At 47.0% G+C, this 286,362-nt stretch overlaps 2 protein-coding genes and 1 long non-coding RNA gene across 6 annotated transcripts in view; 2 read left to right on the top strand and 1 right to left on the bottom strand.

Annotated features, from left to right (window-relative positions):
• The first annotated feature begins 59,736 nt into the window (after positions 1-59,736).
• Positions 59,737-280,494, top strand: KCND3 (potassium voltage-gated channel subfamily D member 3). 4 transcript variants are annotated; one of them, XM_050745928.1, is made up of 8 exons: positions 59,737-59,901; positions 66,607-67,784; positions 263,548-263,710; positions 270,345-270,446; positions 270,817-270,906; positions 272,649-272,705; positions 273,872-274,119; positions 274,870-280,494. In XM_050745928.1, the coding sequence occupies exons 2-8, from the start codon at positions 66,679-66,681 to the stop codon at positions 275,069-275,071; spliced, it is 1,968 nt and encodes a 655-aa protein (XP_050601885.1). In that variant the 5' UTR covers positions 59,737-59,901; positions 66,607-66,678; the 3' UTR covers positions 275,072-280,494. The 4 variants fall into 4 exon arrangements, with proteins under 4 accessions (XP_050601885.1, XP_050601901.1, XP_050601874.1 ...); XM_050745917.1 differs by lacking the exon at positions 59,737-59,901 and adding an exon at positions 60,046-60,658; XM_050745944.1 differs by lacking the exon at positions 272,649-272,705.
• On the top strand, positions 117,774-123,996 carry LOC126930293 (uncharacterized). The gene is made up of 2 exons (XR_007717555.1): positions 117,774-123,006; positions 123,055-123,996. It is a non-coding gene; the product is annotated as an uncharacterized LOC126930293 (long non-coding RNA).
• A 3,432-nt stretch (positions 280,495-283,926) lies between the features above and the next one.
• Positions 283,927-286,362, bottom strand: part of DDX20 (DEAD-box helicase 20) — an 11,622-nt gene continuing 9,186 nt past the window's right edge. Inside the window, exon 12 of the mRNA XM_050745734.1 lies at positions 283,927-285,454. Within this exon, the coding sequence (XP_050601691.1) occupies positions 284,289-285,454 (1,166 nt within the window). The 3' untranslated portion in view covers positions 283,927-284,288. The remainder of the gene's footprint in view (positions 285,455-286,362) is intronic.

Raw genomic sequence — 286,362 nt, 5'->3', positions numbered from 1 at the left:
TACATGCACACAGACATAAACACATTTATTCTGATTATCTTTTTGATGTTTGTGGATATGTAAGTGGGTAATTTATGTTTAAGTTTAGAATATTCAAACAGTACAGAAAGCTCTAAAATTAAAAATAAAAATTTTTCTTCTTCTTTCTACTCTTCTTTCACCTCTACCCACAGGTAGTGGTGGTTAACCCTTTCTTATGACTCTGTGAAGGAATGCTGATGTTGCTACGTTTAAGTGTTGTCCTCTCTAAATCTCATGTTGAAATGTAATCCCCAATGTCTGAGGTGAGGCCTCGCGGGAGGTGTTCGGGCCATGAGGGTAGATCCCGCATGTCTTGGTGCTGTCGTTGCTACAGTGAGGTCTCGTGAAATCTGGTTGTTTAAAATGTGTGGCATCACCCTGCCTCGCTCTCTCACTCCGGCTGTCACCATGTGAAGCACCTGCTCCGACTTTGCTTTCTGCAATGAGTAAAAGCTCCCTGAGGCCTCCCTTTGAAGCTGAGCAGATGCCTGGTGCCATCCTTCCTGTACAGCTGGCAGAACTGTGAGCCAATTAAACTATTGTCTTTATAAATTACCCAGCCTCTAGTATTGCTTTATAGCAATGCAAGAACAGCCTCACACACTAGGACTTGATGATAGAGAAGCGGGTAGGGTGAGGAGGAGTGAGAGATGCCTCTGGAATTTCCATCTTGGGTGACTTGGAGAAGGTGATGCCAATATGTGAGAGTCAGTGAAACAACGGACTCTGCATTGCTCATCCTTCTTTCCCTCCACCTACGTAAAGTCACACTGACCAGGAAAAGGCCAACAACCTAATCTTGCCCCACCTCCATGCTCTGTGTATCCTGAATTGAGGTGGCTTTGAATCTACAGATGGGACAAAGACCTTGAACTGCACACACTGCCTTGGAGGCCAAGTCCAACTCTCCTGCTTTCTGGATTCCCTGTCAGGTGGCAGTAAGACAGCTGCTGGTGAAGAAAAGGAGAGCAAGAAGGTGAACAACTATGCCTTATTTTACCAGGAACTTCTGCCTAAAGAACATCTATGATCATCTCTGTCTGCCTGCAAACATCCCCCAGCCCATCAGCCGTAGCCTCACAAATTATATTTATACACACACACACATGCACACATGTATACACACACATTTTGTGTATAAATAGTGTTAGTCAGGGTTTTCCAGAGAAAAAGAACCAATATGGTGTGTGGGGAGTGTGTATGTGTATATAAAGGTTTACTATATAAACCTTTGGCTCACGTGATTATGGAGACTGAGACGTCTGCAGTTGGCAAGCTGGAGACCCGGGAGAGCTGATGTATGGCTCCAGGCTAAGTCCAAAGGTCTGAGAACCAGGAAAGCTGATGTTGTAAGATTCAGTATGAAAGCCAGCAGGCTTCAGACCAAGAAGAGCCAGTATTTCAGCTTGCGTCTGAATGCAGGAAAAGACCAATTTTCCCAACTCAAGCTGTCAGGCAGGAGAAATTCTCTTACTCAGGAAAGGGTCAGCCTTTTTGTCCTATTCAGACCTTTGAGGGATTAGATGAGGCCCACTCACATTAGGGAGGGCAACCTGCTTTACTCAGTCTGCCAGTCCGAATGTTCATCTCATCCCAAAACTCCCTCATGGACACACCCACAATAATGTTTGACCAAATATCTGGGCACCTCAAGGCCCTGTCAGGTTGACACATAAAATTAAATACACACATACACAGATTGTGTGTGTGTGTATATATATATGTAAGTTGACATATAAAATTACATATAGTCATTGAATATATATATTCAAGTTGACACATAAAATTATATGTATACACATATATTCTCTAATATATATTCATATACATGTGTCTTTTTTTTCACTTGGAGTCTGGCCCATAGAGAGGAAGAGGAAGAAATCAAACATTTGATTTCTTATCGATTCAGCCTGAAACTTTAGCTCTATCTTAGGAAAATAGTCCCTTGTAAATGCTGGTAGAATAGCTTATGTTCAGCTTGATTTCAAACCTATATCTTTAAGTTTTGTTTTACTGAGGAATTTATCCTCATCAGGGATCTGAGCACTTTGAATGATATTTGCTCAGTTAAGTGTTGTCTTTCAATCCCTGATAGCTGTAAGAGCTGCTCAGGAGAACTGGAGTCCTTGGGAAGGAGATGAAGGTGGTCCCTTTGTACAGCATTAGCAATTGTTCCACTTTGCTGTCATGATCCCTTCTGTCCAGAGACACAGCTCAGGGGTGTGGGCAGCATCATTCATTTGACATATATTTATGGAGCACATACTATGTGCCAAACATTGTTCTAGGCACTAATGGCATAGAAATGAACAAAACAAGGTCTCTGCCTTCATGAAGCTTGTATTCTAACCAGGATAGAAGTGGAGAGATAAACAATAGCCACATAAACTAATAAACATGTACGTTTCAAGTAGCAATAGACATTTTATAGAGAAGTGAAGGATTGTGTAGGGAATAGAAAACAATCGCAGGGTGAGGGGAAGCTGATTTTGATAGGGTAATCAGACAGATTGCTCTGTGTCTCATAAAAAGACAACTGAAGGAAATGGCCAAGAAAGCCACGAACTCACCCAGGGTAAGAGATTGCCTGGCAGAAGAAACAGCAAGTGCAAAGGCCCTGAGGCAGGGAATGCAGGGCATGTCCAAGGATCATCAAGGAGGCCCATGTGACTACAGTGAAGAAGCGAGATCAGAGAAGTGATGGAGGGTCAGATGTGTAGAACCTTGTTAGCCATGGTTACAAACTAGGATTCTACTCTGAGTAAGATGGGAAGGCACTGGAGAGTTTTAAGCATAGCCTAGTCATAATATGATTTGTGTTTTAAAAGGATTGCTATGTTGAGGGTAGACTGCATGGTGACAAGAGTAAAAGCAGGAAGACCAGGTAGACAGGAGGCTATTGCAATGATCCCGGTAGATAGGATGGAGGTTTGGAGTGGGAGTAGCAGTGGAAGGGGTGGGAAATCAGTGGAGTTCTGGTGAACCAGTTCTCTGGAAAAGATATTACAAATAAAAATAAAAGCCCTGATTTGTAGCACCTGCCAATTTCTATGGGGTAAATAGTCCCACCACAGCAGACTTTGAGTACTTATAGTTTAACAGCTAGATTGCAAGTTTCATGAATATTTAACAATCAGTGCTCAGCACATCACTGTAGGAAGTGGTTGGGTGAGGACATATTTGGATAGTAGAGTGCACAGAATTGTTAATGGATTCCATATGGATTGTGAAAGAAAGGAAGGAGTCCAGGTTGGCTCCAGGATTTTTGGTTTAAGCAGATGGAAGGATCAAGCTCTCTTGATGGAGATGGAGAAGAATACAAGACAATCAGGTTTGAGTAGGAGCACCAGGAGTTCTGTTTTGGATGTGCTATGTTTGAGATGCCAGTTACATATCCAAGTGGAGATATCTGGCAGACACAGTTGAGGGGAGAAGTCTGGGTATCATATGAAGGGAAGTATATTACCTCTTCCCAAAAGGGCTCCCGTTGCCTGGTTTCAGCAGACTGGATTTATTTCCGCATTGTCTACTGCCACAGGAAAACTTTTGGGAGTTTTGGCTTCCAGCTAGGACTGGGGTTTCTGGAGTGAACCACCCAGGAGAAGACAACAAATGCAGTAAACGCCTCAGTGCAGGGAGTGCCCAGCCAGGGCTATATGCTATATAAATAAGACTCAGGCTCTGCTGTCAAGAAGTTAGTGTGCATGTGAGGAGATAAAAGAGAAGAATACAGATATTCTGTAAAAAGGTCTAGGTTTTGCTGCAACTGCTCAAATCCACCCTCTGGGCCTGGGTCTTATTTACACAGCATCTAGCCCTGGCTGGGCACTCACCGAACTGAGGCATTTACTGAATTTACTGTCTTTCCCAGGTGGTTCACTATAGAAACAACATCTTTAGCTGCCAAAACTCCCAATACTTCCGCTGTGCAGGTAGACACTATGGAAAGAAATCCACTCTCAATTCTTTGTACTATTAGAGGGCAAGGAGAGAGGGAAGATGATGCAGTCAACTGGATTCAAACTAAGCCGCAAAGGAGGCATCTGCTCAGGGGAAATGAAGAGGCAGAGGACATCTCAGCCTGTCGGGTCTGCAGAAGCAAAAAACACCAGGGCTACTGGGGAATATGCATGCTCAGGGATTATGATTATGCTAACGATCATAAAAACAACATTTATTGAGCATTTAAAATGTCCCAGGCATGTGAATGTCTAAATGCTTTACACGTTTTAAGTCATTTAATCTTCATAATAACCCTGAAAGATAGATATTGTTTTTCTGTTTTACAGATGAGAAAACCAAGGTACTATGGTACCACAGTGAGTAAGTAATGGGGAGAGAATTCTAACCCAGGCAGCTGGACTCCATGGTCCTCACTCTTGGCTGGTAGGTGAAATGGAAACTAGAGGTGGGCCTGGCTGGGACACCAAGTTTGGCTGCACTCCACTGGGCAAGGGTTGGGGATGCGGGGAGCGGAAGAGGCTGCCCAGGGCCCCCAGAAAGTTCCCTCAAGGAGTTCCATCTTCCTGATTCTTCTAAGACAAATGAGGACACACACTGGCCATATGCTCCCTGACAGTGAGAAGGCTGCCCACACCAATGATACAGGGTCCATTTTATGACTTTGAGCCTCTGAATAGTCATTTTTAATAACCACCCATTTTTTTAAAAGAAGAAATGAATTGCTCAGCTTTATTCTCCGTTTTTGGATAACATACAGAAGCCACTTAGAGTGTAATATTAACACTGTACATCAATGTCGTCCCGCTCTAAGTGGCGCATGTCACATCTCAGCCATCTGCAAGCTCTAATGTTAGATGAGCAGGGTTTTTCCTGACAGCAGAAGCTGAAAAATTCAAGGAGAAATCCTTTTACTTTCAACTCAGCACTGCTGCAGGACGATGAGTCTCAAGGCCATCTATTTGTAGAAATATCAGAGATCTGTTCCGATCCCTGTCACCGTATGTGGCAACAAACACTAGTCCGGCCACTTGCCAAAGACCTGTTAGGTGTCTCTGCTAATCTCCTGGACATGCCAATGCCCTCAAAATTCCCATCTTTAAAAAACAAAGGAGTGGTTCCAGGGACCTTAAGGCAAACTGATGCCTCAAGCCAAGCAGCCATATTGCCCTGACCATGCCAAGCACTGGTTGTTGTTACTCTTTCTTCTCCCTTGCTCCTCTCCTTACCTCCCCCTGTTCCTCTGTCTTCTCCATGCCTGCATCTCAGGCCCACCTCCCCTGTATGTCTAGCTCTTTCCTTGTGGCAACTCACTTCCCACTCTCCCCTCACTTTTCTTTGTCTCAGGCATTGCTCTTCCTGGCCTGGAACCGTTTCTAATCTCTTCTGTTATTAATCTTTCCTTGAGTTGTAATTTACATGCAGTAAACTACACAAATCTCAGTGGACAGCTCCATGCATTTTGATATGTACACACCCATGTAACCACCCCCAGATCAAATACAGCACACCTCCAGCACCCCAGAAGGCTCTCTTGGGCCCCTTTCCTCTCTGAATGGGTCATCATTGTCCTGATTTTTTACCTTTCCTTGAATTTTATCTAGATGGTATTACACATGAGATCATTATTAGTTCCCTGGCCATGGCATTTCTGAAAGAAGGAAACTTTCAGGAGAGAGGCCAGATAGGCGTCTGACTTACCCTGCCTGGTCCCCTTTCCTGGAGGCCCTCAGTGCAGAGATATTTTGTGCCTGGGGTTGCCCTGGCTCACACTGTCGTGGCTCCTGCAGTGTCTCTGGAAGGATGAACAGCATTCCTGAGCCTCCAGACACCCATCCTTGGTCCTCCATAGGCTGGGGCCTGCTCCAAGGAAGCTTCTGTTACATCCTTGGCAGAGCTCTCACTGATCCCTGCTCACTGGACACCTCAGCTTCCCTTCTATGTGACCATACATGTTAGGTATGAAAAATAATCCAAAAGATCTTCCTGTTTATTATTTAAAATCAGGAATTTAAGACCTACAGAATGGCTCAGCTGGGACTAGCATTCAGGTCTATTGACTCTATCCTGAGCTCTTTCTACCACAACATTCCACCTCTGTGGCCTTGTCACCTTGTTTTTTAGGCAGTTCTGCTTACGCCCCATCCCCTCCTTGGACCTTTCTGCTGATCTCCAGAGTACATTTCCCACTGGGGCCAGCATAGCTGTTGTAGGCCTACCCTGCAGTAGACAAATATTCCTAGCCAAACATTTACTTCCCCTTCCCATCACTGAAACCTGGAATTCCTTTCACCGAGATCATGCTCTTTACCCCATAGTGACAGAGCAGGCTCAGATGCAGGCATCCCTGGAAAAGGAAACACAGGAACTTTAAACTATTTGCAAATGATGGCCTTTGATTCATTTTTTCCCCAGTAAAAAATTGTAAGGCTTACTAGTTGTTGACACCAAATCTCTACTTGGTGTAGGTTTGAACAGGGGAAGTAGAGGTAAACATCGGGAAAGGGAGAAGACCCATAGCAGCATCCACTGAGAGCCCCTCCAAACTCCACGATTCTGCCCCATGGGCCCTCTTCCTCCATCTCCTGCAGATCCAGATGGGCAGTGCTATTGTCCTAGAGACCTGTAGACACACTGCGGCAGTCAGGTATCGGCGGACTGGGGGAGAGAGCACAGAGCTGCCTTGCACTTGGTACTCTCTCCTCCCCTCTGTCCTCTGGAATCTCCTACCCCGAGGGAAGAAGATGATCTCAGCCACCCAGGAGCTTCTGTCTAAGAGGGAGTGAGGTCCCTCACACAAGACTGAGTAACTTCAGGCCATGTAGACCTGAGAGTTTTACACACAGGTGCACACAGCCGAGATCAGCAGCTCGAAGCGCTCAGGTTAATTAGCCCACATGTGCCCAAGGATGTACAGGAGCCACAGGATAGGAAAGGCCTGAAGGGGAGATTTCATCTTGCCCTCATTGAAACTCAAGTCAGGGGCCAGGCTGGCAACTTGGAGGCTAATCCAGCGCCTCCTCTCACAGACAGAGCAACCAGGGCGACAACTCCATCTTCGGTCCTGGTGTGGCAGGGTGGGAAGAGATCAGGTGTGACTCCACTCCCCTGGTCTCTGCAGTGGCCTGTCTATCCCTATCCCACCCTCCCTTCTCCTTCCAGCTCTTCCTGCCGGAAACCCTGGCAGGGACTCTGCTTACTCCATCGTGCACTCAAACACTTCATGCAGACACCTGCAGGGTCACCACTTGTCCCCACTAACTCTTGAGACAAACTCAGTGGGAACACAGGGTGAAATGCTCAAAGTGCCTGTTGTTACCCCAGACCTTATGGCAAAAAAAGTGGTGGAACTGAGACTCAACTCTCCATTTCTGATTCTAGTCCAAGGATGCGGCAGTGGGGGTCTTAGAGAACCATCAGGAGTGGGTGAGGGGCACTTTGAATCTAGAGTTTTGGAGGCCCTTCAAATGCCCTCCTTTGAGGAAGAATGAGTTTAGTTCCTCCAGGCCAAGAACCCAGCTAAGTACATTGTTTTCTCATTGGCTCCCTTTGGCCTCTCTGAGTTGAATATCCTAGCAGGTTTTGAGAGGCTTGTGTGGAAATCTATGTAGTGGGAGAGGGCTGTGAGGAGAGGGGTTTGAGGGACAGTGACAGCAACCTAGAGAGGTGAAGTTGCTGCTGTAGGGAGAATAAATTTGGGGAATGAGTACAGAGATGGTAAAAGGGATGTCTGTGAAGTTTTGGCATTTGATGTGCAAGTTAATCTCCGTCTCTCCATTCAACCTTCAAGGGAAAAAGACAGTGCTCATTGATGTTTGGGATTTGTGAATGTGGGGTGTGTGTGGCTGTGTCTGGTTGTAATGCAACCCTTACTGAGTCCGGCTGCATGTGGGGGTTACCCAGGAGCTTCCATCTGATATGGATATTGGGCTACGGGTAAGCAGCGTGGCCCGGGCAGGTCCAGGGACATGAAAGTTGCCATGTGAGCCTGACAGCATAGCCTGACTTCTGCCACAGTCCTGCCCCAGGCTCAGCCTCCTCTCTCATCCTATCCAGGCTGCTGAGAAGTCACCTGCCTGTGATCTCACCCCTTGGGACATCATCTGACACACTCCTCTGGAGGTTCCAAGGTGAGGTGGGGCCTGGAGAGTAACCAGAGAGATGTTCAGAGGCACTTGCCAGTACAGATTTAAAGAGAGAGGCCAGGCGTGCCACAGAGATGAGAAAGGAGGAAGGTGGCCGGGAGCTTCTGCACCAAGCTTGTCTGATTTCTCATCAGCTTTGAAGGGGGTAGGAAGAAAAGAGGATTTTCTCCTCCCTCCTTTGCTCAATAAGCACTGGAACTACTCAGAGCTTGGGTATAATCCTTATTGCCTCCATATGCCAGGGGGAGAGAGAGAGAAAGGAGAATTTCCTGGAGCTGAGGCCCTAACTCTCCCCTCGGAGCTGAGGGCCTGGGGCTTATCCCTCCCTGCTGATCTTCCTCTAAGCCACGGATAACACACTGCAGGGCTCTGAGTTAGAGAAAGAAGCAGGAGTCAGACCCAACACCAGGCCTGAGGGGCAGCAAGTTGGAGGGAAGCCAGGTCCTGTTTGTCTTCTGTACCTTGTCCAGAGGCCAGAGATGAGGCTAGTGGAGATGGGGACTTGAAGGAAAGCCCTGGAGCCAAGAGATTCTGACGATTACCGAAAAAGGAAACCAGGGTTTTAATTATCCCCCCAAATTGGGGGTTTCTTCGTACTTTTACATCTATTCCTGGCTCCAGAATTTAAAAAAAAAAAAAGTTTGACAAAATGCAGAAGTAAGCAAAAGTTCTGTAGAAACTGGGAGGACCTCTAACACTGGGTGAGGAGAGCTCCTTGCTCAAGGTCACGGCCTTCTGAGAGTGGCCCCATCAAATGACTGAAGGAGACAGGGTGTAAAAGCCCAGTCATTTCAAGCCAACATAGGACGTTTTATCTCGAGTTTCCTGTGGGGTCCGCCAAGCCTGCCATCAGTGCAGGCACGGCAAGACTGACCTTCCCGTGCCTATTCCTGCGTCCTCCCCCTCCCTTCCCCGGATGTTAATTCTAGGGTCCTCTTCAACAGACAACCTACCAGCTAAACTCCAGCTCAGAACTGGCTTCCCAGAGAGCCTAACTGGCCACATCACATACTCAGAATTTCTAATAAGTGCAAGGAAGGAAATTAAACAAGGCTCTGTGATAGAGAGGAACTGCAGAGGGAAAAGAATAGGGATGGGGATCTTCTCTAGGTAGAATAGCTATGACATTTGGGTTGATCCCAGAGAAGGAACTGGTCCTGTGAAGAACTAGAGCAAAAATTTTCCAGGCAGAGAAAACAGTGAAGAGACTCCAATATATAAAAGGAACACAGAGAGTATTCCTCTCTATGTGAATGGAGAGGCAGCTGCATCAGAGAAGGCTCTACAGTGGAGAGGAACTTTGAGTAGAGGCTTGGAGATGCATTGGTTGTTTCCAGGCATAAGAGTGGGAGTTGGGGAGAGGATAATCCAAGCCCAAGAGGACAGCAGAGACAAAGACTTGGAGGTGAGAAAGGAATCCACTGTGGCTGGAAGGTGAGGTTCATCTGTGGGAATGCAAGGAAATGGAGGTGGAAAAATAAGCTGGAGCCAGAATTCATAGCTACTCTCTGTTGGTGTATGTGCATGTGTGTGCACACATGTTAAATGCTCTGAGAAGAAAATAAAGAGCAGCGTTGAGAGAAGATTGCATGCCACACCATTTGGAGGATCCAGCAGGAGCCAACAAATACTAGATGAGGACAATGGCATGGGGCATAAAAAGGAAACCAGCCAGGCACGGTGGCTCAAGCCTGTAATCCCAGCACTTTGGGAGGCTGAGACGGGCAGATCACGAGGTCAGGAGATTGAGACCATCCTGGCTAACACGGTGAAACCCCGTCTCTACTAAAAAATACAAAAAACTAGCTGGGCGAGGTGGCGGGCACCTGTAGTCCCAGCTACTCGGGAGGCTGAGGCAGGAGAATGGCATAAATCCGGGAGGCGGAGCTTGCAGTGAGCCGAGATCCGGCCACTGCACTCCAGCCTGGGCGACAGAGCGAGACTCCGTCTCAAAAAAAAAAAAAAAAAAGGAAACCAACTTGAAACATATTTTACAGGACTCAAACACAAGGTGGCTGATTGGGGCAGGGGGAGATGTAGAAAATGAGCATGGGTTTTTCTGGCTTGGGTAACAGAGGTTTGGGTTTTTCTGGTTTGGTTGCCTGATGATGCCAAGGTAGGAGACATACCTAGGGAGCAGATTTGTATGGTAGAAGGAAGGAAGAGATGAGTTTTTGTCATGGGAACACATTCATGTGGTGTCGGTTAGAGGGGGATTCTGCACAGAAGGGAGGGCCAGAGATAAAGACCTGATGCTTGTTCATTCATTAGGGATCCTCGAGGCCATGAAGGGAGGTGCAGCACGAGCTGAAAAGGGAGAAGATTACACAGACCTAGGGCAAGAACAAGAGGCACTAGCAAAGAAGCATTGATGAAGGGCTGTCGGGAGTTAGGCGAGGGAAAAGCACAAGAGGGAGGCATGAAGAGTCACACCCAGCAGCTACAGAGAGGGAGGCAGAGGAGAAACAGGAAAGAAGCCACCCTGGGGGCAGCAAATAAGAAGTATTGGTGACCTTGACTTGAGTAGCTACAAGACAGTATGCTCAGGAAAGGAGAGGCAGAGCCAGATGGTAAATGATTGAGGGTTAAACAAAAGGTAAAAAGTAAAAGTGATGAGATAAATTACTCTCTGACTAACATTCATTGAGTAGTTCTTATGTGTTAGGCTCCTTTTACCCAGATAAATTAATCCACTTAACCCTCCCAGTGAGTCTGCAAATGGGTGGTATTTTCATCATCACCATTTTTCCAGCTGAGGAAACAAGTTCAGAGAGGTTAGGAAACTTGTCACTAATTACATTGTAGAGCTGAGCCCCAAATCCTGTTTGCTGACTGTCAATCTTGTGCTCTTTCCACCCTCCCATGCTTCCCTCCCTTTTAAAACAAAAGGAGAGGAAGAAGATGAATTGGTGGTTCAGGAGGGAAACAGGGTCAAAGGGTGGTGCTTTGATGTTTAGGATTGAAATGTTTAACATGTTCATAGACTTTTGGAAGGAAGCCAGAGGACTGGTGATAAGAGAGAAGGGAACTATTCCCAATGGATCCAAAGGCATGAGGGAATGGAATCAAGTGTGGAAGAGGGCCAGTGCCCATCCTTCTCTGATAGGTGGACAGGGAGAATAAGTGAGTTAGTGAGTGGACAAATATTCTTTGAGACCAAAGGATTGAAGCTGGGGTACGTTTGAGTTTGATGGTCTCAGCCTCATTGGTGAAGTGGAGGTGAGGTCATTTGCTGAGACTAAGGAAGCAGATGTGACTTTTTGGAACAGAAAACTTAAGCTATCTAGAGTAGCTAAGTACAAGTGGGGATTTATTGGGAGGCAAACAATTTCCATCTCTATTTCTCTTAGAGCACCTGCCTCTCTATAGCTTTCTCTGGTTCTCTGCAGTTGTTTAGCTCCAGGATCCAACATGAACTAATTGCACCCTCTGTGGTGCTAAATTTTCTAAATTTCAGGAGATGGAATCTCATTGGTTCTCGGCTTGAGACAGGCAACACCTTTGGTCTGCTCAGATACGGTCAGGTTTGGGGGTGTCCTAAATCCAAGAAGAATGCTGGGCTCAAGGCAGTGGAGGGTGTAAGTGGCAATAAAGGCCACGAGCAAGAGTAGAAGGAGTGTTGAAAAGAATGTCAACTTCTAAAGCTGCCACAACGCTAAGTGTCAGAGTACTGCCAAGCAGCCCAGAGTCAGCTGCAGTTGGAAAACTTTAATTCATAAGGGAGCTTGTCAGCATGGATGTGAGATTTTTTCCTAGAAACTTCAAAAAACTGTGAGCAGAAGTGAAAAAATCTGGACCCTTCCACTGTCCCATGATTAGAGGAGATTAGGGAGGTGATGCACAGAAAGATGAGGGCAAGGAAATTGATGTTGGTGACAGTGTAGCTAGAAGAGCCAATCTATCTGGGCTGAATAAGAAATGCTGAGAGATGGGTGGCTGGAGAAATAGGGAGTGGTCAGTGTCTGACATCAAGGGAAGGGTGAAGAACAAATCTGGGGGAGACAGGGAGAAGAAAAGAAGCCAACTGGGGTTTGCTTTCCATAAGGATCACTAAGGAATTTTCAGCCAGTCTTCACTCTCCATAGTGACCCTTCACGCTAGACATGAGGCCAATTTGCTGGGCTTTCCCTCCCTCCTTTGAGAAGCATAATTGACATACAACTTGGACCTAGGCTTCCTCCAGGCCCTGATAGCTGTGTAACACCAGGAGAGAGAAACAAGATCATTATCATTTTGTAACATCCTCAGAAGTGCGGAGATAATCCATCACCCAGAGATATACCATCTCTTCTGCCTTCATTGCATCAAGAATAGTTTTGCACATTTTCTCGTCTAATGTCCCTACTGCCTTGGAGAAGACAATCTTCAAGACAAGGGTCCTGGCTTTCTCCACCTGGCTGACATTGACTTCCCAATTCTGTCCCTCAGAGCATGTGAGGCTAGTGAATAGAAAATACCCCCTCTTGAGGGAAAGCCTCTTAAAGCACAGTGAAGGGAGAGGCCTGAATTGGGCTCCTCTGTCATTCCTCGCTCTTCTTTGAGAAGCCGGCCTTACCTTCAGCAGAAGTAGGACTTGGGAATTGACAGGACAGACAGGCATGACTAGTGCTGGAACCCCATTATCCAGAGATTTTGGAGACAGAAAAGGGTCTGTATTCTCCCCTAGTAGATTCTAAGTTCCCTGAGGGCAGGGTCTATGTCTGACACATACACCTCTATATCCTTAGCATCCGGCTGGCACCTTTCCAGAGCAGTGGTTAATATGATTATTGAAGAAATGAATGCAGCATGGCACCTTGAGTTATGAGGCAGTTCAGACAGATCTGTCTGGAAGCAGGTGAAGAGACTGAAGGGCCTGTAATCTCCCCACTTGATCTCTAATTGAATCCATGAAAATGGTGAGAGCTCCTTTGTCGAGACCCGGATCCCTCCTCCTACCCTAGCAGAAAGGAAGCCTGGCACCACTTAAATCAGGTAATGGCACTGAGGAGGAAGCCCTATCAAGGCAGGATGGGGCCTCTTCCTCCTGACTTTCAGCCTGGGGAATTATTCCATAATTAAGGGGAAAAATGATGAACGCAGAGACAGGGAAGTCCTCATACTTTATCCTTATTGCCATTGAATTAACAGCGTAACACATTACGTTTTATTATAACTTCATAATAATTACAGTTATTACTGAACTCATGTATATGGAAAAGGCAGAAATCTCATCACTGTATTAATTCTGGAAGCCCTTCAAAGGGATTTATTGACCAATAAGTGAATTCCAACCACTTGGCATGAAACAGAAGCCTTTCCCCAACACAGGACTCTATTAGCTATTATGAAACACAAATAGCTCACTTCACATGAAACCATACTGCTTCTTCTTGTCTCCTCCTCCAGGAAGTCTGCCCTGATTTAAAGGGTTTTTTCTCCTAGCGTGTATCAAATGTCACAAATGTCAGTCCAAATGTTGAGATAAATCTTTTCCATTTGCACAGAGCTTTATAATTTTCCAAGCATAATTGCAAACATGACCTTTCTGTTTTAAAGGTCAAACAGAAAACTATTTTGAAAACAGATATATATGGGCATCAGGGGCATCAAGAGACTTTGCCCTTGGTGTACGTGTGTGTGAGTGTGTGTGTGTGTGTGTGTGTGTTTTGGGGGAGGGTGACAAATGTAATGTAAATGGCCAGACCCTTTTAAAGAAATGACAAGTGCTTGGCAATGATCACATGCAGTCAAGGGAAGCCTGCCTGTGGGTACCTGCTGGTCAGGGCTCTATAAATGAAAGGCAAAGGAGGGGCAGAGGTCAAGGCAGGGGGAACTTCTAATGTTTAGCTCAAAGGAAAGAGGACTTTGGAGAATTGAGATAACGATCAACTCTGGACTTGTAATAATTGAGATAGCCATCAACTCTGTGCCAAGGGAGACGGGTGGAGGGTGGCAGACAGAGCTGGGATCTAGGGGGAATAAATCAGTGGCAGGTTTAGTTTATCCCAAGGCACAACTTTCAGGTGGGAAGACCAGTCCAGCTGCCAATAGGTCAGCCTCAATGGTGTTGGGCTTCTTCAAGTTTGGGAGACTGGTTAATTGGTTTATTCAACTGGTACTCACCTCGTTGTCATTCTATGAAGGTAGTATGGACAACACTGCCCTTGGAGAACTCACAGGCAAGTTGGGACTCTGGACAATAAAAAATTAAATGTACCATTACAAGTTGTGAAATGGTCTATAGAAGAAGAAAAAAGGGAGAGCATGAGAATAAAGGGAGGAAGGATGGAAGGAAAGAGGAAAGAGAAAAAGAAAGTCTGGTGTAGATTAAGGAGGTAGGGGTAAATGACTGGCATTTCTGTTTTATCAGTCTCCCCACTTGACCTCTAACTCCATCCATGAAAATGGTAGGAGCTTCTTTGCTGAGGCCTGCCCCCCTCCTCCTACCGTAGCAGAATGGAAACCTGGTACCACTTAAACCAGGTAATGGCACTGAGGAGGAAGCCCTATCAAGCCCCATCACTTTACGGTGAGTGCCTGTTATACTGGGTCTGTTCAGATAGTTCATGCTGTCCTCAGGAACTGAACAGAGGTGTTATTTCCCCCTGTTCTTATGGATGAAGAAACCAAGATTCAGTGAGGTTAGGTGGGTTATGCAAAGTCATTAAGTCAATACACATTTTTGAATTCCCACTTCATAAGTGACCACGCTGGGAACGGAGCCCATTCTGGTAAGTGGAAGCAGGTGGAGACGGTGCAGGAGGACTATGGAGGACAGTTCTCTGCTGGGTAGAGTTCAGGCCACACGGCCATTGAAGTTCCATCTGCCCTGAGATCATGCATATCCTCCTATGTGTATACCTGAGTCAGCACCACAGGTCCCAGATGCGGGATCCCAATGGGGAGAGAATTTTAAGGTAAAGAACACCCATCACTTTTCCAAAGCATGGATTCCCTCTGCAACACCTTTTCTGGGGCAGTCGTGTGGCCTGTGTATGAGCATCTTCAGTGATGGGGTTCACTATCTCATGGGAGCTTACCTTAACTGGCCAGCTCTCACAGCGGGGAATGTCCTTCCTTATATCAGACCCGACTCTGTCTCCTCTTGGAACACACCCACCTGCTGGGGCACTCTTCCTTATGGGCTCCCTTTCCATAGGGCTTTAAATCCAAAGCCTTCTGGATTTAAAAGAATGCCTGGACTTTCTTGGTATAATTTCAAGCCTACTAAGTCCCTTTCTGGTTTACTATTCTGCTACTTAAAGGTAGAGTAAGAGAGAAACCCATTACCTCACCCCATGTAGGCTTCTACTATTCTGCAGAAAGGGAGCATGGAGCTGTGTCCTCTCTTCAGAGCACAGTGGACCAGATAGTCCTAGCACCAAGCATCTCCCCCAGGAATGTCTGGTTCCCCACAAAAACTGTTTCCATTGGTACCATATCCACTGTGGCTGCTGGGATTCATGGTTCTGCTTGGAAGAACCTTCCTATCTCAGTCTTTTCATCACTGGGCTCTAAGAAATTAGCAGGCAACTGCTGCAAGGATTCTAGAGCTATCCCAGGACTATGCATAGATAAGGCTGAAAGTTCATGTCTGTGTTGCAAGGCCAGAGTGCCATTCGTGCATTGGGAGGTGCTCAGATGTGATGACCTCCAGGCTTCTTACAGTTCTAGAAGTCTGCGAATCATTCCCCTAAAGCACTGGGAAACAACCAGAGTGCCTGGCCCCAGGACAGAGACCTAGATCTCATTCTGCCCATCTGCAAAACCTTAATCAAATGGCACCAACTTTTATGAAAGAGCCGGTCATTGTAATGGCAGTAGATGTTCCTAAAAGCTCTTGCCACCTGGGTACTAATGATGTTTTTGATAGGGGCTTTGTTGTTGTGATAGTTAATTTTATGTGTGGACTTGACTGGGCTATGGGGTGCCCAGGTATTTGGTTAAACATTGTTCTGGGTATGTCTGTGAGGGTATTCCTGGATGAGATTAACCTTTGAATAGGTAGATTGCTCTCTTCAATGTGGGTGGGCCTCATTTGATCCACTGAAGGTCTGCATAAAACAAAAAGGAGGAGTAAAGAAAAATTCCTTTTTGACTGTTTTAGAGCTGGGGCATTGTTCTTCTTTGGCGCTTAGACTGGAACTTATGCCATCCACTCTCCTGGTACTCCAGCCTTTGGACTTGGACCAGAACTATACCACCAACTCTCCTGGGTGTCCAGCCTGCAGATGGCAGATTGTGGGATTTCTCAGCCTCCATAATCATGTGAGCCAATTCCTGATAGTAAATCTCTTTATATTTATTAAACAGAACTCTGTTGGTTCTGTTTCTCTGGGCACCCTGACTAATGCAGTTGTGCTGGTGGTAGAATAAAGGTGTTTGGAAATGAGGAAGAGGTGACAGTAGTAATAATTACTAACTGTCTATAACATGTGTGCCAAGCACCTGACTAAACATTTCGCAGAAATTGCTTTATTTACAGAGAGCCCAAGCAAGGTCTTCAGCATACTGATATTGTTTGTTTCTTATTCTGGATGCTGGTCGGAGAAGTGTGTTCATTTTACGAAAATTCATTCAACTGAATACTTGAGATGAGACATTTCTCTATATATTATGTCAACAACAACACAAAATTTTGAAAAAATGATGTAACCCTCACAACCATTTACAATGCAGGTGCTGCAATCCTTATTTTGCACATGATGTCACTGAGGCACAGAAAGGTTAAGGAACTTGTCCAAAGCCACACAGCTAGGAATGGAAGTACTAGGCCTGCAATTGAGATCTATCTGGCTTCAGAGCTGGTGCTGTCTCCATATCCCACACTGCTCCCCCAGACTGAGATAAAGGAAGGGTGATTCCTCAGGCACCCTCTCACCCTCAACTCCCCCATGCCACACTTTAACACTGCATGCACACACAGTCAATCCTAAACCAGAGGGCCAGGCTAGAGAGAGTGGCAGAGGGAGGGCTGGGTGGGTGGCTACCAAGACCAGTAAGTACAACCCTATTCTCAAAGAAGCTTCCAGTCTGATGGGGAGGCAGGCATAGCACAATAACATACGACTATGCTTGCAGGGCATGGGGACAGTGCCAAGCACCAGCTAGGCATGAAATCCATCAGCCTCCGAGTTTGGGGTACCTGAAGAAGAACTGCTTTCAAAGCTCTCTGGTGGAGGGAGGCCAGATCTGGGGTCAGTCTCTTAACTCCTTTCTGCTCAGCGCTGCTGCTGAGGTGGCCAATGGGCTCTGGATCCCTGATGGCATCGCAGGGTGGTATGACTGGATTAATTAGGTTTTATTAATAGCCAAGCACTTCATGAATTATAATTAAGCAGATGTGCATCTGGTGGCACTGGTGGCTGAGGGTGGGAAGCAGTGGTTCCGGGAGGCTCTGAAGCACCTTTAAGTATGAATACTGTGGCATGGGATATAGCAAGAACCCAGCACAGGTGCCTTGTTAAACAGCCTGCCCAAGTGCTGTGGTGTCTGAGACCTTGATTTATTCAATAAACATGACTTGACCCTGCTAGGCATTGGGTGAGCACCAATACTTTCTGAGTGAGACACATTGTGGGTGTGGGGCCAAAGGGTAGAACTGGGAAGTGTTCAGCTCTCAAAAAGCAAGGAGGTGATAAGGGTGCAGTAGGGGTAGGAATACAAGCCTGGGGGAGCACTTACATATGACGACTGCTTCTTGAAGTAATGAATCTCACCCTGCCCCAACTATCTCTCTCTCTCTCTCTCTCTCTCTCTCTCTCTCTCTTTCTCATTATTTGGACTTTGGATGTCTTGGGGTCAGGGCAGCCTGATTTCTGGGGACTAAAACAGCTGAGCAAGAGGTCTTTTGTACCAAGGGGCTATAAGGGCTATACTGGCAGGCAGCCAAGGAGGCAAGAGCAGACACAACTGGAGCAGGGCCAGAGCCCCGCACGCAGCGCAGCCCAGGAGATGGAGAAGGCAGGTCGCTCGACAGAGAGAGGGGCCTGGAACCGAGTGTTTAGACAGGAGAAGGCATATTTAGCTTGTGGAAAAACAGAGTGCAGAATGATAAAGTGGACGATGGAAAAAGAGGTCTGAACAATGAAATCTTCTGCTGTTGCTTGCAGCCCTGACAGCATGACAAATGCAGAGGATAAATTTTCATCTGGTCTTTTCTAAACCCATCCTGATTTTCCATTTGGCCACAGAGAAATATCCCAGAATCACTTTTTGCCTTTTGGAATTTTAGGATGTGTTAAATTTACCTCCATTCTGCCTCACAAATCCATTCTTCTGTGTACTTTGCAACACAGCCTGCAAAATGAGGCTGATTATGGAATGCTCTAGGCTCTGCCATCCTGGGCCTTGTTAATGCTACCCCTTCATCTTGAAATGCCCTTTCACCTTTCCACTGATTCAACCTGCTTCACCTACTAAAATACACTTCAGGTACCTTGGAAAAGCTGTCTTCAAAACCACCAGTCAGACGGAGCTACAGAGTTTCCTCTACTTTCCTGGGCTATAAAGGGAAAAGCCCAGAGTCAGAGGCCTGGATTCAAGTCCCACCTCGAGTCTCCTTGGGCAGCAAGTCACATAATGGCTCTCAACCGTGGTTTTCTTATCTATAAAATGGGCAAGATGATAGCACCTTCCTCACAGGGTTGTGAAGATTAAATGAGATGAGGCTTGTGAAATGCTTTATAAATGGTAAAGTACATGTGCACGTAAGAGCCTACATAGCACTTTGTGCTTTGTGTTAGCCGATTACTTGACTGTCTCTTCGATTGGTGCTCATTACTTGTTAGTTAAATGGATAACTTTAACGAAGCAGAAGATTAAGACGAAAGCTTTTTTTTTTTTTGAGAGACAGTCTTGCTGTGTTGCCCAGGCTGGAGTGCAGTGGCATGATCATGACTCACAGAGGCCTCGATCTCCCAGGATCAAGCGTATCTCCCACCTCAGCCTCCCGGTACTACAGGTGCATGCCACCACACCCAGCTAACTCATTTATTTATTGTTTTATAGAGACAGGGTCTCACTAGGTTTCCTAGGCTGGTCTTAGACTCCTGGGCTCAAGCAACTCTCCCTGCTTGGCCTCCCAAAGTGCTGGGATTACAGGTCTAAGGCTCTGTGCCTGGCCATGAATGCTTCAAGTTAGCTGGCTGTGCCTGTGGTTTGTTTCCACAGGATCTTGGGGGCCTATGTATCGGCCAAGTAGTCAACCCAGGCAGAGAGAGAGTCCCATGAAATATTTGGGGTGGCAGGAAGTGTGTGCCAAACTCAAAGGTCTGTGTGTGTTAATTAGTATAATTAATGATGGCACCAACTGGCTCATTATCTGAGGGAATTCATGGGGATCATTTGTCTCCCTAGAGCAGCCATTCTGTGTGCTGGGGGCTGTCAGGGAGATGGGGAGATACCACATGTTCTCTTCCCCAGGGATGGATTCCTGAGCTTCTGTCTAGATCCGCCTGCTCTCCAGAAGTTTTCCCCTGGTTTCTCCCTTCGGCATTCCCCTCCCCAGGGCTTTTGCCACCATTCTGAAGCCCAGCTTCACTTTATATCAGACTAAACTATTGATATGTAAGCCTAAATGTATACAGGGATTTAAAAAAATAACAGCTGTGGGATTCCTCTCTTTCCCCTAATCTTTTCTCCCTCCCCAGCCATGACCAGGTCACACTGGCCTCATCTTCAGTGTGGGCCCGTCACATCCATACAGCATTCTGGGAGCTCTTAGAGACCCATCTTAAGAGGAGCTGGTCTCTTGCCACTAAGGCCGATTTGGGGATAAGTTAGAGGCAAAGCAATCAAGCTCAGTGACGTCAGATCCCACTTTGAGACACATGGGCTGTTTCTTCTTCTCCAGCATCCAGTGCCTCTGTTCCAAGCACTTCTCCCTTTCAGCTGTAAAGAATTACCTGCTGCAACTGCGTCTGAATTATACCTTCCTTATGTGGGAGCAGAAACAGAGCGCCTGGACCCGTCTCCCTTCTGAGAAGAACAGAACACATATTCAAGGCAAAAGAAAATACTGCCGAGAATCCCTTGGCCCCTGGAGCTCACAGCTGTGTGCAGTCGATTGTAGAAAGATACTGAAACTCTTGACCTCTTCAAGGGAATGAGATGGGCAGATAGGAGCCCACGTTGGGAGTCAGGCAGCGTGCCGTAAATCACCCTACAAAAGTACTCAACTGACCCCACATATTTATAGCAATAAATGGTCGGCCACCCAGAAGGGAATGCCTACCACAGCGTTCTACCCAAAAGCGATAATGATAAAATGATGGAACAAACTTTCAGGCATATTTCAGGTTCAGGTTCACATTTATAGCCCAAGAAGGTTGTACATACGGATGAGTCCCTGTAGCTACCTTTTTGAGTGTGTATGTTGGGTTTACATATAAATGTGTGTTTGTGTGACATAAATGTGTGCTTTTCCTGCTTTGATGACTGTTTTGGTTTATGACTCTGTTGTGTACATCATTGTATCTCTGTACAGAGGCTGACTGCCTCTAGGAACGTGTATGTACCTATGGATATTGCATATCTTTCTGTGTTGGTGGCTGCTTTTGTCTTGTTGTGGGTACACGTGTGTGGCTTTCTATCTGCTCTCTGAGTGTGAGTGACCAATGAAAACAGTGAAGACAAAACATCTAATGAGTCAAGAGTAAATCCTGTTTTACTTTAAGCAGACCTTAGAGTTCAAAAGACTGAACACTGACTGGATTCATCCACTCTACTCCATAGGGCCATAACCCTGGAATGGTATATGCAAATAGTATTGTAATGGCGAAGGTAACCAAGGAGTACATTTGTGTGTGCCTGTGATGGGTGTGGGAAGGGTCCACTGCGGTGCTTATTAGAGCAGAAGTTGTCCCTGTGGACAATTTCTTGCATGAGCAGCACCAACAACAGACAGCCTGGGGCCTGTGTGGTCCAGAGCAGCTCTGGGAGACAGCAGAGTCATAGGGTGCTTGCGTGTGTGTGTGTGTGCACGCGCATGTGCACGCGTGTGTGTGTGTGTGTGATCAAGGCCACGACATTGCCCAGCTCTGGGTCCACCATTTGCTGTGTCTTCTGTGGAGTTCCAGGAGGTATCATGCACACTGAATACAATGTGAATGTGCCCCGTGATTCTGTGCAACACAGAGGCCCTGGGCAGCATGGTAGACACAGGGTTCCCTCTCACCGTACCCCTGTTCCCAGTCCTTCTATCCCAGCCAGACCAGCTCCCGCCCTGAGACAGCGTTGCTACCCCCAGGCCCCTTCTCATGACAGCTCCCTGATCTGAGGCTGCAGAGAAGAAAGCCCAGGGACTCATTTCCAGGGGCCCAGTTCCCCAGGGTGTGGAAATGCAGCCGGAAACCAAGTCTTCTTTCTCTGGAAGGTTGCAGTGACTTGTAAGAAAAAAGGTTCTTACTGAAAGAAATCCGATGAAAAGGATGTGGAAGAAGGCAAAAATAATTTTTTTAACTGAGTTTTGCTTAGAAAAGGTCAACCCCAGGAATCCGCTTCCTCACCAGCGTGAGTGCTCCGCGGCCTTCTCCAGATCGATAGGACACTGATCACCTCATAAAATCAGAGGCCAGGGTGGGAGCTGCTGGAGGGAGGCTGCCTAGCACCAGCATGGAGCCCCCTGAGGGCAGGGCTCTTGGCAGAGCCCCATGCTGCCAACCTGCCCCTGCCCAAGCCCTCCTGCCACCTATTAGGAGCCCAAAGCAACCCGGTTCTCATTTGCAGGCTCTGTGGCTCCATGGATAGCTGTCCTTGTTTATGACTATGAGTTGGGAGCACCCTTTCTGGAGCAGCCTGGGCCCCTTGATCAGGCCACCCACCACAGTCTTCCAAGGCTCAGGCTACTGCTGAGTAGAGTATAAGTGACACAGGTAGTCCCCAGGAAGGACTGGAATTCCAGATGGAGAAATGTGGCATTTACCATTGGTCAGGGGAGCCACTTGCAAATTATTTTTCAGTAAGAGATATATGAGGGAAAGAGAAGCTGAGGGATGGGAGTAGCAGTGACCTTCATCCCAGAATCCTCTGTGTACATGCTTGGCCTGCACATGAGCATCTGCTCGATCCCTTGCACCCTCAGAGGATGCACAACTTTGACATCTTTAGCCAGTCCTAGCCATAAAGCGCAGCGCAAACAGTCCACAGGCTTGCGGGGTGTGGGAGCAGGAAAGGGGGACAGTGACAATTTCAAAGACTGGAAGATGCTGTTAACATGTCAGTCCAATTATGGTAATGTGCTGGGGTAATTGGCCCTCCAAGGGCGCAGGGGATGCGCATGAGTACAGTAATTGCAGGTTCACTTTGCTCTGCATTCTTTACCCTGCTTTGGTGACTAATTATTAGTATTTAGCAAGTGGATATTGTCATCTTCAAAGCAGGTGCAGCTGTGGCTCAGGCATTGGAGCTGGGGCCAGCTAAAGGTCAGCTTCTGCTTGGGGATAATTAATTTGTCTTTTATGGATCTGAAATGTGCTCCAAGTTTGTCTCTTCTTTTTTGCTTCCAAACAAACAAACCAAAGGGAAACAGAATATACCTTACAGTTTATTTCAGTGCCCTTTCCATTAAAAGGCCAGAATCGACAAATAGGGGTAAATGACCGGAGGGGGTCATTTGTGAACCTCTGTTTCCTTTAGGAAAAGAGCCATAAATTGATTCCCTGCCAGGATCCCCATGAATAGAAAAACCAAATAGTCTGAAGTGATAGTCAACAGGTGAGTACAGGCTATAAACTCTTTGACATTCTACTTATTTGTTTGTTACCACTTATAGATTGGACACTAGGACACTCTGTTCCCAAAAGGGTTTTGGAATTCAAAAATGAAGGAGAATAACAATAGTACGTAGCTATTGAATAACTACTGGGTCAGATACTACGCTCATGCACATAAAATGCTTACTTCGTCAAATCCTCACCACAGCCCTAGGAAATAAGTGTTGTTATTATCCCCATTTTATAACTGAGAATCTGAGGCTCCCAGAAGGTAAAAATGTTGCTCAAAGCTGAAGTAACAGAGCTACGTTTAATCCCTGGTCTGTCTGATGCCTAACAAAATCCCTTTATTTAGTGAGGTGCTATGCTTAGCTCTCTGGAATGCAAAGGCAACACTCACTAACTTTCCTTTATGGAGGACCAAAAGCCCAGGCATTTTTTTTTTATCAGAGCCTTCTAGGGTACCTCAGGAGGCCGAAGTTTGAATTAAGTATTATTCCATGGGTATGATGCATGGTGGAATTTTATCAGAGACAAAACAGAAATCAGCATAGATGAAGAAATAGGAAAGGAAATGGTCCCATCCTGAGTCCTGCCTCTTTATTGAGTCTCCTCAACAACCCTGGCACATGAAGCCCTTTCCCTGTCCTAGCTGCTTTCTACCCTGTAGGGTCCTGGCTCTGTTAGATTCCCACTCATTTTCATGAATTGTCTTGGAAACTCTAATCATTTCATATTCATTTATTTCTCTAACAAGGATCCAAATGCATTTAGGTCACAGAACTGACCACATGTGCTTTTGCTGCTCCTGGGGTATTTGGCTCTGCCCTGGGGACACAGAAGGTGCCCAATAAATCCTGATTGAATCATACTGGGGGAGGAGGGTAGATAAAGCTCCTCCTCTGATAGTTGGGTTGACAAAGGAAGACCTTTTGTTTCATGTTGGCTTGGCAAATACAGGATAATTTAAGAGATAGGTGTGACCCTCTCACACGTATACATTTTGAATTCAGAAGAGTGTATAGAAGTTTCTTATGATCCATCTGCATTACAAAATGGAATTCGATCATATGGTATCATTCTAAGTGGCTGGCAAGGTGAAAGAAGTGAATGTATAGGAGGGAGTGGATGCTTTAGGAGTTCAGATCTGTGTCCAATTTTGTTCAGTGGCTTTGCTGCAGCCTACATATTGATGCAGCCAAACGAATTCTCCTCTTTGCAACCTGACCTCCTTCTTACTGTGAAATGATCTCATTTCAAGGCTAACCACGAGAGGTTTGGCTGGGCACCCGGCATGCCGTGTGCCTGGCATTTGCAAATCTTCATGCAAAGTGCAAAGTTTTTTTTAAAAGACAGTAAATAATCCTGTCCAGAGAAATCTTGGAAAGGTCTGCTCCCAGCCACGAAGTGGAAAAAAAAAAAAAGCAATCGCTCTCCCCACCCTCACAACCATTATCTGCCTCTCTTCTTGAATGCTAAGGCTTAAGTCGCTTTTAATTTTAGATCAGGAACAATCTGATTTGGGGCCAAGGTCTTTTTTCACTGTCCTTCAAAATGTATTAAGCTGTGGTGTTTTTCCACCTCCAGCCTGCTCTGTTTCAGTTTCTTCAGTGCCAAAAGCTGAGGCTCCACCAAGAATTCGAACTATGGCCAGGATGCAGTGAGACTGCACTCTGCAAAGAGCATCACCCTCCTGCCTACAGTGGGAAGCCCAGCAATTATATGAGGAAGAGAGAGAGAAAGAGAGAAGGTTCATTGTCTGCCCAGTGTTGGGGGGTACTCCTCATTTGCTTGGCAGAGTGTGGTGATGTCAGGCAAATGACCAGAGACTAAGAGAGTAGGCAGAGTTCCCAGAAGCTCAGGCCACTACTGTCCACTTCCTAACAGCATACTCCCTCTGTGCCCCTAACACAGAAAAGAGAAGGTCCCCTTGCAAACCAGTTGTCCCTTGGTCAGAGTCATCTTGCTCTCAGTCTCCTGTGCCACCAAAGGACCCTGAGCACGCAGGTCATTCTTCCCAAGCAGAGGGACTGGGCGTGGGATAGATACTGATGCCTGGACCTCACTTTCAGTTCTGTGGACAAAAACTCAGCTGCCCACACCAGCCTTGGTTTGTGAAGCCTTAGCTGTGTCTCTTGGGGGTGTTCGGCTCCCAGCGTGAACCTCCACCCAGGATGAGATGTGCAGACATGGTGGAGGCTGAGACACAAAAGACCCCATTTCCCTAAGCCAAATCTATCTTACCATGGACATCAACATTGAATCTACTTGGCAGGACATCAAGCCTCTCATTTTGTTCCTTTGAAGTCTTCCACACCTCAGTAGACAGATCTGATTCCAGACCTCGGCCCATTCTAGAGTCCCTTAACTGCAGTTCCTAGAGCAAGTCCCAAGATATCACCAGGTAGGGGCTCCTGTTCAACATGGCCTGGACACCATCGTGGCCTCTCAAACTGGATGGAGTCTTGTGGATAACAGAATTGACCCCCAAGCAAGATGTCAAATTTCTTTAACCCTGGTACTCTCCATTGGCATATTCTTTCCACAGGCCTCTGGCAAGAGGAATATGTGGTGGAGGGTGCGAGAAATGTGGGGAAAGGAGGACGAGTTAACAGTGATGGATTGAAAATGGGAAGAGTTTAACTCTAAGGCACTGCTGGGCCCCTTGGGATCCCAGGCTCTGAAGAGCCTGGGAAAGTGGCAAATACTTATATACATGTATTTTTCCTTCCCTCAGCCATGGTCTTTCTTGGAAACATTTGACAAGGTCATTGGTGAACAAGCATATCCAGTGTGCAGTCATACAGGCTGGGAAGGTGCTAAGGAGAACAGCAACAGCAGCAGCTAATGGGATGGCCTCCTCTTTCAGAGGAAGCAGTACCTCTCTGGAATCTCTGCCTGGTGCATGCTGCCTGAAGGAAGAAGAATCAGCTTCTGGAAAAGAGATGAGTGTCTCTGAGTTGCACTAATGAAATGCCCTGAATACACGTTGGGTAGGGATGCAGGAGTGAGTCAGAACAGGATTGGTCCATGCAGGAGACTTGGTTTCCTGAAAATCTGAGCATATTTGGGCTTCAGTCAATGGAACTGGGTCTTTGGAAGGACCTCAGTAACTTGCCCTGTTTCAAAGGGATGACTTAAGATTCAAACCACAGGGGACTACTCTTGCTCCAGTCCTCACTGCATGCCCCACAGCCCTGACCCCATGGAGATATTGTTGGGAGCGACACAAGGTGATATTCCTCAGTCCTGATCTTCATTTGCACTGACATGCCATCCCACATATGCCCCTTCCTCTTTTTCTTCATCAGATTTCATTAGAATCAACACAGAGTTGTGGAAAGGGCATGGGGACAAAAAAAAAAAAAAAAAAAAAAAAAAAAAAAAGATGTGGAAAATTATCTCCCCTCTATCCCCAAATAGCTGACTGCAAGTAATTTACTCTTTTCTGCTGGATTGGATCTGTTTATGTTTTGTGGTTCTGCACTTTCAAGATTCTATGCCTAAATCTTAATACATGGCTCAATGTTCTACTTTCCAAATATGTCTCCTCTGTCTAGAGCTTTGGTTGGGACACCTTAAATTCTAGTGTGGTTTTGGGGACCAAATCTGAAGTTCCCTGAGATTCGTCCTAAAGAGGCTTTGGGCTCTTCTCTCAACAAATATTTACAGAGTGCCTTTTATGCAATAGGCCCATGTAGCAGCCAGTTGTTGCTGCAACAATGCTACATATGAAAGAACCCCCAAATGTTAGTGACTATCAACAACAGATATTTGTTTTTCTTGCTCACAGAGCTACAGGTTGGCTGGGATAGCTCTTCTTCAGGACTCAGGATTGGGTTCAGGTCTGCTTCTCAGGTCTTCATTTCAGGTCACAGGAAGAAGAAACAGCTATGTAGGGAAGCTCTTCTTATGGCAAGGAGAAATATCTTCAAGATATCAAGCCAAACCACATGAGCATATTTAAAGTCTTTGGTCAGATGTAGTTTACTTTACTTCTACTAGCATACCATTAGACAAAGCAAGCCACAGGGCCAAGCTGAAAGTCAATGAGACAGGGAAGAATTCTCCACTCACAGTTAAGTCATGCAAGTGTAGGAAAGGAAGGAAGAAGTATGAACAAATAATACAATATAAAATATAAAAACATAAATATAAAACAGTTTCCACTTTCATAAAGGTCACAGTCTAATATGAGTGACAGATATTAAACATGCAACAAGAAAATTAATATATAATAAACTGGGACAGATTTTGTTTTGTTCTGTTTTGTTTTTTTTTGAGACAGAGTCTTGCTCTGTCACCCAGGCTGGAGGGTTACTTGGCTCACTGCAACCTCTGCCTCCCAGGTTGAAGAAATTCTCCTGCCTTAGCCTCCCAAGTAGCTGGGATTACAGGTGCCTGCCACTGTGTCCGGCTAATTTTTGTATTTTTAGTAGAAACAGTGTTTCACCATGTTGGCCAGGCTGGTCTTGAACTCCTGACCTTGTGATCCACCCGCCTTGGCCTCCCAAAGTGCTGGGATTACAGGTGTGAGCCACTGTGCCTGGCCTGATAAATGTTAAACGAAAAATGAATAATATGAGGGACCTACATGTAGATTGGGTGGACTGAGAAGTCCTCTATGAGGTAGCACCATTGAAGCTGAGACCTGAAGGACAAAAAGGACTCAAGTAAGCCCATAGAGGACAAAGAGTTTTCCAGCCAGTGGGAATGGCTTATGCAAAGGTCCTAGGGAAGTGATGATCTTGACAGTTGAAGAACTGGAACAAGATCCAGTGTAACTAGAATGTAGTAAGGGAGGACAAAGTAGAGTGAATGAGATTGAAGATGCCTGCAGGTGCCAGATCATGCAGGGTCCTGGACTGTTACTGCTCTCTCTCGGACCTACCAACTATTGCTCTTCCATTTATTCAGTAAAACACACACACACACTCTCTCTCTCTCTCTCTCTCTCTCTCTCCTCCTTAAAGCTTCCTTAGGTTGATCAATGTGTCAAAGTCACTTTGTATTTCAATGAACAAAAGCAAAAACAAAACAAAACAAAAAAACCTGCTGGGCCAGGATTCAGAAAGTCTGGAGAACTATAAAGTTTCACCTGGTTGAGAATCGCTTGCAAAACCAGAAAGAAGCATTTCACAGCTTAGAAGGGATTAACAGTCACAGCTTAGCACGGACTCTCTGTTAAGTGAATTCCTGCATCTATGGGGCTGGCAGAGGCTCCTGTCCTGAACAGAGGAGGATTGGAGGAGTCTCCATGCTGAAGGTCATCATTCAGGGCAAGAGAAGCAGGCCTGGTAAAGTTATGAGAAGGTAAATTTCTGAATACAGCTTTAAATTGGCCCTCAAATCTTCTCTGGCACAAGGAGACTTTGTGGAATAATGAAAACCTTCTGTATCTTTATTAATTAAGGTGGTGTTATACAGGTTTGTCCTTTATCAAGACTCATCAAACTACACACTTAAAATGAATACCTTCTATTGCATGCAAATTATACCTTAATAAAGTTGATTTTTAGGGTAAGAAATCAAATCAAATCAAATGATAAATACACAAGAAAACAAAGTAAAAACCTGATGCTGGCCCACCTCCACGTTTTCTGCAAAGATTACAGTAAATTTTAAAAAGAAAAAGCTTTCGATGTACTCTTAAATATTAGAGCACAAATAGCTTTCTCTACTCTGGGACTCGTTTAACTGGAAAATGAAAGGGGGAGGGAGGTGCTCTCTCCCACCTTGCCAGAGAGCACTGGGCCACTCTGAGACCCCGAGAACTCAAGGATGTTAGTGGTATAGTACCTGGGAGGGGGTCAGGAACACCATGTAGGATTGGTGGCTGTGCCTGGTAGATGATATAGGACCTACCAGGGGAACAGAGACCCCACTCGGCAGAAGTGAGAGACACCCAGCAATTTGGAGAAGATGTGGCAGCAAGGGTGGGCACTGATCCAGTGGAGCCCAGGAGAAATGGCAGCATGTATGGCAGGGCTATATGCAGAAACACAGAAATATGGAAATACAATGCCTGCCACAAGTGCAAACCACAAATGTAACTTTAAATTTTCTAGTAACCACATTTGAAAAGGCAAAACAAACAAAAAATTAAACTCAGTATCCAAAATATTATCAAGTCAATATGTAATCCGTATGAAAAAGATAGTACTGAGACACTTTACTTTTTTTGTACTGACTTTGAAATGCAGTGAGCATTTTACACTATGGCGTGTCTCAATGTAGATCAGCTGCATGTCAATGGCCCAGGAGCCCCATGTGACCTTCCTTCTGGACAGCACAGCTCTGTGGGCATAGCAGCACTCATGTGACCAATTTTATAGTATGCGAGGGCTCTCCCCACCCGACTTCACTCAAGAAAAAGCCCAAAACTCAGGGTTTCCAGCCATACCAGGAAGTAGGGAGTCCACAGGGGCCAGGGCCTTAGGTGGGCAGGCAGAGATGAGTCCAAGAAATAAGAGCTATTGCCATGAATGAGAGCCATGGGCTAGAGAGACTTGGAAAGCTCAGATTCCATGTGTATTTTAAAAGTCTAGCTCCAATGTAATCTTCAAATTTCTGTTAACAATGAGCATCACAGAAAAACATTAATTGCGTCTTATCAACCTTCTTACCCTTTGTGCTTCTATTTACCTATAGTGTGCATGCTACATTGCAGGACCCCATTTTCATTCAAGCCACCTACAATTCTTTCTTAGTTTATCTTGTTTATTCCACCCCATCCTAAACCAACTGGCACAGTAGAATATTTTAAAGCTTAATTTCTGCAATTAATATTATAAAAACAATTGGCTTACTGGATCAGTGTTTCAAACTACACTTACCCTCCTTCCGCCTTTTAACTCCCTCTTCTCCTTTTAGTCCCTCTCTTTCTCCTTTTAGCCCCCTCCCCCTTTACCTTGTCCTGATTGACAAGTTTCACCCAGTTGAAAATCACTTGCAAAACCAGAAAGTAGCATTTCACAGCTTAGACGGGATTAAAACAGCCACAGCTTCGCACTTACTATCTGTTGAGTAAGTTCATACATGTACAAAGCTTAAAACCGTGCCTGGCACAAAGTAAGTGCTCAAAAAGTGTCAGCTACTACTGGGACCAAGTAATTGAACAATCTCATTCAACAGGTATTTCTTGGGTACCTGCTCTGTGCCAGGCACTGTCCTAGTGTTGGGGAACAAAAGGGAACAAAATGGATCCCTACCCTCAGAGAGTTAACATCACAGCTGGGAAGATAGACAAGCAACAGTAAACATCACAAATAGTAGATTTTATTGAATGCTAGAAGGTGGTGGGTCCAGTGGAAAAAAGGAAGAGCAGCTTAAGGGGACTGAGAGTACAGGGTGGAGAGGCAGTGTGACTGGAGCAAAGGCTTGAAGGAGGTAAGGGGGGTTATCAGGTGGAACAGCCAATAGAAAGTCTCTAAAGCTGGGGTGTCTGGTGTGCTGAAGAATCATGTCTTTGTTCATTTGAACTGTGAGAACAAAATACCATAGGCTGGGTGACTTATAAAACAACAAAAATTTATTTCTCATGGTTCCAGAGGCTGGGAAGTCCAAGATCACGGTCCTGGCAGATCCTGTATCTGGTGAGGGCCCACATCCTGGTTCATAGATGGCCATCTGTTTGCTGTGTCCTCACATGGTGAAGGTGCCAAGGAGCTCTCTGGGCCCTCTTTTCTACAGGCCCTCTAATCTCATCACGACCCAGGGCCCTCATGATGAATCAACTCCCCAAAGCCCCACCCCCAAATAACACCACGCTGGGGATTATGTTTCAACATATGAATTTGGGAGTAAACATTCTGCTTGTAGCAAATAGCAAAGAGGCTGATATGGAGAGAGCACAGAGGGTGAAGACTAGGAAAGTAATGAGTAATAGAAAAGGAAATCAGAGAATTAACAAAGAGAACAGAGTGGGGGTAAATGATAGTTTACAGGGGCCCTCAGGCTGGCATAAAGACTTCAGCTTTCACTCTGAGGAATGGGGACGCATTACAGGGCTTGGGGCTGAGGAGGGACAGGGCCAGATTTCCATTTGAAGTAGATCGGATTAGCTGCTTTATTGAGAATAGACTATGGAAGATGGAGACAACGGTGGAACAGGAGACCAGTGAGGAGGCTATTGTGGTGATTCAGGCAGGAGATGAGGTGAGCTTGGCCCAGGAAGCCAGCACTGGAGTGGTGAGAAGTGGTATTACTGACTTGTAATCAACTGGCCATGTCTGTGTGTCCCTACTAGCTGGAACTGCCCATCAGCCAAGTGATGATGTTTCTTACCTCTTTATGCCATCCTCAGTAATAAATATTGGTCATATAGATTTGTATCTAAACCAAGTTTGAGATGCAGCTATAAGGGAGTGTCATGGAGAAAATTTATGGGTTATATTCAAATTATCAGCAAATTCAAGCAAAACCAAATATATCTGTAATGGAAGTGTTAATGAAGCAGGTGGAAACTTTGGAGAAAAGGAAATCTCATATTCAGGAGCATTAGAAGGGAATGCAGGGAGGGAGGAAGAGAGAGAGAAAGAGAGGGAGAGGGGGAGAGAGAGAGGGAGGGAGGGAGAGAGAGAGACAGGGACCGAGTCCAGAGGACATGGCTCAGCTGTGAGAAATAATCTGTCCACACCTGAGAGAGGCTTAAGTCAGGAAGTTATGTGGAAATGGCAATCTTGGGCCTGGTCTGAAATTGCAAAGCTGAGAAATAAGGAGTCGGGGTGAGCTAAAAGAAATCTTTTACTCAAGCCTAAGGGAAAGAAATCAGGATAGATTGAAATCTATATTTAAGGGTTAATTATGGTAATAAATTGTACTTAGATGACATTTTTAAAGCTTACTTTTAAAGATACTCTCTTTTATTTTTTAATGTTATTGTCGAGCTTTTTGTTTAAAGAAGTCTTATTGCAGGGGAAGAAGAAAAAGAAGCATGATCATTGCATAGTGGAAAAAACACGTGTTGGCTTCAGGGCTCCCGGATATTTAGCTTTATTCTATTAATTATTTGTGTGACCTTGGGCAAGTCATTTCAACTCTCTGAGCCTCAGTTTTCTTTTCTGTGAAATGAGAGCACAAGGTTAAATGGTCTCTTCTGGCTCTAAAATCATGTGGGTTTTTAACGGAGAGAAAAATGCACTCACTTCCCTCTTAGTTAATACCCCTTGTGGACTGCCTGCCAGTGTGAAACTCAAGGTTAAGGGTATGAGTAAAGTCCTCCTTACCTATCAGTGCATCCTGACTGAAGGCAAACAGGGGGTATCTTGAGAGCTGGATTTGCAAGGTGAACCCATCATGTGACAACAGCTGCCCACTCAGAGCAGGTGGAGGTCCAACACAGACCCTGGCTCCTCTCACAACTCTGGGGGAACCTGGCCTTGGCTCATCCCTGGAATGGTGTCTGCCTCTCCATAACTGTTTGTGAGGGTCTGCCCTCTGACACCTTGTCTTTAGGCTTTAATTGAACATTTAAAGTCCCATGTTCTCTCAACTGTCAACTGTTCCTAACTGAGCACACACATGTGCCAAGCCATGTGCTGTGTGCCGGGGACCCAGCTATGAACAAAGACCCTCACAGTCTAATAGGGAAAACAGACATTAAACAACAGCTATGAATGATTTATTATAAAACCCTAAGCATGCAAAGTGCTACGCAAAGAAACACCCAGAACTGCAGAAGCATTTAATATTGCTAATTTAGTACCCCAGGCTAAAAAAGCGATTTAAATTGACTCCTCGAGGATGAGCTGGAGTTAGATGAAGAGAGGGAAGAATATGCTGGACTGAAGAAATAGCTCTGAAGAGGTGACAGAGGACCCCTCTCTCGGACTTTCCTCCTATCATGCCACCGTGTTGACCAAGGTTCCAGATGACAGCTAGGATTTAGAGGGATAACGATACTCATACATTTGTTCATTCATTCATAGCCATTGTTACGTACTTACTATATGCTGGGATATAGCAGTGAAGAAACAGAACAAACCCTCTTAAATAATTCTGCCCTAATGAAACTTATATTCTAGTGGAGAAGGCAGACAAATATATAATAAAATATGATGGTATTAATATAGAAAAAAGCAGAAAATGGATAAAGAAATTGTCAGTTCTGGGGATGGGGAACAACATTATATGAGGTGATCAGGGAAGGCCTTATAGTGAAAAGCCTAAAAGAGTTGGAGTGGGTAGGGAGCCTTGTCATACCCAGGGGAAGAGTATTCCCTGCAGAGGGAACAGCAATTGCAAAGGCTGTAAGGCAGGAGTCTACCCAGCCAACTTGAGGAAAGGCAAGGAGGCCAGCACAGTCAGGAAAAAAGTGAGCAGAGGGTTGGGGGGTGAGGCCAAGGGGGCTACGGGGCCAAGTTTTCTGTGACTTTAGAGGCATTTAAGGATTTGGACTTTTCCTTGAATGAGGAGTTTGAGCAGGAGTGACATGATTTGACACATAATTTCAGAGGATCACTCAGAGTGGTTGTTGAGAAGACTGTAGGGATTGATGCAAGGGTGGACCAAGGAAGCCCATGTCAGACACTGGTGATGTGGACTAGGATAGCAGGGACCGAAGTAATGAGAAGTGTTGGATTCTGGGTATATTTTAAAGGAAGAGCCAATAAGATTGGTTGATGGATTGGATATCGGGTATGAAAGAAAGGAATCAAAGGGAACACCAAGATTTCTGGCTTGAGTATCTGGAAAAATGAAGTTGCTAATTATGATGTGGGAAAGGCTATAGGAGGAGCTGGTTTAGAGGGAGAAATCAGAGGGGTTTTCATTGGGACATGTTAAGTCTGAGATCTCCATTAGCCATCCAATGGAGACAAGCAATAAGAGTTCAGGGAAGAGGTATGGAAGGAGATAAAAACAACATAGAAGTTGTCAGATATTTAGAGCCACAAGACTAGATGAGATTATCTATAGAGTGAGGGTAGATGGGAGAAGAGAGAGGTCCTGGAGCCCTACAGCACGGAGGAAGAACTTGCAAAGGAAAGCTTCAAAAGAAGCCATGACCAAAGCTACCTTGAGTGGGCCAAACTTCGTTCTTTACCAGCTCTCTCCACCCACCCCATGCTAGCCTCCTCAGCATCCAATGCCTGACACACCCACAAACATATAAACCTAAGTCAATTTCCTGTTTCTGAAACTGTCCCTATAAATTTATGAAATTATTCAGGGAAAAAGTGGGTGGGGTGGGGTGGGGTGGGGTGGGGGGAACAAAAATAAACCAAGCTGGCAGCACATTCAGCATTGATCATTATTAGGTCAGCTTGCTCACTGACCTGCTTGCTCAGAGTTGTTTGCCTACTGTCCTAGAATCATGTAGACCCTGTTACAAGATTACAGGTTCCCTTAACTGCTCTGCTGACACCAGCTGGTCTGAAGGACCCCACTGGTGCCAGATGATGTGGAGGACCCCACTGACACCAGCTGGTCTGAAGAACCCCACTGATGCCAGCTGAAGCTGAGTCATCAAAGAAAAAGCAGTTTCCATGTTCTGATGATTTCATCCCCCTTGCTCTGATCATTCAATACCCCAATTTTCTAGCCCCCCACTCTTCATGATCCTCTTAAAGACCCCAGCCCAGAACTCAGGGAGATGGATTTGAGGGTCTCCTCCCATCTCCTTGTTCCATGCCCTGCAATGATTAAGTCCTTTCTCTGCTTCAAACTCTGCTGTTTCAGTGTGATTGGTCTGTTTCTGTGCAGTAAGCATATGAACCTGCTGGTCCTATAACATTTCCTTTGTGTTCTATGCCCCTGCAAAGAATTGCAAGAATGTGAAGCACCATCCCCAACCATGCTGCATGAAGGGCAGGCTTGGACAGGGGCAGGAAAGCTATCTTCCTGGAGATTGGCACCCTGAAATGTTATTTTCATATTCCTTTCCTATTGTTAATTCTACTGATCACTGATCACACTGCTATGCCCATAGAAGAATTATGGAGAAGAGATCTCCTATGTACATTCAAAATAATGTGAACTTTAAAAATAGTGTTTGATTTTGAATACCAGGGATATTATGGAGCTCTCACACCAAAGAATGAGTCATCTCATCTAACCCCCCTCCTCTGGGGACATCTGAGCCAGTCCCAGGTGACCAGGTTGCTGTCTATTCTGTTCCTGGGATCTCGAAGAGGAGTTGGGCAGGGAGCCTTAGTGGCCTGACCATGTACCATGTGCCAGTCATTGGTCATAGCCATAACCATCTTTACTCTCATGAAGTTCTTCCTGATCTTTCAACTAAAGTTCTCTTGCTGTGGGTTAAGGTCAATCTCCCTTGCGTTATCCTCTTTGAACCTGTTGAATGGTAATTGGCCATGCAGTCATTCTGTCTCCTGACAATCTGGTGGGGCACCATACTAGATATCACCTGCTCTTCTGTGTCCTGTTGTCCTCAGGTCCCAGCAGCACATGAAGTGAACAGATTAAAGGACTACTGGCAATTTTGTCCTCAGGGGTCTGACTTACTGACATGGTGAGGAGCACCCAGTGTAAAAGCCAATGGAAACGTTGCTTGAGAGAGCTGGGGAGAACTGGGAAGGGGAATGGGCCCAGCCCCTCTCTGTAGAAACCAAAAATACATGTGCCTCAAATGAACCGCACGGGGCGAAGAGGCCAAATTAATACAATCTACTGTTAGATGAAAGTCAGACAGAACAAAAATGAGCAGCCAGGGAACCCAGATGCCAGTAGCATCTCTTCATTCTGATGTTCCATTAGAACCCCTGTTTTGTATAACCACCGTATGCCTATAAAGCAGGGGATTTGGGAAGCAAAGAACAGCTGACGGAGGTGTCAATAAGCCAATTTGTGGCTTGTTAGAGTGTTACACTTGTTTATCGGCATTTAACAAGACAAGACACTGATGTTAACACAGTGGGAGGGAAGCTGTCTGGACCAATAGTATCCCTTGCTGAAAATTAATTTAAACTCTCTTTTCTTTGTGCCAGAAATGGTAGAGCTAATTCATTATCAAAGTGTTGAAATGCCATTGAAAATGAGTTAGGGTAATAGGGAAGAGTCATCAGCAGCTGAACAAAATCCCAATTTAGCTTTCTTTTGGTAACCTCTAGTAAATGAGACATCGTGAAATAATATGCTTTATGGCAGGGAATAAAACAACAAGCGCTTATTTAATTGGGGGATGGGGAAGGCTGCAGGGCTGGGAAAGGAGTTTCATGCATGGAGTTCTGGAAAACTGTGAGTTGCTGTCGCCACAGCCCCATTCGCAGCCATTCTGCACGGATGGAAACTCAACAGTGTGTTTTGGACCTCTGTTGGCTTGAAGAGTCCAGGGTTGTAGCAAGGCCAAGTTCTTTTACTGAGCTTCTGTGAAATCTCTGTTCAGATCATTTACAAGATCTCGGCTCCACATGATGGTCTGCCGTTGAAGCTGGGCACAGCATTACTCAACCCGCTGGTTCACGCTTCCCGTTCAGCAGTAACATGGGTCACGTGACCCGAATTGGAGCAGTGTTTGTTTTTCGCTCCTTGTCGTATATACCTTTGGCCACTTTATTTTCCTGGGGAAATTTCAGACATGAAAACTACAACTCATCAGGACCTAACCACTATGAGACTGAAGTAATCATTTGGCTTACTGCAAACTCTTTGTCTTTCTATCCTGTCTGTGCCCACATTTGAACCAGCACAGGAAAGATGGAGAGGGAGTCATCAGGCCAAGTTACTCTGGGTTGGCCGGGTCCTTCTTCAGAAGATCCACCATCATCTCATCCATTCCAAGCAGAAGGGGTATGAACGGGGAGTCCTCTGCAAGAGCTTCAAGGGAGAAAGCACAATTCTGACGTCTTTCTGGGTTCTGCAGACTTGTCATTAGGCCAATTTCTTCACCCCCTCTATTCATGACCCTTGCCCTGTGACTCTGCAGTTCTTCCCATAAATGAGTGGTCGCTTTCCCTCTTCTTAGCTTTGTCACTGGCCATGTGACAGTGTGACAGTTCTGAGCCTAGGTTTTAAGAGGCTTTGTATGCTCCTGCTCATCTTCAGGTGCTTTTGACATCCCCATTGGTCCCAGAGGGAGGATGAGAGATACATGGTACAGAGCTGGATTCCAACTGTCCAGCCAAGTCTGGCTGAGACCAGCTGACTGCAGGTGGCCCACACCTGTGAGCTAAATAATTACTCTTGTAAGTGCCAAGTTCTGGGGTGCTCTGTTACACAGCAATAGCAAATCATAAAGCCCCATTCAAAAGCAGAAAAGAGAGTCTTACGTACAAGACAACCAATCTTTTGGAGGGAAAGACTGACCTCTACTTAGGCAATTATCTAAAATTAAGAGAGTCGGGGCATATTCCCAGCCTGAATGCCCTTCTTAGAGTGAACTGTGCCACTGCACTGTCACCAGGGCCCCCCTCTCTGCCTCTGCCACCTGGGCAAATAGGGAAACACTACAGTTTCACCTGAAGAAGCTCCCTTTCTAGAGTTTGAGTACCTGTTTCTCTCATCCTCTCACCATCTCAAAAGGAGGGGAAAAAAATCCCTGTATCTGTTAAGGACTCATTCCAAACAATCGTTTTGGAATCTTCCTTAGACTCTTTGTCCCATTCATGGTAGGAAGATAGGATGGATAGTTCCAGCAACCTAGGGCCAAACACATAGGAGAGTCTTTGTTCCGGGACTGCCAGGTGCCCAGAGAGACCTGTCCTTCCATGCCTTCCAGCCCACTGACAGCCGAGAGCTCAGGCCAGCATAAAAGGGTGTAATATGGTTTTGTCAAAGCCTTCATAATATGAGCGCAAGTCTGGTGGCTTGAATGTGAGCTGTTTGGGGATAAAAACCTAGATTATTCATTTTTCTGCTCATGAAAGGCTAGCGATTGCTACGTTTCCACTAAGCCTGGTTGGCATATAACACAGAGCCTCCTTTTTTCCTGCTGTTTATATAAATGGACTCACCTTGCCCAGGCTCTCTGCTGCAAATGTGTGATTAAAGGATTATAATGGTGATGGAAATAGTAATCACGTCTGTTTTCAGACAGAGCCGTCCCTCCAGGGGCCCAAAGTGGCTGTGTTCTTATTCATACCTGTAAGGAAAGGGAACCTAGCAGCACTTCCATAGATGGGTCCATAGGGCCCCACAAAGAGTGGGATCTTGCTTCAGGATACCAGCCTACTGGCTTCCAGCTTTGATGGGGTGGAGGTGGAGGGTGGCTACCGAAACAGAGTTTAGAGCCTCCAGACAGCCAGACTGCCAGATCACCCAGACTGGAATTGGAGCATTATCCGTTGTGGTGGGTGAGTAGCATAGGGGCAAACCTAGCAGCAATGGGAGGCAGTCAGCCCACTAAGCAAAGATAATTATTTGGAAAACACATCATGGGAGCTAGACAGACACCCTAACTGGTGGTCAGCATCAGGGAGGTCCAGTACTTGGTGTCTAGTTATTGAACAGAGCACAGAAAAGGGGATCTAGAAACAAGCAGTGTATAGTGGTTCAGGGTGGAGGTTCTGAAATCAGCATCAGGATAGGTTCAAGGGCAGGGCTGAACTCCTAGAGAGGGAGGACTCAGAACAGCAAGGCAGGACCCAGGCTCAGAGGAGCAAGGGGGTGAAGCAGATTATCAGGGATGTCCAGCCTGGTCACTAGAGCCAGGTAGAAATCCTACTCAGCTGATTCAAAGGCCAGAGCAGGCCCAGCAGCCAGATCAATTGGTGCTGAGTCACCAAAACCCTTCACTTGACTCATTCTTTGGAAAGAAAAGTCTGGCTCCAGCACCCAGGAAAAGGCTTCTTATGCTGCTGGGAGGACAGTGAAGGAGGTGGGAGCAGCACCACAAAGGCCATTTAAGTGCAGCCTTCTGGAGGTCTTCGGGATTTTGGATTGCTCCCAACCAGAATTTTGCCTTATGGAAAAACAGAACTTCAACTAACTTCAACTAGTCATGTATCAGGATAAAAGTCCAGGGTTCTAGCCCAGGCTGTACCACTGCCTCACCATGGGACTTAGGCTGATTAGCCTCCCTTGGCCCTGCCTCAGTTTCCCCACCTCCCTAACTCCCTCCTTCACATTATTGTTATGAAGAACACATGAAATAACATATGAAAGCACTTAAAAAATATAACGGTAAGGTGTTTTCAGTATTAACACTTACATGGCATATGCATCATCTTCTCTCAAAATTGAATTTCTCAAGTCTGATTTGCCAGTTTGAGGACTATCTCTAGTCCTTTTACTCCTTTTCCCTGATGCCCCCTCTCCTAGCCATTTCCTTGTCTATTATCTCCCAGCAGAGGCTTCAGTGATTTTAGAAGAGATAGAGCCATAGCATGTGAGAGAACTGCTGGGACTGGGAAGCTAGGGATCATCTGGTCAACTTTTCATTTCAGTAATGGGGCCTTAGTCACACATGAGAGATGTTACCTGACCAACATCACACTGCTAGTTAAGACGGAGCCAGAAAGCAGTGTCTGGCATACAGTGGGAACTCAGAATACAGTAGCCTCTCTTACTATTATTGCAACTACACCATGCTTTCACAAAGCAACTTATTTTGCCACTTATTAATAACTTTGATAGAAGGTTGGTATAGGAAATAGTGAGAGTTGAACAAGAGGCAAGTCATAATTAATGTTACAAAGGGCATTTTTAGATTATTCAATGTCACCTACAATGCCTCCTCCTCCAGGAAGCCAAAGCTGATCAGGATCCCTTCCCATGTTCTCATTATATCTCCTTGTATCTCAGCCTTATCCCACCATGCGAAACTGAAATTACTTCTTTTTTTTTTTTTTTTTTTTTTTTTTTTGTCTCTCTCCCCTTCTAGACTTGAGATTGCTTGCGGGTAGGGACCGTGGTTTTCTCAAAGTTGAATCCACAGTGCTCAATGTTTAATATATGAAGGTGTAGATTGTATTAGAGCTCAGCAATCTGTAGGATATATCTTACATGTTCCCATTTCTTTGAGTTCATGGGCCCAGAGAGCCCTAATGCTCAACAAACCTTAGTTATCATCCCAGTTGCTTTATGTATAATCCATACAACTTTAGTCAACTCACTTACCCTCTTTAAGCTCCTGTTTTGTTATAACTAAAAAAAGGTGGCTATTTATGAAAGGCAATTTGTCAATAACTATCACATTTACAAATGAATAAAGCCTTTGCCCAAACAATTTCTGTTTTAGAAATTTATCTTCACATACACTCCCATATATCCTACAGGTATACTTACCCACAGGTTATTCATTACAGTTTTATTTGTAATGGTTAACAATTAGAAACAACATCAATTGGTTGAACAAACTAATTTCTATAATATAATACTATGCAGCCACCAAAAAGAATGATGTAAGCCTACATATACTGATATAGAATAAGCTCCAGAGTATAATATTAAATGAAAAAATGCAAGGTGCATGACGGTGTGTAAAGCAAGCTTTCAATTCATGGAGAGGGGAGAGATAATATATGTGTGTATTTGCTTGTATGTGCATAAAATATCTCTGGAATGTTACTCAGGGAATTGGTGACATTTAGTTGAACCATGTTAAAATAGGAATATATTTTCAAAGAAAAGAAAAGGAGAGGAAAGAACGAAAGAAAGAAAGAAGGAAGGAAGGAAGGAAGGAAGGAAGGAAAGAAAGAAAGAAAGAAAGAAAGAAAGAAAGAAAGAAAGAAAGAAAGAAAGAAAGAAAAAGAAAAGAAAAGAAAGAGGAATAAAGGTCCCAACCTACTCATTCATCTGTTGAGAAGCATGTGGGATGACCCCTATGAAAGCACACTGTCCATGGCAGGGTGTAATACCAGTGTGGGGACCGGCACGACTCTCAGACCTTGGTTTACCTATCGCCTCTGAATTGCATAACTTTTTTCCAATCAAGATTCTGTCCTGATCACCCATAGAAGATTCATGGGTGACCAGAAAATCAGGCCTAGTTATGTTTCTAGTAACTATGTGACTCAATATGAAGGAGATTGTGAAAAGAACTCAAAATCCCTTTCCCACACATGCCTGAAATCACACCATTAGCCACTTATGTGTAAAGCCTTGTCATCATAGGTCCTCTCTTTAGATTTTCCTGGGACGGGTAATGTCTTTGAAAGAATTAGCTTAAATGAACATTCATTCATTCATTCATTCAATGATTATTGCATGTTTATTTATGCCACTCTACCAAGTACCTGGACATACGGGCAAATAAGATAATCATTGACTTTAATAATAAATGTCATAACAATAATAATAATGATGATGATGACGATGATGATACCTAACCCCTTCTGAATGTTTATTATGTGACTGGCACTCTTCTAATCACTTTAAATGTGTTTGCACTGAATTCTTATAATAAACATGAGGAAGATAATGTTATCTCCATTGGTTAGATGAGGAAACTGAGGCACAGAGAAGTTAAGTAGCTTGTCTAGGGTTCCATACCAGTTAAGTAACTAAGCTGGTATGTGAACTTTTAATTTAACAGATATTTTTCCAGGAAGGGGCCATAACTAGGAGTTTAAGGCCTGGGTTCTTTCTCCCTGAGTCATGGAGGGAAGGGAGGTGATACAGAGATGCCAGATGGTCCTCAAGCCCAGGTCCTGTCTTGGTGATGTTGGGAAGACCTCAAGCTGCATACAGATTTGAGAAGACCACAGAGAGATTAATCAAGTGACAAGGAAATTGCATGGAAACCAGCCAGGATGAATGGTATGCCCAGTAAACAGAAGAAACAAACCTAGGGAAAGAGCCTGGACTGAGTTGGGATACTGAGGGCTGCAAAAACAAGCAAATTTTACCCAAAAGCAGCATGAGGCTTGGGATCCAGGCAGCCCAGCAACCAAGCAAAACTAGAGAAATAAATCTGCCTGGCAGCAGTGTGAAAAGTTGAGCTTTAGTAAGGAAGGATATAGTGACCCAAAGGATCTGGCTACATGAGGAGTCTGCCAAATTGGGGTGAGACAGTAATGGCCTGCAATTCCTAAACCATATTTCAGCATCAAGCTCAGCCAAGTTGAAAGGAATTGAGAATCTGCTTTGGGCCTGGCTGAATGTCCCCCAAGCTCATCTTAAGTGGCTTGCAGTTGGATTGACTGAGCCACTTAGGAACAGGCCAGAGACTAAACCCAACACATTAAATTCAGGTTTGTCAGGGGGCACTTAGCTGGTCTCCCTCCCTTCTCATGCAAGTTCTGGATATGCCACTGAGAGGGGGAGATTGTTCCTTCCTAAAGTGCTCCCTGGGACATGGAATTGAGCCCTGAATAATAACTTCATTCTCTCTCTAAGTTCCCTGCCAGTTCTCCCTGGCTGAAGCGGAAACTGTGTGCTTGCAAGGGAAAGCCAGTCTCCCTCTTTTTGGGCTGGATCTTCTAGGAACTAGGAGATTGGGACAATGGAGGCAGGAAGAAGCCGGTGGGTGTGGGGGGGCTAAAATGGACTCACCTGTCACGGAGTCACATTCAGAACCCGGTCTGCGGCACTCATTTGGGGGCTGGAAATGGAGGGGGAAGAGATGAGCTTAGCCGAAAACGAAGTCTGTTTTTTTTCCTCCCTGATTAGCATTTTTATTGCGTCCCTCCTATTTGCTGTGCCTGCTCATAATTAAATACTGCCCATGGTGTCTCGTCTATCTTGGTAATGTTCTCTTGGACATCGATGAATTGGATTTTCTTTATGGACTCGCTCCGCTGAGAGAAAATAAGATTCAAGTTCTGCACCTCCCCCCTGGCAGGGTGGCTCAGTCTCAAGAGGGTGTTTGGCATTGAGGTCAGGAGCCTCCTCACAGCATTCTCAAAGTGCCTGATCTGGAGTCTTGGAAAGAAAATGAAAAAAGTACCAGGTCTTCTTGTCCACAGAGCAACCCCAGTGAGAGATGACCCAGGATATGAGGCAGCTGCCTCTGTTCTGCTTGGGAAAGCCTGGGGCCCAGAGTCTGGCAATAATCCTAGAAGGTTAGAAGAGAGGGGCTAAGGAGAGGGCTGAGGGATGAGGCGCTCTAGAAGGGAGACTCTAGGCTTTCATCCAGGACTCTAAACAGAACCGTGGGGCTGGTTGTAATCCCCGTATTCCCATCTGTCAGACTCACCATTGATCTCTTTACACAACTCAAAATCACAGACCCACAGTCATGGCCGCGGCTGTGTCCCTCAGGCCATCCCTCTTCTGTGTCATCATGTTCCCTCAGTATCCACTCTATTTCCAAGGAACTGCCTTGCACTCTCCATCTTTTTCTCCATCTCTGCTCTTTAACCAAAGCCCAGCATCTCCTCTCATCCTGTCCCATTTGGGCCACAATAAAGGGTGGGTGAAATGAAATTTGAACCTTCTCAAGTGCAGGTTTATCACTTTACTGGTTCACAAGGTGTGTCCCTAGACCAGCAGCATCAACTTGCATTTGGGAACCTGTTAGAAATGTAAATTCTAGCCCAGCTGCTGGCTCATGCCTGGCTTGTAATCCCAGCACATTAGGAGGCAGAGGTGGGAGGATTCCTTGAGTCCAGGAAGTCAAGGTTGCAGTGAGCCAGGATCCACGATTGCTCCAGTCTGGGGGACAGAGGGAGACTCTGTTAAAAAAAAAAAAAAAAAAAAAGAAAAGAAAAGAAAAGAAAGAAGAGAGAGAGAAAGAAAGAAAGAAAGAAAAAGAGAGAAAGAAAAGAAAGAAGAAAAAGAAGACAAGAAAGAGAAAGAAAAGAAAGAAAGAAAGAAAAAGAAAGAAAGAAAGAAAGAAAGAAAGAAAGAAAGAAAGAAAGAAAGAAAGAAAGAAAGAAAGAAAGAAAAAGGGAAGGAAGGAAGGAAGGTGAATTCCCGGGTTCCACTCCAACCTAATGAATTAGAGACTCTGGGGGTGGGATCCAGCCCGCTGTGTTGTAATAAGGTCTCTAGTCATCATGATGCATTTTCATATTTGACAGCCACTGCACTAGCCCGACTTTCCACAACTCCCTCAGCATCTTCTTCCCTGAAGCCCACACAATACGTGTACTACTATTTCCTACCAATCACTGACTCCAGGCGGCTCCCCTGCTTCCTAAAAGAAACTAACTGCCCTGCCTCTGACCACTCTCCAAGGAGCTGTGCTTGCCTCCTCTCACATCCCTCCTCTGCATCTTCTTCCTGGGCAATGTCGTCTTTTCTCGCAACTTCAGCTGTCACCTCTAGGCTGATGATTCTCACATGCGCATTTCTAACGAGCAACTCTCTCCCAAGTGCTAGAAATACACTTCTTTCTGCCTATCGGGCACCTGACCTTGAATACACCAGGCACCTCACTCACCTGTCCCAAACAGAACTCCCCAACACTGATGTTCCAGGTTCCTTATTTTAGTTCACTCCCTGCCTTGACTCTGCACAGAGATTTCTCTGACTGAGACTTGCAAACACACAGTCACCTATAATCTACTATAACCTTCTTATCCCCACTCCCTTATCATCCAAGCAAAGTGGCAGTGGTCAGGGGAAGGGAATGTCATTCCTACACACCCCTCAGGCAGCTCTTTGGTATGGGTTTCCATCCTTGTCGTTTGTCTTATGTGTCAAAACTCTTTTTGCATTAGAATGGTGGAGAAAATGAGTATTATTTGCACCTCAGGTCCCATCTAGGGATGGTGCTATTCCTCTGCAGCTTAGTTTCTAGGATCTCTGATTCCTCTCCACTTGCTCAGCAGCCCTAAGCTGTGTGATGAATCTCCCTCTAGCAGAGAAAGGAGGAAAGGGAGATGTCCCACGGTCCCTAATCTTCCTGTCAGGGTCTGGCCTAGCTGGCCATTCTCCTGAAATCTCAGAGTGGTAGCCACACAGACATGTGCTGTCAGGGGACATTCCCTGTGGCTCTGGATCCTGAGCTGGCCCCAGAGAGACCCCTGTCTAGGCAAGCAGCCTAGAATACAGTTAACCTTCAATAAGTGTTTGTTGAATGAATAACAAAACACTGAAGAATGGAAGAGGCTCTCAGAGTACCTTGTGCCAGTCCCTGCCTTTCCAGCCCATCTAACTCCAATGGGTCTATGCAGAAAGGAGCTAAGGCAGCAAAGAGGAAGATGGAGAGAGACTTGCAAAAAACATTTCTTTGCGATTTTCTCTTCTGTTTGCCACTGAAGAAGATCTCTGGATCAGGAAAAGCATGTAGGCTTCCCAGGGCAGCAATCCCTTATCCTTCTTGCCCTCCATCCTGGGCCTGTGCCCTTCCAGGTTATGGGCAGAAAGAAGTAGACAGACTAGATTGGAGACAACTTTAAGTGAATTCAATTACCATAGCAACCAAAACCACCAGAATGGAGATTAGGCTACAGACAGCAGCAATCCTGGCACCCAGGAGAGGCAGCAATCTGAAGGCCATTGCTGCAAGGCCGAGGGAAAAGGGGCACCCAGCTCATCCGCCCAGCATTCTCCAGCTCACTTGTACTTTCTGGACTCTGCAGAGCTCTAACCTAGCAAAGAGCAGACATTCATCCCTGCCTGGAGTTGGACAGCCTGGAGGTGTATGGGGGTCAGAGTAAGAGCAAATGCTGGCTTCTTATTTCCTAGTGTGCCCTTCCATGGAAGGTCAAGGTACTGGTTTGCCTTCTGCACTTCCCTGCAGCATAATATTTAAGAATAGCAGCTCTGGAATCACACTGTTTGGTTTCAAATCCCAGCTCTGCTATCTGATCTTAAGCCAATTGCTGAACTTCTCTGCACCTCTGTTTCTTCATCTGATAAATGGGGATGACAGTACCTGCTTCAGAGAAGCATTGTAAGGACTATAAAATACGAATCCAGAGAAAGGCTTAGAACACTGTGTGGCACATAGTAAATGTCAGGGAAGAGTTTCTGTTGCTGTCATTGCTGTTATTGATTTCATAATGATGATGATTCCAGTCTCCAGCTACTCCTGGCCCTTGTCTATTGCCCTGCTTGTGAGCACCAACTTTGTCAAGTTGAGGTGCCCAGCCTGAGGCAGGCAGAGATAATTCTTGGGAGGCTAATAAATTGGTTCATAGTGGTCAGTCCTCCTCCTGCTCCTGAAGCCAATAAGAATCCCAGAGGACTGCACAGGCCACCTGACAAACAACTGAAGGTTTTGCTCTCTGGGGGGCTTCATCTGGGCCCACCAACTGTGGTCAGCGTGGGGAATCTCTGTAAGAACCAAACCCCAGACAGCTGGTGTTCTCATTTACCTACTCATTTCCCTTGAAAGATGTTAAACAAGTCTTTGATCATTTTAGTCCAAAACAGCTGTTGCCTTCCCTGAGGGTTGAACCCTTATCTGTAAAGTGGGGATAAATATAAGGGCCAATTTCAGAAAAATAATTGACCTATTCATGTAGAACTGAGAGTGAAGGTAGGCACCACCTTTACAGCCTTCGTCTCATGTGTTTTCAGGCTTTATTTCCCAGTGGCATGTGAGTGTCCAGAGAGTAAATACGTCACCCTTCATTTAAGTGAAGAACTTGAGATCATGTCCTGGGAAGGTATATTCTAGTCCATCTTCAGGGAATGTGCTCATTCCTCAAACAGTTTTTGAGCACCAGTGATGGACCAGAACTTGTGCCACTGCCGGGGATACCAAGATTGACAAGACTTCAAGAGTTCAGCTTGGCAGTGAAGAAAGAACTCAGGGAAACACAATACAAAGTGCTCTTTGACAGGGGTGGGGCGGGGGGAAGTGTGGAGAGGACACTGAGGGCAGGACAATTAACCCCACGTGGGGTAGTGGGGCTGGGCATCAGAGAGGCCAGGCATCTGGATTGGTGTGGAAGGAAGAAAACAATTTTGCCCAGTGGAGAACTTGGAGGAGAGACTCTGCAGGCAGGGAGAACAGCAGGTGCAAAGAGGAAGTGGGGCAGGCCTGGTGTGTCTGGGGGAAGGTGAGAAGTTTAAGGATGATAAAGCGTATGCACATGCGCGTATGCATGCTTGAGCGTATGTGTGTGCACACGTGTGCTGATTGGGGGACAGGAAGGGGGTGGGAAGAAGAATGATGGGGGATGAGACCCAAGAGTTAATCTCTCCTCCTATATCTCAACTGTGATCAGCAGTTCTATCATCCTTTTGCTTCTGTGGCCTGCTATGCTGGGATTTGCTCACCTTTATTTTGAAAATGTATCCCCCTATAACCAAAGGAGTTGTTGAGTTTGTTTCAGGTGAACCCAGCCTGTTTCTGAAGATCTGCATTGCTCTCAGGCCTTGAATGTCCCCAGCTGACAGGTCTCGCCAGTCCAGCATAAACAGCTCTGGCTGGAAAAGACCCTGAGAGAGAACTATGACCACCTTCCTTCCTGGAAGGACTGCATCTACACCCCCAGCAACTCCGCTTTGCATTCCTGTGTCCCAGATTAGCACAGTCATTTGTCCAGGCAGTACAGCCTGACCTGGGACCTTCTTGTGCTGCTCCACATCCAGCCAGTCAGAGTTCTGACCATTTTTACCACAAACATATTTCTCTCGTGTTCCCTCTTGTCCATTCCCAGTACCATTGCCCTAGTTGAAGCCCTCCTCATCTCTCTCCTGGAATACTGCAATAGCCTGCTAATTGGTCCCCCCGCTTCCCATCTGGTCCTCCTCAAATCCATCCTCCACATGGCCGGGCCAGAGTGGTTTTTTCAAGCAAGATCTGACTGCATTATGCATCTGCCTGCAGCCCTTCGGTGGCACATCATGGCCTGCAGAATAGGGTCCAACTCCTAAGCTCGCCACACAAGACCTCCATAGGCTGCTTCCCCCGCCTCGGTCCTGATGTACCCTCCCTCTGGCTTCACATTCCAGGCACATGCTGTGATGTTTCATGCCCTGGTGTCTTTGCCCTGCCTGGTGGTCACATCATTCCCTCACTCATTTGGTAGATTCCTGCCTGCTTTCCAGGCTCTGCTCAGATGTCGTCTCCTCCAGATCATCTTCCCTGACAGCTTGGCTGGACCAAATGTCTCCTCCCTGTGCTTCCCGAGAGTCCACACACACCCCTATCACACATACTAGCTCTGCCACTACTGCAGCTGTGTGACGCATGCCTCCAGTTCTTCATCTGAAAATGGAATCATAGCTCTATCTCATTGGATCATTTTGGGAATTTGTAAATCTAGCTTCTAGTCACCCCTCAGGCTTCACTGACCCCAGATGAGGTTTTAGTAAGTCTAACCATCAGTGTAGAATGCAGATTCACTGTCTGTCTTTCTCTTTAAACATGAGCTGTACTCCAAGAACACAAAGTCAGTATCTATCTTGCTCACTACCATACGCCCGGCACAGCAATTGCATATTCAACATTTGTGTGTAAATGAATGAATGAATTGTTTAAGAAGTTTTTATTGAACTAACATTAGCGGATAAAGACCTATCAGTTCAAATAAAATGTTTATTGAATGCCAGGTTGCCAGATTCCTGTTAATATGTAGGCAGGGCAGGGGAATACAGATAAGACAAAGCACGCTGACAGCAAAGCATGGCCAAAACAGCATCTTGAGTTGGGAGTTGCATTCAACTCAGTAGCACTTGAATAGAGTGAAATGAGGAGAAAAGGAATCTTCTAGAGAAAAACAGTAAGTCACTCCCTCTCCTGACCCTCATCACCATCCCACTGATGCAAGCAGTGCTGTAATTCACTAAGAAGGCTGTTGTGTTTCCTTTTCTGTCCACGTCAGGAATCTGGAACAAAGAAGGAGCCTGCTAACATTGAATGTGTATTTGCAAAATTGACTCAGGCATTAGTTAAGAAGTCATTAGCTTACCACTTTGGAGATTCTAGTCTGTCTCAGTGGGAAAAGAGCCCCACGGAGCTATCAGGAAGGGTATTCACTCTCTCATCAACAAAGAATTTAGCATTTTCTAACTTCTTTAAGCTTGTGGCTGTTTTTTTTTTGTTGTTGTTGTTGTTTTTTCACACCGAGGCTGGCTGTCTCCATTCTTTATGACTCTGGGCATGATTTAACACATACACTTAAAAAATGGAAGAACAGCTTCTTAAATTTGCAGTAAATGTATTGTTCAATAGATTTGATTTACTAGTTATGAGCCATGGAAGAGCCACCATGGCGATTTATTGTCATGTTGTCTCAGGCATTGGAGTCACTGCCTCTATCTGCTCCGATCCCATAAAAGTAATCCAATGAAGTGAAGACCCACAGCACTTCTCGGCACCAGTTTGGATTGTGACTGCCACACCCTATTTTGTATATCAGGCCCCCCTTTCAGATGATGGGATGATGGCAAGTAGGAGGGGGAGTGGGGCATGGCCCGTGGATTTAGTAGCACTTGTTTTACAGTGGCTGGCTGGGGTCAAGAAGCATAGGTTTCTGGGCATTACAGCTTGTGAGAGATTTACAGGGCTCCACTTGCCTCCGGTGACTCTGCAGAGGAATTAAGTCGATGGGAAATGTGTGCGTGTGTGCGTGTGTGTGTGCGCGCGCGCGCGCGTGCGCCTGTGTATGTGTTGAAAGGAGGGAGGGACTGAGACTCACGATTTAGATGGACTGGGAAGGGTCAGCCTTTTGAGAAAAACCTCCACGAAATAGTCTCTGCTTTTGATACCTGAACTGAAAACATCTGCTGTTCCCTAAACATGGCTGGGAAGTGTGGTACGTTCTATAGTGGGAAAGGGGGTGGGAGTGGGGAAGAAGTATTTCCAAGCTAAGCCCTACATGTAGGAGTTAGCTAAACAGACATGGGGAAGGACAGAGTCCCTGCAGAAGGAACAGCCTGAGCAAACACTAAGGGGTAAAAGCAAACCTGTGAGTTTAGAGAACTGCAGCACTTTCAACGTGGCAGGAACACCAGGTTCAAGGGGCCCAGGAGTAGAAAGTGGAAAAGCAGAAGTAATCAATGATTCAGTAACAACAGGAGACATGTTGAGATATGTTTACTCAATTCTGAGGGCAGTGAGAATTATAGAAGGATTTCAACTAATGGGCAACATTGTTGGATATGTGTTTTTGAAAAATCGCTCTGGCTGCTGTGTGAAATATCCCTAATCCAGGCCCGGAAGTGCAGCCCTGTCAGATGCCAGTATCTTGGCATCTAATGCTCAGCATCTACACAGTTGCTGGGGAGGGAATGATGTGCGGACCCCGCTCTCAGGACTGTCTGGAGAACAGGGTCAGACAGAGCTCCTTCTGTTTGAGGAAGTCATATCCAAATTATGTTACCAGTGAGTACAGGAGGGCCATAGGATGATTGCCTGAGAGTTAACTAGGAAAGGTAAGAAAAAAGATCCAAGGTTCAGGTCAGGGGAGAGGCCTTTATATCTATGACAATCTGATTGCTGGCTATGCTACCCTGCATCCTCTCGTAAGCAGCATCCCTACCTTCTTCCAGCTTTTCTGCGGGGGTCTGAGGCAGGGTGCATTGTGAATGAAGGTCTATCTAAGACAGCATTATCCAACAGAACTTTCTGTGATGACAAAAATGTTCTCTGTCTGCACATTTCCAACGTGGTAGCCATTAGCTACATGAGACTACTGCATACTTGAAACGTGAGCCTGCAATTAAGAAACTGAATTTTTAACTTTATTTTAATTAATTTAAACTTTAATTTAAACAGCCCCATGTGGCTAGTGGCTATCATATTAGCACAAATCTAAGATGCGAGATCTCCTTGAAGACAGTCCTATCACATGCTGAGCATGTAGGTGGTTCTTATAAGCAATGTTTATTTGTTATGCCTGGAGGCAGTGTGGTTTAGGGGAAGACTTTGGACATTGGCATAGTCAGATTGAATTTAAATCCCATCTGTGCCACTGTATTGGTCAGGCTAGGCTTTACTACTTTAACATGCGTCACCCACATTTCAGCAGTTTCACATAATAAAAATTTATTTATTTATTTATTTTGCTTATTTCACAGTTCAAAGAAGGTTGGGAGGGATCTCTACTTCACATAGTCACCCAGGGACCCAAGTTCCTTCGTTCTTGTGGCTCTGTCCTCTTCTAAGCCCTTGAAATTTTTTCCATTCAGCTAGTGGATGGAGAAAGAAAGAACATGCTAAATTGCCCTAGATGTTTTTTATGGGACTGGCCTATATTACTTTGGCTAGAACTTAGTCAGACGGCCAAACCTAACTGCAAGAGAACCTGGGAAAGTAATCAAACTGTATCTACAGAAAAGAGGAACTGAATTTGATTAGCATCTAGTCAGTCTCTGCCACAAGTAACTACTACCTTAGGTCTTAGTTTTCTTATCTGTAAAATGGAACCAACATGAGAACCGGTGAAAGCTAAATGAAGTAAAGTATGTGGAAAATGATGAATCCAGCTGGGATTCATGACCATGACTCTTTTCTCTCAGCTTGGATCTCATCACAGCTATTGAGCATCATCTCTGCTGACAGAAAAAAAAAAAAAAAAAAAGCTTCACATAGTGGCACCTCTACCAGACATTTTATGGGTTCCTTTTTCTACCCAAGGAAAAGGACAAACTTTGGACAGCATTCAGCAAACCCTTAAGCTTGCCTAACCCAGAGACCACTCCTGGGCATGTATGCGGGTACTGGCCAAATGTTCTTAGCATCGTGAGGGCGGAAAGAATGACTTCTCTTTTAGAGAGATGGATTTTTTTGGATGTAACAAAGGTGCAATCACAGAAATATTTACAGATGAAATTATATTTGGAATTTGTTTCAAAATTATGGTAGGGGAGTGTATGATTGGCCATGAGTTGGTAACTTTCAAAGCTAAATGACATGTTCATGGGTGTATATTATACAATTCGTTCATCTTTTGTATATGTTTGAAATTTTCCTTGATAACAAATTTAGTTATTTCCCTTTTTTCTTTCTTTATCTTGCAGTCTCAGCTCAAAGAACATAATAAAGAATTCTGTAAGCGCCATGAGGACTCATCTTTAATGAGGATTTTGCAGAGAAGTCCAGAAGTCTCTGATGATTTTGCAGTGTGGGGACAATAGCTGGACTGTCTTTCTTTACTTGTTGATTCACCAAAGCAATTAATGACTTTGTAGCTGAGTCTCCTGCAAACCTAGTGAGGCAAAAACACCCAACTCTAGCCTTGAGCTCTGAAGAAAAAAAATCCACTTGAGTATAAGTATCATAGATGTGCAATGCCGGAAAGGCCTTGGTGCTCATGAGCTGTGTCTGTTTACTAAGAAGAGGTTGGTATATAAAATGAGTGCCCAAATTTCCCTATTACAACACTTTTGCAAAAGCTGGAGACTTGATTTTCCAGCTGCAGAATTCAAACATGGACCACCTGGTTGCTTACAATGCATCAATAGTACCAGTTTTATGAAAGGGCAGGACTCTGTGGAATTGGCAAAAGTCTCCTGGGACCCCAAACTTTCCCCATTACTTTGATGAATGCTTGAAGTACCATCCACTCTATTTCACTGCCTTGGTTTAAGGCTCTGACCTACTACTGCCTTGGTTTAAGGCTCTGACTACTAAAATGTGAATACTGTATCTCTGGATGAGATGGTCACTTACACATCAGTTCAAATAATTTTATCAGTTCTTGTTAATGAGGAGGAAATGGAGAGAAATGGGCTGAAGCTCAAGGCTACAGAAATGGGGTTGCACAGAATGGAGAGAGGAGCCACTGGGGTGAGGGGAGTATCTAGGGACAGACTTCTCTGATTTCACACATTTACCAAGGTTCAGTAGAAACAGTAATTACATAGAAAGAACTCAGGTGATCTGTCTAAACTACACAATACTGCTTGTAAAGCTGTACCCAGGATTTAAAAGACCTAGTTTCAGACACATGTAGACTCAGTGACAATATTAAAACAGCCAACATTTTTATTTATTATTGTATATGAAACATGTGTATGCATTATCTAACTCAGTCCTCATGAACCTTATGAGTTGATGCCATCATTATCACCCTTTTTGCTAGGTGAGGGAACTGAGCATCAGAGAAAAAAAGTGGTTTGCCCAAATTCACACAGCTGGTGAATGACAGAGCCAAGACTTGAAACCAGGTCTATCCAGAGCCCATATTCTCACCACTAAGCCTCCACTGTCTCAGATCAGTGATGTGCTTTTCATGCAAGTTTATACGTAAAGTTCAGCAGCCTTTGGTCTTGGCATCTTCCTGAGCCAAGCCATAGTTTGGCTAATACATTTTTGACAGGTCCCCATTTTGGCTTTTATGGTGAGCCATCAGCTTCAGGCAGTCAGGAACATTTTCAATGGACCATGCCCTGGCTGTGCCCAAGGAGGTGATATTCTGAGTATGTGATTGACATTCTGCCAGAAAGGAAAGAAAAGAGTTCTCTGAAAACCAATCTGGTTCAAGAAAAGAACACTGGCAAGGTCTCTGCAGGCAGCATCGACTGAGGGCTCACTTTGTAGATAGGAAAAGCCTTTCCTTTCCTCCCCACTGGAGGAGGGGGGCTTTGGGGCTCTTTTCATCTAGGATCAGCTGAAAATCAAACACCCTCATTCTTTCTTTCTGTCCTCATGCTAGTGCTTAAGATCAATCAGATAGGACATGGAGACCAACCAGTTGACAAATTAATTGCATATTCCCAGTTACACACAATCAAGGGAGCCACGTAAAGTTAAAATAAATTATTAATGTAAATGTACTGAACATCTGCAATGTGCTGAGCACTGAGCTAGGATTCAGAAATGGCTAAGATGACGGTCCTTGCCTTAAACAGCTTGAAGTCCAGAGAGGGATACCACCATGCAGAAAACAAGGCCATACAGGTCATAGGAACCATATTTGAGGTACGCAGGAAGGACTGAAAATCCAAAGTGGGGAATGATTAGTTCATCCCAGGATGCGGGGGAGGACTTTACCAATACTTACGTGACTTTTGTCTTGGTATTTAATGTTTGAGGCTAAGTGGAAGTTTGCTAGGAAGACAAAGGAAATAGGAAGTGGTGGAAGGCATTTCTGGAAGAGGGTGCAGCATATACAAAGGCATGAAGATATGAAATTTTGCAGGTAATGAAGAAAAGATCTACATGCTAGAAAGATGTGAGTAAGTAGAAGAAGGTAAGGCTGGAAAGAAAGTGGGGGATATACCAAGATAGGAGCAGGGTTTTTTAGAGGAAACAATCGATTGCAGAAGGATTAAGGCTGCTGGTGAGATGAAGCATAGAGATGCCTATGTACAAAGGTGGAGATGCATGGTGGATCATTACTGGAGCCAGAAGAATGCAGGAAGAAATCATAAGCATCTGAGTAAACTTGAAACCATGGGCTTGCATCAACTCTCCAGGGCAAACGGCAGAGAGAGAAGCAAAGAAGGCCCAGGACAGAAACCTGGGAAACATCAGTACACAAGCAAAAGAAATCACCAGCAAAAAACAAGTCACTGCACCTAAGAGTTATATCCCCAGCCTCCACTCACCCTTCTCCAGATTTTCTAGCAAGAAACTAAACAAATGATTAGGATTTTCCCCCCAACTCCCAGTACCTGTCTCCCCTTGTCATATTTGCTTTCCTCCTTCTCTTTCCTTCTATTCCTTCCCTCGCATCTCCCTCCAAGGGAGGTCTTGATGAGCAGAAAACCTCCACCTGGACTTTGCCTCCCCCAGGAGCTGCCTTGGTTGGAGCAGGGGTCAGGCTGGCAGAAGGTCCACTGGAAGGGCTGACTTTCAGAAGCTCCACTGGAGCCCAGTAACTTGGATGGCTTCTCATTTGCTGTAACTGGTTTAAGTGTATTGATCAATGAGATGACCATCCAGGCCACTACTGGTCTCCAAATGGACTTAGGGCTGCAGGAAGCAAGAGTTCTCCACCCTCAGAAAGGGACGAGAAGCATCTGAACTAGAAGTTGTGAGCATTCAGCCATTGGGGCCACCAATGTTGAACAGCGCCTCCTGGCCTGCAAGCTGGACAACCTGGGCTGATACCTGGCAGACAAAGCCCTGGCCTTCTGAGACTGGGGCAAAGCTCCTCAGTATTTATGCCACCACCTCCTACCCCACCTTGGGAAACTAGAGAAAGCCAAGCCACCCCCAAGCTTTGGAATTCCTCAGGCAGACATCACCCTGAAGAAAAATAGGGTGCATCCCCACCCTGGACATACTGAGCCTCCACCCCTGTATTAGTCCAGATTTATTTGGCTCATGGTTTCTGCAGGCTGTACAAACGCAGCACTAGCATCTGCTTCTGGTGAGGTCCCAGGAAGCTTTTATTCATGGTGGGTGGGAAGGGGAAGCAGATGTGTCACATAGCAAGAGAGGGAGCAAGAGAGAGAGGAGGGAGGTGCCAGACACATTACAACAACCAGCTCTCACGTGAACTAATAGAGCAGGGACTCACTCATTACCATGGGGAGGATACCAAGACATGCATGAGGGATATGCTCCCATGACCTGAACGCCTCCCACTAGGCCCACCTCCAACACTGGGGATTGCATTTTAACATGAGATTTGGAGGGGACAAATAATCAAACTATGTCAACCCCACACCTAACTTATGGAGGCCAAACACAGGAGAGGACAAGAGTGTTCTCTTAGGGAAGCCCCTCTATCTGACTGAGGAGGATACTCTACTTTCAGAAGCAGGGAAACCAAGGATCCTGGGATAGTGGCAAAAGGGAGAGGTCAGAGCTCCAATCTAGCTATGCAGCCTCACATGCTTCTGGAGTGTCCCTCTCCACCAGCTGGTTCTCTATCAATAAAATGATGGTAGTATCTATAGTGCAGGATTATGGAAAATCTATCAAGGAGCCCAACATATGGTGGCTCCTCAACTTACGGCTGATATGCTAAGCCGAGCATTTGCAATGTTGCTTTCATCCCTTGGACAGCCTCCTGTCCTTCAGAGCTCCTCTTCCTGCTAGCAGCTTCCTGTGGGCCCATCTTCTTTCTTTACATGCTCATGAACTGAGGTGAAATAAACTCTAATAGCAACTGAATAAAAGCTCACATGCCCAGCTATGGGAATAAGGGATGGAAGGCAATGGCAGTATGAAAGTGAGAGTATCCCAAACCCAAGGGGATCCTCAGGGAGAACGAGGTGCCACCCTCCTGAGTTTCTCACTGGAGCTCACTTTCATAAAGCCTTGCTTTCAGTGGTTAAATAAGGGAGGCTGGGACCACATGGATAGTGAAGGTCCTGGGACTTACTCGTCAGCATAAAATCGGCTCCCTAGAAATGTCCCATGGGTTTCTGACATGGTCAAGCCCATTCCTCATCTTTACCCCTAGACTCTTCCTCTATTCCTTCAACGGAAATCTCCCTTTTCCGGGACTTACAGAATCAGCTATCTCAGCAAGGTGAACTTGACTCCCTGTGGACTGTGGCCTGGCATTTTTATTGTTACATGCATGGGTGGGTGAGTGACTATATGTGTCTCTGTGTACAATCCGGCAGTTCTATCTTCCTCCTCAGACAGATTTCTTCGCACCTCCTGCCTGCACCACTCCTACCTTGAACAACAACGACCAACAATTATATTGTACTTCCCATGTTCCAGGCACGATTCTAAGCACTTGGTCTGTGTTACTTCATTTAATCTTCACAACCCTATAAAGTAGACAGTATTATTTATTGCCATTTGAGAGAGGAAGAAATCATGGCACAGAGGGATTAAGTACCTTCCACATGATCACACAGCTAATTAACAGCAGAGGCAGGTTCAAACCCAGGCAGTCTCACCTCAAAGTCTGTGCTTTTTACTTCCAAGGTACATAGCACCCTAAATGTAGAAAGGCTGTAACCCTCAGAGGTACAGCCCACCCCCAAAATTCTTGCCCCAGCATGGGGCAGATTGCTAAAATAGGACAGCTATAAGCAGTGAGGGTGGGAGTGACCCTTAAGGACACCCTGAGGCATATGAGGCATAGCTTCAAAAAGACACCCTGAACAGAGCAGCCCTGGGAAACAGCCACGCAGACACACCAGCCTGGCACGTCAGCAAAGAAGCAGCCGACTTTGAGCTGGGCTGCCTATTACCCTCACAGTCCACATGGTGACAAGCTTTGCAAATACCGGCCAGAGCCATGGGACTAAAGAAGAATCCTCATGTGTGCACAGCTTGGAAAGGACACACACACAGAGAAAGAATAGTCATCCATAGGAGCACCATCTTTAAATAGAAAAGATAGCCTGAAATACACCCTGAGCTCGCGGGTGCTCACACACACAGACACACACGGCCAGGGCCAGAGGAGTGACTGAACAAATGCCTCAGCTGTGCTGGTGGCAACGGGAGGAAATCTAGTGCCCTGGCAGCTCCTGACTTTCAGTTCCTATTTAAAATGTCTGAATTGGGAGCATCGACAAGCTCCCAAATTAGCTTTTTAAATAGAAGCTGAGAGTTAAAGGAAAAGCGGCCGTGTCATGGGGGAAAAGCAAGTGAAAATCCCGGCCAGGCTGGGACCAGAGGCAGAGGGGGAAGGTGAGGACAGGCAGTGCTGGAAAGATGCAATAGATGACTGGGGACTGGTAGGAGGGACAGCATCTCCTGGGCAGTAGGGCTACTCCAGCTGCCTGAGCCAAGGGGCCTCCTTTCTCCCCATTGCTTGCTCTCATTTTGCAGATCACCTGGTTGTAGGAAGGGCTGGTAAACAAAACTCACACTGGCCTAGACTAGAAATCCCAGTCTTTCGTATTTTCCCTAGATGGTTAAGACAGAAAGGAGAGAATAGTCTACAGCTACCACACTTAAGCAATGAGTTACGAGCTTATGAGGAAAGAGGAGGCAGGTGTCTGGACCAGCGTCTGGTCTTCAAACGGAGCTTACGAGTCTCAGGAGGCCACAACTGTCCCGTTAGTTGACTTTCTGAGGAGAAAAGATGTCCCCAACTGTCTCCTGAGGCCTCCAAACAGTGAGGAAGACTCAACCCCTGAGCTGCCCCCAAGATGCTAAACAACAGAGAGAATGTACAGGAGTTCAAACCTGGGCAGAAAAAAAATATGGGTTTCACTTTCCCGACCTGAACATGGGACGGAGGACTGAAGGAAAGTGCCCCCGCCTCCTGAGTAGTGACCACCCAGGACCCGAGGCACTGTCTCCCCGGGGTCAGAGGAACTGAGGTGTGCAGTTGCCAGAAAATTAGCCCTTCCCCAGAGGGAAGGGAGGAGGGAGGTGGGAGCAGCGCCAGGGCCTTCCCTGAATTCTTCCCCTGTCTGCCAGGGAGTGGCAGTGTTGTTAATCATTATTACTGTATGCAAATCCCACACAGCTCCGGGACTCCTGGCAAACGCTAATGGAGCCCACGCCCACCTCCTGAAGGGCCAATTGTGTACCTTTTAAACTGACAGACTGAAGGGGGCTCCGGAAAAAGTGAGTGAGTGAATGAGGGACTCCAAGGTGCCAGGGGCCCACAAAGGCCCAGACCACAATTACCGACTCCCACTCCTTCATCTGGAAGAGGGCTAGGGGTTCTCACAAGCCAGAAGCCCCGTTCCAGATTCAGGGAGGTCGTTTTCCAGCCCTGGGTCTACAGTTGTCCTAGGGTCTAGAACACCCTCGCAGTCTAGAACACCCCCGCGGTCACAACGCACTTTGCGTTCCTCTGCCTCGGCACCCACCTCTCCACACCCAGAAATGTGATCTCTCAAGCCAAGCGTTCCCCGTCCCTGCTGGGGCACCGAGCTGCCTCGCTTCCGGAGCGCCAGGCCGAGATCGGGGGTTCCGGGCACCGAGGCTGGAGACACCGGGAAAGCCGGAGCCGCGGGTCCGCCCAGCGTCTGGGACTGCGCCCTTTGCGCGCCGCCGCCCTGAGGGTGGGAATCTGGGCCGGACACCTGGCCCTGTGGGCCCATGCTGACCTTCCCACTCCCCATCCTGGGTCGACGAGGCACGGGGCAGTGGGGACCCATGGGCTTCATGGAGGGACTGAGGAGCTGGGCGGGCTCCCGTTGGAAGGGGACCGGCTCGGGTGAGAGTTCACGCTCTCAAGTCCAGACTCTCGGTCTGGGTAGTGGGTAGACGTGGCGGAATAGGAGGGCGAATCTCGACCTTCCGATGGTGTCTTCGCCCTCCGAGAGGAGAGCGGCTCATACGTGGGGTTAGAGGCAGTGTGTCCCCTGTGTACCTCTTCAGCCTCTGCACTCGGAGCTGAGAGCCCGAGGCCAGCCGCGAAGCTTGCGCGGTAGGGGGCCCCACCTTGCCAGGTGGCCGGGCTTGGTCTCAGGCAGATGCTGCTGCCCTGTGGACAGTCAGCGAGAAATAGACACACAGCTAGGTGCACACACACCCCACGCGCGCACACGCCGGCGCTCCCTGCCACCTCTCCGTGGGTCCCCAGCCACACACGCCCCCGAACTTACGCTCACGCCGTACTCGCCGCTCCTCCCCACCCCCAAACCCAGCTCACCTTGCCACACTCACCCCCGTGCCCACCCTCGCTGGCACACGCGCTCACACCCGCGTCGGTACACTCCGCCACCTCCAGGCACACCCTAGGATTCCTCCACTCGCCCGGGGAGACGCACCAGGCTCTGCCTCGTTTCCCCACCCCCCGCTCACGCGCGCGCCCCTCTCCACACACACAGACACACACACACGCACTCACACTCTTACACACCCTCGCGCGCGGAGTCACTCCCCCTCGCACGCCCTCGCCCTGGGCACCCTCCCGCGGCGAGACTCCGGGTCCTCCTCCTCTCTCCCTCCGCTGCCTGGCGGCTCGGCTCTCTCCGGCCCGGCGCTCTCCGGCCCGGCCTGGGGCCGCAGGGCCCGCGGGGATCGGAAGAGAGCCGAGGGCGCAGCCTTGCCGCCTCCCCCGGACTCTCCTCTCCTCCCCGCCCCGCCTGCGCCGCGCCCCCACCACCTCCCCCCTCGGGAAAGGGACCTCGAGAGAGGCAGCCCGTGGCCGGCCGGGCTCCGCTCGGCGCGGCGCCGGCAGCGGCGGGGGCAGGGAGCGAGCGAGGGAGCCCGCGAGCCCGCGAGCGGAGCGGCGAGGCGGGGAGGGGACGCACTGCCGAGCCGGGGCTGGAGCGGCGGAGGCTGAGGCTGCGGCAGCGGCAGTGGCGGCGGCAGTGGCGGCGGCAGTGGCGGCGGCAGTGGCGGCAGGGGAGGGAGGGCCCCACGGACGGACGGACGCACGAACCGACCGAGCGAGGGAGGCAGCGAGCGAGACTTCGCTGGCGAGGAGGAGCCGCGCAAGCGGCGGCTGCTGGGCGCTTCCCCGCGCTGCTGGGCGCTCGGCGCCTCCGCGGCCCCCGGCTCCCGGCTGCAGCTTCCTCGCGCGCGCGGGGCGCCGGGCGCGGGGCCCGGGCTGGCTTCGCGGAAGGTAAGAGGGACGCGACCGAGCCTTCTGGAGCCAGGAAGTGCGAGGAGCGCTGCTCCCACGCCTGTTGCTCCGGCTGCCCACGCGGCACCCTCCCACTCCCGCGCCCGGGTGGGTGGGCGCTGGGGCGCCGGAAGGATTGGGGGTGGGGCCCGTGCCGTGGGGGAGCAGGCAGCCGGCCCGGGGGCGTCGGTTCCCTCGGGCTATGGAGCCACCTCCGGGCAGCCAGGCGCTGGGGTTCGGGGGTGGGGTGTGAACCTCTGCCCTCTTTCCATTGGCCTGTCTTCCCTCGGCGGGTGCCAGAGACAGGTGGCGAAGGCTTGCTCCGTCCCCGCTCTTGGTGAGGGGAGAAGGAGAGAAATGGCTGAAAGTGGAAACCGGGAGCGGTTTGGGGCGCTTCGCAAAGTTCTCCAGCCCGGCGAGCCGGCGGTGTGTCTACCAGAGGCTGGGGGCCAGTCCGTCTGGTCCTGCCCGACGCCGCTTCCACCCCGCGAGCTCTGGGAAAGGTCTCTACGTGACGCCAAGGGCCGTCGAGGCCCGGGAAAGGGGGATCGAAAGACTCACTTTGCGAGGTGTTTACATTGGAGGTGGGGGACGGGAAGGGACTGGGCAAAGTTACCTGGACTCAACTAAATTCCTGCGCTTGCTTAGTGTCGACATTTGAATACGATCCAAGATGTTCTGCTTTTATCCCGGGCAGCCCTGATATGTCAGCAACAGGCTGAGGTTCCAGACCTGAAATCGCACAGCAAGAAAAAGGGTCCGTGTATTTCTTAAGAGAGAGCGTCTGAACTTTCTCGGGGTCCTAGGCACAATGCGATGTTTGTAAGACCAGGCATGCGTTGCTGTATTTTGCATGAATGTACGTGATGGTTAAATGTATGCCTTGTTTACCTTACTTCGAGGGAGCCTGTATGTTTACTGTCTGTAGAAAGGGCTCCTGGGTGTGCACAAATTCAATACAAAGCATGTGTACATTTCCCCATGTGGACCTGTTGGCCCACAGGAAGGGAATTGATGTGTTTATTTTTTCCTTGTCTCTACTTGAATGCAACAAAATGCAAGTATACAAGGGACCCCTCTCCCCCACCCCCAGAGAAAGAGGTTGGTAGCTTGTTCCCTTTTGCTCTTAAGGAGGCTGGAGAAAAAGAGTTCAGGAAAGTGCCCTGGCTAGCCTAGGAGTGGCACTGTTGGAGAAGAGGATCTGTGCGTGTGTCCCAAGCCTGTCCCCCAAGGATCCCCAGCTTGTTTCACCTTGTCAGTTTCATGCTTTGCCTACCAAAATCCTGTGAACACAGGAGAAGCCCTCTGGGTCATGGGCACCTTCCGCTGCCCCCAGACCAGCCCTATTCTGAGCTAAGGGATGTGATGTGAGATTGTGGAAAGTAACTTTCCAGATGCTCTCCACTGAGGTCATTGAAGGACAGACCTTGGTGACATGACTTTTTTTGCTGCCTTATGCCTGTACTCAGCTAGGTGTCAAACCCCAGGACAGGCTGTCTGGTCACTCCGCCCACTTTTGGCCTTTTACCTCCAAAACAGAAGCTGTTTAATGGAGTAACTGACTTTTTACAGCAGGGGAAAATGTTTTCCTTTGCCAGGATTTGTCACCTTTTTCATTTCAGAGCTTACCTGTTTTGAATGTCTCTTTTCCAGCCTGCCCCCACCCCCTATCTTTCCCACTGTCAAACTCTTCTGCCAAAAACAAAAATAGCTTCAGATTTTTCATTTGTAAGGCGTCCACGTCCTAGTAAAACCTTGGCATTTGAGGCATGTGCAGTGCCATTGGCTGGAAATGGGGCCGCACTGTTGTGCCTGTTGCAGGAATTCATACCCAGGCCAGCTCCGGAAGGTGTTGGTTCCTGTCAGGGTGCGAACCCTGCTGTATAAGCCATGGAGAAGGCCTACTTGAGTGGGTCATTCCTGCAGGGTTGTGGGGTGGATATGGCCAGTGTAGCCTTGGGTATGTTGTCTGGTGGGACACTTGTCCTCCCCTTTCACCCTCCAACCCCCACACACAGAGAAAGTAACAATGGGGTAATTGCTCCTTTTTTGGTATGTTTTACCAGGGGGACAGCGGCTGAGCCTCTGGAGGCAGGCAGGTGCTTGCTTGGCCTTCTTTAGGAAGATTGCCCTGGATTCATGCATCGGGTAAACATTTGGCCTTGGGACTGGAAGCTTTTATGGTCTCAAGATAGGGAGGGGTTAATTTTTCCTTCTCCTGAGCTCTCAATTATTCATCTGAAAGCAGTTTGTAAAACACTACCGGTTTTTGGAGATTGGCTTAGGGTAGAGAGGAGAAGGTGATGAGACTCAGCTTGGCAGGGGCAGGTATTAAAACTTGGGAATCCGGGTAGAGCAGGACTAGGAGAATGAAAGGGGAAGGGCATCACCCTCTCAGGGGGCAGAACTCTGTGTCTGGCCACACAGGGTTCCACAGGGTGCCTGTAATTCAGTGGTCTCTTACTTTTTGCCTCTTGAACACCCTCAAGATTCTGCCTCTCTGAGCTTTATTCTGGGATGAAACAGGATGTTAAAGATCAAAGGTCCAGGGCTGAGAGTCTGGGAACTTGGTCTCCTTTACTCTCTAGGAAGGTGGCCAAGGGTCTGTGGATAGACCAGGCCTTGAATTGCCCCTGGGTACCAAGTGACACAGGTTATGTGCCCTGTGCAGAGCACCAACCTCAGCAGGAATTCCCAGAACTCCCTTTGCTACCTTGAGGCTCAGGCTAACTCCATCCTCACAGCAACAAGCCCAGATGCTCTACTTCCTTCTTTGCATGGGTGACTGTCATTAAGAGGTCTCAATGAGAACTAAGTTACAGACTTGATGTCCTGAATCCAGTGGAATCAGGGATCATTTGAGCCAAATGGTCTTTTGTCACGTTTCTGTCCAATTCTCAATTTACAGAGGAGGACTCTGAGGCCCAGAGGGTGATCATGACTTGCTTTCACAAATTGAGGGTGGGATTGAAACTGGAATTGCAAGGCCTCATGAGCCCTTGCTCATTGCTGCCTGGGGAAGATAGGGAAAGGAGTCTCTGCAGCTTGCTGTCTTCTGTTGGGAATATCAGTATTGGGCAACACCTAGATCAGGAAAGCCAGTTGGCAGTGAGGTGATCAATGGTCTATTTGAAAATTGTCAGCTCCTATATATACATAGAACTTAGCCACTTTGAAGGAGACTTCTGAACTTCCCTCTCCTTACCTGTAAGCTTTGGGCAGAAAAGCCTCTATCATAGGATTTTAGTGGGAATAAATTAAATATTGTGTGTAAAAGTGTCTCAGACAGTGTCCAGAGCATTGTCGGTGCTCAATAAATGTAACCAACTCTGAATTGGAATCACCTGTGAACAGAGTTGAACTTGTGGACTTGCTTCTCAAACATCCCTTGCCCATTATAAATAAATCCTAGCTAAGTGCATGCTAAGGAACTACTAAGTCTCCTAATCCTAAACAAAGTATAGTTAGAAGGGTAAATTTCTTCTAGAAAGAAATACAATGCAGGATGTGTTCCCGACTCGTCTATCAGTAGCATGTGAATTACCCACTGCCATGCATGAACGACCTCCATTCTTTCCTCAGTTCCTCGGTTCCAGTAATCAGGAGCTCATCAGGCCTGTGCTGTTTTTCTGTTCTGAGCAGTGACACTTACGGGAAATGTCATTGTCATTCCTGTTATCTTCTGTAGCATCTGACTCAACCTCCCTTTATTAGAGAGAGAAGGGCCCTGTGACAATTCCCTTTAGCATGCAGATGGGGAAACTGAGGCAGAGATTGGCTTCTTTAGAAAACTTGACTGAGTCAGAGGCAGATACTTGAATTGGATTCTTTTGATTCAGATCTGTCTTCAGATTTTACTGTCTGTTTGGAGACAGAACGCTCACCCTTGGCAACCCCTGAAATATATTAGCAAGGCATAGAGTAAAGTTAATGGGGAAAAAATGGCACCTATAAAACTGGGGTCCCAGCTCAAGCACCTACTGATGCAGTGCACTATGCTGCCTTCTGGGTTGTGATATGAAAGTGGAGGCATCTCGGCCTTTGCCCAGAAGAGCTTAGTGTGGGATAGGGAAGGTTGGGGAGTGGTCTGGCTGTACTCTTGAACTCCACATTGAGTCTGCCTGGCTTTAATGGCTGCGCCTACTTATTACATCCTTTAGACAATTATTACAACTCCTTATGCTTCATCTTTCTTTTGTAGAAAAAATATGGCCTACAGTGGTGTCTACTCCTCAGGGTTGTTGGTGAGATCTCTTGAGATGCTCAATGTAAGTGTGTGGTACTGTGCCCGGCACACCGTCAGCCCTCAGCAGACTGCCTGAGGTGGAATCCCTATTCTGCCGCTTTGGGGTTGTTAGACTGCTATGTCTCAGTAAGCTTTAGCTTTCCTTATCTATGAAATGGGGGACACAACAGACTCTTCTTCCTAGGGTTGCTGTGAGGGTTAAATGAGATAATCTACGGGAGATAGTTAGTGTAATGCCTTGCATAGTGTAAGTGCTCAATTGTTAGTCATTGTTAATAATATGTGTATAAAGTATGTGTAATCCTAGCTGTGGGGTGATAGGTGCTAGGGAAGAGGGCAAACAATAAGTCAAGACCCCAGAGGAAGAAGAGAATCTCATAGTGGGGAGAGGAGAAGGCATCACAGAGAGGGTGATGAATAGGTAGGATTCTAATAGGAGGGGTCCAGGGGAAGGATATTCTCATGAGAAGGAAGAGTGGTCCAGAGGCAGACCTCCCCAGGGTCTGTCCATGAACAGGTCTTGGTCTTATTGCTGGAGACTAGGACGGGTACCTGGGCCATTGGGCTGGAGTATGAAGCTAGGATCTATTTGTGGGAATACTGGAATGCCAGGCCAGGAGTTTGGACTTTATTTTGTAGGTCATGGGGTAACATACAATCAGAACCTTGCTTTAGGGAGATAACACTGAGCAGAATGGATTTCAGGGGAACAGGAGAAACCGGGTGGGGTGTGAGAGTGAGCGACAAGAAGGTCCATGGGAAGGAGGCCCGAGGGACTTTGGGCCTTCATGAGGGCAGTAAGAGCTATTGCCTATTATTTGGCAACTCTTTAGAGAAAAATGGTCAAGGTGACAGCCCTGCGGTTAGGGATGTCATGAAGAAAAGGCAAACAGCAGCTTTTTACAAGGAGGCAGGTTCTGTTTAAACCTGTCCACTTCAGAGGCATCTGAGCAGAAAAGTCCAGTGGCAGCTCAGGAGTTTGAGGGAGGTAGAGATCTGAAAAACCTCGAAGAGTTGGGAGTCAGGAGAAGGTGAAGCAGGTTTATAGGGAGAGATGAAGATCGACTCCCTATACAAGTCTTTGTGTAACAGAAAAAATTTTCCAAGACTCACCTCTTCCTCATTTATTTAAACATAGAATCACAGCAGCTGAATTCTAGAGGGCCCAAATAATTCCGAGTTAGGATTTGTTCTGTGTGATCAGTTTAGGATTAGTGGAGATGAGTGTGTCAACCCCAAACAATTTCCAATTTCTGTTACGTGTGTTTCTGTGTCACCACATGCCTTCCCACAGATGGTATACATTTGGGGACTGCAGAGCGATTTCACTATCATCTTTTAAAAGCCAGATTTGGAAAGGTAAATCTGCTTCCCAAAGCCAAATATAATTCTCCGTGCTATTGCTCCCTCTGTCCACACAGGTAATGGGGAAGTGCTTATGCAGTGTGGTTTAGAGAGGTAAAGGGACAGGGTGGCCCGGCTCTGGAAAAATCTCTGAGGGTGGAGTGGGGGCCAGGTGAGAGAGGCTGCCATGGGAAGGAGTGTTGTTATATAACCTGAGGGAGCTATGGATGGTGGGCAGATGGAGACGGGAGGAGAGGAATCTAGGGACGGCAGTGAGCGTGGATCGGCTTCCTCTGGGGAGGGAAAGAGACGATGCATCGAAGTCAGTGAACCAAGAAGCCAAGATGCCCTTCACAGAGCAGGGAAAGAGACCCCGCCTGGCCTCACCACCTTTCCCACATCTTTCCATCATGGCTCTGAGGGTCTGAGGGGAAAAATTTGATACTAGGTTGCTAGGGCAAGGAGTAGGGGCTGAGTGTCCCACAGAGTAGCACTTTGTCAGGGAGAGCCTTCTCCATGGGAGTTGGGGAGAGAACCTCACAATCCTGGTGGTCACCTGCCATCTCAGAGAATATTCTGGGCTTGGGCAGCCCCAGCATCCTCCTCACCAGGGAGGTGTAGAAAGAATTGTTTACCTGATCTCCCTCATCTACACCCCATTCCTGATTATCCCAGTGGGTGAAAGAGTGAAATAAAAATTAGCATGTTTATCCCACTTTTAAATTCATTTAATAAGAACTCATTTACCCTCTTCCAATTTAAATTGGTAATAACGCCATAACCTTTCAGAGCTGATTATTACCCACATCTTGCCAGATCTTCCTGCTAAAGAGGCCTTCCCTCCAAATGCTTCTGAGCCCTCTTGGAACTTGACGATTTGTTAGGCAGTCAGCAACATCTGGCGATCCTACCCAGCTGAGCTCTGGGAGCTAGGTGTTCTCCCAGTGTCTGGATGGCAAAGAATCAAGTCACCTCTCTGTGGGGGGATTTCAGTTTTATTAATCTGCCCTGGAGACTTTGGCCGTTTCACTCACCAATGATCCTTTCCTGTGTCCCATTTCTTACCTGCCCGTCGATATGGACTCACCCCTTCTCTCTCCCTTCCTGTCTCCCAGGGTTTGCTGAACTAACTCCAAGCTGGTGTGCACAGTGTCCGCGCGGCTGCCGGCCCAAGAGCTGGAGTCACCATGGCAGCCGGAGTTGCGGCCTGGCTGCCTTTTGCCCGGGCTGCGGCCATCGGGTGGATGCCGGTGGCCAACTGCCCCATGCCCCTGGCCCCAGCCGACAAGAACAAGCGGCAGGATGAACTGATCGTCCTCAACGTGAGTGGGCGGAGGTTCCAGACCTGGAGGACCACGCTGGAGCGCTACCCGGACACCCTGCTGGGCAGCACGGAGAAGGAGTTCTTCTTCAACGAGGACACCAAGGAGTACTTCTTCGACCGGGACCCCGAGGTGTTCCGCTGCGTGCTCAACTTCTACCGCACGGGGAAGCTGCACTACCCGCGCTACGAATGCATCTCTGCCTACGACGATGAGCTGGCCTTCTACGGCATCCTCCCTGAGATCATCGGGGACTGCTGCTACGAGGAGTACAAGGACCGTAAGAGGGAGAACGCCGAGCGGCTCATGGACGACAATGACTCGGAGAACAACCAGGAGTCCATGCCCTCGCTCAGCTTCCGCCAGACCATGTGGCGGGCCTTCGAGAACCCCCACACCAGCACGCTGGCCCTGGTCTTCTACTACGTGACTGGCTTCTTCATCGCCGTCTCGGTCATCACCAATGTGGTGGAGACGGTGCCGTGCGGCACGGTCCCGGGCAGCAAGGAGCTGCCGTGCGGGGAGCGCTACTCGGTGGCCTTCTTCTGCCTGGACACGGCGTGCGTCATGATCTTCACCGTGGAGTACCTCCTGCGGCTCTTCGCGGCACCCAGCCGCTACCGCTTCATCCGCAGCGTCATGAGCATCATCGACGTGGTGGCCATCATGCCCTACTATATCGGCCTGGTCATGACCAACAATGAGGACGTGTCCGGCGCCTTCGTCACGCTCCGGGTCTTCCGCGTCTTCAGGATCTTCAAGTTTTCCCGCCACTCCCAGGGCCTGCGGATCCTGGGCTACACACTGAAGAGCTGTGCCTCCGAACTGGGCTTTCTCCTCTTCTCCCTCACCATGGCCATCATCATCTTTGCCACTGTGATGTTTTATGCCGAGAAGGGCTCCTCGGCCAGCAAGTTCACAAGCATCCCTGCCTCATTTTGGTACACCATTGTCACCATGACCACACTGGGGTAAGTCAGCACTGGTGGATGAAACCAGGATGGAGGTTGGAGGACAGCTGGATGGCCTCTGAAGCCTTGATGGTGTCACCATGGGGAGAGGAGGAGGGAGTCCCTTACCCAGGTGGTGGGGGCAGGGGGAGTTGCTGTATGGGAAAGGGAAAGCCCATGAGTAATCTGTTTGGGGGTGGTGGCTTGATGGGAATTGAGTTTTCTTTTTGAGGTGGGGGCATGTGTTTTATAGAACTAAGAAAATTAAGTCACCAATTCTTTTTTCAGCCGTGCCTTGTGTGCGTGTGAAGTCTCGGGGTGAGGTGATGTCTGCATTCGTATATGCATCTGTGCATATAGGGGCTGCTTGGGGAGAAGGTCAGGGCAGTGGTTGGGGAGGGAGGAGACTGTTGAGAAGTTCGGCGGGTTCAGATGTCCATTAGCAGAAGACACCAAGAGCACTCTTCTGGGATCCTTTCTGCATTTTTTCTTTGTAGTATATTTGCAGGCCATTTTCCCATTTGTTGTGCTTTTCTCCTGTGCTGCCACAGACACTCAAGGGTTCAGTAGCTCTGAGCAGACTTTCTCTAAGTGACTCGGAACCTGGATTTTCCGCAAAGTGAGGCACCTGGTTTATTCTTTCTTTCTAAAGCAGTATCGGTCTTGCTTTCTTAGTCTGAGTCAGTGATTGAATGACCTGGGTGACTGTGAGATGGTCTGAATGGATCATGTGGTCAGACACAGAAGCAGGGACATCAGAAGGAGGGACAGGTGCTCGGGGAGGTCATGGTAATTCTGTCTCTCTGAGGTCCCCTCTCCAGCTGAGGTCACAGAAATGTATCCATGATGCTGGGATGTGAAGCTTTCCATCAGAGGAAGGGAGCTCGGGAAAGAGATTTTAATCTTCACCCTAACAGGATTAGAGCCAGTAGAGATGGCTTTATGGAAACATAGATTTCTTAGGGGTTTCTGCCTCAGCTATTAGAAACCATGGAGCTGAATGCAAAATCCCTCCACAATTCATATACTGGGTCTATATTTGCTTAGGCCAGGAAGCGTTATATTGCTGATGGAGAATTCATGAAGCTTTTTATTTTGTCTTTGACAGTTTGGTTGGTGGTGTCCTGGTGATTTTATTTTATTTTTTTTCCTGGCCAAAACCCGGAGGCAGTAGTGTCGGGTTTTCCATAGTGCTGCATATGCTTATTGGGAATGACTGAGCAGGTGATGAGAACTTTTAAAATGATTACATTTGTCATTCTGCCACACAGGAGAGTGAGGGAGTAGCAAGGGGAAGAGCAAGGGTGTCACCATCCATTTGTGAAGGCCACATTTGATTAAGGCATTCCCTTTACTTCTCATCTGTCTGACAGAACCACCCTGCCCCTTCCTCCCACTCCAATACACACACACACACACACACACACACACACACACACACTTCAAATGGCTGCTCGCCCAGAGTGGGTAAGAATGTTTGGTCATTTGACCTTGTTTCTCTTGGTTCAGGTGGCAGATGTGGGCTTTTTGGCGCAGTGGGGTATTTTGGGGATAAAATGGGCTGGAGAAGTTGTGCTGTCAGGAGGTCATCTTTATCCCTTTTAGGCTGACCCTAGCCATCCCTTCACCTTCCTGAAGGGGACCTCACCCGTGGTCCGACACCTCACTTCCACTTCTAGTCAAGCTCCTGATGTGGTTCTGACTGCCCAGTGCCCTCAGATGCCCCTTGATGGGACTCATGACACCAGAGAGATCCTTCAGGATAGCCATGTGGAGGAAAACAGGCATGCTGATAACCACCTGCTCGTTGCTTTTTATTAGTAGTATAACAGCATATGATTGTCTACTATATGTCGACAGTGTACTAAGAACTTTGCATATATTATCTCTTTAAGTTTTTACAACAGCCCTGCAAGGTTGGAAAAAATTCTATACCCTATGAAGATGCAGAAGTTGAGGCTCAGAGAGATTATATAAACTTCCATAGTCACGTAGCTGATAAGGAGCAGAACTAATTTTCAGATACCAATCTGGCTGCTTCAATGCCCTTTCTCCTTTCACCCTACTACTCATTCCCGTGCCATCAGGTCCCCTAGGTAGAAATCAGACCTTCAGGGTTATTACTTTTTTATTATGGCCTCAGGGTGTGATACTCTCTTCTAGTCATATTGCCAGTCAAGAAAGCATCAGCCCAATGAGTATTATGTGTCAGGCACTGTACCAGACACACGGCGATTTTAAAAATAAAGCATTTCCTTCTGAGCAGTTTAAATACTGCCTAGAAATTAATGGCGATTAATCCATGTTTTAATGCTCTGGGGAAACCGCTGACTTCTTTTATCATTCACCCTGTAGATTAAGGGGCAAGTCCAGCATCAAGGTGGACTATCTTGATCTCATTTTTACTTTCTTGGGAGGGCACTGGTAGATTCTGCTGGAGGGTGAAAGGAAGGGTGCCTGCATTAGGGAGAAGCGTGTTTTCCCTGAATGTGGACCTGGTGGGCTCCCTCACCCCACATCTGACAATGAACAAGTTTGTTTTACCTTCCCAATGCATTTAAATGTCTAGCTTCTGGGAGGAGAAACAAACGGGCAAGAAAGGAAACCTTTAGTAGTGTCTTCCTTGAACTCAGATAAGTAATGAGAAAGCAACCTTTTTCTTTCCCTCTGTCCTGGCTAGTGCAGCTCATTGCTGGGTCAGGCTACTTTGACTTTGACCTGAGTTGGCAGTTGACACCATTACCAGGCTCGTTGCTTGGTTATACATAGCAAGTGCTTGGCAAAATGCTTTTAATGGATGAACCAGTGTGAATGGAGTGACTCTTCCATTTGTTTGACCTGATACTATTCTCAGTCCCTTCTAGACCTACTTGTTCTCTCTAGAAGGTGGATCTGAGATTTGAGCCTGCACAGCCTGAAGCCCCCTCAGATATATGTAATCTGCCCCAGCCCTGGTCCCAGCCTTTACTTGGTGTCTGATCTATTCCCTGCGCTGCCCTGCAGTACTGTGGAGATCTTCTTGTCTTTACTGGACGTTTTGCTGACTTGACCCTGGAAACTTTTCCCTCTTCCGTGGCTAGTTTCTGTCCTGACCACATTCATGGTTAATTGTAGCCTTGTTCAACCATTCCAGAAAGTCCATCTTTTTCTTACTCTACATGGCATTTGAGTCCCAAGTGGCCATGGAATACCAAGGACCAATATCTTGCCATCATTCAGTTGCTTCCAACAGCTCCCAGTAGACATCTACCTCTTCCTTTCTCCAGACACTCCCTTCCCTGGTCCTTCCCTGAGTTCCTGTTTCCAGTCCGGAGCGGGACTGTCTCCAGCTCTTCTGCAGGGCAGAGCCGACTGATGCACGGAGAGCTGATACACGGAGTAAAGACATTCACTCTTCCTGCTCTGGTTGCCCTCTCTGCCTGCTTTCCCAGCACCTCGTTGATGAGTTACTCAGGTGTCCTCCAGGGAGAGATCTCCTGGAACCAATTATTACCGTTTAGTTAATATCTCAGAATACCTTAAGCACACAAGAACAATAACAGCCCAGCTGCTGTCAGGGCTTGAGGATGGCTTTCCTTTGCAGCCTCTTGTGCTATTGGGAAAGACCCTTGATGCTCTGCCCAGGTTTCCCTTGAGCCCCCTGACAGCTGAGTTCCCAAATGCCCCATTTGAGGATTAATTTCCATCCTCATAATTGACACTATAAATAAAATCAATCCTCAGTTATCTCAGTTAACAGAGGGAAGGGATAACATAGAACTCCCAATTTTAAATAAGACCAACCTAACTACTTTGAGAATGCATTATATGACGTAAACTCTCTCAAAGCAGATTTCCCTTCTTAATTTCATTTGGCATCATGATTGTCCCGGACAGTCCATGGGAGAAGCTCCGGAGGGTCTGGGAAAGAGGAGAGCATGTGGGAGGAAAGCCTTGCGAGCAAGCATCCACAAGGACCAGGGGAGGCCAGCTCCAGGCCTGGTTTGGATGAGGCTGCTCTTGGGTATCTTCGGGAGGGGTTCAGAGCAGTGTCTGATCCTGATGAGATGGCCCACTGCTACTGGTTGTCTCGGTTATGTAATTGAGACCAGCAGCCTGTCTGTCACCCCGTGCTCTGAGATGAGAGAGCATTTGACAGTGTCCAAAAATCACTTTAATGAAAACAGAATTGATTTTTACTTCTTCCAAGCAGGAAGCCGCCTCCAGGTGATTTGCATTTCACTTTAAAACATAATCCTGGAAGGGGCCTGCCTGAGGTTCCAAGAGACAGGGAGACTAAGCCTGGGAGATCGATACAGGCACACTACAGAATGGGGTACTTGATAAGCCTCCCCATAGTGCCAGAAGTAGAGCCAGTCTGAGATCTGTTTTTGTTAACCCTTCAGTACCTGAAATTTTATCTGCATCTTTATCTACTGCCTCCAGAGCCCATCAACGCTCCTCCCAGTGCCCAAGCACCTTGGCCCCAGGACGCTGGCTAATAGTGTCCACCTACCTGGGGGTGGGTCCCTGCCTAGGGGACTTTTATCTGAGGACACCTATTGGGAACAGAAGACCTCAAAGCCTTTTCTTTGTTGACATTTCTCTGTTGACATTTCTTTGTTGACAGTTCTCTGGTGCTGAAATTCTTAAGCGAGGGTGCAGAACTGCATCTCAACAAGGAATCTTTCATTCGTTCAACATTTATTGAGTGCCTCCTACACTCCAGGCAGCATGGCAGGCTCTGAGAATACACAGGCACTATGATTGCACATCAGCCAATGTAAGGCTCAGGCAACATGAATTGAATGAGACCCAGTTCTCTACCTTTGAACTTGAATACTCTTTCTGGTGCTCCAGAGACTACCCTTCACTCTGCTTCTGTGTCTGGCTGATACACATTATCCTTCAGACTCAGCCCCGTGTCACCTCCAGGAGCTGGGTACACTTCTTTTGCCTCCTCTTGTAGCCCTTGCATTACTCTGTCTTGTCATTGCCACATTTTGTGAACTTCAGCTGTTTATGTGTCTTTCCCCCAGGATGTGAGCTCTCTGTTCCAGAGATCATGCATGATTCGTGCCTTACACAGAGCTTGATATATAGTGTGTCTCAATTAAGTATTTGTTCACTCAGGTTCGTTTGTTTAGTTTTCTCATTTGATAACCATCTTCTGCCAATATGAGAACCAATGAACATGCTATCTACATGTTAGCTATATAGTCATGTCAGACATGGTATTTGTAGACAGAGTAGAGACAGGGAGGTCAGGCAGGGCATTCTGTGGTTCTGATTTTGGGCTTAGCAGGGTTGGGGCTTTCTTACAAGGGAAGTTTGCATCCAACTCTTGGCTACCTGGCTACGCTTTTTCCTGCAGACTCTGGGGCCAGGGAGGAGGAGAAGGGGGGCCATAGGTAAGCCCCTCTACCCATGATGTTTTTCTCCATTCAGTTATTTACTCAACAAATGTTTATTGAGCACCTACTAGACACTGGGAATACAGCAGAGAAGAAAATAGTCTCTGATCTTGTGGAGCTTACATTCTAGTGGACAGCACCCAACAGCAAATAAACAAATACATCTTATCAGGCTGCAGAGAAAATTAAAGCCTGATATGACAATTGTGGAGTGCTGATTGTGCGGGGTTGGGCATAGCAAGGGATAGTTGCTATTTCATGTTAGGAGGTCAATAAGGGCCTCTCAGATATTCGAGCAGAGACCTGAAGGAATGAGGATAGCTTGGGGAACAGCATTCCAGGCAGAGGGAATAGCAAATGCAAAGTCCAACAGGCAAAGTCTAACAGGCAGGAGGGGCCTTGGTATGCTGTTCTTGAAAAGGTAAGAAGGTGCAAATGGTCAAGCTGCAAGAGCAGGGGACAGGAGAGTACCAGGAGATGAGTCCAGAGAGGTAACAGGGGAATCAGCTCATGTAGGGTCCTCATGACCACCACAAGAACTTTGTCTTTACTCTGCTTGGCATGGAGGGTTTTGAGCCACTGACTTCCATTTTTAAAGGATTGCTCTGGCTGCCAGATAGTAAATACCTTGTAAGGGAGAAGCTAACGCAATAATCCAGGCAAGAAATCAAGGTGGCTGGGACTGAGGGTGGCGGCAGTGGAAATGGGAGAAGCGAGCAATTCTGCATATATTTGAATGTAGAGGCACCAGGAAGCTTTCTCAGGAAGTGCTTGTTGGTCCTGCTCCCACCAAGCCAGCTGAAAACTTCACCAGCTCCCACAACAGGGGACTGGCTCAGAAGACACAGTCCTAAAGATCTTCTCTACCCCTGGGAGAAGCATTTCACAAGAAGAAATCTCAAGGCCTCGCAGGATGGCTCCAAGGCCAGGGGCAGCCGAGACCTCAGCATGTAACAAACAAGCCAGAGCACCTGAGTTGTAGCATCAGCATCTCAGAGTAGGCCTGATGCTGGCAGTAAGCAGGCAGCGTCTGTACCTGGAGAGAACTTTCCTTTCAACCCGGGCAACATTTACTGAGCACTTGGCAAGTGGCTGGGCACAGTGCTTCCTGCCATGAGGAGGACAGTGTTGACACAGACACAAAAACAGAGAGGCCACTCTAAAACTCAGCAGCTATGATAGCTGCAGCAGAGGAAGCCACAGGGCTTCAGGCTGCAGAGATGTGAGAGATTAATTCACACTGTAGGATTTGAGCCTTTTGGGTGCTTCACACCGGGAGCATCACATTGAATTTGTCTTCTGATTCAGCAATTCAAATTGCTGCAGTTTTTGGAAAGGGATTTCTAGGCTGGTGCCCATTTCACAGATCTTTTCTGGAATCCCTCAAAATCAATCCCAATCTCTCTCTCTATCTCTCTGTTTGGTTTCATTTATGTTTCTCTCTTTAAACACACCCATTAAACACAACCGGGATTCCTCCTGAGGAGCAGCAATTATTCTGCCTCAAGATAGTGTAAATAAAAGGCAGCATTTCCCTCCTCAGGAGCAGGGAAATGCCCCTCAGTAATTACTTGAGTATTTTTGTTTCCCCCCACCCAGGAGGGAGCTCCTGCCCCAGGCCATTGCAGGGCTCTGGTCCATGCTCCACTGTAGCTGGGAACTCTTTCCCATCAGGGAGAGCAGCAGAGACTTTTAGCTCTGAGTCTCCTCACCTCCCACCCGCTATCCTCAGGCAGGTGGCTCTGCACACAACCAACCACTTCCAGGAAGCTGATACTCTACCAAATACTCATATCTTAAGTGTTCATCTTCTAGTGATGTCCAACTTTTTTATTTTTTTAAATCTGGGAAACAGGGACCAGGCCCCCAGAAATTTCTTCAGAAGAAGTATGCAGTATTGACCTCAAACCAACTTCTAGTGACAAGCAGGAAGGACTTCCCACAATGCTTTTGGGTATTCAAAGTTTTCTGCCAGAAGGCTCAGCTGCCGCAGCCTCCAAAACAAGTTCAGACTCCAGCCTCTGTCCAGTCTGCTTTTCTCTGGCCAGAACACAGGCATTTTCTCCCCACTCCTACCTCCCTCCAACTAGCTCAATGCAAATGACGGGTGTATGGGAAGACGAGGACTGGAGAGGGAAGATAGCTGAGCCTTTGCTGACCATGACTGGATAGAGGAAGATTGCATTTAGCTCGTGTAATCTTATTCTGGGTGTCAGGACTCGAATGAGTGTCATTAAACTGAATCAGAAAAATCGTTTTAATATAAGTGCCACCTCATGCACAAGCTAGTTGATGGAGAGATGGATGAGGCTGGGGACGCCTCCTTTGTAATGCAATGCTGTAAAATCCCATCACCCTCATTATTTCCCACGGAGCCAACACATCATAATGCCCATGAGTGGCAGAACAGCTTGAATTTAATATACAGAAAACCCAATCAAACAATAAATAGATGAACTATATAAAGAAACCATTTTCTGGGAGGCTGGCTCCATTCTCTGGGATTCAGCTCCCTGACACATGAAATGTGCATCAATTTTCCCCAACTAATGCAGCTGCCGAATCTACCACATGTGATATTTGTTTGCTTCAGAAGTGGAAAAGGGGAACTTCCCCCCTACATTATCTAGCTATCATTGCAAAATTGCAAATCACATTTTCTTTGATTTGCACCCAGTGGTTTCCAGTGGCACAGCCAGCTCCTTCCGATCCCAGCAGGACTGGAAACATAGCCCTCCCTCCATCCCAGAACCTTATCAGTCCCAGTGGAACTTTGTTATCTTCTTTATATGAAAGCAAATTCTGGACACCAGAGTGGGCTGTTTAGGAGACTGGGAAATCTCTACCCTTTGCAGTCATCCAAAAGAAATGGCCAAACCATGGGGCCCTGCTGACACACTCCAAGTGCCTATGATGTTCTGACTGGCCAGAGCCTTGCCTTCGAGGTTGTACAAAGTAAATGTTTTGCTCTGAACTGGATTTCTCCCAGTAGCATAGTCCTCCATCTTTCCTTCTATCCCTATTGCCCAGCCAGTTACTGAAAGACTGTAAATGCAGATATCAACTGATCAGCCAAACAATTAAAAAGGAAAATCAGCTGCTTAAAAACTAAACAATGCATGTCAAAGACTGATGGAAAGAATGTTTTTATGATTCTGATGTGGGAGTTTTTCCAATGCTATTTTTCCAGTGGCATGGATAACCGAGAGTTAACCATAATTACAGGCTTATAGCTGCTGAGGAGTATCATTAGTTTATTTTTACTTCTTTCTGGACACGCATACTTCGGCAGAAAAGAAAACTAAGAGAATTAAACTAAACAATATCAAAACCATGGGCAGCACAAATCTTGATTCAGTTCAACAAACATTATTCAACATCCAGTTGAATTTGCAAGGCATATTAGTAGGCATTTTGGGGGATATAGAAATAAAGAAAACATGAGGCTTGTCCCTAAGAAGTTGTCAGTATAGCGGGGAATTGGAGTATGTCCATGAGAGTGTACAAGGGAGAATGGGGCATGTGCTGAAAAGATCAGGAGTACAGAATAAATGCTTAACAAACACTTGCTAATGAATGAACGATTGGCTTCATGGAAAGGAGATTTTGGCTAGACCAACAGTGGTGAATAGGATTTTGATATGTGGAAATGGGAAATCCTAATAAATTGCAAAAGGGCTTGATGTTTGGGAAGCTTAATATGCTGGTTTGCTAGTGTTTAAGATATACAAATAGGAAAATAGCTAGAGAAAAGCAGTAACAAAAGATTTGATAGAGATGCAGAGAGCCTAAAATATTAGGCTAAGGAATTCATTTGATAGGCATTAGGGAACCACTAAAGGTAGTCCAGTGTGTATTCATTAGGAAGATTTATTTGGCAGCTGTCTTCTGGATGAATGTGGAAGGGTGCCCTTGGACACAGGACAGTCAGCCAGAAGATTAAGCCAGGTAAGAGGTAAAGAAGGCTTGACTAAGACAGTTGCAATGAAATAGAAGAGAAAGGACTGGAATGGAATGACACTCAGGAAGAAAAGAACTCTGGAATTATAAGACTGGATAAGTAGAGGTATGGAGTTGGCATGAGTAGAGGTATGGAGGTTGGAGTTCCTTAGAGAAGGAACAGGTTGTCAGGAGGTCAAGAGGGAAGACAGAGACAGCGAGCTTGGCTTTGGACCTGTGGTGTTTGCAGTTAACCCTGGGTGTCCTTGAGGTGGCTGGCAGACAGGTGGAAAGATGGGTCTGGAGCTTAGCAGGGAGAAAGAGGATAAACAGGCCGTTTCCAAAATCATCAGCTGAAGCAGAAAAAATAGATGAGATTGGCCAGGGAAAGATGAAGGGAGGGAAGAGAAGAGGGCATGGGGAGCATTTCCTGCCTCATGCCCTACTTCTCTGGCACCTGCCCCCAGTAGAAACTTTGGTGCTGTCTGTGAACAGCTTTGCTGAAGCTTGGATTCAGTCTCTTGTCTTCACCTGTGGAAGTTCCCTTTTATACTGTGTTTCTGCTGAAGCCAAAAGGTCAGATTGGGTTTCTGAGTAAAACAAGGGTTTTTTTGTTTGTTTGTTTGTTTTGTGGGGTTTTTTTTTTTGCCTCCGGCAATGATTATTAAACAACAGTACCCACCCAAGAAAGCAGAATTTATGAGCTTTGCTAAAATAATAATAATAATAATAATAATAATAATAAAGAGACCCTTACATTGGCATGTGGGTGGCACATGGGGTCTAAATGGCCACAGACCAAGGACCATTTTTGCTTGTCCAAGAGTGATGCTGCTTCAGAGTGGTACAGCCTTTGTGGGTGACACTGTCCTGGTTCTTGCAGTGCCAAGCTCTTGGCAGAACTTCCAGACACTTAAGACACCACTTCTCTCATTTACTCCTTCCTTTCCCTTGGAGAAAAATGTCAGATGCACCCGCTGTTATCACTGAGAGCATCCTGTGACCTGCCCCCTCTAGGAGACATCTGTCTTGGGCCCTTGGTAAGAAACTGGGGGAAGTGATGGTTCACTAATTCAGCAAACATGCATGGAGCTGACACTATGAAGATGACCCAGTCCTAGTTGATATGAGGAGCTGCAAAGAGAGAAAGGGGTGGGGACTAAATCCCTTGAGGTGGATGTTAGGTTCCCATTCTACATATGAGAAGATTGTGAGAAGATTAAAATATTGTGCCCAAGCACTCCAGCCCGGGCGACAGAGCGAGACTCCGTCTCAAAAAAAAAAAAAAAAAAAAAAAAAAAAAATTTTGTGCCCAAGCTCCCACGTGGTAGTAGCATTACTGGGTTCAGACTGAGGTCCTTTGACTTCATTAGAGTCCACTGGCTTCATTAGGAGCTTTAGTCCAGTAAGAGAAATACCTGTGTTCACAGAGCTGTACATTTCTGGGCTCAACAATGTCAGAGGTATGAATCAAGGACAGAAAAGTGTGAGGAGAAGATGGAGGAGGCAAGGATCAGGGAAGGCTTCTTGGAGGAGGTGGCATTTCAGTTGGCCCTTAAAAGATCATGTTGGTGGAAAAATTAAATACATTAATTCATTTGATTGTTTATTCAACAAATATTGTGGGTCTACCATGCAACAGGCATCATGCTGGAGGCCAAAGACGTATCTGTGAACAGAACAGGCAAATTATCTGGAGCAGACCTTTTAGTAAGAGCAGCACATGATCAACAAATGAATGTTTAAAATGAGAAGGACTGGGAGGCTGAGGTGAGTGGATCACCTGAGGTCAGAAATTCGAGACCAGCCTGGCTGACATGGTAAAACCCTGTCTCTACTGAAAATACAACAAATAGCTGGGAGTGGTGATGGGCACCTGTAATCCCAGCTACTTGGCAGGCTGAGGCAGGAGAATCTCTTGAACCTGGGAGGTGGAGGTTGCAGTGAGCCGAGATCTCGCCACGTGCAAGCTTGCACATGGAGTGAGCCAAGGGGTCACAGCAGGAGAGTGCGCAGGGTCAGCCATCCAGCATCCCCCCAGGAAAGTGCCATCCACAGTTGGTTTCGAGATGGAAAGAGGCTGCCCCACAACAGAAATGACGATTTAATAGCTGTGTTTGAGTCTCTTTAGGGTTGTTAGCCAGAAGGTGGAGAAACAGCTGTTTGCCACTCCACTGAAGATTGAATGAGTAGAAATAGGTTCACCCTGACATGTGAGATGACTGTCATTATCCCTAACAACAACATTGACAGCAATCATAACAGCTAATACTATTGAGCCTTTATAATGTTCTTAATTATTTTTACGTATTTAGCTCTCCCAGTGACCATATGAGAGCAGTATTGCTATTATCTGTGTTTTGTAGCTGAGGAAGCCTGCTCGGAGCCTACCACTGACCAGTGGAGAATCTGGGATTCAGACTGGCACTGGGCTGACCGGTGTCTGCTCTTGCCTATCGTTTTCCACCAAATTGCCACTGGAGGCATTGGGGAGCCTGAAATGCCTTCCTGGGAGGTGGAGAAATCTCCTTCCACAGCCTCTGGCTTGAGCATAGGAGAGGAAAATGCATGCGCCCCCAGTGTCCTACCACACCAGGACCAAAGACTCTTGGGCTCTGTTGGCAAAGGTTCTGAGGGTGAAGGGTGGACACAGAATGGATGAAGAATGGACAAAGGGAAGGTCAGAGTCAAGGGAGACGAGGTCAGTAGGCACACGAGGGTGGGCATGGAGGCTCGTGTGGCCAACAGGGACAAGGACACCTGTGGCAGGCAGGCAGTGGTTCACCAGCAGGGGAAGCACATACTGGTGAAACGGAAGGAAAACACACAAGAAGGAAATGGGAAACTTTCATGTATTGTAAGCTTCATGGTTTTGCCCCTCCGAAAAAAAAAAAAAAAAAGAGGGAAAATTGTAAATATGCATACTATGTAAATATCTTTTATAATAACTTTTAAAATCTCATGCCGTCTCCTGCTCTTGAGAGATTCTGGTTCCAGGGAGCCTTGTTGCTAGTGTCCTGGTCTGGGAGTTGGTGACATCCATACCCACTGCATAGCAGCTCTGGGCATCACTCAGCCTTTCAGCCGGTCCCCTCCTAGTCCACTAGAGAGATCACAGCCCAGCCAGCAGAGAACTGGAAGCCAGTTCCCACGTTTCTGGAGACCAGGTCGGGGAGCCTGTCAGAAGCCCGTGACAGAGCACAGGTTCCCCTGTCTGCCATATGCCCCTCCGCAGTAGGTCCTGGCATTGACCTGCAGCCACTTCTGGTTCTAGGAGATAATGTAGATGGGGCTGGGGGTGGGGGTGGAAGATTCCCCTGGAGATGTCACCCCTGGGTGTAACAGGACAGGCATTTGCCCCACAGCCTTCCTGAGGAACCCCCCAGTCACCAGGTATGGATCTTTCTTCGTAAGTTGTGATCCTCACTTTCTCCTCTGCTGGCTCTTCTGACATTGTAGCTGTTGGCCTCATTCTTTTTCATGCCATTTTTGCACAGGAAAGATGAAGATCAATACAGCTTATGTGACCCTAGATATTTTTTTTCTTTTTTCCCTTCTTCCGTGGCCCATTTCCCTTCTGCCTGTAAAAATTGCTTAGAGTTCCTGAGATTTTTGTACCTGAGGACTCGTGCCCCTGCCTTCCGAGCCAGATCCCCCTTCTCTCCTTTCTTTCCTCACTCCAGCAGAAGCTTGTCTCAAGCAAGCGAAAAGTGTGTTGTGTGGATTAATAAAAAAATTCTGCAGCCCAGCTGGCATGCTTAGAGTTTGGGCAGGGCTTACAGAGAGATTATGAAGCATTATGCCCACCTCCCTCCTCACTCCCACGCATTGTGTGTGTCTTTCTGAATATTTCCATGTAAGGTCAGCTTCTCATCCGAGGAGCAGAGGCTGCTGTGTCTCTGCTCTGAGTTAGGTGCTTTATGCCTGAGCTGGCTCACATAGGTTGCCCGAATCCTTCGGCTAGAGTGGGGCTCTGTAGGACGCTGGCAAGACTGCTGGATTGGGAGTCAGGGTGTGGGGCCAGCTTTGGCAAGCTGTGTAACCTAGGGCAGGTCACTTCCTCGCTCTAGTCCTCAGTGTCCTCTTCTGAATGGTGAGGGCGTTGGACTGAATGAATTCTCACCTACCAGTTGCACAAGGCTTAAATCTCTCACTTTTCCAAAGTAAACTGGTCATTAGCCCAGTAGCCTGGATAATCCTTACCCTGGTGAACCAGCCCCTAAGAGGGTAGTGCACTGGGGACCTTCTATTCCCATTTCTTCTCCTCCAAAGAAGCAGAAGTTAAAGAGTCCTTGACCAAAGCAGCCATCAGAAATCCAAGTCTGCGGAGAGGCCTGGGAGGCCCTGCCTGCAGACTCCCCCAGGGTGGATGAACAGGGTACTTGACGGTGAGCTGGCAGGACGCAGATCAAGGTCAACAGCCTCGCCCACACAGGGCTGAGGTGCTGTGCTTGGAGAGAGCATGGAACCGTGAATTCAGCTCGCTGAATGCCTCTCGTTGGGCCAGGAGGGGGAAAAGCATAAGACATTAACCCTGAGACCAAGAGGCTTTTTAAAGGATGAGCTTAGACAGACCCTTAAGCCCCACAAATCCTAGATTTAGGGTCTAGTTTGCTATTCCCTTTGGAACTGGACTGTCTTCAGCACCCTCCCCAGCACAGGGCAAGAGGTCTGCCTGAATATTTCCAGGAATGGGGAGTTTACCCTTTTTTTTTTGAGACGGAGTCTTGCTCTTATCGCCCAAGCTGAAGTGCAATGGCACAATCTCAGCTCACTGCAACCTCTGCCTCCCAGACTCAAGCGATTCTCCTGCCTCAGCCTCCCAAGTAGCTGGGACTACAGGCATGCGCCACCACAGCTACATTTTTTTTGTATTTTTAGTAGAGACAGGGTTTCTTCATGTTGGCCAGGCTGGTCTCAAACTCCTGATCTCAGGTGATCCACCCGCCTTGGCCTCACAAAGTGCTGGGATTACAGGCGTGAGCCTCCATACCCCACAAGTTTACCCTTTTTGATGCAGTTCATTCCATTGGTAGAGACAGTGAGTGATCACTAACATCCTCTTTGTGTTGAACTCAAATCTACTTTCTCTATACCTCAGAAAGACAGGAGCTTTGAGAAACTGGAAGGTTCTGTTACGAAATAGTTCTAGAAGGCAGGTATAACTCAGATCAGGGAAGTCATTAGGGGACTCTGTGTCAAGAGGACCTGTGATACATCTATCCTGGCACAGACTTAGGGTGACCCAGGCCCAGCCCTGGAAGAGTGAAGTCTGTCAGTGAGTGGAGGCTTCCCTGGTGAGCCACCACTCAGGGACCTCACCAGGCCCTCTGGGATAAACAGCCAAGGACCTTTGCAGCATGAATGGGCGGGTTCTGGGGGTAAGCAGAGCTCTTACCCCTTCCGCTGACTCCTACCACCCCAGCCCTACTGATACCTCCACTAGTGACTGGTTTCCTACATCCCACCCCCATCACCAACTTGTTTTTCTTCCCCTGTAATCCTGTTGGTCTGTAAATGGCCCTTTTCTTCTCCACCCCCATTATTTTATTACATGAGTTCCCTGCAAGGATGCAGGGGAATCTATATATTGCTGTTAGCATCCGTGTGGGCAGCATGGCTTACATTACCTTGAGTTATTTGAATGAAACCAACCATTAAATGATCACAGAGGGCTGGGGAGGGGGTAAGTGTGTAGGCTCTCTCCAGGATGCGAGCATCTTCTTGGCTTTCCTTCCAGTGTGCAGAGGGGATAAGGACTGGGGAGCCAGCAGCACGGTGGTGCCAAGGAAGGCCAGCTTGGTGGGGTGGGCCAGGTGAGTGAGTCTTGTAGGGAAGTCCCAGTCACCACCATCTGAAAGCCTCCTAAACAAGCCCTGCTTGCATCGGCAGCCCTTGTTCCCCAAAGTCGGGGCAATTGTCCTGGAACCCAGCTCCCAGCAGAGTGCCTGGCACACAGAGGGGCTCAGTGGATGTATACTGGTCCATTGCCGCCTTGTCATGGTCCTGCTGGCTCACTTCGGACAGGGAGAGGCACCTGCACATGTGCGAATCAAACATACTGAGGGATAAAACTTCTAAACAAGCAGGAGTTCAGTGTAAGGTTTGTGCATTTCACGGAATGACATGAGGGAGGGTGTGCCCAAATTTGGAATGGCATATGTAATTTGGGGACATTTCCTATCCAGATAGGGGCTGCAAGGGGATCATCAATCTGTTCCACTTAGAGAAATCACAGAAGAGCTAGAATTTATAGGAGGGTGTAAATCACATGAGAAAGCTGGTTTGGAGAGCTGGAAAGGGCAAGTACTCTGGGCAAAAAGTGGAAGTTGAAGGAGAGACTCAGAACCTGGCACCATGCTCCTGGCGTGTGTGTGTGTGTGTGTGTGTGTGTGTGTGTGTGTGTGTGTATGTGTGTGTGTGCGCTTTTGCTGGCCATAAGGGGTCTGGGAGGGAGGAGGGAGTTCTCAGGGTAACCTGGGCCATTGTTGACTTAGGGAACTTTAGGTTCCTGCCCTCTTCCTGCCATCCAGATTCCCTCCATTCTTGGAAGATTACCTCTTCAAAGGTGACCCTTCTCTCACACCAGAAGCAGCATTCTGATCCAGAGCTGGATCTTCTGGTCCTTAGATGAGCCTCTGACCCAATCTCCACACCCCTTTTACTCAGAAAGCAACTCTGTTCCTGAAGAATCCAGAGGGAATTGCTGGGGGATCTTTCCTGAGCCAGAGAGATTCAGCAGTCCTTGGACTTGCAGTCCTGTTTACAGAATTAGTGTTTGGGGGCGGGTTGGGCGGGGGTGCAGCAAAGCTTTCGACTGCAGATGTTGTTTCGATTCTGCTGTTGCCCATTTCCTTTATCTGTTCAACAAACATTCCTGGCGTGCTGACCGTGTGTTCAGGCCCTTTAGGGTGATGAACAGCTTGCCAGGTGTGGTCACCATGCACAGAAAATGAACCAGATAAACTGGATGACAGGCTCATTGGCAGAGTTAAAGATTGCACACGTCGGAAAATGGGGAGAAAGGTGAGGGAAGCAGCCCTCCGGTGCCCCAGCTCACAGGATCCTCTCTCATCATTGCTTAGTCCCTCCCTGGTGGGGAGGACAATACCCCCTCCTTTTCCCGACTTTGCAAGGGAGTAAGTTCTGTTCTCCATTCTATTCTTGTGTCTACCTCCCAGTAACACCTAGAATTTCGAAAATACAAACTTTGATTCTGCTCCGAGAGGAGCCCCTCTGAGTTAGTGCTGCCTTTCCTGCACCAAGTGTGCTAGTGTTTTCCCTTAGAGCTGTGCTTCCCATTGTGGTCACCTGGCTGTGTCTTTGACCTTGCTCCTCTGGGGCTGGCCAGGCTGCTTGAGGCAGGAGGTTATTGACCAGGGCTCTGCTGCCCCCGCCCCACCAGCTGCCTCAGGAGCTGCGGAGGCCAGGAGAGGGAGGGAATCTGTATCTGTCTGCGTGCCTGTAACCCCTTCTCACCCACCCGTGTACTGCAGCCCACAGGTTGGAAGGCTGTACTTTAGCATTCCGGGCTTCAGCCTGCCCAGGAGTCACCCCTCCCCACTTACTGCTCTCAGGGTCCCAGCTGGGCCATCCTCAGTGAAAAATCTGCTTTGACCAGAGCAGTGTGTCAAGCCAGGGAAGACAGTCAAGTCCCAGAGCCCAGTACTGTGGCCCAGGAAGACTGTTGGTCCCTTTCCCCTCCCTGCTTGGCCCTGGCTGGGAGCCTGGGCAGCCATAATGGCATGTAAGCGCCTGTTTGCCTCCTTCTGCCGAATCAAGATAGAGTTACAATCACAAAGCAATTCAGAGACCCTGACTGGTGGGTGGGATTCAGGATTGGGATAAAGGATGACTTCTCCTCTTCTTTCTTGTGGAGGACTAATTCCCTCTGAATCCTGAGATGGTGCCTCAAGGAAGGCCATAAGATGATTCTGAGAGAAGCTGAGGTTTTGCTTAGGCAGGAAACCTTTCAGAGGAGAAGTCCCTGTGTGCACGTTTGTGTGGCAATGGAGAGGCAGTGCAGCCTGCCTAGGCGTCTCTGTCCACAGAAGGCCATGTAGCCATAAGGTCCACTATTACCTTCTTTGTGTCTAGCAATGCTCGCTGTCAGGAAGTCTCCTCTGAGGTCTGACCTCTGTCCCTTGTGGCGGTAGGCTCAGTTCACTTCCTCACGCCAGCCCTCACTGGAACTAGAGACCTGCTAGTCAGCCCCCTTCCTCCATGTAAGAACTCTTTGACAATTGGGACCTTGGCAGGACTGTCTGTGAGGGTAATAATGACAGGAAAATCCAAACACAGTGGACCAGGTCATGTTCTCAGTGCTCTGTGTTTAACTCCATTTCATAGCAGCCCTATCAAGCAGGCATTACTATCGTCCCCGCTTTACAGGTGAGAAAACTGAGGAACAGGGAGATTAAGTAACTTGTCAAAGGTCACATAAGTACTGAATGACAGAGAAGGGTTTCATCCTGAGGCATTCTGGCTCTAGGACCCCATTAGCCACTGCCTTCAGCTGCCTCTCTCAGCTGAGAGAGGCAATGTTCTCCTTAGGATCTATTTTGTAGCTCCTTCTTCAATTCCTTTGTGGGGCTCTGAATCAGTTAACTTTTACTATGTAACAATCCACCCCCAAAAATCTAGTGGCTTAAATCATAAACATTTATTATATCTCATGATTCTGTGTGGTGGAGGGTTGAGTTGTCTGGGCAGTTCTCTTGGTCTGGTCTGGCTCAGCTGATCTCCCTGGTCATTGGAGACCCAGCTGGGGACAGGTGGTCTAGGAAGGCCTCACTCACATATCTGGTGGCCCACTCAAGATCACCTGGGGCAACAAGGAGAGGTGACATGGCTATTGTCTCACATCATCCAGCAGGCTATCCCAGATACTTCCAATGGTGGTGGTCACAGGGTTCCCAAGAGCTGCACGACAGGCCAAGCCCTCATACACAATCTCTGTTCAAGCCTCTGCTTGTGTCGCGGTTGTTAATGTCCCAATGGCCAAAGGAAGTTGCATGGCCAAACCCAGATTAAAAGAGTAGATAAATAGATTCTACCTTTCGATAGGAGGAGCAGCAGCAACATCACATTGCATAGTGGTATAAATACAAAGGGATGAGAAGAGTTGGTGGCCATTTTCGCAACCAACCTCAGGGTCCTAACCATGAACCATGTGGACTGCATTTCATAGTGGGAAATACAAAGAACATCTGGATAGGCAGGGCGTCCACGTGGGCTTTAGCCTGATCAAAAGTCCAAGTTGTTTCCACTAAGGTAGTGAAGCCCATGCAAAGACAGGGGTTCTAAGTCCCTAAGAGTGGGATGTAATGGCGTGATGTCACTGTTTTGGTCGGGGCTGGGGAAGGCAGTGAATGGACAGAGAATGGATTTTCTTCTCTGGTGCACTAACTTCCTCCTATCCCTAGGCCTTCTGCAGCTCCCCCAGGTCAAAGGGGAAGAAGCCACAGACATGTTCGTTCCTAAGATCATGATTGCAGTCTCAGCGGCACCGTGTGCTGCCGGGGCAGGTCAGACCCTCTCAAAGAAGACTCCTGCTGGAGAGTGCGGGTTAATAAGAGCATGTGTTCCAAAGGCAGGCAGACCTGGGTTCCATCTGCAGCTCTGCCACTTTTTTACAACGTGATCAAACAGAAATCCACCTGTGAATCTCACTTTCTTTTTCTGGCAAATGAGGATTGCTGTGATGATTAAAAATAATGACGTTTATGAAGTACCTAGACCAGGGCCTGGCACATATGCGTGCCCAGTCTTAGCCATCACTGGGACTTGGATGAGCTCTCCTGCCCTCACGCTTGGGTGGCAATGGCCAGATGAACAGAGCTGTCACTGGTAAATAACTCTTGGCTCACCCAGGAATACCAGATGGTGTGCCAGCAACTCGGGCCAGAGAAACTCAGGGCAGAAGCTGCAGGGAGAACAGAAGTGGGACTGTAGCCGCCTGAAGGCTCGATTCTGTGGGCATCACTCACTTAGGGGTAGAGGGATGTAGTTGAGCCCCCTTGTCTTAGATATGAGAAAGCTGAGGCAACAGCCCCAGTATTAGCCAGGCAGCTACCGTGGTCACACCACTGGAACCCAGATCACTTTATTTCCTGGTGGATGCTCTTCCCTTCATGCCATGAAACCTTCAAATGCCCCCCTCTGGCCTCCCTTAAAATACCCAGTTCCCTAGGTCAGTGTCCTACTGGATCCCCATCTTGGTCCCATCCCACGATGCACACCTTCAGCATAGAGAAGAGGAAGAGGAGGTATTCAGACAGTAGGTGGGAAGGGAGGCAAGGAGGGAAGGAGCTTGGTAAAAGTTGGCAGCTGCCAAGTAGGAGATGGGGCTTGGCAGAGGAACCTGTGCTCCCCTGCACTAAGCAGAGGTCAACCCTGGCTTTCAGACGCCAAGGAGACAAAAGAAAGGACTGTCCCTATCACACCAGCCTCCACCCTTCCCTAGCTTGGAACTGCCTGGAGGGAACGAGGAAACAATTATTTATCAGGGATGAGTTGGTCAGGAAATTGGACATATTCAACAAAGACCGGGAAACATTGTGCCAACCAGGTCTGATGGGGTGACAGAGCTGCTCAGAGCACAATGGCCTCGCTGGCGTCGATATTTGCTTTCTGAGGAACAGCTGAGGACACACACTGCATATGTGATGAGTGCAGGTGGACAGGGCCCTCTGTGGCCAACCAGAATCCTGGCCGCCAGCCCCTGGCTGCTAAGCCAGGGAGGAGCAAACTAGGCTGGGCTGTGGCCCAGGTCCCTGGACAGAGAGAGCTTCACCCCTGTGCTGTACCTCTCTTCTCCGGGACAAGAGCATAGAGTCGAGTCTACTGCTATCTAGGCCCCCTCCTCATGGCTCTGGCAGAGACATGGCAAGGCACCACCCAGAGAGGTCTTCCCTAGAGTGGAAAGCTGGCATTTGGATGGGGTTCCCCAGTCACTCGCCTCCCCAACTGCCACGGCCTCAGGCCCCCCTCGGTCTCCTTGTGAAGAATTAAAACCATGAGGGCAGGTGGGAAGCACTCTGGAAACAGCTTGTTCTGTTCTTTCCTCTCATCCCTGAGGACTTAAGCTCGTTCGTATCCTAATAGAGGAGGGGTCAGAGAGAAAGTGTTCCCCCCCACCCAGCTGAGAGTTTACACTGTTTACACTTCAGTCAAGCCTCCCTCCCTGTCTCAGCCTGTGTGGTTAACATGGGATTTCTCCCCCTACCCCACCTCTGGCCCAAGTTTTCCCCAGAGTCTTCCAGTTGTTTTGTATACCGGGCCACTTTCTGGGCAAGGGGAGGGAGCTGGAGAGGTCCTCTTGCACTCTTGGGAACTGTCCGTGCCTGACCACTGCTGTGGGGAAGGGAGGAAGCAGTACCAGCCCTGGCTGGTCTTTAGCTCATATAGTTCCCCACCTCTTGGTGTATGTCCCCTGTTTTTCTGTTTGGAGGGATGTGCTAAATGGGGCTTTATCAAGCATGCTGAGGATCAGCATCCTTCAAAAGAAAGGATCTTTGGCTTTTTGATATTTCCTGGGGGCCCAGATTCCAAGCCCTAGATAGCTGGTCAGGCCCTGAAGCATTTACATGGGGTCTGCTGTGAAGTCAGCTTGGGTAGAGGAGACAGATCCCAACATCGGTTATGGAGGGTTTTAGTCCAAGGTGGGAAAGGGAGAAGTTGCTAGGGCTGTGTATTGGTCCACTCTTATGCTGCTGATAAAGACATACCCAAGACAGGGAAAGAGGTTTAATTGATTCACAGTTCCAAATGGCTGGGGAGGCCTCAGGAAACTTACAACCATGGCGGAAGGGGAAGCAAACACTTTTTTTTTTTCACATGGCAGCAGGAGAGAGAAGAATTAGTGCTGAGCAAAGGGGGAAGCCCCTTGTAAAACCATTGTATCTAGTGAGAACTTACTATCACGAGAATAGCCTGGGGGAAACCACCCCTATGATTCAATTACCTTCCACCAGGTCCCTCTCACAACACATGGGGATTATGGGAACTACAATTCAAGATGAGATTTGGGTGAGGACATGGCCAAACCATATCAGGCTGTGAGACCATTTAACTGTGAACTATTTTTTGCACCTCCAGCCTCTGAGGAAGAGGCTTGCTACTGGAGTTCTACCATTTACCTACAGTGTGTCAGAGAGCACCTAGCAGGGACACAGAAGTTGTTTCTGGTCATTGCTCATAGCTACTGGTGTCTTCGGTTTACTGCCATCCCCAGCAGGGGGCAGGAAGAGAATATAGACCTTACTGCCCTCGCTGGCCCTAGGAAGGCTTCAAGAGCCAAGTTAAAACGTCTACAGTTTAGTTCACAGGAGACCCTGGAAGCTTCCAACCCTGGTGACCTGTAGGAAGGAGAGAGACCCTCCCTGATGAGGGTAGGAAGTGGTGGATGGGGCAAGCCTCCTGGGGCAAGGGAAGTAACAGAAGACCCAGAGGGGTGGGAAGGGAGGACTGTTTGCCTCAGAGTACTTGAGGTGGAATGTTTGAATACTGGGGAATAGCCTCTGTTTACTTCTCTGTTTATAGTTGTCTTTCCATCCTGAAAATAAACCATCCTTGAGTAATTACAGCAAAGAAGGCTGAGGGTTTGTGGGGGGTTAGAGGGAGCACGTGAACATGGGAAAGCACTTCTGGAAGCATGGGCCAGGCTGTCCACCACCGACCGCATCCTTTTGATACACAGAAGCAGTAACTGTGCATGCAACACATACTCTATTTAAGCAAGTGGACAGAGTCCAGCTCTTGGAATTTCAGAACAATTACTCTGCCTAACTGTTATGCAGTCTGGCTGACTCTGTGAGTATGTGTACGAGAGTGTGTTTCCCTTCTCCTACATGGATCTGTCATTGGGTGATAAAATAGAACATGATGAGTGTCATTCTAAAGCAATTACAAGCAAGATGCATAATGGCAGAGCTGGAGAACACGGCATATGGCCTCCGGCAGCCTCTGTGTAAAAACTAATCGAGAGATTTTGTTCCCCCACCCTCACCCTCAAAAACCAGATCAGGCTTCATGTTGAGGAAGAGAAGACAATGAAAACCCTCTACAACCCTGCAGGTGGATGCTGGACACTGTGGAGTGGAGATCAAAGGGCTATAGTGCAGTGCCGTCTGCCAGGACAGATGCCAGATGGAGGGGGCCTGCCAGCTCCAGAGGGGTAGAATAAAGGGGAGCAACAAAAGCATCCCCAGAAATCCAAGGCTGACCAGCACAATCCTGGAGAGCTTTGGGAAGCTACGGGGAGCACAAAGAGTGGAGGTTAAATGGCGATGTGTTTTATTTCACCAATTTCGATTCTACTTAATTTTCCTGTTTCTAGCCGCTTCCTGGTCCCTAGTTCCCTGGCAGCGCCTCTGCTCTGGTCATACATCAGAGAACTAAGTGAAGCTCATAGGGCCTCCATTCTGCTTTGTTTGTCAGTGACCAACTTTTCCTACTCTTCCCAGGGAATGACTCTGCTTCTGAGCACTGCGAATGGACCTGAGGCTCTCTCCGACCTTGGCTTCAGCTCAGGGCCCTGCAGGGGTTTGGGGAGCTTTTCTGGAGCAGATTAGCCGCGGAACCCCAGTGGGGACGAGAACAGCCTGGTCAGGTTGGACGCTCTTTACACAAGTTGGATTAGGATCGTTACTCTCACAAACTCAGGATGAAAAGAAAATGCCTCTCTGTCCTACTCCACCCCATGATGTGTGTGTGCGCCAGGTGGTTTGGGGACAGCCTGTCTCCAGGCTGCTCAGTCACTGGGCAGGGTCCCTAGGACTCAGGGTCCTTATCCATGTCTCCTGGAAAAGTACGAGTGATCCCTACTACACCCTGAGTTGCAGGACAGTGGAGAATAGGAAGTCAGCTCTGCCCAGGATCTCCCCAAGTTTCGCCTCAACTGGAGAGTCCTTTCTCCCCTCTTTTTACGCCACCGACATGCCCTGGCAGAGCTTAACAAACTTATTTTGTAAAGGGACAGAGAGTAAATATTTTGGGTTTTGTGGGTCATATATTCTCATCTATTCAGCACTGCTGTGGTAGCACAAAAGCAGCCATAGGCAATGGGTAAATGAGGGGGCATGGCTGTGTTCCAATTTTATTGATAAAAACAGGAAATGGGACAGATCTGGCTCACAGCCATGGTTTGCCATAAAAAGTGGAGGGCAGGAGCCTGACACCAGGTCCAGCCCTCTGCAGATGCCCTCCTTTTGGAGCCCGAGTGATTTCTTTCTTTAAGATGAAAACAGAGCCTGGGCTCTTCCATGCTCTCTTCCTGGCATATGTGTGCACATATCTTTTTTTTTTTTTTTTTTTAACTTAAAATCATATCGTTGTGGAACTTGGAACAGAAAAGAACCTTAAAGGTCATTTTGTTTCACCTACTCATTTGACAGATGAGGAAAACTAAGGCATAGAGGTTAAGCTGCGTTCTCAGGACCATCCCTCGTTGGTAGCAGAAGTGGGATCATATGAAGCCTGGCAACTTAAGGGCAGACCCTTCCTCTCTGCCACACTGCCTTGTTCCCAGCCCATCACGTTCCTTGGGTGGTGCCAGATGAAACAGAACCAGGTACCAAGAAATCACAGACTGGACCCAGTAGCAGCACTGTGTGTGTGCTTAGTGGCTGTTGGGGCCTCCTTAGTGGGAGTTGGGGAGCACTCCTGGAGAAAGAATCTTGTAGCTTTCTGGGAAGTGACTCTGAAAGGCATCTAGAGGGGAGACACAGTGTTCTACCTGGTGCTTTTCCGCCAGTATAAAAATCTGTTGGGCACAGGGATCATAATTAATGTGTTTTGTTTGAGATGTTTTCCTCCCCTTATTGTGACCCTGGGCCTTGTAGGCCCCAGGCCCTTCTTCTCATTCTGTCTTAAACATAGCACTGAGTACAGCAAAACAAGATTGGTTCCACTTTTGTTAAGGAAGAGAAAGAGGCAGGGACAACCCTAGTTGTGAGTTAGTTTCTTCTCCAGAGACCTTTAGACAAGATCTTCACTTGTTCGGGCCTCAGTTTCCCTACTGGTATCATAAGGGGGTGTCCAGGTGCTGTAGGGAGGGGTAGGGTTATTGTCCTCATTTGCAGAGAAAGGGAAAGACTCAGGTCCTGAAGCGGCCCAGGAGAGATGGTGTTCCAGCTTCTTGAGGTCTGCGCCTGGTTTTCCTTGGGGAAGCCAAGTACCTTCTTGAGCCAAGCCTGGAAGGAGCTGTGGAAGTGGGGGAGGGCTGGGAAAATGAGCTGAACTCAAGCCTGGCGTTTAGCTGCACCTGCCCTTGAAATTAGGAATGCCACACATCAGAAAAAGAAAAGTGGGACTCGAGAGCCCAGGCCCGGCTTGGAAAGGCTCCCGGAGGGTGCTGAGCTCACAGCCCAGACCCTCCAATCAATAGGGCATGGCTATTTATAGCATCAGCCTGAGAGAAACTTAATTATGATCAAAAGGAGCTATTTAATACCATGCTTGCCGAAGACGCAACCTCTTGTCAGTGGAAATTAATCAGCTGCTGCCATGGGCTCTTGTCCCCTCGGGCTCCGGAACTGGGGAGGCGCCTGGCGGGAGCACTGATGACGTTGGTGCCCTCGCAAAGTCATCCAATATGCAGTGGTCTCCCCAGGGCTCCAGATGCACAGGGGTCAGGGAGGCAAAGTGAGGGGGAGGGGGATTCACAGTTCAACTCAAGTGCAGCCTCCCCTCAAAGCGGTCCCCGAGGACTCCAGCTCACAAGCAACTCCCTCCTCTCCTAACTCCTCTAGTGTCTGTGATCTGTCCTATGCTGGTTGGGACAGGGCATGCCCCTTCCTCACTTTAAGCTTTAGTTTCCTCATCTGTAAATTAAAGACAATAAAAACACATTCCTCATAGGGTGATTACGAGGATTAAAATGAGTCAGTTACCACATGGTAACTCACTTGGAACTGTGCCTGGCATGTGGCAAGCACTCCATAAGTGCTAGTTGCTGTTACTGCCGCTACAACTACTACTTATTAGTTTGCTCTGCCTCCTCAGCCAGATTGTTTGTTTCTCGAAGGCAGAAATGGTGTCCTCATGCTTGAGGTGGCCCCGCTTCGTGCCTAGCACAGTGCTGGTCATGTAGGGTGTTGAATGCATGTTGGCTGTTTCATCCATATGATTCAAAAACTAAAGGAATTCATTCTTTCTTTGAATCATTCATAATTTATTCTAAAAAATCTTTATTGGGCCCTCATGTGTCAGGCCTCATACCAGACATGGAAGATATGAAAATCATTAAGCACCAATGAACCTTGTGTCAAGCTGTTCACTGCCTAGTGAGGGCCCAGTAATGGAGACATGCATGTAAACAGATCATTACAATGCAGTATGGCACAAAAACGGAAATGTGGCCCCCATCCAGCAGAAGCACAGAGGAGGGGATGATTTACCCTCCCAGGGACACCATGAGAGGCTTCTTGAAGCAGATGGATTTTTGTTGTTGCTGTCATTGTTGTTGTTTGAGACGGGTCTTGCTCTGTCATCCAGGCTAGAGTGCAGTCCTGGCTCACTGCAGCCCCAGCCTCCTGGGCGCTAGCAGTCCTCTCACCTCAGCCTCCTAAGTAGCAGGGAATACAGGCATGTGCCACCACACCTGGCTAATTGTTTAATTTTTTATTCTCTGGAGACAGGGTCTTGCTATGTTTCCCAGGCTGCTCTCCAACTCCTGGGCTTAAGTGATTCTCATGCCTTAGCCTCCCAAAGTGGTAAGAGTACAGGCCACAGTGCCGGGCAGGTATATAGGGTTGGACTTGAAAGATAACTACAGGAGATGAAGGAAGTAGAGAAATAGAGGCAGAGGGAAGAGTGTGTGCAAAGAAAGGCCTGCAGTTGGGAAACTCAAAGGTATTCAAATCATTTGTGAAAATCTTGGCCAGATCCTAAGGATAACAACAAGGCCACCACCAGACAGCTCCATCTAGGTTGACATAAAAGGCAAAACTGATGTCATTAGCAGTGAGTGAGGAGGAGGAAGACCTATGTCACAAATCATATCCTATATAAATGCATTGGTTCAAAAACATAGACCAGTTTCCTCCCTAGAGAAACCAAAGGAAATGCCCCGAATCATGGATTTAGGTTAGAATCCCAGAGGAGAAAGACAGAATTCTGAATGAAGGCTGCTGGAGGAGAAGTCTAGGTCTCCATCTTGTAATGGACATTGGAAGTTAAAGAGGTTCTCACTCCTAGGTTGACTAGTCCTGTAAGAAATTGTATAGCAGAGCATGGGCCGTAGAGGCAGACGCCACCCAGAATCCCACCTCTGGCAGTTGGGAGAATGGAACAAGCACAACTCTTCGGTGTAATCAGAAAGCAACTTTACTTTCAGCTCCCACTGTTGCTGCAAGTTTATTGGGTTGAGGCAATTCTGTACCCCAGATGAAATCTGGGTCAAGTCCCATGACTTTTTAGGTCACTTTTAGATGACACAGTCTCAGTTCTCTATGTTTAGTTTAATAATAATAACTTTAAACTTCACTTAAGAGTTGGATGTCTCCTATCCCCTAGCTCTGCCTGCCACAGTTGGAAATGGGGTGGGGTGAGGTAGGGGGGAACAATTAGCTTCTCTTCTCTTTTCTCTGTGTCATCAAAGGTCCCAACAGGAAGCAGATGGCTCACAAAACTGGACAGTTGAGGGGAGGTTCATAAAAGGACTGTTTACGGAGGTGTGGGCATGGTTTGGGAGAGCAGAGAATTCCACAGTCTGCAGGTGCAAGGGGAAGGAGAAGTTACTAGAACCAGGAGAAGGAAGCTGTATGGGTGGGCCATCTGAGGGTCCTTCCATCTTTGGGAGAGGGATACAGCAACCCAGTGACCTGGCAGGGAGGGGCGGAGAGTACACTCCCCCCGAATCCCCCACCCTGGCTTGTTAGCCCATGGTGCCTTTGGAGGTCAGGGAGCCTGCTGATGAGGTCCATAGAGGTCATCCTCCTAGGGTTTGGGGTTAGGAAAGGGAGAGAGTGGATCTGGAGTGGGAGGGAAAAGCGAGCCTCCGCCCTCTCCCAGACTGCTAACCAAAGCGTCGCTGGGTTGGAACTGAGGCGGGCAGGGAAAGAGCAGGGCATGGAAGTTCTCACTCGAGTGACAGTGTCATGAACTGCTCCCAAGCTCTCTGGGCCTGGAATATATGTAAAGCTGGCTCCTTCTCCCTTGAGGGACACTTTCAGAGTTCTTTGAAGAACTTCCCCCACATAATCATGAGGAAGCCTACACAGCTCCTTGGATGGGTGTGATGCCCTCTCCCTGAGTGAGCACTCAACTCCCTTCTCAGTTGGGTAGGCTCTCCACTTTGGTCTTCTAGGCAGGCTGTCTCCCAGGTGTAGTCCAAACCAGGTTCGCAAGAAACACTTTGTCTGGAAATCTGCAGGTAACCTGTGAAGCCATCCAAGCTGCCTGTGAACACATTGCCTTCCCTTTAGATTATGCGAGCGTGAATCAAACACTGGTTTTCTGTGTCTCCCAAATGCAGACGGCCCATATAAAACACTCTGAGAGGTTTCCTTAATGCCCCTCACTCTTGGCTTGACCTGAAAGAAGCACTTACGGCACACCAGTAACTCTCTTCAGTGGTCCTCTTCCAATCTCCAACAAGCTTCTTATTGTTCTCTCCAACCTTATTGATGGACTGCGTGGGTGGACAGCTGGGATCCTGTGTGGCGGCCTTGCACCTCACTGGAGAATGTGGTAGCTGTTCACGTACAGCCTCATCTGAAACTGAGATTAATGAAGTCCAGCATCTAGTTATGCCAGCTTTGTAACACTTAGTAGGTTGGTTTTCTTCTCTCTGCCCTGGTTCCCTCATCTGTACACTGGGGATAATGGTACCTCATCTGATTTTGTGAGGATTTAGTGAAATTGTTCATATAAAGCATTTAGAATGAGCAGAATATAGTAAGTGCTCAATAAAATGTTTATATTAATATTATTTTCCTTTTTATCTGATTGAAAATTGGCTTGGGGGTAGGTCTTCTGCAAGAGGAAGAGCTGAGAGGAAGGAACCAGAGACACCCCCCTCCCTCCCTTTGTCTCTTTCCCTGCCCTTGCTGGCTTTTCAAGCCTAATGGGAGTGGTTGGGAAGTGCTGGGCCTGTGTATGTCAAGAAGGAGGCAAGCACGGGAGTTTTGGGTTCTCTCATATTTAGCAGCAAACATGACCTGGGGAAATCCATCCTTCAGCATCTCCCTCTGGGAAGGAGTGAGCTTCCTCCTTGCCCTAGATGTGTGAATGGGAGAAGCCAAGAGGGATGTCCCCCCTTTTTCCAGCTACCTCGGTTGTGAGGGGAGAAGGAAGGCAGGGAAATGGCAGCCGAGCCCCAGAAACTTCTTACCTGTATTGGGCTGCCAGAAGCTGCCAGCGCTGTTGCAAGATGGTGACACAGGAGCTGGGACAAAATGAATCACTCTGTCAAAGCTGCCCCAGGCCCCAAAATTCCCCTGCACCAGCTTCAGGGTTTCCTTTTCATCTTCTAGACCCACACAGGAGACTGCGAGGCAGAAGGAGGGTGTGCCTGTGTGGAAGAGGTTTCCAGGTCAGCCCTGCCCTGCAAGGGTGGGGTAGCCTAAGAGGCTGCAGGAGTGGCTTTCCCTAGTCCAGGCTGAAAGCAACTCTTGCCTAATGTGACTCCGGACTCCCTGAGGCTGACTCCCAGAGACTTTTGATAGTAGCTGTGTCCTGTTAATGGACCAAACCACATTCCCAGAAGATTCCACCATCCCAGGCTTGGAGGCAGGTGTGCCCTGGCTGACTGCAGCCCTAGCTTGGCGGCATTTTATCAATGACTTCAGTGAGGACGTTTATGCCTCCTGGCTTTCATGCTGTTCCTGGACCCTGAAACATTCTCTTCTCCTACCAAATCCCTGCTGTCTTTCTGTAGGGACTGGTCTTAAATGATTTTTCTTGGACCCTCTGCTGTTGCTTCTCCGTCTTCCCACACTATCACCTTGGATGTTCCTTTGGAGCTTTTCCCTAGGTCTCAGTTCAAATTTCACCTCCTCAAGCAATCTCTTCCCAGACTACTCTATCTAAAATAGCCAAACTCCAATCCACCATCTTCTTAGCGCTTATTCCTTTCTGGCGTGATTTTGTATCTTTTTGGTTGTCTGTCCCTCCCTACTCTAGAATGTGAACTCCACAAGGGCAGGGAACTGTTTTGTTCTCTATTGTATCTTAACATGCTGGCCAGTACTTGGCACACAGAAGGTGCTCAGTGTTTGCTGAATGAATGAATGAATGAGTGCCCTGCTCTTTGTCCCTTAAGTTGTTCCCACACTTAAGGTAGTCAATGCAGATGCCATCTTCATTCCACCCATCCAACCCCTCTCATACATATATCTGCTCTCCTGATTATAAGCAGTTCCCAATTCTAAAGAAACTGGGGGCTTATGGACTGTGTCATCCATAAAAACAGGAAGGGGCAGCCAGAACAGAGGTATGGGCAGGGTGGTGCAGGGAAAAGTGTGTGGACCATGGACTCACACTGATCTGATTTGAATCCTGTCTGGGCCACTCACCAGCTGTGATTGGATGTATGTGAATGTTCTGGCATAGTACCTGTACATGGTAGGTGCTCAATAAATGCAAGCTGTTATTACTATAGGTCTTTTTTTTTTTTTTTTTTTTTTTTTTTTTTTTTTTTGCTTTTGTTTACCAGGCTGGAGTGTAATGGTGTGATCTTGGCTCACCACAACCTCCACCTCCCAGATTCAAGCGGTTCTCTTCCCTCAGCCTCCCCAGTAGCTGGGATTACAGGCATAAGCCACCATGCCCGGCCCACTATTTCTTTACTAACCTGCAATGATTGGACAAAACATCTATCACAGGGCATCCTGCCTCTAGGCTGGAAACTTGGGGTCCTCTTTGTCACTTACTCTCTGGCAAACCCACACCTCTCTGCCATAAAACCTTGTCACCTCTCCCTTCAAAGGCTTTAGGGAAGGACTCTTCCTCAGCCAGTGCCCTGGCCAGGCCCTCCTCCTTTGCTGCCTGGGATTTCTGCCCTCCTGCCCTCACACACTCTCTCAAGATTTCCTTCATCTGCCTGCCTTTCAAGGTCCTCCCTCTCCATTCAGTCGCACTCTTATTTTGCATTCCTCTGCTCCAGCAGGACATGCCTCCATTCAATAATTAATCTATTCAACATTTTTGAAGCACTTGCTGGGCACCGCTGGATCCAGGAGCGAGCACGGTCAGATGCCTGTCCTCAGGGAGTGTGAGGGAGATAAAGTCTTGCACTTGATCCGATTGGGGCAGGGCAAAAGTGCGACCATAAGGACAGGCGGAAGGTGGTGTTGTCAAACAGTGGGTTACCAGCCCATTAGTGGGTCACGAAATTAACTTAGTGGGTCACAACCAGTATTTTCAAAAACATTAAATAGAGCAGAGTAGAAATATCACAGAATGCATCACACTCATAAGGGGAAATGTTTCTTAAAAAACTTTTGGCCAGGCGCAGTGGCTCATGTCTGTAATCCCAGCACTTTGGGAGGCTGAGGCGGGTGGATCACCCGAGGTGAGGAGTTTGAGACCAGCCTGGCCAACATGCTGAAGCCCTGTCTCTACTAAAAATACAAAAATTAGCCAGACATGGTGGCAGGCGCCTGTAATCCCAGCTACTTGGGAGACTGAGGCAGAAGAACTGCTTGAACCCGGGAGGCGGAGGTTGCAGTGAGCCGAGATCGGGCCACTGCACTCCAGCCTGAGCAACAGAGTGAGGCTCTGTCTCAAAAACAAAACAAAATAAAACAAAAACTTTTGTTTTCATCCTATATATTGAGTGTGTGTGTGTTGTAAAATGTATTTCTTATTTTGAGTCACAGTAAAAATATTTAGAAAACACCCATCCTTGGGAATCAAGAAAAGCTTCTTGGAAGGAATCACATATGAAACCGGAAATATTAGTAAAAGTTCATCAACCAGAAGGGTGCAGAGATAGGAGCCTGTTCTAGGCAGAAGGAATCAGCTAAAAATATGAGGGTGGGAGGGGGAAGAGGGGAGAGAGAGAACAAGCAATGAAACAAAAACGGAAAATTCATTTTTTAATTGTCTCACAAATAAAACAAGTCTACTCCTGCTTCCTGCCCTTCTGTGGTGTATGTCCTCTCCCTCTCTACCCTCTCACCTTTTCCTTACCCTTCTAAATCTGACCGTTTACCTTTCCCAGCCCAACTGAGAGGCTCTTACCTGCAGGGTTCTTCCCTGGCTCTCCTGTTCTCTCTGGATGTCTTCTGAGTGGCCCCAGTGCCAGCACCCAGCCCTGGGTTGCTCTTTTTCCTGCACTTACACGGAGTTTTAGAATTTGAAGTGCATTTTCACCTGCAGTCTCCTTTGAGTGTCCTGATAGCCATGTTAGGTGAGCAGGACATGCCATATTATCTCCACTTTACAAAAGGGAAACCAAGGCACAGGGAGGTCCACCAAGGGCCCAGGCTCACCTTGCTGTGAGTGACACAGTCAGAACCATCACCCTACTTTCTATTCCCAGACAAAAGCATTTTATTTCCATTTAGCTGGACTTGCACATGGGATACTCACACCAGCCCTTCAGCCCGATTGCAAGCCCCTGTGGGACGAAGGCCACGTGTCATACTTCTACACCTCCCACAAGCCTAGACACTCAGAGTGAGGCTCAGAAAGTCTTGTTGTGGTTTTCTGCCCATACTGGAATGTGGCATTGGCCCCCAAAGAAAGGATCTTCATGATAGCCAGCCCTTTTCTATTGTTTGTATTCTTCTCCGTTTGGACTTGCCCTCTCTTCTCTTTCTGCTGCTTGCTCCTCCTCCTTCTCTCACCTTCTGGAAGCCCTTCCCTTCTCACCTGTCCCTCCCTCATCTTCCCCACTTCCCTGTCCCTCCCTCTCCTGCTGTGCATGGTTGTCTGCTCACAGCTGTGATAAGAGGACCTTGCCCAGCCCTGCTGGCAGTGAGGAGGGCTAGACTGGGCCAGCTCCCCAGAGAGGAGCAGCAGGTCTGCTTGCAGCAGAGGGAAAAGACCCTGGCCACAGGCTTCCAGCTAATTGGTCCGAGGGTTTTTAAGCCTCTCTGGGGAAGTGACCTGCGCAGATGGTATAGGAACTCTCTCCAACCCAGTGGGAAAAAAGTGGGAGAACAGAAGAAAGAAGAAAGAGAAAGTAGAAGGCAGAACATCCCTATACTGTGGGGAAGGAAGGGAAGAAATAAATTCTATCCTTAAGTGTGGGCCAGAGTCCTGAGCACCTCCCTGGCACCTCCCAGGGCTGCCGCCTCCCTACACCACCTCAGGAGGCTGGCTCTCTGCCCTGTGAATCACAGGCTCTGTGGGGAGTGATCTATTTGCTGCTAAGCACTTGTCTGTGGCAGCTTTTCCAGGAGCTGGAGTCATTTACAGATGGGAACAGCACTCATCTCTGGCAGGGGAGCCCATGGCCAGCACCAGCCCCATGGCTTGAAATAGAACTTTCTGTAGAGGCAGAGCAGAGAGGGAGGCCACACACAGGATAGGGGCATGGTGGGGCCTATTGTGGGCACGATGGGGCAGCCTCCCCAAAGCACACAGATAGGACTTCCCTTGGCCATCCTCGTCCCCCAGGGTACACTAGGAACTCACTAGGTGTTCACGGAAGGAATGAGTGGTGGCTGAACAGGGCTCCTTGGAGGTCAGGGCTTTACCACCTGTCCCTCCTCACTTCCCCTTGACTGTTTACCTGACCCTTCTCACATACAGACACACATAGTGCCCACTGGAGAAGTGTCATCGTACCCAAGACTAGGGTTACAAAGCCAAACAAAATAATACAAGCAAATAAACGAAAAACTAATTGAACGACAATTATTATCCCAGCCCAAGATTTCACAGGTCCCTCTGACAATTCTTAAACAGCTGGTCTACCAATATAGGTCATTGGTTAGCCATTATGAGAATACCTGGAGCTCTTCCAAACCTCAGCATCCCTCTTGGAAGCCCCAGACAGATGAAGAAAAACCCCCACAATGAATACGCCTTCTTGTTTTAGCTGTTTTGATTGACCATTAGCCTGAGAGAGGATTGCCTCAAGAACACATGATCTCTCATGTGTTGAAAACTGGGGTTTGAGTCCTAGTCTCACCAGTTACTAGCTGTGTGATTTAGGGCAAGGAATTTAACCTCTCCAAGTCTGAATTTCTTCATCTATGAGATGGAAATAACACAAATACAATTTTCACATCACTAAAGTGAAAATTAATGAGCTTATGTTTGAGAGAGTACATTATAAACTTTAAAGTACTGTAGAAATGTTCTATTTATGTATTGCTCCATTTAGGCAAGCTCAATGAGGGCAGGAACCTTGTTTTTCTCACTGTTATATCCCTAGCACCTGGAATGGTGCCTGGCACATGGGAATCATTCACATGTTGAGTAAATTAATAAATGAATGAGTGGTTATCCAGAACACAGAAACTGGGCAAAATTACCTAACCTAAAATACAGCCTAATTACCTTCTGTGGAGAAAGGGACTAGTCCTGCCATCAGAAACAATTAATAAAATGGTACCAGTCTATCAATAATTACTTTGAATGTAAATAGATTAAATTCTCTAATCAAATGGCATAGAGTAGCTGAATGGCTTAAAAAAAACAAGACCCACTTCTATGCAGCCTACAAGAGACTTCATCTTAAAGGATACTCAGACTGGAAGTGAAAGGATGGAAAAAGATATTCTATGCAAATAGGAACCAAAAGAGAGCAGAGAAAGGGACTAGTCCTGAATCTGCCATTGTATCTGCAGAACCTAATAGAGTTCCTGATCCATGCGGTCCTTTCTTATGTATTTGTTATTGATTGGCTGATTAACTGGTTGAAGAGCTATCTCCTTGGCCTTGCCTACCCAGTGGGGCCCCCATATGAGGTGTGGGAACAAAGACCAGCTCTGGCAAGATATGGATAAACCCCCTGCAAACCTGAAGAGCGACACAACCTTCAGACTTCTCACTTTTCAGTATTTAATAATAATCTGCAAGTCTCTAGGGGGAGTATTAAAAGGAGAATGTGGTGTTCTCAGTCCAATGAGGTTAGAAAATAAGGAAACAGGCATGCGCTAAGCCAGAGGGGGCTGGAGACTTGGGAGTGATCCTGGCAGGCACTAGGGCTGGAGGCTTTGAATGGTCATCAAGTAAAGGCCGGCTGCCCTTTCCAGTGCCAAGGAAGGCATGAAGGACTCAGACAACATTGCTCCCATCTTGTCTACTCAACAACTGCCACGTGGAGCACTGACTATGCTCTCAGCCCTTTGCTCAGCACATGGTCTACGAGAAACAGCGGCTCAGTGTTTTGTTCTATTTCTGAATGGAATGCCTTTTCCCTTGCCCACTACTTGAACACCAACTCAGACCAGGAATTGTGGAGCCTTTCCTGGCCTTCCCCAAACTCTTTCCCCCGACCTTCCCTATGCACACAGGACATTATGAGTCACTTCCTGCTGTGAGTGTCCACTGCACTCTGAGCATGGGCCCACCATGGCTTTGATAACACTTTGTGGCACTTACATAGAACAGCTGAGCTGACAATTTATTACCAATAACAGCTACTATTTATCAAGTACCTACTATGTGCCAAGCACTGGGTCAAGTGCTGTACATTATTATGTACACGCTTAATCCTCACAACACCTAGTGACGTGGTGTTGTTCCCCCCTTTTCTCAGATGAGGAACTAAAGCTTGTCTGAGGTCACAGGGCTAGTAAGTGAGATGGTGGAGCCAGGACCAGAGCCCAGTCCATCTGACGCCAAAGCCCATACTCCTTGCACCACTCATACAGCATGAAGAGAGCCTGCGGGGCCAGTGCACCAAGACCTCAGAGGGCCCTAACTGGTGTGGGCCTCAGACACCAAAGGAAGGCAAGTTCTTAGTAAACATCAACCTGCAGCACTGGTGGCAGCCCAGGACCCTACTCAAGATTCTTGCTTGGCAGAAAACCCAGCTGCTGGGGACTTTTGAGCACAGAAGCTGAGGCGAGAGCCCTGGAACTTCAGGGTTCTGAGAAAGTGATGAAGGGACAAGGCTGAGACCTGACCAAAGCCTGAATCGATCATTTCCACACAAATGGCTGCCCTGGACCTGTCAGAGCAGCTGCCAAGCTCCTCCCTGAGCCTCAGTGCATTCATCTGTGGAATGGGCAATGACAGTGCCTGCTTCGTGGGATTGTTGTGAGGGTTAATGGGGGTAGGCCATAGATGTAAATCTCTCAGTACAGTGCCTGAAACTGGCAGTGCTCCGTTAGTGGGCCCATCCCATAGAAGGGCCCATGGGATTTGCCCTTGACGTTGAAGGCTGCATCATGCATTCTAAACTTCTATACTAATCCAGTGTGAATTTGTCTTCCATGAATCCCCTCTCGTGCCTGCTGAGCCACACGAAGCTGCCACCTGGGTTTGTGCCGGTGTACCTCGAACAAGGGCACCAGAGGCAAGTGGTGGCATTCCACCCAACAAATCATCTGCCCTGCAGGAGGAGGGGTGCCCTGGGGCTGCCTTCACTCCTCCTCGCTGACTTCTGCTCTCCACAGGGTGTCCAGTGTGTCAGTGGGTGGGGCTGTGCGGTTCAGGCCTTAGCCCCACCACCTCCCCTCTACCACTTGACTTCCTTCCTTCCTCAAATATCTGTTGAGGACCTACTATGTGTTGGGCACAGCTGTGGCACTGGAGCCCCTGCCCCATTGTCATGGGGCTCATGGTTGAGTGACAGAGACAGGCAGACAGTTGGCAGCACAGCACCATGTGTGCCAAGGCCGAGCGGCGGCGAAGACGGGAGTTCATGCTCACTGCATCGCCTGGTTCACCCTGGGTCTCCAGTAATGGTAATGGCTGAAATGCCCATATTTGTTTTCATTTACCTCCCCTTGGAGTGTAATCACCCCCAGGGAATATATTCACATGTTCCAAAAAGAACATTTACTGAGTTCCTTGTATGTGCCAGGCACCGCGGGGGACACACAAAGACCAGTGAGTGATTATCAGGGCAACAGAGGGTGGCGGGGAGATGACATGTGAGCAGATCCACTACAGGGCAGCATGCACATGCCCCCACACAGGCTGCTGGGAGGCCCCAGGGTCCAGGCAGTATGCCCAGGAGGGGCAGCTGGGGCTCACCCTGTGCCCAGGGCATGGCTGGCCGGGCTTCACCTTGAAAGGGTCTACTGGGGGAAATGACAGAGGGAGTCTTGGGCCAGACGGAGCCTCCAGAGGGAGTCTCCTTGGGAAGGGCCTCCTTGGGGGTCCTACTAAGCTGCTGTCCCACTGTTGCAATCAAGGGCACCATTTGGCTCTGTAATTGTATCTTAACCTTTCGTTAATCAGAGTGGAATGACAATGGCAGGTGTGTAAGCCAGCAGCACTTCGCCGGCTCTGAGCGGGCTTCCTGTGGCCTGTGCCCCACTCCTTCCTCTCCCCTCAGCCGGGCCTCCCTGTGGGTCTCCAAGTGACAGAGGGACAGAGGGACAGAGGGACAGAGGGGCCCGGGCTTCCCTCTACCTCCCCTGCAATCCACGCCTTCTCACCCCCCTTCAGAGGCAGCCACTTGATTGGATTTTTAATGTAGTTTTCCCCTCTTCTTTTATATTTACATAATAATAAGTCTAATAAATAGTTGTCAAGAAGATGGATGAGGGCCCTGTCTTTATGTTTTCCTGACAGATTTAGTCCTTTATGAAACTCGCCAAAGCAGAGGCTTTTCTGCAGCTAATAAAAGGTAATCACTGTGAGGCCCCGGTTGGGTTTAGCTTGGAGTAATTGGAAAGAAAACGAAACTTGAAGCAGTTTCTGGATTTGGGTCCTGGCCATGCCACTCCTGGGCTGAGTGAACTTCCTCAGCCTCAGTTTCTTCCTCTGTAAAATGGGGTGAATAATGCCTATCCTGCCTGCTCCATGGGGCGGAAGGACTGTGAGAAAGCACTTTGTAAAGGCAGGTGCATCATCTGAGTGCAGTGAACACACCTGGATGGCCTCCTGTTCTCACCAGCCTCTTCCCCTCCAGGCTCGGAACTGACCAGGTGATGCACACGAGGCATGACCCAGCAACACGCTGTGCAAATAGAACCCTTCTTCTGGGAGAAAGGGCAAGGGCTAGCCCAGCCCCTGAGTAAACATCAGGAGACCTAGGTTCTAGCCTCAGGTCTGTTTCTGCCTTACTGTGTGACTTTGGACAAGTCACTCACCCTCTCTGGACCACACCCTCCTCCCCTGTAAGATGAGAGTATTCCATAAGCCAGTATCTAAGTTTCCTCCAGCTTGAACTGCCTCTAGTCTGATGGGCAGGGGAGAGTGAAACAGTTCTCTGAGGAGATGCTGGGGCTGCAGGCTGGGTGAGGCTGGGCATGGTGCGCTCCATGGAGAAGGACTGAGTGGAAACAGGTGGGGGCCAGGGCCCCTCTGCCCTATTTGCAGCTGCGCTTCTTGGCCAGGATTCAGCCAGGGTCTGGCTGCATCTGAACTCATACTGGGGTGTATCTTTTATTACTTCCTTCTCGATTAGAATGCCACCCCGCGCCCCCCACCCCCCCGACCCCATCCATCCAGCCTGAGATGCAGCCTCCCCACACTGAACACTCACTTCACTCCTGGGTGTCACCTTCTCCTGGACAGCTTGCCCTTTCCTGCTCACAGCTCACCTCTTCTAGAAGTCGTCCCCATGAGTGCCTCCTCCTTTCTTCTCCGCATGCCCTCCAGCACAGCATTCATGGGTTTTAGCTTTGGTTCCTCAGCCAGGAGAGAGGCCAGGTATATGGTGCTTAAGGACATATCTACTTTTGTTTCAGAAAGAAGGCTGGGAAGACCAAGTTCTGCACTTCCTAACTGACCTTGAGAAAGCCATTTAAATGGAGCCAGAGCCTCGTTTCCTCCTCTAGAAAATGGAAATGCTATAGTTCTTTCCTGACTTAAAATGGAATCTCCACCCCCTTTCCTGCTTTATTTTCTCCCTAACACATTGCATCCTGTGTCTTGGTTTGGGTTCCCCTGAAAACAGAGCCAGGACCAAGACTTGGGGTGGCAATCCCAGGTGGCAGGCATGAGACAGGAAGGTGGAATAGGGGGCAATGGGTGTAGTGAGTTGGTTATCCGGAGGGCATGAGGGACTTGGCCCATGGGCCTCAGGGACCTGTAGGAACTGTGGGGACAGTGCCTGGAACATTTGACTTTTGTCTCCCACTGGCTGTTCCCTTGGCTCAGGAAAACAGAACAACCCTGAGGTGCCTGCCTGGCATGGACTCGGGCATCCACCACCCCTGCTGTCAGTGACACGGGCAGGAGGTATGGCATAGCGCCCCAGTTAGCCACCCCATTTGATTCTCTACTAGATGTTTTTCCTATTTGTTTTACCATCTGTCTTCCTCCCCCACCACACAAAAATGTAAGCTCCACAGGGACGGGGATTTGTGGCTGTTCACTACTGTGCCTAGAACTGTGCCTGGTATATTGCAGATACTCCATAAGTATGTGTTTGGATGAATAGATGAGCAGATTAAAAGGAATAATGCACATACAATTTTTAGTACAGGACCTGGCTCATAGTACATGCCCAATGAACACTTACTATTTCCATTATTGAATTATGTGGATGTGGCTTGTGCCTACCAGGGTTCGGGTGGGCAAAAGGGCAGAGGCATTTTTCTCTTATACTGCAAGTCCCTGGAGCAGGATAAGCTGATAGATTGCAGGAGCCTGTGAAAAGCAGCAGCCCCATGCAAAGCAAGGTGATCTGATGATTATTGGCAGCAGGTCAAGGCTCTGGGTTCCCTGACCCCCCGTCCACATGGCCTCTGATGGGCTGACTGATGGGGCCTCTTGCGTCCCGCCCTAGGGAACACTTGTCCTTGCTAATTGTATGTCAAAGAAAAGCTGTTTCCTATGTCAAAGGCAGTTTCTGTTCTTCTGTCAGAAATTCGAAGACCATATTTCAGTTGCAAACGGGGAGACAGTGTGCCTAGAGGTTCCCCTTCCCGGGGCCAGGGCTGCAGGGTCCCCCTCGTTGGCTCCCTGAGGCTTGGGGCTGTAGGAGCAGCCCTGCCTCTGGCTGCCTGTCATCTGCTGGGGCTTACGATGCCATTTGTTCTAATTCTTGTTGACATTTCATTTCACACACTATTAAATGAACCTCTCCAGAAGGGATGGGAGAGAAGTTTGCTTTAGTGAGAGAGGAAAAGTAATGTGTACTCGAGGGTAAAACAAGGCCCTGATTTATTTCTGTGATAAAAACCCCAGTAGATATGGAGCTAGGCCCCCCAGCCCTGGGGAACTGGATGGAGGGTTTGGGCTTTCCTAGATTATATATCCCCAAAGACCTATTCAGCCCTGCTGCTTGCAGAGAGACTGGGGCAAGACTGGGGCAGCTGGGGAGGTGGGAGAGGGCCTCCAAAGGGTCCCACCAGCAGGAGGCACCAGATTACCTCCCCACGAAGAGATACAGAGCTGACACCGTTCCATAATGTTGGCTTTTCTGGGTGCCCAGCAGTGAGAAATAGAAAATGTGTCTGGTTTTTTGTTGTTGTTGTTGTTTCTGTGAAGTTGGTCACCAGCTCTGCAGAGGCCCTGCTCTGATTTTTCACCCTGACATAGCAGCAGCTGCCACTCATCTGAGATAAGTTTGTCAGAGCAGGACATTCTTCCTTCTTCCCCTCCTGCCTCGCTGCTTTCCTTTGAGAAGTATTTATTGAACATCTACTTTGTGCCAGGCTCTGTTTTGGAAGCAAAGAACAGCAGTAAACAAGGCAAACACAGCCCCTCCTCTCATGATATTTACACAAAGAAGAGAACCATGAAGGATTCAGTTACCACGAGTGGTCAAAACCTTGGCTGTACATTGGAAACACCAGGGTGTGTATGTAGGGTGGAAAGTGGAGGAGGAGAGATTTAAAAATGTGAATGCCTGAGTCTCCACACCAGAGGCTCTGATATCATCGATGAAGGGTACAGTGGACCCTTGGCACTTTCTACCTCTCCCCAGATGATTATCATGTGCAACAAGTTGGAGAACAATTGCATGACAATGTGGTAAATGGTATGAAGGAGGATTCAAAACTGCATTGAGACAATAAATCACCTTGCGGGAGGCCACAGTAACCAAAACAGCATGGTACTGGTACCAAAACAGATACATAGACCAATGGAACAGAGCAAAGACCTCAGAGATAACACCACACATCTACAACTATCTGATCTTTGACAAACCTGACAGAAACAAGCAATGGGGAAAAGATTCCCTCTTTAATAAATGGTGTTGGGAAAACAGGCTAGCCATATGCAGAAAACTGAAACTGGACCCCTTCCTTACACCTTATACAAAAATTAACTCAAGATGGGTTGAAAACTTGAACGTAAGACATAAAACCATAAGAACCCTAGAAAAAAACCTAGGCAGTACCATTCAGGACATAGGCATGGGTAAAGACTTCATGACCAAAAACACCAAAAGCAATGGCAACAAAAGCCAGAATTGACAAATGAGATCTAATTAAACGAAAGAGCTTCTGCACAGCAAAAGAAACTATCATCAGAGAGAACAGGAAACCTACAGAATGGGAGAAAATTTTGCAATCTATCCATCTGACGAAGGGCTAATATCCAGAATCTACAAGGAACTTAAATTTACAAGAAAAAAACAATCCCATCAATAAGTAGGCAAAGGATATGAACAGACACTTATCAAAAGAAGGTATATATTCGGCCAACAAACATATGAAAAAAAGCTCATCATCACTGGTCATTAGAGGAATGCCAACCAAAACCACAATGAGATACCACCTCATGCCAGTTAGAATGGTGATCATTAAAAGTCAGGAAACAACAGATGCTGGAGAGGATGTGGAGAAATAGGAATGCATTTACACTGTTGGTGGGAGTGTAAATTAGTTCAACCATTTTGGAAGACAGTGTAGCGATTCCTCAAGGATCTAGAACCAGAAATACCATTTGACCCAGCAATCCCATTACTGGGTATATACCCAAAGGATTATAAATCATTCTACCATAAAGACACATGTACACATATGTTTTTTGTGGCACTATTCACAATAGCAAACACTTGGAACAACCCAAATGCCCATCAATGATAGACTGGATAAAGAAAATGTGGCACATATACACCATGGAATACTATGCAGCTATGAAAAAGGATGAGTTCATGTCCTTTTCAGGGACATGGATGAAGCTGGAAACCATCATTCTCAGCAAACACAGGAACAGAAAACCAAACACTGAGTGTTCTCACTCGTAAGTGGGAGTTGAACAATGAGAACGTATGGGCACAGGAAGGGGAACCTCACATACCGGGGCCTGTTGGGGGGTGGGGGACTATGGAAGGGATGGCATTAGGAGAAATACCTAATGTAGATGACGGGTTGATGGGTGCAGCAAACCACCGTGGCACGTGTATACCTATGTAACAAACCTGCACGTTCTGCACATGTGTCCCAAAACTTAAAGTATAATTTTAAAAAATCAAAAATAAATAAATCACCTTGTGGGGCCTGGCGGTTTGAAGAATTCCTTCAGGAAGTCGTGTTTGGCCTGAGATCCAGGACAGAGCTTCTCAAATGTTAATGGGTCTACCACAGACCTTCTGAGGATCTTGCTAAGTGCAGATTCAGATTCAGACGATCTGAGTGAGGCCTGTGATTCTTCTCGTAAGTTCCCTGGTGATACCAGTTCTGCCTGTCTGGGGACCAAACATTGAGCAGCCATAAAGAATGATTAGGAATGACCTAGGCAATTGGGGTGTAAGTACAGCAGTGGACCTTCAGGGGTCCCCTCTTTAGCTCTTCATTCCTTTGCGTGAGGTCCTAGCTTGCCTCCCTCCTCTGCTCAGGGCCCAGTGATGCCTCCTCTCACTTTGAATAAAAGCCAGAGTCCTTGCTGTGGCTGGCACATCCCTGCTCCCTCTCTGGGATTATTGACATTACTCTCTCCCTTGCTCTGTGCAGTCCTGGCGGCCTCCCTGCTGTTTTTCTATTTAGCCAAGCACGTTCCTGCCTCAGGGCGTTTACAGTTTCTGCTTCCTCTCCCTGGACCCTCTTCCTCAGATAACCTTTACTTCTTTCAAGTTTCCATTCCAAGTCCACTGATGGAAGAGGCATTCGTTTTGCACCCTAGATAAAATTTGCATCCCCACTGCCGCTGTCTCTATCGCCTTCCCCTGTGTTATTCTTCATAGCACTTATCACCATCTGACATAGTTTTTCTTATTGATGATCTAGCTCCCCAGCTCTCCAAGAAAGCAGGGACTTATCTGCTTTATTTCCTATTACATTCTGACTCCAGCCTGGCACATAGAAGGTGCTTAGTAAACATTTGTTAAGTAAATGACTAAGGTTGGTTTCATGTTCATACATGAACTAGAATAGTGGCTGGCAGGAAATAGGCATTCAAGGCAGGTTGAATATGAGAATGAATGGGCAAATGAACAAACCAACATACTCTAGACTCAGCTCAGACCACAGCCGGAGGCAGGTCACTTCCCCTCCCTAGTCCTGGATGTCACTGTAAGATGGAAGGCTGGGTGTGATGATTTCCAGGGTTTCTCCCATCACTAACAGTCAGTGGTTCTGTTTTTATGAGGGCTTAAGTCAGTGAGGATACCTGTTTGGCTGCAGTGAAATAGCCTTGTTGGGAGAAGTGAGCTGAAATGTTGAGAAGTCAGGTTGAGGTCAAACTAGAGGTGACTTTGAAGACTGGGCTTCAGACTTCACCTTCCTTCCAAAGGCAACAAGGGGCCACTGAAGGTTGTTGAGTGAGAGAGTGACATGATCAATGTGGTACTTTAGAAAGGCCAACTGGGCAGAACAGACTGGGTGGGGGGGCAGGGTGATTACGCCTCTGGCCGGCTCTCCATCTTGGCTCCTTGGCCCAGAATATGTGTTCAGGTCTGCCCAGGGAATGGAGGGAGAGGCTGGTAGACCCATTTCTAGGCCATGAATTCTAGCTAAGGGCCTGTCCCCTTCTCTTTGGCCATCCCTGGGAATGGAGACTGAGTGGCCAGGAAGCTCCCGGACTTTGTTGCCCTGACCTCGTCCCTCTGATGGTTACACTGTTTTATGCCTGCAGGTCTTACGCTTCACTGTAACAGACTTGTTACAATGAGCCAGAAAGGTTCTGAAAGGCATGAGCCCCAGCGTGGAGCAGTCCGCTGGACTGTCAGGGGCATCTGCTTGAATCTCATTTCTACAGCAGACATTCTTTTCATCCTCTGCTACAACCAGCAGGCTCTGTGGGCCAGACCTCCACCCACCTTCCCCCAGGGAGTCTGATGACCTGGGGCATGGCTGGTGGAATGGAAAAGTGCCTGGCGCTGGTCGGTCTTCAGCAGGGTCAGCATGAATCCTAATGCTGCCTGTGGAGGGGTTGCCTGGGGTGGCCAGAGAGGTCACTATGTCTGTCTCCAGAAAGAGAATGCTTGGAACCTCTGGGAACTCAGACTCCAGCTCACCAAGTCCACGAGGGACTCATGCTTTTCCTCTCCTCCCCTCCCCCAAAACCTGCTCCTCTCCCTTGTTCCTCATCTCAGGAAATGGCCCATTGCCTCTCTAGGGTGTCAGCCCAGCCTGGGACTTACGCAAACAACTCCCTCTCCCCACACCCACATCCATCAATGTGTGCCTGCTTGTACCTTCTAAATGTTTATGCATTCACTCCTGAGACCCTTATCATTGATCAGGCAAAATTATCCCACTAGCCTTGCAACTGGCCTCCCAGTCTCTAGTCTCACCCCCATCCAACCGTCTCATGATGAGTTGCAAGGATCATTCATTAGCCATTCATTCAACAAACATTGAGTGGCTTATGGGTACCGGAAGCTGTGTGAGGCACTGGAGATGCAGTGATGAACAGGAAAGCCCACAGTGTCTAGATGGAGAGACAGTGCCCCCAAGTCACTTGAATAATACAATTCCAATTGGATTTAGAAGTACTGTGGTGGAAAGCAAGGAGGCCTGAGAGTGCTTGGCAGAGGGAGCGAGGACGTTTCCCTGAGTCGTTAGGATAGGACTTTCAGTGCCCTATCACTCACGCAGTGAAGCCAAGATCCTTGGCAGGGTGGCCAGGGCCTTCTCCTTTTCTGACTGCTGCTTCCCACCCCAGCCTCAACTCTTACCTGTCCCGCCAGATGACACCAAGCAACCCTGTCCACCCTCCATTTCCTCGTGCCCAGCACCCTTTGCTCTTGCTGTTCCCTCTGCCTAGAATGCCATTTTCACCTTTCTCTCTGGTCACTATGCATTTATCCTTTAAGACTCAGACCCTCTTCCGGGAAGCCCACCTGGTCCTCTGTTTCTGCACTGCGATCAAACCCACTTCGTCATATTTTTATCTGTTCTGGGGTCTGCTTGCTCCACTAGGCCCTTATTCCTCCCTGGGGAGCCCTCTGCTCACCAATGCTGGCACGTTGCAGGGACTTGGTAAATATTATTAAGCTAAAAATGTCTGAGCTGGGACCAGCCTCACCAGTGGTAGATTGCAAGCTCCGAACGGACACAGCCAGTCTTCAAACTTGGGCTCCCTCCATCTCTTTACTCTTTTTAATACACGCAGTATTATTGAAATGCATACAGGGGCAGTCTGTGCATGCAATGTGACTCTGTGTAATCAGCAAATTCATGGGAACTACAAAAAGCACAATTTATCAGGATGTTTCCATGTTTTCTGCATGAATTATACAGAACAGGTTTGTGCTATGAGTTTTGCTATTTTTATAAACCAGTCTTGCACAGTTTATTTTCCTTTAGCACATTTGTTGGGATAATTACATAGGGGGCATGTGTGTATGTGTGTATAATTGAAAAGTGGATTGGGGGTGTTCTATGCTCCCTGTGAGTTGGAATGCGGTCGGGCTTCCAAGAGGATGCTCTAGAACTCTCTGGATCTGCCATCAGGGCTATAGGACCCTTGGCCCCTCGGCTCCTCGGCTCCTTTTCCACAAACATGAACAGGGAAAGTTTGCCCCTCAATTTACAGGAGAGACAGGTCTGCTGTGGTGCCAAAATTAGAGGAGCTAATGTGGGTAGGGACTTAGTACAGCTCCTGGCACACTTGAGTGTTCAGCAAAAGATAGAGGCTGTCTCCATCTCCATCATTATCATTATTGTTGCCATTTTAATTAATATTTCATTTTGTTAATCATCACCAAGTGTATCACCAAAATACTAAAGATTTGCATCTCCCAGGGGAAAAAGGACACATTTTTCCTCTCTGGGCAATAATAACCAAATAAGGATATTAAAAGGATTTTATTTATGTAGATCTCTCTCCACGTAAATGAGTAAAAACAGGCAAGTCAATTGTCTGGGAGTAAGGGAAGCAGGTGGTTGCACAAATAATCCACAAGCCAAGAGAGTGGACTCTGAAATCAATTCAGATTTTAGAGTCAAGCCAGGGAGCATGACGTAGGTCGGCTGGACCAGTTTGAAAGGGTTTGGCTGATGAGGTATCCAAAAGACTTTTTTTATAAGGTTGTTGAATATACAAAAGGGTCCCAACGGCAGGGACTCTATGAATGATATTTCAATAAAGTTCCTCCTTGGGAATTTGAGAATCTACTGAAAACCATAAGACTTGTGTTTATGGACATACCCCATGTTCAAGTTTGCCATATAGATAGATGGATTTGGCTTTAAGTCTGGTGACCTCCAGTGATTACTCAGTTTGTAGTCAAGAAGCAAAGGTGACATCCATCAGTCAACTGATCTAGATAAACAAATCAGAAGAATAGCTAATAGTTGTTGAGTGCAAACCACATGCCAGGCATTACTGTAAGTGCTCTATATGTATTAACTTGTTTAGTAATCACAGCAGTCTCACATGACTTAGATACTATTAGTATCTCCATGAGGAAACTGAGGTATAGCAGTTTACAGCACTTGCCCAAATTCACCCAACTGCTACATGACCAAACCAGGATACAGACCCAGACTCCAGAGGCTGTGCATACAACTGCCCCATTATTTGCTTCGCTGCCTACACTGTCCACACACAGATTCAGAGGATGCACACACATGCACAAATATACCAAACATGCATGCACACACTTACATGCCTACTGGGTGGCAGATTTACATTCCTTTTTCTAAGAATGATAATGGCTTTTCCAGAACACACACCAGTGTGGCAGGGGTGCTGGTCTGAGATTAATTTACAAATTCCCCATGGATTAGACAACTGCTTTCACCTGGGCCTTCCATGTCTGGGGCTGAGGTGCTTGCTGTGGCCAGCCTCTCCCAGCTCAGGTTTGTCTGAACCTATTGGTCATCAGCTGCCCTGATTCCTTAGCAAGCAAGAGTTTTTGAGAGATGCAGAAACTGCTTGGGCTGAGCCCCACGTCTGATGAGTCTGTGCCTTTGACTCAGATGTCTTGTCATGAGGCCAGAGATGGAATGGGCTGGGGGCTGGGGTGTCTAGAGTGTCTGGAGGATGGGAGGGAGTCTGCTGTCTTGGGCAGGCCTTTCAGCTGAAGCCTCCACTCCACCCTAGGAAAGCTACACCAGCAAAATAGCCCTCCCTCCTGTGCCCCTTGCATCATTTCCAGCCTGTCCTCCCACCCCAGCAGTGGGTCAGTTACAGGGCTGGGAAACACCTGTTACTTGGGAAGATGGCTGTGATTATGGCATACTCTCACGAGGACAAAAGATGATGTCCACCTGGGGGAAGTGGAAGCCATCAGGGTCCAAAGTACTGACATGCTCTTATCACAGGTACCTGGCCTTCCCTGCCTCTCTGGATACCAGAGAGGGGGACATGGATGTAAAGGGATGGACGAGGAACTTTCAACCCACTCTCCTTCCTCCCCAGGCCCTACCTACCCAACCTACACCGTCAGGACAGCCTTGACCTGTCCTCAGAACCTGGTCTCTCTCACTTGGCCCTTTGACTGATATTGCCAACTCTGTTTCTAGGGGATGGTATTTCAGAGGAAAACTGGGCCTTGAAAAGATTAAGTTCCTACATGTTCCTGGGTATGTGGAGAGCTGGCTGGGACTAAGCCTGGTTAGTCCCAGCCCACTCTCCACATACCGGGGCATGTAGTCCCAGAGAATAAAAATTCATCTTAGTAGCTGCCTTCAGAAATATATAATCAAGAGGGTAAATCTGCCTCTGAAAAATCGTAAAATGGATAATAAACATCAGAGTCAAACAGAAAGGAATTTGGTTGATATATGTCCCTCCAGTCACGTGGATAAATGGGAGTTGACTATGTTGTTTAGGACCGGAGCTCTGTAGCCTTGGTCAGGGCAGCTGCCCCTTGTAATATAGAGGAAAGAGCAACATGGAAGTCCCCATGACCCATTGCTGCCAATTGTTCTACTCTCCCTCTCTGGCTACTGAACCACTGGACAAGTGATTTGTACTTCTGTGACTTCCTCATCTGTAATGTAGGAATAACCCCATAGGATGGCAAATAAAATTAAGTGATGGGTGGTAAAGTGTCTAACACAGTCAAAACTCACCGAATCCTTGTTCTCTTTAAGAGCAGCAACAAATGCAAATGTGAGGTAGAGGTCTCACTTCCTTGAACATAAGAAAGCTACTGAGAGTAGGGAGGAAAATGAGGGAGAAGGCGGCCTCAGCAATATACTGCAGTGATTCAAAACCAAGAGTTGTCTGTGATCATATTGACTTGTTTCATGATCCTTATTGGGGAGTGCATTGGCCTAAATTCCCATTCTACAGATGGGGTAGACGGGGGCCTAGGTTGGAAAAACGCAGTCCACTCCCTATACTCCTGGCACAGCGCCAAGCTAAGGAGAATTGTTAGGCTGGATGTACCCAGAACATTCACCTAGAGGAAAAAATAAGTTTCCTAGATGCCCCAGGCCAAAGGAGAATTGCAGCTCAGCTGCTGGTTCTTCCTTTAGGGTTCCCAGGTTGGAGGCAGGGGCCCAAGGAACTGTGCCACACAGCTTCTCATCCACGTTGTCTTCTCACACAGGCAGTAGACCTTTCCTTGTCCCTTGGACGTGATATTTCCTATGGATACAACCTGTATCTCTGCTGCAAATATTCCAGCAGCAGTGCAGGTGGATTCAGCTCAAAAGTAGATTCCCATGTGGAGCCGACAGCTGCTCCAGGTGAATTTTCAGATCTTTTTCAACGCTGGGATTCTATGACCCGTGAAGGCCCACTGTGCACATCTGACAGTAACAGGAGCATCTCACACAGTGTGATCCAGCACCTACTGTGAGAGAGGGCCTCTGCTAAGCGTATTACATGGTTCATTTTCTTTAGCCTTCATGCAGATCCCATAAGGTAGATATTATCTTCATCCCCATTCAACAGAGGAGGAATCTGAGCCTTGAAAAGATTAAGTGCTTTGCTGAGATCACAAGCTGGCACGTAGCAAAGTTGGGAGTCTGGCCCAGGTAATTCTAACTACGCCTTGTGGCCTCCCTGAGGCCATGGGTTAGGGTCGGCAGTATTTTCTAGGGAGAAGTCCTTCTAATCCTGGAGTCCAAACCCCAACCCAGCTGTGGAACTGAGCAATGCTCCTGCCCTCTGAACATCTCATTGTCCACTTGAAAAACAGGAACTAAAAATGAAAAGCATTAAAGTTGGCTTATAGACCACACCTCCAAGCCCTGCTTCCCACCTCCTACTTTTACAGGTGAGGAGACAGCAACCTGGAGACTTGGAGTGACTTATCCAGAGCCACATGGGGAGAAGCTCAGCTGCCACAGATTGACCTGCTGAGCCCCCGCACCACCTTCCCCAGGGCCTTTGGGAGGGGGAGGGTAAGCATTCAGCTAGTGGGATGGGTCCAGTTGTTGTCATTTTTTCTCCTTCAATCTGCTTCTGTGAACAGATGCTTGATCTGTGCCTCCTGCCTATAGCACAGTGTCTAGGCTGGGGGAGGGTTGGGATTGTTTTTAAAGTCTTGGGCAGTGTAGACAGATCAAGTACTTTAATCCAGATTACTGAAGTGCTTTTGTGCCATGACTGATAAACAAGCACAAATTGATTAAGTACAGACAGCGTCTGGAAATGTGGAGGAGATGTCTAGTGAAAGTCACTAGAATTATGTGGGTTTAATCATGGAAAGCTTCCTGAAGGAGGAGATTTCAGATGAGGATCAGGAAAACCTATCAGCTTTGAAAGGTGAAGCTTGGCCTCCCTGCCTCCTTTCCCACATGCATGCCACTCTTGATTTGGTCCTGCTACCTGGATGCCTCCCCAGCTCCATTCAGAGCCCCTTTAGAGGCCCATCCCCAGAGCAGCATCCCCTGACGTCTTATGAGACGCTGCTATAATTTCGTGAATGCTCTTCTGCCAGGATTCAGACTAAGGCTTCCTGAGGCTCCTAACAGGACGCTCATGTGGAACGGTAGGGGTAAGTTTTTCTCTGGACTCTGCCCCCTACCGTGACTTCCTTTATAAGCTAACACTCACAAAGTACTTACTAAGTGACTGGGGCGGGGCTAAGCAGTTTCTGTGCTTCATATGCGTCTCACAGTGACTGGTGAGTTGTTGGTACTTGTATTAATCCAGTCCCAGCTACTCGGGAGGCTGAGGCAGGAGAATGGCGTAAACCCGGGAGGCGGAGCTTGCAGTGAGCTGAGATCCGACCACTGCACTCCAGCCTGGGCGACAGAGCGAGACTCCGTCTCAAAAAAAAAAAAAAACAACAACAAGGCCGGGCGCGGTGGCTCAAGCCTGTAATCCCGCACTTTGGGAGGCCGAGACGGGCGGATCACTAGGTCAGGAGATCGAGACCATCCTGGCGAACACGGTGAAACCCCGTCTCTACTAAAAAAAAATACAAAAAACTAGCCGGGCGAGGCGGCGGGCGCCTGTAGTCCCAGCTACTCGGGAGGCTGAGGCAGGAGAATGGCGTAAACCCGGGGGGCGGAGCTTGCAGTGAGCTGAGATCCGGCCACTGCACTCCAGCCCGGGCGACAGAACCAGACTCCGTCTCAAAAACAACAACAACAACAACAAAAAAAAAATCCATCCTCAGGCTGCTATGAAGAAATACCCAAGACTGGGTAATTTATAAAGAAAAGAGGCTTCATTGACTCAACAGTTCCACGTGACCAGGGATGCCTCAGGGAACTTAACAATCATGGCAGAAGGCACCTCTTCACAGGGTGGCAGGTGAGACAGTGAGTGCTAATAGGGGAAATGCCAGATGCTTATAAAACCATCAGATCTCGTGAGAACTCACTATCACGAGGGCAGCACGGGGGAAACCGCCCCCATGATGCGATTACTTCCACCTGGTCCCACCCTTGACCCATGCGGATTCTGGGGATTACAATTTAAGATGAGATTTTGGGTGGAGGCACAGCCAAACCATATCAGTACTCTACAAGTGTTTGCTGATGAACGAAAGTCAAGCAGCTAATAAATGGCTGGGCCTACGCTGGAACCCAGTGCTCCAAGACCTCAGAGCAATGCGTACCACCATATCACATCACACTCTGTTCTTTTTAAATCCCCGGGCCAACTGTTGGCAAACTTTTAGCCTAAAATGCAATTTCTAGTGGGGACTTCCTGCAGGGCCAGGTTTTGGATAGATGAGAGGAATCAGGAGCACAGAGTTGTTGCAAAACAAGAAACCAAACACAACATATAGTATGTGTGAACTTTGAGAACAGTGCTGGGTGAAATAAACGAGTCACAAAAGGACAAACTCTGTATGACTCCATTTATATGAGGTATCTAGAGTAGTCAGATTCTTAGAGTCAGAAAGTAGAATGGTGGCTGCCAGGAGCTCAGTGCAGAGGAATAGGGAGTTAATGTTTAATGGGTACAGAGTTTCAGTGGAGGAAGATGAAAAAGTTCTGAAGATGGATAGTGGTGATGGCTGCACTGCAATGTGAATGCACTTAATGCCACTGCATTGTAAGCTTTAAAAATGGTAAAACAAACCAACAAAACCCGAGAGACCCAGTCCTGAGCACAAGTGAAGAGGGTGGAGCTGGTCAAGAGCTGGCCCTTGTGGGAGGCAGAATAAAGCCCCAGATGGTGCTGAAACTCTCATCCCCTGCACCTGTGGCTATGTTACCTTTTCTGACATAGGGGAATTAAGGCAGCAGGTGGTATTAAGGTTGCTAGTTAGCTGACCTTAAGAAAGGGAGAGTTTCCTGAGTTACCCAGGTGGGCCCAGTGTAATCACAAGGGTCTTTAAGGTGGAAGAGGGAGACAAGAGGGAAGGTCAGAGTGATGCAATCTGAGAAGGACTCGGCCTGCTGTGGCTGGCTTTGAAGGTGGACGACAGTGGCCACAAGCCAAGGGCTAACCCAGGGAGGCCCACTGCAGACCTTTTATCTCCAGAAATGTATACATTGGTGGTGCTGAAGACACTACGTTTGCATTTGTAAGAGCTACAATGGGAAACTAATACAGTCTTGGAGCAGGGGCATTTGCCACCATGGTGAGCCCACCCCTGCAAAGTTCCATGTCAGTCTGGCCCATTCCTCATCTTAAGGAATGTCCTAGTGGGAAAAGGGAGCTGTTATCTCATGGGACAGAAGATGAGTCTCTGCAACTGCCCAAAACATCAAACCCTAAAATAATGATAATCATGCTAGCAAGTACACAGCACTGTGTGCCGATGCTGCCCTAAGCCCTCGTTTTGTGCTGACTTACAAGCTCCCCATAATAGCTATGTGAGGTAGTTACTGTCTTAGTCCATTTTACAGATGAGGAAACGGAAAACCAGAGAGGTTAAGCAACTTATTCAAAATCACATGCAGCCTGTAAATGATACAGCTAGAATTTGAACCCAGGCTCTAGAATCTTTGCTTTCAGTGACTACACTAGGAAAGTGATGGGCTCTCCTTTCTGTGGGAACTTTTCCTTGAGGAAGACAGTCCGCCCTCAGGGGGAACTCTACCGGTTTTTTTAGGGGGTGGGTGGGAGACTCCTTCCACATGCTGTTGGTTTCATTTGTTGTTGTGTTTTTTTATTTTTTTTTTTTTTTGAGACGGAGTCTCGCTCTGTCGCCCAGGCTGGAGCGCAGTGGCCGGATCTCAGCTCACTGCAAGCTCCACCTCCGGGGTTTACGCCATTCTCCTGCCTCAGCCTCACAAGTAGCTGGGACTACAGGTGCCCGCCACCTCGCCCGGCTAGTTTTTTGTATTTTTTAGTAGAGACGGGGTTTCACCGTGTTAGCCAGGATGGTCTCGATCTCCTGACCTCGTGATCCACCCGTCTCGGCCTTCCAAAGTGCTGGGATTACAGACTTGAGCCACCGCGCCCACTGGTTTCATTTGTTTATTCTGGGTGTATGAAGGCCATGGGAAATGTTACTGAGCTTTTAGGAATCGGAACAGTACAAGAAGGTATTATCAGAAGCGTCCCACCCTCCTCATCTCTTCTCCCAGTTCCCATTCCTCCTTCTTTTTCACCCCTTTCCCACCTATCTCTTGTAGGTAGCCAATCTCTTAAGTTTCTGGTTTATCTTTCCTCCATTCTTTTGCACAGATGAGCAAGATGACTGTGTGGTTTCTCACATCCCTCTCCTTCTCATGCGAGGCAGAGTATACTATAGATACTCTTCTGCGCTTTCCTTTGTAACCTAACTTGTTCAAGAGACAATGTGCTGGATGTGCTGTGGATCAGCTTCCTTCATCACAAAGATGGGGGTGTTGTGGGATGGGGCTGGATAAAGAACCCACCTGTCCCCAGCACACACTTTGGTTTAAAACAGAATGACCTTGTAGCATCGCAACCTTTTTCACCTGCAGAACTGAGCTGCCTGGGTGTGTGCCCTGCAGTGGCCTCTCTTCCTGGCATTTCTAGCAGGTCACAGTTAAGTCTCACTGTATCTTTGCCATCCTGATAATGAAGATAGAAACCAGAATTCCCATGTTGCTGGAGAAGGAACTGAGACTCAGAGGGGATTTTAAGTCACTTACTCAATTACATGATGATTCAGCACAGAGTTAAGCCAAGACTCCTATTTTATTTATTTATTTATTTATTTATTTATTTATTTATTTATTTGGCTACACTTGAGTGCAGCCAGTGGTGCTTTATGGAGATGGTTACTGAGAAGGGGGTTAGGGGGTGCAACCTAGCCATGAGGATCAGAGGCAGGCAAGTGCCCTGGGGCCAGGTGGACAGGAGCCAGAAGCCCCTTGCCCAGGTCCAAGGTCTGCTGGCTTCTTGGTCCACTGCTCACTGATTCAGTTATCCATCCAACCAGCATTCATTGAGGAGCACCTTGTGCCTTCCTGCAGAGAGAATCTGAATGAACGCTTTCCCATCCACAGATGAACACGCCAGTTCTGGTGTCACGTTAAATGACGAAGGCCCTCTGCCTTTGGGTGTGCTAGAGTTCAGCACTCTGTGCAGTATATGAGACCCTCTTTTGGGGTTCCCTCCAGCCCCAGGATTTATCAACTGCTAACACAGGGATGCCCTCCTGTTCCTTGTCACCTCGGTTTTCAAAGCCAATTTTCTGCGACTTTCAACACAACTTACTGCTTAGAAAAAACAAACAAAAAACACACACCAAAAAAACGAAAACAGTGAATTGCATCAAATCGCCTCGCTTTGTCCCGCATTCCAGCAGCCCTTCTAAATCTGCCTACCTAATTAGCTTCTTCTCCTAACCCAAAATATGATTAAATCTGTATTAAAAATATCTGTGCAGAGTAGGATCAGACACACCTGAGCATTTTCTAAATTTAGCAAAGGACAATGGGCCCTGGGTTACTTTAATTGGGTGCAGGATTGCTGCAGGAATACATTTTAATTTGGATTTCCAGAGCGGTTCTCTGTCTCCTGCCTTTAAATTGCGTAGCAGAGGAAGGGGGAGCGTGATGGGGCCCGTTCATAACTGCCATCCCTCCCAACTTATCTTGAAGCTGAATGAACAATGTGCGTCTGCTGGGGGAGGGGACAGGCAGCCAAAGGGTGTTCCTGGCCACTCAGCTCAGTGGCTCCAGGAGCACTGCTTTGACAGGTAGAAAGGCACAAGCAGGATGGGAGAGGCAGTCGTGGGATCCCTGCAGCGTCCTCTTCACTCACTTTTTTCTGGGAGCCCCCAGTAGTTCCCTTGGCTTTCTGGTACTATGGGAGGAGGTGCTCACTCAGAGGTGAGAAGCAACTGTGTAGTTAGGACAAGAACTTAAAAAAGGAACAGTTTCAATTAGGAGGTGCATCTCCAAGGTTTTCTGTCAGTTCCTTTGCTGAAAGATGAATCAGTGCCACTCGATAGTGCCACTGATGATAATGATGTCCCCCCAGGAGATGCCAAGGCAGGCTCCTTACAGAAGGCTTGAATGACTTCCCTGATTGTACCTACCACCCTCCATAGCCGGGGAAGCAGGAGGCTGGGAGTCCCAGCATCTGGAAACCACTTGGGTAAAGTCAGCCAGGGGTGCTCAATAGAGAATAGTTGACTGAGCAGTGGCAGTTGTGGGGGGCGGAACGCAGCAGAGAACCGAGGAGGTGACCTGGTTGCCCAGGTACCAGAGGCGGGACAAGGCAGGCAAGGTCTGGGGGTGGGCTGGCTGGTGTGAGAATACCTGGTTTCTCCTTAGGGTTCTCAGTTCCCTGTTGGAATTATTACACCAGGTGCTTGCAACTGATTTCCAATTTGCAAAGCAAAACAAATTTGCATTAATCAGAAAAATCCCCAGGAAAGACTGTTCAGGTTTTCATGCAGCTGCCAGAGCCGTTTGGATTCCAAGTTTGCAGGAGGCTCTGTTAACCTTGATGCCATCACAGGCTTGTTATCTCATCTGTGAAACAGTTATGTCTGCAGAGCAGAGATTTCTTCCCTGATTCCAGGCTGTGTGGCCTTTTCATCCCGAACACTGGAAGGCAGGGGCAGGGCGTGGGATTCTGTCACCTCCCACAGTGACACTGCTCCCAGGAAGGGCTGCGTAGGGAGTGTTGTGAGGTCTGTGTGGCAAGGTCCTGGGACCAGGACCCTGAGGTCACCTGTGAGCTAGACTGCCTCCCCTGTCCCCTCCCCCAGCAGACGCACATTGTTCATTCAGCTTCAAGATAAGTTGGGAGGGATGGCAGTTGCCTTCACAGCAGCTTCTTCATTCCTGGCTGCCCCTGCCACTGTTCACTCAGTTTTGGGGCTCCCTGCTCATGTGTTGTGCCCAGAGAGTGAAAGTTCATCTTGGCCGGGCGCGGTGGCTCAAGCCTGTAATCCCAGCACTTTGGGAGGCCGAGACGGGCGGATCACGAGGTCAGGAGATCGAGACCATCCTGGCTAACACGGTGAAACCCCGTCTCTACTAAAAAATACAAAAAACTAGCCGGGCGAGGTGGTGGGCGCCTGTAGTCCCAGCTACTCGGGAGGCTGAGGCAGGAGAATGGCGTGAACCCGGGAGGCGGAGCTTGCAGTGAGCTGAGATTCGGCCACTGCACTCCAGCCTGGGCGACAGAGTAAGACTCCGTCTCAAAAAAAAAAAAAAAAAAAAAAAAAAGGAAGTTCATCTTAACCTCAACATATGCAAATGCAATCGGGGGTGAATTTGTCTCCACACCAATTGCATGGTGCCGTCTGAAGCCACTTAGGAGTGGGCTCCACAGCCAGGTGCCTGCCGTCTTTGCTTGAGCTTCATTCCTGCTGCTCTCCACTGAGGTGGAACAGCAGGCATGGGCCATGATCTGTGTTTTTTGTGGGAAGGTAAGAAGGGACTTGGAGATCTTTAAAAGCAGGTATCCCACCAGCTGAGACTCCGAGAGGCTGAGCTTCCCAGGGAGTAGGTGAGCCTCACTCCAGGGCCCGTTCACTTTCTAGTGCACCATGACCTCTGTGCCACTCATTCATTTAACAAGTATTTGTGGAGCTCCTATGCAACAGACACTATTCTAATCATTTGGTGATACAGCAGTGAGCAAAGTAGAATAAAATTCCTACCCTCATGGAACTTATATTCTAGTGGGAGTTAATAACCTAGAGATACATTCGCTAAAAAAAAAAAAAAATTTAAAAAGTCAGTGGTGGTAAGTGCACTATGGAGAAAACTAAAGCAGAGCTAGAGCATGGAGAGTGGCAGGGGCCTGGCAGGTCCAGGCAGTGGGTAGGAGAGGCCCTGGGAGAGGTGAGCAGTGACCTCAAAGAGGTGAGGGAGTGAGCCACTCCTGTGTCTGGAAGGAGGAACATTCCAGACACGGGGAGCAGACAGGCCAGCAGGAGCAGGACTGGGATGCCTGAGGAGCACTGTGGAGAGGGAAGAGGAGTGGGCCCTGGTTTGGCCTCACTCTCCTGCTGTCATGTTTACAACACCACTGTGATTTCTGGCCCACTTTTCTGATGAGTGCTTGTCCCCTAGGGCAGGGCTGTCCTTGGTATCTCTGGTGCCTAGCACAGTCCCCAGCATGGAGTGAGGACTCAGTGATGCTTGTTGGATGAATGGAAGAGGGAAGAGGGAGGAAGAGAAGACAAGGAGAAGAAAGAGAGAAATGGATATAAGCATCGTCATCACTCACATTTCATCCTGGAAAGTCCACACCAGGGTTCTCTCCCTCTGCACACGTGGGCAGTAGTGACTTGCCCTTTCACCTGTAATGCAGTCAGCTACACAGGAGGACATGGCTGTCAATCACATTCTCCATCCTGTTCTGTAACTCAGTGGCTTATAGCCAAAAAGAAAGAGGCACGCCCATTCAGGAAGGGGTCTCCAAAAGTGGATGAGAAAATGATGTGCCCTCCTCCACCTATGGGTGTGAACACTGAGGCCTAGAGACCAGGCCCTGGAGTGAGAACAGTGTCTGCAGGCTTCTGTGGTAAGGGGGAGCCCTGCTCCTCACAGCCTCCTCAGCCTGTGGGTACCCCATAGCCCCCACTGGAGGGCAGCCCCATCTTGTTGGTCCTAAATCTCTTGGCTCTAAATCTGTGCTCTGACATTCCCAGCTGTGTGACTTAGGGCCCATATTTCATGTCTCTGGGCCTCAGAGTCCTTAGCTAGCAAATGGGGAGATAATGGGGGTTCCTACTTCACAGAGGTATTGTGAGGATTAAGTGGAAAAAAGCACTTAGCACCATAATCAGCACCTAGTAAGTACTTAGTTAATGCTAGCAGTTGCCTTTGAAGATAAATGAAGGAGTGAAGGGAGATGCATGTTTAGAAAAAGAAAAAGAAAAAAGGACAGAAGGGGAAGAGACCAGGCATCTTCCAAAGGGAGCACTTCCTAAAGCAGGTCAGCTTTCAAGAATGAGAGCAAACTGCTGTTCTTGACCAGGCTGACGATCTAGCAGTGAGGCGCGCAGCTGCCTGCATCAGCCCTGAGCGATGAACAAGAATTCAGAGACGCTGCCTCTGTCCCCAGTGCAGCTGCCTCCTACAGTGCTGAAGGGAAAGCCAGGCATTGACAGAAGCAGGGCTTTATCCCGGTCTGTCCTCACCTGGCCCTGCAGGCCTGGGCAAGCCACTTCCCCACTCTAGCCTCAGTGTTCTCCCCTGAGAACGAGGGGAATGGACTGGATGGCCTCCAAGCCCCTCCCGGCCACCACCAGGGCTCACTTTGCACCCATCTACAGGACAGGCACCTGTGAGGTGATGGAGGTCAGGCTCAGGACTCAGACATGCCTGGATTTGAACCCCAGGCCTGCCAGTTTCCAGCTGGGTGACCTTGGATGCATTACTTAACCACTGTGCCTCGCCTAATCTTTAATAAGTGGATGGCTATATAGTTCAAATGATATAATGTATAGAAATGCTGAAGTGTCCAGTACCTAATCGCTCAATGAATTGCAGCTATTACTACTGCTGCTGGTACTCCCACAGTTGTTCTTATGTACCATCCAGTGCAGTGTGGCCTACCCTAATGTCTCCCAACTTAGTTTAGGGAGCTCTTATGCCACAGGAACCACAAACTATGGAGTGAATCACACACGTACCATTTGGTATTGAAGTTAAGTAAAATTCACTGCAAAGTTATCCTGATACATCCTTAATGGTAGGCATCATTGTTTCTGAACTGCACAGTAATTAGGAATAAATGGTAAGCTAGGCATATAAATGGAAATGATTAGTATGTATAATAATTGGGCAAAGGAGGCATTTTTGTGATCAGTGGGGAGGGGGAGGATACTAAGGCTGGGAAAGAGGATGGGGTGTGGGGAAGGATGCCTGGGCCCTGTGTACTGTCCCTGGAAGCCCATCCTTTATCCCATGTTGGGGGGGTTGGTCCTTTTTCCAATTTACATCAGAGCCAGATCCATTAGCCACCACACCCCAGCTTTCAATGGGAGGAGGGCCTGATAAACCACATGGGCAGGAACTCTTGTCACAAACACTGAACTTGTGACAAGAGAAGAAAGCGCATGACTAACTGCCCATGAGAGCTTCAGTGTGCTGAGTCCATTATTCCATTTTTACCTCCTTGAAGGCAGGTGTTCTTGTTCCATTTTACAGATGAAGAAACCGAGCCCCAGAGAGATTAAGTGACCTTCCCCAAATCACAGAGTTAGAACCCAGGTCTCCTTGTGTCTGACTCCAGAACCTGCTCTGTTAACCACTAACACTGCCCTTTTAAAAGGACACTGTGATGCTTCCAAAGTTAAATGAGGAATTCAAGTGAGAATGATGCAGTAGGTAAGAACTTGGGCTCTAAAATCATATTCCTAGGGTTTAAATCCTAGCCCAGCCACTTGCTAGCTTGAGTGACCTTGAGCAAGTCCCATAACCCCTCAGTGCTCATCTGTACAACAGAAACAGTCTTGTGAAAATGAAACAAGTTAACCCATGTACAGCAAATGCTCTTGTTCAATGCATCTATCTTATAGTACCTGGCACAACATGGACACACATTCTGGGGTTGCTGAATGCCAGGGCAGCCTGTGCCAGCAGCAAGGGCCATGGGCAGCCTAGGTGTGGGGAGTGAGGCCAGCCAGCTTCTTCTTTGTCCTGCCTGGTACCCTGGCAGTCAGCTGACCACAGAGGTCAAAGGGGCATTTGAGGTGAGGTCTGAAGCATCACCCAAACTTTTAATGCTAGTCTCTGGATAGGTAGGGTGGCCCACGATGTGGAGATGAGAGCAGCAATCGCCTTCATTTGAAGACTCCTGGGCTGGCTGCACGGATCCCTGTCTCAGAAGTGTTCACTTACAGAGTGGATACACATGCAGGGTCTGGCTTCCCTCCCAGGTAGGAGACAGCAGTCAGAAAGGAGGATGCTCTTGTCCCTCTCAGGGTCATAGCCAGAAGCAATATGTTTTCCTCTCCAGGGAAATTAAAGAGTCAGATGCAAGGGAGCCAGTGTCTGGAGGGAAGACAAGCCAGGCTGTTATATCTTAAGTGTCCTGAAATAGCCCTGAGCTATGGCAGCCCTGACCTCTGCTCCTCCTAAACTAAGACCATCCAAGGGCATCCTTGCCCTGGCCCTTCAGGCTGACAAAGTCGTGGTAGGGAGGCATTTTCTAAGTTTTGGGGACCTTTAGCTATTGTGCTGGGATGGCTCTGCCCTGCTGTGCCATTGGACAACCCCTGAGCCCATGCTTGTAGCCTGTGACTTGGTCTCCTACATATGTTAACAAATAAAAACTTCACTGCCTAAGGTGGGAGCTAGAAATGCTTTTGGATGACCTGTGCAGGCCTGATGAAGCTCCATCTCTGTTTCTCTCAACAGAATGTTCTATAGGGCCTCATGTTCTCCAGAATCTCCTGTGGTCCCTGAGCATCATGTTTATTGCTCAGGGACCACTTTATAGCTGTATTACAGCACTTAGTGCACATTATCATAATTATTTGTTCATGTTTCCATAATTTCCCCTTCCAGGCTAGGAAGTCTTCAGAGGGAGGCTGCTCATGTTGTTCACCTTTGCTTCTGAGGTCTCACACTCAGTGCCTGGCACGAAGGTCCTTGGTGAATGTGGAGCGGTTATGAGTGGAGAGTTGGAGGGCAGTAGAGTGCAATGCACAACTCTCTGTGGCCTGTGCTGCCATGAGTCATCTGCTTGTGACTGCGGGTCCTAGTTAGGGTTATGCTGGTGGTCCTGGCCCATGGGCACATTGGAGGAACAACTCCTGAATTCCTGCGTGACTGAAGTTCTAAGCCATGTCATTTGCCCGGTGATCAGACACTCCCATGCCCTCTGCCCCACCCCCTCTGCACGGTGGTGCTTGAAGTGGCATTTCCACCCACCCCACTGCCTTCAGGAGGAGGAGTAAGGTAAGGAGTCATTTACCTACCAGTGTGGTGGCCCCAAGTCAACTGACCAATAGCACCCTGTGCACGAAGCCCCTGTGCTGCACCTCTGCTGAGGAGCTTAGAGCTTCAGATGAGGTAGCAGGGCCCTACTGGTTTTTTCATTGAGACGGAAACATGTGCAGCTTCCTTAGCTGGCAGTACAGAAATAAATTTCCAAGATGTTGACCCAGGTGTTATAACACCGGAGATTAGAATCCTAGAGACAAGAGTGAAAAGGTCACACGCACTCCCTCTCACCAGCTCAGCTGCCCAGGTTGGATGCTTCTATAAAATTTCAGGTTAGGCACAACCACCCATCAGGGTCCTGAGCCTGGAAGCTTCAGCGGGATAGATGCCCTGAGCTTGTTGGAGAACCAGAGGAAGTCACTTTGGGGAAGATGGGGCACAGGAAAAGGGTATAGCGCAATCTGGGGGCACATCTCAGCTTTTCAGCCTCAACCCTGTGTTGAGGAATCAGATAGTGATGACTGTGCTGGCAAGGGAAGCAGGCAGGAAACCACCTCTGGGTGTGTCTGATGCTGTGCTAGGCCACCAGGTACCTAGGATGCCACACGTATCTATTCTGATAAGCTGTGTCCTCTCCACTCTCCCACACTGGTTCTCAAGACTAGGTCTGGGCAGAAGTCCAGAGGGTCTGGGAGAATGTGCCTCAAGCTGTAAGGGGCCTTAGAGGCCGTATATTCCACCGCCTTCATTTTGCTGGTTGGGAAACTGAGATTGAGAGGTCAGGCAGTTTGCACATGGTCACACAGCTAATGAGGACAGGTTAGAACCAGACCTCCTCACTGGTGTTCCAGTAGTCATTCAAAGCCTGCAGGGATGATCAGATCTGAATGTGGGTGCCTGGTTTATCCCCAGACATTAACCTTAAGGGCAGGGCCATTATCAAAACAGAAGAGACAGTCAATATTTATTGAATACTATACATTGCCATCTCATTGAATTCTTACAACTACCATATAAAACAGAGACTATTATTCTCCTATAGATGAGGCAACTCTGCCTCAGAAAGGTCAGGTAACGTGCCTGAAATCACACAGCTGCTAACCGCTAGATGCAGCACTCAAATCCAAATCTCACTGCATAGCCAAAGTGTGTCTAGCAAGGTTCCACCATGCTTCCTATATGCCGGGTACTGTTCAGAGCCCTTACATGTGTTCACTGAATTAATCTTCCTAACAACCTGTGATATAAATGCTGTTAATATTATCCTCACTTTAAAAAGAGGAAACTTAAGCACAGCGAGGATAAGCATCTTTCCCGAAGTCACACAGCTAGTAAGGAGCAAGATTTGAACCTAGACTTTCTGACTCAGAAGAGCTTACTCTTAAACATTTACTCCATAAACATTTGTTGAATGAATGAATGAAAGTACAGGAGTCACTGCTGGTGGAACTTCCACCAGGTGGAAGAGTGTGGGAAGAACCCCTCCTGTCCTGACCATAGCCGTGTCACCCTCCCTCAAACACAAATTGAAAACCACTTAGCTGCGCTGGAATGGGCTAGAATCTCAGTTTTACCTTGAGTCCAAGGCAGAGACTCAAGGCAGTTCTTCTTAATGTCTCCCTTCCTTTTCTCCTGCCAATGCCACCCTGCTCATGAATTAAAGATGCTGCCTGTGGCCATGGGTTCATAATGGCATCGCCTCTCTTGTGTTCATCTTGGACAAATTAGGGCTGCATGGAAGCATTCTTAGGCTTCAAGGCAACAAATCGTTGGAGACAGAAATGTCTGCAGAGTGAGTTTTTTAGCTGCCTTGAGAAGAGAACACCGTGGCTGTCGCAGTAGCTTTAAAATTTTCTACATCATTGCTTACCCATAAGCATTTTCCTGTTATCCCCACCACTGGGATACCTTGTATTTAGGCATCCACATTATCTCGCCAGGAGCTCAGACCCCTGGTTTATCCTGCTGATCTTCCTAACAGTTTTAGAAAAGGCAAGGCCAGGGTACCCCTTTCAGCTTTTTTTTTTTTTTCATGCAATGAAAAAACTTAAGCATGAAAATCAGTAGTGATTCCTCCTAACAAAGGCCTGGGAGAAATCAGGTGGTTGATGACACTGAAAAGAGAAAACATTACTTGGAACAGTTGGGAGACTTGTACTGCATCCCCAGTCCTCTCTTATGCCTGGCATCCAGTTGAGTTCAGCCTGTGGGAGGTGCCAGAAGGAGACCTAAAGGTGGGAAGAGAGAGGCATGAGGTATTTTCTCCTCACTTCCTCATGATCGGCACTGCTGCTGGGCAGTCCCTCATCCCTACTCCCTCCCCTGCCCTTTCAGGCCTGGGCTAGACACAGCTTTCTGTCATTGCTAGTCCCTGGGTGCTTCAGCATCTCTTGCTGGTCCCCATAATCATGCCTCTACCTCTGTAAATGGTCCTTTCCAAAGCCTCTTGTATTCTCTGAGATGGGGTCTGTTAACCGCCTGGCCCTGACCCAAGCTCCATTGAAGAATAAGCTGCTTGAGGGAACTGCTGTGGTTTCATGGAAGAGATTTGAGGGCCCTTAGCTGTACAGCTGTAAACGCAAATTTCCAGCTACACATTTTTCAGCTGTACCCTTGCACAAGTTACTCAACTCCTCGGAGCTGCTTTCCTCAATTGGTTTACAGAGTTAAGAAGACAATAAGAATCTCTACACCATGGGGTCACTATAGAGATTGAATGAGAAATAAATGAGACAACTTGTGAGGCTCGCTTAGCAGAGTGGCTGGCTAAGTGTAGGAGTTCAATCATGTTAGTTTTCCTTATTCTTTCCAGCCACAGACCTGTCTTTTTCCTCCTGGAATTCCCACTGCTGGGTATGCTGCCCGCCACAAAGCCCGGTACATTGCACTCAACCATACGCAGGGTTTAGAGAATGAAGAAGCTCAGATAAAGAGGATACTTTGCAAAGACTCCGTGCTGGGGCCAGGAGAGGGACTGAGTCAAAGTAAGAGGTACCGTGGACAGCGCCCTCTCCCCAGAAGAGGAGTCCTGGAGTGAGAAGGTCAAGGCAGCCCCATCTTGGTTACAAAAAGGAAGATGTTGGTTGCTTGGGAGTGCCGGGGCACACACAGAGCTGCCGGTGGCTTGACTAGTGGTGGACATTCAGTGTGAGTGTGGAGCTGCGGAGCATGTGGAGTGGATGAGGAGGGAAGTAGGAGGAGCCGGGAGTGGCTTCAGCCCAGCTGAGTGCACCAGCCCTGGGCTGGACCCACCACAGGGGCTGCAGCTGCCCCTTTGCTCACATTTGGCCTGGGGTGTTCAGCAACAAGAGACTGTTTCAGAAACGGGAGGGAAGAGGAGGAAGCACCCAGCACTGGGAGGCTTGAGTGCTGCCAAGCAAGCTGGTACTGGAATTATTTGCAGTCCATATGCCAATTTGCTTTGTCATTGCCTGGCTATTTTTAGAAGCCACTGGCGTATCTAGGAAACCAGAATCTGTTGACTGTGTTTCTTCAGTGCGGGGAGTGTGATTATTTCCCAGAGATGCTGAAGGAATGTGTGAGGTCGGGCTGTAGGAAGACGACCTCTCCTCCCCCAGGTCAGGACTCACGTGCAGATGGCGCCCACGCAGCTGCATGCCCTGCCCTCCCCAAGGGCTTGCTTCTGCCCAGTTGATTGTGAGTGCAGGGTCTGCATGACCTTCCCCAGATGGAACATTGGCAGGGAGTGGAGGCCTCCATTTTGTCTACCAGCTGGAGGGGCTAGGTGGGGTTCTCTCCCACTCCTTTATGTTCCCCAGGGCATCAGGTGGTCATTGGTCCAGTGGCCTGGGGGCAAAGCTGTCCTTCATTGCCTGTGCCTAAGGAGGAGTAAGACGTAGAGACGAGAGGGAGATGTTATAGCAGCAACCTGAGTTCCTAATGATACCTTTGAAACATTCCTCATCTCCCTCCATCCAGACTGGCCCCGTCAAGGGCAGTGCCATTCGTTCAGATGCTGCTTAGAGACTGGAGAAATGGGTGGCACCTGTTTCAAATCAATTCAAGTCCTAACAGCCCCAAGATGCCATCTCAGGAGGGACTGGGTTCCAGTTTTAGGTGAGGTTATCCTGTGGTAAGACTGTTGCTGAGGGGACTCCAGCACAGGTTTGACGGAAAGAACTTTAAGTTGTGAGATTTTTGTATTTGTTCACGTGTAAATTTGCCCGGCCTGCTTCGGGGACATCATTCAATCTGGATTAGGGACCACTTTGGTAAGGGACAAATTGAGGTACTTAGAATGAAATCCCAAGGCCTTCCAGGCCTTATCCGATGAGACCCTGCCTTCTCTCCTAACCTGTCTCATACCATGCCCCCTTGCCCTCAGGGCTTTAGCTCTTCTGACCTTCTTTACAGTCCTTGAATTTGTCTCAGGACTGTGGCACCACCTGTTTCTTCTGCTTCCCCCACATCATCACAGGGCTTGCTCTTATCATTCAGGTCCCAGGCAAAGGTCACACCCTTGGAGAGGCCTTCCCTGAACCCCATACCTAAAGCTGCCACCCACCTCAGCTGTGTGCCCACCATCAGCCTCCATTTGGTCCCATTACCCTTTCTTACTTAATTCATAGCACCTATCATTACCTATATTTATCTTGTTCATTTACTTGTATGCTTGTTTACTGTCTGTCTCCCCAGTCTAGAATGCCAGTATATTGAGGGCAAGGATTGTCCTTTGTTTACTGCTCCATTCCCTGCATCTGGAACAGTGCTTGGCACATAGTAGGTACTCAAGACCTACTATGAATGAATTTTTTTTTGCTGAATGAATTAACGAATAAAGGCGCCCCAGGGATGAAATGATGCCCTGAGCTCAGGCTCTGGGGCTAGCGGAGCTCAGCACCAGGTCCTCTCGTGTGATTTTGTCATCTTTCTTCAGCCATTGCTTGGACAGCTCCCCTCTTCACCCTTCCTCAGCCGCCCCTCCCCTACAGGGGCTTCTACACACAGCCATTTAAGATGTAAAATAATCATGTTAACATTCGTTAAGTGACAAAAGCTTGAGGGTATAACCCATGCACAGAAAAATAATCTCATGACTCAAAAGCCTGCTTCATCATCCCTAGTTGTACTTCCTGGTTCATCATTCCCTGCCTCCAGCCTGGAAAATACTTCCTATACTTCCTTTGGGCAACAAAGGAAATTAAGTTGTTTTTGCTTTTATATTTGGGCTCCATTCAGCCCCTCAGTTTCATATTACAACTACTTTCTATCACTGCTCTTTTCTGTTCTCACTAGCAACTCCCCTCTCCCCTTCCCCAAATACTCTGTGTCCCCAAAGCACCATGGACTTAGCACCTCCCAGCACTCACTATAGCATGTGGAGGGTCTCTATGTGCCTGTCGCTCCCCACAAGGCCGTGAGCTGGCTAGTCATGGGACTGTGTCTTCTCATCTCTGTCTCTCTAGCACGTAGCACAGTGCTGAAAAGTCCTTAAGAGATGCTGGAGAAGCCTGCTTCTCTCCCCAAGCCCTGTGCCCATCAATTCATTTACTACATGCTTTGTAAACTCTATTTTTCAAGTTTCCAGGTCTCTTCCCAGCTCTGCTCCTACAACTCACCCAAATGATAGTTTGCTCAGGTCTTCCTTTTTAGAGCTCATTGTCTTCTCACACAACTGCTAGCATTGACATCAGTGTTTGTACATTGTTTTACAGTTTACAAAGTGGTTTTCTTGTGCACGCTTATTTCATTAAATGTAAGCCGCTTGCATCTTCCCTGGGCTCCAGTCAGATTAGAGTTTCTAAGTAAACATTTACTGAGCACTTATTATGTGCCACAGTTGGATTTGGGTATTTTAAGTTTTAGTCTTCTAGGAGCCTCACTGTGTGAACTCTGCCAAATATGCAGACAACCTCACAAAAGCAAAGAGGCAAATCCCCAGGATCCTGGATTCCCAGTGCCTCATAGACTACCATTGTTTATCAAGGGGCACTTGTGTTCTGGACCATCCTTCTCATAAATGCGCCCATTCAATTCCATCTTCAGAAGCAGGGAAGCACCCTGTTTTGAGACCTGTCCTGTGGAAAGGAAGAATGGTGTAGTGGAAGGTGCAGTGGTCTGGGATGGAGACCTCAGGACTAGTCCTGGTATTGTACAGGTCTATGGCTCTTTACCTCAGTTCCCCCGTCCTTAGGATGAAGATAATTCTACCTGCCCTGTCCCTTCCCACAGTCATTAAAGGATTATGAGATTTGGAGTCCTAATGGCCTTTGATGGAGAAGTACAAATGTAAGGGCTCATTTTTCCTCCTGTCTTCCAGTGTCCCTCCCCTATTCCCACATGGGCGTGAGCGTCTGGTGCTTCAGAGGCAAGTACACATTTCTCACAACCTCCTCCATCAATGGATAGATCCCCATTATATGGTCTCAGTTCTGTTCTGTAATCATTTGAATTAACAGCAATAGTGAGCATTTACTGAGCACTTTTGAGGTGCCAGGGACTATGCTAAGCACTCCACATACTTGTAGCTCAGTCCTTGTAATTCAGTCATTATGCCTTCCCTAGGAAGTGGGATACTTTTACAAGGACGAGCATGGAGCCTGCAGTGTTAACTTATTTCCAGTTTGTATCCTTTTTAAATTTTTTTCTTGCCTTATTGTACCAGCTAGGATTTTCAATACGATGTTGAATGAGATGGTAAATGGAAATGATGAAAGCAGACATTCTTGCCTTGTTATCAGTCCAAGGGAGAAAACATTGAGTCTTCACCGTTAAGTATGATGTTAGCTGTAGGGTTTTTTCCAGTCATAAATAGGTATCGTATTTTGTTAAAAGCTTTTTATACATCTATTGAGATGATCCCATGGGCTTTCTTTTTTAGTCTTTTGTATGATAAATCACACTGAATTTATATAGAATTAATATTATTTCTTCCCTAAATGTTTAGTAGAATTTATCAGTGAAGCCACATGTACCTGAAATTTTACTTGTGGAAAGGTTTAACTAGAAATACAATCTATTTAACAGATAATAGGGCTATTGCAGTTATCTGTTTCTTCTTGAGTGGGTATTGGTAGTTTGGTAGCTGGTGTCTTTCAAATAATTTCCCCGTTTTGTCTAAATTTTCACTTACTGGCATGAAGTTGTTTATAATATTCTCTTATTATCTTTTTGATCTGTGTGAAAGCTGTCGTGATGTTCAGTCTTTCATGTCTTATGTTGGTGATCTTGTCTTTTTTCTTGATTAGTCTGGTAGTTTTAAAATTTTATTCATCTTTTTAAGGAAAGAGCTCTTGGTTTGATCGAATTTCTCTTTGCTTTTCTGTTTCATTGACTTCTGCTCATTATTCTTTCCCTTCTGCATACGTTAGTTTTAGTTTTCTTCTGTTCCTAGTTTCTTAAGGTAGAAGTAGAAGCTTAGATCATTGATTTGAGACTTGGTTATTTTCCAGTATAAACATTTAATGCCATTAATTTATCTCTAAGCACTTTTAGCTACTACATACCATTGACTTTGGTATAGTGTCATTTTTTTTCAGTTCAAAATATTTTCTAATTTCCCTTGTGATTTTTAAATTTGACTCATGGGTTTTTAAGAAGTGCATTATTTAATCTTCTAATATTTGAGGTTTTCCAGATATCTTTTTATTTTTTATCTCTAGTTTAATTCTAGTATGGTCAAATTAAAGACTATATGATTTCATTTTATCACAATATATTAAGACTTTATAGTCTAAAATATGGTCTTATCTTGGCCAGTGATTTATATGCACCTGAAGACAATGTGGATTGTGCTGTTGTTGGTTAAAGTGTTCTAGTAATGTCAGTTAGATTGAGGAGGTTGATGGGATTATTCAAGTCTTTTACACCCCTCCTGATTTTTAGTCTACTTTTTCTATCAGAGAGACAAGAATGCTTAAATTTCCAACTATAGGTGTGGTTTTGTCTATTTCTCCTTTCTTTATATCAACTTTTGCTTCATGTATTTTGAAGTCTATCAATAAATACATGTACATTTACCTTTTTTTTTTTTTTTAAAAAAATTGATCCCTTTTTCATTGTAAAATCCCTCTTATCCCTGGTAATATTCCTTGTTCTAAAGGCTACTTTGTCTGATATAGTCACTCCAGTTTTGTTTTGATCAGTTTTTTCCTGATAAATCTTTTTTTGTTCTTTTCCTTTTAACACACTTGTGTCTTCATATTTAAAGTGTGTTTCTTGCCGATAGCACATAGTTAGGTCTTGCTTTAAAAAAAAAAAAAAAAAAAAAATTCCAATGTGATTATCTCTGCTTTTTAATTGAAGTTTTTAGGCTAGGTATACTTAATGTAATTATTGATATGATTGAGTTTAAGTCTACTATCTTGCTGTTTATTTTCAGATTGTCTCATATGTAATTTGTTCACGTTTTCCTCTCTGCCTTACTTTGTATTAACTTAATATTTTTTATGATCTCACTTTATCTCCATTGCTGGCTTATTATCCATATGTCTTTTATTTTTTAGTGGTTGCTCTATGATTTAAAATATACATTTTAACATGTCAAAGTCTGCCTTCTAATAATATACCACTTCATGTATACTATAAAAAAACTTATATATTCAATTTTGTACCTCTTGTCCTTTGTGATATAATTGTCACATATTTTACCTCTACATTTTATAAATCCAGCAATACAGTGAAAATTTTTTGCTCTAAACAGTTAACACTTTTAAAGAGACTTCAAAAATAAGTACAAAATTTGTTGCAATTTACCCACATATCTACTATTCCCAGTGCTTTTTATTCCTTTGTGTAGACCCAGATTTATATCTGGTATCATTTTCCTTTTTCCTGGAGAACTTCCTTTAAAATTTCTTACAGGCAAATCTGCTAGTGATGACTTATCTCAGCTTTGATCCGAAAAAGTATTTATTCTGCTTTCATCTCTGATTGATATTTTTGCTTGATGTAGAATTCTGGGTTGGCAGGTTTTTTTCCTTTTCAGTACTTCAGGCCATTGTTGTCTTCTGGTTTGCATAATTTATGACAAGAGTCTGCCACTTTGTCTTTCCTTTTTATGCAATGTCCTTTTCCCACTGGCTGCTTTTAAGATTTTATCACTTGTTTTCAGCAATTTGGTTATTATGTGCCTTGGTAGGGTTGGTGTTTACTGGGAATTCAGTGCTTTTTTCTTGGATCAGTTAGTTTATAGGTCGCACCAAATTCTGAAGGCTTTTGATCATTTCTTTAAAATATTTCTTCTGTGTTTCTCTTCTTTTTGGGGACCCCAGTTACATATATGTTAGATGACTTGTTACTTTCCTACAGGTCACTGATGCTATGGGTTTTCTTTTTTCAATCTTTTTTCCCTCTTTGCTTTATTTTGGATATTTTCTACTTCTATTTCTTCAAATTCACTGATCCTTTTGATGTATCTGTTCATCTCATTTATTATATTTTTATTTCAGTTATTGTATGTTGTCATTTATTTAAGTTTTATTGGGGTCTCTGTCTTCCTTTTTTAATCTTTATCATGTTCATGTTTTTCTGTAAATTCTTGAGCATATAGTATATTGGCTATAGTAGTTTTACCATTCTTGTATGCTAATTCCATTATCGCTGTCATTTCTGAGTCATTTTCTAATGATTGATTTTTCTCCTGCTTATTAGTCATTATTTTTTTCTTTTTTGCATACCTTGTGGGGTTTGTTTTTGTTTCTTGTTTTTTGTTTTGAGACAGGGTGTTGCTCTGTTGCCCAGAGTAAAGTGCAGTGGCACTATCATGGTTTGCTGCAGCCTTGACCTCCCAGGCTTAAACAGTCCTCTCACTTCAGCCTCCTGAGGAGCTGGGAACAGAGCTGCACACCACTACACCCAGCTTATTTTAGAGATAGGGTCCCCCTATGTTGCCCAGGCTGGTTTCCAACTCCTGGGCTCAAGTGATACTCCCATCTCAGCCAAAGTGCTGGGATTACAAGCATGAGTCACTGCACCTAGCCCTATTTTATTAGATGCTAGACATAGTTAATTTTACTACTATAGCCACTGATTTCTTTTCTTTTTGTATTCCTTTAAAGAGTGTTGTACTTAGTTCTGGTATACAGTTAAGCTAATTGGAATCAGTATGATTATTTCAGGGCTTGCTTTAAGATCTCTTAGGGTAAGTCTGGCACTGCCTTTTGTCTAGGGCTAATTTAGCCTCACTGTGAATGTGATGCCTTTCTGAGGACCCTACGTGTTGCTTTGTATACAATCATGCATCACTAAACAATGGGGATACAGTCTGAGAAATGGACTGTTAGGCAATTTAGTTGGGCAGACATCATAGAGTGTACTTACACTAACCTAGATGGTATAACCTACTACATGCCTAGGCTATATGGTATAGCCTATTGCCCCTAGGCTACAAACCTGTACAGCATATTACTGTATAGAATACTGTAGGCAATTATAACACAATGGTAATTGTTTGTGTATCTAAACATAGAAAAGGTACAGTACAAATACAGTATAAAAAATTAAAAATGGTATACCTGTATTAGGGCACTTACCAGGTATGATGCTTGCAGAACTGGAAGTTGCTCTGGGTGAGTCTGTGTGAGTGGTAAGTGAATATGAAGGCCTGAGACATTACTGTACACTAGTATAGACTTTATAAACATTGTACACTTAGGCTATACTACAAAATTGTTTTTTCTTCAATAATAAATTAATTAACCTTAGCTGACTGTAACTTTTTTGCTTTAGAAACTTTTTAATTTTTGCAACTTTTTGACTCTTCCAGTAACAGCTTAAAACACAAATACACTGTCATTGTATAGTTATAAAAATATTTATTTACATCCTGACTCTGTAAGTTTTTCTATTTTAAAAAAGGGGGTTTTGGGGTTTTTTATTTTTAAACTTTTTAAAAAAAATAAGACACAAACACACACGTTAGCCTAGGCCTACATCAGGTTACGATTACCAATATTACTGTTTTCCACCTCTACATCTTGTCCCACTGGAAGGTCATCTGGGGCAATAACATGCATGGAGCCATCATCCTCCATGATAACAATGCCTTCTTCATGAATACCTTCTGAAGGACCTCCTTGAGGCTGTTTTACAGTTAACTTTCTTTTTCTTTCTACATAGAAGGAGGACACTCTAAAATAACAGTAACTGGTAAATACATAAACCAATCACATGATCACTTATTATCATTATCAAGTATTGTGTGCTGTACATAATGATATGTCCTATGGTCTCATAGGACTGGCAGCACAGTGGGTTTGTTTATACCAGCTTCCCCACAAACATGTGAGTAATGCATTGCACTACAATGGTAAGATGACTGTGATGTCACTATGTCACTAGGTGATAGGAATTTTTCATCTCCTTTATAATCTTATGAGACCATCTTATACGCCATCTGGCATTGGCCAAAACGTTGTTATGCAGCACACAACTGTATCATGAAGTCTGTTCCTTCTCACCTGGGAATATGAAGTCTTCCCAGCTCTGGAAATCATTTGGCTTAGTGCTTTGCGATGGTTCTTCCTCCATCCTTATGGAGTTTCGTTCCTTGTATGTGAAAATCCGTATTTTGCCAGAGCTCTTTAAGTGGATCCCCTTTCAGATAGCCAAAACTCTTTCTGGCATTGTGCCTGCACATTCTAGCTGCCTCAGTCATCTTGAACTCGAAGAATTCTGGGCTCTGTTTGGGCTCTCCTTCCCTGTGCTGCAGCCTGGAAATTCAATGCAGGCAGTAGGGTAGAGAAATTGTAGGGGTCTCTCATTTGATTCACCTCTCTCAAGGATCATAGTTCTGTGTTGCCTTTTGTCCAATGTTTGAAAATATTTGTTTCATGTATTTTGTATGACTTTCTAGTTGTTTAAGACAGAAAGGTAAATCCAGTTCTTTTTATCATGGCTGAAAGCAGAGGTGGCAATACGCACTTGCATTATCCTTATTTTAGAGGAAACTGGGGGCACAGAGAGATTAAGCAATGTGCCCCATATGACATTATTCTTGAGTGGTGGAGTCCAAATTTGAGCCCTGGTCAGCAGTCTTCACTAAGTCTGTCTTGTTCACTGCTATATAACCATATACAGCAGCTGGTACATGGATTTGGTACTCAATAAATGTTGTTGAATGAATGAATGACCAATCTGAAGGTGCTCAGCTTTTCTTATACTACACCCTGGTTGTGTTTAGGTTTATATAAGTGCACCTGAATGGTTCATTCTGATTAGCAAGTCCTAGGGTCTCTAGGCCCCAACAGATGCTTTTTTACCTACTCCTCCGTGTACCTTGCAGACACCCCTGTGTGTAAGCAGCAGCTGCTGCCTTCTAATACCAAATCTGCTGTCTGGCTCCCACATTGAAACATATCATTTTAATCATGTACTTTCAAGCCAGGAAGTAAATTTGCATTACAAAAGTCAAATTCCTTTCCCTGGTGGTAGCCATGCAAAAGACTTGGCCACTTTTTCACTCTTGTCCAGGCAATAAATTCTAGAAGAAGGAGCCCATTTTAGTCAGAGTCAGGGCCACATAAAAAGAGCAAGAAGGTCATCTGGCATAGACCACTCCCTGCTTCCTAACCTACATTCTTTGGGATGCTGATGGAAAGGGAGCCAGAATTATCTCTCAGCGGTCCTCTCATCCAGAACCATAGGTCTGTTCATGATGATGCCAGAGCAATTGATTAAAAATTATATGCCCATTTCCACATCTGCATAATTTTGCATATTTATTTAATGGACAAATAAACTCATTTGGATTCTCTCATTCCCTTTCTTTCTGTTCTGCTTTTGATGTATCATATAGGTCTGGCTCAGCCTGGGTAAATGACCAGTTCGGTCTTCATTCTACAGGGGAAATGGGTTCTTGTTAGGAGACCTCTAGAAGCTGTCCTGGTCCAGTCTTCCAGAATTCACTCCTTTGCACCACAACCCAGGAAGTGTGGCCTGGGCAATGTCCCGGTTAGCTGAGGTCTGTGCCTGGCTAGGGTGTGTGGAGGAAGTGAAGGGGGTGGAGGTGGGGGTTGCTTGTCAGGAAGATTTCAGGTGGACAGGTTGTCGTCCGCTCCACAGATGAGTATCTCCCCAGGGACTAAGCTGCTGTCACTGTGGGTAATTGGATTCCTGCTCCCCAGCAGAACAGGCACCAGTAACCTTTAGGATTAATTACTCCAGTCGACCTCAGCTGCCTGCTCTGGCTGGTTGTCCTCCCTGCTCTTGATCAGAAAGCCCCAGGGGCTCAATGTCGGGCATTGGATATTGGACAGGAGTGTGAGCTGGAGACTTCTTGATCTGAGCCTTGAGAGATTGTTCACGTACATTTGCAAAGGCACTTGAGAATGATGCTGTGCTTGACCTTTAAGGAAAGGCCATTCCGTGCCCTCGGGTGAGGTTAGGGAGCTCTTCTGTGGATGGCAGTGCAAAGTCATTCTAAAGCCATTCTAAAGAGGAATGCCAAGGTGTCAACCTTCTCTCCACCAGGTCCTCTGAGAGGGAGGCAATGGCTTGCTCCCACCTAGAGAGAGAGTTTGGGAGGTTCTTACGGCAAAGGCTACAGCTGTGGCTTCCAGACCACTGAAAATTTATTCCTGCTGCATTTGCTCCCCAGAACGTAGAACCTAAGGTAGGGAGATAGGGAGACACTGCAGTGGCATCATCCTTGGTGGCGCTGAGTGTGTGTGATCCGTTGGAATAGTAATGGCTAATATCTATGGAGTTCTTACCACAAGGTGAGCATGCATTAGCTCATTCACTCCTCACAATGGCCCTACAAAGGATGTGGTATTATAATCCCCATCTCATAACGGTGGAAACAGGGCTGAGAGATGTTAATCGCAGGGAGACCACATAGCTGCTAACTGGCAGATCTTCAAAGCATAGTGTGTTTGTTAGCAGGCTTCACTGGTTCTTGTCCTTGGAGGTCTTGACAATAGGACTTTTCCTTTTCTGTTTCTGGGCTAGGGGGAAGGAAGAAGCAATGACCATGGTGACACTGGGTTCTGTAATCTTTGGCCCATCTCGGCACGGAAAAGAACTAACTCTCATGTATCCTTCATACGTATCACGTGACAGTTACCACCTTGAAGGGCCTTTTGCTTTCTGTGTTATCGTTTGCTGTTTGGTTCTCCCTTCTTATGCTGATCAATAACCCATCAGTCAGCAAAGAGACATTCACATGGACAAAATGTCCCTCTGACTCTCGATCCCTTGACCGAGATTAGGCGGGGCACCTTCACTGTGCCCCCCTCAATAGGGTCCTTGCGCACTCATCTTTATTCCGCCCAGCTCCGGCAGTTGGCAGGGAGCAGTGTGTCATGATGAGACGTTCCTGGAAAGCCTGATTGGCCACTCATTTGTTTCCACTGCCACCTCCCCACCCCCCAGATGGCAGTGGATGTTGCCATGACAACATAATGGGATGCAATCACACCTATTGTGGGGCAGGAATGTTGACTGCATGAAAGAGCGTGTGTGGGGCCAGGGAGAAGATGAGAGAAACATAGACCTTCTTGTGCCCAGGAAGAAAGGAAGTTAATTCAGAATTGAGGAGCCTGCCTTCTGAATTTTAAGTTCCCACCTGATGCCTGTAAAAACTATTTATTACTTGCCAGCTCACATTATTCTCCTACTGTCACAGTCTTACAAAAAAAAAAAAAAAAAAAAAAAAAAAAAAAAAAAAAAAGGCACAAGACCAGAGTTTTGGACTCATTTTGAAACAGAACTTAGCCTCCAAGATGAGAAATTCCTTGCTGCTTTAGTTTTATTTATTCCTTTCTTGTCTGCCCCACTCCTTCTCCCTTTCATACACATCTCCCCAGTAGCAAGACCTCCACAAAGTTGGGGAAGGGAATGGGTGACATTTCTATAATAGGAGAAGAGTTCTGATTTCTTCATTTTTGAGACCAAAAAAGTGTTGAATTAAGTCAAGGAAATACTCAAGAGAAGCAAATTCATCATCAAATTGGAATGTCACTGGAACACAGGAGAGAAGTAAGTTGGGGGGTGGCCTGGGCAGGAACTGGGAAAGAGCATTTCTGAGCAGGGGTGACAGACTGGGGACTCCAGTCCAAAGACCTAACTGTGAATTTTAGTCTTGCTACAACCCTTAGTGTTGTTACAAATAAGACTTCTAAAGTCAGAGTCCCAGGTTTTGTTCCTGGCCCTGCCACCTACTAGCTTACAAGTGTAAACTTGGGCAAGTTACCTAACATTTATTTGCCTCAGTCTGGGCTGGAGGAGGACTAAATGAGTTTGTTCAGAACATTCCAAAAGGGTTTGCTGTTATTTTTACTGTGCAACTGGAGCAAGTTATTTTGCCTCTCTGAGCTTTGATTTACTCACTAGTAAATGGGAATTATATTTGCCTCACAAGCAAGGATTTGTGAGGATTAAATAAGCTAATGTATGGAAAAGTGCCCAGCTGCTTTCCAGACATATGATAGGTGCTAAATAAATGTCAGTCAAATCTTGATCTCTCCAAGGGAGAAAGGAGAAGAGTGACTCTTAAAACCCTCAGCTACTCATTCTTTTGTCTCATCCCACACAAACATAAACTTGATGGGCAAGTCTTCATTTTCTCTGGTCATCAAGTATTTGTGATTGCTGAACTGACCTGGATGTTGTGGGGAGTCCAGCAGTCTGCAGGGAGTGCCCTACCTCAGAGTGTTTTCAGGGAAACCAAGGGAAAAGCAACAATGCAAGTGAAGCTATTAGGTCGGCATTGGGAGCTGCAGGCTCCTCTGCAGCAGGAAATAGTCCTTGGTCCATAGGAGGTACTCTACAAATATTAATTGAGTAAGTGAATGGATGAATTTCAAGCAGAAAGACAGTGAACTACTAAGACAGGCAGTGTGTTCTGGAGACACTGCAGAGAGGCAGAATCCAGTGAGTATTAGAAGGGTTAAAAAGGTGGGTAGAGGAGCTAGGATTTGAGCAGGCTTTTATGGGGTAGACGGAATACCTGCAAGCTGCTTGTCTTCGTCAGGGCTCTGCTTCCTAGCACAGAGTGTCCAGAAGAGAGGGATCCACAGCTTTCCTTTCCAGTCCACTGGCGTGTCCTAAGCCCTCTTAGGTGCTATGCTCACAGTGTATATGCACATAGGAGGACTACAAAGGACAAATATTAATCAGCTATCTATTGCTGCATAACAAAATTCCCCCAAAACTTAGCCACTTAAAACAACAAACATTCATCATCTTACAGTTTCTGTGGGTTAAGAATGCAGACATGGCTTAGTTGGGTGCCTCTGGCTCAAGAACCATCACATGATTGTAGTCAGGATGTCAGCCACAGCTGCAGTCACCTAAAAGCTTGACTCACATGGTTGTGGGTTGGTCTCCATTCCACACCATGTGGCCTACTTCTTGTCCTGACAGCTGACAGCTGATCCAAGGGCAGTTGATCTGAGAGACAGAGGCCACCAAGATGAACATCACAGTCATTTCTGCCATATTAGGTAGAAGCAAGTCAACAAGTCCAGCCCACACACAAGGGCAACACACAAGATGTGAACACCAATAGGATATGGTCTGAGAGTCTTCCCCTTTGTTATTTTATACACATATAAAGAAAACTTTGCCTTCTAATTCTTCTGCATCTGAAGACAACATCTGGGACTCCCTGAGCACACCCCAGCAACAAGTCTGTTCTCTCATGGAGATCAGTTCATCAATCTCTACTGCACACTTGTGCCGCATGAAGTGTGGCAGGTGCTGCGACAGCTGGCTGAACACATGGGAACAGGAGCCCAGGATTGGGGGACAGCAGGGAGGGAATGAGGGCAGAGATGTCATCCCACTGAGCAAATTCTGGACCAATCCTGAAGGACGGGAAATGTTAGCCAGAAGAGGGGAGTGGGTGTTTTAATCTGCAGGGACAGTGAAAGCAAGACCTTAGAGGGAAGAAAGGTGTGGTGTGTGGGGACAAGAAAGGCTTCAGAGATGTTGGAGGATGGAAGTCCGGAGAGCATGGGGAGCTTGGGAAGCGGTTGGCAGCTGGTTCCCTAGTTTTCTTTGGATCCATCTTGATAGCTGTGGTCAGACTGGATTAAGGAGTGGATGCTTTTTGCGCAGATCTGGAATAAGGAAAGAATGAATGATCAGCACAACCTGATCCCCCATCCCCAAAAGTTGGGATCAAGGGGATATCTCTGAGCCCAGGGTAGAGAGGAAAAGCAAGGTAGAAGAAGCAGTGTCCTGAGAGAGAACCAGGTCCAGCCTAGGGCAAAATTTAAAAATCAAGTTGCTTATTTGGCTTGATAAGACAGAAAAATAGGTCTATTTTGTTTTATTTTAAATATATATATATAGTGATTCTAGGTGTCACGTATTCCAAGTAAATGACAATTGCCAAATAATTGATGCTGACACGAAATGGCAGGAGGTCAGAAAGGATGGAAGCTCCTCTTCTGGAGTGGTCTGGACAGTGGGAAACTTTACATGGTCCTTACAACATGGGCCAGATGGTTGCCAGGTAACACTGTGTGCTGTTTTCCAGGCAGGGGAGGTGGTGCAGATGTTCGGGTGTGTTCATAGTCACAAATGCTGACCCCAGGGACTGGGGGTCTCTGCACCCCACAAGCACTTTAAAGCATCAGGCTCCATGTGTCTGTCTCTGCCTTCCTTCACAGCCTGATAGCTCTGTCTCCAAACTAATGAGTCTAGGAAAGGAAAATTAGTATACTCTTCCCATCGTACGCCACCCTTGAGAATGGGACTCCAGTGGCTACTCTGGGGCTCACAGCCCCCAGGACACAGAGCTTAAGTGTAGAGAGAGCTTTGAAATGAAAGTCAAAACTTTGGGTTCTCCTAGTTCTCCACCCAGGTAGTTACGAGATTGCTGACAGCTCATCCAACTCACTCCCTCTCACAGAGCTTCAGGGTCCTCATCTGCAAAATACAGGGGCCGATGCTGCAGGCGCATGGTCCAGTGTTCCAGCTGCACATTAGAATCCCATGGAGCTTTCTAAGGTCAGGCATGCCCAGGCCCCAGCATGAAGGATTCTACTTTAAAGGGCCTGGGTAGGGCCCAGGCATTACTGTTCCTTTAAACTGCCCAGGTGATTCTGATGCCCTGCTGGGGCTGAGACCCACTGGACCATGTGCTCACCAAGGCTCCTGAAAGAGGCATTGATGGTTTCATACACGACTCCCACAAGGGCTGCACGCCATAGTCACCTGAAGACTGATCAACACCAGCCTCCACCTCTCGAAGCAGAATCTCCAGGTCAGAGTGAGACCCACAAATCTGCATTTAAGATTGTCCCCCAAGGAGTTCTATTGCTGCAGACGCATGGTCCAGTGTTTCGTAAACACCAAGTGTCCTTACCGGGTACCAGAGCTGGAAAACTTGAGTGCATCCACTCTGCCCCTTACCAGGGATCTTTGTGAAAGCACCGAGCCTCTCTCCTCTCATATTGAGTTAGAATTCTAGCAGTTCCTCACAGGGCTGCGGTGATCAGCTGAGTGATGGTACAGCGATATTGTTGTTATTATTTCCCTGCTGCCTGGGTGTTCTGGGTGTGTGTCTCCCATCAGTGTCTCCTGCTCTGCTACCTCTTTGGGTACAGCACACAGTGCTGTGTGGTCACAGATGCTTAATCAAAGGGTGTGCATGGAGATAATGAAGACCTGGGCCTGCTCTGGAGTGTGCCTCAGAAATCCACTCAAAGAACAAGACCACGCAGTTTCTAAATCAGTCATTTGGGCTGGTTTAGCATGAAAGGCTCTGATGAGCCGGGACTGATTCATCCATTCTCAGTGTTCTGGGGAGGCATGGGGAAGAGCTCTCTGAGAATGCCATGGACTTCCGGCGTGAATAACACAGCCTGTCTCCCTCTCCGTCACTGACAGGGCTGCCCCCTCTGCAGGTGGCCTGGAGTGGCCAGGGCAGAGGGACATGATCCCTGCTTGGCCAGTTGGGAGCCCACGAGGGTGGTGGCCCAAGTGCATCCTGAATCTGCCTCCACAGAGTCAAGCCCCTGTCCCCTCCCTGCTCCACTGTGTGAGGTCGCCATGGTGACTTCCTGTCCCCAGTATGTCAGGGCTCTATCAGAGCCAATCGGCGGCAGGTGCAGATAAGGGTCTCTAAGCAGAGGCGGCTGTCACGCAGCCTGCCGTCGCCACCAAGCGTAGCATCGATTCTCGCCTGTGCCCGTGCCCACAGAGGATGAGGGAGGCTGGGGGAGGAGGGAGCCCTTTCTATATTTAGCTCCTGCACTGGGTACGTCCCAGTGGACAGCTTTGAAAGAGGCTGACTTCCAGCTCAGCCTGGGAAGGCTTAACATTCCTCAATTAGGCACACTCACGTGGGGCTGTGTTTTGCCCATAGAGAGGGTTAAAAGAAAACAGGCAAAAGGTAAAGCAAGAGGGAAGAGAACAGCAAAGCTAAGCTGATTTATAGCAACTAGGAAAGCTGCCCCTAAACGGTTCCTCCACCCACCCACCCACCCCCAACCCCACCCCTAGGCCTTGGGGACAGTGGAGGGAGGTTGGCCCAGTGGGTGCTGGGAAAGGTGACAGGAGCATCAAAATAGGGGGTCCTCTCAGTTGTTTAGCAGTCGGCTTAGTCCCTTAGACCAGAGGCAGAGCCTAGGGCAACTGACCCTTTGCCCCAGGTCCTAGAGTAATGAATGGGCCTTTGGCGGGACTCCACCATCTGGGAGGGGTGCAGTGGGAACTCTCAGGTTGCTGGAAATTGAGGTTAATGGACAAAAAACAAAACAAAACAAAAAAAACCCTCCAAAGAGACATGAAAGGGATTCAGCACACCAGGGGAGCCAGAAGGCCAACAAATTATTTATTTGCCTGAATTCACCAGGTAATTGCTTGTCCTTCTGCTCACTTCTGCTACCCAAGCTGTGGCCCATCCAGTGGCCTGGACTGAGCTCCCTCAGCCTGGACATTGTAAGATAAGAGAGACCAGGAAAAAGGATCAAGGTTCTGGCCTCCCAAGGCTCCTAAGCTCCCAGAACACAGGCATGAAAGAGAGAGCGAAGGACAGACGTGGAGAGACTCATGCAAATCAGCATCCTATGAACTGGCTGAGGGGCAGGGAGGAGCAGCCCATGGGTCTGGGGGGCTGTGACTGAAGGCAGATGACCACCTGGCTCTGGCCTCAGGCCCCCTCCCAGCCAGTCAGTGTGGGGAGTACACAGCCAGCCTGGCATTCTTTCAGAGATGTCAGCAATGCCAGGTGAGGGCTTCAGTGCAAGATAATTCTCATTGTTCAAATTCCGCTCAAATGTGGCAGTAGATGCAAATCACCCTGCTGCTTAATGAGCAGATTCAAAGATCAGAAATCAATGGCTTCTCCCCTGAAACCTTCACTCTGCAGCATCACTCTGAGCCTGAGCAGAGACGCGTCCTGACCACAGCCCAGGACATACTGAGTGGGTGCTGTCTCCAGGAGGCTAGGCTGGATGCTAGCAGGGACATTTAGAAAATCTTCCCTCCCCCACTACATCAGTGTTGAATGTCACATGACCTTCCTCCGCCTCCCACCTGCTCAGCCTTTCCTGCTCTAACTTTAGCCTGGAGATAGTAAGTAGGCACCAAGGAAGGCTGGAGAAAGCAGCGACGTGCTGGAACTGGTGCTTCCCTTCTGCTTCTTTTGGTCTGATGGTCACCAGACGCTCAGGGAACAGTGAGCCAGGCTGAATATATGTCCCAGACACTGGAGTCAGAGAGAAAGAGTTCCACCTCTCTCTCTGGACAGCCCAGTTCTACCCTAAAGCATATTGGATGAAAGAATCCCTTCTGGCCTTCAGAATCTGTTTTTGAGCTCCTACAGCCTGTATATATGTATGTAAACACTTACACATGTGTGTTGACTATATATCCACATGTCTGTATATATGTAAATATGGATCTTTAAAAATATATATTGTGCACTTACTATGAGCAAATCACTCTGTTACTTTCACAAGTGTTCAGAATGAGCAGGGGAATATATGAAGGTACCAATCATATTATTCACTGATGACCTAGTATGTTCCAGGCACAGTATTAGGTACTTGACATGCCTCACAACAACCTCAAGGTAGATATTGCTGTCCCTATTTTGCAGATGAGAAAACAAAGGATCAGAAAGGTTAAATTTGCCCAGGGGCGCAGCACTGGAAAGTAGCTGGCAAGGTTCAGATTAGAATCCAAAGGATCTCCTGGCCACAGACCTGTGGACCACTAGTTTTTAACACTAACCAGCAGTGGGCACATGAGACAGGTACATTCACAAACCCCTCCCATTACAAAGAAGTGAGGAAGCAGGGCTAGTAGAATCAAGTTGGCTCCACACAGGAGTGTGGTTTTAGGCCCTGTGTCCTACCCGGGACCTGTGAGCATGGTGTTGGGGGCCTATCTTAGCCACACACCCTGTGTTCCTCATCCGCACCACCTTCGTCCCAGGGTGCCTTTCCTTCCACCAAATTGCTGTCTGTTGCTTTGGGCTCATTCAGTTGCCACTGGATTTGGGTGTGTTGTTAAGTCACGTGCTCCTCACCTGCTCCATCACTCCTTTAATCCCTGCACACTGGATTCTCTGACTTGCAGTACAAAGTGTCCCACGTATTAGCTCCCCAGAGGCCTGGACCCACTTTGGGATTGGCTGCCCCCTCACTGGTCATGTGAGCCCTGTTCCTGTCTCAGACCCACTGGCCAGATGCTGGGAGCAGGGATACAGCTCTCTTCATTCACCTGCTGTACCTCAGTGAGGCCGGAGGGGCTCTGGGAGGTTCCGCATCCTCAAGCATTGTCATGCTTTAGTAAGTAGACCACTGAGCACGTGGGATCTTACTCAGCGTTGTTGCTGCCTGATGGAGTAGTTTGGGGTCCTCCACTTCTCCTGGCCTCAGTCTCAGCCGCAAAATGAGGCTCCACTTTCATTCAGATGATTTCTAAGTTGCCCTCTGATCAGGGCTGATGCTCCAAGATTCCTGGGAACCTTGGGGTGGGGACCATGGTGGGAGATGCCGCTTTCAGGGACTGGCCGGGTGGGGTCAACATGAGGTGCCTGTGGACAACCTGCTTCTCCAGCCTCTAGGTAGGAGAGGTCAGGTTGGGCTTTGGGACTCATATCTCTCAGAAAAAAAGAAAGCATTCTTCCTAAACCCCTGCATCAAAAGTCCTGGGAATGAGCCTCCCCACCACCTACAGAGGTGGCGCTCTGGGCCCGGTGCTCTGCTTCGGCATTTATTGTTCTGACCCATTTTCATGAGGTCTCATTCTTTAGTCTGGGAGCAGCTCGCTGAATTTATCGTAAGTCTCAGGGTCCCCAGTGCCTAGCTGGGGGCCTGCCGCTGCACAGCCAGTGCCCTAGGAATATTTGTTGAAGAAACACATGAAAGTTTTACTCCAGCCCTTAGAATGCAGGCTGAGTCTCTGGCTCCAGCTGGGAGGCATTTATGCTAATGAGTGTTGATCTTGCCTCTCCAAGTGGAAAGTAACTCCTTTAGGAAGGTAGCCTGACTTAATTCCTTTGTATCTTGCATGGGATCTCACCAATTCTGGGCACATAAGATGGGCTCAATATAAACTTGTTAAAATAAATGGAATGCAATATAACTCATCACCCTTTGGACTCCAGGGGCAGCTGCTAGATTCTTTGGGGCATGTCACTATTTAGCCTTAATTACCTACTTTTATATTAGCTCTGGGAACCACTCTGACTGAATGATAAGATTTTGCTCCTGGATAATAGCTAACAATAATAACTACCTTATACTGAATTCATAATATGTGACATCGCTGTGATAAATTCTTTACTTCCCTCAACTCCTTAATCCCAATAACAATCCTTCTGCATTCATTTATTCATTCAACCAGTTTTGTTTTGTTTCATTTTTTTAGATGGAGTTTCGCTCTTGTTGCCCAGACTGGAGTGCAATGGCGCGATCTTGGCTCACTGCAACCTCCGCCTCCTGGGTTCAAGCGATTCTTCTGCCTCAGCCTCCTGAGTAGCTGGGTTTACAGGCACCTGCCACCACACCCGGCTAATTTTTGTATTTTTAGTAGAGACAGGGTTCCACCATGTTGGCCAGGCTGGTCTCAAATTCCTGACCTCAGGTGATCCACCACCTCGGCCTCCCAGAATGCTGGGATTACAGGCATGAGCCACTGCACCTGGCCTCAACCAGTATTTTTTTTAGCATCCATTGTTTACCAGGCACTGGGCGTATGGAAGTATACAAGATAAACAGTTTTATTTTCCTCCTTTTACAGATGAGGAAATAGTCTCAAGGAATCTCAGTAATTTTCCTATAGTCACAAAGCTCCTAACTGGCAAAACTGCATTCGTCTACTTGTTTTCATAGTGTCAGGGAAGTGGTGCCCCTCTACAAACTCAAGTTTGTGGCTAGCTTGCAGGGTGGAGGCTGCTGTTCGGTTCCTTTAGAATCTAACAGTGACTTATGCAAATGGATATTTGCCAGGTAAGCACACTTGTCACTAGTACCTGAAATGCTCTGTCCTGGAGGTTTGGAAGACAGGTCCGGGGAAATTCTTCTGCACTGTAGTCTCAGATACAGCATCACTGGGGCTTTCCAGGGGGAAGTAAAGAGTCTTGAAGTGGGAAGGTGTCAGAGGGAGAGAAGGGTCTCTGCCTCTGGGTGGGGGTCTCTTCGGAGAGGTGTGGAGAAGGCAAGGGTGAGGTGCCCAGCAGCCCTGCATATCCATATGTCTTTATATATGTAATGGCTAAGATAGGCCCCCAGCACCACGCTCACAGGTCCCAGGCAAGACACAGTATCTAATACTGCACTCCTGTGTTGCACCAAGTTGAATCTACTACCCCTGCCTCCTCACTGCTTTGTAATGCCCCTGATCAGTGCCCATGATCATTCCCTGCTCTGGGCCGTGTTGCAGAGAGTCCTGGGAGGCACTGCGTGGATGTGTGGTTCCCCCAGGGACTCATAAGGAGCATGTGCAGGAATCTCCTTGTGAGTATCACATCCTTCCTTCTTAGTTGCTGGGGCTCACCCACACCTAAGTGCCACACGCACACATATACCCAGGTGGCCAGACAGCTCACCTAGGAGTGTCCAGCTTTGTTCCCTATCTTCCTTTGCAGCTGCCCTACGCTCACACCCACACCCACACTCACATGTGTACCTGAGTGCTCACACACAATCTATAAGGAAATTAAAAACAACTTCCCAGGTCTGACTTTTAACGGGTGGTCTAGTGTACAGCTAATGGAATCCAGTCTCCTCACTGTGGCAGACCCCCTGTAGTTGGTGGAGGGATTGCGAAGTCACAGAAATTGCCATTAGGGTTTGATCTTAGGAGGCCTTTCTGTAGACATATCACTTCCATCACCTAGAGAAAGAGGCAGAAGGCCAGGGCCACCTCACCTCCCCCACCCCAGTCCCTGCCTCAGGCCAAGAAGCAGAACATAAAGCCGTTTTCAAATTGATGCTCATTGAACAGAAGGAAGAGAAGCAAAGATGGAAGGGAGAGGAACTGGTGTTTGCAGAGGGCTTCCCAGGGACTAGACCTGGGTGCTTTACCTTAACTGTTTCATTGAATCCTCATGAGAAGCCCCTGGGGGATCAGTGTTACTATCAGGGCTCGGTGGAGTCATCTGCTGGAACAGTGATAAGCTAGGCATTGAGCCAGAAAGCAGGGAGCAGACAGAACAGAGGTTTGATAGTGACCCTTGTAGTCACTGTGAGGCTGCACTGTGAGCAGATCTTCAGCGAGAAGCACTGTGGAGTAAGGCTGGAACCCAGATCTCTAGATCTGGGAGATTTAGAGAGTACTCCTGCCACAGCTAGTAGGAGGATGGGATAGGATTATGCCACCCTGTTCCTGGCACTGGTAGGACAGCCACTATCATTGATGATGGGGAAAAGAACAGTAAGATGGTGCTGAGCCCCAGCAATGCTTGGTCCCTAAATAGGAGAGGAAATGGGGTTGCCATGTTAGGCTGGTCTGTGGTCCTGCAGCTGAGGGCCGGAGGCAGCTGTGGTCATAGGACTGTGTCCTCTACCCCCAACTTTGCCGCTACCCTCTGTAGCCTCAGTGGAAGCTGTCTGGACCCCACACTGTGTGGTATCTGCTGTTTCCCCTGTTTCTGTCTCCCTTTCACCCTCTCCCTTGGACTCAGCTTCAGGAGGGCAAGGCCTGTGCTTTGTGTACAGTTAAGGCGCACACTCAGTAAATAACAGTAAACACATGACTTTACTGCCCACGGGGCTGCTATATTTGAGTTTTCATTTAACTCAGTGCTTACTGAAAGTTTCCTTATGCCAGACCCCAGGGACCAAAGGGCAACTCAACAGTTCTGGCCCTCAGGAAGCTTGTAGTCTCCCAAGGGAGATGACCGTGTGCACCACCAATTGTAACCTTGTGCTGTCAATGTCAAGTGATGATCAGAATAAGGTCTTTTTGAGTACTGCGCATGTGCCAGGCATGTGGAGGTACAGGTGCTGAGCCACGGGGGAGCAGATGGAGGAGGTAACCCTGGTGGGCAGATTCAAGGAGACCTTCTCAAAGCAGGCGATGGGCATTTTAAAATTCACTTTTGTTTCCCACCCAGAGGTAGAATCATGGTAAAGATAGGCTAAGGGGAGAGCTAAAATGAATAGAGTCCATCACTCTCTAAGTATTCCAGGTGGATTGATTTATTTAATCCTCAACCCCCTGAAGAATACTGTTGTGGTCCCTGTTTTACAGATGAGGAATCCAAGCCAGAGGACAAGGACCATGCGTAGGGTCATAGGTAAAGCGTTAAGCTGAGATGCAAACCTAAGCAGTCCAGTTTCGTGGGCTGCTCTTGTAGGATTGCCCAAGGACCGATGAGGCTGGAGAGGGAGAGAGACTGTGTTTATGGAAAGAAGGTGGTACTTGGAGGTAAGAAACCGCTGGTGTCCCAAAGTATTTGGTGGCCTAAGGCATATTTGGAAATAAAAAGTATTTTCTCCTTTATGCCTGGCCTGTGTTTGTCCATCCTTCAGGTTCTAAATAAAATATGAGGTGAATTTCTGTCTCAAGAGCTGATTATGGGGACTCACTCCTGCCCTCTCCCCATGTGACATATGTACACATAAACCTGCAAGCCCGCTCCTGCACCTGCACCCAAGCTCCCCTCACCCACACGTGGATGATGTAGCTTTTTTCTGCACCCCAGACTTACACGTGAGCCCATCTGCCTTCAACTGTCTCAGTCCACTGCCCTCAGACCTGCATGTCCTGCCCTACCTGGCCCCACATAGGCAGAAACACACGTACCCAGCTAGACACACTCTGCCCCTGTGCCCCCAGATACCCGACGCACGTTGACAGGGCACCACACACCGAGCTATCCAGCATGCACAGACGAGGCCTGTGTGCCTGACTGCCCCACACAGGCACAAGCACCTCCGGAGGCAGCGAGGAGGAAGCCACAAAACCAGATGCAATGTCTGAAAGGATGTCTAGGACTGAGGTCCAGGCGCCCTGCCAAGGGCTGAGTCCATGTTTTTCTGGGGTGAGCTGATTGGAAAGAGAGCAATCCACAGAGGGTGGGGAAGACCCCCTTCTCTTCTCTAGACTGTGAGGACCACCAGGGTGCAGAGAGGCAGGCAGCCCTGGGACTGTTGGACAGTCACAGCAATCCCAGGAAATCCTACAAACACTAAACGTGGGTGAGGACTTAGGAAAGTCCTGGAGTTCATGGGCAGGGCCAGCGCTGTAGGAGGGCGGGGGCTGGTGTCCATTCCCCGACTTGCACCAGGTGGGCTGAGCACCTGCTCCTCGCCTGCCCATGTGCTAAGCCCTGGGAATACAACAGTGGACAAGACAGACCCCAGCCTGCCTTAAGGAGTTTGCAGTTTGCAGGAGTGGGGCAGTGATGGTGGTCATAATAATAGTGACTAAGCCCCTCCTATGTGCCAGAACTCTATCACTTACACGTGTGGTATGTGTGTAACCCCTGTAACAACCCATAGGGAAGGTACTTATGATGGTGGAACTGAGGCACAAAGAGGTTAAGTAACTTTTCCAAAGTTTCACAGCTCATAAGTGAAGGAGCCAGTATTTGGACCCAGGCAGTCTGAGAGCCCATGCTGTTAACCAGGACTTGATCATGATGCCTGTGAAGGGGATGTCACCTTCCAGCTTGGCCTGACACTGTAGAGTTTGTACAGCATTTTAAACACACCTCCTTTTGCTCATTTGAACCTATCATTGTCCGCTGAGGTGGATCTCAACATTCCCATTTTACAGCTGAGGAAGATACAGGTAGACATTTTAAATAATGAGCTCTCTACCAGACAGCTAACAGGTGGCCTCTAGCCCAGTTCTGTTGGGTCCACATGGCACAGAGCAGCTTCTGTCAGCACCATGTCCACTTGCCTCCTCTCTCTGGGCCTCAGGGTCCCCATTTGTAAAACAGGAAGAACCACGCCTGCTCCCTCCTGATTTCCAGAGAGCATGTCGTGTGGTATTAAGCAAATGGTATTAAAAATAAAATAGTAGCGTCAGTGAGCTGAGATCTTCTGGGTGAAGAGCCAGGAGTAGGGGGTCAGTCCCCTCCTGTGTTCTCACCACTTCCAACTCAGAAGAGAAGCAGGTGCCCAACCACCACACCACGCGGTCCGTGGACGGACTCGAAGCCTATAGGCCCGGGTTCCGGTTCTGCCCTGATGCATATTCACCGTGTTCTCACAGACGTCCCTCCGCTTCCGAGCCTCTGCTTCCCTCAGCACCGTGGGGCTGGTCACACCTGCCTCCTGGGCCTGTTATGAAGAGAAGTGAATGAACGCGTGTGGAGCGTGTTGCCCGCAGTCAGCTCTCGCATCCTGGCAGTCATTTAAAATTATCCTCATTATTTTTATCTTAGTCCTGGAAGTGCTCACGCCTGAGGGGATGGTAGAACTGCTTCCTGAACTTCTTCCTCCTGGCAGTGAACCAAGCTTTCTTCGAAGAAATCCTTTTCCACACTTGTTGTGGCCCCAGTTACAGGACTCGTCATACTCTTACCCCCAGGAGATCGCAGGAGGCTAGGATGCACCAGCCGGCTGGCCCCGGGAAGAGCTGGCAGCGTTTCCGCTGAAGCTTCCTGCCACCCACTGGGCCCGAGGCCTGTTCCCCATCCAGCCCCCTGGCCCCCTCCAACCCCCACGGCGGACGCACTAGCGCATCCTGAGCATATGGAGAAGGGGTTACTCCGCAGCCCCCTGACTCATCCTGCCGCTGAATGCGCCTGGAAGGTGACTGGTCTAGGGAACATGCCAGTTTGCTATCAGGGCCTGATGACTGGGATGCAGCTCCCCGGGGACAAGAAAATGAAAACTATGACTAAACTGTCCTCCCACACGGGCTGTCATTAAAACAGTGCTCGCTATGTCACAGATATTTTTGCTTCGTCTCCAAATAATTTGTTCTTCCAACTTTAAAAAATTTCTTTAATTTGATTTTTATTACCCCTTCCTCCACCTCCCCATTTGGTGTGCACTTTGCTCTGTGAGGCCAAGGCAATGTAAAATGCATGGCGTTCTTGCCCAAGGGCCTCTCCCTGACCCTCAGATTTGGTAAAGGCAGAGAAGCCCCCAGGCAGTCTGATCTACAGCCTGGTCCCACAACTGGCTGAGATAGAATCATCCCTCCCTCCTTCCTCTTCGTCTCCCTCCTTCCCCCTCCCTCCTTCTCCTTCTCCCTCCCCACTTCTCCCTCCTCCCCTTCCTCTTCCTTCCCTTCCTTTCCCTCTCACCCTGTCCTCCCTTCTTTTTCCTCCCTCATGCTTCCTCCCCCCTCCACGTCTCCCTCTCCTCCCTCATTTCCTCCTCCCCTTCCCTCCCCCTGAGTCCTCTCCCTTCCCTCTTTTCCCCTCTTTCTTCTCCTCCTCCCTCCACTTTCTTCCTCCTCTTCTCCCTTCTCTTCCTCTTTCCTCTTCCTCCTCCTCCTCTTCCTCCTCCTTCTGCTGCGGCTCTGACTTCGGCTGAGGAGGAATCTCTTTGGGTATGTGTTTAGGAGAAAGAAATCTGTAGAAAGGTCAGCCTGGCACAGGGCAGAGGCCTTCCCTGTAGGCATAGTCCCCGTAGCATCTCCCCTTCTCTACACAAGTGGGACTGGATGACTCCTGGCCTGACGACCCTGCCATTTGCAGCCTCTGCCAGCCTCAGCTAGGAGCTTCCCACATTGCCGTGGTGCAGCGCAGCCTGCTAGTCATCACGCCTGCCATCCTTCATTCCCGGGAAGAGAGTCAAACTGTTTACTAAGTGCCAAGTACTGTGCTAGGATCTGGGGTACAGCCAAAAATAAGACCAAGTTCCTGCTCTTACATGCTGGTGATAGTGGGGGGGGGATAAAAAACACATAAATGTACAGATGACTAAGATAACGTCAAGCAAAGTGCCATAAAGGAGATGGAACAGGGTAGGGTGGGAGAGAAAGACAACTTTAAACCAGGGTCACCAGGAAAGGCCTCTCTGTGAAAGTGACTGAGGGCCTGATGCTAAGAGGTTAGCTCCACAAAGACCCAGGAGAAGAGCATTCTAGGTGGAAAAAGAGCACAGAACACAGCCAAAGCCTCATAATGGGAATGAGCTTGGTGTGTATGAGAGAAGGAGGGAGGCCATGAGGCTGGAGCAGAGTGAACAAGTAGGGTAAGGCAGAGGCACGTGGAGTTGAGAAGAACCCTCGACCACACCACAGAGCCCTCATTCATAGGCTGGGGAAGATTTAGGCTGTATTTTAGGTGCAGTGGAAAGTCACTGGAGACTGTGAAGCAGTTGGCTGATTTGATCTTGTTCATGCTTTAAAAGCTCACTCTGGCTGATGTGTGGAGGATGGATTATGGGGAGCAGAGGGGACTGGAGAGCCCCCAGGAGAAGGCCAAGTGCAGTATCTGAGTGATGGGGGCATAGACCTTCTTCTCTTCTGCCCTCCCCTCTCCCTCAAGCTGCGGGGAACTCAAACCCACTGTGTCCAGATGAAGCTCTTGGTTCTTATCTCTCCAAATCTGACCTTATCCCCATGTCAGTGACAATACCATTAACCCAGTTGCCTGGGTCAGAGACCAATGGCTTTACCTCAAGCCCATCTCAAGCCTGACCCCTTCTCACCGTGACTCCTGTCACTTGGACCCTGGGTTGTTCACCTGTGATAGGTCAAGGAGTTGCTTGGCTTCCTAAGAGAAGGGCTGGCCCCAGGGAGCACCTAACAGAGGGTGAAGCACAGCGTAGGGGCAGGAAAGTCGTATTGAGTTTTCTAGCCTTGCCTGTACTGTAGAAATGACCTCATTTACATGTGAATTCCTTAAAGAGTTAAGGAGTTTTCAAAAATATCCCCTACCTTCTCCAGCTGCACCTCCACAGCCTGCGCCCAGCACGCAATAATCCTGAGTCTCCTACCGAGACCATCATTCTTCCAAGACTTCCTCCATATTCCGCGCTCCCTGAATACCTCCTGAGGGCCTTCTCCCTGCCCCCACCCTGGCTCCCAGCAAACTCCTAGTCATCCTTCAGGCCCCAACTCAAATGTCACCTTCTCTGTCAAGTGTCCCAGACCCCACATTCCCTCTCTCAGCTGTCTGCCCAGGCAGAGTTCACAACTTCCCACTTAGTACTCTGTACTTGCTGGGCTGCCATAGCCTTCATCAACTACATCATTGTTTGTTGTAATGATGTGTTTACCTGCCTATCTCCCGCTTCTGGACTGTGAGCCTTCAGAGGGTAGGGATGGTCTTCTTTCACCATCTTCCTGCCCTCAGCCAGCTCAGCCCAGAGCATCTGCTCAATAAGCATCTATTGACACAGAGCCTTCTTTTCTGGTCATCGCTTAAGCAAAAAGCCAAGCTATGTAATCACTTTTGCAAGTCCAAGCTGAGCAAAACTCACCTTCTCGAGGAAGTCTTCTTAGATCTTAGAGGATACTTTGCTGTGTCCTCTCAGCCCTTGGGCTCCCTGTTTGAATTCCATACCTCCCGGGAATATGGTTTTCAGAAAGTCTTCCTTCCTACTTCTCTTTTGTTCATTAATTGGTTCAGTAGGTAGTTATCATTCAGTCTCAGCTTAAATGTCAGAGACATGAATTAATTAATCAATCAATTAAATGTCAGAGACCTTTTCTGATTACCAGTCCAGGGGAGCCCCACTCGATCAGATCACGTTACCCATTGTTGTTCTCTACATGGTACGATATTATCTTTCACATATGTGCTTATTTATTTATTTATTGTATAACCTTCCCTCATAGAAGGTACTATAGTTCCCAGAAGGATAGCCTGGTCAGTCTTGTTCACAGCTGCCTCCCGTGTGCCCAGAAAAGAGCCTGGCACTCAAGTTGTAGGCACTCAAGAATTATTTTGTAAGCAAATGACTCTCGAGCTCTTATTACACATGAATTGTTGCTATGGACACTAGAGCCCCTTCCCTGAGAAGGAAAACCACTTGCCTGAGGTCTCAAGACTCACGCATTAGAGAGCTGGCTCACTGCAATGTCCAGGGCGATGCCTAATAAATAATACAACATGAGATGTTAGGGTTGGAGCAGAGAGAGAGAGAGAGAGAGAGAGAGTCTGCGGGGCCGAGTGGCCAGGCAGGCTTCATGCACAAGCACTGAGGCAAGCTTTGGATGCTCCCTTTGCCTGCCAGGTCTCTGCCTGTGTTGCTCTGCCTGCTGAAACACCTGCCTCATCCCTCGTTGTCAGCTCTGGTTTTGCTCTTTGAGTTCCAGCTGCCCCTTCTCTGGGAAGCTTTTCCCTGTCCCTTATGCCCAAGTCTGCAAGACCCTGAACAGCCCTCTCTTCTAAGACTGATCAGTCTTACACACACACACACACAGGCTAAATAAGGGCAAGGATGGTATCTGATTCATCTTCAAGTCTCCAGGATCTAATACAGTTCCTGGAACATAGTAGATGATCAGAAACTGTGTAGAATAAATGAAGAAGGGGACTTTTCTTCCCTGAATGGCAAGAAACTCCCTACGTACAGATACCAATTTATTTGTTTACTCAGCAAATATTTATTGAGCTCTGGAGATACGACTGTCAACAAGGCAGACAACAATTCCTGCATTTAGTGAATCTACATACTAGTTGTGGGACAGACAACACAAGATGTGATTAAGTTCAGTGGTAACCCATGTGATGGAGAACGGTAGAGCAGAGAAGGAGATGGGGACAGCCGAGAGCCGTGTTTAACAAGTTAATCAGGGCCGGTCTGCCTGAGAGGGTGTTGGTGGGGATGCCCTGAGGGAGCTGAGGGAGGCCACATAGAGTCTGTGTATTTGTGCAGTAGGTACTGTGCCTCTTGCACGACACCGCTCCAGCAAGCCTTCTGCATCCTTGAAGTCTCCTCTCTGGTGGACCATTCAGGCTGGTACTCAGACATTCTGTTATTTATTCCTTCTTAAAATACCTTCCTTTTTACCCTACTTCCCTGCAAACAGACTCTCACCATTTTTCTTCCTTCTCTTTGCAGCAAAACCACCTCAAAAGAATGGTCTGATTCATCTCTTGCCCATTCTCTTTCTTTTTTCTTTTTAACTTGATAAGCATTTATTACGTTGCCCATGCGCCTGGCCCTTTACAAACACCAAGTGATTTTATCCTTCTAACAACCCGATGAAGTAGGTGGTCTCAGATTAGGAAATGGGCCAAAGAAAGGTTAAACAACCTGCCTACAGTCACATGCCTAGTAAGTGGAGAGCTGGTATCTGACCCCTGGCAGGCTGGTGCCCAGACCTGTGGTCTCAGTCACTCTGCCACACAGCCTGTCAGTGCCACGCCCTCTCAAACCCACCCCACTCAGGGTTTCCCCTGCACCACTCTCCCGAAACACTTCTTGTCCAGGTCACCATGACCTACATGTTGCTAGATGCCATGGTCACTTCTCACCTCTCATCTTACCTGATGAGGCTTAGGTAAGAGATGGTTTAGCCAGTTGGTTATGCTCTTCTCCATAACACCACACTCTAATTTTCTCTCCAGGCTTCTAGGACACCGCACTCGCTGGGTCTACCCACTTTGCCATTCACTGTCTATCAGTCTGTTGCTGGCTTCTCTTCTTCTTCCTGGGCAAGAGAGCCCAGGATTGGGTTCTTGGTCCTTTTCTCCATTTACACTCACTCCCTGGCCATCTCTTTTAGTCTCCCACTATTAAAAACTCTGCATGCTAAGACTCTGGTGTTTATATTTCCATTGCTGACCTCTTTCCCCAACTGCCAAGTTACATGCCCGTCTAAGTTCTTTGCCTCTCCACTTAGGTGTCTAATAAACATCTCAAACTCAATGGGCCCAAAACTGAACTTCTGATTTTCTCTTGCCAGCTGCCTGGCCCAAACCTGCTCCACCCATATATCTTCATTGATGGAGAACTCCATCCTTCCAGGTGCTGAAGCCAAAAGCCTTAGAATCAGCCTTGATGCCTCTGTTAATCTCACGCCCATATCCAACCTCTCAAGACATCTTGCTGGCTCTTCCCTGAGAGCACACTCAGAACCTGATCCCTCTCACCATCTCCATCTTCAGCTTACTGTAATGTCCTCCTAGCTGGTCTTCACTTGCATTCCTGACCCCTTATCTACTCATCCTGACCGCCAACATGACCCTTTGCAAAGTTAAGGCAGAGCATATTTTCCTCTGCCCAGGACCCTATAATTCCTCCCCATTTCATCCAGAGACAAAGCTGAATTCTTCAGTGTCCTTCAAAGTCTTCCATGATCCGGTTTCCACGTCCACTCTGGAGTCATTGCCTGCGACTCTTGCTCCTGATCCCTCCCCACCAGCCATTCTCTTTGCTATCCCTCAGTGTTCCAGGAATGCTTCTGCCTCAGGACATTTTCCTTGGCTGTTCCAACGGCCTGAAATGCACGCATGTCTCAGAGATCCTCAGGGCTGTCCGCCTCGGATATCACCACTGAAGGGAGCTACCCTGGCCTCCCCAGGCCTCCTGCTCCCCATCTTCTGCTCTGTTGTTTTCCTCCCTGAGATTTCTTACCTTCTGGATGACTCTTCCTTCCCCCATTTTGTCTGTGTCATCTTATGTAAAATGCAGATTCCCCACATTTTTCCTCTGCTCCTTTTGTTTATGTGAAAACCGTGTGCTTCTCAGTATCCTGCACCTTCACCTTTACATTTGGAGCCCTCGAAATCATAGGCACAGGCATAGACCTGTCTCCTGGGTGCATCCTTAACTTTGGCAAATCTCCTAAAATCATTTAAAAAAAAAGAAAAAGAGGTTTCTTACCTTCCCACAGATGGTGTGGTTTACCTATTTAAGTGGATCTTCCTTTACTAAGCATCTAGGACAGAGCCAGTGCTCCATAAATGCCTATTGAGTGATTATCTGGATGAAGGCATTGCAGGCAGTGGGACTAGCAGGGTCCCATCTTGGTCTCCTCCCTGCTTTAGCAGGGTCAGGGGCCGTCACTCAGTCCACTGGGCAGACCCATTGGCAAGGCTGCGGTGTCTGTCCCCTGAATTTTTGGAGCAGGCCTCTGTTCATTTATGGTGGTTATGTCTATGGTTTGTGGCTGGTCCAGGGAAGAGCAGCAGATTGCTGAAAACAGTACAATGAACCCCAGCCCTGCAGCCACATCGCCTCCATTTACCCAAACGAACTCATTACGTCGAGATAAACACACGACCCTGATCTAAAGAAGTCCCAGTGATGAACCGACCCCTGCCCCTCCTCCTGCTTCCCTCACTTCCCTCGAACACACAACCAGAGAAAAGTCCCTCATTAGCAAAGCTCTGCCAGTGAGTGCCAAGAGGATGAGCTGCAAGGGGACTTCAGACAGCAGGAGGGGTTTCCTTGCTCTCCTCTGCAGCCTCACCTCACCAGAGCCTAGGGTTCGTTCTTCTCTTCCCTTTCTTGATGCATGCTTGCCTCTCTGTGCTGCTCCTTCTCTGTCGTTCCTTCTCTCGGTAGCCCCTGCAGAGGTTTCTATCCCTCTTTGGGTTTCTCTGTACCTGGGTCTCCATCTCATTGTCTTTGTTTTCTTTTTTCTATTTTTTTTTGAGATGGAGTGTCACTCTGTCACCCAGGCTGGAGTGCAGTGGCATGATCTCAGCTCACTGCAACCTCTGCCTCCCGGGTTCAAGCGATTCTCCTACCTCAGCCTCCCAGTAGCTGGAATTACAGGTGCCCACCACCGCGCCCAGCTAATTTTTGTGTTTTTAGTGGAGACGGTTTCGCCATGTTGGCCAGGCTGGGAACTCCTGACCTCAGGTAATCCACCCGCCTTGGCCTCCCAAAGTGCTGGGTTTAGAGGCGTGAGCCACCATGCCCCCCCTCACTGTCTTTGTTTTCTTCTACCTCCCTCTATGTGTCTGTCATCTGCCTCTGCCTCTGTCTCTCTGTAATCTTTGCCCTCATCCTCCTTTCCAGCTCTTTTTCACAGCCTCTCGCCATCTTCCTTTCCCTCCTACTTCTCTCCTTCCTCTCTTGTAATTACCACAATCCCCACCACCTCCAGCTTCTTCTCTTGGTCTCTGGCCCTTGGAGGGCAATGCTCTGCCGCCCCTGCCAGGTGTCCACTGTGTAAGTCCCACCCCTCTTCCCTCCCACCCCACAGTTAGGGCTCGAGCTGGTCTGAGCAGAGGCTGCCTCCAATCCCTGCCCTCCCAGCTCCTCTGCCCTCTCTGGACCTTGCTCTGCCCATCACTCTGGTCCACTCAGCCGGGGATACCTTGTGCTAGGTCCACTGTGTTGGCTTGTCTGCTGCCTCACAGCCTTTGCCAGGACCTGGGACTTTTCTCCTTTTGCCAGGGCTGTCCCTGTAGTTAGGTCTAAGGCGTCCAAAATTATTGTTCAACACGTCATGTTAATTTTCTGAGTCTCCTGTGTACATGGGTTCCCTGGGAGAGCCCTCTCCAAATTACAAGTCTTTCTCCCAGTTCCTTCCTACTGAGCATGAATTTCCCATTCCTGGATGCTCTGAAGTGATTCCCTCTCATATTTAAGTGCCGCCCATCTTTCTCTTTTCCAGCCAGCACATCAGATAACTTTATGAAGCTACATGCCAGCCCCTTGGTTTATCTGCTCTGATTCAGCCTGCTTTAAATCTGGCTTACCTGCTGGCTCTTCCTTTCTCCACCCGGTAAATGTTTACCCCTGCTACTCTGTGATAGAGGAATCAGGCAGTGACCTGGGGATCATTTGCCTTTTGGAGCTTGTTTAGTTTGGAAATATTGTTAAGTCCTTGAGGCAGCTGAGCTGCTCCGCCTGGGTCCCAGAGGAGGTTGGGAAGCCTTAGATATTTTTTCTCTCCTCTCTCACGTTCCCCTCTTTGTCCTTCTCTGGTATGACCACCACCAAATCGTTCTCTTACTTTTGTGATTTTCCCCCTTCCATTTCTGGAGACACTTCTCCCCATCCCTCTCCACCCGCACCCTGTCAGAGTTATATTTTCTCACAAGGTATGATTACTTAAATGAGATATGTCCTCGAAGGGGCTTTGTGAGTCAGAAAGCATAATAACCAATGACTTGTAAGTGCTGTCACAAGCCTCTGTGGACAGAATGGACAGCTCTTCAGTGCTGGAGCGGCGTTTCTCCTCGGCACTCACCTCTTTGACTTTTACAGACCACCACCTCCACCAAAAACTCCACTTTAGCCCCTAGACAGCTGTGAGCAGGAGCCTGCTTGCCTCTCTCTCCGTATGCCTCACTCCTTTCCCTGGCAGAGTCACCAGACACGGCTTCTTAGAGGACTACAGCGTGGTACGCATGAAACGGGCTTCTCCCACCTGCTCCAAGAATTTCCTCAGAGCATGGTGGCCAGGCAGTGTTTAGCCCTCCGTTAATACTGGTCACTGGATACAGTGCTCACTGCCTTCAGGAAGGAGGCTTAGTGGTCAAGCATATGTGTGTTGGGGTCACACGAATCCACCATCTACTGGTCATGTCACCGCAGGCATGTTTGCTTAACCTCCCTAAGCCTCCTTTTTCCTTTTGGTTAAAATGACAGTGAAGTAAGTGCCTTGGCCAGGATGTTGTGAAAAGTCAGAGAAATAATGCAGGGAAAGGGCTTATCACAGGGCCTGATGCTTTGTATGTGCTCAGTAAGTGTTGCTATTTTATTATTATCTCTCAAGGCAGCCTTGGCATGGTTCTAAACTGAAATTGGCCTCCCAATAAATTGAAGAGGGTCTGGTTCTGCAGTCTAGAGCTACACAAAAAGCTCCTTGCACAGGACAAGCCTTCAAATGTTTGAAGACAGGTTTCATATCCTTCTAAATCTTTTCTAATTTGAATGTCCCAAGTTTCATCACGTCTTCCCCATATTTTTCATGGTTTCCAGGCCTTTGCCATCTAGGTCACTGTTCTTTGTACACACTTGTCAATGCCTTTCCACAAATATAGCAGACAAAAGTGAAGGTAAGACTGAATTTGGTCTGACCTGCCCAGAGTACAATGGGACATTTCCCTTGATCCAGACACCATGAACAGTCCAGGTTTCAGTGTGTATGTCGGTGGGTCTGCTTGTTGTTTGACTTAATGGCCTGTGACCAACTAAAATCTCCTACCTGATTTTTACATGAACGTCTCAAACCTGGTATTATACTCATCATCATTGCCAAATTAACTTTTTAAACTAATACAGGATTTATTTGCATCTGTTCAATTGCATTGCATTTGATTTCAGCCACACTATAGGTTGAGTTCTGTTTTTAATTACATTACTTGAGTAGATAAAGCACTATCATGTTTAGAAATTAAAACATGCGGCTGGGTGCAGTGGCTCACGCCTGTAATCCCAGCACTTTGGGAGGCTGAGGTGAGCGGATCATGAGGTCAGGAGTTCGAGACCAGCCTGGCCAACATGGTGAAACCCTGTCTCTACTAAAAATATACAAAAATTAGCTGGGCTTGGTGGCAGGTGCCTATAATCCCAGCTACTCAGGAGGCTGAGGCAGGAGAATCACTTGAAACCAGAAGGCAGAGGTTGCAGTGAGCCAAGATCACGCCACTGTACTCCAGCCTGGGTGACAAGAGTGAAACTGTCTTAAAAAAAAGAAAAAAAAAGTAACAGGGTAAATGGAAACATTCCCATACCACACTTGTTCCTCATCTGCCCAGTTGGCCTTCCCTCCACATAAGTAATGACCATATTGGTCTTAGTTTCTCATGCACCCTTCTGGGGCTCCCTTATGCAGCTCTAAGCAAGTATTAATATTCATTTTTATATTTGACTCACTTTTTACACAAATGGGAATGTGTAGTGCACACTGCCCTGAAGCTTGTTGTTTTCACTAACAATGTCTGGAATCCTTGTGAATCCTCAGTATTTCGTCTGACATAGTTTCATGTCTACGAGTCTTATGACATTTGTACGTATGATAAGCATGCCATCATTGTCTTTATTTGAGTTGTTGGTAAGAGTTGTGTTAGTAGAGCCTGGAGGTTTGTGAACGTGGACGTGCCCAGGCTGATGCCCATCATAAATCAGCACACGGTACACAGTGTCCCGCTGGTTACTGGGACAACTAACTAGGCTCATTCTCAGCCCACCTTCCTCCTCCTTAGTCACAAGGATAATGTCAAATCCAAATCTATCAAATATCTCACTACAGAACTAGGTGTAGAGAAGCTTCCTGATTTATCAGACTAGAGCAGTAGTTCTCAACTAGGGAAAATTTTTACCATAGGGACATTCAACCATATCTGGAGACATTTTTGGTTGTCACACCTGACTGGGTGGTAAGATGCTACTGGCATCTAGTGGGTAGAGGCCACGGTGCTGCTGAACATTTCACAATGCACAGGACTGCTCCCATCGCCACACTCACCCCCAACAAAGAATTATCAGGCCCAATGTCTATAGTGCCAAGATTGAGAAACCCTGCTTTACAACCTTACCAAAAAAATTTTTTTTAAGTTAAAAGATGAATTTGGTGTCACCTATTCTTAATAAATCCATACTGATTCTAAAAAAAAAATACCACTTTTCAAAAGTTACATTAACATGCAATTCTTTTTTGGCAAGGGAAAATTCTCTGATTGAATGAAAACATCTTCTGATTGAATTGAAACTCTCCAGTCTCGTGGGGAGAGTCCCCAGATTTGGGGGACTGCTCCTCTCATGGGAATCAGTTTGTCCAAGGGTGCCCTGCTCCATGGAGATCTCTCAGGGTGGTCTCCTCTCTAGTGCTTTCTCTCCTGTTTCCTAGAATTGCTCACATCCCTGGTGATGACTTCGGGTCTGGCTCCTCTCCCTCCATTGTCCCCCATCCCAGTCAGGAATGGCACAGAACCCACGGAAAGTTAGGAAGTCCTGGGGAAATGTCAGTAACAAGGGAACAGGCACAGCAGGGCAGCTCTCCTTCCCTCTTTCAATGTGGCCATTTCCCACTTAGGGAGGTATCAGTGTCCCCAGTGTAACATCTGAAAAACTTCGACAAATGGAGGGAAAAACAGTCCCACCAATACCTGTTTAGAAGACTGAGTCCAAGAGAATTGAGTTGAAACTTTAAAGGAGTTGTTCGTGTTCACAGAGCCCAGAGCCCCAGGATCCCCAAGGAGACCATAGTGGCCGACCAGTCCTCCCAGCCAAAAATGGCCCATCTCCATATTCTCTACTCTACCCAAGATGCTACTAGGGTCTTATTCATTCCGGAACAAATAAAGCATGGACCCACCTGTTGAAGAGCCTACAAGAGGCAGCCTGTGTAATGGGAAAAGCATGAACTTGAGACAGATCTGCATTGGAATCCCGTGGAGATGGTGAGGCAGCATTAACCAGATAATACCTAGTGCCTCAAAGAATCAGTTTCTCATCTTTAAGAATGGAGAAAGCAATACCCACCTCATAGTTGGGGGGAAAAAGTCAGCATCTGCAATGCCTTGCACATGTAGTAAGTCAATATTGCAGCTATTATTGAGTACTCTCATATCCTAGAACCAGTATCAGACATACAGAATCTGATAAGCACTGAATAAAGGCTCAGACAAAGGACTGTGGTTGCATAAAGGGAGAGTCATTGACATGGTTGAAAGTATTTTGAAGAATGCTGAATTTGGGGCCATCAGGGGACCTGGTCTTGAATCCCTCCTCCGTCACTCAGTATCTGTGTAAACACAGATACTTCGCTTTGTTTCTCTAAGCCTCTGTTTTCTTATCTATAAAATGGAGATAATAGGACTTATCTCAATGGCAGTGAATATTAAATGCTTATTGAGTCCATGGTTGAATTCCAACCAGGGAGGCTTCTTTAAATAGGTGGCATTTGAGCTGAGCCCTGAAGAATGAGGAGGATGTTCATAAGGGCAAAAGGGAAAGAGAAGACGGGTGAGATAAGAGCTGAGCAAAGCAGGGAATGATGAATGTTTGTGTAATTCTCCAGGAAGTTAAGAATGTAAGCTTGTGTATCAGACAGATCTTGGTTAAGTTATCTAATGCCTCTAAGCCTCCATTTCTTCATTTGTAGAAAGTAACCTACAAGGTGGATGTGAGTATTCAATGAAGTCACGATGAAAGCATTGGCTCAGTGCCTGGCATGTGGCAAGTGCTTAGAGGACAATCACTGTTACGCCCACGGGTGTTGGGGCTGGAAGGTTCAGATGGACCAGTTGTCAAGGGCCTTGTCTGCCAGGCCAAGGAGGTGGCCAGTTGTTTGGGCAATGGGAAGTCATTATTACTATCTTTTGAGAAACATGACTTGATCCAAACTGTTTTAGGCTAACTCTTGGCAACAGTGGAAGGTAGGCTCTCAAGGAAGGTGCCTGGAAGTAGGAAGACAAGTTGGCCCAGAAAACGAGGCCACAGTTTAGTTTTTACCATTTATTTGCTCTGGACTCTGAGCAAGCCACAGAGATTCAGCGAGGCTCCAGGCTCACAGCTGGGCTGGGCCGAGGTCCTGGGGTGGAAAGGAAGAGTTCCGGCCCCTCCCTGCTGGACTCTCTTCCACCACCCTCACCCAGCCTCTCTATGACAGCTGCGGCTCCCACCCCCAGTCCCTGTTTGGAGCAGTGATTAATACAGGTTTAAAATAATCTTTGTCTTCTCCCTTTGTCCGCCCCCAGCACAGCCGCTGCTCTCCTCCCATCCCCCACGCCCTCGCCCCCTGCACTGAGCCGGCCACACCTCAGAAGCCAGCCTCAGTGCACCTCAGAGCCTGGGCCCCAGCCTTCACTTACACCCTGACTCTGTCGCACACTGTCACCTTCACACACACCCCCAAAGCAGAAGTAGACCACAGAACTTTCCCTCTAGGCCACTTCTTGGCCTTGGAGTCTCCACAGTGTTCTCTTCCTCAGACGTTCTGGGTCTGGGGCAGGGAAGACCAGCAGCAGGTCATCTTTCTCTAACACTGATCTCAAGAGGTGCCACTGGGCCCTGCTGAGCATCCAAACCGGACGCCAGAGGCCCTGCCCTACTCGAGCATAGTTGTAGTTGGTACTTCTAGACTATGAGGAGTGCCCCATGCCTCGGTTTCCCCATTGGACCTCTGGCTTCTTTTCCTTCCCAAAGAAAAATATTTTCACTTCCTCATTGACACTCCTAAGTTGGGGCATGGGAAATCACCTCATTAAACAGATAGAGAAAACCAGAGCTCTGAGAGGTTCAGTGGCTTCCCCAAGGGTCAGAGCTAGAAACTGGGTACAGGCACTCGCTCCAACAGCCAGCAGCCAGTCTGTCCTGGAGAGGCCACCCACCTGCCTCCCTCCGCGGCTGCCGGGCCTCCATTCCTATTTCTTCAGTTCACCAGGGTCCATGGCGTTCCGTTCCCAGGAATAAACCTGATCATTAACAGGGGCCCCTCAGAGCCGTGTGACTCTTGAGTCAAGCATGGTGCTTTTGTCTGGCTTCAGCCCTGTAGACCTATTCTCAGGGAAGGACATATGGGAATGGATAAGGCAAAACAGCAGATAATGAATCAAAATGCGTATCATTGAAATGTCCAGTTGTGGGGTACTATAGTTGAAAGGGATGCAAAGACATCTAGTCTGCCTTATCTTACAGACAGGGGAACTGAGGCCCAGAGAGGGGAAGGGAGTGCTCAGAGCCACACAGCTGCAGAATGAACTGACTTCCATGGCCCTGCCCTTTGCTCTGCCCCAGGGGCTGCCCTGGACTCCCATCATGTCACAAGAGGTGGCTGCTGAGTGACTTCTCCCTCCTAGAGACATGGGAGGTGGTGTAGCACAAAGAGGATTCATTTTTCTGCACACAGCCAGAAGCAACAGGGGTTAGGAAAGAAACAAATGTGTCCGGCGACAGGGGAAACCGGCTCAGAGTTAAACCCGAGAGACCAGATGAGAGAGCAAAGCCCTGTGCGGGCAGCTGCTGGGACTTGTGCCCGCCTGGCCTTGGGCAGGTGCACACTTGGCTGCCAAGCTCAAGTGTGCATCTGAAAGCACAAAAGGCACTTTTTCCCTGCTCTGTCTGGTGGGAGAGAGCCGAGAAGCTCACGCCTGTGCTCAGACAGAGCTGACAAATGCCGAGTTAATCCCGAATTGCTTGCTTGGGATTAAAAAAAGATGGAGGTGGGGAAATGTGTCTCTCTGGGTAGGAAAGGGAGACAGGAGTGTGTTTGATGGCCTGGATGGCATCAAGCTAAATATTTAATGTCCTCAACAGAGACCTGGAGGGAGGCCGCCCCTTTCTCTAAACAGTGACACGCAAGGCTTCCAGGCTGGGAGACAGAGCCAGCAGCTTGATATGAGAGAGCTGCTTCCAGCTGCGTCTCAGAGGAAAGGCAGGAAAGAGAGGAGGTCATGTTGGGAAGTGTGACAGAGGATGTGGGAGCCAAGGGCCAGGGCAGACCGAGGCTAGTGGGTGGAGGGGGCTGGGACGGACCAAGAGCTTCCTTTATTAAAAAAAAAAAAAAAAGAAAGAAAACTTTAACGGTTCATTCTTTACATTTGGAATAAAAACCTGTTGTAATTACCTTGCAGTGGGAAAGCAATTTCCAAGCAGCTTTATTATTCTGCTCCCCAACCAAATGTGCAACGAAAGATTCACCAGGGAATAGCAGGAGCGAAGGCACACTGCAATAACTATGATATTTAAATGTTTCCACGGTAGAAATTTCAATAAGGTTTAAATGAGCCATAAGTTGATTTCTCTCTGGATTATTTTTTCCTCCTTCTCCTTTATTACTTAAGACATTGTGCTCCTAAACCGTATTTATATGGTACTACCAAAGAAGTCCCAGTAGGAAACCTCAAACTTTATTTATTGCCATTTGGAGTGGCTCTCTCCCAATCCATGTCCTGGAGGAGATGGGCACCTTCCGTCCACCTGAGACATCAGCTGAGTTAGCCTGAGGCCACAAGGGTCTCACTTCACATCCCAAAGGTGCTGTGGATAGATTCCATCCTGGCTGACTAAACTCCACGGCCCCCCACCCTGTTCCTAGTTGTACCTCCTCCAGCAGCAGGTGTCAGTTTATAACCCAGTGAGAGTAGACAGGGCTTCATAAGATAATTTCTGAGTCCTTGAGGACCAAGACCATGTCTCAGGAATCCACTGCTGTTTCTGGCAATGGGTCAGGTCTGAAATCAGAACGTTTAGCATCCCCTATATTATTATTAGAGATATAATTATTTGAATACCAGGCAAGTTCTAGCCTTAGTGGGAAATACAAAGAAGGGTAAACTATTCCACTAACTTAAAAACATCTACTAATGGCTGAAATGTACATAGTGGGACTATAGGTCAACCATTCACTATATATACATATATAATTTCATTCAATCCTCACAGCAACCCTAGGAGGGTAGTTACCGCTATGATCATCCCATTTTTTCAAATGAGGAAATGAAGGTACAAGGCACTTAAGTTACTCTCCCAAGCTCCCATAGATGGTAAGTGTTAGAGCTGGGATTGAACCCAGACACCATCACTGAGCACCCACCACCACTACACCGCCGCACCAGCCTGTCCTGGATGCACCTACTCCACTCTGCATTACAGAAACATTGACTCTCCTTGGAATTCAAGGATTTGAAATTTTCTGGATGAGCCAACAATGGAATAGATAAGTGAGAAGCTCATAGTGGTACCTTCCTTGGAAACCTTGAGGAACGGCGGAGACTACATGTCAGGAGGGAAGCTCCTCCTTCTTGGAGGCAGAAAACTGGCAGAGACAGCCCCGTTGAATTCAGCCATTGTTTTTCCCCAGACTCTGTTGCATTTAGACACTCAAGTAAGCTGCTCCCTGCTCTTTTCAGCCTCATAGCACATGCAGAGCTGGGAAAGAATGAAGAGCTCTGAGCATAGACTTTAATTTCAAGCTTTGAAAAACAGACCATATCTAGAAATATCTGGCCAGAGAAGTGCCTTCATGCTGAGTTTGCTGGTCAAGGCTGTATTTAAGGGGCCATTTGAGTTGTCCCTGGAAGCTGAGAGGCAAGAACGTAAACACTTTGACTCCGAACCACCGGTTACATGCAAAAAGCCAACCTGCCAACCTCCAAGCCAGGTCCCTACCAATGAATATTTATGGTACTTGTATTAGTCAAGGTTCTCCAGGGAAACAGAACCAATAGGATGTAGAGAGAGAGAAAGAGATTTATTATGCAGTTGTCTCGCGTGATGATGGAAGCTGAGGAGTCCCAAGATCTGCAGTGGCAAGCTGGAGACCCAGGATTGCTGGTGTGTAGTTCTACTACAGAAACCAGCAGGCTCAAGACCTAAGGAGAGCTGATGTTTCTGTTAGAGTTCAAAGGCCAGAAACAACCAATATCCCAGCTCAAAGCAGTCAGGCAGGAAGAATGTTCTCTTCTTTGCGGGAGGGTCAACCGTTTTTGTCCTATTCAGGCCTTTAACAGAATGGATGAGGCCTGCCCACATTAGGGAGGTCCATCTGCTTTACTCAGTCTGCCGAATCAAATGTTGATCTCATCAGGAAACCTCCCTCATAGACACGCCCAGAGTCATGCTTGACCAAATACCTGGGCACCCTGTAACCTTGACCTAGCCAAGTCAACACATGAAATTAATCATCACGGTGCCCTTGCCTGGTACAGCTAACTCTGTGTTCTCAACGCCTTACCCCTCAACTGCTGTTCCGGGAGGCAGGAGTATAGGGAGAGTGCTTACAGCATCCTCTTAGCTCCACTAATGAGGTCGCCCTTTCCCTTGGCCTCCCACATCTGTCGGCTTTAGCAGGCAGCTGTGCAGGTTAAAGCACCAATACTTGACAACGAGGGTGCCTCTCTTCACTCCTTACCCCTTCTTTTTCTCCCCAGACCCCACCCCATCAGGGGGAATGGAGCAGAGGAGCCAGGGATGGGGAGAAGGGGCCACACATGGGTCCTGCATCATCTGTGGCTTCGGGCCGCTGTGGACAGGAGGAGGCTGGGGTGGAAGCAGAGTCCCCGTGTCTCTCCTGTATTCAGCAGCTGAGCTCGTGCTGACTAGAAGCCCATGTCTTATTAGGCATAATCAGGCCATATTGTGGCTGGCAGGAGGGAAGAGCATTTCACACTCTGGGAAATAGGATTCGGCAAAGAGACAGGAAGAGGTTTCACATACATGCTTCTCTGCCTGTTAGTCTGAGAGTTGGCAGTGGCATCAAGCCAGAGGAAATAAGTACAGACTTCCCATTCCACTAACCCAGAAGCAAGACAGCACTAGGGCTCTGATGGGGGCTTTTGTCCCAGGCACACATCATCCCCCACCTATTAGCTGTGTAACCTTGGGCAAGTTGCTTTACCTTTCAGTGCCACAACTTCCTCACTTGGAAAAATGAGAATAACACACCAACTCAATAGGGTGGTTCTTGTGCTCATTAGAGGAGTTAATATATATGAATTGCACATAGTAGGGCCCCAGTAAATGTTGGCCATTATTCTTGCCCATCAGCCTCCTCCTTTTGCTTCTTGAGATGTGATGATTTGGTTTTCTACTAGTTGAATATCCACCACAAATGTACAGTCCAAGGCTGGCTCCCATTAGCAGCCAAACTTACTTCAAGAGGGGATGAACTTACTTCAAGAGGAAGGTCGAGGACTCTATCCCTCTGCCCCTGCTACATATCTGGCAGCCAACCACCAGGGTCCGGGTGGGTGTGGGAATAATATGTGAGATCCTCCATGATGACACCTCTCTCCCGGCAAGGAAAATAGGAGCAATGGCTGTTGACCCCTGTGGCACGAGATAGAACCCTGTCAGTTCCATCCTCATAATTCCCCTCTCCCTCCACACTCCTCTCTTCCCTGACCTCATAGTCTCTCCTGGGCCTTCCTCGCTGGTATGGCCATGTAGGAAGTGAGTGGTCCCAGAGAGGTCCCCTCCTACAGGCAACTCAAGGTGCCCTGCCCTTGCCTCACCATCCCCAGGGCACCCCCTGCCACCTTCTAGTGTGTGCAGATAGGTGCACATGAACTGAAAGTGCTGAGGAAACCAGTGTGATGGAGCTTCAAGCATTTTTGGATAGAGGTAAATTTAAGACATAGAGGAACCTCATCCCAACTCCACTGTAGATCATGGGCGCTTCAGACAAGGACAGCTTGTAAGCCCCTAGCACAGTGCCTGGCACTTCACGGGAGTGCTCAGTATGAATTCAGTGAAATAAATGAGCTTTTTTGGCTAAAATTGACCAGGAAATCTCTTTCTCTAGAATAGATGGTGTCTCTGAGACATCTGTTTCTTGAGGACAGAATTCTAATACTTCTTTGCATCCCTCAGAGCATTTAGCACAGATTCTGGCACATACTAGGCACTTTTCTAAAAGTGTTTGGATGGTTGGATGGCTAAGTGAGTCAATGATGGGGCTCTAGGGCAGGATCCCAATCAGTCCATCCAGATGTGGAGCCATCCTACCTGGAGACAGAAGGATGCCGAAGGTCCCTGGGAGCCAGGCTTGATGCTGGAGGAAGCACCAGGGAACTGGTCGCATCATTTTTAAGGGGCTTTTGATGATCTGCCACTTCTGGGCAGGAGCTGAAGCTCCAGCCCCTCCTTCTCCCTTCAGCCTATACATTTCCCTTTGTTCCTCTTCCTCCCCTCTTCTTGCCTTCTCTGCCTTGGGGAGAGCCTGGGCAGAAGAGAGAGAACAAAATCTGTCTCTTTCCCCACCCCTATGTTGTCTGAAAATAATAACTAATTCAAAAGTCACTTTTCTTTGGCCTCAGAATAGGTCCTATGACTGTTTGGGAGCAGATTGAACTTGCCTGGTTTTATCTTGCTTGGGCTGAAGTTAAAATCCAGTCACAATTCCTGGCCGCCCACTGGCTGAAGTCAGGGTAGGCAACCTGGAAGCAGAGGTGTCAGATGGGGTGGGGATGCACTGTGGGAATTACAGTTGATCTGAAGAGGGCCTCGGAGGTGAATTAGCCACTCACTGGGCGGGGCCAGAACAGCCACCTCGCAGTGCTGAGTGCTTCACAGGCACTGGGCAAATGCACACCACTGAGTCGCACTGGGCCTCCCATCACAGGGTTTGTCTTGTATCAATTCCAGATGGTATTTGGAATTATAGAATGTAGAATTCTAAACAGAAAAGGATCATTTTGCAGGTGTGGAAACTGAGGCAGACAGGTGAAGGGACTTGCCCAAATGCGCAGCCTAAGTTGGGAGAAGGGGAATGGGCAACTGGTTCACTCCAAAGTTTCAGCAGAGTGGATTTAGCCCATGAGCTATTATATAAACATGACCTAAGGAGGAAATGGACATTTAGGGGCTAGTTTCCCTGCGAGTTGAGTAGTGGATTTCCTAAGACTGTGTGTTTCTGATCTTTGCTGCCTCTCTGGTACCTACACTCTGACCAGAGAAGGCAAACAGCAGACAAGCTCATTGGCCCCGTTTCTCTGCTGCCTCCATGACCATCCATCAGCCACAATTTCATGTTGAATGGGGCTGTGAGGAACTTCAAAGCTGAGATTATTACATTTTGTACATTACACTTCTGCCAGAGAGCTAAAAATACCATCCTGGTGGTTGCTAAGTGCAGGTCTAATGGTTTTCCTTAGAGCAAAGAATGGAATTCTAGTTTCTCTGAATCTGGAGGCCCCGAGTCCAGGGAAATGAAGACAAAATTATTGGAGCTGGTTGTAAGTGTCCCAGTGGGAGGAGGAGCTAAGAGAGGCAACACAGGAATTAATTCTCCCCTGTGCCAGGGAAAATCTCCAGGGACTGATGTCCTCAGAGGTGCTGATCCCAGGAAGGAACACAGAGGGGCTGTAGCTTTCCTAGAGAACTCTCCCTGATCCTCAGGGTCCCCTCGGGAACCCAGCTTTCTGAACTTTCGTTCTTGGAAACCTCACTCTTTGGTTTGTATAGAAATGGCCAGTCCCCAAGGAAGCACCTACAACCTAGTTATTTTAAGGGAAAAATATTCATTTATGGAAATTAAGGAGGGTCTTGGGGACAGCTCATGACCTTCATCAAGACCTGAAAATAGATCTAGGCTGTCTCCTAGTCGGTAAGTCCCAGAATTACCAAGTATATAGTCATCCCAACACTTCCTGCTTCCTCTCACCTGACACAGCCCTCTAACTACAAACAAAAACATTTGATTTATTATTTAACCAATACATCAAAAAAAAAAAAAAAGTCCTAGATCCAACTAGGAGGCTTGATCTCCCCTGAGAGTTCCTCTTGGAGGATTCATGCATTCCAGTCACTGCCATCTCCTAGAACAGCTTCAACCCTCCTCCTTTGAAAAGTGCCCAGCCCCAGGTCCCTGGAGCCAACATGGCCCCTCTGGAACCAAAGTGTCTCCTCGGGACATTTGATTCATTAGCTGGAGACTGTTGCCATGGTTTCATCCTCCTGACTACCTAGGGCATTGAATTCATGTGAATTTTCAGGCTTCCCTGGTGCAGGCTGATCAGTGGCCGTGGAGGTAGGTAAGGAGTTAGTTGGGTTGCAGGGGAAGCTAGACTGGAGGGAGATGTTTGAAGCAGTGTTTTAGCAGCTCCTCAAAGGAGAGGCCCTGGGGTCTAGTTAGACGTTGTTTGTACCTATGTGACTGTCAGTGGGTGTCAGACTGAGAGCTGTGTACTCAGCAGAAGAAAAGGTGTGTGTGTCATTGTTGGGAGGAAGGGGGTTGGTTTTCTCTTGCTTATTTTGTTCAGGGAAGCATTGACGAGTTCACCTTCTTGCTCAGGCAATGATCACAAATGCAGAGTTCATCTTAGACAACTTCCTTGAGAAGAAAAAATAGTAGGAAAATAAATCTTTATGAGTAAGAAGTATAAGATTGCACTTGACTCACTACACTTGGCTCCACAGTTCTTTCTCCTGTCACCAAAAATCAATCCTGCCCTCCCGAGATGGAGATCTGCCCTCTTGGTAGACCACAAGCACTTTGAAGAACAGACAAAAGGCTCCAATGGCAATTCCAAACGACAAAGAAAAGAACTTCTGGAAGTTCTCAAGCACGGCAGCAACTCAGTCCCAAGGTGTCTGTTTTGAAAGAACAACACATTTGAGTGTGTGTGTTCTCAGATGTTTGTTAAAACAGCTCATGGGTTGCAACTCCTCAGCGGTCCATGCAAGAGGGGGAGCAGTGGGGTGATTCATTTAAAACAGTGGAAAATCACAAAACTCACTGTTGTTTGACTTCCAGTGTATAGTGGGATACATAGATATTGTACATATCTAACAGCATGTTTGCCTTACCAATTATGTTTTGCTTCAACCAGTATGGAAATGAGCCACCCGTCTGTGAGTGCACAGCAATTAATGGCTGGGTCAGGCTGCTTGGAAGCTTTCTGAGTAAGTGGAGCAATGGGTAAAACCTCACAGGATTTAACATTCCTACAGATGACTCGCCCAGTGTGTAATCCACCTGGGTATAATCGAATGTTGGCTGCAATCAGATTCATTAGTAGCCCAAGAATTAAACCTACCCCCATCCCCAACCCCGTCCAATCATTCTCCGTTCTCCCCTGCTTGTGCCAGATATTTTATGAATCTTGAGTACCACAGGCTGCCAAGCAGGCAGCTCTGCATCAGTGGCAAGGGGGCTAATCTATATTTGCATATTAACCATACTTCCCAGTGAATTTCAGTAACTTGGAAATGGGCATTTAACAGCTGGGAGGGAGAAGGCATGTTAAGTGCTCAGAACATGTCTATCATAAGCATCTGCTTGAGAGGGAGACCCTCTCTAGTCAAATGCCCAGTGCCTGATCGGGGCCCTGGGCTAGGTCTGCAGCTGCACATTAACAGACACTTAACCTGTCTTCCCAGGTGGAATGAGCAGCATTTCTGGCCCAAAACATCACTCTCTTATTCATAAAGTAGAGTTCCTAAGCCAGACTTCTGCCCAGAATCCTTCTCACCCCAAGTGGAGCTACTAGTATAAGACTCCTTCAGAAGATTTCACCCAGTCATTCCCACCACCTGTCATGCCACAGGTGCCTCCATACCACATGCCACACCATTACATGCCTTGTTAATATGCTGCTAGGCAAGCAGTCCTAAGGACGGCAGGTGCCACCTCTATCCTGGCTAGATTTGTGTCTCCTTGAGGGCAGGGTCTGTTCTTGTCTGAGTGCTTCATCCTCTGTACCACCACCCTCCACACACAATGCACACAGCTCCTGGAAAAGGGCAGAGACCTTTTGAGGCAGGACAGGCGGGGATACTGCACAAGGGGACAATGTCGGGTGGGTGGCCCAGGCCAGGACTGGATCAGCATTCTCACCTGAAGCTTCTTTGGACACTGGGAGCAAAAGAGACATTAGCCAGACGCCACTGGGAAAACTGATCTTCAGACTCTGGGAAGCCCAGACATGGCTTCAAGTCAAAGGATCAGAGGCAAAAATAAAATCCAGGTTGCAAAACCAAGAGCTGAAGTTGAGAAGAGACAGCATCAGAATGAGAGCAATGCCTAACATTGCACCTGGCCCAGAGTGAGTGTGAGCCTGGATTTGTTGAATGAATGAGGAATGCTCCCTAAAGCCACGGAGACACCTGCCTTTGTGGAACTGATGAATGTTCTCACTGGGTACATGGGAGTGGACAGGCCAACTTAAAGGGCCTGAAGTGGAATTGATCATAATTTTCTCTCTCATGGTCTCTGTTTCAGGAATCCCAGCTCCAACCTCTATAAATGCGTTGTTCATTTATTGTCTGGCACTAAGATTCCTTGTTTCCCATTTCCTCTGTCGCTTTCTTTAGCCCACCCTAAAATCTTGCTCTCCTTCCATTAAAAAAGCACCCTTTCTCCCCAAAAAGAAGCAGCAGCATCCCTTCAGCCTCCTCATGTATCTGATCCTAATGCTTCTGTCCATGACTTTATGAGAGTCTTCCATACCAGCATTTCCCAAAGTGTGCCTTGTAGAACATTGTTCCATACAATGTTAATGATAAAAAGTTCACAGATCAAATAAATTTAGAAAACATTGGATTTAACAAAGTTAAACAAGGTTCTTCAGTGTAGGGCCTCTCTGTCTTTAAAGATACTAATAATGTGCATTCCTAGAAGGGAAATGCCAAATTTACTTAACCTCAGAGCTCTTTTCTGTGGTGCTTCTGCTTCTTGCAGGACTAGGGGTCTGCCGAGCACACTTTGGAAATCTATGGTCTTGTCTTTTCTTTGGTGCGTCATCCTCTGTCCTCTTTACCTGTAAAATAGTGATAATAATAGTGCCCACCTCAAAGGGTTATTGTGAAGATCAAATGAATTCATACATGTGAAGTGTTTACAATGTGCCTTGCACTTAGTAAGCATCACATATAAGGTTTTATTTTTAGTATCTTTGTTATTATTATTTCTGGCTCTTTTTAATCTACCTTTGGCCTTCATTGCTCTACGGAACTTGCTCTTGACAGTACTGACCATTTATCAGGCCCCACAGGCAGTGGCCTTTCCTTGCTCCTGATCTCCTTGGCTCCTGCAGTATTTGATGCTCAGTTCTCCCCACTTCCTAACACTTTACCCTTCTCTTCTTGGACCTTTCTCCACCTGCTCTCTCCTACTGTCCTTAATCCTTTTGTTCCTCCTTTCCTCCACCTTATAAATTTAGGTTTTATCCAAGGATCATCCTTGACTCTTTTTTGCTCTTTCTCAACTCTCTCCTTTGGAAACCATATTCAATTTCAAAGCTTCATCTGCTAACCTTGATGAAGGCAGGTGGTACCCAAATTAACTTCCTATCCCTAACTTCTCTCCTTAACTCCATACTGTCCTTCTTTTCTATCTTTGTGTCTCCACCTTCATTCCTTACAATCTGTTAAACTCAATGTGTCCATTGACTTTATAGCTTTACCCCTTTAACTTTGTTCTTTCTTTCGTGCTCCCTATTTCTCTTAGTAATACCATTGTCCTTCCTGTCTCACAAGCTGACTCCTCCCTGCCTCTCACTAGGTCCTACCGATTGTGTTACCATCTGGCTCGGAACTCCATTTCCTTGTCTGTGTTTTCTCTGCCTCATCCATGATTCACTCCTTCATCATTCCTTCCTTGCCTTAATAATCATAACGGCTTCTTAACCTGATGTTCCTACCACAGTTCATTTCCCACTGTGCTTCTAGAATACTCTCAAAAAATAATCATTATTTCATATCCTGCTTGAAAACATTCAGTTACTCTCTACTTACAGAACCAAGTTGCAACTCAAGGCCATTCACAGTATAGTCTCAGCTATCTTTCTCATCTTATCTCCCATTCCTTCTCTTCACAAACCCTTCACTAAAACCCTCTGACATCTCAATGTGCCCCACATATGCCCCCATTCATCCACATTTCAATTGCTGCTTTCTCCATGCAGTCACAGAGTTGATCTAGAGGCCACCCTTTCCTCTTCACATCTCCCACTGCACGTGCAGATAAGTATGTCTCTTTTTGACATCCCCCTACTGTGGGGATGTTATATTCCTGTTATATCCCTACTGGGGGGATGTTATATTCCTTCAGGACAGGATCTATGTCTGACTCTCTCTGTCTTCCATCCCACATATGCTTTGCACAGGATAGTACCTCAATAGATGTTTGTTAGATTGGATAGATGGATAGGTGATTGGATGAAGGCAACTCTTTCTTTCTTGTGTGTCTTTTTTTCTTTCACTGAGTGCAATCCCATGTACCATCTTCAACAAGACACCCTGTAGCATCATACTTATTGGCTTATATGGCTGCTACTCCAGATCTTGGACTTGATGCTCCCTCTGCCCAGATCAAAGCTCTCTTAACAAGGCACCCTAGCTGATAGGTCTCCAAGCAGTGCCCTCCTTGGATCCCTGATGCTCTTATCTTCAAAATGGCACTGGCATCAACTGACCCTCTAATTAAAGCCATAAGCCTTTGTTGTTCCCAGTAATTTCCTCCAGTGTCAAAGTGGTCATCTGTCCCCTTAGTTCAGGCTAAGTCTGCCTCTGTGACAGAGTGACTTTGGTGTCCAGCATCAGAATGAGAAGTCCCCACCTCCTTTCCTTCTGCACTGCAATTGCCCCCTAATGCCTGCTATTAGCAAAGCCTGATAGAAAGCCAGTTATCGAGGGAATCCACAGAGTTCTAGCTCAGAAAAGAGAATTTAGTTGGAGCTGTGGCAGCAGGCAGGTAACTGGCACCATCATTTGCTGGGTCTGTAAGCTTGGGCAAGTTGCTTATCTTCTCTGTGCTTCAGTTTTTTCATCTTTAAAACAGGAATAACAATTATGCCTACTTCATAGGGTCATTGTGAGGCTTAAATGAGCTAATGCATGGAAAATACTTAGAACAGGGCTTGATACAAGCAAGTGCTTGATAAACGTTACCTATTACTAGTCTGCCAGTATGTATCTCAATTAATCTCTTTGCTTCCCATTCCACTCCCCCAAAAAACATACATACTACAGTTGTCCTTGATATTTATGTGATACAAACACTTTATTTCAGCACGTGACATGTGCATATGTACGTGTGTGTGTGTGTGTTCATTCTTTTGGAAAACAGCTTCACACACACAGAGTACAGACTTTATCAGATATGAATCCCAGACCTGGATCTGCCACTTACTGGCTGCATGTTAATCTTCACAGTAAAGACCCATGGTCTGCTGGGAAATTGTAAACGTTTATTTGTGAGAAATTAATTTAGTGTCTTTACACATCCTTTCCTCATCTGTGAAAGCAGGCCAATAATACTCCTTGCAGTGTTATTAAATGAGGTGACACACACGGAACTGACTAGCACAGAGTCTGGCAATGAGAGAACATAGCGCATGTCTTCTGTGTTGGTCTCACTTCTCTCTTCCTTCCCGATGGCACATTGGGCAGCGGGTGGCTTGGAGCTTTGAATACCCTGTGACTGTCCCTATTTAGTGTCCAGTTAGGCCAATCCCTGGAAGAATATGTGGGCCAGTATAGGCAATGTGGCCATAACCCCAACTCATTCAAGATCCCATAGTGGAACTGGGGATGGAAGAAGGTGAAGTGATGTTGTGACAGAAAGAGCTCAGGCTGATGGACAAATTGGGATGAAGGTGAGGAGGAAGCTCATGTCTAGGATTCCTGGGGGTTCTAGAGGTGGCAGGAGGAGCCTCTAGGAGCTCTGTTTCTGTCTGATAATTCTAACAGCTTGTATAGCCTTGTCTCATGAGCTCATTTTTTAAAAAGTCTGAAATCGATAAAGCAGACTTTTTGAGAGGAAACATTATAATAAGAGAAGGAAAGGGAGAAAGAAGGGTTCTGATTTTAGTCAAGTTCTACTGGTACTTGCATCCCTGCAGTGAGAGGGCCTGTGGGCAGGATGGGCAGCGTGTGGAAGGAAGTAGGCGCAGAGCTTAAGGGGACAGGCCTTGGAGTCAAGGAATCCCAGGCTCAAGTCCAGACTCATCACTATTTGTAGGACTCTGGGATAAAACCAGTTAAGTTAGCCTAGAGACCCCATCTCTACCAAAAATAAAAACTTAACTGGGTGTGGTGGAGCAAGCCTGTAATTCCGTCTACTCAGGAGATGGAGAGGGCTAAGATGGGAGGATCACTTGAGCCCAGGAATTCAAGGTTGCAGTGAGCCATGACTGTGTCACTGCACTCCAGCCTGGGTGACAAAGCGAGGCCCTGTCTCAAAAAAAAAGAAACAGTTAAATTCCCAGGCCTCGGTCTCTTCAATTATAAAATAGAAATGATAATTCAAAGTGTTATTGTGGAGTTTAAATAAAAGATATGCGTGAAGCAGTATAGCAAAATGGTAGCATATAGTAAATGCTTAATAAATGGTAGCTATTATTATAGTCAGCTGCTTACAAAAATACGGTAGTCTCCCCCATGCCCATGGGGGATACATTCCAAGACCCCCAGAGGCTGCCTGAGACCATGGATAGTACTGAGCCCTACATATACTATGATTTTCCTATGCATACATACCTATGATAAATTTTAATTTATAAACTAGGCACTGTACTCTAGTGTTTTGGGGCCATTATTAAGTAAAATAAGAGTTACTTGAACATAAGCACTGGGAAATGCAGCAGTTATCTGATAACCAGATGGCTACTAAACGACTAACTGGCAGGTAGCATGAACAGCGGATGTGTTGGAGGAAGGTTCTCATCCTGGGCAGGATGGAGCTGGACAGCATGAGCAGGTTTCATCACACCACTCAGAGCAGCCCACAACTTAAAACTTATGAATTGTTTATTTCTGGATTTTTTCATTTAATATTTTCAGGCCATGGTTGACCATGAGTAACTGAAACCATGGATAAGCTGGGACTACTCTAATAGCCACCACTTATTATGTTTAGTTTGCCAGGCACTCTGCTAAGTGCTTTATGGGCCTCTTTCACTGAAATCTTCTAACAGCCCAATGAGGTAGATGTTAGGATTATTCCCATCTGACCAATGAGGCTCTGTGGCTTAGAGTGACTTCCTCCAGGTCACCTAGTTTGTGTATGTTAGAGCCAGAATTGGAAGCCAGGTCTGTCTGCCCCCATAGCCTGTGCTCTTACCTATGAAAACACTATGTCCTATACATTGCTAGGATGTTCCTTCCAAATAATCACAAATTCTCCTCTTCACCTCTATCAAGGTGCCTGCCATGCTTTCGTTGGAAAATCAGTAGAGTTTTTAAAGCTTCTTCCTCTTAGATGTGCGTACTGCCCTAGGAGAGAGGGAAGAAGACTCATAAATCAACACTTTAGCAAGAACTGCTCCCAGTGTGACCAAAAGAGCTCCTGTTGAGAGCACAGACCCCAGCCTTCCAACACCCCACTGCATGGAAACACAAGCGTTCCCATAGGGAAAGGGATGCCCTAAAAGGATCCTAAGTCAGGTTTCCCTTCCAAAGTCAGCCTCACCCTGGTTATAACCCAGGATTGGGGTGCTCTGCATATTCCAAAAATATCTAGAACATGTTGATTATAGAAATCAATCCAAGAGAGATTCCTGTTTTCAGTAAATCCTGATGCAAGCTCTTCAGCTTCTAAAGGGGCTATGTTTAGTTCTATTTGGATCAACAAACTCACATTGAGCACCTCTCTGATGCCAGGCATCAGGTATGCCGAGGTACAAAATAGGCCTCAACTCACTGGATTTTCTACCTAGGATGTGCCTAGAAAATGAAGGGCAAGAGCTTATATGGTGCGACCATCGATTAAGGGCTTACTGTGGGCTGGGCATTGTTCTAAGCACATTTTACTGGTATCAACTCATTAGCAACTATTATTGTTATCTCCTTTCTACAGATGAAGGAACAGAGGCCCAGAGAAGTTAGATAACTTATCCAAGATCACACAGGTGACTAACCGGCAGAGCTAGGACTTAAAAGCAATAAAAAATATTTTTGTTAGCCTACATAGGATTTTTTCATGATGTGCATTTAAAAGATTGCAGTGCCCTTCAAAGGGCTTCCTTGGGAAGCTGCATATTTAATCCAATGGTACTGGCACTGCTGATTAGTTGTAGAATATCCCTCTAGAAATTGCCATTAGACCTGATTTAGAAATCAAAGAGGAAAGTCGGCTTTAATACATTAGAGTCATACTTTGTTTTGTTTTGTTTTTTCTCAGAGTTGGCGGTCTCACTATGTTGCCCAGGTTGGTATCAAACTCCTGACCTCAAGCGATCCTACTACCTCAGCCTCCTAAGTAACCAGACTACAGGTCACACCTCGTTTGTGACCCAAAATAACACTGCTCAGCTTCTCAGCCGTGTGTGTGTGTGTGTGTGTGTGTGTGTGTGTGTGTGTGTGTGTGTTTAAAAAAACAAACAGGTCAGGCACAGTGGCTCCTGCCTGTAATCTCAACAATTTGGAAGGCCAAGGCAGGTAGATTGCTTGGGCTCAGGGGTTCAAGACCAGCATGAGCAATGTGGCAAAACCCTGTCTCGACTGGGCATGGTGGCACATGCGTATGGTCCCAGCTACTCAGAAGGCTGAGATGGGAGGTTGGCTTGAGCCTGGGAGGTCAAGGTTGTAATGAGCCCAGATCACCCCCACTGTACTCCATCTAGCCTGCGAAAGAGAACCAGAGAAAGAAAGAAAGAAAAGAAAGAAGGAAAGAAGGAAAGACCTAGAAAAATAAAATGGTATTCACTCAATTTTGCTACAAACCGAAAACTGCTCTTAAAAAATAATCTACTAAAAAATTAAAACTGAAAAATAAAATAGTGAAAAATATTTTATTTAGAAATTATTCTGCACCCACAAAATGAAAAATTTTTTCAATTGAAAACATAAATGTGTTTGGCCAGGCATGGTGGCTCACACCTGTAATCGTAGCACTTTGAGAAGCCAAGGTGGGCAGATCGCTTGAGCCCAGGAGTTTAAGACCAGCCTAGGCAACATGGTGAAACCCCATCTCTACAAAAAAAATACAAAAATTAGCTGGGCATGATGGCACATACCTGTAGTCTCAGCTCCTCAGAAGGCTGAGGCAGGCGAATCAGTTGAATCCAGGAGGTAGAAGCTGCAGGGAGCCATGATCACCCACTGCACACCAGCCTGGGCAACAGAGTAAGACTTTGTCACAAAAAAAATAAATAAAACATAAATATCTTTAAGGAAACCCCAAAAAGAATTCCAAAGCTGTTTTGAACAATAGCAACATAACTGGAATGGGTTGGAGTTGCTAGAATCTCTACTATGAAGGATCCTCTTTCAGAGACATTATTTCTATGTCTTTTGAAGATAATAATTTATGGAAACACAAAAAGCTTCCCAGGACCCTGAGCCCTGTTAGCACATATGGGCCATAATCTGTGGGACATGTCCCTGACAAGATCCACTGTGATGAGTGCTGGCTTACTCCCTGCGTAGCCCTGACCTCATTGGGAATCATTTAAACAGAACCAGCAACCAGCTGTCTCCCCTTATCCCTGCCTTTTTGTAAAGATCCTCAAAAAGTAAAATACTTTCTCAGTACCCACCCCCTACTGTAGTTTAGCGTCAATAACCGAAGGCAAGACCTGTGGCCATTCTGTGAATTATTGTGTTAGGAAGTTATTGTGTGATTAAATAAGTCTATGTGTGAAAGCAAGTAGCAGTATATCTGGCACACAGTGGCTATTCGATAACTATTATTAATAAGGAACTAGGTGAATATAACAGCTTAAAGTCACAGCATGGTTCACCCACCTCTACGTGATAGTGGGGACTTAGCATTCAGCACCATGGCCAAGGACACTTTCAGACCGAGATGAAGTGCTCGTATGTGAGCACTCTCTCTGTTGCTCTCTGACCGTATTTGTCTCCTATGCCTTTCTCTCCCTTCCCTTCTCCCCAACCCTAACATACACACACAAACATGCACACTGTTCTCTTACTCCTTGAGAAACCTTTGTTCCTTCCTTCTGCTCTGTGCATCTATGAGGCCAAGGCTGGGCACTGAAGTGAGGCCATCTGAAGGGCATAGTTTGGGAAGCTGCTTGACCTTGCTGAGTCAGGAGTTCCTCCTGAGACGCCTTCTATGGTCCCAGGAACTGTCCTTAGTGGAGCAAAAGTGCAACAGCAGCAAGGGATGGTTGGGGTCTGGAGCAGATGGGGACAGTTAGGCAAATATTTTCAAGCTACATGAAAGAAAGGCTGCATGCAAGGACGTCCTCTGTTTGCTCATCTGTGTTAATGGCACTACAGCCCTTAAGAAGCCAGATAACTAAACTCAGCATAATTATCAAGAATTACATTTTACTGAAATACAAAAAAGGAGAGAGTGAGAGAGAAATGAATGGATTTACAAGTTGTTGACAGCAAAGTAAGTTCTTACAAAAGGGAAATTCTTACCTGAGGTTTCCCCCAGGACCCTCCCCTAGAGCTGAATGTTGAGGCTGCCCCCCCCAACAGCAATCTTGGGAGTACCCTGCACTGTTCCCACAAAGTTGGTTCTTGGGGCCTGATGAATGTGCTATTTCCCAGCTCTTATCAGTGAGTGCCATGTGGGACTGAGAGAAGAATGTGTGTCCTTCTTCTCTTCCCCATCCTGCCTTCCACACGCCCACCCCTCCACCACATCTAGCCCCACACCAGCCACCCTCAACATGACCAAAATGGAAATTGTGATCATTATGTAAACCCCTGCTCGTCCTCCTCTGCTCCCCATATCAAAGCTGCCCCCATTTATCTCATCACCCAAGGCAGGCTCTAAGTCAGCCCAGACTCCATTCTTTCCTCCCCACCTCACTCCTCATTTCAATCATCATCACGTCTAGCCTTCCCACTTCCTCAGTATCTCTTAGACCAGTCTCCCTCTTTGTATTCCCACTGCTACTTTTTAGTTAACCTCCCTCATCATTCTCCCCTGGATTACTCAGTTGTCTTTCGGCTTCTTCCTGCATCCTGCCGCATTCACCTTCTAGTCCAACCTCCATTTTTAAATTTCTGAAACACAATTTAATTCTGTTGCTACCCTGCTTAAAACCCTTTAAGTGCCTCCCCACTGTATGCAGGATCAAGTTCAAACTCTTCATCATGAGCCACCAGAGCCTCCCTAAGTCCCCTGTGACCTCCTGCCTTTCCAACTTCATTGCCCTCTGATTGCCCTTGCAACTCTGCCAGAGCAAATCAGTGACTGTTTTCAAAAGCACAATGTTATTGAATGCCTCTGTGTGTTTGCATGTGATGTTACTTCTTGGAATACCTTTTCTCCCTTGTCCTCCCAGGAGACTCCCATTCATTCTTCAAGATTCAGATTAAGTGTCTCTTCCTTGGTGAGGGCTTCCTGCTTCTCATAATTTTCATTTGCAACCCCACCTTAATGATTGATTTAAACTTTCATCTCTACCATCGAGAACATAAGTGGTTTGTTTTTTTTTTTCTTTTCTGTTTCCTAGACTAATAGGTTAGTCAATGTCTGGCACATAGTTGGTGAAAAAGAAATATTTGATGAAAGAATGAACTTTTAATTAGGCAGTGTGGGTGACCTTGAACATGTCACACAACCTGAGATTTTAATTTCTTTGTCTAAAAATGAGGATAGTAAGCCTGCCTTGCAGGTTTGTTGCATAGATTTAACGAAATAAAATATGTAAGGCACCTAGCCCTGCCCAGCCCATTGTAACAATTCAATAAATGTATTTTCCTTGTCTTTTCTCTTTCTTCTTCTTGTTGCTATCATTAGCCCACTTTCTATTCTAATCAAAATGGGCAAAGGCAAAAAGAGAAATCTCAAATGTCCAGTGCCAAGGTGCCTAGATGGGAACGGTCACGTATTGCCCATCTGGTAGGGACAAAGTGTCCTCACACCTCAACCTCTTACATCACCCAAGATCAACCAGCCCCTAGTCAGGATTTAGTGAAGGTTAACTAAGGTCTGGCAACAGTTAGATGTGCAGACTGATCACATGCCAGACACTGTTCCGAATGCTTTACGTATAATAGCTGATTCAGCTTCACAACAACCCTGTGAGAGTAAATTGTTATTGTCCCTGCTCTACAGGGGAGGGAACTGAGGTAAGGGAGGTTAAGGTCCTACAACTGGTAAGTAGTAGAGTAAGGATTAAATCCAAATAATATTGCATCAGAGCCTATATTTTGAACTCGCACACAGTTCTTTCCTACGCTGATTAAGGGTATTGTGAGAACTCATGGCCACAGATCCACAAGAGAGCAGATCCCTTGCTTTCTGAGACTTGACAATATAATTTACAGACTCACCATATTAGAATTAAGGGTATACTCCAGTGTCTCCGTTGCATAGTTGACAGTTTTTCATTGCAAAACTTATTTTTTAGTGAAAGGGTTGGGGGCATTAGCATTCGTCCCATAGCCATTCACTTTGTTTTTGTAAAGTTCTATTGAAACATGGCTATGCCCATTTATTTTTGAATTGTCTGTGGTTGCCCTTGCACTACAGTGGCAGACCTAAGTAGTTGTGACAAAGGCCTATGGCCTGCAAGTCTGAAATATTTACTATTTGATCCTTTTTGGAGAAAGTTTGCCAACCCCTTCAGCTAATACTGTACTTTCAGCCAATGCCCTCTTGTCAAAGCAGACTAAGAAATTCTCAATGACCCCAGATATCTGTCTGGGCAGAGTCTCTAGGGGCTGCTCCCTCGCCAGCCAGTGCCCTGCACTATAAAAGCCCTTGTTCCTACAGGCCATAAGGAAATGCATCATCTCCTCCGGGGAGTCTGTTTAGCCCAGGGTGGGAGCAGGCAGCTGCAGTTTGTGAGGCAGTAGCTCTGTGGATGAGGTTTGGTTGGATTCCTCCTACTTGTTTGGGGGTCCCTCGCATAACTCGAGCCACAGGAGCCCAAATAAAGTGGCTGAGCAGTGCAGTCAAGACAAATTTCCTGACCCCACAGAGGCTGCTGGAGGCGGTTCACTGATGGATGGCATGAGGAAGAATTTCTCAGTTGCCGTCTAATCTGTGCCTGGGAAATAAATTGCTCTTGTCACTGGTGTCTGCCCTGGCCCTGCAGGCCCCTCTTCCCTGCAGAGCCCTCCCTGCACCTCCACCCCTGCTCTGCCAGCCTGGAAATGCTGCCTGAGGGAGTGGGGAAGGAGAGGAATAAGGAGATAGGAGAGGGTGACATGTTCTATTCTGCTGCCAGTGGGCCCCCTCCTGCCACCCGCTTCCCTCCGTAAACAGAGGAACAAGGTCCTGCAGTGGACCTGGGACAAGTCTTATGACCCCAGTTTTCTTATCTACAAAATGAAAACCTTTTAAAGTGATTTCAAAAATCTTGCCATTGTAATTTCCTGAGACTGGGCTGGGGGAGGGAAAGGAAAGGGATTTACACAGTTGAAGTTTAGAAGGATCCCTAAATCTACACATAAAGTACCTCCATGTGCCTAAATCTCTCAGCCTGAAGTTAGAGCATATCTTCGTTGGAACCCAGGGTGTAAACTCAGGTTATTATGGGTCACCCAGGGACCCTCGCCTGGACAGAGCCTCTCCTGGGAAACTTCCCTTTTCTTTAAAGGAAGTCCCCACCCCATTGTTATCTACACCATCTACCTCTCCCCCACCCCGCTTCCTCCTTTCTGCCCTTTTGCTTTTCAAAAGGCAACCTCAACTAGTCACCACCTAAGAGCTGGTGGGTTGACCCCATGAGGCCCTTTGGAAATGGGAGATGGTGAGAGGGGCTCTGCCAGACAGCTCCTGGTTGAAAGGGGACTTCCCTTGGGACCCACAGGAGGACTTCCTTGCTGGGAGCTAAATTTTCACTGAGGTGTCCCATCAATAATCCAATAAGACAGGGACAGATGCTGGCTAAGACTTGGGCTCAAAGCTTTTTCTTTCTGGATGGAACCCACATTAGCTGACATCCAACATCTGGTCAACCTGGGAGGACTAAATGCAGGAGGCAGTGTTTTAGTAGCCACCTGAATGAGAGAGGAGAGCTCACTTGTCATAGGCAAGGACAGAACAGGGGTCACCTCCCTGCTGAGGCAGACATAATCTCAGGCTCATCCTGGGAACTAAACTGGAACTGTCACTATGATTTCACAGTTGCAGCTCAAGGGTAGATAGGGCTGAGAGGGAGCTTGGGAGCGTGGGTCATGCATTAGCAGCATGGATAGAACTAAATCCCAAGTCGGCGGTGGGGGTGGGGGGGCGGTTGGGGGACTGAGAAGCTGTAGCCATGCTCCAAATTCCCCTCCCCTTCCTGAACACCTCTTCAACCGGGGGCCTGGATGCACAATGTTGGTCTTCTATCCTAGACAGAGCTGTGAGCAGCCCAGTTTTTGTTTGCCACCTAACAAGTATTCATCAAGCACCTAAACTGTTAGAAGCAAGTCATACAGATCTGAGGACAAATACCAGCTTCTGCGTTTATTAGTTGTGTGGCCTTGGTTAAACTACCTATTCTCTCTGAGCTGTATTCCTTATCTGCTAAATGGGATTAACAATAGCTACTTCTTAGGGGTTTTGTGTGGCTTAATGACATAACATGTGCAACTTACCTTTTAGAGCGCTGGCACTAAGTACATGCTCAGTAAACTAATTTATTCACCAAATTTTTTGAAGTGCCTGCCATAACTATTGTTGGTAGTACCTAAGATGGTGAAACTTGTGTCTACTTCAGCCGTAGCTATATCAGAATAGCACCAATGAAGTTATGTCCTCAGAATCGTTCCTGATTGTCTTCAGGGCCATTTCCTGCAGCATGCAGAAGCTTCCTTCCCAAAAAGTGTTAAGGGTCAGGGAAAGGCTCTCTCACACCTCCTGCTACCCTGGCATCATCAGTAGGGTGCAGGAGACAGGGGCTCCAAATTCTCATTTCATCAAATAGAACCCACCTCCTTGGGCTATTGTGAGGAATAAATGACTTTATGCATGTAAAGCACTTAGGACAGTGGTTGTCACATGATACAAGCTTGATCAATATTCATTTTTGTTGTTTTAATAGGGCTCAGCTTTCATAGAAACAAATGGCCTGTGGCGGGAGGATCATCCATCTCTCCATTTCCACTGAGGAGTGAAGTTGTAGCATGCAAGATGTAGGGTAGGCACAAGGAAGTACTTCCTGGCTGTATCCTATACGTTCTGCTTACTGTGGCTTCTGGAAAGTACTGTCCAGACTCAAACAGTGCCTAGAATTGAAAGAAGGCAAACATGTCCAAGCAAATTCCTGCCAGGAGTGACTCCCTTTGCCTTCTGGGCCCCAGTGTCCTGCAGGGTCTTTTCAGTGGTTCTAGCTGGGTTCAGGGAGAGAAGAAAGTACCAAACTTGCAGGGCCTTGTGAAGTCATCCCCTCCCACTCCTCCTTTCCCTTGATGCCAGTCTCAGCCCTTCCCTGGCTCACTGAGGTCTCTTCTCTTCTCAGAGGAGGTAATGCAGAGACTAAGATGACCCAAAGAGCTTCTCTACGCACTTGGAGGGCCTTGGGAGAAGAAGAACTTCAAAAGGGTCAGCATTGCGACTCGCAGCCAGTGGCCTCCCAGCAGGAGCCTGACACATAGCATCAGCTCATCAGGGCCTTGTAGGTCATGCTAGGGAGTTTCAGTCTTCTAAAAACAGTGGGAACCGAGAAACATTTTTAAATAGGAGACAGACATGATCACATTTGCTTTTTTGAAAGGTCACTCTGGCTGCTGTGTGGAGAAAAAAACTGGACATGAGTAGGAGGGAGAAATGGAGTCCAGTGAGAGAGCTGTTATGCTGCTGGTCCCAGAAGGTCCTAAATGACAAGGTGACATTTGACCAAAGATTTGAATAAAGTTAGCCAAGCGTTTATGCCAGTCAGAGGGGAGGATAAGTGCAAAGGCCCTGAGGCAGGAGTGTCCTCATTTGATCCAGGACCAGCCTGGGGGCAGGGGAGTGTCTAGAGCAGAACTGGCCAAGGGAAAAGAGTAGGCACTGAGGTTAGAGAGGCAGTGGGGAGCCAGATCGTGGAAGGCCTTGTAGGAGAGTGACCAACCACTCCGTTTTGCATGGGACTGAGCGTTGTCCTGGGATGGGGGACTTTCAGCACTAAAACTGACCTGTGGATAACAGAACTGACCCATCCATCAGACACGGGAGAGACTGTGCTTAGGAACCACAACACTTTTAGGGGTCCATGACAATGTTTTACTTTTTTTTTAATCAGAAGAAAAAATCAACACGATAATAATGAATTTAGCCTGGATTATATTTGTCTTCATTCCAATGCTTTTTAAAAGTCTAATTTTTAATAAGTTTTTATGGAGAAATGGGACCATGAAAGCAAAGGACCCACAAAAATCATAATGCAGCCCCCAAAACCATGATGTCAAGTCACCCTCTCTCATATGCCTTTGGAGGGACTTTGGCTCAGGGTTGGTTGAACTTACTCACCTTTTACAGAGGAGAGAACTGGAGTCTTTGAAGCGTCAAAGTAAGGCAGTCCCTGAGAGATGCAGGTGGGTTTGCCCAGGGAAATGGCAAGGGAGAAGGGATCTCATGGAGTTAAGAAAGACTCTAATAGTGGAGTGGACAAGACTGGATGGTTGTTTCCATGTGTGCCTTGGGTGGGCACGGGTGAGGAGGCCGACGTGACTCTCAGTTCACTAACTTGGGCAGCCACATGTTTGAAGGTGCCTTTCGCTGAGATGTGGAACCGGCGGCCGGCAACCTCTGGCAAGTCATCCTGTCCCATTGCCGGCCCTGCAGACCATCTCACAGCATTATTGTGAGAATCAAAAAGATTTTTTAACAACCGAAGTAAATGCGCCTGGTACACAGTAGGTGCTCATAAGCATGAGTTGAATTCTTTCTTAAGGTCCAGTATCATTCATTCACTCTAGATTGCAAAAAAAAAAAAAAAAAAAAAATGAAATTCATATATTACTAAGGTTAAATGTACTACTAAGAAAACTTCTGTAAGAAGATCAAGAGTCAAGGCGGGGGCTCTTTAGACAGGGGGATCAGAGGAAGCCTCCCAGGGGCAGCACCTGTGGACCAGTGAGTTCACCTGGCGCTGGGGAGGACCTTCCACTGAGAAAGGGGGCGAGCCTACGAGTACTCAGGGTACCCCTAACAGGAACAGAGAGGAGAAGGCGGCTGGAGTCCCCTGGAGTCCTGGGCCAAGTGGTTGTCAGAGGCATAGATTTGCTGAGGAGGCAACAATCAGCACACTGTTCTTCCGACTGAGGGTTGCCAACACCCCCCATAAGCGACGGGTATTTACTTCTCCCAGCTGTACTGCGTATGCTGGCAAAAGGAGCCTTCGGAGCTCAGCCAGGAGAGGAGGAGGACAACACTCACTCCGTCAGCCCACAGGAACACTTCGTCCCTGTCCCCGCTACCTGGGTCAGCAAAACCAGCCCTGTGCCCTCAGTGCGCAGAAGCAGAATGGCGCAGACATCTCTGTCCTCCTCAGCACGCGCTGTGACCCCACGCCCAGGGCTGCACCCTCTCTCAGGGCCTGTGGAGCCCAGAGCCTCTGTAACACTGGGATGATGATCCTAGAAACCATACAGGGCTGCTGTGAGGCTTACCCAAAGTAACGAATATGAAAAGTGCTTTGTAAACTGTAAGGCGTTTTACGGATGTTCACTTACGATTTGTAAACGAATCAATGAGAAGGCGCATGATGAGTGCCCAGGAACTGGGTGGAGGCAGAGAAGGTTAGAGGAGGAGGAGGAGTGGCCACAAAGCACCCACAGGGACTGTGACCGACACAGAAAGACAGTGTGTCAAAGGTACATGAATAAACATGAGACGTCCTCGACTCCTGACTGCTTTAATTGTGCTCCAGTTAACAAGGTAGACCGGCAGCTGCTGGTTTCTCTCAGGCAGGAGAGGCCCTCCCCCTCTTCCTGCCCTGCTTAGCTGCTTGCCCAGAGGACAGGGGACAGGATCTCACAAGGTAGCGCCCTCTCTCTGGGTCCCCCTCCCTCCTCCATCCCGTCTGGCCCCCAGCTCCTTTGCACACCTTGACACCTAGCAGTGCAGTCGCTTGGGGCTTGGAACCAGTGCTCATAAGCAAGCTCTGCCAGATGCTGGGACAGGTCAGTGCTGGCCAGCAGTCACCCTTGGCAGGTGGGGCTGGCAGCTGGCTTCCTGGTGCTGACCCCAAGCCAGGCAGCGGCTCAGGATCCACCATGTGCAAGGGGGGGGTCTGGCCTGAGGGAGGCTGAGAGAGACAGCAGGCAGGAAGCCGGGGATTGGAGGGGAGGCTGAGGCTACCAGGCGACGACCACCTGCCATTCTAGATTCAGGTTGTACTTATTGCACATCTACTAAGTGCCCTGTGCACAGCACGCTGAGAGCTTCCACTCGTGTTATCCTCTGTGATGCTCACAGTCGCCCTGTGTGGAATTAGCAATGCTGCTATAGGGAGAAGAGCAGGGACCAAAGACAGCAAGCAACTTGACCAGGGCCACACGCAGTGCACGGTCTCAAGGCTTCCGAGACCAAATTGTGTGTTGTTTTCTGAAACTTCTGAAAACATCTCCCCACCCCACATCCGTGCCCTCACCAAACCTACTGCGGACAGCAAAAACAACCCTGCTATCCTCCCTCTTCTCTCCCCTGCAAGGCAGGTGCGGCGTGCGGAGGCGGTCCCTTGGGTATTCGTCTGGGAGGGTCTCCATCCTGGCTTCTGGCTGGGTTTGGCCAGTGGGGGTCCTGGCAAGAGCCTGGAGGGAGAAAAGAAGGTGAGGTTGGGGTACTCCCTTGGCTGCCTCCCTGCAGGTCATCTGGGACTGGCTCTGCCCCATAGCCGAAGGCCATAGCTCCTCTCTAGGGGCCCTCTCTATGATTCTCTTCTCCTAGGCTTTGGTCCCACTCCCTCCCCTCATCCGATTAGCCGAGATGGTGACAGCACCACTTTACTTGCCTGTGAGTGGAGACGTCCCTCATGATTTCTGTAGACCCTGGCTGCATCTCTGTAGGCAGCCCCTTTATAAACCTTCTCCCATACCCTGATTTGAGTGTGCCACCTGCCTGGGGTGGAGGTGTGCGGTGGGGAGTTATGGAAAAGGTCTAAGGTGAGAGAGATGGTCCTCCTAGACCTATATAGAGAACAGGATGCTGACTCTGACCTATGCCCCAAGGATATGGACCCCAAAGCTTCCCAAATTTCAACAGTTTGGCAGAAGATCCAGCAGCCTCCTTGCTATTGGAAGATCCCCTCCACAGCCTTCTCAGGCCCGGCTGGTATGTGGTCATTAGCATAAGACAAAGACTCAGCTCAAGGACCATCATGATGTAACCAAGGTGTGAAAAGTAATTACAAGCTGGTGATCAGAGTCACCCCGGGTTGCACTTGCTGGAACACGCCTCCCTGTCCTTGGAAGATGAGGGGGATGAGTTAGCTGTTGGATAATGGACACTGGAAACTCATACTCAGGAGGGAGGCTGGCAGGCTTGTCCCTATGAGGGGACTATATGGGACTGGGGAGGTGAATATGTGGGACTGGAGGCTGCCCTACTGGACATTCTGGGGCACTGCAGGACTGAGAAGCAGCCCAGGCCTTGGAGCTCCAGAACACAAAGCGGGAGCTCTGGTTGTGAGGTTTCAGTCTGGGTTTGACCTCAGCTTAACCTCCCCCATGGGCCTAGGGAATCTCAGTTCCACACAGTGGACCCCAGGGGTGGTGAGAGCAGCTGGCCAGACCAGGATGGAGACAGGGCACAGTCAGGTGAGCCCTTAGGCTGCAGGACTGATGAAGCCACAGAGTGGCAGGTACCTTACTCTGTGACAGGATGCCAGGGATGTAGAAGGTCCCCAGGAAATGTGAGTGAGATTCTCCAGGTACTTTGAAGTTCCCTGATGTCACTGATTAGACAGTGAGGCCTTGTTTCACCCCTTTTCAAAGAGTAGCCCGGCACCAGGAGGCCAGGAGGCCCCAGCTCAGCAGCTAACCAGCGGGGTAACACAGGCAGTCCTTTTGGTAACTTGAGGCCTTAGTCCCCTTATCTCTCAAACAGAGGAGACATCCACCCTGAGACTGATGGATGAAGCGATTTGCAAATGTGGGAGGTATTTTAGTAGCAGCAACTAAGAGCAGGATGTGTGTGTGTCACAAAGAAACACTTTGTACTGCCACCCTTTTACAGCCACTCCTCAGAGAACCAGCCTCTGCCCAGTGGCAAGGGTCAGTGTCTCACCTGACGCCTGCCTTTCCTTGCCCCTCTGACCCCTCCACTGGACGACCGACTCACCTCCCACAGGCCTTAGCTTCCTCCTTTCTGCCTCTGAGCTCCCCAAAGGCCCTATCTAGGCTAAGCCCTTCTAGCCACAGCAGAGGAGAAGAGATGGTCGTAGCCGAGGGGGTCTCCCGGATGCCTCCATCTTCTCAGGGTGCCTTGAAAATACATCCCCCAGCTTGGGTGCCAGATTTCACAAATTGAACACAGGACAATGAAAGTGTTTAGTGTAAGTATGTCCCAAATACTACATTATCTGAAGTTCATATTTAACTGGACATACTGTATTTTATCTGGCATTCTTACACCCTGGTCAAGAAGGTTCCCAACTAAAATCAGGTGCCAGGTGCCTGCTTTGGTGAGTGGCCACGCTCTGAGCAGTACAGCATTCTCAGCTAGGACCCTCTGTGGGCCACAGGCCGTTTTTTAGAGCAGGAACATCAGGGGCCCCATGTCCTGACAGGCCTTCTGTACCTTTCCAGGCTCAAAAAACCTTCAGACAATAATCCACTCAGCAGATATTTAGTAAACATCTACCTTATATGAACCACTCCCCTGAGCACTGGAGCTACACTGGTGAACCGAGAATCAACAGTCTCATCTCTCATTACTATCGTGTTTGGAGCAAGTACCAAATGCCAAGCACTGTGTTATGCATTTTAGAAGCCGTCTCATGCAATCCTCACAAAAACTCAAAAAGATGATGTTTTACAGATGATAAAACGGAGGTTAATCATTTATTCATTCAATACACCGTTATTGAGCACCTACCAGGTGCTGGGGATTGTCCTTGGTGCTAGGAAGACAGCAGTGAACAAAGCAGATGAACCTCACTGCCCGCATGGAGCTTACACTCTAGTAGGGAACAGGGCTGGGGAGAGAGGAATGAGGAAAGAAAGCATCATGGACCGTGTGTGAAAAGGTGATGAGTATTGTGAGTGACACAAAGCAAAGAATGAGGCTATGGAGTGCTGGGGTGGGCTTTGTAATTCAAATTAGGGTGATCAGGGGAGGTCACCTGACAAGGTGACATTTGAGCAAAAATGTGAAGGAAGTGAGGGGAGGTTGGGAGAAGCAGAGGAGATTCCCCCCAGATAGTTCTGGTTCTAGAGGCGGGTTCCCAATCACTATGCATTGCAGCTCACCAGACCTCAATTGAAGGTCTGCTGCCTGCTTGCTGCTTTCACATACAAGATTTCATTTAATCCTTGCACCAGAACGACCCTGAAGGTTAGTTTTATTATCACACTTTCCCAGAGAGGGGAGATAAAAATGATTCAAAAAAGATGAAATGACTTGCCTAAAGTTCTGATGCTGGAAATTCCAGCCCAGTTGTTCAATTTCCAAGTCCACCAAGCACAGTGGATTCACCCTGTCTGCACAGCCTTGCACAACCCACTAAATTTTCTAAGCCTTGATTTCTCCACCTGAAAGTGGGGTTAATATCATTACCTATCTCATAGCATTGCTGTGAGGATCAGTGGATAATTCATGTACAGTGCCAGGCTCCCTGCATGCATGCTGTTACTATGACTCTAAGAATTATGCTCTGCTTATCGCATCGCCCTGGAGGACCAGGGTTAAACAATGTGGTGCTCAGGACTTGGGGAGGGAAAGGATGCTGTGGGAGAGCAGGGGTCGGGGAAGTGGAGGAAGCATGGGCAGAGCGGAGCTGGAAGAAAACCACCACTAGGCAAGCCCACCTGTGTGAGAGCGGATGAGTAAATGTTGCTTAAACCTAAGGAGCACGACTTAGTGATTGTAATTACACTGGATTGAGGTTATGACTTCAGCAATTTTATTTTTCTTTTGGAGGTGCTGGCTCATTTTTTATGCATGCACAGGAACTAATTGCATCCCAGAGAATGCTCTCCGCCTGTTGGTCTGGAGGTGCACTGCCATATGCTTGGTGTGTGCGTAATTAACCCAGTGCAGCTGTACTCCCCTCTGTCTGGATTATGGATTCGATTTCAGTTTCACTGTCAGGCAAGAGGCCCACAATCCTTATTTATTAAAATGATTACCCCTTAAAAGAAGGTGCCGGAGACAGAGCCCAGCACCAGGCTGGAAGCCGTCTGGGCCAGGCTTATGTAGATGACGCCTGTTGCCAGCACACACAGCTCAGGCTCAGTCCCTGCCGGCCCACAAAAAGGACTCCCCGCCTGCTAGGCACGTTGCTGAGCAGGCCCCACAGAGGGCTGAGGGCTACAGGCTGCCTTGAAGGCATCTGTAATTTCTTGATCCTGGACTTGCTTTGCTTTTCCAGCCCCTACTCCATCTTCTCCCTGCCAGCCTTCCTCCAAGTCATGACAACCACTAACCACTCAGACTTTCCAGAAGAGTGCTTTCAGCACCTGGAATAGGGACTTAGACATAGTAGACACCTGATTAATATTGAGCAAGGCAGGTGACTAGGAATAGAAGAGGACCAAGAAAAGCTCCATCCGTCCTCCAGGGGAGAAACCTGAGCCTGTGACCCACATATTTTGTGACCTCCACAAATAGTTGATTATCCAGACAGTGGCAGCTGTAGAGATTGATGCGTCAGGTACTCCTGGGAGCTTAGAGGCAGGGACAAGAGGAGGCTATAGGGAGCCAAACCAAGTTGCTGGCTGTCATGGTAAACACCCCTTGCACCTTACTGCCCTCAGCAAGTGGGCAGTGGCTCTGATGAGGCTCTCCTGGAGAATCCAGAGCCATTCCGTGGTCCCTGTCGAGCTGTGAGCCACTCTTTGTTCCATAGCCACGGCCGCCTCATGGTGGTGATTCACCCCACACACAGGCACTGAGCGTTCGCATCGTGCCAGATTCCCTGCGAGGTGCTGTGTTGGGGAATACAAAGAAGAATGAGGAACAGGCTTGGTCCCTGAGGAGCTTGTGTCTGGTGAGGAAGACAGGTAAGTAAACAAATGGTTGCAATACAATAGGATAAAGACTGTAATGCAGGCGTGTTTACAAAGGTTTGAACATAGAGAAGGGCGTGACTAAATTTGCCAGGAGGAGTTGTGATGAGATTGTTGAGATTTTCATTGAGTACAGATGAGTTTTGGGGCAGAAGGGAGGCAGTGACATTTCATTTATTCCACAGAGATATGTGAGCTGGGTTAAGCATTATGCTAGCTTTTAGAAGATGAACAGTCCTTAGACTCAAGGAACCTGCATTCTAGAGGGGAAGACTCACACTGCACTCATTTACTCAGCAAGCATTTATCAAGCACCTACCACATGTGTTAGATGACATGAAGGTGCTTAGACACAGTTACTGCCCTGATCTAAAGGAAAGATGGACAGACAAAATCATTATAAGTCAGTGGAATATGTCCATCACAAGAAGAGCCTTTTAAAGGTACAGAGAGAAAGAAACAATTCCTTATGTGGAGTGGATAAAATAGCAGCTCAAGGAAGACTTCCTAGGAATGGTTATGTCCAAGATGGGTTTTGAAGGATAATTAGGAGTTGTCACATAAAAAGTAGCAGGGGTGGGGGTTATTAGGTCAGTGGGAATGATTCTAAGGACATTATAAGGACCTAAACAGCTACACAATACAGGAGCTCAACAATAACGTGGATGAGAGATACACAAGGCATCCAACATTGAGGAGAAACCTAAGCGCCAGAGGCCTGTTACAGAGAATAAACCCCACACAGGGTTTTTCATGTAAGAGACATGCTCAGTTCCATCCTCGCAGTTGTGGTTTGTGCACTGTGTGTCTGTGTCATGTGGTGTTTGAACATATGGGCCAGCCTTTTTCTGCCGCCAACAATGTCACTGGTCACTCTCCCAGTCTCTGGCTGAGAATGCTCAAGGGCCACTCCCTGGGCTTCCTGTGAGTTGAAGACAAACACGAGTAAGTCCTGGTGCAGTGGTCCCCAGTGGCCAGTGGCCGAGCCAGCCATGTCAGAATCCCCTGCGGGCTGTCTTCACACACAGCTCCGGGCCTCTGTCCTGGAGGTTCCGGTTCAATGCACCCAGGCTGTGACCAAGTTAAGCTCCCAGAGTGATTGTGATGAGACCCCTTCATCAAATGTCCCTACGTTGTTCACAAGGAAAGGAGAGTCCGCTGTGGGGACATTTCAAGGGGAAGGAGGCCTATGGGTCAGCTGTGAGGGGTCCCCAGATGGTACTACGGCCTCCAAGGATTCCCGAGGGGGTAGACGCTCAGGAGCTGTGTCCCCAAGCATACTGGGGTGGGGTGCTGTCTGTCGGGTTGTTTAGTCACTGATGATGATGCTATTCTTAGCACTCAGGCAATTTGGGCTTCTCTAATCAAGGAGCAGGGAACAGGCCAACTGAGGGTGCCAGGAGATTTGAAATTCTATGCAGGGCCTGTTAGGACTAGACCAGGAAAAATGACATTCTTGGGCAGGGATTGGTTAGAGGAGAATCAGATATTCTCCAACTCTGCAGAGAAAAGGACAGAGTTAAAGGTGGGAAGATGCAGCAGGAAGGAGTGCAGTGAGATGTCTGATGAGTTATGGGCTCTCTGGTGGGTTACCTAGGCAAGAAGGTAGGCTCTCTCCTCTGCTCTCAGAAAGTCAGAGCTGAATCAGGCAGGGAGATCCGATGGAAGATATGGAGGGCCCTCGGGGAGGAGGCTGGGTCTCAGATCCAGAATCTTGTAACAGGAGGACTGGAGCACCATACAGGAAGTCGTGTCCTAGAAAGAATGCATAAAGGGATCAGAGAAGGAGTCAAGCCACAGAGGAAATCAGTGCCAGCAGGGGACAGGGCCATGGAGTTTTGAGGAGAACAGATAAACAAAAAGACACTAGGTTGAACCAGGCCTGGACAGGCTAAATGGCATCTTTGTGCAAATTAGAAAAGGTACTTCCCTCCACCCCGATAGATACAGCCATGCAGATTTCAGCCCCTTCTCAGCCAGGATCTGTGCAGTTGTACACAGTGGCCTTGAAGCCGAGCTGCTACCTGGACTCCTCGGTTTCCCACTGTCTAGAAATCGGATTGTACCCAGAGCTTGGTTTGGGACTGCTCCTACAATACCCACAGGGGTAGAGGGACTCAGGGGGCACTGGGCCAGGCCTGAAGCCACAGGTGTTCCTTTCACAGAGGTAGGATTCCTTGAGTCCTTGGGAGCAAGAGACCCACCCCAGGGGGCAGAGAGGAAGATGGGGTAGGGTGGGTGGGGACCCTGAGCCAGATCCCCTGGGCTCAGCCCCTCCTTGCTGCTTCCCAGAGGCTGAGTGCTGTTTCTAGGTGCTGTGGCACAGCCAGTGGCTGGCCAGGTCACAGCCTCTGTCTTCTGCTCACCAGGGAAAGGGGAAATTAAGAGTCGAGAGTCACTGAGGAGTTTTTGGTGGTATGATAGCAGCGCCCACTTTGGGCAGTTTGCCGTGTCTAGACAATGTTGAGGCCCAATCAATACACCACCAGTCTCTGAGGGCCACCTGCACCTGGCCGGGAATAGACAACAAGCAGAGCACAAGTGAGCTGCCCAAACCTCCCACGCCTGTGCCTCGAGGAGGAGGGAGCTACAGGGAGCAGCTGGGGAGGAGGAGAGGAATAGGAGAGGAGGAAAGGAGAGGGTGGGGCAGGAGAGAACTGGGGGAAGGATGAAGATAAGCCTGGAGACTGGAAGACAGGGGAAAAGGGAAGAGCGGGGAAGAGTTGCTCCCAGCCCCTGTGGATGAGGCAGCCAGCGCTCCCTGTGGACAGCACATCCCGCGTCCCTGGCATCCTTCTACTCTGGCCTGTGCCCACCTCACGTCATCTCCACACCCTACACCATCAGATCTTACTATCCATGCCCTACAGGCAAGAATGGAAGCTTGGAGAGGTGAAATAATTCTCCCAAGGTCTCAGAGCCAAGAGGAGGCAAAGTCAGGACTTCTGCTGGGTGGGCCAGCCCCAGGGGCCATGCACCATGCCGCCTGTAACCGAGCCTGTGTAGCAGCCCTCTTGGGTGTGAGTGCAGCCCTCCTGGGCTTGTGCAGTGCCCGGGGAATGGAGTCTACGGTTTCTGAGGCCTTCAGGCTTGGCTTGAGTAATCTGTGAGCCTATTTGTTTGCAGCTATATAGACAGATATCTGAGAGTCACTTCAGGGTGGAGATCAGCACCCAGGGGAGGGGACAGGAAAGGAGTTAGTCATCAGGAAAGGAGCGGTTCGTCCCAAAGCCGTGGCTGTGTGACGTTTCCATTGGACTTTCTGGAATGCAGAAAATGGTCTGTAGATGCCCACCCACAACCGTACCCCTCTGGGGGCCCTGGGTCAGGAACTCAGCACTCTAATAGAGCAGACTACACAGACATGAGTTCTGATCTCAGGTGCTGAGTCTCAGACAGCCTTTGTCATGCCCAAGACCCAGGTCCCTTCTCCATGACTGCATTCCCTTAGTATCAGGGACTTCCAGGAGATGGAGTGGCTGAGGAGTGGGCTGTGGGCGAGCTGCTTGAGACAAGGCATATGCCCTGCTCTGTCAGCTCCCTCGGTGCCTGGGACACACAGGTGCTCACAAAACACAGGCGATGTCTCAAGAAAGTGAGGTGGCAGCAGAGGAGCAGCTTAGCCCTGCCTCGACTGCACAGTGGCCTGAGGGGGGCCCGTGGGAGAGGGGAGGCCTGGGCAGGTGTTGTCATGGGAGCGCAGGGAGGGGCCGTGTGATTCCACCAACAACTCCGGCGACCTGGGGCAAATGATGTGAGCTTCTCCCTGCGGAACTTTTCCTCTGACTTTCCCCTTCGCCGTCCTGGGATCCTGCCTGCAGTTCCAGGACTCTCTGCCCTTCCAGAGGGAAGCTGGAGCACTCTGTTCCCGCCATCCTCCCTCTCCAGCCGCTGCGAACAATTAAGCCCAGGACAGCCATTACCTCGTGCTGAAGGGCCTGTATTGATTAAGGATAATTATATTTACTCTTTAGCAGTGTGAGGCCTGGTAGGAATATTTTTTGTTAATTTGCTGCTGCTTGCCCTCAGGAATGGGGACTGATACACCAGCCCCACGTAGATCACGCCTGCACACATGCACGCGGGCACGCACGGCTTCACTGTTGTTGAATTACTGTAAATGCTCATCTAAGGCCCGTGGCATTCTGGGCTGCCCTACCTGACGTGTTTATTTCAGAAAATAACATGGAAATGGTTGAAGGAAGTTTATTTTCTTTTGGCCATTTTTATCTTGGATAAGAGGCATAGGCAAGCCTATGTTGCATCAAAACACACATACACACACACACGCACACTCTCACATGCTTTTCCTCCCTCCCTCCTCCTCAATCAATATACTTTTTCAGCCTAAATCCTAGGAGGAAAGGTGATACAGAGGTGTCTCTTCGGCCTGTCTTTGATATGAAAACCCCAATCCTATGGGAAGGAAGATGGCCCTGCCGCCCTCCTTCGCCTGCTGGAGAGCGTCTTCCCGCCTCTCTGTTCCTCTGGCTGGTTTGCCCTGCCTCCCTGGCAGCACTCCTCATCGTGGGGTTCTATTCTGGTCAGGCGTGAGCATGCCTTCCCCTGTTTGTAGGTTGTAAGTGCCTGTAGACATTTACCAAGACTGGGCCAGGCACTGGGCTTGAGCTGAGAATATGGAAGCGAAAGGTGCCATCTCTGCCCTCGGGTGGCTCACAGTCCCAGTGAGGGAGACCCAGCAGGAGAACACAGGTACTACTGTGCTGTGAGTTAGAGGCCTGTGTTCAAACCTGAATCCAGCACTGCCCAGGGCTGCTTCATTACCTAGGGCAACAGCTTCTCTAAGACTCAGTTTCCCCCATTGTCAAATGAAGATGACAACCCCTGCTTCACAAAACTGTTGTGACAAACAGTACATGAGGTCATGTCTGTGAGGTGCTGACAATGCCTGGCACATAGCAAGTGCCCTGTAAAAGGTCATTGTGAATGCCCAGTGAATGCTGACTATGTCCCAGGCAGATGTCCTGTAGACTGTCCCATGTAATCCTCATGAGAACCTCATGAGGAAGGGGAAGCATGGAAAGGCCAAGTGACTTAACCTGGGTACGTAGGAAGCTGAGATTCAGCCCCAGGCTGTCTGGCTCCATTGTCCATAGGCTCAACCACTGTGCTGTTCTGTCCTGCACCCCACCCCCAGGTAACATTGGCTGTCATTCTTTTATCAGCAGCAGCAGCAGCAGCAGCAGAGAGTGTCATGGATGTACAGAGGAAAGGTATCTTACATAACCCGGGGAAAGTAACATCAGGGAAGAGCTCCTGAAAGAGGATAAATGGGCTTTTTCTGGCAGAGGGAACTGTGTGTTCAGCGGCCCAGAAGTGAAAGAACACGGAGTGTTTGGAGAACAGCAAATATTTCAGTATAAGTGGATGATAGTTAGGGTGGCCATATATCCTAGTTTGTGTGGGACTGTCCTGGTTTATACTTATTGACCAAGCTTAATTATAAATAGTCCCTCATTCACTCTCAAACAGTCCCAGGTAGGATGATAAATTATGTGGTCACCACAATGCTAGTGTGCTGGTAGGTAACAGGGAAAGGCAAGGAGCAGGGCCAGGGAAGCAGAAAAACAGAGCTTTGCAAACCCGCTGAGGCCTCTGATTGTATCCGGAAGGATATGGGGACTTACTGAGGAATGGATTCTAGAGAGACAAGGCTGAAGCCAACCAGACCTTTATGATATGGTGGTGCAGGGGGACAGCAATGTTGAAGGCATCATTCAGGAAGAAGAATCCACAGGTTTTTGTTACCAAGAGGCAATGGGGTTAGTGGGTAAGAAAGAGCATGAAGTCTAGCACGAGGCTCTCTAGGTTCAAATCCCAGGCTGCCCACTTACTAGTTCTGTGCCCTTGAGTAAGTTATTTAATCTCTCTGCGTCTCACTCTATGAATAAGATATAATAATAGAAGCACCTTACAGGGCTGTTGTGAGTATTCCATAGAGTTAATATAAGACAGTTGGAATCGCACATGGCTCACAACAAGAAGTCAGGGACGACTCCTTGGCCTCTGGCTAAAATAACTGGAATGGAAGCTTGAGAACAGGAGGAAACCCCAGGGTGATGGGGAGAGACAGTAAAGCCCCATTTGGGATATGCTGCATTTGAGATGTCAGAAGTGAGTGGATCTGTTGAATAGGTAGCTGGACATGCCAAGTCTGGCATCCAAGGAAGGTCCAGGTTAAGATTCCAGTCTTGACATCATCTGCATGTAGCTGGGAGTGGACGGAGTAGGAGGGGAGAGCACCGTGGGGAGCCTTTAAGTTGCGGGTGGAGGAGTCTATGAGAAATCTGAGGCGTGCTCAGAAAGGCAGGAGAAAAACTAGGAGAGAATTGTTTCCCAGAGGCCAGGAGAATTGAATTGCAACAAGAGGGGCAGTTTTTAAGTGTCAGATGCTGCAGAGAGGCTGGCAAAAACTTTGCACTTCACACTGAAACGTGCCCACTGGATTTAGCTAAATCAGAGGCCATCAGTGACCTTGGTGAGCACATTTCACCATAGATGGCAGGGCTTACAGTGTGAATGGAAAGTAAGGAAACCGAGAGAACGCACATGGAGTGCACTGAAGAACCTGGGCTGTGAAGGAAAGCGGGGCAGTAACAGCAGGATGCAGGGTCAAGAGAGGTGTGTTTGTCTTGAAGGAGCACAAGCCTTGAGCTTGGGAGAGAATAGTAGAGATGGAGAGGTTGAAGATGTCTGATGAAGGCACAACTGATGGAACAAAGTCCTTGAGGAGGCAGGAGGGAACAAGATGCTGGGTGTACCAGCAGGATTAGCTCTGCCAGGAGGAAGGCTGCCTTCTACAGTGACATGGAGGGAGAGAGAGAAGGATGAGAGGGGACACAGGTGACTGTGTGCTGTGTGTATGCCAAATGTGGAGAGGCGGGTGGCCACCATTTTCTCTAGAACATCAGAGGCAAGATCTTCTGTCTCGAGTGAAGGGATGGGAGGGAGGAGGCTTGAGGAAAGGGATGAACATTTGTAAAAGCTGTGTGGAGAATGAAAAAGGTGTTTCCAGAGGATAGTCAGGGACCTGGGCAGATGGCTGTTGTTAGAGTAGTCCACGTGGATCCTGGGGCCAGCTGGGATGATGGCAGGGCTCAGAGTAGGATGAGAGCAGATGCCAAGGTTCTCAGTGACCAGAAAGCTGATAAATGGCAGAGACCAAAAAAAGGATAGACGTGTATATCTAGCGTCAAAGAAGCTGGATCCTTTTAAAATAAATGGAAATAGGAATAATAAAAGGAGTGATTCTGAGGTGGCATTGTTTATCAAAGACGGGGCCTCTCCACCTCCTGGAAAAGTGAGCTTCTGTCCTGGAGAGGTCTGCAGGGACATGATGAACTTGAAGGCAGAGTCTGTGTCCAATTTGCCTTCATCTCATATTCTTCCCCGCTTGGCATTCCATGTGTCACAGGTCTTTTTAAAATGTTGAGTGGTTGAGTGGGTGACAGAGTGCCTTGCTCCCATCCTGAGAGACACATCCACCTGAACCTGCGTTTCCTGCTGTGCACCTCACCCCTTCCTCCTCCAAGAGGTGCTCATCGAGTCTCTGCTCTGCTGTGTGCAGGCCACTTCTCTTCTGGGGCCATATGGGGAATTGGAAGGTGGAGAAAGGGGAAGAAGCCATGTTTGCTGTCACTCTCGGCGTGAGCCAAAGTCCCAGAGAACATAAAACGTGCCCACCCACCCAGCTCCATTCCCAGACCCCATTTTATGCCAACATAAAATGATTGCTACATCATCTGCCAGCACTTGGGTTTTCAGAATCTCTAAATAACATTGCAAAATGTCGCCAAAGGAGCAGCAGTAACACCGTGTAAGGGGAAACACAAGGTTCAAATCTGAGGAGCCTATGTTTTTGCAACCCTAGTTCTATTCTCTCAATGGGCTTATTTTGTCCTTATCACTATCTTCTTTGCAGCCTGGCACCCAATGCCTGCATCAGAGAACCCTGAAATGCAGGGCAGAAGGGGCTTCACTGGCTCCTGGAGTCAAAACAAAGCAAGATGTCCACCCAGGCAAGGGGGACCCCCACTCAACCATTCCCAGAGGCCCCCCAGATGCCCGCCAAAGGAGCAGAAACAGACAGGCTTTGTTTTTAGCTCTCCTTGTGGGCCCCTGAGGCCTGCCCCACTTTCTGGAAATAGGGAGCTTGGGGCCCATACCATCTGGAGGGACTGGGCAGCCTTTGCCTTCTCTTGCCACTCATGGGGAAAAGCCAAGGGAATGCAGCCCTCTCCATGTACACAGCTTCCAGGAAATCCACATGGTAGGGCCTCCGGTGGGACTGGAGTCTATCAGAACCACACTCATCAGTCTGTGCACAGGACTGTGTCCCTTGCAGGAGCTCCAAGGGCCTTGCTATGGAAACCCCAAACTCCAGGGACTGTTCTGATTCTCTCATCCCCTCCATAGACCCCAGCTCGCATTTTTCTGAGCTCAGCTTGTGCTCAGGTCTAGAAACAAATATATAACGCAGAGGGCAAAAGACAATGAAAGCAATATAGAAGCTCCCAGTTGAGCTAAATCCAGACAATGTAATAACGAACATCATTTATTCATTCATTCAGCAAAGGGTGGAACTCATGCCTGTAAAGATGCTAACCATGCCAAAAATAAACAGCATAATCTTTGCCCTGAAGATGCTGTTTATACTGTATTCTCTGTCTCATAACTGATCACAGAGACTGCCGTGATCCAAGGACCTGAGGCAGAAGAGGTGGGGAGAGCTGGGATTTCTCCTTTCTGAAAAGAATCCCTGGGTTTGTGGTACCCCCCACCCCAACTTTTTCTCTTCTCTGAAAGTGCCTCTTGGTTCATTCTATCTGCCACATGTTCTCAGCTCATATAAACAATTGAGTTGGAAAGGCACCTGCCATACAGAGACAGTCCTACAGATGGAGGTGGGGGCCACTCACTCTGGCAGAGTCACAGCATTAATTAGCTACTCCATGGAGCTCCTGTTGGTCACTGTCCAGAGTGAAAACCTCCTTGGCATCACTTTCCGCCCCTGCTCACTAGTCATCCAGGCCTCGGCTGAGATGGTTTTTCCAGCCCTCCCAGCCCCCGCTGCATCTTTCAAAACCAGCGTGGACCTCTCTCAGTGGCATTTCCTCTCCAGTCAGAGCCTCACTGGACCTCTCCAGGGAGAGTGGCACTGCTTTCTCACTCTAGGACCCTGACATTTTGGGGGGTCCCGCCTGCCCTCATGACTGCTCCCCACAGGGACACTAAAATGGAATGACTGAGTTAAAGGGCAGGCAGGCATCTGGGCAGCGTGGCCCGCTCAGGGTGGGTGGGGGGCCTGGACAGCTGGGGCCTATGTGGAACCCAGCACTGACTCAGCCTCACCATCTGCCCTTCTGCTGGGAGTTCTGCAAGTCCCTGTCCCCTGTGAACATCCTGTTTGTCAAGAGCCGTCCTGAATCCAAAACACCTGGGCCCCTTTCTGGTTGGCACTTGGGACCCACATTGATGCCCATATTGCCTCCCAGGTGCCCTGCTTCCCAGCTGCGTTCCCTCTCTCCAGGACATGTTTTTATGCTACAAAGTCCCAATGTGCCCTGGCCTAGAGGAAGGTCTGAGAAGCAGAAATGGTTGGAAACGGCATATCTCGGTGAAGAGTCATCCCCTGACCCCCGCCCCCAGGACTGTACTCCCAGGGCCACTTGGGCATAGCCTTCTGCCAACCTGACCATCTTTATACATTCTTTCTTCTCTTCTAAACAGCTTCAAGCAAGCAGACACTGAAATGAGACATTAAAGTGAATGTAAGCAGAGGAGAGGGAAATGCCTAGAAAAGGCCAAACACACTAAAGGAAGACAGGCCTGGCAGAGCAGGAGGAGCCAGGAAACTGACATGGCCTGTGCCATTATGTGGTGGCCTCATTTTCTGCAACAGGCAATTTAGCTGCTTACAATTGTCTCATTTACTCCTCACATCAACCCCAAAAGATAAGTAGTAGTATCCTTATTTTATAAATGAAAACACCTCAGAGAATTTAACTTGCTGTAAGTTGCATAGAGACTAAATGGAGCATGCTGATTCCAGAGAAAGAAGAACTTTCCCAGAAGAGTTGCCCAGCAAGCCTCAGGAAGTAGTGGATGAAGAGTCAGGAACAATTCCGTTTTCTGATATTTACCTACTGAGAAAGAGAGAGTGGTAAAACAAGTTAACGTAAGCTCATGGGTCCTCCTGTCTGTTGGATGGAACTCAGGCCTGAAATGTACAGCAAGGGAAGTTCTAACTGTGCAGAGAAAGAGAAACACTACGTGCCTGGAAGGTGCATGCTTGTCTGAATCTGTGAGCCAGAGGAGGCCGCCCCGCCCAGGTGAGAGGATTGGAAGAAGGGTAGGCCACACACTGCCTGCCAGATGACGATGTCCCAACAGCACAGGACAGAAAGGAATTGTGATAAGGCCTCTGACTAATTAGATGACTGCAAGTATTCTGCTAAAAGCAGAAGAGCTGATAAATTTTTTACTTGACCCACTAATAATTTTATCCCTTAAAAGGTGGAACAGACAAATAGGGGAACTGAGTCTAGACTTCACTGTGATCCACAGAAAAGAATGAATCATTGATGTGAAGACTACTGGTCTCCAAAGGATGAAGACTTGACTGTTTTCTTCACTGTGGTGTCCCCTCTGCCTAGAACAGTGCCTGGCCATTGTAGTTGTTGCATTATTTGTACAGTGACCAAAAAGAGCAGGGATGGGAAGCTGGAGGAGCAGCCACGTCATCCGAGCGTGACTGATAGCCTGGGGAGGGGACACTGGGCATCTTCAGACATAAGCCCGAGGCTTTATAAAGGGAGAGTCTACAGAGTGCAATGGAGCAGGAAGTTCAGTTCCACAGCCAGAAGAGCCAAAGGGGAATACAGCTTAGGCAGGGCAAGGAGATTATAAAAGTGAAATGTCTATATTACAGTCACAAACCATGCCCACCTAAGAAAAGATACATCAAAAACAATGACTTACAAATTTCTGAATGGGATGGGGGAGGGGAGCAGCAAATAAATCACTTTGAGAATCTAATGAAAACTCCATAAACACTTCCTCCATTTAAGAAAAAAAAAAAAACAAGACACATCCATACAATGTTTTGTGTATAATTTTAGAGGGGGGTGGAGACCTATTGTTAAAATGATCTAACAGAGGAGCCAATGAAGATGCAAAGAATGCTTGCAGGGAATTCCCACCTGGAAAAGGTGCAGGGCCTGTCAAAAGATGAGAGGGCTCCGTACCAGAGGAGGGTACCAGAGGGCACAGTACCCTGCAAGAACTGTGTCTGGAGGTCTGAGGCCAGCGTTGTGTCCCCAAAAAATTCATACGCTGGAACCGAATTTCCAATGTTATTAAGAGGTGGGGCCTCTAAGAAGTGATTAGGTCGTAACGGCAGAGGCCTCATTCCAAAAAAAAAAAGGCCCACGGGAGCTTGTTCACTGCTTCCACCATGTGAGGATGCAGCGAGGACGGCCATCTCTGAGGATCATGCCCTTGCTGGACACCAAATCTGCTGGCACCTTAAACTTGGACTTTCCAGGCTGCAGAACTGTGAGAAAGAAACGTTTGTTGTTTATAATCCACCCAGTTTATGGTATTTTGGTATAGTAGCTTAAATGGATTTAGGCACCCAGAATAAACCATTTTTTAAACAAAGAATTCCAGCCAAAAAAGGGCACTTTGGTATATCTGTGGTTGTTACTGTTAACAGCAAGGATTCAGAATCAGACCCACCTGGTTGCATCTTAGCTTTGTGATTTCAGGCAAGTTCTTTAACCTCACCAAGCCTCTGTCTCCTTATCTGTAAAATGGAGGTGATATCCATTCTCAAAGGGTTATTGTAAAAAAATAAATGAGATAATGCATGGTAAGTGCTTGGCCTAGTGCCTGGCACATTTGGTTCAATACATATTAGCCATCATTAGCATCATTATTCCCTGCGTGTAATGCTCTTCCTCTCCTTTTCTGACTATCAAACCCTTAAATAAAGGTTAGCTTTTAGTGGTTTTGTTATCTTTAAGTAATGCCTGAAGCAGGAAAATGAACAAGGTAAAGGACTGCTCCTTGGGGAAATGACATAATGTTAGCTTTGTCCAAAAGAAAGATCTAACAAAAGGGAATTAGGATAATGCTGAAGGGCAGGAAGGAATACAACATACACACCTGTGTGGAGAACTGGGCCTCTGGAGAAGAGTGAGGAGAATAAAAGCACCTGCCTCTTGTTTGCTTCCATCTTTTTCACCAAAGGGAACAAATTTTGATTTTATGCATCAGTAAGTGCACATCTATCATCCGTGAATGAGGTCAAGACTCCAGACCCAGGTACTTGGTGTCTCAGGACTGAAAGAACAGGCAGGTACAATAGCTGAAATGTTGCTGGGAATTGTCAAGAAAGCACGTGGAACAGAGGGCATGCTCAAAGACTGGAAACGGCTTTTTCAAAAAGCAAGATTCTAGAAGTTCTGGGTTGATCAGCCTGATGTCAAACCGATGAAACTCTAAAAAGATAGAGCAGTAAATAGATTGTTTGTGTGCACTTAGGAAAGATATAGATACCTGGGAGTCAGCAGGGGCTCACTAAAAACAAATCATGCAAAATTTAAATGATTTCCTTTTCCTACTAGGGTTTTTTTTGTAGAACCCCGGGGGAATAGAATTGGCATATAGCTTGATTTCAGGAAAACATTTAATGAAGCTATTCCCTATCACATTGTGAGTTAAATACAGAGATGTGATCTGGACAATATTACAACCATGTGACTTCAAAACTGTCCTCCAAAAGTGCCAGCCCTTTTTCCCAAGTGTCAAGAGAATATCTTAAAAGGTGATTTGTGAACAGGTCTCTGTCTTTGGCCTCATCTGTTGTGTGTGTGTTTTTTGGGGGGGAGGGTGTTGGGGGGGTTGTTGTTTTTTGAGATGGAATCTCGCTGTGTTGCCCAGGCTGGAGCGCAGTGGTGTGATCTTGGCTCACTGCAACCTCCGCCTCCCAGGTTCAAGCCATTCTCCTGCCTCAGCCTCCCAAGTAGCTGGGATTACAGGTGCCCACCACCACACCCAGCTAATTTTTTGTATTTTTAGTAGAGACAGGGTTTCACTGTGTTGGCCAGGCTGGTCTTGAACTCCTGACCTCGTGATCCACCCGCCTTGGCCTCCCAAAGTGCTGGGATGTCTGTTGTGTTTTTTATAAGTGACGGTAAAAGACAGAAGCCATGTTAATGGAGGCATCGATAGCACACACCTGGGAAAGTTAAATTACCAGTTGCATACAGCAGCAGGATTCAAGCAGACCTCCACCACCTGGAATGATGGGTTTACCCTGAATAAAGTGTAATGGAGACGTCTAGAAGAATTCCAAGTATTTTATATAGATGTCCCACCCTCAAGGAGCTGGAGTACCACTCCCCAGTCTGTAGTGTGGGCTGCAGGTAGTGACTTCCTTCCAAACAGTACAGCACGGAAAGGAGGGGTGTAACTTTAAGTTGACTTGACAGTGGAGAAGCCTGGCAAAACGACCTCAGCCCAGGTGAGCAAGGTTGACCTCGACAGTGACGCATCGTGTTCATTGTATGTGCCCTCGGTATGATGACATGACGAGAACGGCACCTCTGTGGTCTCCCTCCAAAACACCCAGTCTCGTTATGAAAAAAATATCAGACAAATTCCAACTGGGGAACATTCTACAAAATACCTGACCAGTACTCTTCAAAGCTCTCAGTGTCATCAAAATCAAAGAAAGTCTGAGAAACGGCGACAGTCTAGAGGGGCCAAGGGAGACATGGCAACTAAATGTAATGTGGTGTCCTGGATAGGGATCCTAGGTAGAAACCACGGACATCTGAATATAGTATGAACTTAGATAATAACATATCAGTATTGGTTCATTAATTGTGAAAAGTGTGCCAGACTATAACGGAAGATGCTAAGAATAGGGGAAACTGAGAATGGGCTTTAGGGGAACTCTCTGTACTATCTTCACAATTTTTTCTGTAAATATAAAACTTCTAAAATGAAACGATGCTTTATAAAACACAGTGGATACAAGTGTAAACTTCTGCATTTAGCATAAAAATGACTTAGTATGTTAGTGTTGTGGGGGGCATGTAAATTAGACACAGCTTATGGGAAAGACTTCTAGGACTTTTAGTTGACCACAGTCTCAATCCACGGTGCTGGGCAACATGGCTGTGAATACGCCCATGTGATCCTGTGCTGCATCGACGGCCCTTGGGAGTCTAAATCAGGCAACTAAGTGGGACTCCGTACTGCCTAGACCACGTGGGAGTCTCAACTCTGAGCCAAAACTTCCTGGTCCAAATCCAGGCTCTGTCACATACTAGCTTTACGAGCCCAGTCAAGTCACTAAACCATTCTCATGCTCAGTTTCCTCATTTATAAATTGGGCTAATAATGATAGCTACCTCATAGAGCCATGGGACAGAGCAGGGCCCCTGGCACACAATAACTACTCAAAAATTGGATCTCTTTGAGCAGCAGAGGTCTGCTTGTTTTTTAGAGTAGGCCTCATATCAGAAGGATGTCTAGTATCTCAGAGAGTAGCATCAGGTATGGGAATGATGCCGGGCTCATGATGTTACTACAGAGAAAAGACTGGGCCTGGGAGCTGTTACATCAGCGGGCAGAGTGAGGGCTAGCAGGGGAGTGGCAGTCTTGGTCATTAATTCACTGAGACCCTAACTATGTCCTTAAGCCTGTCTGGATCTTTGCTCCTTTATCTTCAAAATACAGATAAGGACACTTTTTGGTCAGTTTTGTAGGGTGACTGAGAGGATAAAATGACTTAATACATATGGAAATGCACTGAATGAAAGACACTGTGGTTAATAAACATATGTTGGGTATTAAAACTAACTTAAATGTCGATTTCCTTTTGTGCCAATTCACAGGGGGTGGGGAAAAGTACAAGACACTCTTACTAGAAATGCTTACTCTTGTTTAAACTGGAAAACCACCAGGGACAAGTGAAGGGCATCGGGGATGGAGTTTGGAATCCTGAACTCAGAGAAGTCAAGGCCAGACTGGAGAGAATCCATAGGCCTTAGACTCAGAGGTGGGACCTTGGGAAATTTACCCAACATCTGTGAACCTCAGTTTCCCAGCTGTGAAATGGATAACATCAACATCCCAGGGTTGCTGGAGGTCTATGTACATGAACAGGCCAGCACTCAGCAAGCTCTTAGTGGTGCTGCTTCCTTATAATCTGCCCCTCTGGAAGCTGTGAGGAAATGGTGGTGACCCTAATACCCCTACCCACAGGGCCTGTCGGGTGAGATGGTCACTGCCCTTGGAGGCTTCTGGAGGTCAGAAGAGAAAAAGCCCACCCTCACAGGAAACAAATCTAGAAGGTGCAGGGAAGCAACTAAGAGAGCAACGAACAGAGTCCAACAGAGCACAGACTGAGAATCATAACCCATCCCAGACTCTTTTACAAACACTTTCTATCAGGCTCTTGCCAGTTGAGAAGATTCTTTGTAAAGTCGGAGCCCAGAGGAAATCAGATTACTGGGAGGGAGTGTGATCGGGCTGGTGTGAGAGACGGGGAGTCATTGCCAAGCTGCCCACGGGGACTGTGGCTTACAAGGAAACATGGGGAGCCCCAAGAAGACAGGTGACCCAAACTGGCAGTGCCCAGCTCCAGACAGGGACATGGCAGAGAGAGTACCCATGACTTGGTCCTTCAGGATTCATGTTGACTTGTCACAAACCTCAGATGACCAAAAGTCTCTTGTCCAGGATCCACTCATGTGAACTTCAGCATCCTTCAGGACATAAAGCCATGCATTATGCCCAAATTTTCATTCCCTAGAGATTTCTGAAGATGTTACCACATGCCTTTGGAGGAAAAAGCAACAGCAAGGTGTTCAAAAAATGTTACAGAGCCTGCAGGTACACTCGATGATCACAGATGTGTTACCGGAAAGGGGTTCTGATCCAGACCCCAAGAGAGGGTTCTTAGACCTCATGCAAGAAAGAATTCAAGGTGAGTCTATAAAGTGAAAGCAAGTTTATTAAGAAAGTACAGGAATAAAAGAATGGCTCCTCCATAGGCAGAGCAGCGGCATGGGCTGCTTGACTGAATATGCTTCTTGTTACATCTTGATTATATGCTAAACAAGGGGTGGATTATTCATAAGTTTTCTGGGAAAAAGGCAGGGATGTCCCAGAACTAAGGGTTCCTCCCCTTCTTAGACTATGTAAGGGGACTTCTGGATGTGCCATGGCATTTCTTAACTGTCATGGCATTGGTGGGAGTGTCTTTTAGTATGCTAATGATTATAATTAGAGTATAATGAGCAGCGAGGATGACCAGAGGTCACTTTCATTGCCATCTTGGTTTTGGCCAGCTTCTTTACGGCATCCTGTTTTATCAGCAGGGTCTTTGTGACCTGTTGCTTGTGCCAACCTCCTGTCTTATTCTGTGACCTAGAATGCCTAAGCCCCTGGGAATGCAGCTCAGTAGGTCTCAGTCTTATTTTACGCAACCCCTATTAAAGATGGAGTTGCTGTGGTTCAAACGCCTCTGACAGATGGATCTGGATTTACATTAAATGACACAAATACTGATTTTCTGAATATCTGTTGGTAAAATCAACAACTAAAAATGATCCTCTCCCTGCCTTCCAACCCCCTACCCACCCATTGTCAACTCACAGAGGCTCCCGGCAGGGTAAAGCACAAAGATCTGAATGCAGAGCTTCCAAAGGTCAGGATTTAAATCCTCAGCTAGGTGTGGCTGATTCCCTCCCAGATCCCTGGCCACCAGCACTGCCTCAATCTCTGTAGGTTGCTTTGGAGGATGATCTGCCTGGAGTTTCTCTGAGAAACAGCTCTCAGCTTAACTCTCAGAGGCACGGGGCACTCTCCAAGTCCCAGGGATCCAGGTTGCCTCCTGTTCTTCCAAGTTGGTCCAAACCTATTGGATGCAATGAGTTGGCTTCTCTGTACTCATAACAGGGCCCACATTTTAAGAAGGATATTGACAGACTGAAGCATGTCCACAGCTGGGCATCCCAGCTGGTGGAGGGCCTGGCCCGTGTCCTACTGGGAAAGTTGAAGAGGGGCCTGCTGGTTGTCTTCAACTATCTGCAGCATCATCACTTATTAAAAGATGTAATAAACTTCTGTGTTTCTTCAGAGGGCAAAATGAGGACCCAGGTTAAAGATTTGGTCTTATTTCTGAGGCAGACTTTTTCACAGTTGGTGTCTCTGATAGTCTGATTGCATGGAAAAGTAATTAGTTCTTCATTATTGCAAAGGTTCAAAGCCTGGGTGACCTCTTGTCAAGACTGGTGTTGAGGAGTTCCACTTTGAATGAAAGATTGAATTAGAAGATCTCTAAACTCCTTTCCAAGTTTCAGATTTATATATGGTTCTGTGTTCTCAGTAAGTACAGAGAGCAGACACTAAGGATTAGAGCTTAGCCAGAAGGAACTGAGATAAATATGGAGAATAGGAGAAAATCCTTAAGTTTAGTAAATCTTGGGGTTGGTTTTTCAAGCTCTTCTTTGCAGAAAGGGCAGTAAATATGAGTCTAAGTCCCAGGATCAGATTTGGCTTCTGCGTTGATGTTTAAAGACATCTACCCCTTACAAGAAAATTCTCTCCAAATCCTAGTGGGCATCTAAAGCTACTTTTATTCCCTGGACTTTACTCTCTTTTCCAACTTCAAGGTGGTAACAGGAACAGGGAGAGAGCTAGATGCAGATCTGTAACCCCCTTCGTTGGTCAAATCCTTGATCTGATCCCATGTAAAATGACAGAGTAGATAAATGGCATTAGGCCTTTTCAAGTGGCCATCTCAAGTGACTCAGAGTTTCACTTCCCAGCTTGTCAAGGATGCATTCATACCTGAATGGATAACTGATCTTCCGTCTACTCCTGGCCTGTGTGCCTCGGGCCCTGAATCCAGGCCCTGGACAGTCCTCCCTCCCGAAATAAGTCCCCTTCAGGCCCACTTCCTGTTGGGTTTTCCTTATTCTTTCTTTTTCAGTTTCTTTAATCAGAGAAGTTTGTTCTTTTTAAAGGTTTTTAACCACCACTGCCCACCACCATCTTCCTTGAATATCTATCTACACACTATTTCTCAGCTATCTGTATGAGGATATACCCCCTGTAGATTAAGAAATTGATTAAGTAGGTGATATTGAGAGAGTCTGTTTTAGACTTCTGGCCTTCGTGTATGGGCAGCAGAAGGCAGAGTAATCGTGCCAGAAATCAGAACCACCAACATTTGGACAGCGTTCTCTTTAATTTGTTCTCTTTTCCTCATCCAACAAATTCTGGCTGGCTTGCTGCTCTTGCCCTGACCTGCCTGAATTTCTTATTTTGAGCATGGTTCCTAAGAAACTGAGGACTTGTTATCAGCTTGAAGTATAATTTCAAGCAAGTTACCTTTCTTTCTGTGCCTCAGGCTCCTTGTCATTGAGCCTGTGACTTACCCTATGGGCTTCACTGGGAAAGGCCATTCAATAAGGATATATTGGATGCCAATAAAACGGGTGCAAGGTTCCAGGCTGCTTGCAAGCAAGGGAAGGTCTGCACTAATCATCCCAGATTCTAAAAGGTTTCCAGCATCTGTCAAGATCCAAGTATAAACTGGGCACCATAATTTGGCCCTTAGTATCTCTAGCAAGTTTGCTTGACACCTCTGCAGAACAGTGGATGGATCAGACATAGTGTCAAGCGGTGAGCCTGTTAATGTGCAAAGCAGAGAGATGTCAAAACTGGCAAAAAGAAAAGCCTCCAGTTCTTCTCAATCTCCATAAAAACAAGTAAATGCAGATGCTCAGCTGTCACCAGGAACCAGGGACCAAGGCCAGTTTGGCAACCTTGCCAGTGTATGGTCCTGCTGCTTTCTTGGCTCTCGCCCCTCTTGCCTCCCACCTGCCCCTGAAACTTCAGTTACCTCCTGGACCCAGTATGATGTCTGTTTGCTGATGGTGAGCTGGAGGAGGGAGGAGAGATGGCTCCTGGAGAAATACAGAAGCCCATCAGCCTTCGCAGCAACCATAGGGAACAGAGCGACTGCTTTTAGTTATAAAGACCTCTTGGTGGGAAGATTTACCAAAGAGGTATTTATTCCATTAGAACTATACCTCCCTTCAGCCTCGTTATCTTTGGCACCACATTTGTGACTCTGCCACTGCATTCTGGGGGGGAACACAGAGACTGTCTGAATCGAAACTGAGTTTTCAGATGGAGCAGTTCTGAATCTAGGTAACCAGCAGGACCGGGGGCTCAGCTTTCCCTGCACTGTCTTGGAGATTGTTCTGACTGCTACATACTTTAGGGAAGGGGCATCAGGGGAGAGATGTTTTCAGAAAAAAGGAAAGGGAGTGAGAGAATGGGGAAATATATGGACAAAAATGATAAAAAAGATGATTGGAGAATTATAGTAATGTTTATTACAGATGCCTTTGGTCGACAAAACCCTCACTGGAAACCTGTCTGGAACCTAGAAAGTCTCCAGAAAAAGAACAAAAGAAGAACTGCCAGATCTGGTCCACATTGTCACCCAACATCCCAGGCTTCTCTCGGAGTTACAAACCATGGGTTCTCCCCATTGTGTCTAGATACTTTTACATGCACATGCTTGGGACCACATGCACCCCACCTTTTAAAGAGGCCTTGTCATTGGCTTCTTGACCCTTAGCCCAGGAAGGCATAGACCCAATGTGAGTGAATGTCCAGCGTGCCGAGTCTGTGCTTTTGATTTCCTAGATACTTTCTGAGTAAGGGGAGACTTGTGGTGTGGGTAATGGGATGGGAGGCAAGTAGAAAGGCTATTCCAGCTAGGGTTGTGATTAAAGCAGTATATTCCCTGCGTTGAGGATCCCAGTTCAGTGGGCTTCCATAACCATGCCTGGAGCCTGTGCCCACTGTTCTGGAGATAGAAAAGAAGGAGGCTTCTAATCCCTGTGCTCTGGGAGATTATAGTCTGTCAAAGGAAAAACTTACAGACTCAGTGGTTCCCATTCCTGGCCTCAAGGATCTCCTAGAGAGTTTTAAAAAATAATGTATCTCTGAATCCTGTAAATCAGTATATCTCTGAAGATGTGTTGGACTTGGAGAGGCTGGGCATTTTATGGACTCTCCAGGTGATTCTCATGGGGCCAGCCCAGTATAGATCTGTGGATCCACATTTGCGAACATTTAAATTGGGCAGTTAGTGAAGACTTCCTGGAGTAGGTGAGACGTGAGTTGTTACCTTGAAGGGAAAAATAGAATGGGAAGGTAGGACGTATTAGACCCTTCTCACTCTGCTATAAAGAAATACCTGAGACTGGGTAATTTATAAAGAAAAGAGGCTTAATTGGTTCATGGTTCTGCAGGCTGTCCAGGGAGCATGGCTGGGGAGGCCTCAGGAAATGTACAGCCAGGGGAAGCAAGCTCTTCTTACATGGTGGGAGCAGGAGGAAGAGGTTGGGGGAGGTACTACACACTTTTAAACAACCAGATCTCCTGAGCACTCACTCACTATCACGAGAAATCTGCCCCCAGGATCCAATCACCTCCCACCAGGTCCCTCCTCCGACACTGGGGATTACAATTCGACATGAGATTTTGGTGAAGACACAAATCCAAGCCATTATCACAGGAAAAACACAGGAAGAGCAAAAATGACAAAAAGTAAAGGCATTCAGGACAAGAGTTTTGAGCCTGTGAAAGGAAGAGTCTTACCTTCATTAATTTTCTCTTTCCCTGTGGATGAAAGGGGGCGTCAGCACAGCCGGTGTCAGAGGAAAGCAAGTGTGGAAAACCTTCCAGGCCAGGAGGATGCTGCCGAAGGCATCCACCCTATTCTCTGAAGTCCTGTTTAGTCACAAAATTCATGCAACCAGTGCTTATTATAAGCAATGTTTTCCACATTGTCTGGTTTAACAAAGCAGTTCTTAAACTTTCTGGTTTCAGAAAAATTACCAAGAATCCCAATGACCTTTTATTTCTGTGGCATATGTGCAGTGTTAGAAATTTAGCACTGTGGATTTTGAAATGTTTTTAAATACTTATTTATTAATTCTTTAAAATAACCAATCTGATTACATGTTAAAATACATTTTATGGAAAATATATTTCCAAAATTTTAAAAACCTAGAAGGGTGGCATTGTTTTATATTTTTGAAAATCTCTTGAATGAATTAGAAGACAGCTGGATTCTCACATCTGCATCTGCATTCTGTCTGTTGATATCTGTGGTTTTGTTTGTAGTATACAGAAGAAAACCAGCCTTACACAGCAGGGCCCAGACTCAGGCCTCAAAACTTAAGGAGGCATCCACTCTTGAGGTCCTGCAAGGGTAGGGCTGTCCCTGAGGGTGAGTGCCTCCTTAAATTTTGCACTCAAGGGTCCTCCCTTGTCTCACTAGGGTCCTAGCCTGGTCAGGGTGGAAAAGCCACTGGCTTAAGATATGCTCCAGGGATTGCAAGGAGGGTCTTCTACCTGGAATATAGGGCAGGATGCAAAGTCACGAATGAGTGCAAGGTCTGAGGAACCACACTGGGGCCAGACCTGAGAAAGCCTTTTATGCTCCATTAAGAAACAGGCCCTTATCTGGAAGGCTATGAGGAGCCACAGAAGAGTCAAGCAGGGAGTGATGGGATCAGATTTGCATTTTTAGATTCATTCATTTGTTCATTAACTGGTATTTATTGAGCTCCTATTGTGTGCTGGGCACTGGGAATAACAGTGAACAGAGGTTTCTGTTCTCATAGAGCTCACATTGTGGGGAAGCAGATAATAAACAAATAAAGAACTATAGATCCACCCTGCTGACATAGAAAGATGGACTGGAGGAGAATTAGATGGAGGGGAGAAGAGTTCAGGCAGTTGGAACAATAGCCAAGGAAGAGGTGATAGTGAACAGGAGAATGGCAGTAGAAATGGAGTAGGCGAGAACATGAGAGAGTCAATGCAACACTAAGGATGCAGCCACCAGCGCTACATGGGAGAAATCTAAGGTGACGCCAGCTTCCACCTCAGGCAGTTGGGTCTACTGTGATATGGGCACCCAAAAGGTGAAGCATTTGGGGGGATAGTCCATTTTGTTAGCAACAACACATTGAGTTTGAAGAGCCTGGGAGGATGGGGTCATTCAGGTGGAGATGTCCAGTGAGGTGCCGGGTTATATAGGTCTGACCCTCAGAATGGAGGGCGGGATGAGGGATTGGAGTGTGAGAATTGTCACCCATTCAGGAGGTAAGTGGATAATGGCATTCAGGAACAGTGCTCAGAGTGAGACCAGGGGCACCTATTCCTGCCACTCTTTCTCAAAGTCAGTGTATCTGAAATCAGATTTGTAGTCTTTCCCCCATCCCTGAAGACCATTCTCCAACTTAATTAATGACACCAACAACCTTGCATCTGTTAGAGCTAGAAACCTGAGGTTCAGCCTGGATGCTGTCTCCTGCTCAGCTCCCACCTACCATGGCCTCATGATCTGCCAGCTCTCTCCCCTTGTCTGCCACACCCCCAAACTGCTGCTTCACTCTTCCAGCCCATTTCTTCTGTCTGGAAGGTCCATTTGCATTATCCCCACCACTCTCATCAGAAACATCCACCTAAGAAATTCCTACTCATTCTTTAAGACCTGCTGAAGCATCCCCGTTCATTTTAGGTCCCCCTATACCCCTGCAACCACACACAACCACACAGCATGAGACATAATTGTTCATCTTCTTTAGTTTCCAATTTCATGACCATGACTCTGTTTAACACTCATAACACTGCAGTGCAACCATTTGCTCAATGACTTTCTCTCTGTCTTTGTAGCCTTTGTTTCTGGGATGGCTCCTGAATGAATCCTAAGACCTCAACCAGATGGGTTTAGTGAGAAAGGCAGAAAGCCAGGACCAGAACTAGGAAAGTGGCTGTCCCCAGCTAGTCTAGCCGGCATCAAGGACAGTGGGAATCCAGTCTGGGGTATAAGCAAGACCACAGGGGGCTGTGAGCATGGTAAAACTAGGCAAATAGGAGGCAGTACCTTGGTTCCAGGGGCCTCATGCAACAGTGGCTGGGGTGGCAACCGCAAAGAGCAAAGCAGTGGATCCGAGTAAAAGGACAGAGAGCTGAGCAGAGCTGGCAGCAGGATGGGGGGGTCTCTCCATACCCCAGCACGCCAGGCATGTGGTGCATAGCAGATCCCAGAGCTCACCTGGGGTAACAGTGAAGATAGGTCCTGCTCAGGATGGGCCTGGGGCTAGGGATCACTGAGCCTTCTTGAGTGAAATGCCTCTGAGTCTTCCAGCCAGAAGGGTTTGTACAGGTAGCAGCTGATAACACCTGTTGTTTGGGGGGACAGTGAGGAAGCTGACTCAACTAGGGCAAAGGGTTTGCATTGGTGACTAATGGGAGATGCAGTTGAATCGTATAAACACACTCTCTTTTTTTATCTATTCAATCAAGAGAAGTAACAGCTACAAACCCAGACAGCAGCCCATAAAATGAGACAATTATTTTGAGATGGCCACAGGTAGATGGAAGTAAAGGTTAGATCCTATCCTTGTTCACAAAGACATGGGTAAATTGTGCGAATGCCAAACTCTGTTAGGAAAGGAAAAAAACCTTTGTAAGACTTGCTGCCCACACCAAACACAGCCCTGAGCCCAGCGAGGATAGATGGAGCTACCATCACGGGGAGTTGCTTCCCACTCCAGATATGCCCCGTCAGTGCTGCTGCTCAGGGCAGAGGGGCAAGCCTTGGGCTCAGAAACGCTGCTTCCAGAAGCCCATACACAAAAGGCAGCCGTCTGCCCTCCCTCTTCCAAGAATTCTTGCAAGTACCAGTTTTCATTAATGGGAAGGAAATTGAATAGAATAGACTTGAAACTGCAAACCTTTTCTCTTACTCTCTATCCCACGGCTCTAGAAAAAAGATAGCAGGGTCCCCTGCTGCATCTCTTGGAGCCCCATTTCTCCTTCCTCCGCTCAGCCCTGGCTGATCATCAGGGTATCCTGGAGCAGGAGGGAGAGAAGAGCTCGATCGTATCAACATTCCTCACCCAGGAGGGCAGAGAGCAAAGTGAAGATAATATACAGACTTTGGAGTTGCACAGGCTCACCAATTAGTGATGTGTAACCTCTCTAAGACTCAGTTTCCTCATATATAACATGGTTATAATAACAGCCTCACAGGATTGTTACAAGATCTTTACATGTAAAGTTCTTAGTCCAGCGCTTGGCATGTACTTACTGCTCACTATAAGTTAGCTGCTGCCACTGTGATTATTATCTGCTCCTGGCCCTCACTGGGAATTCCAGTGCTTAACTTGCAATGGAGGCAGGTATCAAAATTCTGTCTGCTCAGTGTCCTGGGACCCCTGGCAATATCTCTGATTCCTGTGCAAGATGTGTTCCTGCATCGTGAACCCACTGAAAGTCAAGGGACCAAGGGCTGGAGGTCACAGGACATGGGTGTGCTCACTTGGGCTCCACCCCTAGGCTGCACCAGCTGCCTTCCGTCTCCTCTTGGCACTTGTATTTCCTGTCTCTGCTTTCACTCATGGGCAGTTCCAACTGTCATCTGCTCTCATAGCAACATATACTACATATGCATGTCTTCCAGCTTTGCTGTGCACTTAGGCAAACTACTTAACCACTCTGTGCCTTAGTCTTCCCATCCGAAAACTGGAAATAATGATACAGGCTAAGTATTCCTAATCCCCAAATTCCAAATCTGGAACACTTCAAAATCTGAAACTTTTTGATTGCTGACATGATGCACAAAGAAAATGCTCAGTGGAGTATTGGATTTGGGATTAGGAACGTTCAACCATACGTATAACATGAATATTCCAAAATCTAAAGACGTCCAAAATCCAAAACACTTCTGGTCCCAAGCCTTTTGGATAGGGGATACTCAACCTGTAGTACCAGCCTCATAGGGTTGTTGGAGATTAAGCCAGGTAATTAATGTGAAGCACTTAGAAAAAAGATCAGCATATTTCAAGTGATTGTTAAACATTAGCTGTTATTATCATGGCTATTATTATTATTATTGAAACTCCACATCTCCCATGAGTAGGGATTTTGCTCTGAGGTGCCACTGTCCTATGGAAACCCTGAATGAACTCTTCAGCCTTAGGAAATATTCAGAAACTATGAACTCATTGACATAGTAAACCACCTGGGAGTGACCTCTTGACCCAAATAAGCATTAAACATAGAAAGATGAAGAGCCCTGAGCCAAACCTGAGGGCCTGAGACCTGCATGTCTTTGTATGTTTGTGGCAGGTGATGGTGGGTGTGTGCACATACAGAGGAAGAGCACGTAGCATGAGAGCAGACCCATGTCCTAGACCTGAAAGTTGAAAGTCAAGGTTTTATGGTCCATGGCTGCACACTCTAAAAGAAAACATCTCACAAGGAGTGAGAGACTCTAAAAATAAAATTATAACAATAAAAATCACATATACTTCCAACAAGGAAGAAAAATGAGACGTCTAAAGAAATCAGTATGGCTACCTGGGAAACCTCTAAGGAACCTAGATTTTAAAAGCCAAAAACTATATTTACAGCAAATATTAGATAAATGGTTAATATCTTGAATATATAAAGAGCTCGTGCAAATCAGTAATGAAACCCCTAAGGCACAGTAGAAAAGTGAGTCAAAGATGTAATAAACAATTCGCTAAAGAAGAAATAAAGCTGGCTTTCCACCAGATGGAAAATCTTCAATCTCACTAGTAATCATAATGAAAATTCAAACAACTGGATAGCTATTTTTGGCTTGTAAATTAGCAAAGATTTTGATTTTGATTTTTAGTGAGTACCCTACCCAATGCTGGTAAGGGTGCAGCAAAATAGTCCCATTCAAATACTGCAGGTGGGATATGGCACTCAGGAGAGTCACTTCTTGGATCTCTCCCACTTCTTGGATATTTCCCAAGGATATAGTGCTAGTTTAGAAATACTGTTATTAATAATATTTGTATAAGCAAAAATTAGAAAGAATCAGAATGCATCCATGTAGAATAATGTTTATTATTATTTCAGATGGTAGTGTGGGAAAATCAGGAGACAAAATTATACAGATACTATGTAACTATGATGTAAAACAAAAACAAGACTAGAAGAAAACAGAATATAACGATGGTATCTTTGGGTGATGGAACCATGGATGATTTGTTTAATTCTTTCTGCATTTTTGCTTGGTGATCAGATTTCTTGCAATGATTGTGCATTACTTTTATTATGGAAAAAATAAACTTTATTATAATATTGGAGATGTGGAAAGAATAGGAAGAGAGCTCACACCACGGAAGACAAATCCAACAGACGAGTGTGTTCCCCTGGTCCAATGTCAGGGATCCTTAAAGCTTCAAGTGGGTCTGGCTTATGGGCAGGGCTACAATCAACATGAGGAACTTGTACTGTGTGAACATGGCAGGGATGAGTATGCTGCCCGGGAAGCATGTGCAGCATTTAAGAACTACCTGAGCCTAATGGGCCATTGTGCCACAAAGTAGGAAGAATCCTGGACCTCAGACATACGAATCGAAAAATACTAACAGTGTCATAGACATCACTGATATAGGTGATCACCAGCCTAGTCCACTGCTTCCCAAAGTATGGACCCTGGACCACTGGTGGACTCAGAATGACTCCAAATAATGCTGAAGTAGTTTAGGTGAGGTATGGACATGGCATTATTATTTTTAAGTTTTTCTTCTTGAATTTTCTTTCAATCTTTCTAGTGATACCAAAGAGAAGTCTTAATTTGATGCTAGGATATCTTTAACACTGTTACTGAAATGCCAGGGGTTTGGTCTGGGTCCTGCTGCTTGCCACACAGAAAGTCAATCACTGAGACAACAAGTGCTGCCAGTGAAGAAGGCTTTAGTCAGGGCTGCAGCCAAGGAGAATGGGAGATCAGTCTCAAATCCATCTCCTCAACCAACTAAAGTTAGGGATTTGTATATAACGGCAGGAAAGAAATGTAACTATATGTGGAAAAACAGGATTTAAGGAAGGGTAAGGAAGAGGGGTTGAAAAATAGGAATTGCCATGGATGAGGGGTCTGGCATCTCATTGTCTGGATGCAGTGATCTGGTGAGTTTCAGATCCTTGATACTCTCTGGGAGGCCTGAGAGTCAGTTTTCTGAGGCTGGAATTCAAATAAGATAAATGTAAGTTTCAAGCTTTAAGATGAGGATGGTCCATTTCTATGTTTATCAAAAGCACAGTAAACATCAGTTTGATGGAACAGTTGGGCCGGCTTCAACACCTCCCTTGCTCGTCTCCCTTTCTAACCAAGTAGTAGCAGGCTTCAGGCTCAGTTCCTTAAGCAGACAACAGCATCTGGATAGAATTCAATAATGCAAGTGGTGTGTGGGTATGGCAGAATTACCAGGGCAGAAGAAGAATTAACGTAGTTTGGTAAACACTGAACTAGTCCAGAACTTTGGACATCTGGGACATAAAGGGTCAGGGAGGGAGGGTGATTTGCTGTAAGTCAACCAACTGGCCAACACCAGACCAAGCCTGGTCTCCCTGCTTCAACTATGGGCTCTTTCCCCATGCTCTCCTGCTTTCCACGTGGAGCTGTCAGTATTTCTCCACTTTCCTTCAAAAAGCAGACCTAGTCCTATCTTGTTCTTTGCTATCTTTGCTATTTCTTGTTTGTGCTTTTTTTTCTTTTTCTTTTTCTTTTTTTTGGAGTTGGAGAGGGCATGGGATCATGCTATCAGCATAACTAAAAATGTTTTTAGTTTGCCTCTGCACTTTCCCCAAGCCTCAGCTTTTCCTAAAAATCCAGCATCTTCTGCATTCTTCCCTGGGGACCACACTCCTCCTCAGTGCTGGGTGTTGTCTGTTTACAAATAAAGCAGACTTTTTCTTTTGCTTTTGTCTTCAAATGTGAACTTTTCAGAGAGTCTCTAGTGCAGCCATATTAGTGTCTTTAGATGCTTCCTGATTATAGTTATTTGTGCTTATGTAGTCAGAATTTCCCCCAAAGTGTCTCTGGGCATGGATTTACACCTCAATTCTACCTGGGCTGCTAACTAGCTGAGGGACCTTGTGCAAGTCATTCACCCGCACTGAACAGGTAATAGCACTGCCCTACTTAGCTCTGAGGGTTGCCATGAGGACCAAATGAGCGGTAGTCACAAAGGTGCTTTGCAGGGCATAATGGACCCCACATAATGCACTCCACAATGAAATGGGTTATTCAGCTCCTATTTTTCTTTTGCTTTTCCCATCAAGAAGAATGCTCTTCAGATTGGACAGTGTGAAACCAGCATCATTAAAAAAAGAACTAAAGCTCAAAATAGGAGCAAAGATAGAGAGTAGCTCACTCTTTAAAGGAGCTCAATCTCTGAGTGTCTCAGAACCCTCAGGCCTGATCTGCAGAGCTGTGATGGATGTGTCAGGCTATGTTATGTCAGGGACCAGGGTAGGTTCCATGGAGGGAGAACAGGAGGGCCCGTGAGGGTTTCAACCACTGTCACTGTGAGAAATTGTTGAAAGAAACTAGGAAATTTAGATAAGAGATTCAAAAGATGGCACATGCACGCCACTGCCTGCTTAGAATTAGGGATTCCTCCAAGAACTTCATGATTTGTGGAGCACCTCTCCCCACCCCACACCCTGCCTAGCCCCGCAGGACATTCCTCAGAATCTCACCATCCCCCTCAGCAGTAACGGGGAAGAAGTAGAGAGCCCATGGAACAGTAGGATCCCTGCTTCCATGATTCCGCCCATAGCCACCCTGTGGGTCCCCCGCCATTTGTCTGGGTTCGGTTCGTGCCTCCACACTTATAAACCGTGTGACCTTGGGCAGGGGCTGTGTCTTGAATTTCCCATCATATGGAAATGATATCTTGTTCATAGTCTTGTTACGTTACAGAGTTTAGACAAACATAAAGATGACATAAAGTTCTTAGCAAACAAGTTCTTCTCAAAAGATGCTAGGTTGTTTTTTGTTTCTTTTTTTGTTTCTTTTTTTTTTTCCTTCTCCGTTTCCTGTAGCCCTATCTATTTCTGATTATAAAAAGAAGACTGTTTCAAAAAATTAAACATAGACTTACCATATGATCCAGCAATTCCACTTCTGGTTGTATACATACCCAAAAGAATTGAAAGAATTGAAGGCAGGGACTCCAACAGATATTTGTATGCCCATATTCATAGCAGCATTGTTCACAGTAGCCAAAAGGTGGGAACAATCCGGTGTTCATCCATGGATGAATGGACAGGCAAACTGTGGTCTATCCTTACAGTGGAATTTTATTCAACCTAAAAAGGAAGGAAATTCTGACACGTGCTACAACATAGATGAACCTTGAAGACATTATGGTAAGAAAAATAAGCCAGATACAAAGGACAAATATGTATGAGTCTACTTATATGAAATGTTTAGAGTAGTCAAATCCATAGAGACAGAAAGTGAAATTATGGTTACTGGGGAGGTAACCAAGAAAAGAGGGTATGGAGTTTCAGTTTTGGAAGATGAAAAGAGCTCTGGAGATGGATGGTGGTGATGGTTGCACAACAGTTTAAACAGTGTCACCAAACAGTATGCCTAAAAACACACATGGATAAAATATACATTTTATGTTATATATATTTTACTACAGTTAAAAAATTGCTTACACAACACAAAATATATTTTAATTTCAGTTATGACATAATTTTAGAAATATTAAAATGTGAAAATCATGTAAATCTTTAGAATAAAAAGAATATGGTTTTTAACACCAAAACAAAACAAAACAAAAAAGACTGCTTGAGCCCCCACACAAAGAGGATAGAAATATAATCCATGGCTCATTGTCAAGGGCATGGAGAGACCAATCTTTAAGGAGAAATCTCAGACACAGTATTGCTTATAATTGCCTGAAAAGAACCCCCATTACTCACAGTTCTGGGGGACAAGGGGGGTAGACAGTGCAGGAGATGAACCCCGCATCTTCTGTAACATCAGCACACATACACACCCTCAGAGCCAGCCATCCCCACCACCCACTTCCAAACAGCAGAGGGGCTGCAGGATGCTCAGGGTCCCAGGGACTGTCCCCCAAGCCCCTGCAGGAGGCCGTGCCTGCTGGCAGAGATGGCAGGAGCCCAGGGTGAGACACATCTGGCTGTTGGTACTGGAGGAGGAGAAGATACTAACTGGGCCTCCAGTTGGGGGCGGTAAGGAGAAGCTCACAACTGGGTGTTTCCAGAATGTGTCCTGAGCCCCACAGCCTTCAGCTCACCTCTTAGAAAACCCAAATCCCAAAGCAACCCTGTGACCCAGGACCGGAGCTGGCCACCCAGGGCTTCCTGAGCAGGCAGGAAACCTGCTCAGGACTCATGCATCTCTGAGTCCCCTGTCCAGCACCACCACAGACCCAGCACATTTCTAATGGCTTCAGTTAATGGTGCCAAAGATACCCCCTGTGCACTCAAGGCCTCTGAGCTGGGCTGACTCACACCTGGAGACACAACCACACCAGCTGCATTTCCAGGTGACACGCTCTCTAGCTGTTGAGACCCAGGACTCCTGTCCTGGAACCAGCTCTGCTGCCAGCTAGCTATGAGGTAACTGACCTCACTGGGCCTTTAATGCCCATCCATAAAATATTTACTACATTCCTTGTCCCTAGGACCTCTGCAGATGGGGCCTGAAAATCTCTCGTGCATTCCACAGGCATTTACTGAGCACCTATCATCTGAAGACAGCATGCGGGTCTCTTAGAAGGATAATGAGAAGGGTAAAAACAGATCCTGTCCTTGAAGACCATACTCATGTCTTAGGGCTGCCATAACAATGTACCACAAACTAGCTGGCTTAGAACAACAGAAATTTATTGTCTCACAGTTCTGGAGGCTGGAAGTCCAAGGTTAAGGTGTAGGCAGGGTTGGTTGGTCTTGGAAGGCTCTCAGGAGAATCTGCCCCTGCCTCTCTCCTGGTCATTGCTGGCATTCCTTACCGTTCCTTGACTTGTAGATGCCTCACTCCAACCTCTGCCTCTGTCTTCACATGGCCGTCCTTCCCTGTGTCTGTGTTCAGCTTTTTCTTTTCTTATAAAGACATTAGTGATTGGGTTAGGGCCAACCATCATCTAGTATCTCCTCCTCTTAACTTGATTACATCCACAAAGACCCTATTTCAAATGAGGTCACCTTCTTAGCTTCTGGGGGTTAGGACTTACATACATCTTTTTGGAAGACATGATTCAATCCAGAGAGCTTCCAAAAGTAAGAGTGAAAACAATCCTGGAGAAGGAGAAGCAAAAACTTTAGAGCCAAATAGAGTTGGGCTTTTTAACCTATGAGAACCTCAGTGCACTCCACTGTAAAATGGAATAACAATATCTACATTGCAAGGTATAACATATACAAGGCAACAGGTGCATGTTGGCACTAAGTACTAATATTTTTATAACTATTATTATTATTATTAATGACAAGGCACAAGATGATGATGTAGCATAGAAGTTCAAGCAAAATACCCTAGAGCAAGACCCCATCAGATTGTAAGGAACAAGATTAGCTTAATGGAATTGACATTTGAAATGACATTTGAACTTGGAAAGATGGACAGGATTTCTACCTGCTGGTAGAACCAGCAGGAGGGAATTCTAGGAAGTGGGGCTACATAAACAAGCCTTGGAGGCAGGAGGCTTTAGAGCATGTTTGGAGAAGAGCTGGAGTTCCATTTGGCTGAAACATTGGGAAATGAATAACGAGTAATGGTAATTAGGGTTGTAAAGGAGCATTTGGACCACAGAGCGTGAGGAGCTGGCATTTCATTCATAGGCAATGGGGGAGCCAATGAATGTTGTTTGGAAGGAGTGATGCAATTAAGCCTGCATTTCAGAATATTAATCTGGCTGCAGTATGCAGGATCAGGGAGTTCTGCAACCTCCGGGGCAGGGAATGATCAGGGCCTGAAGCCCGAGGAAAGCTTTCCTGGTCCTGGTTAAAGACGGAAGGTGGGTGGTAGACAGTGTCCTTGGACTCGGTCATGGCTTGGCCGGTCACCTTGAACAAGTCATAAACCCTCTGTGACTACAGTTGCCTCATTGTAAGATGGGGCGAGCCAGTGACAGGTGCTGGGAGACCTTCAAGACCCTCGCATGACTAACACTTCCCAGCCTGAGGAGACACCAGCAGACCTATGAGCTGCTTTCACAGAGCGTCTTGTGGGTGCAGAGGGGGATCTTCTGCTCAAACCTCTGTCCCAAACCCTGCTCCTCTTCTGCCCCTCTGGGAGACCAGGAGCCTCCCAGATCTCTGGGCTTTGTGGAGGCCAGAGCCCAGTCAGGCTGCTGGCGAGCTGTGAGCAGTCTTAATTGTTCTGCATTAACTTAACTTTCACCTCGATCCTACTTTAGAATTCTGTGAATATTTATGAGTGAGCTCTTGCTTAATGAGGAGGGGAACAGAGACATTAATGAGCTCTCTTTCCCCGTTGGGTTTGGGGAATTTTTTTTTTTTTTTTTGGCTTCATAATCTCTAATCTGAATTCCAATGACACTGTACCTTTTTTCCTCCTGGTTCTTCAGAGGGAAAAAGCCCCACTGTAAGTTTTCACTGCTACCATCCAGGTGGAATCCAAGCACACTAATGCAAAAGCTGAAGCATACCACACTCTCGGCTGGGGAGAGGCCTCTTCCCCCTGCAGCAGAGTATGTGTGTGTGTACACGTGTGTGTGTACACGTGTGTGTGTGCACGTATGAGTGTGTGTGAGTGAGAGGCTGTGTGTGCACACTTGTGGTCACACATGGGGAAGTGTGAGCTCTCCTAAAAGCAAGAAGGCCTGGCTGGGTTCAAATCCAAATGAATCTGATGGTGCCACTGCACTCCAGCTTGGACAACAGAGCAAGCCCCTATCTCTAAATAAATTAATAAATTAATAATAAAATAAAACAAATGCATACAAAAGCTACTTCTCTCTTCAGGGATGAGAGAAAAGATAAGGCAGGGCCTCTTTCTCTTCTTGGGTCTCTTCTTTGAAGGACAAAGTGTAATGTTTAGGGCCTCTCTGGACCCTATGCCTCAGGGACCAGCCCCGTGATCTCCCCAGAATGGGACAGCACCTGTGGCTTGCACTCCTGTCAGCCAGCTTGAGCCAGGGCAAGACTGAGAGGGGAGGCCCGGGCGGCCCTTCTGACATGGAGGAGAAAGTGAGGGGGCTCCTTGGTCTAGCCACCCAGGGCATGGAGCAAGAAGGGAAACTCAGGGGACAATAGACGGGTGTCACCCCCACTCAGGAAGTCTGGAACACATCAACAGTTCCCGCATTCCATCTGTTTCCCTGGGATTCATTGCCCGGTCTCTAAGGGACTGCAGAAAAGCCTGGCAGTTGCATCATGGATGGATCAATAAAGAAGAAGCAGAGAAGGCTCTCAGACAGGTGAAAACCCCTCCCTGGTACAACGTGAGGTTGTTTCTCCCTGGCCTCCCCTTGGCCTTTCAGCCAAGAGGGACTCTCCAGCTCGTTCCATCTGACTCCCATCTGCCTTTGGCCTCTGATGTGATGTTAGTCACTTTGCACTTCAGTGTACATTTGGCCAAAGCTGGTGGGAATCTGTTCTCACGAACTCCTGCTGGGGCAGAAGCCTCGGGCCCTGGCACAGGCAGATTCTCTGCAGTCCTCCCAGCCCTCCTTTCCTCCTGCCCAGAGGCCATCCTTGCTCCAAATCCCCTCCCCACACCAACTGCATCTTTTGTAGCAGCTTCACTGCCTAGAACCACCAGCCCAGGAGGGAGGTTCATGTGCCCAGCCCTGAAGTCTGGCTGGCAAGACAGCTGCCTCATAATTGTGTGTGTGTGTGTGTGTGTGTGTGGGTGTGTGTGTGCGCGCGCGTGTGCGCCTATGGGAACAGCTCACACCTGGTATTAGGCTAACCTGTCTACCCTGATGCGGTTAACAGATGCTGAAGAACTAACAACAAAGAGAGAAACTAAACACTGATTTTGTGGTATAAAAGGCAAACTAATTACAGCTTCTTATAAGCATGTTCTTCACTATTTAAGTCCAATCACATATGCACAGTGGCTGCTTTGCACATATTGATGCAATAGATCATTTCTGTTGTGGGTTTCACTTGATTACAACACTAAATTCTGTGTCCATATACTCAGCTTCCTATCACTCATGCAGTGTTGTGATCTGCTCCCAACTTTTTCCATAAAGTTTAGTTTTGTTAGAAATGTGAGGCATGATCTTTTTCAAGAAAAATGCAGAAAATCAGAAGAAAGAAGATGGGTAGGGTGCTAGGAACAAATTAACCATAGTCTGATCACTCAAACTCAGCCACTGTTAACATTGTCATGTTATTGTTGGTCTTTTTTCAGTCATTTTTCCTTGACAGAATGTAATTCGCTAACCCCCTAGTGTATGTCATTTGGGTCGGTGTCAGGTCTGTGCTAAAATAAACAATGCTGTATTAAACATTTTTATACATTTACTTCTGAGTGACACTCAGGTGAAATTATTGGGCCACTTTTGGTCTTGGACATTTTTAAACCTCTTGATGAATATTGCCAAGTCACTTTCCCAAAGAGTTGTACCAATCGGCAGTGCGCAAAAGTGCCCATCTCAATGCATCCCCACCAGGACTGTTTTCTCATTTATTTTCTCCCTAATTTTTGGTATTTTGATGAGCTAAAATGACAGTACTTTCTTGCTACCCCACTTCGCTTTTTTTTTTTTTAGTAACTAGTGAAATCAGATATTTTTCCATGTGTTCACAACATTCAAAAGTTAAGGGAAAAAACATCGAGACTGCATATTGGGTACCGTGTACACTGCCTGGGTGACTAAAGTCTCAGAATTCACCACTAAATTACTCATCCATGTATCCGAAAACCACCTCTATCCCCCAAATACTGAATTTTTTAAAAACATTGATGTGTGCATGTATGTGCACATCCAGGTGTACAGAGAGATGCACCCTGGACTGCACCAGACACGGGCGCGTCTCAGAGCTCAGATGCTTCCGAGGGTGTGTCCGTAGGTGGGAGTGCATGCAGTTGGGATGTGGCATGTAGTTATTTCATTTTCCTGTGGGAGCAAGGGAGGTGAAAAGAGAAAACTGTAAGCCCCTTAATCATTCAGACTCCAGTCCAGGCTTACCAAGTTAATAGTTGTATGAGTTGAGACAAGTGACTTCCCTTTCTCTTCAGGTTTTTGTTTCTCCACCTGTAAAACGGTTGACAATAATACCTATGACCTAGAATTGTGGAGAACGTTACATGAGGAATGAAGACACAGTAGAAGCGCCCACCCCCGGTGGGAATTCCTCCTGTCTTTCCCAGCTCGGGGTGTGAAGGCAGGTGTGTTCGGGCATCAGTGACGACTCACTGGACGGCCACTCCTTGAGAGCCACACAGTCCTCTCTGTTCTGCAGTCACTAGGAAAGAACTGGGTTCATTCTTCGGGTCCTGCAGATGTTTGTGGAGTGAATGAAGGAAGCTCCGTGTGAATGCGCACGAAGCTTTCCTGGATGAAACAAGGGAGTCTGAGTCAGTTCACTCCACTCAGGCTTCTCTTCCCTGTGGACTTGACAGCCTGCCAGGCCTGGGGTGACGCTTTGAAGTCTGACATTTCCAGCTCCTGGAGAGATGTGGCCAGGCCTCCTCAGGGAGAGAGAGGCTGCAGTGCTCGGACCCCACCCCTTCCCAGACAGGCCATGTGGTAGGGGTTTGCCTCCTGGCTACACCCGGCCGACCTGTGGGCCTGGGCCAACTCACTGAAACACCCCATGCCTTTGTTTCTTCATCTGTAACACAGAAGTATCAATGGCACCTACCTCATTGACTGTGGCGAGGATTAAACGAGATGATTCATATGAAGCTCTTGCTGCCTGGCACAGCGTTAGTGCTCAGGGTGGCCCCAGCCTGCTTCCCTCTTCCCCTCATTTCCTCCCTGGGGTCCTAGGAGTCACTGCTGGCAGTGGAGGCAGGGGCTGGGCAGCTTTCCAAGGAGGAATTTTTTTGTGTGGGGGAACATCCAGGAAGGCCCAGAAATTCCTGCCTACCTTCTACCTTGGCCTGTCTGAGGAGCAGTGCTCATGGACTGCAGGTATGATATGTCAAAGAAAGCCACAACTAGATAATAGTTAAAGCAGTAAAAATATATTTTATTCGGGACTATTGCAACAGGGGAAAAGAGACCTCAGTATAGAACTGGGCTCAGTTCTCAATGTAACAAGAAGTGTGAATTTATAGCCATGGAGCAGGGTCAGGGGTGTTGGTGGATGGAAAATTCCTAAGAGAAAACATCACAGGGAAGGGAGATTCTGGCTAAACCAACCTAACAGGAGTCTTGCTGAAGTCAGGCCAGGGTGACTAGATATCAACAGGGGACGGCAGGGGGTGAGGAAGCCAGCAGATACCAAGGCTGATCAGATACCCATTTAGCAGGATTCTTACTAAAATAAGGCAATCCAAAGACAGACATGGAAGTCCAACCATGGAGGCCTAGTTGGGAAGAGGATTCGGAGAAACCTGACCAGAGTTTGGTCAGGGAGAGACTCTGTCACATGATCAAGAAGGAGAAGAGGAAAGAAGGAGAGAAAGGAAGAGAAGAGAGGGGAACATCACAGTGCTAATCGCAATGAAACTTACAAAGAGGCAAAGGGGTTGGTCTCGGCCCTCCAAGAGCTGAGATGGCACACAGAAGGCAGGACTCAGTTTGCCTGGATGCCCCATAGATTCTAGTCCAGGTTCCCGGTTGTTCCTCTCTGAGGCAGGAGCAGGCTAAACAGACCAAGGGCCCATTGCTTTGTGTTCTTTGTAATAAAGGTACCACATGAGTCAAGGTACAAATATAGCCAGGTATTCTGCCGTTTGATAAAAATATTAGGGCACTGGGTGGGCCTCCTTAATATGGCTGAGCAGATGCATCCTAGGGACTCTGGTGGAGAAGATAAATAAGCATGTGCCTAGAACAGCAGAGCTGTGGGCTGTGGAGATAGCCATCAGGGATGGCATCTGGGCAGCTGGGCCTGTGTCCCCTGCACAAGCCGGACATCTGAAGAAACAGGGAACTTATGTCAGTATCAGTTTTCTGGCAATAACTTTCAGGCTCCTAAAGCAGATCTTTATACCAGCAATAGGGGTTTCTTTGGTATAAGGTCTCTGCTTTAAGCATTTGTTAAAACCAGGTTAATCTGAATAAGAAAATAAGATGACAGAGACACATCAGTTACTCATCACTCAGTTAATCCCTGGCACTGCATATATCTACCGAGCACCCACCGGGGTATACGCAGAGCTCGTGCTACGTTTGTCGACACAGTTCAGGCCTCAGGATACACCCAGGTCTTGTTCACAGGTGTGTTACTTATAGTGGATTCTCAATATATGCTGTTTCCTATTCTCACAGTGTAGAATCCACAGTGCTTTCGCAGATGTCCCCAAGCTTGGCAGCCGCCTCCTCTAGGCCCCACGCTAGGTTGCTGTGTGTGTTACGGAGCTTCTCGTGCTGCCTTGTGATTTCTCCGTTTATTTGTTGGGTTCCTCCACGAGCCTGCCCTTTCCTAGGATAAGCACCACGCTCAGTGTTTCACCTTTCTGGACCCGGTGTCTGGCGCAATGCCCGGCACATAGCATATGTGAATAAACATCTATTCATGTCAGACAGTCACAGATCTGTCTTGGATTGTGGGCTTCCTGCTGGCAAGACCATTCCCGTTATTTACATTTACGCCTGAAGACCTTTCCTGGGGCCCAGCACATCATAACTGTTCTTCATTTGATCAGTGACTGGTGCATTCAGCAAATTGTGTAAAAAGCTCAGGGAGACTGCCAGCACGTTGATGGGGCAGGGCCCCCAGCAGAGGGAGATGTTGCGTATAAAGCACTTAGCACAGTGCCTGACAATGAATAGGGGCTCATTGAATACTATGATTGTTGCCTTGGGCAAATCACTGAATGCCTTGAAAGCTCAGTTTCCTCATCTATACAACGGGAAAGGAATCCCGGCTGCCACAGGATTGTTGTAGGAATTAAGGGCAGCCATGAGTGAGGCCTGCCTGGCTCCTAGCAGGTTCTAGTCAGTGCCAGCTAAACCTGTCCAGCACCCTTTGACCTACCTAGGGAGCCAGCACCCGGCTAGAGAAGATTCCCAGAGCAGAGCCTCCGCACCTGGTACAGATGTGTGGGGCACGGGCCCCTTGGCCCAGCTGTGGCTAGGCGAGCCTAAGACAGCTAGAGCCTTGAGCTGCTCACCTCCCACTACAGATGGCTGCCTCTGTTGACTCCAATGTCCTGGGCGAATATGATCATCTTCCACATGTGCTGTGAAGTGAAGAGAGTCAGGAGACTCTGACCTAGAAGACCAGACAGGCCCCTGCTGAGGGAGAAGAGGCCTGGCTTCAGCTCTGGTGCTCAGCCTCGTCGTTGCCATGACTCCTTTCTGACTCTTCATGTATTTTTTAAAAATATGTAATTTTCTAAAGGGAAATTAAATTGGATCGTGCATTAATTTGAGGGACTGGAGTCTGATCAGGCTGGCATCAGAAGTGCTGGCTTCTGATCCTTGCTAGGGTTCCAAGCTCCCTGAGCTTGCTAGGGTTCCAAGAGTGATCTGGGGGCCCCTGTGACCTCACTACGACCCCTTCCCATACCTCCACCCCTACATGGAGGGCACTTGTGTCCACTGGCCTCCAGGCAAGCTCCTCACCTGCTCGTCTCAGCTGGGGAGGTAGGGGCGATAGCTGGATTCCCAGGAGCCTGAGGTTACCTCACTCCCATGGGAGCACCCACTACTTCACTTTGGAGCCTGAACTGGCTGTTCCTGCCTCTAGCAGTTCTAGATGGCAGACCCCATCTTGGTGGGAGTGAGAGGCACAGGATGCTGGGAGAACATCTTTCTGGATGCTGCCAGAGCCGAGCAAGAGAAATTCGAGGGATGGGGCGGCAATAGTGTGTGCAGTAGGGACTGGCCTCAGGCTTCTCCTGCCAGCCTGTGCCTGGCTCCTTGTGCCCTGTAGCCACAATGAATGGGGCAAGGGCTTTAGCTCAGATACTCATGCAAAGCAGGACTGGGTTTGAGGTCTGGTTCTACTGTTTACGAGCTGAGGGATTCCAGAGAGGTTATTAAGCAAATGAGGCCTAGTTTCATCATCTGTGGAATGGGGATGATAAGAGAACCTACTACATGTGCCGTTGTACAGATTAAAAATGTAAAAGGTCCACGTGAAGAAAGTGCTTAGCACGGTGCTTGGCATGCAGTAAGCACTCATGACGTGCACACTGCCCTTATTTTTAATGATTGTCTACTTTGTGCAAGGAACTCTGCCCCTGTTTCCCCTGGAGGAAAGCCACATTGCATTCTGATGGCTCCTTCACACGGTGGCCCTCAGCCTTAAGCCCTACCACTGCTCTATGTTTGGTAGTGGTGGATGCCCAGGGACCCCACCATCATTTCCGCATTTCCCCTAATTCCCCATGCAGGGTGTGGCACACAGAGGCCACGGGCAGAATCAGCTGAGCAGCTGGCCCTGAGGGTGTGAAAACCAGCTCCTCCAGACCCACCGCTGGAGCCAGGGAGTTGGCCTTGACCTTTGTCTTTCCTCTTTGTCGTCACTGTTGGTGAAGATCAGCTGTCCAGGCCCTTCCTTTCACAGAAATGCCTGCTGCTTACTGATCATTTGCCAGGCACCGTGCCCAGCACCCCACAAGCATCACCCCTCCAGTCCTCACTACGGTCCCGTGATGCAGGATTAACAGCATCCCCCATTTCCAGACGAGAACACTGACCCTCCGGAAGGCCGACATGCCCGGCGTGGCACTGCAAGGAATGTTCTCACCGGTTCTTCATCAGCACTCTGCACTGCCCCTAACTCTTGAAGTCACTTCTGACCCGGGCCAAGGAAACAAGCAGGGGGGGAAAAAGAAATAGTAATATCTGAGCCTAAATTCTCCGGGCCCCAAACTCTCAAAGAAAAATGCTAATGTACTCACTATTCCCAGTGAGTAACATCTCTCCAGGGGAAGTTGAAAATAGAATTTTAGTCATACATAATGGAGCCAATTGATTTTTTAAAAATAATGAAGCCTTCGTCTTACGTAGCCCAGTCTGACTATGGATGCTACGGGAAGAGAGGAGAGGCAGAGAGTCCATGGCCCAGGGGTGGACGATCCAAAGAGCGCATTCGCCTTGGGAATTCAGTAAGTGGCATTCACCAGGGACTCAGAAATACATACCCCAACCTTACGGATTGACTCACCCTGTCCTTTCATCGCCCACCCCTTAGCCAGTCCCCACAGCTGAGCCCACACCCAGGTAAGGGAGGGACAGACCCCTCACAGCTATTCTGCATATTTCTTGAGCCAAGCATTGTCAGGATTTCCTGAGTGTGGGTAGCAAGCAGTAAAAATACATCAACTTTCATCTTGGTGTAGTATTTTCTGGTTTTGTCTAAATTCCTTGACCTCTCTTTTTCCATCTGGTTTTCACCATAACACTGGACACAGAGACAATATATACAAAACACCTAGTCCAAGACCTGCCACACTGTTGCCCCACTCAGTAAGCACTGATCCTCTCTTCTTCCTCTGTCCGAATAGATAAGGAAAGTAAAGCACAGAGAGGAAGATGACCTGCCAAGACTCACACATCAAGATAGTGATAGAACCAGGACCTTCCCCCATCACACTGTTCAGACCCCTCTCCCTTGATCATCAGTTTTATACAGATAAGATCTAATGAAATGGAACATTGATCGTGGTGTCAGGAAGATGCCACAGCAGCCGGGTGTGTGTGTCAGCCTTCCTGAGGCCCCGAAGCTGGAGAGATGACAGGCAGAGAGGCTAGAGGAGTGCACATCCTGAGACCAATTATTTTAGCCCAGTTATTGGCTTGGCTCCTTTTACAGCTGCCACAGTCCCTCACAGCAAAGACCCAATTTGTTGGACCCCAGGGAGAGTTCCTGCTCTTTGCACACACCCACATTAAAAAACCCAGACAGACTCTGGAAAAAAATATGGCCAAGTTTTGCACTTATTTTGTGCTACTTAGTGGAGTGTTCCTTTGGCTTATTAAAGCCTTGGGCTGATAGCCTCAAACCAGCTCCTTGGAGTCCTGGAGGTTACTCTGTTCTCGCCCTTCACAGAGACATCTACCAGAAACACTGGATTCGCTGTTAGCTCCAGGGTTGGAGAGAGACATTTTCCACCTCCCTGGGCTCAGCTAATTGGCTATAGATTCTCACTGAGAAGAGAAGGAATAGTTCTCAGGCACCTGCTGTCTCTCTAGCCAGGATGGGAGCTTGGAGAGAAAGTCAGCCTGTGCCCAGCATGGGCCTTTGGGTGCAACCTTTGGGCAAACTGGAGGGATGGAGCACCAGAGTGGGGCTTCTTCCTCTGTGCCCTGTCCTGGGTCACAGGGCAACCAAGAGCCTCTTCTCTCAAGGTATTCAGTCCTGGCATGACAGCTGCCCTCTTCCGGGTAGGGAAAGGCCCATTCTACAGGACCAAGGACTGGAAGAGACTAGTCACTGGACCAGGGCCACTAACCTAGCCCCAAATCAGAAGAAGGGACATAAAAGCCAGAAGGGAGAAGAGCCACCATCGTTCACCCAGTTTATTCAAGATAGAGCCACAAATAGATTCAGGAGGCCCCCCCGGTCATCTCCTGTTCCGTGATCATGGGCAGAAATGGCAGACAAGAGCCAGAGCTGGTCATGCATCTTTTATCTCAGTAATATCCTGTCAAAATTGGGTGATGCTGGACCAGGAAGCAGCTTCTTGCTTGAAATTTCCGGTGCTGCCTTTAGAATCCAAGAGGGGGCTAGGAAAAACCATTTGGTTGGTCCAGATACCAATCAATGAATGAAGAGGCTTCTAGAGCAGGATGGGCACAGAGAGGAGCCATCAAGAGAAATTTCATCGCCCTGGAGCTGATGAACATCCCCAGAGCAGGTTGGGGACCCTGTCTTGGTCATTTTTGAATCCCCAGCACTCAGCCCAGTGTCTGACATGTAAAGGCTACCATTTAATATTGTTTTAACCTTTGATCAAATGAGTAGGTTGGTGCATGCAAGCACTTGCAGGCGTGCACACGCACACACACACACTCTCTGACACACACACACACACACACATACACCTAGGAAATGTGACAATTTTTCCAAGTCTAGAAAAATAATTTTCCACTGTTGAAACAGAACCAGTAAGGCCAGGACATTGGGTTCTATAATCCACTTGGGCTCTACTAATCAAAACACAACTACCACAGCTTCTGCTTTCTGCCTGCACAAAGCTACTTCCCTGGTTTCCACCCCTACCTTCAACAGCGGCCCAGGCCCTACCCATAGCTCCTCCATCTCAGACAGCCCAGCAGCCAGGCTTCCAAAGCTTCTCTCTTCTTTCTCTCCCAGAGCCAGTTCCAATCCTTCTCCCTTACACTTCAGGCCTATTTAAAGGGAGACAGGCCACTGGCCCTGGGCTGGCCAGGGGTCTGAGATGACCCAGATTAGGGGTGGAGGACGGGGTCATTCAGGGCGTCCCCTCCCTCTCGCTCCATAGTGCTTGAGAATGAAGGGCAGACACTTAAAGTCAACGCACAAGAGGCCTCTTTGGCTAGGCACATCTTGGTTCTCCAAGTCCTTAAACAGCCAGGTGCTGCAGAGCAGAAGTATTTAATACTTTTTGTGGAGTTGGCAGAGTCTCCTCCTGGAGCTGCGGATTTTGTTGGTCCCATTGATGTCAATCTCTAGCCACTTCCCCTCACCACCTTTGTGCGTCAGAATTTCCAGAATGAGTTCAGACGAGAAGCTCTAACGGCAGAGGAGAGTAAGACCTGAGAGGGCTTACGCATGCTCCCTGTTTACCATGAACACTGAGGTATTTATTGTGGCCTTTAGTCAGCAGTTGTCTTGACATAGCATTGACCAAGCAACAAGGTCAGGAAGCAGACATTATTTTGGAATTCAACTAACTCCTTTTCCTCGGAGCAATACCTCTAATAAGCAAGCCCTTGCATTTGTACATCATCATGGCACAGAGGACGAATGAGTTTGTGGACCAGGAAACCTGTGACCAATGGCATAAGTTTCGGGGAAGGTTTTAACTCTTGCATTCATTGATCTCAGGAAATAAGTGAGTGCCCGTCACTATGAACAAACCAATTACAAAGATGCTGAGAAAATTCAGAGTAATGGAGTGGCAGATGTCAGGCCAAGTGAATCAGAAAAGGTTTTCTGAAAGAGCAATGTTTTTTTAAGACTTGAAAGAGGAAAAGGATGAAAGTAACATTTATTGAGTTCCTACTTCTCTATGCCAGGCGTTATACAAGGTGCATGGACTTTCCCATTTGCTTCTGTGTGCTACATTCTGGATAGTTCCTTCTAACCTGCAGTGCACTAATCTTCTCTTCAGCTGTGTTTATTTAGCTTTTAATAAACCCACTCATTGCGTACTTAATTTTAGTCGTTGTGCTTTTTAGTTCTAGAATTTGTATTTGGTTTTTTTCAAAATTTCTAGGTCATTTTTTAGTTCCCATTTCTTCAGAAAATGTTCAAGCTTGCCTTTATTATATTTTCTTGAATTGTTAACATGGTGGTCTGTGTCTGATACTTCCACAACACAGCTATGCATCACTTAACAATGGGCATACGTTCTGAGAAATGCGTTGTTAGGCAATTTTATCCTTGTGCAAACATCATACAGTGTACTTACACAAGCCTAGATGATAGAGCCGACTACACTCCAGACTATGTGGTTTAGCCTATTGCTCCTAAGCTACACACCTGTATAGCATGTTATTGTACTGAATACTGCAGACAACTGTAACACAATGGTAAGTATTTTTGTATCTCAACCTATCTAAACGTAGAAGAGGTAGAGTAAAAATACGATACAACAGTTTTACAGGACTGCCATCATATATGCAGTTCATCGTTGACCAAAATGTCATTATGAGATGCATGACTATATGTCATTTATCTGGGGGTCTCTTTTTATCATCATTTTCTTCTGGTTCTTACTCATGGTGTCTTCTTTCCTTACATGCTTTATCTTTGACTCTGTGCTGTCAGTGTATTTGAAAATTATTTGAAGGATAATCTCTGGTTTAGAATCAGTATTCTTCCTCCAGAGAGGATTTTAATTTACTATGCTAGTTACCTGGGAATGTTACCAGTCCAGGACCTCCTTAACACAAATTCCTTAATCTAAATTCAAGGCTGCAAGTCCATAGAGGAGATATTTACTCTCAGTTCATCTTTACCCTGTAGGTAAAGCACTTCAGGACCCCAACTTTGAGTGAGGTGTAGGGTATTTATGTAGGCTTCCTATCTTAGAGCTGGGTGGGGAAGCTGTAAAAACCACAGCTCATTGTTGTCACTGTTACTCCTGGATGAATTTTTTTTAAAGGCAAGGGTGGGGTTGAGTACTGGGCTTACCTCTTTGAGTTCTCACTTCCTCAGAGATTATGGCCCATGATTCCTTATTACTTTGTTATGTCTTTGAAGTTTTTAAGAAAACGTTTGTTATATTTCATCCAGCGTTTCAAATTATCCTCAGCAGAAGGGTTTATTCAAACTGCTTAGTTTTACATTACTGGAAGTGGATATCCCTTCTCTCATTTTCCTCACAATAACCATATGAGATGAGTAAATATAAATATTCCCATTTACAGATGAGAAAATAATGCTTAAAAATTTTAATGCAATCAAGTGATCCCCAGGTTGAGTACCACGATTGTTCTGAGCCCAAAGCCCGTAGTGTTCCCATTATGCCATGCTTGGGAATGGAAGAGAAGAGTGTAAAAGCCATTTAAAGTACATGGGTGAGAGTTCAGAGGAGAATGGGAGGGCTGGGCCACGAGGGCCATGAGCACGTCCACGAAAGCAGTGTGTCCGCATCAACAGGAGCGTCCTCAGGGGAAGCAGCAGGTGGGGCTGTGCAGACACTCCCCACTAGTGTAGAAGGTCTCTGTTGAAAAAGATATGCCCCCTTTGAGTGCCCCCGTTCTATGGGAGACAGATGTCCCCTGGAGCTACAACACAGAGGAGGCAGGTGAGGACCCAGCAGCTGGGAGCCAGTGTTGAAGGAGGGGTGCTCCTCAGAGCAGACGGTGCCTGGAGGGAGCCGTGAGATGTTGCTTGGTGAAAAGGCCCCTGGGGAAGGCCAGACAGGATTTAGGATTTGGCCTCAGGGGAACGATGGTGTTCCCTTGGCTCACCTCATGTTCTTTTCTCTCCTCTTCCTACCCTCCTGTCCCGCTCCTGCCACCAGGAAGTAACCCAGTGGCTGCTCCAGGATACCTTGGTCCCAGACCTCTGAGCCTCTGTTTTCATTCTGTCCTTCTGTAATTACTTGTCCCCCACATGCAGGTTGCTGCCCTCCTCTGCAGCTACGGGGAATCTTCACCCCGTTCACACAGGAGGGTCACTGAATTCTCCTTAGGTGCTCCCCCAGCCACGTGGGCCCCGGCAGACTCCAGCTCTCCACGTCCCCCCACTCCTCACTGGACTCTTGTTCTCAAGGACTTTGGTTTTCCCCTAGAGTTTAAGGTATCTGCTTGGCCACACTCTTTAAAAGAGGTTGACTTACATTCCCCTAGGAATTTCCTTTTGGACTTGATAACATTTCTAAGATGAATTTTCATCCTGTCCACACAGGAGGCTCATTGAAACGCACAGGGTTTGTGTCAGTCTGACTGTGAGGGGCTCAGGAAGTAACCTCCCAACGGGGAGACAGAGAGGGCAGACTGGGAAGCGCAGCCAGACTGAGGCAAGGGCGAGGGGACAAGGCTGGCCCTAGGTGCCTGCCCAGGTTGTGGCATCCAGGTTGTGGCGGGGGATCTCTGGCCGGCCTGGAAGAGTTCCTCCCCACAGTGTCCCCATGTACCCTGTCCGGTGGACTGGGCTGAGATGTATCTGTTCTCGTCTTGAGGATTTTCTTCCTTTTTTTTTTCCCTGTTGCGGTTGATATTCCATTGAGATTAATAGTCTGTGGAGTCATTTTAAAGGGGGCCCTGTGACAAAGAGGAAGGAAATAAATAAACCCTGCCTGTTAGCTTAGGCCGCCCTTTCCTCCATGCCACCTGGCTCTGCTTTGTGGCCGAGAAGTCCCCTGCTCTTTATTTGATCCACCCGCCACCCTGCAGCTGGGAGGATCTCCCTGTGCCTCACCCATGCTGTCAGCCACGCACACAGGCCCTCAGGGGAGTGTGGGACAGGGAGGCGGGGAAGGCGGTGGCACCTCCTGTGCTGTCTGTCCCGCATGCAGCATCCGCCCTCACTGAAGGGCACCAGTCAAGGGCCTAGGCGCTGGAGGCAGACCGCCCAGGCACCAACTTCAGCTGTACTGTGAATTACTGGCAATTATTATTTAACCTCTCCGAGGCTTAGTCTCCTAATATGCAAAATGGGGATAATTATAGAACCTATCTCCCTATCTGGGGTTGTTTGGAGAATTAAATAAACTAACAGTCACAAAATACTTGGACCAGTGCCTGGCACATAGTAAGCTTTCATCCATTATGACTTCTCATAGCCTCCCCAGCAGTGGAGCAGGGCACCTTCGCTCCAGCCTCTTCCCTGGGGGTCAGCTAGATTTCCCGCAGAGGCTACAGGCAGGGCTGCTGAGGAAGCCTTGCAGAGCCCCGCAAGTGACCCCAGCATGTTCCCTTCCCCGCACACTGCAGCTAGGTCAGGCCCAGAACACAGAAGGTTAATTGAAGGGCAGAGAGCAGAAATGTTGTAAAAGGAGAGTTCAGAGCAAACATAAAATGAGTGCAGTCGCATCAGGGTGTGGGGGAGGCTGGCAGATGGGTCCCTGCTAGCCCTGTAGCAACCCCCAAGCCCACCTGCCTCATTCCTGCCTGCATTAGAACCGAAATTAAACTAAATATTGACCAACAAGGAGAGCATGCTGCCAGGGCTAAAGAAAGGCTCTGATTGCCAAGGAAACAGGAAAGGCCCTGGCCATAGCATTACCCTGTCACCTTGGCGGAAGCCAGGGAGGAGCTGGGCAGCAGCAGGGGTTGGGGGGTGGAAAAGGAGTCAATGCCAAGGATATGAGGCATACGAAAGAAGGCTCGGTCCAAGGGGAAGGGTTGGGCAGCTCGGTCTAGTGGTCACTGACGCCTGCCCTACTATAAGCTCTGTTATAAAGAGGATGTAAAGTAGCGTAAGACACAGCCCTGCCCTCAGAACGCAAGAATCTAGTTGGCAAGATGAGCCCCATGTAAAGAAAAGTTAAAGAAAACATGAGGATTTTGCAGGACCGTTTGTCACATGCGCAAAATGAGTAGTGGCCTCAGAAGGGAGTTGGAGTCGATAGTTCTTCTTTTAACTAAGTTCTTTTTCTAACTTTTTAATTACGGAAAATGTCAAGTGTATACAAAACCAGAGAGGGTGGTAAATGAAAGCCCATGCACCCACCCACCTGGCTTCAGCACACTGCACACCCTGTTTCTCCTCACTTGCCTTTTATTTTTTCCTGGAGTATTTTAAAGAAAAGTCCACATACGTGTCCTTTCACCCATAAATACTTCAGTATGCATGCAGCAGATGATTTTTAAGGTTTTTCCAGCTCCGACCTGGTGAGAGTGTATGTGTGATGGTCAATGTCAGAGGGTTTCTCTGAAGGGGTGAGGAGAAAGTGATGTGTCCATCTGGGGGCTTGGTGTCTGTGAGGAATTTTACAAAAACACGCACACACAACCAGCAGCCCTAAGGACCACCTCTAATCACCCAAAACTGATCCTAGCAGATCTCAGCACAGACAAGGCTGGCTGGAGCAGCTAAGACATGCGGATCTGAGAGAGGCAGAGACTGAAAGAGAATCAGAGAAGCATCCATGTACTTATCAAACATGTAATGGAACCCTACTGCATGGCAGGTGCTGTGCTAGGCTGTGGAGAAGCAGAGGTGTCCCAGGCAAATGAGGCCTCCACTGTCACCAGTTTACATGGGGTGGGGGCGGGTAAGGCTAGGGTGTTAGGGTGTCACACCAGAGGGCATCTCACCTGGAACTAGAGGTCAGAAAACAGAGAAAAAAGGCAAAGGCTCAAAGAACCAGAGACTTAAAGATAGAGGCGGAAGGGGCCCTGGCTCCTGTCCTTTCCGGGCCCCTGCTGAGGACTGCAAGAGACGCCTCCTCAACCCACACAGCCTCGGGGGGTCAGGTGAGCCAGTGTACAGCACGCAGCTCCATTTCTGCCTTCCAGAGCAGAAGAAATACTTCAGGAGAATGTTCGATGCTCAGTCAAATTTACTGAGCTGGATCAAACCAAACCCAGACGCACAGAGCCCAGAGCTGGAAGCTTGCAAGATGTGAACGGACCCTTCTGGGTTTTCCACAGCTCAGCTGAAACATTCAACTGGCCCTAGGCCCTGAGCAGGATTTTAAGTACCCAACATGAGGTTAGAGGCCATAGTTAAGTTGGGGACCCATTTGGTCCTGCTACAGGCTCGATGTGACATACCTGCTATGTGCCTAGTACTGCACCGGGCCTGCTCTCGTGGAGCTTACCATCTGCTGGGTAGAGAAACATGAAACAAGCATCCTGTCAGTGCTGCACTGTGGGGTCTGTGAGTGCATATTAACCATTCCCTGTAGGGAGACATTATTCCCAATTTTATAGCTGAAGGATCTAAAGCTTAGAGATCTAAATCACTGCCCCGAAGTCACACAACTAGAGAGAGGAAGACGCAGACTTGAAGGCCAGGGACTTCTGACTCCAAGACCTATGTTCTTTGCATGACATTGTCTTGGACCCAGCTTAGGGCCTGTCAGAGGGAGCAGGTAAGTGTGAAACAGCCACTGGCAGTGCAGCCAAACGAGATGAGGAGCAGGCGGTGCTTTCAGAGCTTGGAGGAAGGCTGTGGTGTTGACAGAGGGATAGATGTACTCTAGAGTTCCCAATAGCAGAAGTGGCACTCACAGGTGCAAGTTACAGGAAAGCTGACGACGTGAGCAGCCCAGCCATGGCCCAGGTTGTTTCATGCGGAAGAACTAAGCACTGTCTGCCACTGCACAGATCATGAAACGCTTTTACAGTCTTGATTTTTATAACAACCCTGCGAGGTAGTTTATTGTTATTCCATTGTTCAGATGAGTCAACTGAGGCCCAGGAAGTTGTGCCTGCTTGAGGTCTCTCAGCTGGGTAGTGGGAGAGCAAGGACTTCTGCACAGGTTTCCCTGGCTCCAAAGCCTGTGCCTGGTAAGTTCACCAGTAGGCTGAAAGGCCACCGTGGAGAGGACTCCTGTGCCATGTGGGTGTGTGTCCTGCCACCCTGTACAACCCTTCAAGACCTATAAGAGTCTGAAGCTTAATGGAAGAGGGATAACTTCTGGTTCTCAGAGGATGAGGATGCGTGAAAAGGGGAAGAGAGGATGCCCAAGATGGAGGGGAGCACAGCGTGGGGAGTGCCAGATCAGATTTACAAAGGGCAATTGGAGCAACCTGGATTTACCCTATGAGCAGAGTGCTCTGAAGGGTGGGGACACCTGATGGTCATATATTGGGTCAATTGGCCAAACCGCTAAGCACTCAATCTGGCCTAACCTGGAGCTAAGACTCCTCTGGTCACTACCGCTACCGTTTTGCCTCTTGCCCGCTTCTACCTCCCACCTGTCACTACCTCAACCACTGTCCCAGCTGGAGCCACAGAAGGCAGAATCAGGGGTGTGCGAGGAGAGGCAGGACTGAACCTCAGGGAAGACTCTGGCCAAAAGAGTTTGTCTGGTTGACCAGCCCAGCTTCTGTGTCCTAGCTCCCTGTCACCTCTGTGGACTTCCACTTTGATGCTTCACCACCTCTGGGAGTGCTATTTTTGGGAGATATGTCAGGGCATAAAGGTGTCTGACTCTGGCCAATCCTGCCTCTGCTGCGTAGACTGCCTGGAGCCCTTCCCACCTTCCCACCTTCTCCCAGCATCCAGCCCTCCCTTCTGCCATACATGCGCACTTTGGCTCTAACCAAGGCTAGTTATGGCAGTTGCTCTACTGTGCAGTTGAAGTGGCTCATCCCTTTCTGAGGAATGTGTGCTAGCCTAGGGTGGCAGAAGGCTGAGAAGCAGCCCCGGGGAGAAGGCTATTGTGTCAACATACGGAGAAAGAGAAACAGATGGTACAGGCCTGAGGGACAAGGGCTCCGCCACTTGACCAGACACATGTGTGCTGCTCCTCATGTCTCTTTGTTGTGAACCCCTACTCCCAAGAGCCTGGAGAGATAAATGGGAAGTTTCCTGGGATCTGAGATTGGGAAGAATGGACTGAGCAAGGCCCAGTCTCCATAAAAGCATGCCTCTCATAATTGGGCTTGGGCTTTCGACCTGCCAGCATGGCTCCCAGCCCCACTCAGGGATGCCTCAGGTCAGGGCATGTGCTCTCTCCAGAGCTGAGGGGCTGGCTCATTACTAGGCAGGGGCAAGTGGCTTCACAGCCTCTTGAACCTCAGCCCTTCTACTTTTCCCCTTCAAAGTACAAATGTCCTTGTAGACCACACTCTGAGCCAGTGCATCCATAGGACAGGGAACAACTGACTGGACATTTAGGAAGCATCACCACAAATAACCAAATCCCAATTTTCATTTTAGTATCTTCCCATTGACAGGAGACCAGTAGTAAAATTGATGACATCTTCTTTCCTGGTTTTTATCCCACAGGTGGCTGGCTACCATCTGCTCTTCCATCTCTGTCTCGTTTTGACACTGGTTTGCTGTCTGCTCACACTCTCTGTATTCATCCATGTCCGTGTGTTTCTCCTAGGAGCTGTGCAGGCTAAAGAGATTATGTCTCTATAAGAACTAGACTTCATTGTGCTCTGTGATGGGCTACACTGATCACCTCTTTTGGTGACAGGGCTGGTGCAGGCAACTCTCTGGTCTTTATTGCCCTCCTTCTTGTCATAATAGGAATAGACTCAGGTACAAGAACTTCTTGGGCCAAGTGACAACAGGAAGGTTCCCAAGAATTAGGTTGGGAAGAGGACATCCACTCTGGAAGATGCCCAATAAGAATAACCAGTTGGTTTAAGGCATTATACTCAGTAATAATTTTAACATTTAACTCTTTCACTTCTAGAAACTCCATTTGTTTCTTTTTCATATCTGCCTGGTGATTCCTGATAGCGTTCTATTGCTTACTCATCTTTGTGATTTTATGCTTAATTTTTAGAAAATATTTCATACATAACTGTTCTGTATCTATCAAATCCAGTACCTGAAGTTCTTGGGGAGGGTCTAAATCTATTGTTTGTTTGTTTGGTTGACTCACTCTTGGTTTCTTGCTTTCTTATGTTTTATTTTACTTGACCTTAATCTGTGGGAATCCTGAAGCCCTAGGTTAAGAATGTTTACCTCTGGACAGGATTTAAATATGGTTTGCTCATAAGTCAGGTAGTATTACCATCTTGGGATGACTTCAGCCCATTTTGAGACCCAACTTAAATTTCTCTGTTTGCTTTTAGCCCAAGGTTCCATCCCCCAGTGACAAATCAGGGATCACCTGGTTACTGTTGGTACAGCCCTCAAAGCAAGTGTTCCTCCCTCTGCTTACTCCTGACTCCTCCCAACTGTAATGTGGCCTTAGATTTGTTCCTTTTTATTGGAGGTAAGATAGATTCCCCTACTTCAAGTGAATCATACAATGCATCAAAAAGAATACTTTATTCAGGATAAAAGTGTTTTGCAGCAGAAAGGCCCTCTGATGATCCAGTATGCCGAGTCGGCAGTTCCAAGGATAATCTCTTCATAATTCATTTACTCATTCAACAAATGTCTTGAGTGCCCATTCCTGTGCCAGGCATGGTTCTAGGTACTAAGGATACGGCCTCTCCTCTCCTGGAGCTTGCAGTTTGATTCAAGAAGTCCATCCCAGGAGCCAATCCAGTCCATGGAACACACACCAGGGGGATTGCCTTCCCTCTCATTCACTCATGAATGATTGAGTCCCCACTCGGCATCGTGCAGCATGTCAGGCACCTGGGATCCAGAGATAGAAAGGCCTGTCCTCAGATTGCTCTTATTTCAATAGGGGAAATAGATATTTTGGGAAGGTATGTCAGGGCATAAAGGAGTAAGTGCTCCAACCAAGGTGGAAAGACAGGAATAGGTAATGCTCTGCCTGGCAAAGTCAGGAAGATCCCAGGGAGGTGACATTTGAACAGCATCTGGAAAGATGAGTCTGAGTTACCTAGCAAAGAGAGAGAGAGAGAGAAGGCCATTCTCAGCTGAGAGAAGGGCCTGGGTAGAAGCTTGAAGTCATGGAGGAGCCCAATGCATATGGGAGCACAGATGCATACAGTGTGGCAGGAGCATGTGACAATAGAAGGAAGGGAAAGGTGGGAGTTTGGCTAGAGATGGAAGGGGCTGCCCCACTTCCCAAGCCTGAGCCTCACCCCAAGATTCTCCCCTCCACCCTCACAGTGACTCAATTACCAAGCCCAACAGAAAAGGACAGATAGGTATAATAAGTACCTATATGTCCTCTTTTTCCCATCCCCACTGTGTCATTGCCTTGGCTCAGGCCTTTCCTGCCTGGACTGATGCAGTAACCTGCTAACTGGTTTCCCTGCCTCTACTTTCATCCCCATCCAATCCATCCACCACACTGCTTTCAAGGTGATCTTTCAAAGATGAATATTTGTTCATATCATTTCAAATCCTTCACTGGAAACCTGCTGATTTCAGGAAGAAGTTCAAATTCCTGGATTAACCCAGAAGGATCTTCATGTGACTACCCCTCCAGCCTCATCTCCCACCTACTCTTTACTGCAGCCAGTAATTTCTCATAGTTCTTCCTTCACAGCTCAGAAGTCAGCCTGTGCTGCTGCCTCCAAGGGATCCTCTGACCACCCTCCAGTTTGATTTAGAGGCCCCTCTTTTGTGCTCACACAGGATCCTGCATACATCCTTCTTGTAGTGTTGCGACATTGGACCATCATCAGGATTTATTTGTCTGTCTTCCCTATAAACATCATCAGCTCCTTGAGGACAGAGGACATACCTGTCTATTTAGCTTTGTATTCCCAGTCCTAACAAACACCCAGCAGATGTTTGATACATTCATCAATCCAGGAGGATGGGGGGAAAAGTATTGGCCAGTACAAGGGGTGTACTAGGTGGAGTAAACAGTGCGCAGGGAATCCCTCTGGATGAGCAGGCAGGATCTCCCACCCGATGTCTGACTTCGTTGCCTCATGTACGCATGACTGGTCTGAAGCTGGCTGCTATGACCCCTTTCCGCTGACATGCTATGAGTCTACAGATCTGTGACCTATGGAGAGAGGATGATTGAAAGCAGTGGTCCCCAGATCCCAACATCAGTGATGCCTAGGAACTTAGTTAGAATGCAGACTCTCACATCTCACTCCAGAGCTACAGGATCAGAAATCGGAGATTGGGACTCAGCAATCTATGTTTTATCAAGCCTTCCAGGCAATTCTGATGCACACTAAAGTTTGAGAACCAATATTTAGAGGAACAGCTTTGTCACCCAGCACAACCATTGAGGTGGCAAGACGAGATTATTGCCATAGGCCAACAGTGGTAAAGTGATCTTGGCCAGGAGCCTGCCGCTGTGACTGGCTATGACTCTACAAGCCAGATCTAACTACAGCAATGACCTGGAAGGGTCACCCACCCCTTTTCCCAGGACTCTCGGCTGGCAGAGCTCAGGAAACATCTCCCAGAGAACCTCCCAGCAGGGTTTCTGGGTTCATGCCACTTTGAGAGTTTCTCCATTGTCTCAAGGCTGTCCTTTCTCTTTTTTTTTTATTTTTATTTAACTTTAAGTTCAGGGGTACAAGTGCAGGTTTGTTATGTAGGTAAACTTGTGTCACCCAGGTATTAAGCCTAGTACTCATTAGTTATTTTTCCTGATCCTCTCCCTCCTCCACCCTCCAATAGGTCCCAGTGTTTGCTGTTCCCCTCTATGTGTCCATGTGTTCTCATCATTTAGCTCCAACTTAAAAGTGAGAACAGGCAGTATTTGGTTTTCTATTCCTGCCTTATTTGCTGAGGAAAATGGCCTCCAGCTCCATCCATGTTCCTGCAAAGGACATGGTCTCATTCTTTTTTATGGCTGTGTAGTATTCCAAGATGTGTATGTGCCACATATTTTTTTTACTCTAGTCTACCATTGATAGGCATTTAGGTTGATTCCATGTCTTTGCTATTGTGAATAGTGCTGCAGTGAACATTCGCATGCATGTGTCTTTATGATATGCAAGACAACCTAGGCAATACCACTCTCGATATAGGAACAGGTAAAGGTTTCATGACAAAGATGCCAAAAGTAATTCCAACAAAAGCAAAAATTGACAAATGAGATCTAATTAAACTAAAGAGCTTCTACACAGCAAAAGAAACTACTGACAGAGTGAACAGACAACCTATAGAATGGGAAAAAAATGTTTGCAAACTATGCATCCGACAAAGATCTAATATCTAGCATCTATAAGGAACTTAAACAAGTCAACAAGCAAAAAAGCAAATAACCCCATTAAAAAGTGGGCAAAGGATATGAACAGACACTTTTCAAAAGAAATATATGCGGCCAACAATTACAGGAAAAAAAAGTTCAACATCACTGATCATTAGAGAAATGTAAATCAAAATCTCCGTGAGATACCAGCTCACACCAGTCAGAATGGCTATTATTAAAAAGTCAGAAAATAACAGATGCTGGTGAGGTTGTGGAGAAAAAAGGAAGACTTATACACTGTTGGTGGGCGTGTAAATTAGTTCAACCATTGTGGAAGACAGTGTGGCAATTCCTCAAAGACCTAAAAACAGAAATACCATTCGACCCAGTAATCCCATTACTGGGTAAATACCCAAAGGATTATAAATCGTTCTGTCACAACGAGGCTGTTCTTTCTCATGTGGATTAGCCAGGTCTTCGGCTCATTCCTCTCCTCCTGCAGCGAGAAAGAGGAGTGCTCTGAAGTCAGACAAGCCTACTGTGGAGCACTGGCTTGGATAAGCCGATGATCTTGAGCATGTTACTTAACTTCTCTGAGCTTCAGTTTCCTCATCTCAAAAATGGGGCCAATAGTACTTTGTAAGGTTGTTATGAAAATGAAATGGCCCATACTGATGCTAAATAAAAATAAATTATTATTGAATTGCCACTGTGGTTATTATTAGATTACCTTGCTCTGAGCCTCATGTGTCCCGTCTGGGTCCACCTCCAGGTTGTGTCTTCAGAGGAACTTCAAGATTCCTAAAAGCCATCCTATCTTTTTGGTTCCTGGCTCACTGCTGGGGCTCACTTTGCAGGTGAGCCCAGGAGAGTGCCCAGCTGCAGAGACATGAGCAGAGGTGTGTGTTGGGGGTAGAGGGTGCATGTGGTAGAAAGGAGAGGTTATATGGGGTTTCATTTCATTTCCCAAGTCTCCCACCTTCAGATTTGACAGCATAGGGCTAAAGTGTTTTTGTAGAATTGTGGCTAGGTTGATGCCCTAGATCTGGTCGCCTCTGAAGTGTTCTCCTCCCTTGCTCTCTACCAGGACTGCTGCCTGCCATGTTGGCTCCCCAGGAACCATAGCTTTGGGCCAGATGCATAGTGGCTATGCATAGACTTTGGAATCAAAGGGACCTGGTCTGTGTCCCAGTTCTGCAGCTGGCTAGCCAAGTGACCTTGGGCATATTACTTACCACTCTGTGCCTCAGTTTCCTCATCTGTAAAATGAGGATAATAATAGTATTTACTCATGGGAGGGGATTTGGACATGAAAAGAGGCTGCACAGGTGTTTGTCATGGGATGAACTCAGCACTGGCTGGTATTTTTGGTGTCTCTTCCATGATGGTCTACTGTTGTCTTTTGCCCCTGGACAAGGAGGAAGCCACAGAGGTCTGAGTCCGTGGAACTCACTATGGTGGCCTAGTCTGCTCTAAGAACTCTCCTCACCCTGGTCCCACCCAACAGGACAGCTTCTGTGCCCCACCCCCATCCCCAACACTGAGGCTCCAGGAAGCCAAGTTCAGGGGCATCCCAGTGGAGAAGATGGGTGCAGCAGTGGGTGTGGCAGTGAGGCTGAGACATCATCCTTGCAGAAACTCATTGGGGATGTGTCTCCCTGCTTGAGCTCCCAGCAGCTGGGCCCTAACTGGGCAGTGCCCTGGTCTCCAGTAAAGAATGGACTCCCCACCACACAGGCAGCCATGCCCCTACCTGAGAGGCAGGCAGAACTGGATGGGGGAGCTTGGCTTGCACTAATCTCTTGGCTCCTGGAGGAAGAAATGAAGGGAGCAATTAATTGTACAAGGCAGGTGGTTTATGCAGCTTAAGTTCAGATAAAAAGTTTAATTATCCCTAAGCCCTAATACAAATTAATTAGCCTTACATATTAGGAGGGTAAGCTTCCTTGCTTTTGCCTCAGTCCAGACATTACTGTGGATTACCGAGGATGTGCTGGGAGAGAGAGAGCAACAGAAGCAGAGTCCCTGAGCCCCACCTGCTCAGGGCAGACAGCTGCGTCCACGTTGTTCCCAGATAGGGTTTGAGTGTGAGTCCTAACTCTGGGCTGGGCACCACAGCTCACCTGTACCTGGGATGTCACCTCCAGGAAGGATTTCTTATCCCTTACTATCCCTACCCACAAAGCCAGGATAGAGGGAAGAGGAGAGTTCTTATTTGCATGAGTAGAGGAAGACAAAAGGAAATAAGGCTTTGGGTTTAAATTTCTTTTTCTAAGCCATGACTGTTTTTTTTTTCTTTCCTTACGCCCTCTTTCTTCAAAATTCCACAGAGAAAATAGGCCATAAATGCCATTAGGACTTAGAGAATCACCATTAGCTCCCCTACTTCAGTCTTCTGCCCAGGTGGGCCCCAGGAGGGACCATGGGATAAAGGGTCCTGCACACCACGGTCATTATGCTCATAATTAGCTGCCATTTAATGAGTGTTTACTGTGTAATAGGCATGTAGTCTTTGCAACAACGTTGAGTTAATTTACTCATTAACTCATACATTCAACAAACAGTTATTGAAGTGCTTTGAGCAGGGGAAATGACATGCTTTGATTTGCATTTTAAGAATATGCTTCTGGCCGGGCGCCGTGGCTCATGCCTGTAATCCCAGCACTTTGGGAGGCCAAGGCGGGAGGATCACGAGGTCAGGAGACTGAGACCATCCTGGCTAACACAGTGAAACCCCATCTCTACTTAAAAAAAAAAATACAAAAAATTAGCTGGGCGTGGTGGTGGGCGCCTGTAGTCCCAGCTACTCAGGAGGCTGAGGCAGGAGAATGGCGTGAACCTGGGAGGCGGAGCTTGCAGTGAGCCGAGATCCGTGCCACTGCACCCCAGCCTGGGCGACAGATCGAGACTCCGTCTCAAAAAAAAAAAAAAAATGCTTCTGGCTGGGTGTGGTTGCTCACACCTGCAATCCCAGCACTGTGAGAGGCCAAGATGGAAGGATTGCTTGAGGGCAGGAGTTCTAGACCATCCTGGGCAACATAGTGAAACCCACCTCTACAAAAAAATAAAAAATCAGCTGGGCATGGTGGCAACCACCTGCAGTCCTTATGCAGTCCAGCTACTCAGGAGGCTGAGGTGGGAGGATCACTGGAGCTAAAAAATTTGTATTATTTTATATATATATATAATAATATATATTATAATCACATATATAATTATATATTATAATATGTATATATTATGTTCCCATATATAATATATATTTCATATATTATATATAGCCTATATTTCATATATTATATAATATATAACCTATATTATATTATATATTACATATATTATATAATATATATTACCTATATTATATTATATATTTTATGTATATATATATGATCGTCCACTGCCTTTCCCTGGATAAGTCACTTCCCCTCACATCCTCCTTTTTTTTTTTTTTTTTGTCTTTGAATTGATCTGGATGATCTCTAAGCTCTCTTTTAACTCTCACTTGTTCTTAAGGCCATGGAAGAGGGTGAAGCTGACCAATCCACTTAAGGATTGGTCATATATATTTATATATGGGGAACAAAAGTAGAAGTGAGAATTAATTCTGGTTAAGAGACTTTTGCAGAAGTCCGGTTTAGAAATTATGATGGTCTGGGCCCAGGGTTTATTTAATAAACACTTACAAATAAGGCTCTTCCTATATGCCAGGTTGAGCTTTCACAAAAAAGTAACTTATGCAATCCCTCACAACAACCCTGTGACGTAGGCACTATTAATTGATCAATGCCAGGAAATTGAAGACAGAGGATTTAAGTATCATGGCCAAAGTCACCCAGCTAACAAGTGGCAGAGCCGGGATTGGCCCTGGGTAGTCTGGCACTCGGAGACCACACTTTTAACCACTGTGCTGTGCTGCTGCCACTGAGCAGAGGTGGAGAGAAGGGGCTAAGCTCCTGCTGACTCCTCAGCCCTCTTCCACAGCCTTCCTCTCCCTAGCCCCACCTTCACTTCCGCTTCCGTCCTTCCCTGACCCTGGGAGGAGCAGGATGTGACAGAAAGAGCAGGGGCAGTGGAAACAACCTGAGCTCTAACCCCAGTAGTTCTGCCTCTTACTACTTGAGTGACCTTGAACAAGTTCCTGTCCTCTCTGGAGTTTCGCTCCTCATCCCTAAAGTGGGCTAACCCTACCTGATAGGGTGGGTTACTGTGAGACCCATTAATGCAGGTAAGTTCCTAGCACAAGCTCCTCTGGTACATTGTTCCTTTCCATTCTTCCATTCCCCAACTCCTCTTCTTCGGGCCAAACGTGCCCATTCCTTTGATTGTTTCCCTTGAGAGGATTTCCAGACAGTTCACCATCCCAGCCTCCCTTCTCTAGACATGATCCAGTTAATCAATGTCCTACAGACTATATAGTGCCTGGAACTCGATACAGCAGCCTAGAAATGGTCTGCATCTAGGAGCAGAGTACGACACCCACTCCCTTTTTCCAGACACTGCACTCCCATCAATCCAGCCAAGAATGGCATTAGGTTTTTAACAGCCTCTTTATACTGGTGGATGATGTTGAAGTTAAATTCCCTGGTGATTTTTAACAGAGACTCTTTTTAAGCCAGGTCTTTCCCATCAGCTATACGTCATTGATTATTTGAATCAAAATGCCGGTGTTCTCATTTATCTTTGTTAAAATTAATCTGGTTGGTTTCACCCATGATTACAACCTGTTAAAATCCTTTTGACTCCTGAAGACCTCAATTCATAGTAGCTCTGTCATTTAGAAATGTGAGGAGCTTACTTTCAAAGAATCACCAGTAGCAGCCTCATCACCATCATTACCACAGGATCTAAATGAAAGAAGGTTAAACAAAAATAGTAATTCGTTAGTGAGCAGAGTCAAAGGAAGGATGGAACAGCTAAGCGACAGGAAAGTCAGGGGTACAGCTGGTCCTCGGTAAGAATTAGAACAGGAATTCCAGTTCCATCACCGTCCTTTCCATCACACATCTCCTGCGAGTGCCAGCCTTCTTCCTCCCCGACTGCAATCCCGCTTTTCCCCATGGCACTGCATGGCTGCCAACAGCTGCAGAGCTTTGCTTGCTGCCGCGTCGGCTTCTTTGAAAGAGACTGATCTGGTCCCTAACGTAAAAGTCCAAGGAAGGGGAAAGGATGTTTAACATCATCAGCCATCAGAAAAATCCAAATCAAAACCACAATGAGATAACACCCACCAGGATAGCTATAAAAAGACAGACAATAACAAGTGTTGTCTCAGAGAAGGAGAAATTGGACCCCTCATTCATTGCTGGTGGGAATGTAAAATGGCACAGCCACTTCGGAAAACGTTTTGGCAGTTCCTCAAACTCTTCAACATAGTTACCATATGACTCCTAGAGAAATGAAAACGTGTCCACACAAAAAGTTGTACACAAATGTTCATAGCAGCATTATTCAGAATAACTCAAATGTGGGAACAACCCAAATGTCATCAACTGATGAATGAATTAACAAAATGTGGTGTATCCAGACAGTGGAATGTTATTCAGCCATAAAGAGGAATGGAGTACTGATACATGCTACAAATGGGCGAACCTTGAAAACACATTCAGTGAAAGAAGTTAGACACGAAAAGCCACATATATGGTTCCATTCACATGAATTGTCCAACATAGGGACATCTATAGAGAGAGAAAGTAGATTCGTGGTTGCCTAAGTCTGAGAGGTGGGATGTGGAATGGTCACTGACTGTTAATGGGTACACATTTCTTTTAGGGGTTATGAAGCGCTCTAAAATTAAACTGTGGTGATGTGAGCACAACTCTCTAAATACACTGAAAACCATTGAAATGTACAATCGAAATGGTTGGATTTTATGGTATGTAAATTGTGTCTCAGTAAAGCTTTTAAAAAATAAATCCAGGAAAGGAAGTCATTGACCCAGCTTGGGTGAGATGTCCTATTTTGAACTCACCAGCTGTGGCAAGTGGGCATGGGGGCATGGGAAATATGGCAGCTTATCTGGACAGTTTCCATCATCATGGGAATGAGGGACACAGTTCCTATTAGGGTGTCAGCAGACAAAACAATAGGTACCCACCACACTGGCTAATTCTAGACAACTTACAGTTATTCAAACACTGAATTATTTCTTCTGAATTACCTCATTAATTATTGCAACAACCCTGGGGATATAAAAGCCATTTTATAGTTGATAGAGGCTCAGGTTAAATAAATGCCCCAGGATCACTTAGCTAGTTGGTAACTAATGTAAGCTACGGTTCAAACCCAGGTTGGACTCCAGTGTCCTCTCTTAATTATTAGGCCATGCTGCCTCCTCTGGCTTTATACAAGTTGTTGAAAAATTCTGGAACATATCACTGGAGACCTAACTTGAGATCCATTCTTTATTTCATTTACTTATTCACTTTTTCATTAAAGGAGATGTTTTGATATGAAAACCCTGAACTTCCTTTGCTGGCATAGGACCACAGTTGGTAATCTTTGAGAAGTGCCCGAAGACTGGAGATGGTCGTGCAAACCCTGCTAACCACACTGCTCTCCACACCACACTCCTCCAGCTTGTCAAGGGTATAAGGAACTGGGACAAGAACACATCTTGTTAAAATCATGATGCAGTAGGTCTGGAGCAATCTCCTGATCTACCAACCAGTTAACCTCACTGTCAAAACAAGAAATAAGGTTAATTTGGCAAGATGTGTGCCTAGTGAACCAATACAGCTTATTTTCCAAGTATTCACAAGCTGTCTACTTAATAATCTGCACTCAGATTCTGCCAGCAATTTGATGGCACAATTTATGGATACCAAGCCTACTGGTCTGTGGTTTCTCAGACCTCCTTTTGCCTTCTTTAAAAATTCAATACGACCGTTTTCCATCTCTAGTCGCTTGGTAATTTTCTGCTGCACCATGATTTCTCAAAGATCCAGGGCAGTGGTTCTGCAACCCCGTCTGCACATTCCTCCTGTCTCCCAGGTGGGATTCATGTGGGCCTGTGATGTAAATCTACTGAATTCCGCTGGACACTCGCCTGCTCTCCCGTCTCCTACTTTAAGCTCTGGATCCTTCTTTTCGGCATTTGTTCCAGCTTCTCCAAGATGCAGCTCCTTCTTCCCGGTGGAGGAGGCAGAGGACGCCTGGGAGTGGATTGTTCGGCTTTCTCCCTGTCATCTGTCACTAGCAGACCATCTGCACCAGCAGAAGGCATGGCTTCCCTTCTCCCTCTTTCTTCATATGGATGAAACAGTCTTTCTGTTGTCCTTAGCATTCCTCACCAGCCGTGGTCACTCTGAAATGCAGCCTTCCTGGCACTGTTTTTCTGCACTCCTGCCATGCTTTATTGTCATCCACAGCCCTGTGCCCGCAGGCCCCCTTTCAGTTGTGTCATCTGCAAATCCAGCTAAGGTGATATATCTCAAAGGCAGCCCCTTTTTCTTCATTAATTGGGCTATTTGAACTTGGGACAACTGACTGTGTTTTTAGAGTTTCCCATCAACGGAGACTGTGGTTTTCAGAATGCCTAGCTAAAAGTAATATTATCTATTGTTTGTGGAGCTGTATATGTCACAATAGGATTATGATCTAGGTTACTGTTATTATCTTCATTTTACAGACAAGGAAACTGAGGCCCAGAGTAACATTCCCCCAAGATCATACAGTTATTTTATGGAGCAGGGTGAGTCTTGAACCCATGTTATCTAAGTTCAGAATTCATGTTCTCAACCACTTCCCTGGAGGTCTCTCCTGAGTACCATGGCAGAGGAGACAACCCTAGCTGCAAAGATCTAGAAGGCTCTATCACAGGCCCTAATGCTAGTGCACATCTAGGAAATCTCGAGCCAGGGCAAAGGGCGTGAACACTGAAGGAGGAGGAAGACAGTCTCAAAACAGGAGCCTACTTCAAAGGGAATTGAGAGGCTTAAGTGAGATCATTCATTCATTCATTCACCGAATACCTGTCTACCTCTGCCATGTCCTCCACCAAGTTCTTGGGTGTTCATACATCCTTGTGAAATGGCTTGCCCCATCCCCTTCCACATCCTCTCTGGAAGTCCAAGCCCCGTGGTTTCCTCAGGACAGATGACTTTGAGCCTGTTTTAGCAGAAGCAATTCCTGGTCATCCTAAGCCTGTTTCTGCTCCAGACACCCAGAGGGCACAGAGGCAGGGGAGATGGTATTTCTGGCTTTAGCCGAAGGAGTAATCACAGCTCTTTGCTTAATAAGGCCTTGCTTAATAAGGCCTTTCAATTATCTCAATAAAGAGGAGACTAAACACTTAACCACTGTGGAGAGTATCTTATTGATTGGAGGACAGAGGCTCTGGCCTGCCTGCCCAGGACTGAGTAGGATCCAGGCCAACCTGGTCCCAGAGGGCAGCTGCTAGGGTGTGAAGTACTTAAAAGAGTTTCTCCAAGCTCTGAGAGGAGCCAGCACAGTTCCAAAGTGGCTTCACAACTTTAAGGGGCTGAGCTTCAGAGCTCATGGTCCCCCTCTGAGATGCTATGGCTACTGGAAAATAGACAAAAGCAAGAAAAGTGGCTTTTAATCCCAGTTGAGCAAAGGAGAGCTGTCAATGTAATTAGCCTCAGTTCCTGCATCTGTACAATGGGGATAAGAATACAAAGTTCACAGGGTTCATGGGGCTTGTGTGAGGTAAATATGCAGAAGTGCTTTGTAAATTATAAATCCACATGAATAGGTGAGTCTGTTATTTGCTGTTATCATCATTAATGAGATTCTGTTACTCTTCTGCTTAACATGGTGCCTCACTGAATGGGATAAACCCATATTCCTCCCCATGGCCCGTCAGATGCTGCATGATCTGGCCCCTGCCTGCCTTACCCTCCTCTTGTGGTGTCTAGTCCTGCTGACCCTTGACAATTCCTAGATCAGACCAAACTCCTTCCTGCTACCTCAAGGCCTCTGTACTTGCTGTTTCCTCTACCACACACACTTGTCCCCAGGTGTTTTACATGACTGGATCCTTTACAAAATTCAGCTCTCAGCTTAAATGTTAGCTCCTCAGAGAGGCCTTTCCTGACCACACTCCCACCACCTGATGCAGCACCGCTCTCTAGTCTCTTCATAGAACCAACCAAGACACAATATTTTTATGTATTCACTTAATTGTTTATGGTCTTGTTAGGATGTTGGCTCCCTGCACATAAGGATCTTGTCTCTCTTGTTCACCCCCAGGTCCATGTCACGGTACCTGGCACATAGTAGGTACTCTAAACAATTGCTGAATGAGTGAATGAATGAATAGGTGAATGATTGGCAGGGAAGCCTCACTTGTTTCCCAAATGGCCTTCTCTCCCTTACACCCTGTTTCTCTCCCTCTCTCAGATACGGAGACATGGTGCCTAAGACGATTGCAGGGAAGATCTTCGGCTCCATCTGCTCCTTGAGTGGCGTCCTGGTCATTGCCCTGCCAGTCCCTGTGATTGTTTCCAATTTTAGCCGGATTTACCACCAGAATCAGAGAGCTGATAAACGCAGGGCACAAAAGGTAAGCCTCAGACGCACGGATGCGGGGGCAGTGTAAAGGATGCGGGGGACCAGCAGTCAGGGAGCCAGGCCTAGAGCTCCTGAGGATCACTGCACAGACAGCCTCTGGCTTTGCAAGGTAAGGTAGCTTCGGTCCCTTCCTGCTCATTGGTCTCCTGAATTCCAGCCCATCAGTTCCAAAATGCAATGAACCCTCAATTATCTGTAAACCATCCACCTTTGGACATTCTATGGCAATTTCCTTGGCCTCTGGCTCCACCTACACTCCCTCAGCCACTGCCACTCAGCCGTCCCTGCACTCCTCCCTCTCCCAGCCAAGAGCTTACTAGGAAACATAATCTCTTTTTAATATCCTATAAAAGCCTATATAAAACCCAGTGACAAAAATAAATTTGTTGAAAAGAAAAATAAATAGTGTGAAATGAAAGCATCCTAAGGTCACCGAGTTCAAGGACAAATGGCACAACAGGCTTTAGGAATCTCCAAGATATCATAGGGTAAAGGCACTGAAGTCAACTGCAGGTGGTGATCAGGAGACTAACCATCAGTCCTGGGGAAAGTGTTAGATTATGTTCAATATACACTGCTGAAAATGGCAGGAGAGGGTAAAATACGGTCATTTGCCCATGCAGTGAGGAAAAATGTCTGAAGGCTTTGGTGCTCAGAAAGAAGCCTCGTTTTCCAGCTAGCCCTCAACCTTGTTTCTAGAACAACTCATCGACTCAGCCAACTCTTGTTCACTTGCATTTTTAAGGCATCTAGCCAGTGAGGTTTCTGGGTAGTGATTTTTCCCCAGGTTTCCTCTCAGAAGAGGGTTATCTGGGTTGGGGAAGTGGGAAAGCGGTGTTTTTCATTGTCTTCAGATCTGGGCTGAACTGTGGTGCCCCTTCAGCAGCATCTCAGCCCCCAGGGATTATGGCCAGAGCCTTTCTGAGGACAATGGAAAGGAGGAGAGCTGTTGAAAGACTGGCTTTTGGAGGCTTGGGGTTTTGTCTCCTTACTTTATTCTTTTATCCATTATTCCACAAACATTTATTGAGCACGTACTATGTGGTCGGCCCTATGCATTGCAGCCAGATTCTTTCCTTGCTACAGAATTCCTGCTACTGGCCTTCTGCTTGCAGGGATAACCTCCAGGTAGCAGGGCTTGCCTTGGGTGTAAAGGCTCAAAGGGAAGTTAATGTCGTTATGGAGGAAGAAATCCAGAATTTCAGAACAGATCTGTGTATGCCGACCGTCACAAAGCTATAAAGGTTATGAAAGCTAGCTCCAAAATGTATAATAATTATTAGATAACAATTTACATATAATTGTATAGTGAATCTAGTTGGTTCCCACCTCTAGCCTATCACCTTCTGTGTGCCTTTATGGTTGGCTCCTTGCCTCCTGTCCCCTCTGCCTCTGCTGAACTATGTTTTTATTTATGCTGACCTAGTCTGTTAAGTTGCCACCTTAAGATTTATCTTCTGGCTCTGTCCGTCATCCTTTCTGTCCCATACATGCCTATCTCTTACCTCTTCACCCAGGGTTTCCCTACCTCCTATTTCCTGCCAGTCATCCCAGAAACGGAAATCTTACCTCTTTCCCTGTTTAAGTCAGGCAGCAAATTTGAATAGGGTCTAAATTCATTATGCAGAAACTGGGATCTCCTTCCCACAATCAGGAACCAGAGACCCTGAAGGGCCAGGGATCCTCTAGTGGCCCCGCCCCAAAGGGGCTAGGGCTAACACAGGTTTCTGGCAGAGCAGGTGAGGTTCACAGGAATCCTCAGCTCACCCACTAGCCCACGGCTGTGCACACACCAGTGACAGCCCCTTCCAGCTGCGTTCTCAGTCACTCCTACAGCTACCTTCCCCTCCCCCTGGGAATTGATTTATTATTATTATTTTTTAGAGATAGGGTCTCACTATGGTGCCCAGGATGGAGTCAAACTCCTGGGATCCAGGAATCCTCCCACCTCAGCCTCCAGAGTAGCTGGGATTACAGGTGTGTTCCCAGCTCTCCCCTGGGACATTATAAAGCTCATCCTGTGTGATTAAAATCTAGGAGCAACTTAGGCTTCTTCCTTCCTCTAGCTGCTAAAGATGAGTCTCCCTCCCTCCCTGCCCCTTTCCCTCTCCCTCTTCTCTCTCCCCTTGAAATCAGAGTAAATATTTACAGTGTTTTCACCTTGCCTGGATACTGTTTCTCCTCAAGGCTGCTCAGCTCTGTCTCTGTCACCTTGGGCTTCCTATAAGAGGGAAATAAATACTTGCTGCTCCAGCCTTGAGTCTGTCACCATGGGTCAAGGCAAGTAGGTGGAAAGTGGAGAGATGGGACGGGAAGGAAGCTAATGATAGTTCTCAGCCCGGGCCACATACTTGGGAGCTAAGTAGCTATATTGTCATCCTCTTCCCATGACTGGTTTGACTGGGATTATTACTAAGATTAGTCTGTTACTATTTGCCTTAGATATTGTGTCCTCTGAGCCAAGTGAACTGGAGATAAGGGGAGGTCTGGCAGTGGACAGAGAGAGGGGAACATCCGGAGTGGGGCATTTGGTCCCCATCTCCAGTTCTGGTGCATACCCATATTCTTTTTTTTTTAATAAAATGTTTTATTGAGATAATTATAGATGCTCATGTAGTTGTAAGAAATAACACAGAGCAATCTCTTACAAAGTTTGTCCACCAGTTTCCCCTAGTGGTAACATTTTGCAAAACAATAGCACTATATATCACCACCAGGGTATGGACATTGTACAACCAACCAATCTTATTCAGATATCTCCAGTTTTACTTGGACTGGTGTGTGTGTGTACATGTGTGTGTGTATAAGTTCATGCATCCACTGCCACGGTCAAGAGACTGAACAGTTCCAACACCACAAGGATCCCGTGGGTTGCCCTTTTATAACCCCACCTTCTGCCCTAGCCCTGCCCTGTCCCTAACCCCTAACAATGATGACAGTCATTAGGAAGGAGAAGGGCAGCCAGCATGTGTAATGTGTTCAGCTTCTCCCTGTGCACGCAGGGGAGATGAGCTTGAACTGAGACACCATGCAGCCCTCCTGCAGTGGGCCTTCTCTGCTGAAGGCTTCCCAGGTTGGAGCTGGGGAGAGTTTCAGTTGTCCTAGTTAAAACCATTTATTTTTCCATCATTTATAAATGTTTTAATTTCAAAAATGTTATATACATGAATTCATGCAATAGGTAACCTTTGGGTATTGGCTTTTTCCATTCTATATGATTCCTGGATTTTCATCCAAGTTGCTGTACCAGTAATCCATTCATTTTTATTGCTGAGTAGTATCCATGGTACAGATGTACCAGTTTGTTTATTTGCCTGTTGAGAAACACCTGGGCTGATTCCAGTTTTGGGCTATTACAAATAAAGCTACTGTGCACAATCATGTAGAGGTTTTTGTGTGAGCATAAGTTTTAATTTCTCTGAAATAAACGTCCCAGAATGCAACTGCCCATGTTTTGGCTTTCCATTTCTTTCTCTTTCTCCTCCTACTGCCTCTCCCAGGGCAAGAGACAGAAATACTCATGGTTAAAAGGCACCCATCAGCCAGACAGGAAGAAAGTGCTTAATTGTGAGAGGCCTCTCAAGGATTGATAGAAGTATCAGCTTGAACATAGATGGTGCCTGCAACTGTACCCAGAGTAGCAGCATTCTCCTTCCAAATCCCCTCTCCTCCAACCCTGGAGTCTCCACATTTGTTGAAAATGCAATCTCCTGGGCTTTGCTCAAATTTCGAAACTTGTCTGATGGTGGAAATTCAGGGAAGGAGGAGGAGAATGTTCTGGAAGCAACATTCAGTCTGAAAGTTGGAGGTCCTGAGCTGAAGTCTTGATCGTCCACTGCCTTTCCCTGGATAAGTTACTTCCCCTCACAACCTCCATTTTTTTTTTTTTTTTTTTTTTTTTTTTTTGTCTTTGAATTTATCTGGATGATCTCTAAGCTCTCTTTTAACTCTCACATTGTTCTTAAGGCCATGGAAGAGGATGAAGCTGACCAGTCCACTCAAGGATTGAGCCCATTACAGTGGCTGTATAAGCATGGCCTTCCAGCCATCTACATAGGATCTTCTTCCTTCCTCAGCCATCATAAACGTTGCTTGAGCACCTGTTCGGTGTGAAGCCCTGTGTTGGGTGTTAAGAGATAAAAATATGCATAAGCCACATGCCCCAGGCCCCAAGAGCTCAAAACCAGGCTATAGAGCCCCACCCAATTTCATATGCTGGGTATGGTTCTGTAAATCCATTGCAAACCTTTTTATCCTGTGTGGGAAGTGATTAAATGATCTAGTACATTTGGTATGACAATCTGTTGCTTTAATAGAGCCCCGGGTAAGATATGATTAAAAGAAGTGCCACAAAGAAGAACAGGAGAATCTTTCATCTCTAGAAACTAATGAAGACGGACCCCAGATACAAGAAAGGTCTGGCTCCAAGTGGTGCAATCCAATTATATAAGACTATAATAAGCTTGACACAATTGGATTTCCATATGAAACTCTCAACACCCAGCACTCACCCAAAGCAAATGCAGCCACATCCTCAAATGATGAGGAACTTGCTTGAACGTAAACATCTAGCCAAGGGTAGGGCTTAAGCAGGATTCCCACAGAGTAGAACTGTCCTGACCCCCAATCAATGTTCTCTGCTTGTAGAGAGGAGGCATGATAGCACTGATTTGCCATCATCCTTTCTCTCCCAGGTTCCCCTTTTTTTTCTCTCCTTCATCAAGAGAAGCAGTCTTCCTCAGACTTAAGGGAAGATCTTTCAGGCTCAAGTCCTGGCCCCTTCCCCATATTTAGAAGCCTGGGAAGGGAGTTGAATTGTTTCTGCAAAGAGATACTTCCCACAAAGCAAGAGATATACGTCCTTTGTGCTTCTGTTGACCACCTGAACCCCTGAGTCAGTGGCCTCCTTTTAGCAGATGAACCAGCCCAGCAGGACACTTGGGGAGAGGGTGACAAGAAGTGGAAATTGCCACAATTTCCTTAGGACTCTTTTCCTGCGTAGAGTCCATGCTGAAGTTGCCTGTGGACTTGCTCAGAGCCAGAAGGAGGGACCCTTCTACTCCAGGATGGGTCTGCTATCCTTGTGGGCTGTTCTGCTTCCAGTAGCAAGAGCCTGGGGCTGTAAATAGTTATACAGAGCCCAAACCTCAAGTTGCATGTTTTTTAACCAGCAAGAAACCTCTACCCAGTCCCTTCTGCCTCTCTCAGTCTCATTCCTTAGTCCTCTGTCTTTGGTTGTGCTACTGTCATGGTAACAATGATGACAGTCATTAGGAAGGAGAAGGGCAGCCAGCATGTGTAATGTGTTCAGCTTCTCCCTGTGCAAGCAGGGGAGATGAGCTTGAACTGAGACACCATGCAGCCCTCCTGCAGTGGGCCTTCTCTGCTGAAGGCTTCCCAGGTTGGAGCTGGGGAGAGTTTCAGTTGTCCTAGTTAAAGCCAAGTAGTGTATGGAAATGTGTCCCATCCTCCCTTCTTAGGCACAGCCAGTCAACTGTCACATGTACCTATACTCATTCCCACTGTCATGTGCAGCAAAACAAACATATGTTAACATATACATGCAGCCGGGCACGGTGGCTCACACCTGTAATCCCAGCACTTTGGGAGGCCAAAGGCAGGTGGTTCACCTGAGGTCAGGAGTTTGAGATCAGCCTGGCCAACCTGATGAAACCCCGTCTCTACTAAAAATACAAAAATTAGCTGGGTGTGTTGGTGGGCACCTGTAATCCCAGCTACTCAGGAGGCTGAGGCAGGAGAATTATTTGAACCCAGACGCAGAGGTTGCAGTGAGCCGAGATTGCGCCACTGCACACCAGCCTGGGTGACAGCGGGACTCCATCTCAAAAGAAAACAAAAAAAAACAAAAAATATATATATACATGCATGAGTCCACTCCTGAAGACAGAAATACAATTGTAAATGTGCTTATTAACTTTAAAAATCGAGAACTTACTGTTTACTGGGGGTACATCAGTAAACAAGGCAAAAACTGCTGCCCTCAAGGAGTTTACATTTTAGTGGGAGAGAAAGTATCAAGATAAATATATAAAACATATCTTTCCTTAGTAATAAGTGCTAAGAAAAAAATTGCAGAGGAGTTAAGAAGCATTGAAGAGCACATAGGCACCCTCCTTGCTTTTCTCATAATTAACTCATATTTGGGGACCTACTATATACAGAAAACTGTACTGGACCCTAGAGGAGAATCAGGGCAGCTATCACATACACTCCTCTAAGGAGTTTGCAGTCTAGAGATAAGAAAACTGAGTAGCACAACTGAATAGCACACGGCATTTTGCAATACTGAGTAGATAAAGGTCATGAAACCTTTGGGAGAATAGAGCTTGGATGAGTGATATTTCTCCTGCCAGGATAATACCCGGGCTGCAGAGATGAGTGGAGACTCCTGAGAATTCTGACCCAACCAAGCTATACAAAGTGGGTACACAACGTCTCAGACCCAATCCCTGGGTCTATAACTGGAGATGCATGAGGTTGGAGAGAAACAGCCTCATCCCCTTCATCAGGTGTCACCTGGGAAGCCAGCCTCACAGTGTCACCAGGCTTGCTGTCTTTTTGTATCATGGTCTCCCTCATTCTTTTATTATCTCTGCCAATCACAGAAGGCCCGCCTTGCCAGGATCCGTGTGGCCAAAACAGGCAGTTCGAATGCATACCTGCACAGCAAGCGTAACGGGCTCCTCAACGAGGCACTGGAGCTGACGGTAGGTACCTAGAGGACCTGGGCTGGGGAACATAAAGGGGCGGATGGGCTTATTTTCTCTTTCCTGGGACACCACTTCCACCCGAGCCCTAGTATGAACCCCAAGGAGGACTTGTTTCCAAACTTTCCCCAGGTGACAGCCCCCTATTCACACACCACTCCTATAGGATTATCACCACTACCTCTAAACCAGGTTTAGACCAAGGGCCTCTGAGCCCAAAGGCTAGCATATTCAATGCTGACCCTGAAATTTGGTCAAATAAAAAACTTTGATTATTCTATTGCCCTTTGACCTTTAGTAGAGAAATGAAGGAGCTGGAGAGGGGAAGAGCCACCAGCTTTTTACTCAATCTCTCTTCTTTTTTTACTAGGGCACCCCAGAAGAGGAGCACATGGGCAAGACCACCTCACTCATCGAGAGCCAGCATCATCACCTGCTGCACTGCCTGGAAAAAACCACTGTGAGTCCCAGCCCATTGCCGCCTCCTTTTCAGCACTGACCCTGACCCTTTTCTAAGGCTGCACTCACATCTTCACTCTGGGCCAGATGTCAAAGTCTGTCCCCTTCAGATCCAACAGGTAGTGATGGGATCTACTGGCCCTCAAGTGGAAGACCCTGAGGAGTGGGGCAAGGTCACCAGGGTGGGAGGCCAGCTCTGTCCTGCAGGAGCACTGAGGAGGCCACTCCCCCAGCCTCCCACACACTCCTACACTCATCTCCAAAGCCCATTTCTTGATTACTGAGGACTTAGGGGTCTGCCTATCAGTTTCTCAGTTCTGACGGGCATCACCCTTCAAAGCTTGGGCTGAATTTGTATAGGACAGTAGAGAAGAGTGTTGATTTCTGTCCCACCTCTGGGGCTGGGTTGATGCAGCCTGTGGGCCCCTTGGCTCCCTACATCCTCCTGCAGACAGTGTGTGGAGGCAGTGCATGTATTTCTCCAACCAGGATTCAGAAGTACCACACCCCCCCGCCCCGACGCCTGCCCAGTCACCCTGCGGTTCTCAGGGGATCCAGATGCTAACAGGCTGATTGTTAAAACAGAGCCATGGTTGAGGGTGCCACAGCTGGAGTGTGGAATGATGCTTGTGCCTAACCATCAGACTGAAAGGAAGGGCAGTGGGGCCAACCCTGGACCCTTGGCAGATAAGTGCTAGGAACAGCAGACAGGGAAGAGAGGTCAGGGTAGAAAAGCCAATGAGAAACAAAGTGAAAGCCTTCCTGCTCCTTTCTAGAACCTCCTCCCCAAAGAGTCTATATTCAGGGCTCAGTACACTAAAGAAGGAACTTCCTAATTCTAGATGTTCCATATCCTGGCCTCCCAGATGTAGAGAGAATAAATGTTAGATGACTCCTTTTTTTTTTTTTTTTTTGGCAGGGAGAGGGGTGTGGGGCTGCAGGGACAGGATCTTGCTGTGTTGCCCAGGCTGGTCTTAAAACTCCTGGCCTCAAGTGATCCTCCCACCTCAGCCTCCCAAGTAGCTGGAACTACAGGTGCACATCACCTTGCCTGGCTTAGATGACTCTATCTGAGCCAAATGTGGACACTGTGGATGGCAGTTGAACCCAACAAGGACTTCCAAAATGGGAGGGTGCTCTGCAAACCCTAGTTTACAGGATTTATCATCAAGAATGTATATTCGTATCTAGACTTTCTCTCAAAGACTCTGAGCTTGCCAAAGGGATAGGCCTGGACCCAACTGCCCTTTCCAAGTTGCATGTGCTGGGTGGAATGTGTAAATTGAAAGGATATGGGTGAAAACATTTGGGTTTGAAGGACTGGAATGTTGGCATTGAAGAAATCGGATTTTAGAATTGAGGGATGGAATGCTGGCATTGAAGGGATGGAATGCTGAATTTGAGGGAAAGAATGTTGGATTGTGGGGGTGAGATATTGGGATTAAAGCCCTGGAATGCTGGATTTTAGGGGAGGAATGTTGGACTCAAGGGGTGGAATGTTGGGACAGGAGAGGCAGAATGTTGGGATGGAAGGAGTGAATGTTGGGGTTGAGCAGGGTCCTGTTGGGGCTAAAGGGTGGAATGTTGGTACAAAGCGGGCAGAATGCTGGGAATGAGGGATGGAATGTTTGACTCAAAGGGTGGAATGCCGGGATCAAGAGATTGAATGTCAAAACTGGCTTGGGAATGCTGGAATGTACAATCAATGGTGTTTTTATCTTCTGTTGGCATGTTGTCCTGTAGGGGTTGTCCTATCTTGTGGATGATCCCCTGTTATCTGTACGAACCTCCACCATCAAGGTATAACTTTTTAAAAATTCAATTGATGTTTTTCTCCCTGATAATTCTGAGTCTGTGGATTCTCCCCTTTTTACCCCCCGGCCTGGTTCTGTGCATGTGCTGCTGATTCTTCTGGGGCTCCTCCTACCTCTGCTGTCACACCCAGCACCAGCTCAGGCTTCCGGTTTCTTGTGCTGAACCACCCAACTGTCTTTCTAGTTCCCTCTTTGGACCTCCCAAGGGACATGGAAGGGGTGGTGGAACATGGCACCAGTGCTGGTATCCTGTGAGTCCCCATGTGCCACATCTGTCTGTGCCACATCCCAGCTCCGTGGGGACTCCTGGTATTTGCCGCCAGGCTGGTCTTTCCCTGAACTCTGTTCTCATGCCATGTCTCTTCAGACTTTCTCCTCACTCTGGCAGCCTTAGCCAGACCATTAATGCCATAGATTTGTAGTCACCTTGGCCAAACAGCCATTTTTTAGTTATCCTGGATTCAGCTATACCCCATCCCAATGGCCTGCAGTCAGGAGATAGTTTAGCAATCCCTTCCCGTGCTTACACTTGACCTAGGGAATCCTGTGCCTCCAGGTATATTAAGGACTCATATCCCATAATCAGGTGGGGAAAATAATAATTAAAAGAAACCCTATCCCTGACAGTTTGCCCCACTGGCCTTCAGGATCAATGCTCTCCCAATTCTGTGAATGACCCCCATGTTTAAAAGCTTTTGTCACACCCTTACCTATTAAATCCAGGAAAGACAACCTAGCATACCCACTACCCACAGTCAATGACTCCTTATCTGCCACCTCTGGCAGAGGTTGTACGAAGCCTGGAAAGTAAAGTCTTTGCTTCTAGCTGTGATGATGCCACTGAATCCCTCTGTGTCCTCTATGTCCCTTCAGAGCTCAAAGCTGTAGATGGAGTATGTGTCACATCATGATTTCACAGCTGCAGTCCCTACCCTTTGAGCTGATGGCCAGGGCTGCCAATATGCTTCTCTTTCTGTCCTCATTGGATGCCCATGGGACATCACCCCTCCTGAATGCTTATCTGTGATCTGGGCAGCTGGGAGCCCTTCCTTCAAGGTCCAGAACAGAGACAGGCAGGCATACAGCGTATAGGGGCTTACCTCTCTCGTCCCTACCTCTTTTTCCTACTTCTTCTCCTTCTACCTCTCACAGAACCACGAGTTTATTGATGAGCAGATGTTTGAGCAGAACTGCATGGAGAGTTCAATGCAGAACTACCCATCCACAAGAAGTCCCTCACTGTCCAGCCACCCAGGCCTCACTACCACCTGCTGCTCCCGTCGTAGTAAGAAGACCACACACCTGCCCAATTCTAACCTGCCAGCTACTCGCCTGCGCAGCATGCAAGAGCTCAGCACGATCCATATCCAGGGCAGTGAGCAGCCCTCCCTCACAACCAGGTGGGTGGCTTCCATCATCCCCAAAGGCTCGAATCCTCTCATTCCCAGAATTAGACAATCGCAGCATTAGGAAAACCTTGAGGATCCTCTAGCCACTCCCCTTATCTAATGCATGAGCCCCTCTACCTTCCTCCTTTCCTTGCAAGGAAACCCAAAGGTCCTTCATATGCTGTTGGAGTAGGTACTACAGTAGTTTAGGCTGAAAATGGGGTTAGGTAACAAGGGGAAAAAAAAAACTTTAAAAAGAATTATATATATACCTATAAAATAACGTGTCTCTAGATACACAAAAATGATCTGATCTGGTACAAGGAATGGACCAACCATTTTCTCAAGAAACAGTTTTCATATTTGTGTTACTCATGGCTTATCCTAGCCTGATTTTGAATCCCAGAGACTGACTTTTCCCTCCCTCTCTGCTTATATTTAGGCCACTTCCCACTACCTCCAAATGGGTTGCAGAGAATTCAGGGAAGGCAAATGCCAAATGCCACAAATGATAGGTAAACAATCACTGGTGGGAGTGATGTACACTCTGCAATTCAAAGCCTACTATACACAACTTGGTAATTGCTAGTAGTTTAGAAATAATAATTAGAATGGATTATTACAAACTGATAACAAAAGGCAGAGATAGAGGAACAACAAAATATCATCCTGGTTACCATGAACAAGGAATGTAGGGGGTCAAGGAAGCTTTGGGACGCTGGCCAGCAGGAACCATCATCAACTCACTCTTTTCTATCCCAGTCGCTCCAGCCTTAATTTGAAAGCAGACGACGGACTGAGACCAAACTGCAAAACATCCCAGATCACCACAGCCATCATCAGCATCCCCACTCCCCCAGCGCTAACCCCAGAGGGGGAAAGTCGGCCACCCCCTGCCAGCCCAGGCCCCAACACGAACATTCCTTCCATAGCCAGCAATGTTGTCAAGGTCTCCGCCTTGTAAAACCACTGGACAGAGGGCCAGAGGGGGTAGTGGGGAATGAAGGGGACTGGCATGTTGGTGGGTGGCCACTGGGACCACTCCCTCCCCCCTCTCCCCACTATTTCTGCCTGCCCCATTGTACCCCTAGCACTGAGACTTGTGCCTGGAAGGAAAAAGAGGCAGCAAAGGGGCACCTGAGGTTCACGCTGCTAGCGTGGACATAGCCCTGTGATACTGCATCTCACTGGGGCCAGAGGAAGGGAGGGAGGGTGGGGGGGGGGTCGGGGATGGGCCAGTGAGGGATGTAGGCTATGTGCCAGGACAGGGCCTGGATGGAGGAGCCTCAGACTCAGACCAAATAACAATTGTTTCTGGAGACCCCAGTGAGGAAAATACAAGATCAAGAGCAGCAAAGAGGCCAAGTTGTCACAAGCAAAACAGGAAGAAAATATAACACTGTGTATTTAAGCACCTTTTTCAAGGCTCTTAATGGATAATATTTATTCATGGGAAAAGGTGGAAAACAAAAACACCAACGGATTTTTGTGAAATGTTTTTCTCCATGGACCCAACACCTTTGAACCAAAACAATGCATTTTGTGAGGGATTTTTTTTTTTTCTCCTTTTATAGCAAAAGCTTTTAGGCTAAGAAGTCAGTTATTGCTGAGTTCTCTCTCCATTCCCCCAGGTGGGTGAGGTCAACTGAGCCTGGGCCCCCACCGCCCAGCTGACCTGCGCAGAGCTGCCAAGTGACCACACGGCAATCCTTACCCTTTGTCTGTCCCTGTCTCCCTTGTCTCTGTACCTCTCTGCTTACCCCTGGCTGTTTCTGTGTCCAGCCATCTGTCTCTACCTGGATCCCAATGATCCTGAAACACATCAGTAAAGCCTTCTTCATCACTGCCATGCACAACAGACTTGTGCCTGGGAGTTCTATCTGTGTGAATGCAACTGCAGAGGAGGAAAGAGTGAAGCAAAAATTGGGAGAGGGTAGGGGTAAGGGAAGTCTACCTCACAGAACAGAGGTGCTTCCCTTGGGGTTGGAACCACTAGTGTTTGCAGTTTTGGTTTCTGGGAAAGAAAGGGAATGAACAGATTTATCACACTGGAATCTTGAAAAGGCAAATCGCCAACATCTGAGAAGCGGTCAACTCTGGTATGTGCCAGTGAGGGGAGAACGGAAGGACCCAGGGCTTGCAGCCGCAGCCAGTCATTATGGCACCTTGATATGGAGTCTTCCTTCAGGACCCACCATAAAGCCCATCCGGAGCCCTTCCAAGAGGTCCCAGGAGTAGTTTCCTCCAGAGAGGGCAGTGGTACGGGGACCAAGATTCCTCTGACTTACATCACACCTGAGACAACTCCCACACAGAGGCTGTGGAGGGGTAAGCCTGTGTGCCTCAAGAAAAATGCTTCAAAGCAAAAGCAAGTAAGAGATTCTAGATGATTCTTACCTGCTATGAAAGACGCCTTGATGTCTGAAGAGGCTTCAGCCTGATCTCCCTGAAGATAGCTGAAATGGGGGAGAAGCCTGATCACCTCTGTGCGAGCAAAGGAGTGAAGATTATTTCTTGAACACCTGGACAACGTATCTGTTCAACTAGCTTGCACCCTGGTGGAGCTGGGGGCAGCATTTCTGGAGTCCTCCTAACGGTTATTCACTGCTTATAGCAGAGTAGGTGGACCTCAGAGTTAGTGACAAGTCCTTTCCTGCCCTTCCCAACACCCAGCCACCTTGCTGCAGTCTCTGCAGCCTGGGCTCTGAAATACATGAGCTCCTCGGGAGCTGCCTATCCATCCTACAGCTTAGTGGTTAGCTGTTTAATTGCAGGCCAAGAATTTCTCTGCCCACCACAGCCATCTAAATGAGTTTCACTAGCCAGGAACCTAAAAACACCCGTAGTGGGCTTCCCTATGACCCCAGCTCGATTGACCCTGTAGGCTCAAAAGGTTTCGAGGTGGCACCTAACCAGAATGTGGGCAGAAGGCAGAGGAGAGGGAGCCTTCTTTCTATCTTTATATCCTTATACTTATCCTCATTGACCACGGGCTGAGTTCTTTCTCTGGGTCTAGCCTCAAGGATTTCCCCTAATGTGGGAATCGAGTGGTTCTTGCCCCCTGAGCTTACAGACTAAGAAGACAGAAAAGCTTTACAACTACAGAGTACATGTGTATACACACAACCAACCTAAACACATCGGAAAATACATACTTAAATCAATTCCCTTCATATACACATCTCATTAGAAGACCAGGCTAACCTCCACTTAGAGGGCAGGCAAAGGACTAGAAAAGAATTTTTCTTTTAAAAAAAATGAATAGAACAAAATTACAAATGTCTAAGTATCTTTGTCATACTTCATAAGATCTGACTGGGGTAAGAGATAAAGAGGTAAATAGGGCCTGGTATGGTGGCTCACACCTGTAATCCCAGCACTTTGGGAGGCCGAGGTGAACAATCACCTGAAGTCAGGAGTTCGAGACCAGCCTGGCCAACATGGTGAAGCCCCATCTCTACTAAAAATACAAAAATTAGCCAGGCATGGTGGTGGGCCCCTGTAATCACAGCTACTAGGAAGGCTGAGGGGGAGGATTGCTTAAACCTGGGAGGCGGAGGATGCAGTGAGCCGAGATCGCGCCACTGCACTCCAGCCCAGGTGACAGAGCAAGACATAGTCTCAAAAAAAAAAAAAGAAAGAAAAAAGAAAAGAAAAAAAAGGAGGTAAATTGGAACATGGTTGCATACACATACAAACTTCCTGTGATGAATTTAAGAACAGGTCATTACAGGGTTAGAATAGTGACAGATTCAATAAAGGATCTGTTTGATAGGGCACCAAGGGAACATTTTACTGGTTCCCACAAAAATTAATGTTAAATACCATGTCCCAAGCAATTTACCATGTTTTTTTAATTGGTACTAATCAACAGAATGTTTTGTGTTCCTTCCACTTCACGTTCAGATTCCACGTCATGCCACTTCCTAAAAGACCATTAGACCATCCCCTTTTTCTCCATCCTCCACTGTAGCCTTAGCCAGAGATAAAAGATTCAGTTCACTTCTGGTCCAAAAAATGTCAACCTTTGGAAAATGGCTCATCTACACTACAGAACACAGCCAGATGACACTGCTAAAGGGTATGGTAAGAAAACACAAGGTCCAAAGTATGCTGAATCGGTTTCGTAATTCTAAGTCATTGGCCAGTGACTGAAAAACCAGGATATCAGGGTTTTCTGGGAGCCAATAGCTTTCTGGTGCAGTGACCCTTGAGCTTTCATAGTTCATGAACCACCTTGACATAATAAGATTCCCAAAACCACCTATTCCATTCAATCCCACTCAGCATTAAGAGGGGGAGGGCAAAACAAACAAACAGTTACATTCAAATGTCAAATGAATGGGAACCTAGAAAATATAGTATTAAGAGCATATCAGAACTAGAAAAGATTTAAGAATATCTAATTTTACAGTATAGAAAACTGAGACCCAGAGAAATTAAATGACTTGTTCAAGGTCATGCAGTTATTGAATGACAGAGCTGAGACCAGAACACAAGTCTTTTGGCTATTAGTCTAATGCATTTTTCTACCACACCCACTGCCTCTGACAGCAATGATGCTTTGGAGAAGATCCATCAAATAATCCATACTGTAATTGGAGACATAGTGTTATATAAATGTCAATACTATTTGGACACAGCCCTTGGAAATCACCTGACTGTACCAACAGAAAACATACTTTGGAAACCACCATCCTCTAGGTAGAACCATCTATGGACTATCAATTTTGTCAGAAATCAATGAACAAGTGAAGAGTCAATATTTTTTAGTCAAATATTTTCTCTTCTCAATGAAGAGAAGACTAGGACAATGACATTTTGAAGCATACCTTTTATACTCCTTGTGGTCCTTATGACAGTCTGTGATGGTAGTAGGTAAAGTAGCTAAATCCTTGATTCAGAGAGGGGAAAACGTAGAAAGAAACTGAATGACTTATCCGAGTTCACATGTCAAGTTAGTGGCAGAACCATTATTGCAATCCAGGACTTAAGACATCTTGTCCTAGGATTTTTCCTCCACATTTTATTGCACTGCTCTGAGGCTTGCTTATATTTTTAATACCTGGATTTCCAGGGTGGTGACTTGGGGGAGGGAAGTATTCAATTTAGAACCACCACAAACCAAGATCTCTGGAAACAAACTCTGTACTATTTCTCCTTCATCTCCTATTTTCGTAACTAGTGCCAAGCTCAGGACTAACTGCATAGACTCCCTTTCAAAAGACCAATAGATATTCTCAGTGACAGTTGAACACATTAGTTTACAATCACACAGAATTTGAACAGAACTTAAAGTGGACAGTTAATGCCAATCTATGATTAACAAAAACGTCAACTTGTGGATATGCTGATGATTTTATCCAGTTTTCAAAATATGATTCCTACAGTTCAGGATATCACTTATTAGATTGTAGACAAGGAAAGTGTACATTGAGACATTATGTACTTAAAAGTTTTTCCTTAAGTTTTGCAGAGGAAGTGGTTGAAAATTGAGCTAACACTAGATTTTAAGGTTACTAATGAATTCCAGTTTTCCAGTCTCCCGCACTTCAATTACCAGGTAACTATAAGGCAAAAATATCCCAATGCTGTGAACTTAAGGCAATATTCATTTCCTTTCTACACTACTTGGCATGGTAACCATGACAAACTTTTATTTTCTCTTTCTGATTTCCTAATGAAATCCACTATTTGCAAAGCTTTAAAATGACTAGATGAAGGAAAAACATTGTTATGACCCATGACCCTTGGAGCCCAAACAGCACCACGAAGAGCATTATTAAAACTAAGAGAAAGTGGCTATCAGAAAACGAAACAGCTTTAAAGGGGCTCCTTTTAAGTCTTGTTTTCTATTCAGAATGTTCTATGTTTTTTCTCAAGTGTGGGAATGACATTTATCTTAGCAGGTTACTCAGCTACACTGGATGATGTCACTCTAACCAGTGTAGGGCACTGACCCACGTCCTGGGGGCTCCTTGGACCAATGGACTATTTTACAAACCTGGGAGGTGGGAGGGATGGTATATTTTTGATAATCAGACATTCCAATGTAATGTTTTACTTAGAGGTCACACCCTTCCCCCCATTAATGTCATCGTGAGATACATCAAGTGTGTTCTTTTCTATTTTCATATAATAAATGGGCTTTGCTTATCAACATCACAATGGCAAAGAAGAAATATACTGTACAAAACTGCAGGAAGATAAAACATGAAAACTTTCTATGAAAAAAAAAAAAAACTCTTGAGTTTCCTGTCGTCTTCTTTTGAAACTGTAGTGCATATGTTAAAACATGTATATCATTTACAGTATTGAGTCGTGTGCCACTGCTGTACCTGATGTATCCAATCTGGATTAAACAAATTATGTGCCACAAACCCTAAATGACTGTTTCTTTGAATACTGATTCTCCTTTCCTCCCAAAGGTGCTGGTATATACTAGAAAATAAGAAAAATTTGAACAAAGGTGGGCTTTCTACCTTGCTAGAGAAAACTCACAGAATCTTAGAAGGGTTATTAAAGGCCTAGTGTAATCTTCCCACTCCATCCCTCAATGTTAAACATAAACAACTCCTCTATGATATCCCTGATGGTTCTTGCCTGCTTGTATGCTGTTATTTGTGGATGTTCACGGTCTAACAGGTAAAGCATTTGGTTTTATTTATCAACAGCTCTATTTTGAACACTGACTCCATATTATTGAAAGAAAATCCGCCTTTAGGTATCAGTACTGGTTTTGCCGAGTACCAAGTTCTCAAACTAAAAAGAAAACTCAGAATTAAATGCTGTATGGGGTACTGTAGAAAGCTTGGGAATCGGATGGTAGAGATTCAGGTTTAGGTTCTAGCACTTAATTGTGACTTCACATCAGTAACTCCCTCTTGGCTTCAGTAAGTTTCCTCCTGTTAAAAATGGAGAATTAGAGCGTAGTGGCATGTGCCTGTAGTTCCAGTTACTTGGGAGGCTAAGGCAGGAGGATCCCTTGAGCCCAGGAGTTCAAGTCCAGTCTAGGGAACATAGTAAGACCCTCATCTCTAAAAATGCAAAAAAAAAAACAAAAAATGGGGATTGGATTAGTTATCTTGGAAATCTGTTCCAAACTTAACAATTCTGACTTAGGTGATGAGACCAACAGGCAGTCTGTTTCACCACTGGCAATGAGGAGAATCCTTTTAATTTCCCCACAAGTAGATCCTAAGTGATGAAAACAGTAATAGAAATGAGAACATTAAGACAAATACATGATGCCCAAAAGCCCTAGAAGTTAGCTGTGAAATTCATTTTAATCATTGATGCTCACATCCTTATCACCCACTAGGTGTCACTGCAGACCCACAGCCCAAATAATCTTTGGGTAGAAATAACTGGAAACCAGATGTGCATTGAGCAATTTGTGATTTTTCATTAAAATGCACTAACTGTCAAGTGAGACACATGAGCTTGTGCAGAGGTACAAAATAATAAACACATTCTGCCAAAACAAGTCAATAACCTTGCGATGGAGTTCTACTGTCAGCTATGGTTATCAAAAATATGTATTTTTAAAAGACTAACATAGATTTTATTTAAGGGAAGGGGAAAAAAAACCCGTAAAACTTCACACTACTCCCTTGTCTCATACAGAGTGACCCACAAGTACTATATGTTCAATTATTTTTAGTATTCGGGGGCTGAAGTTTGCCTTTAAACCACATTTTTAAAAGTTTAATAAATATTACTGTAATACCTAAGCTACTTTAGAAAATATTACCTTTAATCACCTAAAATAATTCATATTCTATTTCTAAGTCAGAATTATTCAAAGTAGCAGGTTTCTCAAATATCTCACTACATGTTAATATTGCTAGCCTAATTCAAGTTATAGCTTAACATGAATAGCTGCAGTAAGTGTATTGATTTGAAAGTATTCACAAATTCAGATATTTAACCAATTCACACCAGCCTTTGTCCAAATTACTTGAATTTATAAAGTCTTTCTGAATTTTTAAATTTGATTATCATTTTCCTGAACTAGAAACTATTTTTTCTTCAGCATATGTCATATAATCATAGAACTAGAAGGGATCCTAAAAATCTTCTAATCCAACTTTCATTTTATTGATGAGAAAACTGAATCATAAGGTTAAATGACTGGTACAAGGTTAAAAAGTAGGTAGTAGCAGTATCAACCAGGACAAGTACCTTCTTCACACCACCACAGAGCCTTCTCAAGTGAATCTACCTTAAACCTCTCTATGGTTCCTAACAGATAATGGAAAGATGCACCTAGACAGACAAAAAAAAAAAAATTTCCACACAATGGTAAGTCACACATAAATAGTAGTATGTGGAAGATTCCTTCCACATCCACGACTATAGCTACCTGTTATTTGAGAAGGTGGCAGCTGCCATTTTCCTGGTAAAAGCTTATGGAAATTGAAGCAATTAGTATTTTTGTATGTTATACATATGCTTACCTCCAGCTTATTTTTCTGTGGGGGAAAAAAAAGCAAACACAAAATAGAGAATCCAATTAATCTGAAGACTAATGGGTAACCTCGTCTCTAATTAAGATACAGCAATACCCTAATTAAAATCCCCTAGCAATGACAAACTGAACTTGGCTGTATTGTGGGGGAAAGGATGGAAAAAGTAAATTCAATTATATATCGATGACAGGATCTTATTTAAATGTGTAATTAAAATCTCTACTTCTTAATGACATACTGGACCTAATTATGGATTTGCTATCTACATTATTAATTCATATGCTGACACATGTAAGAAAAGCCTAATATTGTCCAATCCAAACGACAGGAATCCAAGTTAAATAGGAGTTTAGAATTGTGTTATGTAGGTGCTGGACAATAAATGACAGTGGCTGTGGGTGTTTGCGGACAGCCCTGGGGAAAGTGTTTATACTACCTAGACAAGGACGTACACAGGAAAGAAGAGCTTGCCTTTTCAAAAGTGAATACACATCTCTCTACACAAGTGGTTCTCTCATCAAAAATCCAGTTCACAGAAAGTCTTGGGAACCAAAAGCTTAATCATAAAAGGACTTCCAGAGGAAAAAAGGGAAGAATAGGTAATTTCCAATTACATTTTTCTAAATCATAAAAATTTCTAAATCAAGAAAATTTACAGATGGGTCAGCTCAGAAAAACAATAGCTCCTCTTGGATCCTAACATTAGTGGTAAAAACTGGGGAACATTTCCTAGAAGACACAAGATTAGGATGTACTGACAAGTGTCTGAAGAGAATCAATTCCAGCTTCCACAAAATACTTAAAAACTAAGAGCTAGAACCTCCCCCTAGCCTACCAGCAGAGCTGTTAATCTGGACTATATAGATGAATTTCAGAGGATCTATGAACCCCTTGAAATTACACTCACAATTCTGTTTATGGAATGAGAAATTTCCTGAAGTCAATCTATAGCTTTCAGCTGATTCATAAAAGGATCCAAGAACGAAAAAAGATTAACAGCTGCTCCTCTATCTGAGCAACATAAATAAGACAGCCACTGATGACCCTCAGCTATTTAATACACAGTAAAAATATGGACAGCTTTCGCAGCCTGAAGAAAAGACATTCAAAAGATAAATAAGCATGTAAATACACTTAAATTTTTTACTAAAAACAAGTATTTTTACTGGAAGCAAACAGATCAAATCAAATACCTTTACGAAAATCTAAAACAATGTTTAAATATTCCCTCCTGCCTAAACCTAAGAGGATTTTCTGATCTACCATGCCACAAATTTCTACAGAATGCACCACTATAGAAGGAAATGCAGCCTAAGCCCTTTGTAAAGAACTCCACAGCAAACTAACATTACTGCTCAAATCTACTGTTTTTATTGTGTTTAAGTAAGCAGTGGTATATATGTCATCTTTTTAAATGTTTCTTTTGGGAAGATCTTATAGAAAATGGCACCCTGAAACTTTCAGCTCTATGTCCCAAAAATTATCTTTCAAGAATCTGATGAAGTTTCTTAAACTCTTAAAAATGAAGATAATATACCTGGCCTAAATCAAAACAATCTAAAAAATGGATGTGTCCCAGTGGAAAGCCTCAAGTCTTTTCAAGTTGATCAGAAATGCCATTATACACCACTGTACTATAAGTCAAGGAGGATGGATATCCAAAGGTATCATTTGTTGACAGTTCCTGATGGTCTCAGGTATATCCTACAATCACTGGTTACCATGCAACATTTCTTGTAGATAAATGGTATTCATGTGATAAGCTGCCATCCAACTTGGATGTCTCTGAGCATTCCAATAATATGAATGAGAAGCGGCAGCATAATATTCTTGCCATGCCCTGTAGTAAGCTCTCCAGTACTCCTCATAATCCTGATAGGTATCAGAAAAACTCAGATGTGTTTCCCTATGACAGTCATACCAACCATCTTCCTGGGTTTCAGTCTGCAATCTAAAGGAAGACCGCCTAGGTAGGTTTCTCCGGCTCTGCTTAGCTCTCTGGCTAGCCCCCTCTTTATGTCTTGTCTTGATCTGGATTCCAGATGATTCTTGATATTCCTCTGGATTGGGGGTGTCACTTCCATTTGGAGGTTGTTCCAAAGAAATATGATCATCCACAGGAGTAGATTCAGAGTCTTTCAGCTGATTATCAGAAGAGCCTTCCAAGTATGACTTATTTCCTTTGCTCTGGGAAGAGGTTCTTGAGCTGTAAGAATCACTGTCACTCTCAGAGTCTCCAGATTGGCTACTACTTGCCAATATGGGGACTCTCTGTTCAGTAACTTTATTTCTCACAAAACCATTTTGAGGATTCACAGTCTGATCCCCAGGACCTGTGTAGTGCCTGATGATTTCCACAGGTTTCTCTAACCCCTCTTTAATATAATGTTCATAATCCTCTACCAATTCAGCAAAAGTCAATGTGTATGGCTGATGGATTTTAAAGGAAGACAGACAAGGAATTTGGGGGAGTGACACAGGTAAAGCTTCTTTGACCTGGTGCTGACTGTTGGTGGAGTTTTCAACGGGGGTCTGAACAGAATTCTTCATTTTTTGCTCTTCAGATTGCCTGTCACAGCTCACTTCTTTTGGTGGCATTGCTTTTTCTATGATTCCACACTCAGAGTGGCTTTTCAGAGGAAGCTTTTGTTTGGTATTATTTTTTGACTTGACTGATAGTCCAGATACAGAAGTATTTCTAGAGGACGCCATGTGGTCACCATGAGCTTTCTGAATTTGAAGGGTTCTCTCTATTTTCTGAATTTGCTTTTTTAGGGGTTGGTTAGGTGCACTTGCTATGCCATATGTATGCACAGCAGCTTTAACCTCCACATCCCAATCCACACATTCTTCCATCAGACCAGAAGGAATGGGATCTACATAAAAAGGAAAACAAATGTATTAAAATTCTCAAGCTACTCTAGACCATTGTTTTCTGAATGATTTCATAAAGTTTTCTATGATCGAATACATTTACGAAACAAAATATGCAAATATACTAAGATGTTTAATAGATATAATATTTTTAAAAACTGAAGCAATCCTGTAATAAAGAAATCTGCCTAAGAAATACCTAAGACCCATCCCATACTCACAAGCACTATCTCCCTTCACCCTCACTAGAAAAAGAGCTTACTCTAGGAATAATGTACAAGTCTGCTGCAACTCTCCCATCTTTTCTCTCCTCCCTCTCCACAGCCCCTCCCCTTTATCTGAATACTTCTGACAGCAAAACAAGATATCAGAAAATGGATTGTGCTCCCCAAAGCTTATTGACTAGGAATTATTACAACTGCAATGCTGTACACCCAACTAAATCTGTCACCCAATACTCCAACAGGGAGAAATTACTGCCCTTAACAATAGAGAGAAAACCTCTATAGGGGAAAAAAACTAGATAACTATGAAAAGATCTGGTGACTATGAAAATTAGAAATGACATTTCTAATTTTTAAAGAATTTGCTGGCTTCAACCCTCTAAATTTTCTATTCCATCCAGGTGTGACAATTTGCTTCCAGCACTCAGAACTTTCAAAGTGATCAATTTTTGTCTTAGGCAGACAAGATATATCAAGCCCCTGCTTTACAAAGATCTTGCCTGTTGTTGCTATTTATGCTCCATGTTATCTATAAATCCAACAGGTCTGGAAACTTCAATGAAGTCTCTTGATCCTTTGCTGAACAGATTCTATGATTAAAACTCTCATTACTACTCAGCTGATATCCCTTGCGTGCCTAGTCCTGTAATACAGGCCAATTTCCCTCCTAGTTCTGCCCCAGGAAA

Source organism: Macaca thibetana, chromosome 1, assembly GCF_024542745.1.
Source record: "Macaca thibetana thibetana isolate TM-01 chromosome 1, ASM2454274v1, whole genome shotgun sequence".
NCBI classification, from domain to species: domain Eukaryota; kingdom Metazoa; phylum Chordata; class Mammalia; order Primates; family Cercopithecidae; genus Macaca; species Macaca thibetana.
The sequence above is the reverse complement of the archived record's forward strand: the minus strand, read 5'-3'. Positions and strand labels throughout refer to the sequence as shown.

Excerpts from the sequence above, each read along its gene's own strand:
- KCND3 (XM_050745928.1), top strand. The coding sequence starts at position 66,679 with ATGGCAGCCGGAGTTGCGGCCTGGCTGCCTTTTGCCCGGGCTGCGGCC. Across the intron at positions 270,907-272,648 it reads ACTGCCTGGAAAAAACCACT|GGGTTGTCCTATCTTGTGGA; the intron begins GTGAGTCCCAGC and ends GTTGTCCTGTAG. Across the intron at positions 274,120-274,869 it reads CAGCCCTCCCTCACAACCAG|TCGCTCCAGCCTTAATTTGA; the intron begins GTGGGTGGCTTC and ends TTTCTATCCCAG.